Consider the following 288,358-nt stretch of genomic DNA (forward strand, 5'->3'; position numbering starts at 1 on the left):
CTGATGGTTAGCAATCGCCGCCGCTCATGGACACTTGAAACACCAGAGGCGTTACAAGTGCGTTGCCGGCTTTTTGGGGGTTAGGAATTTAAGGGTTGTTGTTCGGGAAGATTGGGAAGGGGGGAATTGGGCCTCCGGTAACCACACTTACACAACGCAAGCGTTGTTTCACGTCGGTTTTCTGTGAGGCCGTGGTATCACTCCGGTCGAGCCGGCCCAGCAGTGCCGAAGCATGGCTCTCTCACACTTATTCTTAGGTAGGTACAGACCAAAGTTGACCACCTCTGACTGCATCAATTATTCGTGAGACGCCGTCCACAATGAATCGATAGTGAAATGGGTCACTGTCATAAACACAGCCGATGCTCACGGACCATTACGCGCGGCCATCAAAGCCAAACGTTATAAATCACTTTATTTTCGAAACATACGTAAACAAGGATTTAGACCAAGAAGCTTAAAAATGAAGCACCAGCAAGTCAGTGTGGATTACTGGGCGATGCTAAAGTCTATGCTGATGTATGGAGTCCTGACTGCGCTGGGCTGGTTGATGCTGAGACTATTCAATGCTGTGTTCTCACTGCCACGGAGGTTGAGGACCCAGCAGGAGAATATACAGGCTACCTTGGAAGAGTTCCAGGTAGGTTACAAGTTACAAGTTTTTATGTAGATTTATTCAGTGTTAGAACTGAAATTGGTCCTTGATAACTTGAAGTCCATTGCGGAATAGAATGGGTATTAAGGCAGTACAAATCTGACCACTGCTTTCGTATTCTTATCAGGCGAAGAGGTTTTTTCACCCTTAAAAAAAAAAGCCGAAGAGGTTTCATATTATAAGTCTTAAGTTTTTAACTTAAAATCCTCAGACAGGCACTTTTAATACGTCAAAATAATTGAATATTGTCTATAAGTCGGTTTGTCAGTTAAGATGCGTACTTGTTCCTAAATGAAAATTAAAGTTTCAGGATTAATCTAAGGACAATTCTTATTAAATGTAGATAGGTGCTAAGTTCTGCAATCGTCTGATAATATGATGTCTACGTTATAGCTTTTCATTTGTTTCTATTATAAGTATTTGTACTATTCATTCGAAAGAGACGTGCTGAAAAAAATTAATAGGTAATCAAAATAAGGCTCGAAGCCCATCTGTAGGTACTTATAATTCTTAATGTCAATATTTTACAGCGACGATATCCAGACCTGAACGTGACGGAAGATGACATTAAAAACGCTGAGAAAGAACTGGAAGAGTGGAACAAAGAAATGGACGAAAAACTTAAAAATAAGGAACAGGCCGGCAAAACTAAATGTGAGATAGATGGCGTCTGTGAGAAATGTGACGAACCGGTCGGAAACCCCAAAGAAGGTTCAGAAGAGAAGAAAACTAAATAATGTCTAGCAAATAAAGTAATCAGATGTTTATTCTTCAAGTTAACTAGAGATAGATACCTAAAATGTATTCATAATATTATTATTATTTCTTGAATTAGTAAAATAATTTAACTAAAAAATCACGGTTTACTCATGAAAACCTCTACTAGTTTCGAGTCACAGGAGGCTGCGTTACGTCGCCACGTCTGCGCACGCTGCTCATGATAAAGAGTCCTTCTGAAACTCGAAACCAGTAGAACCTTTCCCGGTTAATGTACGTGAGAAAACAGTGTTTTTTTTTTTGTTAATTTAGTATGTCTCACGTTGTTATTATAAAAATATATCTAGTAAAATAATTGTTAAGGTAGATAGATGAAGCAAACATGCTTCATGCCTACAAATCCAGATGACATTGCATTGGAAATGTCGAAATTACCACCTTACATGTAAGTACTTGTTATAATAATTATATCGTTAGTATAAAACGCAGAATGTTTACTTAAAACGCAGTATTTTATCTTAAACCATAGTCATTATTTTAAATTCACTGTCTTTATTTTGAAGACGCGTTATTGCTTGTTGATATATAATATAGTTATTGTACTCGAGCGCCAGATGGCACCCTTGGCGTTTTAAGTCTACTCTGTTCAATAATTTACGTGAAATTATCATGGGTGTGAAAAACAATATATTCTTTATTGAAGGGTTCTCTTAATCTGTTAAACATTGCCAAACAAATTGTAGTATTACAAGAATGATTGCATCAGCCGTATCTATTAAACCATATTTTTTAATACATGGGTTAGTAATCTAAGCAATTTAAGTACATAAAACTCAAATACTCATCTTTATCTAATGCCCATAACATTGACTTATAGTGTGATACATTCATAGTACTTAATTTAATATTCTTTTAACTATTTTAAGCATCAACAACGAAGATTCACTTCTATATTTATCAATTATAATTATCCTTATTTACACAATGTTGTTTTCTTAAGATACTGCGCGAAGTTTATTTCTAGATTATTTCCTCTTACTTACAAAACATTTGTGATGCATTTGCGTTTGACTATATTAAAATAAAAAGCAGATAAACATGCTACGTGACATATGATAAGTAGCACGAAATGTTATGATAGGCCCGATGACAACTTAGTTTTACTTAAAATAAAATAGTTTCGTTAACGTTTTTAAACGACAAAATAATGTAAAATTGTGTTCTCAAATAACAATAAGAGGCAATGTAGGTATAAGAATTTAGAGTCAAAGTCGAATCTTGTGTCCTCAGCACATACACACACACACACACATACTTTACTTCGTAGATTTAAAAAGAGACGCGCGAATACGCACGTATGTGCGCGCCAATGCAATGAACGTTAGTAAAGTAAAGTATTGTGGTTCCGCGTTCGTGTATTAACCTACTATGTCTCAGCTGTACGTACACACAATAAAAGTGAAGTCATGCATCTTAAACATCATAAAATAAACCTGTCTGTACTGGCTTATCAATTATCATTTCCTGACTAATCTACGAACAAAAACGATTGTCTCGATTGCTAATGCGAATTAACTACTAAACATTATTTCAATAATGATGATCTTAAATGATGGTCTTTTATTCCAAAGTTTATGAGTCATTTAAGTGAGGGAGAGCCATGCTTCGGCACGAATGGGCCAATCGGAGTGATACCACGGCCTCACAGAAAACCGATGTGAAACCGTTTTGTTTCGTTGTGTGAACGAGGTTACTGGAGGCCCAATTACCCCCCTTCTTAATCTTCACAATTCCTGATTCCCCAAGAAACCTTAAATTCCTAACTAAAACAAACTCGTACTAAGCCCTCAGTAGTCTGTGATGTGATGTGACGTGCTCACTAGAGAATGTACATGAAGCTCACACTCCGATACATGGCAGCTTCAGGCGGTGTGCATGCTCGAATGTAATGCACTTCCTATGTGACGCGATATTTAATTAGTGAGTCAGTGAGAATTTTGACGTCCATGTGATTATTGCTACATGGCCTTCAATCACTTAAGGATTAGATGCCTATTGTTAGAACTAATGTTTTACGTATGTATTCTGAATTACACTCAACTATTGAAATCACCCGATGTTGTGTACCTACCTTAACAGACTTGCTGGGAGAAATGAAACTACTTATTATAAATCCTTAACACGTACGAGTACTAGGTATGAAGTAAGGACCTAGGTCAGATAAAGAAAAAAGACGAATAAGGGTGCATTTTTCCACCAGAAATGTGCATTACAAAGATACGCCGCCGCAAAGTAGCTGTGCTAGGAAGATGCGCAGCTCAAGTATGCGATGTATCGACAGTAGGGAAGCCATCCATAGCACGCATCTTTCCATATTAAAAACATAGTTTAGCTGAGTCCGTTTCCACCAGTGCTAAGTTATATGTACCAATAAAGATGATTGGTGGAAGCCAATCGCATCCACAGCAACGTAGCATAGCACATCTCTGGTAGAAAACACCCTAAGTCTTAAATTGTAATATGTAGTACATTTGGTGACAGTGAATACACATCATTGTATAACAAAATGTAACCACATGCATAGTACTAATGAGATCAAAACAAAACACAGCCGACACACCGGATTGTTTGTTTTTCAATGACAACTGCAGACTCCTTACAGATGTTCGACAATAAGTTGTGACTAGTAACTATTGAATCAGCGCCGTGTCGTGGTGACTAATGACTAACTAGCTTCTACGACAAACGTAGTTTATAAAAGGAATGATTGAATTTAAGTGTGTGAATCACTGATTCTGTGATTCTGTAGTGACGTTTTTATACTAATCGTGGTGTAACAAGTACTATTTTCCCTTTCACGTTTTTGTAATAATAAAACATTATTTATCATATTAAATATTATTATTAATAATAAGGATACTAAGTTGATGGCTACTCCAAAATAGACAAAAATAAATGCTAGGTTCTATTTTTGAAACACTGCTGCCCGCGCAATCAATACTTAGCTCGAGCACTTGTCTAAATTACACCCGATCAGACGTTCACCCCATGAAATGGAAGTTCCAGTGCCCATCGATAGATGGCAGTAAACCGAACAATACAAAAGCTCGCGAAACCGGCCCCCCGAGGCGTGGTTCGAAGAGCTTTCACCCCAGCTAAAATTTTATTGATCGGTGGCCAGAGTACCAATGCAACAGTAAATACACAGTCGTATTCGGCGTGTTTATTATTATCACTTGAGTTTTCGATAGGAGGAATACGTCCTCGATGTATAGATATGTTATCAAGTGCCGGTGCCGTAAACACTGGCAGTAATCAGTCTGTTGCATGGTGCTCTGTCCGTCAGCCGTGCCGATTACTCAATTAGCTGTGTCGTGATTGGTGATGTGTTGTGGACTGTAATGACGAGCTGCTCATCATGACGAGGTCCAGCTACCGTCCCCTGGTGCCCAGGTCTTCCAACAACTCCCTGGATAACAGAGATAATGGGTAAGTGGTTAATTGTTGTCATTCATTAAGTTGTTTATTATTTTTGCTTTTATTTATTACTTGCTTTTTACAATTACTTGATAAGGTCTGTTGGTAATTATTTAATTGTTTAAAAAAATTACGTTTAGCTTGGACTTGTGAGTGTATATTATAATTTTAATTTCTTAGTCTCCGAACTGTCAGATGATAATTTGGAGTAGAGTATCTGAGTACATTCCTTACTTCAATTACTGAGGTAGAAATATTTCAACGTGATTCAAAATCAGGTTTGGCAAAGGCTTGCTTTTAAGGAATGCTCTCATTAAATCCAGTTCGTTTGGAGATAAAATTTTGGAATGTTTAGTACAACTTATTTTTATCTCAGCACCCTGTGGCACCCACCTTCTGTTATGTGACAAAGGAATCTTACTTAGGTACATATTATTTAATGGTTTATTAAATCTAGAAAAGCAACTCCGTGTATAGGTAAATGTATGTACTATGATTCTTTTTTAAATCTTTGACATGTGGTCATTGATTTAACGTTATTTCTTTTTTAGTTATGTTTTTAACGTTTATTTAAACTAGACAAGTGGACAGTCTATTTTGTGATTGTGTCGTAATATTGATAGTAGTTATAGAGATGCTGTTAAGTTAGTTTGAGAACTTAGATAGAGATTAAGATTTATCGCTTAATTTATTTAGATTCGTTTGTTTCTCCACTTAGACTCAAAAAAATTAATATTTCTTCACATCAAGTAGCAATAAAATCTAAAGGAAAAATAGGCTCACCCCTATAACAAGAAACTTAGTACAACTGGTGAAAAGTGGGGAATACTACGAAGGCACGATCATCCAAAGATTCTCCCGCCTTGGGTGACTGGAGAGAGGGAGTATTAGACTCTTATTGACTAAAGCTACCCCTTTCCTACTCCTGCTCATCAAGCAGCCCCGGTAACCCGTTAGGTAGGCCGTACCATTATGTATACACCCTGCTTAGGTGTCTTTTCTTTGGATAAAAGGTGTAATTCAGATGATGAAAAATACAAACAATTTTTCGTCAGAATATAAAAATAAGCACCTAACAGGATTTTCACTAACAATGACGCAACTCGGTTCTTTCTTAGCAGAGGTAGGTACTAGGTATGATACACGTAGTAATTAACTACGTACGTACCTATATAATAACAATGACGCACTGATATAAGGAAAAGAATAGATCTAAGTATCTAACAATGACCTAAGAACTACATTAGGTATTTACTTAGCTACGTTTAGTCCGATTATATGTAGTTACTTAGTTTTTTTTAATGTGGAAAATGAAATGACACCTTTCGTTCTGAGTAAGGCGAGAGGGAGTGTCAGACTTACTGACAAAGAACCACTCCCTTCCAACTGCGATCAGCGTTATCCACGGAGTCCCAAAACACCAGAGAGATTACAATTGTCTTTTAGAGTTTAGGATTTAATGGAGTCCTTATGTCTGTTGACAAAAAATACCTCTCCACAAGTCTACCTTTTTTATGGGGAAATTCATCCAATGACTTCTCTCGCCTTAAGTGAGGCGAGAGGGAGTGTCAGACTCTTACAGTACTACTCTTACTGCCTGCTTTTCGAACCGGAGCTCCGGTAAACCCGCTAGGGAGTCCGCAACTCCCGATCAGGCATCACCCCTACAGCTGTGGGCTACCCAGCGGATTTACCGGGGCTCCAGTTTGAAAATCAGGAGTAGGAACGAGTGGTTTTTAGTCACTAAGAGTAAGTATGACCTTTTCGCCTCGCACAAGATGATACCCCCCCTTTAAAAAACCCTGTATAATTGTATATAGAAAACTATAAATACCACATATCGTTGTTTTGATTCAGTAATGAAACCTTCGCCACCTATCTTATCGTCCCTATCTGTTTACAAACGACACCTACCTTGTGTTACACACCATATTGTTAGCCGCTCTAATGCTTTGTTAGTCCAAACACTGCACTTCTTAGTACTAGAGCTCTTTGTAAATGAAATATTGTTTCAACACTTATGCGCTTCTGGTACCCTGGTACTCGATGAAACTCTGAGGTAATGGATGATTATATTTGTATTCTTTAATTTTAATACTTAATTCATAATTTATAACTTTTGGATTTCAATTTCATTACATACATAACCTCACACCTGTCTCCCATGGTTGTAGGCAGAGCCAAGTTTTTTTGAGGGGGAGCGGGTTATCGGGACTCCGGCTCGAAAAGCAGGAGTAGGAAAGGGGTGGTTTTAGGCAGTAAGAGCCTGACACTTCCTCTCGTCTCGACCAAGGTGGCAGAATTCATTGAATGATTTTCTTCCTTCAAGAAAAAAAAGCAGTGGGCTATTGGAGAAACCTATACCTATTCAGCAGAACATGGTGATGAATACTGGTATGAATTTGTTTCCAAATAAATTGAATCACTTAGCTGCGTGAATGTTCTTGATTAAGCTTGATATATGTACCTATTATATTTAGATTCTAAGAAAGTACTTACTTATACAATTGGTAAATCACCGCCAATACGATATCATAAGTAAACTAAGTACATATTCGAGTTCAGTACTGTCTGCTAAGCCCTTAATCTTTACGATAGCTTGTTCCGATTATCTGTCTAAGCCATACATGTTCGAAACGGAAACCGAACCCCCGACAGACAGTTTAATCACTCAGCCTAATCCGTAAAACGTGACGTAAGCATAGACAACAGCTGGTCAACTTACACACATCAGTAAAAAAAATGTCGTTAATAAACTTTCTGCTATAAAATTTCGCAATAAAGTCGAAAATTGAACAATTTGCATTTGATTTTAGGGAACAGAGAATAAAGTTCCCTAAGAAAAGGAGGATCCTCCGGGCGAAGTGATCAAGCCTAGCGGGCTTTCTTTCAACAAGATTATTATGTTTTTCAGCTTACTCACGTAACTATTTCGACGAGGAATTCGACGGCGAATTCATGAGCAGCATTCCGCGACACACGACGCGGTGACTATCGCGCTGCTACTCTACTATACTACAGCTAGAGTAGTAGATAGCACGGCAGTCGCGTTACGTGAATAAGAAGTAAAACATAACAATCAATTTATGTATGTCTCACGAAAGTAATACCTCGTATAAATAACTGCTGATGGCTTCTACTGATGTTGCCAAATAACATTAAATTGCCATCCATTACATCGCTGTCAGAACATCAGAAATTCTTACAAAACAAGAGCTACTTCGCATAATCCTCTTAAAAGTTGTTATTCGCTCGGTCGTTGACACTGAACAATATAAACTGATTGGCAGTTATCTTTAAGAACCCTACAAACATTTCTGAAGCTACTTCAATACCTAGCTAAAATGTGTTTCACAGAAGCTACTTCCAAACCTATTATTAGGTAGGTACGTCGCTAAAATTTGTTTCGGGGGACTTGATATTATCAAAAAGCTTTCAAGATTTCGTTGTGGCAAGACCTGCTTTTTAAGGGGGAAATAATCTAATGACTTCTACCACCTGAATTGATGTGGCGAGAAGGAATGTCAGACTCTTACTGACTAAAAACCACCCCATTCCTACTCATGTTTCGAGCCGGAGCCCCATACTGATGATAGTTTGTTTACCCATATGCCTGATTAAGACGAGACCTAATCTTCCAAATATGCAAAATTAAATGCGAAATACCACAAAGACTTTATTCAATAAAAATAAGTCATTACTACATTAAGGTTAAGGTACATTATGGAAAAGCCTTTTCCATTAATTTTGACAGACACAATCCCGTCCGTATTTAAATAGGGATGACTTGTTTGTCCGGTCGTTCCAAACAAATATTTGTGACCTTCAACAACTTTTAAGGTCACTTGGAATAGTAAGGATCTTATTACTATCAATAACAGAGGGCATGGCAACGGACTAGAATAGCTTGGAAATATTGGAATTGGATAAAGAAAGTTTTGGACGAAACGAGAGGGAAAACTTGGTATTGTTGAAGTGGGGTGACAAGTCAATAGCCCATCAAATTAGACTCTTTTTTAAAGGGGGGAAATCATCCAATGACTTCTCCCGTCTTTGGTGAGGCGACAGGAAGTGTCAGACTCCTACTGACTAAAATTAGAAACCACCCAGTATCCTTCTTTTCAAGGCAGAGCCCCTATTACCCACTAGATAGTCCGATATATTTATTTGTAAGTACATAGTAGAACTTACAATTATTTTTGATACTCGTATCACTGAATAAAGAGGCGACCAGGGTGACAGGAGGCAACTCAAATAACAAAGGAGAATTCAAAGAGGCCATAAAATAACTATAAAAAGCAGAACATAAACGAAATGTGTTTGTCAGTCCTAAGCAGGACAACAAGCTATTAACAATCTTACTTAAAAACTAGAAATATCCATCGAGCGTATATTCAAATATCATATTTTATTCCTAAAAGTAGCCTAACTGTTGAAAGATATCTGGAACTACAGGTCAGATTTGAATGTTTATTTTTGTGTTGGATAGAAGATAGAACATCTTTAAAATATAATAATTAGTAATTGCCGTCACACCCTTTTTTACAGTTAAGTACGTACATAGTTAATCGTTGATTAGATATCCAAATAATCTATTGACTGCTATCGATGACTATCGCGTGAAATCACAACTGCTGAAACAGACACGTAAATATCAGTAATATATCAAACCAATTATTAGTGTTATGTTATTGATCTACTCATAAATCAAAACTAAGTTATTAAAAACTCATTTTAATCTAATTTTATTAGTATCACAAAATAAACAGCACGTAGTAAAGTGCCATAAGGGCACACAGCGTTTATCAAAAATAATATCATGGTATCTTTAAGATACTCTGCAGAAATCTTAATACATAGTACTTAAACCTGATTTCTGTGGAATACTTCCACAGTTTTTCATAGGTAAATGTTTTCATAACTAAATTGAAAGAACCTAAGTATGTAAATCCATAGGGTAAATCTCGAAAACGCAATATTTTATTCAAAGAAAACCGAATTACGAAGGCACACAAATTTTCGTAAAGTAAAATATTGTGTGCGCATATTTTCTGATAATATTGCGCCCCTAGGACAGAGCGTAACTTGGAACCGTATTTACTTAAACTTTAAACGGGAGTTATGTCGACTTAGCCAAGTTTATGAAGGTTGCCGCTATGGGAAAACATGGAGCGTTTATAATAACTTTGTTAAATTGAAGCAGGTTAGCGTATTTGTTTATTTAATTGTAGTTTAAGACTTTTATTTATTTTTTTAATAGCTTAGTAGCCAAACGGAGCTAACGACAAAATAAAGAGCTAACTGCAGCAATAAAAGTGTGTGAAGATCATTTTCGCAACACTGTAAAGGAAAAGCATTTTAATATTGGAGAACTAGTGACAGTACCAAATTATCTACCAAACCTAGAAATAAAATAGAAAAAAAAACGCTCATCTGTTACACCGACAATGCATGGTCTTACTGTTACTAAATCTAAATCAAACAAAGTAGATTTTACATTAAACGCCACACAAGATGAACACATCACAAAATTTTGATTGAAGCGTTACACTCTGTTTAGTCTGATCCATTTCATGTCCATTCTCACGTTCAAATCTACCGTCAGACTGTTTGGTCTAACAAAAGGGTTTAAACACTTTTCGTTTGTTTAAGATCCAACAGGCAAACTATAAATATACATTATGTATAATTTTGTTGGACATTACCCTAGTTTATAGTCGAAGTCAAAGTCAAATCATTTATTCTTATTAAACCATATCGACGCTGGAAAGGCAAAATGTATTAAGCGCCACTTTGGTCGAAAATGAGTTATATATACCGTTGGAATCGCCTGATTTTTCTCTTTCGAATGGTCTATGTCACGCCTTAATTTGAGCACTTTGATGGCGGTTAATACACCGGTGATTTTAGACTTTTTCGTATATTTTTTTGTTTTAAATCCATTCATTTTTTTACTTTGGCTCATAAAGCGTACATGATAGTAACAAACTATTGATAAGTCATTTATACCTGCTTAAGTTTACAACTAGATTGGTTTTAAATCTCTTTACCTTTCCATTTTTCTAAAAAATAACGCAATAAAACATTTTACAGATTGGCAATTATTATAAAATCTAAACATAAGTCAATTTACTTGTAAATAAAATATATGTTTTTTGCGTTTAAAACATTTTACTTTTCTGCATGTTACAATTATTTGGACGTTAAAACAATTTTATCGAAAACATTTTATTACTAAAATGGTCGATAATACAATTTTACCTGAAGCTATTCTAATGTGTTTGTAGCACTTAAATTAATTTACCTAATGTAAAATTAATTGCATTTGTGAGTTAACCCTCCCAAAAAAGATTGATAAATACCAAACTATGGTGGTTAGACGGTAGTTCAAGACTGTCATTCACCGAGACCGCGGCTGTTAATCAGGGCCGAGAGCGTTGCGCGGGCGCTTCAGTCACCCATGCGCTGTCGACGAGGGAGTTCATGCTCGCTGTCACAATACACTGTTCGTAAATATGAGGAGTACCTTAGTTTGCAAACGTGTAATGCCAAAAAGAATTTACCAGATATTGATATAGAAAATGTTGAATATAGATATTTTTAATTTTCCAAAATGTGATTATTTTTTAATATTATATCGTCACGCTCTTTATCCCCGAAGGGATTGGCAGAGGTGCACATTATTGCACGTAACGCCACTGTATAATGTACATCCACTTTTCACAATTTATGTTGTAAGTCCCATGTAATAGGTGAGCCTATTGCCATACATCGGACACATTTCTAGATTCCATGCTATTACTGAGAAATTTTCGAAAAACCGAAAAAAGCCCAGCAATACTTCGCCCAACCCGGGAATTGCCCTTGCCCAGCAATCGCACTTGCAACCACTCGGCCAACGAGGCAGTCATTATTTTAATATAAGATTAAGTGAGATTATATTTTACACTTATAAGATGAATACTGATACAGAAGATGTTGATGAAGTTTTATGTTATCTATGTCTTGAATATGTTTCCAAAGTCTGATTATTTTTCATTTTGTATTTGATTAGTATAAGTCTAAGTACAAGTGTACCTATTAACTTGTGATATCTGATCTCTACTAGGTATACTTAAAAGTATTGCCTTTCCATGTTCCGTACCAAAATGGCAAAAAACGAAACCCTTATAGATTCTTCATGACTGTCTATCCAATAGTCCGTCCGTCCGTATGTCACAGCCATTTGTTTCCAAAACTGTTGGGCCTACATAGTTGAAACTTTGTAGGTTGATGTATTCTGGTAACCGCTATTTGGATTTCGAATAACAATTAATAAATTAAAAGGGGCACCCCATACATGGAACTGATTCAAAAAGTTTTAACCTATTCGTGATGGGTGTCTATCGATAGGACTTTAAAAAAGACATTAAGGTTCCTAAACAACTTTTCGTCAAAATCAATTGTTTGAAAGATAGACGTTTCCAAAGTGGAAAAATGAGTGTCCCCCCTCTAACATTTAAAATATGGGAGGGACAAAACTAAAAAAAAAAATATGCTGTAAATTTCATTTGAAACTTTCAAAGAAAATTGGTTTGAACGAGATATCATTATTACTTTTTCAGAAATAATACTAATAGAACTCGTCCGTGAACGGTGGCGGTGTGTCCTGCATGGGCTGAGCACCGCTAAGTCCTCAGGGTTGTGGTCGGCGACGGCGACCTCTCGCGCCCGGCACTGGTTCAGGCCATGGTGCGGAGCGAGAGGGACTGGGATGCCGTCTCCTCTTTCTGCGAAGCAGTCATGCTAGCTCAGGAGGAGGCGGGGCGCGTGAGAGAACAAACCTCCTCACGCCCCAGCCGTCGCAAGAGACACTCTGGGCGTCGGGGATCGCGGGACGATCTCCGGCCACCGTAAGTACGGGTCTGCGGACGGCGAGCAAGGGTAGCTCGCCGTCCGACCAGAACCAGACCCGTGCGTGCGAAATGTATCCGTTCCAATATCGGATCATCTTGAGCTTCTGGGCGTAACTTTATCGCTTACACTAAACTTCGGCTCTTGTATAGAGTCGAAGGCGCATCTGGCTGGTAGAAAGTTGGGTATCCTCTGGTGGGTGAGACGGCACTTCACACCGAAACAACTGCTGAGCCTGTACCAAGCGCAGGTTCGGTCATGTATGGAGTACTGTTCTCACCTTTGGGACGGCTCGGCTAAATGCCAGATCAATGCGCTAGAAAACATCGAAAAGCGTACCAAGAAGCTCATCAATGATGATGCGCTTGTAGAGGCTCGGCTTCAAAGCCTTGAACACAGGCGCAAGGTTGCAAGCCTTTCCGTTTTTTACCAGATACATTTCGGAGAGTGTGCGGGGAATTGCACAACTTGATTCCCCCGAGTCCTTTCCATTATCGAACCACAAGACAATCGGCGAGGCGTCACCGTTTCATGGTAGATATCCCACCCACTCGCACGAAGCGCTTCACTCCAAACTTCCATGTGCGAACTGTTAGGGAGTGGGACTCTTTGCCGGAGTCTGTGTTTCCTGATGGGTATAACCTGGGTGTTTTCAAGGCCCGAGTGAATAGGTTGGTTATGGGCAGACGTGCTCCATCGTAGGCCGCGTCATCACTTACCACCAGGCAAGATAGCGGCTAAACGTCGACCCATCAAACGTAATAAAAAAGTGCATTTTCAAAAAACGCAAATATAACTTTCTCGTTCATACAAACACTATGTATAACGAAGTTATTTTATAAGTTTTATATTATGCCATCTACTTGCTGCTACGGAACCCCTCATGGGCGAGTCTGACTCGTACTTGGCCGGTTTTTTTAAGACTGATTGATCTCAGAAGTATGTGGTTTATAATTTTTCTTTATTTTACGATGAAAAGTCCTTTTAAATAATATTTTTGCGTTATTTAGTTTTACCCGTAACTTCCATTATTCATTAATATTGTGAGATAATACTTAAAGCCCAGCGAAAACTTTAGCTTAATGCAAGATAAGACATTTTAGTTTTCATGGTCTGACTTGACCGGGTCTGATAAAACATTTTACTTAGACGTGTTAGTATGCTGTACAGAATATAACACATTTTTCTAGCTCAATTTTTGCAGCTTCTTGTTCGTTAAAACATGTTTTACCTGGACACGGTGAGTACGGTTAACTGACTTAAGTCAATTTTACCTAACCAAGATTATGGCCTGCATTGTATTAACTCCAAAATCTTGGACACCAAGATACCTAGATTATTTTCTATTATTACATTTCATAGTAAACGTTATTCGTAATAACTATTTTGAGTTTCAAAGAAAAAGCTCCAGTAATTAATTAGTTATGATTTTTTTTGCAAAATTTGAAACTTCAAATCGCTCTACTGAACAATTCACTTAATGGCGGTTAATACATTTTGCCTTTCCAGCGTCGATATATTTAGGTATTAACTTTTGAAACTAAGTATAATATGTAGTATAAACTATAAGTCATACCATGTACCATTTAATAAATATAAAAACCTGTTCCCGAAGAGATTTTAGGATTGGTTTTAATTATACTGCTCCCCTCCAAAAATGTAGGTATCTTACCTAGATATCTCTGCAATATTTATTGATTTTTGTTTAATATAAACTGGTGATATCATATTCATCGGAAAAGCCAATAAGTATACCTAGTTACATGATAAAAATTACATAGGTACATAAATAGGTACTGTTTAAATAGGTAAAAACAATGATTACAACCTCTTTTATCAAATTGTGTAACATTTTATTTTATGGCTTAATTCAGTAATGCACTACATTTACAATCGGGGCTACCTCCCTATCTGTCTGTTATCGATAATTACTCATGGCTTAAATTTTGAGTGTGGTCTGCGCAATCTTGTGCAAAATGTACTCACCTACCTAATTAAAAAGATAATGAAATAAATATTTAGGTATTATTAGGTCTATCAGTTTAAGTCTCTTGACCTAATGTATTTCCCTTCATTCATTTTTAGTCTAAAACTGTCCCAATTTAATATATCTCATGAAAGTTATAACTTAAAAACAATATTATAACGTAACCGATATACACCATCAAATTATATTATACGTACTTAAGCTGCAAATACACGCTGATACCATATTTTTGAGAGGGAAAAATGGAAAATCATCAAAGACTCCTCCCGTTCTAGGCGAGGCGAGAGGGAGTGATATACTCTTACTGAGTAAATACCACCCCAATCCTCCCCAATTACTACTGTAACCATATAGCTGTTCTCCAATCTCCATTCACGTGGCTATAGTTTATTGACTTTATTGTATAATGAGTCGTATCGTATGCTATGGTTCATTGTTAGTACGAGTAGCTCGCACTTTGACTCCGGCACATGTTTATGTATATGTATAAGTATAGTAGATATGTATATATGTTATCTAGGTATTACTTTGTGAGCCACGTGTGCGCAGGTACTTGTATAAACAAAGTAGGTATTAATGATGCATTATGTCGTGTCTTTAATATACAAGTCTTATATTACAATTTGTAATAGGGTAGATGACTATTTTTTTTTTTTAATGTCTCTCTGGAAGATTATTTTTAAATATAAGACATGTATTTTTTATTTTCTTACGAAAACAAATGATAAATGATATTTATTTCTGCAAGTTGGTTACAAGATAACACTTTCACAAGTCAATCTTTGAAATAAGTAGATTTCCTATCCGACTACTATAAGAAGAAATGCCGAAACAAACTCAAATACTTTCAGAGATCGATTAAATCGACATATTATTTAAAACTAGTGGTCGCCTAGTGATCGAAATTCGACCATATACGATTTAATTTACAATACCACTTTCCATACGTTCAAGGATAATTTTTATTTAACAAATTGCTATTAGTTTTGTGAAATTCAAATTAATGTATTCCGGCGGATCATGAATAACCAAACCTCCTTCAATGAGAAACCTCTTTTCATATGAGATGTGAGAATATCATCGCAATGTCTGTCAACTACGATGACGTTTTGTCAAATACGATGCTATGCATGGTAGTGTGTGTAATGTTTTATTTATTGATTAAATATACTTTATAAGCATTATTTTTGAAAAATATTAGCATTTTTCACTTCTCCTACACATAAACTATAAGTGTACCAAATTTTATGCTCCTACGTCCGCGCAATTTTCGTAAAAAGGTTCCGAAAGTTTTTGCATCACGTATTAATATATAGATATCGCGTAACGTCACTTCTAGTTATATTTTTTACGTAGAAATGACGTATTTACCCCACTTCCAAACTTTGATTCATTTTATCTAAGTATTGTAATCTTATATAGCAAAATAAAAAATACGCGTCTAATATTTTTCCATTACCTAACTGACGGACTAAATAGATTTTTAATTTTCATACCCCGTCATGATTAATAGGGATGCTATTAATCATCTTCTCAATGAAAGCTGCCTTTTTTGCTCACCAGACGGCGCTAATGTAGCGTGAGGTTTGTTCAACACCGTTCCATATGAACATAAGCTGACGACTAACTTTTTAGGTCATTGCCCTCAAAGCTTGCAACACTGCAAACAATTTTCACCCTTATCATCTTAATTAGTTAATAATATATTACTACTGCAGCGTTATTTTTAATAGAGTTCATTTACAAATGCGTCAGATCTTGCATCTATAGGTAGTACTTGCAGTTATCAGAAATTGCGTTTTATTTTTTATTTTATGTGTGTCTTATCTGTTCTATAAATATAAAAACGTTTGTTTAAAATAGTAAGTTTATTTACTAAATACAATATGTATATCAATATTTACCGTAATCAGAATTAAATATAGAAAGTTTACTTTCGTCTGATGAGGACTAATATCAATTCAAAATAATTATATGATCATTAAATAATTTACTAAGAGAGCTGCGTGATCCAGTTGAGGCAGTCAGTGAGTTGAGGGATGTTACCAGAGACCCAATCGCCCAACCCAACCCCAACCCTCGAAACTCAACTCAACCAACTCATTCAACCGTCAACACACTTGTAACTCCGCCTGGCGTTTCAGGTATCCAAGAGAGGCACATAGAATAGGTACTTACTTACCATTAAGTGATAGGTACAAAATAGAGACTACTCGATAATTTTTTTAACGCCTTTTTATGGAAACTTTTATCAAACAAAAAGATCTTTTCTTATTTATCAAGTCCAGTACTATTTCGGTCAGTAATTATACACACACATACACAAAGCGCTGTGCGTGTGATGACGTTCGTGCCCCCAGACCTCAGAGTTTATCATAGTTTCACTGTATTTAGTTCACAGACGCAGTATCTACGTAAATTGAATAAATAAATACCTACATATTTTACTGATACAATACAATACAATACAATACAATACATACGAATACGAATAACTTAAGACATTAGTTAATTAGACTTTTTTATTGTTATCTCAAACGCTAAGTTATTTACAAAGATAGATTTACTTTCTATATAACATCAAATTGTATTGAAAAAATTTACGTTGAACGAAAACATAACGAGAAAGCGTTCGGCGCTCTGATTGGCCGGCGCGAATTAACTAACCAATCATAGCGCGGAACGAGCTCTTGTTTCGTTTTCGTTCAACATAAAGCATACTCGTACTAAGGGTACAGGTACCGACTGGCTCCGTGCCTACCAGCTGTTTGCTAGCACTAATTTGTAACCTACTTTCTCGCAATCAACTTTCGTGTAGACTTTGCTAATTCTGGCTAATCTAGAAAGATATAAAAAGGAAAGTTTATGGCCTCTGAGCCCTTATTAGTCTTGTCGGGTCCTGTTATGAAAATTCGAGGCTTATTTTTATGTATGTTTGTAATACTTGTGTATTTACCGTAAGGAAATGGGATCTTTATTAAATTTTGTTTATACCGACGTGAAACAACGCTTGCGTTGTGTTTCGTTGTGTGAGTGAGGTTACCGGAGGCCCAATTCCCCCCTTCCCAATCCTCGATTCCCCAACAACCCTTAAATTCCTAACCCCAAAAGGCCGGCAGCGCATTTGTAACGCCTCTGGTGTTTCAAGTGTCCATGGGCGGCGGCGATTGCTTACCATCAGGTGATACGTCTGCTCGTTTATTCTCATGTATTCCATAAAATAAAATAAAAATTGGAATTAAAAACTGCCTTATTCTTAACTCAGCAGTAAGTTAGTATATTATACAGGGTGACTTTGAATTCGACGTATTCCTCTCGGGAGGTGATAATACAACTAATTTCCTACAAAATTAGCCCTGAGGTCCTTGGGCGGAAAGTGGCTAGTTTCTGAGATAATCAACATTTTTGGTTTTGGTAAAAAAATCCCAATTTGATTACAAAAACATCAATAAATAAAAAAATACTGGTTGGATTTTAGTAGTTTTAGTTTTAATCAGTTGCCAATACATCAGTTTTCATTTATAAATACTAATAACGGCAGAAATATCATTCGTTTTAAAACAGCAAGTAATTTCTTATCAAATTTTGTTTTGTGTCACTAATTTGGACAATAGAAAACTGGATTTATTTCAAAAAAAATATATGACACTAAGCGTACAAACTATTAGAAAAACTTCCTTGGTTTATTAGCTACCCAGAACCGTAAAATTATTTACAAAGTTCTCAAAAACAAATGAATTAATTAATGATAAGTAGAGTGTAAAGAGAAAAGGGCAATTTCAAAAACATCTTTATTTGCAAAATTTTGTTCAAAGTGACCTCCCCTATGACGTATACATGCCTGAATATGCTTCCTTATCTCTATGACGGTCACTCTTGGAATGAATATGCGTCTTATTTCGTCATAATCTTCAAATATGTTTTGGAGAAGAATTTCGATGCACGGCCAATTCCCTCAGCACAAAAAAGAGATTTCATGTAAAAATCAACCAGCGTTAGATTTTGGACCCCGCGCTTGCCATGTAGTTGGACCCCCGTGTCAATATAACGCCTGGGAACCAAGGTATCCAACCATAGTTCGATATAAAGCGCAGGATACACTAACACAATGTACATTATTAGCCCCAAAAAAGTCAACGAAATCCGAAACAAGCAAAACCATCGGGTTCACGCGTACGGTTTTAATTCAAATGTTTGCATGGGTATCATAAATAATTATTTGATTGGACCCTATTTTTCATCCAACAATTTAAATGGTGAGAATTATGAAGAATTTTTAAGGAATGAGCTATTTAAATTTGAATTTAGAAACAAGATGAATTAACTTATTCTACTTATTGAATTAATTTATTAATGTGATTGACGAATTTATTCCACACGACGATTGTCAAGTGCACAGAGTCAAGTGCATTACGAACTACTGTGCGGCAATGGTCGGATATATTGATTCTCAGGCATTGGATTAGTAGGGCGGTCCAACTACATGGCATGCACAATGACGAGAACCTAACGCCGGTTGATTTTTACATGAAGTCCCTTGTTTATACAGACGGAATTGGCCGTGTATCGAAATTCTTCTCCGAAACATATTTGAAGATTATGACGAAATAAGACGCATATTCAGTCCAAGAGTGACCGTCATAGAGATAAAGAAGCATATTCGGGCATGTATTCGTCATAGGGGAGGTCACTTTAAACTAAATTTTGCAAATAAAGATGTTTTTGAAATTGCCCTTTTCTCTTTACACTCTACTTATCATCAATTAATTCATTTGTTTTTGAGAATTTTGTAAATAACTTAACGATTTTGGGTAGCTAATAAACCTAGGAAGTTTTTGTAATAGTGTCATATATTGTTTTTGAAATAAATCCAGTTTTCTATTGACCAAATTAGTGACACAAAACAAAATTTGATAAGAATTTACTTGCTGTTTTAAAACGAATGATATTTCTGCCATTATTAGTATTTATAAATGATAACTGATGTATTGGCAACTGATTAAAACTAAAACTAATAAAATCCAACCAGTATTTTTTTATTTATTGATGTTTTTGTAATCAAATCGGATTTTTTTTACCAAAACCAAAAATGTTGATTATCTCAGAAACTAGCCACTTTCCGCCCAAGGACCTCAGGGCTAATTTTGTAGGAAATTAGTTGTATTATCACCTCCCGAGAGGAATACGTCGAATTCAAAGTCACCCTGTATAAGGTTTTGCTAGGTACCTACAAGGACTTTAATCCCTGTGGTTTTACAACTCAAGTTAATCTAGACTATTTTAGTGTAAAAAAGTCCTAGCACTAAAGTTTTATGTCCTAGCGATAGATGAAATATGGCCGCTTAGTTTTACGAGACATGCGAACGTTTGCCCAGCTGTACTTAAACGATTTTATTTTAGGAGATGAGAGAAAATACGACTTCTTTTAGGTTAGTTTTCCACCAAAGATGTGCTGTGTAGCTATGCTACGAAGATGTAATAGCTACGCTGTGAAACTATGTGACCGTTTCCACTGATAGTAAGCCATGTAGCTGTGAGGAAAATGCATGCGATGCGATACTCGAGTATGCGATGTATCGATAGTAAGGAAGCCATGCATAGCACACATCTAAAGTACATATTCCTATTACGCATATTTTCATATAAAAGATGTAGCTTGGCTGAATCCGTTTCCATCAGTGCTATGTGTACCAATGAATATGATTGGTGGAAGCCAAACGCATCCACAGCAACGTAGCATAGCACATCTCTGGTGGAAAAGAGTCCTTAGTCTGGTAAAATTCTATCTTCGATATCTGTTTTTTGTTAACCTAGGCAATCTTAGAAAAACACTATCGTTGGCGATCTAGCGTCAATGTTCAATGACAATTGTTTGGTCAGATTTCGGTATTTTATTGTAGCTCTTAATATAATCGTGGACCTCAACACTTTTTTTTTTTTTTTGAGGGGGATAATCTTCCAATGACTTCTCCCACCTTGGGTGAGGCGGTAGGGAGTGTCAGAATCATGTTGACTAAAAACCACCCCGTTTCTTCTCCTGCTTTGAGCCGGAGCTCCGGTAACCTTTTACGTTGTCCGCAGCTCCGGATCGGGGGACTTCAACACTTGGGTTGGGTAAGGGTATATGTTGGTATTTTGGTTGGTTATATATGTTCGTATGTAAAAGTTATTATTCCTCAAATTACAAAAGCGGGTAGTAATACTCGTAAAATGTCCCAAGGATAACAATTCCATGTAGACAAATATTTTTCATCAGTGCAGACCTCACTTTTAATTATAAGATATAATTACCAGAATGCCAGCGCTTAATTAAATGAAATGTTGATGTTGCATAAACCAGGAAATGTTACTATTATAACATTTGTTTACGTTCCTAAAGCTGCAACTGAGAAAAGAGGTTAATGATGTCTGTAAACTCTTTGTTTGTTACGTTTAAACTTTTCACACTCTCGCGGTTTACTACTAACATAATAAACTATTATGGTATTGCCATACCATGCTGAATATAGTTTTATGGGGTCGTAATATTATCTACGAAATGCATAAAGTATTTGGTTCGTTTTATTACGGTTTAACATTACGATATTTTACAGCTTAATGTTACGTATCACAAATTAAAATGAATACTGCGCTTTGGTGTTTATTATAAATTGAAATAACAATGATATATTTCTTGATTTATAGTATAAATATGTAAAGTTTGCAATAGTTAATGTGTTTACAACATCATATACTAGTTAATATTTTCGCAGACTTTCACCCTAAAGTTGATGAAAAGTAAAAAGAAGGTATGGCATTAAGTTCACCTTATGTACCACTATTTATTAGTTGTATTCTGTACATTAAAGATTGAATAAATAAGTAAATAAAAATGATTTCATATTTATGACACACGCTGTTTGCTTCGGGAGAAGATCAATAAGCAGAAAGATAATTAATAAAGGTACAAAAACATAACTAATAAATAACGATTTACTTACGTACATCAATGGAGAAAAGCTCTACTAGTTTCGAGTCACAAAGGGACTCTTCATCATGAGCAGTGTGACGCCGCGCAGCTTAATGATACCGTAATTTTTTAGTTAATTTAGTATGTCTGACGCTGACGATAGTTAGTTATTATAAAAGTACAAAAACGTTCTTAAAAACCGAATAGTACGTTAGTAGTTACGTTTATATATCGTATCGTCAGAGGTCATGTAAGCTTTGATGGAAAGCAGTTCACAGTCGCTGGCTCCCTAATCTGGGTCGCAGCGTAATCTTCGTGACAGCGGGAGATTAAACATGGCTGTGGATTCCACGACTGACGAGATTCCAGCCGTAAAACTCGGGGTTATGGCCGCCATGTTATGTGTTTGTTTACACTTATATATTATTGTATAATAGTTGTTTTTGTTTGTTTATTTATCTGTATGTAGATAAACAAACAAATTTTAATGTATTTCGTTTCCACAATAACCTCCTCCTTCCACATTAAGCAAAATATACAAATTTAACACTATTTTGTTAAGAATAAAATGCAAGTTTAATAATATTATCGACCAATATTTTTCATTGAATTTTCGACTCTACATTTAAACATTATAGTCAAAAATCCAATAAAGAAACTGAGTAGGTTGACCTGCTGGTGACTGTAGTTTTGAAATGAGGTAAGTACTTTTGAAAGTCATATTTTCCTAAGTACTACTGACCCACTGAAAACAAAAGTTTTGATGTCATTTAGGTCAAAATCTTTTGTTAAATCATTACGAAAGTTGTAGAGAGTTTGTTCCAGTTGTATACTCGGGGTTAGATCTTGTCTTAATAGCCGTAGTACCTAAGTTAGGGTAAACGAGTTACGTTTGAATAATACTGTGCTAGTATATTGTAGGTACCTTTATTACGCTTTAATTCATTTTTTTATGGTATAAGCCGGTAAACGAGCAGACGGATCGCTTGATGGTAAGCAATCGCCGCCGCCGCTAGACACTCGAAACACTAGAGGCGTTACAAATGCGTTGCCGGCCTTCTGGAGGTTAGGAATTTAAGGGTTGTTAGAGAATCGGGGATTGGGAAGATACACAATGATTTGTAGGTAGAAGTAGATTCTAGCTTACAGGAGTGGGAATAGTAGGCAATATATGGCCCATATTATTTTTTTGGGTGAAAATAAGGACATATACAAAAGTGATGCAATTATAGTCCTTATTAAGTCTAGTGTTGCGGGAACTACACGTGACTGAGAACTGGGTTCGATACCGAAACGTGACTATTATTATCTAAGTGATAAGGGTATCTATTGATTATTTTTGAGTAGGAACAGTACCATTATACGTACAATCTACCAATATGTAATAAGTAAATATCAATTGATGATTTTGTAAAGCCAGTCACTGTTCGTTTGCAAATATGTTTCTGTGATAGTTCGCTGAGAGTTACATCAGAGTATTATTTGTATGTAACGTGAAATAAAAGTTGGCATTTGAAATTTACTTATTGGCTCTATTTAGTACTGTTAAAATACGAATAGTAGGTGTACCTAACTACCTTTTTTGACAAGCTTACCAAATAGAGATGATGACAGGGTATGAAAATTAATAACAACAATGATTTTCTGTAGCATAACAGCTAAATCAGTTTTTACTTGTCTATTTTTTTTTTTTTAAACGTTGCCCCACACTAGGATTTTCTCCTGTGTCGTGGGTGCGTTTACAAACATACAAGTTCACATACACATCACACCCAGACCCGAAACAACAATTTGTGGATCACACAAAGAGTTGCTCCGTGCGGGAATCAAACCCGCTACCCGTTGCGCGGCAGCCAGTTGCCCAGCCACCGCACCAACCGTGCAGCCTATTTGTTTGACAAAAATATTTTTAAAACACTTCTGGTTTCACTACCCCATGACAGGTTGATTAACCGTTGTGTACGCTACGGGAACGAGACAATTCTCAACCTTCGGTACGTTTGTACCAGACAAACAAAAATAAATGTCTCGCCGATTTTACAATGATAACATTTTTGATAAATAAGATAACATTTACTGAGAAACTTCCGCCATCTCTGTATTATTCATTGATAACTTTTTGTAAATATTATTCTTGTAGTAATACTGCTTTTATTTGGAATACTGACTTCTGAGGGCTTTCTAGAAACAATATCTGGTAAGTCTACGACAAAGATAGTAGGTAGTTAAATCGATTGTCTTATGACGTTGGCGTTTCTATCCATGTTTATTGGCATGTAAACTTCATGTGCGATGCAGGATTTATGACGTCATCCGTTGATTTGATCGTCGATCGATATGTGCCATTTCTGTCATCTGTCACTTGTCATGTGTCGCCACATGCATGCATAGTATCAGGTAGACAAAGCGGTATTGGGCTTTTCGGTTCTTAGTAAATTGTAAATCTGGGATCGTGACTAGTTTATGGCAATAGCACAATATAAGGAACACTATAACGATTGAAAAATGGAGAATAAAAGGCTTTTACCTACATATAATGACAATTTCACTAACAAAGACTAGTAATATTATTTAATGTCATATTGCACAAACACAATGCAATTCGTTTCTCTATTTGTTTCTTATCACTTATTAACATTACATAATGTGATAAAAACAATACAGAATGTAGTTAAGCAAACATGTTATAAGTATTATTACTTTGTTTGTTTGAGAATATGCAATAATGGCTCCCGTACATTTCCATTCAGAAGTTAATTCATTCTGATAACATTTAGAACCTTGGGTAAATGGAACTTTATCATTTCATCGGATGCAATTACATTTCTTGTGCAAATATAATTGTGATAAGTCTAATATCTGCCAACCCGCATTGAACAAGCGTGGTGATTAAGGCTCAAACCTTCTCCGTGCGAGAAGAGGCTTTGGTCAGCAGTGGCCAACTTATAGACTGTTGTTTTGTGTTGTGAAGTCTAATATAAAGCGTGCAAAGTTGTTTTCTCATACTGTTACTTTTATGCTTATAAATAAGCCTAATGCCTTACATATAATTTTTATTTTCCGTTAGCTAAATCACACCGTGAACATCATCAGATTGGACCACTATAACATCTACTAAATCGGAAATTTCAGCACTCAGAAGGAGTATTCAAAATTCCAAAATAGAAAAAAAAGTCCGGCTATTTTTACGAACAGGACCTTTACCCTACTGGATAATAATAACGAAAAAAATCTATTTTTAAGTGATGTCGATGTCCAGTCTATTATGGTGTACACCGAGTAGGAGTAGGACCATGGAGGAGTAGGCGAGTCCCAGGGACATGAAAAACTGTCTTGGATTCCACAACGAAATTAATCAAAAGATATTGATCCCACAACAAAAAAAAAACAATCAGAAAACAATAGAGATTTATTTAAATTTAGTTTAGTTAGTTAAGCGAAGCAATTTACCAACTTAATAAACGACCAGTAACTATAGGTACACAACATCAAAATTCCCATTACGCTACACAAAACTCCCAGACGTTATTGATATAAAACATTCCTAAATTGACGGAGCGTCGACAGGCTTTTCCCTTTTAACAGAATTGGGTCGAACGTCGACAACGTGGCATCGCAGCGTCAGGATTACATTCAGTACTGGCACGTACTGGGCTTGTTCATAACCATTCACACGCTGAACTAAATGTGGCGGCTAATGGAAAACTCAGTGAACAAGGCAGGCTGATCGAAAACTCTGCTTTTAGAAATATAGGCTCGGAATTTCACATTACAACCAGCCAGCAAGTTAGATGAGAATTTACGAGTTGGCTTAGTCTATGCGTGGTATGGACATGAATGTGGCAAATAAGTGAATTGAAAAGTTGATGTGATCGTGGTCTTGTAGCTTGTAACACCTTTTATATAACTGTATTCATTAGCAAATAAATCCTTTGACTTTGTAAACTTTAGTACATGGTGGTTTATTATTATAGTAGGTAAAGTCGATATTAGGAAAACAAACTGAATAAATAATACAATGTGGGTTTATTACCCATGAACATTATTACTCTTTGAAACACGTTCACATCACTGACTGACTAAAAATATCGAAATATTTAAAGAAACATTTTCGATTTTTTTAAGGTTAAAGTCGAAAAAGTTATTTCATTTAGAACATGAAGGCACATTTGAACGTCAAATAAGAAATAAAGTATCAGTCTGTCGGTCTGTCCTCTAGTTAAGCTATTCCTCATTCCAATGTGATTCCTATGAAGAAGAGTGAGAAAGAAATTCCATAGCTTACTCCTTTTCAATTAGTTTCATACATACATAACCTCACGCCTGTCTCCCATGAGAGTAGGCAGAGACAATGGAACGCGAATTGCTACGAATCTTACATACCTCTTTCACTGCATCAAGAGTCATCAGTCTTTTCACAATTAGTTTCACAATAGGTTAAATCTCGAAACAAAATAAATGATAGAACAACATTAGAAATGTAAACTGTAAATAAATTATGACACGATTTTACATAACACAGATTTATTAATTTAGGTCTTTAGATGCCAGTACAAACTGTTCAACAATTTTGAACGCCGACGTAATTAACCAACGCCACCGAATACAAAGCTCCACAGGTTTCATTTAAATGAATGGTACATTAATACATTGTTATTAGTTAGCACGTAATGTACATTGAACTTACGTAAAGTCTCAGTTATGTAATGATTCCATTTCATTAAGTGGTAGAAGCCTGAAGTTTATTGTTATATAACTAATTGCTTGCGGTAAAGTTCATGAAGATTTGTTTAGTGTTGAATTGTTGATGTTTTATATCGAAGTAAATATCGCGGATTGTGTAATGTTTACCTACATAATAAGACTTATTAGTAGTTACTTACTGACTACTTAGTAGTCATAATAGGTATTCTGTATACATATGTATAGACATTTACAGGTTTACTGAAAGTTAATTAATTTATTAGGTTTCATATTTGAATCTATGTAGGTATGGCTTAAACTTCAAAATATTACGTAATAAAAAAAACTTTTTTTAAAGGGAATCTCCTTAAATTTTCTTTACCACCTCCATTTTTTAAGTCAGATAATATACGTAAAACTTTCTTCTAAGTTTAAAAAATACTATGCTGAAAACCGCATCAATCATCGGTTCAGCCAAATGTGAGATAATCGCGCATAAATACATACAGGTCAAACTGAGAACCTCTTTTTTAGAATGCGGTTAAAAACTGCATTATTCAAATTAAACTCTCTTTTATCTTGTCATAATATAAAAATCATACGTAAAGTTAGAATTTTTAAATTCAAACTTTTTATACGGAGTTCATTAAAAGAAGCTCTCATGCCAACAAACTGAAACGCAGCTTTCAAATGAAAAAATGTTTTGAAAACTTCGCTCAAAAACGTTCAGCGTTTGCGTTGATTACTTTGACTTGACTTTTTTTATACAGAGGTGTAGTTATAATTGAGCTTTCGTCTGCGTTTTATTAATATTTTATGGGACTTCTCAGTCAAGGAGTTTCTGGTGGTCTTTTTTATGGAATAGTTTGGCAAATAACCACACGAAAAAAATTACATCTATCTTGATCTCATGACATATGTTATTTTATAAATACCGTAAAACGGGATGAATAGAATTCAAATGGTGAATAGATACAGGAACGGGGTGAATAGATGTTAGAATATTTTAGATATTGTTAGAATATTCACCCCTCTTTTGTATCTATTTACCCCTCTAATTCTATTCACCCCGTTTTACCGTGACTTACATTTAATTCATCGTCTTCTATGTAAATAGACCTTGTGATTGAGTTCAACAATATTTTTCATTAAAAATAATAATAGAAAAAGAACGGGCGTTTGATTTTTTGAAATTAGAACACGTCAACTGCGGTCCGCCATGTTATTTCCCGCGCCCGTGTCCTTTTCAAACGTTTTTATCAAAGGCTCTTGTTCGGTCGAAAAGTTTCGTTTATCTGTGGGCAAAAATAGAGAGAATTTTTTTCTTGCAAAAGCAAAATATTGTTTTTTTTTCATTATCATTTTGTACTCTGCAAACTTCTTATTAAATAGGTTTTTTTTGAGGGGGAAAATCATCCAATGACTTCTCTCGCCTTGGGGGAGGCGAGAGGGAGTGTCAGACTCTTACTGACTAAAAACCACCCCGTTCCTACTCCTGCTTTTCGAACCAGAGCCCCGGTAAACCCGCTAGGTAGTCCGCAGCTCCGGATACTTATTAAATAGGTAACTGTACTATGTACGAATATGTAGAAAACTTTAATATGTTCCTACATACTATTGTTTAATGATTGCCTCAGTAGTTTCAAGGTAGCCAATTCCACTGGAAAGTAAATAATTATAAAACTCATTAAAACTGTGAAAGAAGTTTTAATGGAAACTTTTAGCACAGCAACTTACTTTTAATATTTTCCGTACGCAGTTATAACGTTAATTTTCCGTTATTTTATTCTGAGCCTTTGTTACTAGAGCAAAAAACATGGTGAGACTTAATTTTAATGATGGAAACTATTAATGAGAATGTTCCTCATTTACACGGAACTTACTAATAATCAATGGAAATGAGGCTTCGAAAGTACGAAACTTTCGAAGACCTAGTACTTAGTAGGTATATTTTATTAAGTAGTTTTTATATTTTTATATTCATATTTTCATCCATGAATGTTATAGTTACCTACCTGTAATTGTTTGTTACACTTGGGACTATTCTTCTTTTTGATTGTATATTTTATGTTCTGTTTATTGAGTAATGAAATGTTGGTAACTCTTTATAAATAACTAAATAAATTATGACTTATTTATACCAAGGGAGATAGTGGATGCTCCGAAACAGTCACAGTCTTGTTATATTTTATTATCTTCCTTTGCTAAATAAAGCTTAAAATAGAGTACAGTAGTGTATTTATTGTAAGTGTACGTAAGAGGACATCTAACTTGTTTACGACTGGTGCTTAGAGACCGCTGTCACACCGCTACGAGCAACGAGCGAGCAGCGTGCAGATAATTTCATTTGCGCTCAGTTTTACCAAAACAGTATCTGTATTTGAAATCTAACTGCGTATTTTAAAGATTTGTTCGTGTTTTTCTATGGTAAAGCCAATAAACGAGCAGACGGATCACCTGATGGTAAGCAATTCGCCCGCCCGAATCACCATAGTCGTTACAAGTCCTTTTTGCAAGTTAGGAATGCAAGGATTGTTAGGAAATCGGGGATTGGGAAGGGGGATTGGGTAAACATACTCTTAAAAAATGTTTTGTTTGTTCTGTTAGTTTTACAATTAACATTGTCCTTATGTTTTTTAAACTGACGACAACCCGCATATAACTAGAAACACGTGATAACTAGATGGTCGGAACTGCATAAATACTATTAAATACACATAACTAGTGTACTCGCACAATTATGGTCCATTATTTTAGCGTGGATGGAAGTAGTTAATTTAAATTCTTAGAGAAACTTCCGCTGAATGACGTAGGTAAACATAAACATAGCATATTCTTTTCAGATTTACTTTAAAATGTTTTCCTAACCTTTTATAATAACTATCGTGAGACATATTAAATTAACTAAAAATCACGATTTACTCACTTATTATTAACAGAGAAAAGCTCTACTAGTTTCGAGTTACAGAGGGACTCTTCATCATGAGCAGCATATTAACAATACGTAATTAAACCGTGATTTTTAGTTTATTTTACCAAACCTTTACAAATAACATAACAAAATAAAAAGGAAATCGATACTTATTTAAGTACCTTCCTACTTATACCACGTTAGCAAATATTGTTCTAATTACATTTACCGAAAACTAGGAAGTTGTTATTCAAGCTGTCATTAGAAACAATAATCTCGTCTATACTGTAAGGCTTCTGAAAACCTTTGCCAGTCCGTAATCCCGTCATAAAAACATTTCAATGTCACACAATAATAATACTTAATACTATTTGTATTAGGTTTAATTCGCCGTAGTGAGAAAATAAGGTCAAATAAATCGTTCCTAAAATATCTTGGTTCCAAGGACTGTCAGTAATTACGGCCAGAGGAACCCTTGGCGTTGTCATTACCATTTTAATGAAACGTCGTCGACGTACGTACGTTTCGGTGTAAATGCGGCCGGGCTGTTAATTCCAGGGACTGGCAAGCTGCCAATACGTCGTTATGGGTATTGTCAGTTTTGTTGTCAAAAAGTCGTGAAAATGGAGGGATGCTTTCGTTACCGTGCCGTACGATGTTTTGATGTCGTTTTAATTTTCAACTTTATTATTGAGGCGGAAAGTTTAATTGGAAATGTTTTGGAAAATATCAGTTTGGTAATATTTGCGAGACACGTGAGTGACAGCTAATTTGTTGTGTTTATTAACATTAAAGAACAAAATTTTGTGTTGATAGCGACATACATCATCTTGAGCTAATGATGTCATAACCATATACTCTTTATACCAAAAAATCTTTATTTATTTCGTGTGATGTTCTGAATATTTCTTTTTTACAACTTTCCACCACAAAAGTTACCATTTTCGGAACTTTTTTCAGCAAGATATAAGCCTATTTATTCGCGGATCGATACTTACTCATGAATGAATATGAATGAACATGAATATTATTAACTTTGTCCAAAAAGTTCACGAGCACAATTTTTATGTGAACACGAGCGTGGCGCCATTTTTCCTTTTTCTTTTATAAAAAAATATCTATTTATAAATAGAACTAGAAGATTACCAGTAGGTACTTGCCATGAAGCAAATACAAAGAGGAGATATCACGCTGGATCTCCTTTTAACATAATGCGTGACACTTTACGGTGAGTGATAGGCGTTACAAACCACGCCCCTCTCTATTTTCCATCTAGCAGTCTCATACTACAAAAACGTTGCCAATTGTCCATAGTAACCGGTTGGTGGCCAAACGCAGACTTATCAACGCTAAAAAAGAATGTCCATATTTTAATGTGCCACTTTCTGAGCGCTTTATAACCTATCTACACCTTTTTACTAAAATATCACTGAGCAGGGCCGTTATTTGTTAGTAGCACAGTGCACAATCACATCATGGCATCTCCTCTTTGTACTTGCTTCATGCTACTAGCACAAAGCCTAGAATTGTTACTACCTAGGTATGTGTAAAATGACGACACTAGAAATAATTTAATAAACACAGAACAATCTACAATTTCCTGCTAACCTTAGACGACAATTCTAACTACATTAGAATTCGAAACTTGATATAATAGCATTAAGAGCTATTTTAGTGCCGCAGTCTATCTTTGTAGGCATCTCTCTAGGTGTAAATAAGGAAGTAGTTTAGGTCTTGTTAGATTGTAAAATGTCCTAGTTGTAAATCTTCATAATACCTAACTGCTATCATTCTCTTCATGACAGAAATAGCTCGTCCGTAGAAGTTTATTTAAAAAAAATGACTTTGTCCCATCCAAGTTTATCTATAACTTTGGAAAGAACATGAACAATACAGATATATTTTTAACTAGCTATTCCCGCGTGGTTTAACCCGCTGCGCTGCTTAGCTCCTATTGATCTTAACGAAATGTTTTCAGTATAGATAAATATGGACTATAGATTAACCGCATAACCTTACGTCTGTCTCCAATGGGGGTAGGCAGAGACAATAGCCACGCCATTTCACACACCTCTTTCATCAACAGTCATTATAAGTCTTTTCATACATGCTCGTCTGTTAAGAGTACTTTTAATGTAAAGTGTAGATAAATATACCTAATTAGGATCAACACAAAAACTTTAAATAAATGTCATTAAACATCATAATATCACGGAAAGATCAACATTTTGCAGTAAATGCACAAAACATGGTCTTTACATACTTTACAAAAACACATGTTAACAATACAGTTCAAGGTTGCACTGACATTCAATGACATGACACTGACAGAAATAAGTGACAGGCCCGTACAGTTATTACTCGCATCCATCAGGCCAGTGGGGGCCACAGTCCTGACTGATTGGGTCCCACAAGGCCACATGTGACAGGAAACTGCAATCCTCACCTTGCTCACAATACGAGGGGGGCTCCAATTGGCACTAGCAAATTGTTGTCTGTAAAAAGGTCTCAATGATTTCAAATCAAACAAAGATGAAGAGTTTATTTGTTTAAAATTAACTTATTGGTCAGATTTGAAAAAAAAAATGTTAATCATCCAATGACTTCACCCGCCTTGTTCGACACAACAGGGAGTGTCAGACTCTTACTGACTGAAAAACAACCCGTTCCTACTCCTGCTTTTCGAGCCGGAACCCCGGTAAATCCGCTAGGTAGTCCGCAGCTCCGTATGATATTTAATATTCTTGATAGCCGCAATATCTAATCATGGATGAACCGCAAGTACCGACTCAACGCCTAATAGATATTTATGAAGTCAATGACATCATCCTTTTGTAAAAGTTCGTTCGTTATCCAGATGACCGCCAGGTTATCATCAGCAAATCTGCAACAGATTTAGCATCTTACACCAGGAAAAACAACAAACATACTCTCAAACAGCTTTTGAACTTGGAAATGGGACTTAGTGGAAGAAAGCAAGATCTAGGTTGTGTCAACAGCTCCATGAATGCCGGCTGCGAACTAGGTCGAGTTTAACCTGTTAATGAGTGGGCTTGCACCCGCCCAATACAAGCCCGCCTTTAAAATTATATGCAAAACTCTATTTTCAGCCATAATTAATTCAGCTCATGGAAAAGGTCAAAGGTGCAATGCATGCGGTATAAAATGTTCATTAGATTTTAAGTGAGGTTTTAAATAAAGCTCGTATGTGGTTAGCAGAGTTCTCGCTAAAACACGGCTCAAAAGCGAGTTATGGTTTTTAATTTCAGCTGTTTCGCTGTAAAGGTTTAATATTAGTTTTCGGGGTTGAAGCTTCCACGAATTAATATTAGACGACTTTCAAATTTTCCAATCTTGGAGCAAACAAGGGTTATACTTTTGAACTGGCGCGTCGGCCGCACGGCCATTTTGCTATTCGTCATATGGGCTTGAGCTTAAAAATCTATTCAAACTTCTAAACTCCTTCCCTGCGGCCAACTCGCCAGTTCAAAAGTATAGGGTTAGAAACTTGGCTCTACACGGGATCTGATTACTTTTTGACAGTGCGAGCTATATGGTCTCGTCTTGGCAACATTTAACATGAAATGTTTTTGTGGGATTTCATTTCTTTTTGTAGGTTGCTTATGATAGAAAGATAAAATGAGCGACAAATTCACCTACTAAACTACTAAATTTATAAGAAAATTGGAAACGTAATCCTAATACTTTTTATCAATGAAAATTAAAACACTAGTATCTAAACCTTTACCTACTAAACTACTAACAATTAAATATTAGGCAAATGGTTTTTTTCTCCGTGATAGCAAACTTTTAAATCACCGAAATATTCCGAAAACTTTTCATTCAACGAGACAACCGTCAACGACTTCTGCCCTCGCGCGTCTGCCCGCGTTCGGGTGCCGCGCTCGCTGACGGGCCGATTATTTTTAGCTACTGCGCGGGGACGAGGGGGCAGGCGGCGGGCGTTGGCGCATACTATACTTACGATGCTTATGTTCAAAAGTATAGGTTGATTAATAAACACTTACCGAAGTGAAGTGTAGTAATATTATTCATATCTAAGTACTTATGGGTAGGATAATGTTTTGATTTGATGAAAAGTTTGTGTTCTATGTACTTGTGTATAATTTTCAGATCTCAAGCAGGAAATAGGGAATTAAGTTTCCCTATTTCAGATTTTTACCCCTCCGCGGCCGCATTCAGACCTCTAGCGTCAAAAGTTGCGGAAGTCTCGAACAAACTTTCACCCCTAGTTTAAGGGGTTGGGGGGTAAAAGTTCCAAGTTTTAGGATTTTTTTGTTGTTTGGGTACTAATACTAGCTTACATACCAAATTTCAGTTTTCTAGGACTTCAGGAAGTACCTTAAGAATTTTGTTGATCATCAGTGAGTGAGTGAGTGAGTGAGTGAGTGAGTGAGTGAGTGAGTGACGAAATCGGGGTATTTTAGATATCAATAAAATCTAAAGTATAAGAGCTATGCAATTGAAACTTTAGAGGTTTATTAAGTCTACCACTGACATTATATCCTGAAAATTTTGTTTATCTGGTATAACCCAAACTCAAGTTATGAAGGTTCAAAAATACGACGAAGCGCTTCGAGAAAAGGTAGGTAGTGCCCTTGCGCTTCGCTTGGCTCGTCTTGGCGGGGCACTACCGTGCCCCCAGATTTAGGTCGGCACGTTGGCCACGGGAATGGCAGAAACGTGGCGAATGGTTAGCCATTAATTAATCTAGCTAGATGTTTGTTGGCAGCGCTGTGTGGATCAATTAATGGATTCACTTCTTTGCCTGATCTGTTGGAGATGTCTCTCTCTCGCCAGAGCGAGGCGAGAGGGAGTGTCAGACTCGTACTAACTAAAAACCAAACCGTTTCTACTTCTGCTTTTGGAAACGGGGCCCCAGTAAACCCGGTAGGTAGTCCCGGTAGGTTCGATTCCCGGGTCGGGCAAAGTATTACTGTGTTTATTTTGGTTTTTCGAAAATTTCTCAGTAGTGGCACGGAGTCTGGAATTGAGTCCAGTATATGGCAATAGGCTCATCCCCTATTACATGGAACTTACAACACAAATGGTGACCTCTGCCTACCCCTTTGGGGATAAAAGGCGTGACATTGCTTTATTACAAGTGACGTAGTCATTCGCATCCCAGTATCGTGTTGAAGTAACACTTTAGCAGGACACCTTCTATTACCAATTTTTGTAAAACCAACCATTAAATTCGATCCTTTATAAAAAATGTTGAAGTACCTTAGCAGGGAATATTCTATTACCATTTTTTGTAAACTAGCCATACAGTTTTGTCCTTTATAAAAAGTCCTGTCCATCATCTTTGAAAAGGCGTATCAACGCAAAATGTGTTTGACATTTTTTATAAGAAAATAAGTAAGGACAGGGCGACGACATCATTATGAATGGATATCATTTTCCTTGAGGTCAATGACCTGGGCATAATGAAGTGTTTTAATGTATAAATAATTATGTTCTTTAACGATCAATGGCGATCGTTAGTCGAGAGCGATATGATAACATAAGAAAAAAGTTCGTTAAGATAATTATGGAAGCAGATTATTGTGTGGAATTTTATCTCTTGAGGTCACAGTTTGTTTGAAAATGAGTCGTTATTTACTCATTATTGTTTGTAAATAATATAATACATAATATGTAGAACGTAAGTACAATTAGTACGTTAATTAAGAACACATAATATATGTAATGTGTTACTCAACAAAAGTATCTAATATCTTGCGCCTAACAAAAAACCTTCTTCTATATTTGGAACGAATAATTTGACCTACTTATGTATTTAGGCGAAATATGTTTTGTGGTTTGATAGCATTTATGTATAAACATCAATCTACTAGTCTTAAAAAAGAATTATTATCGTACCTATAACAAAGTTGCTATACCGTCCTAAAAGTACACTGTTAATATTGTAGCCAATTCACTAACCACCAATTCTAATAATATTTTACATGGTTATTTTCATAAAACAGTATATTATTTCATGTTTATTGGGTTATTTGTTTTAATTAAAGAATTTCCTACAAAAATATTCCATCTCGAATTCTAATATTTCAGTTAATCATGAAAGCAAACGGATGAGCTGATGTTTCCACGTCCGTATGCAAATCATATGAATAGTAATCAAACCACAAACGTGGTCCTATTCAACTCTCTGATGGGTTCAGTTCAATATCTGAACCATTGCTGATAAGCAATTTTAACCTCTATCTGGTTACCAATTAAGTCTAATTTGGTCCTTAATAATGTTGCACAAAGGCGCTTTTGAAATTGATTGATTGGTTAATGAACCAGACCAATGGGTCTGGTGCTTGGAAGAGCAAGCACTGAGCCTAACCTATGTATTATTCTAGCCTAGTATGATTCTACATTCAGCCAGTAAAGCTGATCGTTTGAATTTGGAAATTCTATCATGCTAAAATGCCGTTGAATGTTGTGCTGTGCTCCTCAAAAAAGGACTTTTATAAAAAATGTATTCAAACCTCTTTGCTGGTATACTCTGCACATTTTTTTTATGGAATAAGTCGGCAAACAAGCCTACGGATCACCTGATGGTAAGTAATCGCCGCCGCTCATGGACACCCGAAACACCAGAGACGTTAGAAATGCGTTGCCGGCCTTTTGGGGGTTAGAAATTAAAGAGTTGTTGGGGAATCAGGGATTGGGAAGGAGGGTAATCGGGCCTCCGACCATATTACGTTAATACGCTAAAAAACACATAATCTAGTACCTATGTCAGTGATTTTACTAAGCACAGTACACAATTAAGTCATTACCTTTAATAAATTACATTTCAGTGAGCACGTTACGACTGCACGTGGTTTGTAGTGCCCAACTTAACGTGATTACAGCAGGCACTCGAAAACGTGACTCTATCGAGTGATTAACACTTGTTTACTATCTGTAATTAACCTTTGGGCCTAAAGTCAAACATAATCTAACCTGTAATGCAGAAAAAAATACCATATAAACAAAACAGTTGAATTCCCGCAATTTTTTGTGTGATCCACAAATTCGAGTCTGGGTGTCATGTTTATATGATCTTGTATGTTTCTAAACGCACTTACGACACAGGATAAAATCCTATTGTAGGGCAAACATTGATCTAAAAATAAGTAAATCAAAGAGTGGAAAAGTTTTAAAAACCTACTGGCGATGCATGCAAAGATTATCCGCGCGCCTCTAGCGGCGAAATTTAGAACTTGTCTAAGAACGACAGTTTTAAAAGTTGACGTTTGAATTTCGAACGCACATTTTTACCGGCCAGCTTTGCTCTATATTCAATTTCAAGTTTAGAATAAATATAAACAAAGCGTCATAGATTATGTATAGGGCGAAGTGCAGACGTGCAACTCCTTACATAATGGTCGGTTGGCGGTATGGCCCACTCACGTGTACGCACGACTTACTAGCGTGACATTAGTATTTCCTAGGTTACAAACTAAGACTATGTTCGCACTGCAGTGTAACGATAAATAGGTTTATTAGCCGATGGGTGCAACAATTAGTGGCTAACTTAGACTGCGCTATGCTAGGCTCAAATACAGTTAATTACGAGCAGTTTGGTTTTCTTGTGACTTATTAGAATTTCTCTAAACTTTCATTACAGGTTCTTCATTATAAATTCTTCTTCTCTTAGTATTTAATTTCGAAAATGAAGACATATCTTAGATTAGGTAAGATTTATGTCACATCACTGCATTTTAAAAACAAAGGGGAAAGGCGAGACAACAATAAAGGTCTGATTTGTCCACAGACAAACATTTTTATAATGAATAAAAATATTACTGAGCTAAAAAAAACAACATTGGTAGGAAACTGCATTCTATTTTATATATCCACGCGTCACTTTAATTTTAGTTACACCGCAGTGTGTAGTGACCTTTCTGCAATGTGTATAGTATCTGGTGTTTTGCCAAATGGTAGGGAGGCAGTGACCACTGTTGTATGCAGCCAAACCACGAACCCGCTATGTTATTTAATAATGCAATACGGGTACTAGACAATATCACTAAGATATTGATTAGATTAAGTGTGGGAGAGCCATGTTTGGATGCAACCACGAATGGGCTGACTTGAAAGTAGTGATGCCACAGACTCACAGAAAAAACCGACGTGAAACAATGCATGCGCGAGGGAGGTTACCGGAGGCCCAATTACCGCCCTTTCCAATCTTCCCAATCCCCGATTCCCGATCAACCTGTAAATTCCTAATCCCCAAAAGGCAACGCAATAAGAAAGCCAAGATTAGAGACTATTCCTTACGTATAAAATTAATCATAACCTAATTATTCAGACAGACAGGTGTACTCAAACATTTTCAAAGAAATATGACTGTACACATATTATTATCTTTAACGGCGTAGTTTACTGATCTGAAAACGCGAATCAAAAGAAACATCTTTCTCACCGTTTTCCTGTAGCATTATTTACAAATGGCCCCATTTCTGGCTATTTAATGTAGTCCGTGAGTGTAATTACGTATTTTTATAGATGTACGTATGTATTTACACTGATATAACACCACAAATATTTATATCATAATAACGCGGTTTTCAGCATAGTATTTTTCAGATTTGTGTGAAGGTTTTAAGGCAAATTACTCTCATTTGCACTTAAAGTTTTAAAGGTCTCTTTTTATTTCTCTTTTTATTTTTTTTATTACGTGCTAGAGAACTATACATATACTTACTAGCTGACCCAGCAAACTTCGTACCGCTTCAAACATTTTTTTCTCACCTTTTAAACCTACTATATACTTCTACAAATAATTCAAAACAAAATGGGCCAAATCGGTCCAGCCTTTCTCGAGTTTTAGCGAAACTAACGAACAGCAATACATTTTTATATAGGTATATAAATAGCAAAAATATCATGTCATACCCGAAGAAATGACCATTATCTTAAACCTAATACATAAGCACTCTTAACCTTTCCTGTTTAATTTATTTATACAATAAGTGTTCAGTGGTTACTCACGACTGTATTTCGGACTAAATTCTCTTATTCATGAGCTCTTCAGTCCACGATCCACGAGGTCGCCAGTCGACCTCCATTCGAGAGAAGCCACACACATCGTAAACTTCCTGGTGAAAACATCAGGGAAATCTTCCTTAAGTATTCTACATAAGTAAACAAGTATATTATCAACAAATTCTCTGAAGATTATACAAGTAATTTACTTACAAACTTTACGTGCAGTACAGAACAGAAAGCTTACTTTAAAACTTTATATGTATAAGTACATGTGTTATTCTACTTTGTAGGTGTAGCCTATATATTTTTAAGGGAGAAAATCATTCAATGACTTTTCCCACCTTGGGCGAAGCGAGAAGGAGTGTCAGACTCTTACTGACTAAAAACCACCCTGTTCCTACTTCTGTTTTTCAAGCCGGAGCGGCGCTAAACCACGATAGGTAGTCCGCAGCTCCGGAGCCAATATGTATGTTAACATTACGTCTAGTACTAGGTCTAATAGTAAAAAGCTAGGCCACAGGGTTCCTTGACATTGACATCTAACCAAATCTAAAGAGCTACGTTAGTAGCTAAAAGAATCAAACGATAAACAAATTCTGAGTAAAACTACAAAAATTAACACGTCATCTATTCTATAGTACAGGAACAGGGAAAACACATTTATTTAGATCAAAATACTGAAATCAACGGAAAAGCATTTTCACAACAGTTTCCAAAATCTTGAATGACAAACTTTCTAAGAACGCTGACGATTTCTCATTATCATTGGCCGTTTGGCTCTTAACCAAAATACTTGTGTGGATCATTGTCGTAACCGCTCTGATTCATAACTGCGTGTGCGCCGATGACCGTTTTTTCCAAAGTAAATCATAGTTCTTTGTTTAAATAATGCAACGTTATGAAATTGCGAACTTGGGTAGTCTGTTCGTGTATTATTTGGTGCGTCCCACGTGTGTGAGTAATACTTATCAAGCTTGTTATGATAATCAGGCGTTGATGATTCATTATTAATTTAGTTGTAGACGAAATTCTGACACTTTACTATTTGATAACATAATATGTGGTTTTATGTTTTTATTTTTGTTTTTGTTTTGGTCGCGACTGGTTTCGCGGAATGATGTAGTAGTCATACGAAAAATGTTTTATTTTTCTATAGTATAGTATAAATTTTATCTACTCAATTTTAAGAAAAATACAAAATATTTTTGTGCTAACTATTCTAAGCAAAACTTAGGTTAAAAGAAAAAAATCAAATGTACAAAATAGAAATTATTCTCAAAAAAGTACTGGACAAAAAGGCCTTTTGAGAGGGGAAAATCATCTCCTAAAAATGACTTCTCCCGCCCTGGGCGACGCGAGATCGTATCCAACTCTTCTAAAAATCACCCCGTTCCTAAACCTGCTTTTCGAGCCGGAAACCCGATAACCCGCTAGCCAAACTGAATAAAGGCTATGTGTATGGATATATCTATGTAAGTAAACCTATACTATTGTCAATAATCATCATACCACGCATACCAGAACATGTTTGGTATGTCAATTACATACCAAACACAATTAATGCAAGATCCACATTAGTATTTACCTGGTTAAATACATATACACTACGAAAATAGTCCTTAATACCATGTACTAAAGACGCCTTTACCATCAGGGAAGCCTTGTACATGACAAATCTTTGAACGTAGTACATACTATTACTACATATACGTATGCAAATAAACGCACATTTATAAATGGCTGCCAAAACGTGCGTACAATATTTATAGATTTGATAGTACTTGTGTATTGAAATAGGTACTAGGTACTCATACATAACCACGTTTAGATGTATTAATGTAGAACATAAAGATAGTAGGCGCCCTGTAGTTTTTATGTAGCTTTTGGAAGTTCGCAGCAGTTCGTGAATTTATATTTATCAGAATAGAAGAAATATTAATTACCTATATTAGCCTTCCATGTTAGAGGACGAAATTAAATGGTATGGTACCTTTTTTTGAGGGTTGAAAATCATGGATGGTTAATCCGACCGTTACTGACTAAAAACCATCCCGTTCTAACTGCTGATTCGAAACGGAGAGCCCCGTTAGTCCGCAGCACCAATGTTTTAATTCTATGTTTATTTTTTTAATAAAACGTTGCCCCACACTAGGATATTCACCTGTGTCGTGGGTGCGTTTACAAACATACAAGTTCACATACACATGACACTCAAACCTGAAACAACAATTTGTAGACAAAGAGTTGCTCCGTGCTGGAATCGAACCCGCTACATTTTGATTCAATACAATAACAGAAAAGCTGCAACTCGTTCTACTTTCACATGAAATGTATTTAAGAATGTATATTTCAAAAACCTGTCCATACAAGTTGTTAATTTTCATAAAGAACAAGTCTGTGAAATTGTACATAATCTTGTAACAATAAATACATAAAGCACTGCCCACTACACAGAGCTATAGCTATGCAATAACACTGAATTTCAGTGTAAGTACCACTCCATTTGTTTAGATATCTAGTAAACTCGATTCGCTTTATCGATTACACACATTGCTCTTTCATAGAAACCCAATTAGATGAGAAACAGATAACATTTATACTTAACAACTAGAAATATTCAGAACGTAGTTTCATGCGTATTTTTTTCATAAACACGTTTTCAGTTTGCAGAAAATCTTTAATGGAAATGTTTGTTTTAAACTTCTCTCCTGTTTACGGAGAACTTAGCATAAGGTGGTTTCTTATTATATTGGTTTATCTTATATTTCCGTGGATTTATTTTCTTTAGGGCCTATTTCACGATGTCTGAATAACAACTACGTAGGTGCCAGAATATGAATATGAAATAATAAGTATGATATACATATTTTCACATATTAGTACAATTTAACCGAAACGAGACCGCGTTCAGTACTCTGATCGGGCGGTGTGAAAAAACAACCCATCAGTAGCCTTAGTACTAGTTTGCTTTACGTTTAAAGTAATGAAAACAAAAGCGCGTTCGGCACTCTAATTGGTCGGCGCAAATGAACCAACCAATCGGAGCGCCGAATGCTCTTTCGTTCAACGTAAAGCAAACTTGTACTAAGGGTACTGAGTAGGGTGAACGTTTCCCCAAAGCCTCTGAAATCCTTAAACGTCATCATGGCTTTAAAGTACAATGAACTCAGTATTACGTTCCTAAAGGTTGCTACTAATAGGTCTTAGCTTACTGCCGACCCGTCTGACCGCTAATGAACACGATGACGTAGGAATACCATTTAATGGAGGGAAGGAGAAAAAAATTAAGAGCATTTTTGTAGCCTGTAGCCGACATGACGTAGATGATACTAAACGTATTGTGTTATAATCTGCATTAATTTTAACTAAATATCAAACGGTTAACGAACTGCGGGGTGAAAAGTGGATACTGCGGGGTGAAAAGTGGGTATTGCGGGGTGAAAAGGGGATTATAAGATTAGTGAAGAAAGATATTTATAGACAACTATTTGGTTTGACGTCAAAGTTTTAAGTAACTTGTACCTACTGTGTACTTTGAACTCATAAACTATAAATCAATCGTAATTTATAGCTAAGTAAAAATGTGAATCTCTTTATGGAGTAACAATGGAGAATGATTTTTATTAATATCAAATATTAGTGACTTGTCTTGTTGGTCGAGTGGTTGCAAGTGTGACTGACGGGCAAGGAGTCTCGAGTAGCTGCGGACAACGTAAAAGGTTACCGGGGCTCCGGGTCAAAGCAGGAGAAGGAACGGGGTGGTATTTAGTCAGTAAGAGTCTGACACTTCCTCTCGCCTCACCCAAGGCGGGAGAAGTCATTGGATGATAAAGACAACAAAAAAAGGGTTCTTGAGTACGATTCCTGTGTCGGGAAAAGTGCCTATTACTGTAGCACGGAGTCTGGAAATACACAACAGATACTCGCATTTATACCTAATTTCTCACGATGTTTTCCTTGATTCATTTGAAATCATTTGACTTATATCACTTATACATATCAATTGGTTCACCTCTAACTACACTTTTACCCTCTTTTTATCGAGACCTAGTCTCTAAGTAACAATCTAATTTAGAATCTAAATTTCATTTAATACATTCTACGCTAGTACCACTATGTACGTGCAAGTTTCATCTGTGTATCGGGACGGGACGGGAGACGTGAAGACACTACTGTATTCGACGCACGTTCCTGAAATAGAATGTGAAGTGCTTTATTTACATAAGGGGAACCCATTTTATTAGTTTATGTAAACTTTTCAAACTAACGTAATGGGTACGACATGTTGCTAAGCGCTTTTTTAGCTTAATATAATATTTTATTTTAATTTTGTCTAGTGCCTATGTAACATGGAACTATATAAAACTTTTTTTCAATGGGAACCGCCTTCAATTGTTTTATGTCAGATAATTTGCCGTGTTACTCAACCACGACAAAACGGCTGAAAGGATCGGGATGAAATTGAAACAAGGGTATATTATGGTGTGAAATAACACATAAGCTACTTTTTATTCCACGGGAACGCGGGCGAAGCCGCTGGAAGAAGCTAATATTATTATAAATCTTGGCTCCGTGTTCAAAATACTAATGACCTGACAATTTTGCTTCTGTAATTAATTGAGAACAAATTCTTCAGAATAGCTTTCGAAATATTTTGTTTAGATCGGAATCTCAAGCAGAACCATTCCTTGTCACCGATTTATTTTAGTTTTACATCGTCAGAATTCCAGAAATCCTATCTGATGATGAATCTGATTCACCCATACGATTTGGAAATGAATATTACATATCCAACTATGGTACACCAGTATCAGAACCAGACCCGTGCGTGCAGCGCGTCGCGTTCCGCGTGCGCCTCAAAAAACTATCAGACCACCACAGATAGGGCTCAGTAGGGTTGATGCCTGATCCGGAGTTGCGGACTACCTAGCGGATTTACCGGAGCTCCGGTTCGAAAAGCAGGAGTAGGAACGGGGTGGTTTTTAGTCAGTAAGAGTCTGACACTCCCTCTCAAGTCACCTAAGGCAAGAGAAGTCACTGCATGATTTTTTTCCCCGTCAAAAAAAATGGTAGACCAGTATAAACTGACCGTCGAATGTGCGAAAAGGTCTTATAAAGTGAGACTATGATAAACTGGTTTGTATAGGTCGATGTGGAACCGTCTGTTCCTAATTCAAATTATTGTGGTAAATTCAAATGCTTTTAAAACACTTTTTTTCTGTGGCTATGGTTTATTTAATAATCGGTTTGCATAGGTCGATGTGAAGCTGTCTGTTCCTAATTTAAATTACTTATTTTTGTAAATTCAAATGGTTTTTAGAACACTTTTTTTCTGTAGCTATAGTTAAATTAATAGTCAGAAACAGCCAGCTTAATGTTACTTGGATACTATTTTACCCAATGATTACTTTGTGCCCTTCAAAATACTTATAACTTAATAAGGAAGACGGACGGATAACAGGAATTACTCGATTTCAGAGTTTCGAGTTTTCAAGTTCAGACGGTCTAGGTGAATGATAACTGGTTTTCCATGTTCTACAGTCTACAAGACATAAATACTTATCCACCATTCACAAGCTTAATTGAAGTTCAATGTCAACTTTAAGAACACTAATTCACAATAATAAAACAAACTAATGGTTATTCGAGGAATTTCATAATAATTTCTTCTGAACCATAGTCATGTGCTACCATTTTAAACCATCATCAAAACTATGTGTTACCACCGTTAACCTACTTTTCCCCCCTCAGTAGGAGATCCTCCATTAGTTACATTTTATTTTTAACACTTCATTGATACTTAACACCGACCACGCTGGTGTTACGAAACAGACGGTATAAAACTGTGGGTATCCTCACATTTAAAAATAGAACGTTCCTGCGACACGTCTCGAGGTCGTTCAACTTGTTAAAAAGTTGTAAGAATTCGATGCAGTCCGGCAGTCCGTTCGACTACCTACCTGTGCGTTTTTAAAGTTACTTTTTATATTTATACAGAGCAGTCACTATTCTGTAGTCTTATTAAAATTGTCCGAGTTGTTCGAAGTAAAAATGTATATATAATTATATACTGCCTAATATTAATATCGTTATCATACATAACATCTCACACTTTGAATCCCGAAAAGACGCTCTTATTAGTTTTTTAAACCAAATAGGCAGTCTATTTTTTTATACTTAATAGGATAGCGTTTGGCCACCATCTCGCCTGGTGGTAAGCCATGATTATACAATAATAATATATTTTCGGGCAACTTTAAAATCATTAAATCCAATATACTTTACCCCAAGTTATGAATCTAATGCTTGCTTAACAAGGAATTAATAAAGGCGACTCTAAAACCAATAAACCCGTTCATTCATTCCATTAAACCCACTACAAGAGCCCATTAACGGATCTAATGAACAAGGATCCAATCAATCAATTGTTAACCGCATCGACGTAACAATATCGAGTGTTACGAGAAGCTATTCAGACGGGAACATGAGATGACACGGTCACCCATCCAATTAGTGGGCTTACAATCGGTAACTGAACGCCAGCCGATGGATAACGAGTAACGAGCCACTTACATCCACGCTTATGTACGTGTATATACTGTTGCAAATTATGGAGCATTTCTCAAAGATTGATAGCTTTCATGAAGCGATAACACGTGGTCTGCTGCTGCCTTGTGTCGCCCGCATCCAATTTGTACCTTAATACTTCAAAAATCAATATTGAAATGTGTATATGTATAATCAGTCTAAAATATTTTTCACGGATAACTAAATATAGATAATAATAATACTTCATCATCAACACAGCCGCGGAAAGATGTTACATACTGTAATTTTTAATATAACCCATCTCTGGTCTGACCCTACTTAGATACCCTTTATGAGTATGAACATTAAAACCGCACCCACATTACGAGATACCGATATGTCGGATTCCTTTTAGGTTTGAAGGAAATTCTTAACAATACACTCGGAATCGGGGATTGTAGCCATCATGGTTGGAAGATATGGCTATAAGTATGCGAAATTCGGACAAACAACTTTAGACTTTAGAAATATATCGGTCTTTGTGTCAAAGTCAAAGTCAAAATTAATTTATTTCAAATTGACAGGAAAGGCACTTTTGAACGTCAAAGCAAATATTATTTATATTAACAATGTCTGTCTGTCGGTCAGTCCTCTAGTGAAGCTATTTGCTAGTTCCAAAGTGTAGATTCCTATGGAGAAGAACAAGCAAGAAACTCCATAGGTTACTCTTTTTCAATCAGGTTCACAATACAATTCTTGGTTACATTTTAATGTGACTTCGATCCTTTTTGATAGCAATCTCCAACCGACATAAAGACTTGATAATGATATAAAACCAAAATAATTTATTACTCACATAAATATCAAAATAATACTTAATAACTCTAAATCTATTTAGTATCGATAGTTTTACGAGAATATAACATAATCAACATCTTGACTCACAGCCATCCCACGCATTATATCGCATTAATAAACTGATTCACTCCAAATAATGTGTGCTAATATTTTTAACTGCGAATCGAAATTAGTTTTCTTAGTTAAATAAAATGATATGCTTTATGTGTGAAAGACAAGTTTAATATACTTACATATAAAAAGCACCTTGGTGTGTATTTTTTTATCTTTCTTACTCAATAACCTAATACAACAATAATGAATTCTAAAATCCGTAGATCGTTCTAGGTTTTTGAAAGCTATTCAAGTATCGTTTAAAATTGATTTCATTGGTCCTGAATTTTTCAACCTTCAAGTCCTGAGTATTGCTTATATGCAAGGCATGCTCTACCAGTCGAGTTTGTGATCAAACGACGACCTATAGGTACATACGTATCCTCAAGCCTGTCTCCCATAGGGGTAGGCAGAGACAATAGAACGCCAATTGATACGAATCTTACATACAGTTTTCGCTTCATCATCAGTCATCAGTCTTCTATGCATGTTCGTCAGTTAAGAGTACTTTTAATTTGGCCCTTCTTTAATATATCGCCAATCTAGTCGCTATATGTCCGTCTAGGGCGCCCTCTACCGACGACCCCATTCATATCCGCCTTGTAAATATTTCTTTCGTAAATCTGCTTTCATCCATCCTTTCTACATGTCCAAACCATCGTAACATTCCATTTTTAATCCTTGTCACTACGCTTTTACGGTACCATGTGCCGCCATTATGTTTTCTGATACTACCGTTTGCTTTGTGACCTAAATCCATAATTTATTCCTAATCTAGTGTTATGTAATGTTAGCTACGTCCTACGAGATACATATAATAATATATTATATAATAAGTAAAGCTTTTTATAAAATAAAAGATTACTTGGAGGATAGTCAGGCTTGGGAATGAACTGCTATAATGTCCACACAGGTGTTGCTGACATGTTTGTAACATATAGTTACATTTTTTATACAATTTGACATTAACATAATTTGACATTGTTTTATATATATTTTTTCCTTTTATATTTTTATATTTCCTTTTAAAATTGTTAGTTTGAGGACCGTGTGAGACTTTTGCTAGTCATTTTATTTTTAGTAAATTATATTCTGACAGTTTGAGCATTTGTGTGGCCTACCCAAATGTTCTTTTGGTTGGTGTTGTTCGTCGGATCATTCAGCAACAGCCGTCAGCTGAGCTGATTGTAAACTGACACATGCGTGCTGCCATCTGAACAGGTCCGCTCAAACTGCTGTGGTTCTTTCCTCAAAAGACCACTACAGAATCAACTTGCACGGTTCTCCGACATCTTTAATTGATTTGTCTGGACTTTAAAAGAGACTATGACCTCTGAGTTTGTTTCGGCATTTCTTCTCAGAGTAGTCGGATAGGAAATGCCGGCCTCATCTAGTTATTTAAGAGATTGACGTGTAAAAGTGTTATTTTATAACCTATTTGCAAAATAAATATCATTTATCATTTATCATTTACTAGTGGTTATATTAGACCTATTGATGTTATCTAGCTGCTTCCGAATGTAGTTATTTCTCAAAGGGTAGTCCTAAATACTTAACGTCCGTTTTACATAACATATCTATAAATTAATGTCCTTAATTATTGGGTAACTATCAACGGATACACAATGTGTTTTATCTTTTCGCCTACTACAAACTACATTATATTTTAGCGTGCTTTTCCACCAGATATGTGGTATGCTACGTTGCTGTGGATGCGTTTGGCTTCCACCAATCATATTCATTGGTACAGCTACTTACTTGCGGCGACTAAATAGCACATGTCTTATGGAAAAGCACCCTTAAAATCTAAAAATATTCTTTGTTTGAACATTTGATTTTGCAAAGTAACCAAATAAGGGAAAATAGTGTATCTCCAACCCCCTAAATATCTCTAGACAAAATTAATATCATACCATGAAAAACCTGAAATACTTCTTACGACTGAAAAGAAGATAAATGGTTCAGATTAATCTCACTACATATCCTGAACATAAACAAATTAGATAGTAAGTATATCTACTTAAACTATCACAATTCAACCCGTTTCAAAGCCAACCTCTTTGCATGCAAAATTATAAGCACATTGCCCTTAAAACCAAAACCAATTAATCATGGTCCCTCTTTCTAAGATTCTTCCCCACATTCGACGGTCAATTTATACTGGTTTTTATAACTTGATATGTAACTATGTGTACATACAGAATATAAAGAAAAACGTAGAGAGGAGAAAACGTGAGGTTTATTGAGGTCGGCCCTCCTGTAACATTTCCTTCTCAGTTTACGTGAGGCCGGAATAGGGCTTGTTGCTAAGCTTACGTAATATTATTAGGATGGTACCTACTGTAGCATATTGCGGAGATTTTGTTATTAAACCTGTATATGTACGAGTATTATGACAATTATTATTTTTCAATTTTTTTAATATTTCACGTATGTAGAGCGGAATTGTGTCAGGTGTATGGCAAAAGACTATCACTATGACTTGAGACTGATAGCATAACTCGTAAAAAACGTGTATTGCAATGTATAGATGTTCACTTCAAAAAACTAAAAAATAAACCAATTACACTTTTTTTAAACACAATAGCTAGTATTTTTGGAAAGTGTACTGACTTACATTTAAGGGTCTCTATGTAATCTTATACCAATCTGTCTATATCTTATGTAGATTACAAGTTCTTAGAATCACATAAAATATATTTGTAGGCAAATAAGAGGACTGATTGTTATATATTTACTATCTGGGATTAAAAAGAAATTTTTCACCAAAACGTTGTGAATAATGCCAAGAAATTAAAGGTATTCCTGAAATTTCCGCCAAGAAAAAATGGGTGTTGATGCGAAGCGCCGTGACTCACTGTACGATTCCTACTGTAAATGATAATAAATAAGATCCCAAGAAACACGGAACAAAATATATTTCCTCATCTTTATTTAGTTTTTTTAACTATTCTATTTCTATGTAAGTGTGGGAGAGCCGTGCTTCGGCACAAATGAGCCGGCTCGACAGGAGTGATACCACGGCCTCACAAAAAACCAACGTGAAACAACGCTTGCATTGCATTTCCTCGTGTGAATAAAAAGGCCTAATTGCCCAAACTCTCAATCTCCCATTGTATTTGTAATGGGGAGTACGTAATTGGGGATTGCCCCAACTCTCCAACAATCCTCAAATTCCTCACCCTCAGGTGAAGCCCCTGTTCGTTTACCAACTATTCGCATAACTGCAACCATTTTTCTTTAACTAAATAATTTAATTATTATTGCACTTTAAATCAGAACTTTTTTTATGATATAAGCACCGGCTTATGTCAGTACCATGTACCATGAAGTAATCCGTAAGCTTGTATCGGTATACAAGCTGACGGATTACTTCATGGTAAGCAATCGTCGCCGCACATGAACACCCCAAATACCAGACTTCGGTCAAGCCGGTCCTTTGGCTAGCACGGCAGGGCCCTCCCACACTTAAACTTATTCTGATTCTATCCAAAGCCTAGACTCCGACTGTGCATTTACAAAGCCTAATGTAAAATAACCGCTGCTGTCACTACCTGTCTGCTTTATTAATGGGCGATTAAATCAGTTTACATGGATATCTATTATATAACTTCCGTATTCGCAAGCCCAGCACATAGAAATATACATAACCAGTTTGATCTGATCTATCATAGTACTAAAAGTTACTCTAAAGCGGGGTTAAGTTGTAGTGGTGATCTTAGTCCTAGTTACTAATGTTATAAATGCGAAAGTTTGTTAGGATGTATAGATGTAATGTAGATTTGTTACTATTTCACTAAAAACTACTAAATGGATTTGGATGAAATTTGGTACCTACTAGATAGATTATGGTCTGAAGTAACACGCGGGATGATTTTTATCAAGGAAAGGCGGACGACGCCGCTATCAGAAGCTAGTGTGATCTAAATATAACACAGTTACATGTTGAGAGAAGCTGCATTGTGACTGAACAATGCTTAAGTCCTCGACTTCGGGAGTGCTCCTTGTGAGCGGTTGTCAAGCCGTACTTCAAGATAAACCCTGCTTCACCGTGTCTCTTCCAGGAGTTGCAGAAAGGATAATCTTCAATGTTTAACTTTCGTTATCTAGCAATAAAACTCACTATGTGGTGTGGCAGACTTCTATCATTTGTAAAGGTACAAAAGAAATGTTGTGTTCTAACTGTTAGTTCACTATTTAGGTTATACCAAGCTTACTTCAAACGATTTAATCATAGGCTCATTTCAAAACATCGAATTGTATTTTCTAGTAAAAAAATATACAAATAAATAGTTAAAAGAGAAAGTAACATTTATAAACAACATTAATTTACAGTATACTTACTTTTACATGCTTGATATCTAGGCTGTTTGGCCTCCCACGTATAGTCTGTGCAATACTACGCCCATGCAAAAAGCTCGGTTTCCAAATACGAGTGTAATTATTGAATCATTTTAAATCAACGGTTCGAATTCGGAACTCGGAACGCGATATTCTGATTTTAATTTATAATTAAGTTAACTATAATGTACCTCCTTACTTTTTTTATTCCCAATTCAATTTTTTGAGAGAAATGTCAACTTTATCAGGCCTATCTCATGTTAAATCCAGGAACACACTTAGGTCAATCCAAATGATTAGGTAAAACATTTTTTTAACGTTGATAAGTCTGCGTTTGCCCAACATCCCACTTACTACCAGGACGGCGAAGCGAAGATGTGGCCGAAGATGACCGACATAGAAGGTATTTCTCAGGAAAAATAGAAGCCGGCAGATTAATCCATTCCCTGACTGCACGGTTTAGGAACGTGGATTCGAACCATTAGACCATAACGACAATTTTCTCAACAAACTGATAGATGCATAAACTACAAAGTCCTCACTAATATTAGCCACTACGGAAATCAGTATAATGTTTTTTCTGGCGATTTTTTCTTGGCAAAAGATCGAGTCAATGACACCTTCAGTTAATTTACTGAGACCATCTCTGTAGACGACGATTCTAATAGCTCATTTATATCACCTCATTTGATTTATTTTACTTGGAACTTTTCTGTTCACAAAGGTCTTTGCCTCAATTCAATCTTGCCAAATTACCTGGTTACCTTATTTTAGGCACTTCTTACTTATTTGATTTTGATATAGATACTTAGAAATAAATAAATTTTCATATGTCTAGCTAAAATTATACGTAGGTTTTGTCTAGTAAAAACTAAACGTTAATTGTAACGAATATAGAATTAGTGGTTTTATAATTTGGAATGGAAAAGGGACATCAATAATAATGTTGAATACAGTTAATGATCTCGATACTTTTATTAAATTCAGTCCAAAAGTTCTTCACAGCTACGTATGTAAGTGATACTTATAGATACTTAAATGAGCAGCAATAAAACAATCATGAAAGGGAATTCCTTCCAGCTGAAAACATTTCGATCGGAATACTACGAACGTAGCACGTTTGATGTGAATGTGATCACATCAAAATCCACTTTCGTATATCGCGCATGGAATCGGAACTCAATATGTGTCCATTGCCGTCGGCGGCGCTCACCAAACATTCGTCGGATTCACAGATAGATAGAGTTATCCGTAGGTACGACGGTGTCGACCGCACCCCAGCCCGGCCGTCCGGAAAATTGCTTGACGCTCTAAAACATCCCCATATTTTTTATCCCATTCCGGGAAAGCGACAAATTCGTTAACTCCATCCCGTCATTTTCTGGAAACATCGCCATGTTGCTGACAGCCCTGTCTCCTGTAACGGCAACATGAAGCTTTTTATTATAAAAAATACTTTCCTCGACTTTTTGGGATATCTCTTTTGTTAAAACGTTTTTCTTTTTATCTTGACTTGACGGCCGACGCCAACGGCTGTTTGATATAAACAGATTAGAATTTATGGCGAAGATGGAGGTAAATAAAAATATTTTGTTTATTGCTAGATGCTTTCAGAATCCCCAGTTGGTATTTAGATCATCTTATTTTCTTTCTGGGTCAAAAGTTTAATTTAAACAGGTGTTAGGTAACCTACATATTCTCATTAATCGGTTAACAGTCAATAGACCTGATTTGTCGATTTAAATCGCATCTGTTTTACTATTGTAATAGCCATGTTTTGGCTATAATCGTCAATTACGAAGTAAACAGAATTCCGACACAAAAAATTCACATTGAAACCAGATTAACAATAAAATGTATGTGCATTACGCATTTCTTTTGTTTCTAACATAAATCTTAACGCCTACGTTAGAATTTATTGTTTTTCGGTAAACTAAATTTTATGTGTAACGTTAATCGTTTATCCCAGTGCTATGATCTCATGTAATTTGCAATGAAAACATCGATTTAAGAATCTCGATTAGTTCAGACCTCGTTTTGAAACAGTTATGTTTCGAATCGAGTTGGTATCGATTCGTTTGATTGAAATTCGCAAGTTATTGGATGATGTTGACTACGGGCACCAATAATTTGTAAACTGAATATCGAAATGGAACGTGTACGTACACAAGCACCGATCTATTGTTACGATACATTGTTTCACTAACTGAAAGCGATCCGCGTAAAAATTCATTTGATACCTTCATTCAATATGGCTGATTTTTTCTATTCAGTTTTCTGCCATCCGCCAATGTTCGTTTTTTTTAACGACACGGCAAATGAAAATTATATTTACACAACATTTTTTGTTATTAATTATGATTTTAATACGCACATATTATTATTAAACAAGACACGTATAGGTAAGTAGATTCACACACAAGAACACATTATCGTAACATATAACAAACATTCCTAATTAGATATGGATCGGGTTCGGGTATGTATGTACATATATTATTGTATAATGAGTACATAGTTTACATATACAGAGAATATCAACTGACTGATGGTATATTTTTACATACCTATTATAAAGTACTACAATCAAGAAAGCGATAAAAGATTCATAGATATTAATATGTACTTTACATAAGTCTGAGCCAATAACAATATCTGCTAAAATATAAAAGCAATGGAACATCATTCCTTATTTTCATTTACAAGGTTCTTTTCACGTCATCTGTAAACTGATATTCTTATATAATAATGATTTAGGAGTCCAAAATAAAATTAAAGATTTAATAAAATACAAACTGCTGGCGCTGCAGCGCTGTAGATCCGATAGCAATCAGCGCTTTAAGCACAATTTATCATTTTCTATCTCTGTTTAGAATCTCTCAAGTTAGCTCAAGGAAATGGCTTTCTCTGTTTTCATTAGGCTTGAGCTATTAAATATATCCTGTGGTTAATAGAAGCTATTGGCTGTTTCCTAATACAACTCTATTTTATTACTGATAAAGTCAAAGTCAAAGTCAAAGTCAAAGCATTTATTTCAATTAATCCTAAATTAGGCACTTTTGAAACGTCAAATTGAATTGTCCGTCAGTCTGTCTGTCAGTGAAGCTAGGCGCTCGTTCCAAAGTGTTGCTTCGAATGGAGAAGAACGAGCAAGAAACTCCATCGTTACTCTTTTCAAAAAATGTTTTTTACAATATCTCTGATACATTATTTGATCATTTACCTATTGTATATATATGTAGGAACAATGTAACGACAATACGACGTCAAAACTATGGGACAATAAAACCAATTTGTAAAGAATATAAATTAAAAAAGCGGGTTGTTTCAAACATAGTGCCCACATATGTACACTTACAATTTTGAAATAATGCTTCTATACAAATAAAAAATAATCTTTAATTTAATTTTTCAAATAAAAAATAAATAAATAACTGCTTGATGCCACAGGATCCCTAGACTACATTGGAATAAATTAGTACTTTAATTTAACGTGTAACTAGTGATCCTATTAGAGCATTGTCTAGTGTGAGTGAGTGTCCAGTGGAGCCGGACCAACATGCTGCCACACATTTTTATCTTCAATATAATCTGACAGTTTATAATATGCCTGTTTACACAGTTCACGCTTTATACAAGATTTAAATTTTTTCTCGTTCAGATTCAGTATGGTGGTTGGTAGTTTATTGTAACACTTAACACAAAATCCCATGAAGGATTTCTGCACTTTGGACAATCGGAATTGCGGTATAGCTAACTTATTTTTACCTCTCGTATTAAAATTGTGTCTGTCGCTTCTTTTTTCAAACAATTGTTGATTTTTTCTCACGTACATAATATTTTCGTAAATGAATTGAGAAGGCACTGTAAGAATGTTTATAGTTTTAAATAGTTCTCTCAAAGATTCGCGACGGGGCAAGTTATATATTGCTCGAATAGCTCGCTTTTGCAAAATAAAAATTGATTCTACATCCGCAGCTCGCCCCCACAGCAAAATGCCGTAAGACATTATGCTGTGAAAATAACTAAAATAAACAAGCCTTGCCGTACCTACGTCCGTTAGCTGCCTAATCTGTCTAACTGCATAAGCAGCTGAGCTTAGTCTCCCCGAAAGTGCTTTTATATGGGGCCCCCATTGTAATCTGTCATCTAATGTGATACCCAAAAATACCGTCTCCTTAACAAATTCTAACTTTTGTCCGTTCAAAGCAACATAACATTCGTTATTTTGTACGTTTGGCAAGCAAAATTTAATACATTTGGTTTTTTTCTCATTAAGCGCCAAGTTATTAATAGTAAACCACTCATAGACTCGAAGAATGGAGCTGTTCACGTCGTCAAAATTATTCGTACGTCGACCTATTTTAAAAATCAGTGATGTATCATCTGCAAACAGAACCATTTTTGGTTCATTTTCGAATATGAGTGGCAAATCGTTTATGTACACTAAAAAGAGGAAAGGACCCAATATTGAACCTTGAGGAACGCCCATTTTTATCTCAGACCCTTGTGAATTAACACCGTTAATATGAACTTTTAGCTGCCTATCTCCTAGATATGATTTCAATAGACGGAGCGCAGTGTTTCTAATCCCGTAATGATTTAATTTCAGCAAAAGTGTCTCGTGGTCAACGCAATCAAATGCTTTTGAGAGGTCACAAAAAACACCTATGGCATCCTGTGCTTCCTCCCAGGCACCAAATATTTCTTTCATTAAAGTAACACCGGCGTCAGTTGTACAACGACCTTTAGTGAAACCATACTGCTGATGGTGGAAGATGGAGTTTTTATTAAAATGATGAAGCATCTGAGACAGTATCAACTTTTCAAACACTTTGCTAAGGACCGGCAAAATAGATACAGGCCTATAATTATTAGGTTCTGTGGTTTCGCCGCTTTTAAATAGTGGGATAACCTTGCTATATTTCATAAGGTCAGGAAATACACCGTCATCTATACTTTTATTAAAAATCATAGCCAGACAGGGCGCTATAGTTTGAATAATTGTTTTGCAGACTTTCACTGATAGTCCCCAAAGATCTTCAGTTGATTTTATTTTAATTTCTTTAAAGACCTTTACGATCTCTAGAGGATTCGTATATTGAAAACTAAAGTCATGTTGACATGATTTTACATTTTTTTAAGCAAACTAGCTGAGAGTGTAGCTGAAGAATTTAAATCTCTAGTTATTTTAATAGGAATATTAGTAAAAAAATTTTCAAACTCCTGTGCTACATCACATTTTGAAGAAATTTGTCCAATTTCAGATCTTAATTTAATTTCTGAATTATGTTGTTTTTTCCTACCAGTCTCGTTTTGTATAATTTTCCAAGTTGTCTTTATTTTGTCATCAGCTGATTTTATTTTATTGCTGATATAAAGACGTTTTGCGGCTTTGCACACTAATCTAAAAGTCTTTGAGTACGATGTTACATATTGTTGAAAATGGGGGTCGTTATTATATGGTTTCATGCCATAAAGATCAAAAAGTTTATTTCTACTCTTTCGAATACCTACAGTAGCCCAATCGCTAAATACAAATTTGGTATGAATATCTTTATTTTTGAGTGGCAAAATATTGTTAAATTCCTTGTTTAATAATTCAAAGAAATCGTTGTACAACTTATTCACATTACTAATATCAAATGTTTTTATACTTAATTTACTAGCTAAAGAATTGTTTAATTTCTCCAAATTTCTAAGTGTAGTTTGTCTAAATCTTATTTGAGTTTTTAGCAAAGGTAAATAAGAGCTATACGCAACCATCAGTCCACAGTGGTCGGATGGCAAGCTATTTATAATATGTTTTTCTTTGTAATCACAATTACAAAAAACATTATCAATGCAGGTGGCAGTCGAGGATGTTATTCTAGTTGGTTCTAAAAAACATTTTTTAAATTAAATGATCCAAACAAATTTAACAATTCCATACTGCTTGTACTATTTTCTAATAAATTGATATTGAAATCGCCACAAACAATTATTGACTTGTGACTAGTAGAAACCTTTCTTAAAACATCCTCCATGACAGAATCAAATAAAGGAAGATTCTGATAATTAGGTGGTCTATAAACACAAACTACAACATGTCTATCCAGCTCAACACAGGACAACTCAATGGTGTGTTCAACTGACAGTGCTACAATGTCTTTCCTTTCTTTAGATTTAATACTATTTTTAACTAATATTAGGGACCCACCATGTAATATTTGTTTTCTACTGAAATTACTAATTACATTGTAGTTTTCTAGATTTAAAGATGTTAGTTGGTCCTCCTTTAACCAATGCTCTGATAGACAAATTAAATCAAACTTGGTTTTTCTAAAAACAGCAACTAATTCTAAGATTTTTGAGGAACAGCCTTGAATGTTAATATAAAATAATTTAAGGTTGTGCTGCTCCTGTGTATAATTATTTTGAAATAGTTTTATACTGCCAGAATTTACCTTATCATTCATATGATTTATAAAGGTACCTTCTGTTGTCTTATAATCTAGTTTAAACCTAGTGTCTCTGTGCTGTTAGACACTCTAGACAGCACAGATTTGTCACTACAACTACTATCTGTTATATTACTTATAACAGTGTTAATATTATTTGCTTATCTAATAAATAATATTAATTTATCTTTCCTTTATAGTTTTCTACCATTTAATTATTTTATTTCCTAGGTATATTTATTTTATCATATTTTCTGATTTACTATCTGATTTTCTGTTCTCTGTAATATATACAATGTGATAGGGGTGAGACTTCTAACCCGTTAAGGCTGAGTATACATTTATTTTTGTATACATTTATTTATTTCTTTTTTGTATTTCGATACTCAAACAAAACAAAAATGGATGACATCTTCGCCCTTTATCTCAATAAAAGAACGCAAATTCAATAAATCGCAATAAATCACTAATCGAGACTTTTAAACAATAATCATCAGCCATCATTTTTCGTCATATCAATTATACAATATAGCAATTGATATAGAACTCAATTCAAAATCTATTTATTGCATTAATTTCACATGAGACAATGTCACATACAACCCAATATATGCTTACAGCAGTTGAGACAAGTGCTACAATCACTTGTGTGGAACATGTGTTATGGATCTGTCAGAGTGCAATAGATATTTGTTATCACAAAGGAGCATATGGCATGCACTTGTCACCAAGCCACGTGGGTCTTAAGACCTTTCTTTAAACACAAACACACGATACTACTGCATGCCAAATGTCCTTGTTTGTGTATTTTTTTATGAAACACGCCTGTAAACGAGCAGACGTATCACCTGATGGTAAGCAATCGCCGCCGCCCATGGACACTTGAAACACCAGACGCGTTACCAGTGCGTTGCCGGCTTTTTGGGGATTGGGAATTTTAGGGTTGTTGTTCGGAAATCGGGGATTAGGAAAAATGGGAAGGGTGGAATTGGGCCTCCGGTCGGTTTTCTGTGAGGCCGTGGTACCTATCACTCCGGTCGAGCCGGCCCATTCGTGCCGAAGCATGGCTCTCCCACACTTAAATAATAGTAATATTTTGTACCTTTAATTTTATTTTATTACTTGGTTTCACTAATAAGATGAAACGCCCCAAATCCCATGTTAAATATTCGTAACTAAAGTGATATACGAGTGTGGGAATATTAAATTTTCGTAGAAGTAGGTTTACAGTCTCACGTCCAAACCAGAAATATTCAAATCAAAACTGAAAAAGTTATAGGACGTTTATTAGCATAAATTCTCGTTTCATTTCTAGGTTAGCATACTAGGAGTTCATGACCTCATAGGACTGTGTTAAACACTGAGTTAATTAACTGAAAGCACATCAAGCATACCAAATTGCAAACCTTGCTGATTGAATTATGAACTGTATTACAAAACGAGTGAGTTGCAAATCTATTGGATAAATAGGATAGCTATAAGTGCTGGCAGTTGTCAAGTAGAACATTATTGAGAGTTCATTGCATTGGATTCAAAGTAGACTACTAAATATGTCAGTGGTTTATGAAAGCATGTCAGATTCATTATTCTAATTGGTTCCTTAAATTAAAATCTAATTGTAATTACAGTGGGTACCTATCGATGATACATTCGGTCTGATTCAGTGTGTAATTAGTCGTTTTGTACTTTACTGCTTTTGAAGTTAGACTACTCTGTGTAGGTAGTCGTAGGACCCGGTGACTCTTATTGGTGCTAATGGTGATCATTGAGCTCTCTACCTAGTATTTTCTCCTATAGGCTAGGGGCTTTTAGAGGTGAATTGTTAAACCATTTTAACAAATAATCAGAAAAACCAGACACCTAATTAAAAAGTCGTTTCGTTTCATACATATACATACACACTTTCGCTGAAGGGATTATTTTGGGTAGAGGTCGCCCCAAAACACTGTTACACAAGTAAATCTAGTTAATAAAAGTCGCAATGCCGCAGATAAAGTAGTTTCGGAAAAGGCCACGAGACCTTTAGACATCCCTAATCCAATTGTAATACTGACTGACAGATGCTGGGTTTACAAAATAAAATACTTTTGTTCCTTCGAAGACTTACGCAAAGAAAATTTATTTAATGCAGTTTATACAGCATCCAATTTTCGATAATTATAACATGAGGAGCCTAGGCTCCTGCTTACAATTTGAGCATCAACCACGGTAATTCTAGACTTGTGCCATACTTGGAGCTGCAGACAACTCACCAGAATCACCGTAGGTCCAACTTGAACCAGGAGTTGGAATGGGATGATGGGAGGATTCTTAGACTCTCCTCTTCATTCTCATATCATCTCTCAAAACACGATTGGTGCCAATATTAAAATTTTTGGTGAATATTCGTAAATAAAAATAAAATTAAACTGAACCATGTTATCCTAATTCTACTCACAAGAATGTATACTTAGTATGTCCAAACATGATGATAACATAAATTTAAGAATAGCTGGAATATGGTAGTAATCAGAATGTTTAGAATGTCTTCAATCACTGTCCGTGATGTCACAACTGTCTTTCGGTACATGACCAAGGTTTGTAAACTGTCTCGCTCATGTTTTGAATTTCACCTCCATAATAACTCAGATTGAGACAAACGTAGGTACGTTATTACTTGGAAACAAGAACAATGAATAACGTCCAATATTCTGTTCAAATGCTATCCTGGATACTTTATCCATACTGCCTTAGGAAAAATTTAATAGTGAAAAGGAAAGCTTGACTATGTGTGTAAATTTAAACCATATAAATACAACCTGACCGTTTCGGATTGACACCTTAATAAATATAAAAACGTCTTAAAATTATATCTCGATAATTACTTTACTAAGTAGTAACAATCGATTGAAATACAAACTTGACGGACAAAACATTATGATTTATTGTTTTAGGTTTACATAACTACTATAGATGTTATATGTTAATGTTGTATCAGCTGAACAGCTGCATCGGTTCAACTGAGCAGTAAACAACGCGGCACTGGCAGACAAGCCGCTCGGAACCGGTCCACTGACTCCAAAATACCAATAGATCAACTTTCCTTTTTATTCAAGTCTACATCTACTACAAGAACCAACGTATACATTATAATAATTTTATTTTTATTTTGTTCACAGGTAAATATTCCATCTTTCCGCACCACCACGTCACGTTTGGTAACTAGAACATCAAACTTCAAAACAAATCGTAATTTATATAGAAATTGGTTTCTGGTTATGCGTTTTACCTCTAAAAATGTATCAGTTGCTGGAAATCAAGAGACGTAGCTTGTATGCTAGATCTGTATCCACCGCGTCAGCTTTCAGCCGCAGCAAAATCAATGAGGGCGGCGGCTGGCTCTGTCACATTATTAAATCATGAAACAACAGCGACACTGACCGCATTTCGGTTCGCAGCCTGCAGCATCCAACACGGGGAAATGCACCTACTTTCTTTCCACTGCAACTAGCGGGCTTTAGCTACAATCGCCAGTCCGGGCCCGGTCAAAAGAACACATGATTTTACTTAAATACTTTTCATCGTCTCTATCGTCATGGACTTAGAGCTCATATCGGCTCGGCCAGTTTCTATTTAAGTCCTATACACACTGCGCACAATCCCGTTTATTTTTCCGTAGCGAGATGGGTGTACTCGCGGAGCTCGATTAGTCGTCCGTAAGCCACGGCGCGGTCGGGCCGCGTCCGCGGGTGCTCCGTGTACTAAACTGTCGATATTAGTGTGAGATCTGTTTTTTGGAACATGTGCTGTGTTTGATAAAAGAAGATGACCGGTGAAATTTGCTGCAACCAAAAATGGTATGCGTTGATTTGTGCGCGTAGCTGAAAGGAGAGATGCACTTGCGTGCTCTACTCTCACTCGAACGGACAAGCACCGGCATGAAGGGCCAACCGGTTTGGTGAGATCTCCTCCCGATCCACACTCTTGTAGAATAGAAAGCCCTTAGCTTAGACCATTATGTACTTGTCCATCGTTCGCAGTTCGAGCCTTGCTTTACGTTTATTTTTGCTTATCTTTGGAATTTAAGTAAGAAGCATCATGTGTATGTGGATCACGTCGCTGTAGACATTGTTTATATATATGAGTTATTTCGCACTTTTCTAATGGAACGTCCGATATATTTATTCTAGTAGAGCATCATTGTTTGCAGCATTACATAATTGGAGAGACACGTTGATGTCAATTTTGAGAATAGTGGGTCCATACAATGTGCGCTTAGCACTAACAATTGATAAGATTATGCAATTACAAAGCTAGCCGCCACAATTATCAGAAGATGCTTTTATCAAATTAGTTTTACGAGTGTATCTATTAATATTCTTGTCATATTTTACCTTTATTTTGACACCATTAGTTTTTACGAGTGCGATCGACACTGTTGATAGAATATGTATAATCGAATTACACGGTCACTCTCTTTGATTAGTTTCAAATTATGCTTCGATGTGGCATTCTGTTATTTTGCAACGTCCATTAAGGATAATTAATGGTTAGGCTTCCACACCCCGGCTTGTTGCTTACAAATTACTGAAAGATGCGAAAGTAGGTGCAGCTTGTTATGAATAACTTTATAATTTGTAACACAAACATTGAAAGCGTCGTGTTTACAAATTATTCTAATGTTGCTTATTATGTTTGGTTACTCCATTATAAATAGTTTTAGTGTTTTTATCAAACAATGTTGCTTCGTAACAAGATAGTAACGTATTGTTTGTTGGACTTAGAAATGGACTGTGTAGATAACTTCTTTCACAAACATGTCTACCATATCGTAACGAAGCTATGTTTATGTTTAATTTACCGCACAATTTATCAAAGAAATTCTTTCTAAGACTTTGTCCATGAAAAGAAGATAAGAAAATGAATAAGAAATTAATTTAGAAACATCAAATAGAAGAAATACAATACAACTTTCTGTTTAAATTCCAATACAATATCGATGAATGGAACGAAAATCGACGATCGCGATTCAACATTCATAAAATGGATTCTCTCAAAGTAATTCAATTATTTGTGTTCAGAGATCACAATAATTTCTAACTTGATATAACAATTGATATTTCCTTCCTCGTCTTGTGAAAGTAGGTACTTGTTAGTTTTCAAGATTTTCCTGTTTGTTTATTATTAGAGATCTAATTAAATATAGTATTTAATTTGAATTATTATTCAAGTAGCCACAAAGTCAGGTTATTGTCCATCTTCGCGTGCAAGCACTCTTTCAAACAGTCCAACTTTCTCATTTGACATATTACCAAAACACGTGTTACGTACGCAGCCGGTAAAACCAAAATAATGTACTGTAATTATTTGCACGAGTTACTTTTCTCCAAAGGAAAATAGATACGTAATACAATTCTCGTCAATTTTATCCTACGGTTAACCCAAACCAAGAGAGAAAACACGTTGATTCAACTTAAACCTTTTATTACTTTCCACTACGCACTACCAACCAATATTGTCCTCTTAGTATTACGCTATCTTATTTATTAAAACCCAGTAGAGTGAGCTAATATCATAACGTTTGGGAATCCCTTTATTCGTTTCAAAGTCATACAGCTCACTTTTATTATGTTATAAAATTATTTCACTGTAAAACACAGGCTTTACTCTAAAACCGTTATCGCACATATAACGCTATAAAACAAAATAAATGTACGTTATAATAACTTTAAATAATGCCATAAAAAATCACCACAACATTGGTGAACAAGCGTTGGTCCCAATAAAAGTCCTTGAGAAACCCCAAACTGATAGCACAAATATGTGAATTGATGAATCAACACGTACTTTAGTGGTACCGTTATAATAAGCTTCTCAAACTAGACATGAAGATCAAACACAGCCTTATTAGCACGTGCCGTCTTCAGGTATCGTGGATGTTGTGGTCACGGCAAGGTGTACTGCACACAGCGTCACGTGACATTGACGGTTATCACGTTGCCTTTACAAGTCACAACGAATTGAAGTAATAACGCACAATATTCTGTTATTGCTCCGTTTCGATACGCCGACTGTTATGCAAATCCAAAGAAAGTAAAATGGCATCGGAATATATTCTGTTTATCTTCAGTGTCTTTCCTTAAAGGATGTTGGTTTTGTTTAATATTCACAACGTGCGCTTTTGGTGTTTTGTTGCTGTCGACGACGACAAAAGGCAGGAAAGTCCCCTCGACTTATTCATACATAAATAAATCAAATGGATTGATGTTCAAAGAACTAAATTCGCGAAATGTTTGCGCATAATATCAAAGTGTCTTATCGATTTTATGTTCCAGTAATAATATAATACTCTGATCTTTGCATATAATCATTTTATTCTGAGATATGGAAACTGCTAAATACTAATTTAAATCTGAATTTCTTTCTCAATAGAAAGCATAAAATTCCTGATAAAAATAGAAGTCAACTAAATGGCATATTGATATAAAGAATGAATGACGTCACTCTCTCTCGTAGCAGCGTTGCACACGACCAGAGTTACTCGTATCAAATATAAAGCAGTAACCATAGCATAGCTATCAACTTTTCACACAATAAATCCGTCGGACACTCCCAAGTCCGTTTGTACTAGACTTGTGTTGTTGCCAACTTCTCTTACTTTCGTTTACGTCGACAAAGTTGTACTAAAAATTTTTCAGCTACACCGCATACGATAGTAAAATTGTCTGGCATATATGATTTGGTTGTTCCTACAAATGCACTTTCTGTTCGGTGCTATGATTTATAGGCTGGTTAGACCAGCGTACTCAAACATCAGTATCGCACTTTCATATCTCACCTCAACGGGAGTTCCAAACTAGTTTTGTTATGAAACATAGCAATGTTCCAATCATAGGAAGTCAGTAAGTTTGTTGCTGTGCCGATTTCAATATTTCTTTCAACTTGTATCTTCCAAAGAGATAAAAACATTAATATTTCCTTCGATACCAATAATGCTAAAAGCATTTCGAGATTTTGTAATCCCAATATTGTAAAAATCCCTTTTTTCTTCTTTGTTCGACCAACATTCTGATCTACAGATACTTGGTAATATAAAAGTATAAGGGAAAGGTCTTTTAGATAGGAATGGAAGGGCTTCCGATTTAATTTTACCTTTTTTAATCCCTCCGTATTGTACTAGTAACAAAGTCCCATGTTATCCGATCCCTTATCGGCATTCCTTTACAATTTGAATAGCATCCACAAGATACATGACCATGAACCGTGTGTTAACCTATGCGTCATAAAGGACGCCATAAAACAAGAACAAAATAGAAATATGGAGGGATCCCAAATTGGATGGCCGCGGCCACAAACAAAAACATTTTTTGTTGACTGGATACGAATGTACCCTATTAATTTATGTAACGGTATACGGTCTGGCTGTAATAAAACCTTTTTAGACATAGACAAAACAGAAACCTTTTTAGTACATTTTTAGAAATAGAACTCCATTCGCACGAAATTTCTAAATTTGGAATTGAATTATCTATTGTTCTTTATTCAAACTTATTTCAAACATTCAGGACGAACGAAAAAGTTTTACGTAAAGTTTGTCAAACTAATTTCGAATTCCCTTGAAGATGAGGGGACGTAATTGCCATTTGTCATCATCAAAGTGATTACAGGAAGAGGGCATTGTAGTGAACCCTTTCTTGGCCGGGTCTCATTAAAATTGTCGACGACACTACCCATTGTTCACTGCATGCTTGTGACATTCTACTGTTACGCAATGTACAATTTAAAGTGTTGTAAAGCCAAGACACAGTAAATAAAAATGCTTCTACATATAAAACAAAGTTCGTATAAAAATAATGTCAAATAACCTTTTGCAGAGACGTTTAATTTATTATACCAAAAAAAGAATTTTTAAATGTGTTTCATTTTTGCATTTTAACATCAAAAGCGGTCCAACATCAATGAAATTTAATTTAAATAAAAGTTGTGGTTGCTCTTTTGGTATGAAATGAGTGTGTAACTCGTTATGAGAAAAGTTTTGAGTGTCATGGAGTTCACGGTACCAAACGGTCCTGGATGGATTCCCCATAATTTTATAAAAATACTTGCTTGCACATATAACGTGCCGTACTGCATCTCTGCCTACCCCTTTGGTGAATAAAAGGTAACATACATAATATCTATAACCTGCTTGCTTTCCTAGGGTAAAATAATCATCATTCTCTGTCTCTAGCAAATGATCTAAAAAGTTCGAATCAATCTTTCGAATACGGTACCAAAATAATTCAAAAGTTATCACAGAGACCAAAAACTGTATATCGCAGCAGACTATAAACAGCTTTATTATTGTAGACATAAAAGATAAATTCAAATAACTATGTTTATGAATATTAATGACCTTGGTAGAGTCGGCGGGGCTCACTTTGTAATTGAATAGATGGGATAGCTAGGTGCTAGGAGCGCTGAGACCCCTAATTGACTTAAACTTGTAGCCACGTTAACTGGTAGACTTCACAGTTAGGTATAAATACAAATGATAGGTTTTTGCGGCAACGCTACAGGTACAGAGGGCTTAGTACGAGTTTATTCTTAAACGTAACCGAAACGTTACAGCGCCCTGATTGGCTTACTCAAGTGAACCAACCAATCAGAGGGCTAAATACATACATATAACAAACTCGTACTACGCCCTCGAAGGTAACAAAAATATTTTTGTATCTTCATACGTTTTTGCGGTGGTTTAGTCAGTAGTTCATGTGGTACTCGTATATGTACACCATCTGTTATTTTGAGGTCAAACCATAGTATGGTAGGCACCTTAGAAGGTACGATATTATGAATTGTTTGCATAGATACTTTATGTTATCATAATCATTTTATGTTATCTAAATAACATATTTGTATGAGAACCGACAAGCAAGAAATAATATGCTTATAAACGGGAATAGAACGTAATAAGAAAAATAAAATAATACTGATTACGTCTAATAAGATTGATGATAAAAGCGTCGCGTCGCCATATCATCAAATCAAACTTTAGATGTTGTACCAAAATGTCAAACAAAAATAAATAAACAAGATGAAAGCGTGACCTTTGACAGACAGATTAAATATTTTGGATGCCTCTCACACCCCTTTTTAATACTTCAATGGTAACGCGATCTCGATTTGGTGGAAAACAGAATGAATATAGGACTAAAAGAGACATACCCACATGTCTTGCGAAGGCACGCAACAATAGCTTGTTTGTCCCAATATAAAACGTGATTCGTTGAAAGGAGAAAAATAATCTTCAAAGATAATCTGTATGTTTCCCTCTCCCTGACGACAAGCAAATAACCCCGAATATTACTCAAATAATATTTTCCCCCATAACGACCCTTTCTCCGACTAAACGTACTCTAATTCATTGAGGTCGTGACCTCTTTAAGGGACTTTGATGGCGGGTTTGGAATAAAAGAAAAAATATCCTGCAGGAGATTGCCTGGGATCCTGCCACATTGTTAAGCAATCTTTATCTTTTATCTTTGAAGCTGAGATGGTACTCTGATAACGACAAGCCTTTCCACTAAATGTCCGATAAAACCTTTTTAGTACAAACTTGTTTCGTTTTTTAGTTTTTTTTTTTTCGAAACTAAAGGCAATGACCGAGGCCCGAGGTGCGGTACTAAAACAAATTCAGATTTTTATAACGTTCATAAATCTACAGTAACTGGAGCCGGTAAGGATTATAAAGTACAATTTACTTACCTTTTTTGGGAAAGAAAAATGTTGTAACCGTAAGAGAACATTTAGAAGACATTCATTTTGACTTTTCATACAAATGTGTCTCAAAGTGTGCGTGCGTATCTGTGTTAAATTTACGGAAGTTTCACTAAAAAATTACTCATTTTGACAGCTTTTAAAATAATACTGTTTGATTTATCGTTGAAGTAAAAGTTGTTTTTATTCTTCATAACTAACTATTTAATACTGCGTAAGAAATGATCTCTGGCGTGAGTCGTGACTCTCGACCAAAGTATTAACGGGATAGTTAGGTTTTTAAATTATCAATGAAATTATACCTAATATTATTAGGTATGCAAAAAGGGTCACCTCATAATATATGATACGCATAACAGACTGGCAAATAGTAGTTGTTACATTTTTATCTTAGCTAGAAAACAAAATAGTTCTTAATGCTATGCTACATTAGCTATTTGGGTAGCGGAAAACACTAATTACATACCTATGTATGTTGCATGTGATCTACTCTAGAAATAATGATGCTACGTCCACCGCAGTCACTAATTTTTCAATTATCTTCATCAGAATTGATGACAGACGACGGTAATGTCATTACAGCTCTCTATCATTACACTGATTTCTCTCGTAACAACCTATTTTAGTAAAGTAGGTTCTGCATGACATCACTCGTATTTCCCGAAGGAGGGACGCCCACTTTTGGACATAAATAGAGTGGTAAAGTCCTTTATATATACATACATATATGTATAGGTATTGCTAGAATCAGATGTCTTTTCAATTCATCATTTCACAATGAGGAACGAGCAAATAGCATTTCTAGAGGCCTGAGGCATTTCATTTTCTATTTGACGTGAAAAAGTGCCCTATACAGTTATACTTATTGGTGTAATTGAAATAAATTATTTGACTTTGACTATTCTAAAGTCAAAGACAGCCATCATCATCAGCCGGAAAACGTCTACTGTTGAACAAAGGTCCTCCACGTATAACGACAAGCCTCCCCTGCATCCACTGCCTAAGCTAAAGACATTAAGTAAATTTTTGAATTTAATTGTGTTGTTAAGTCGAAATTCTAAGTCGATGACTGACTGGCACTATTGCCCGGTGCTAGTATCGCACTAATGATGAAATGACCTCGTAACTACTTGAACTCATAACTGACTTCACTAACGAGGTAATGCAAGAAGGTTTTATGTATTCTGAGCTCACACACTAACCCTGAACTATTTCCTTCGTCCCATATACCAAAGAACGTAAATAACAGAAATAAATTGCCCGTACTATTTCAAGTATCGATTTAACTTATAAATAGTTTTCAAGTATTTATCGAATATGGGGTCAACGGTACTGTAGTGGGTCAATTGAGGTGAGCGCCTTCCTTGACACATTTATAATGGACAAACACTCGAATATTCACACGTGTACAACGTTTTTCGGAGAAAATTACCTGCACTTTCCCACTAAAATTCCTACTATTTTAAATTCTTTTCTAAAGAATCTCAATTATTCAGTGGGCAGTCATAAAATGCAGCTTACATTTAGTAGCTTCTAAAACTAATGGGTTAAAAGTGGATAATGTACATGACAGCTACTATAAAACTAACAGTAAATCTACAAGCTACATAGTCTGTTAGAGGTGTTTAAATAAACCATTAAAATACCATAGATAATGGAGAAAGTAATGAACTTTTGATCATGGTAACTAATAAGAATAACGTTCTATGAAGCCTTTTCGAAAGATAAAAATACATTACTAATCATTACCTCGTATAGCCAAGCCCAATTCTTGATGACAGGGATAACAAAATTAACAGCTCTAAGATATCAAGAAGTATAAAAGAATATAAATAAACGATAAAGAAGATAAATGTGAGAACCTATTACAAGATGTTTTAAACAAAAACTAAAATAAATCTCTGGTATGTAGAGCACATTAAATGAACATTGTCTTAAAAAATACTCAGCATTTTTGAACTAAAAACCCGGTTTGATTGATGAATAAATATCCAATATTTCACTATAGTATGAGTAAGACATAAATCATTTATGAAAATCAAATCAATCTGCTCATTCAAGTATAAACAAAAATTCAAAACAATGATTAGAATAACTTTAAAATTTTCCTTATAAAATTAATAAACTAAAAAATAACATTTCAAGAGTCTATAGGTATTATGCCACTATACCTACAAAAAACGAATACATAATATTATTCCAAGAAGGTCTGAATTTGTTATTCAAAATGGAAGAAATCAATGCCTTCGTGCCAGCTTATCACTTTAAGGTTGCATTCCATATTCAAATAAAATTACATGCCAGCGAATTTCGGGCGGCGCTGCGGTGTCAAATTCCTTACTTTTAGATATTTTGAAATCTGATTTTGCATTTGGAACAGTTCTTTAAGAAATACAAATCTAATTGACACAAAAAATAAAAATAAGAAATAAATTATTTATAAATAATTCTACCTATATAGCGGTTAGAATTTTACATGTAGATAGGTAGATACCTAATACTTAAGTAGATAAACAATAAGTACCCATCATCAGACATCATCATATCAGCCATAAGACATCTATTGCTGAACGTAGGCCTCCCTAATTTTTTTTAATTAATGACTTCCAGGTTGTAATATAGGCCGGTTGGAATGCCCTAAGTGAGACTATTAAATTGCATCCAGCGGCTCCCTGCGAGATCGGGAACTATGTGGTTAAAACCAAAAATTTGCCGTCCTACGAACTGCGCAGCGAATTTCGGGCGGCGCCCGGTGTACTTTTAGATATTTTGCTGTCATTTGGAACCTTTAAGAAATACTCAAGTACATTGGAATTCTACATGTAGATAGGTCTATAAAGAATGGGCCTTCACTCCTTCTCTAAATATTACCTATCTATATGGCTTACCGTAGGCGGTCCCTTGCTTACTTTCATACAGAATGGGTCTTACTCTTTCTTACATATTACCTATCTATATGGTAAAGCTACCATTTGCAAAAGCATACAACATAGAAAATCTCTGGTAGATGGATCTTTCAGTCAGTGAATCATGATAGTTTTTGCCACACGAAATAAGTACCGCTGTTCCCCATCAGTTTACCGTTGGCAAGATACAAAGTAGGCTTGCCATGAATGACCCTAAGAATTATTAGTATAATTACCATCTATTGAACTAGGCTATCGTCCCTAACTGCTCTAACGGAATCTGGGCTTATTATTCGCGATATTTGGAGTAGGCCGGTCATGATGACAAGACCTTTGTAATAGACATAATTTTAGACCAATATCATCATCATACTATTCAATACTTCATAGATGAGTAATAAAATAAAATAAAGTTATTCATATTTAACATAACTACGGTGACAGATCAGTTTTCTAGTTTAGAATATTTCTCATAAAACTGTGGGAATGTAAAATGGACGAATGAAAATAAATACTATGACAGCGCGCTTCCCGCGCAAATCTTGAATTCGTAAATCGAAGTGAAAGTGTATCTATGGTCAGTGTGGGACGTTTAGTCATGGCCGCAAATACATACAATGTTTTAGAAAAACAAATGAATATTTCCTACATGTAAGTACATTGACACTAGCCAAACAAAATGTCTACCAGTCTATCGATACGTTTTATTTTGTCTGACCGAAATTTTAGGAAAAATATCTGCAACCACGTCACATAGAAAACAAAAGATAAGCAATAAAACGAAAGCATAAAGAGAGCTTCCCTTGTTTATTGTGCTAATAACTATTACAAGAAGAAAACCAAACAATGATTAACGAAGTAATTAGTACAGTACTGTAAAATAATTAGACAGATACGTGTCGAGACAACGGTGCGCATCACTATGAATCATCTGACGCTACTATTTACCTACATAGGAATGATAAATTCTTCCATTCAGTTCCAATTTGCTGTACATTGCTGTGTACAGATGAGTGTTTGACTTATCATATCGATGTGAAACCGCAATGGTTAATAAACCGTGGGTTTTGATCGTGTGTGGGAGACCTACTTTTCCAGTGTACCTAGTCAGCGTTTATCATCACTACCGCGGCCGGGTTACCGTTAGCACAGTACAAAAATCGTACTGAGCCGAAAACTGCGCCCATGATTGAGATTTCTAGGTCATTTTACTTCTTAGTTTGAAATATGAAGTATTCGAGCCAGGTCAATTAACTGGCGGCAGGAAACATGTTAATAAACGCGTATGAATTCATTTGTAGAAAACGCCTACGTTATTTGCGAAAATAAATCTTTTTTAAATGGCTTTACTTATTCTAATAACAGCCAGTACGATCTTAACATTATTACGAAAGATTTTAATATTTTGAAAAAAGAACTCAGTAGCACGCTGCCCGAACGAAACGTACCACACAAAGGCATACAAATTCCCTTCAATATGTAAAAATTCATCATGTCCCTACCAATTGGTATTCAAACACAGAGATCCCATAAATATTTCACGTAGGTATGTATGTATAAGTACAAAAATAATTGAATCGTGTTCCCAGATGTTCCTTGTTACATTTAAAGCATCCTCACGATTGTACTACGTGTTCCAATGAATACAAAACAATACGAATTGTGTTGCCAGGGTAAATAAATAATGTTTGTGGCAACACCTGCTGTCATCCAGAGGACTGAAGTAACAGGCCGAATGGAAATTCAATTTGTTTGGCCACCTGCCCCTATCTGTGGAGGTCACAGTTTCGTAACACTTTGACGGAATACCTACCTTTTATATATATATATACTTATGTATAAGTTAAACTTCGTAGTTACTTTCAATAACAACTTTTATTCAGTACTGTCTTTTCTATTTCTAACAAAATTTTTATTGTTTTATTTCATGTCATAAAATAAAAACTTACCTGCATCGTTTTTATGTCTAAGCGTGATTTAAGGTAAGTAGCTTGCTTTTACATAAAAAAAAAACAATACTTGGCATGCATTTTTATTATAAAACCTGACTGCTACTTCGTGAAACAAGTTCGTTCAAAACAAAAATATCTTTCTGCTACTATATTATTGCTATAGATTTGATATAAATAGGTATATAACATACATACATAAATATATAATTTACATATATAAATTAAACATTATCGAAAGTCATCACGACCTATTAAAATTACTTTTATTCTTTTTATATAAAGAATATACAAGTCGTTTTACGTATGTCGTCGTTACATAAATAACTTAAATTAATATATGGAAACAAATACGGTACGTAATCAAAACATTACATGTTTATCGGCATTGCCCTACAAATTGATTAATTAAAACGTAACTAAAGGACTTTGAACTCTACTAGCTAATAAATAAAGAATAATAATTATAAAACACTCGTCATTGTTATAAAAACTATCGGAGCGTTTTACCTATGATAAAAAGAACTACAAAAAAGGCTATAAACTATTCTTAATTTAATGCAAAAAGTGCTATTTATATTAAAAATAGGTATCGAAACTTGCATACTATCGGTCTATTAGAATGAGACAGAAAGGTCAACGAACTACTTACATATTTTTTGCGGCGGCAAATCACGTTTCGTATTTCTCTTAGCTGTTGGCAAAAACTTCAGAGCACGAACCGATATGTTGTAAGTACTCGTCCCGTCTTAAAAAACAGTTATAATAAATTACTTTTAAATCTTACATGATTTTATGATTTATTATTTCTATTCTGATGATTAATTAAATTTCTTTAAGTTGCTCATTGCTCTAAAATCAACGGAAGTCATTATCTGTTATATCATTTCTTTTTAAAATGTACTGTAGTATTTCAGCAAAAAAATACATTGTAAGAAGATGTCATCTTCAAGACATTTGACGTCCTATTGCAATCAAGAGAATATGAAATTATTAAGCCAGTCCTCTTTCTATTTTCTCACACTCACAGTGGAATAAAATTTAAGCTTAATAACCAAGATTTGTAAGATTAAATTACTATAAAACACAAGGCCATCTCCAATTCAAAATGTAAGCTATTTTATATGGACTTAGAATATAAATTAGAACACGCAGTTACTAAGAGTCGCAGTAAGTTTGATATACACAGAATCGAGAACTGCTATCAGTCACGCTATTCCCTCCATTATTCCTGACAAACAAGTTTCTTCAATCAAATTATCTTCACCATCTATATGCATTAATAAAACAGTCGATTTCTTGTTGGACTTTGTTTTTGACTTCTAAATCTTAACTGCAAAACTGTATGTAGAAAGAAGTTCAACAAGACTTTAGAAGAAGAATAGAAAGAGAAAGAAAGAGATATAGAATCCGTCACGCCCAACAAATACTTAGCGCCAGTTTCACCACCTTCATATAAGTACCCGATAAACTTATGTGACAGATAGTTCATACAAATTACATTCTTAATTCAAATTTATCTGGGACATAGCGGCTATCCAGACATTGTGAAACAGGCCCTTAGACTGTTACATAATTTGACGGACAAACTTTAGTAAGTTAGTAACTACACGCCTACTAGGTTCTGCAACTATTTTGTAGAACCTACGATTATACAGAGATAATTATAGCTAAGTAATAGATATTCTTTTAATTTCACTCACAATGCAACTTGGACAAAGAAGTATACGTAACCTAACCTACGTAACACCTAAGGAAGTCCATGGTATACCTAGCGCCAACAGACCTCGTTGACCATGAAACCCTAGCACCAGTTGAACGATAAGAAAGTGCGCGATTGCTTATCTAGTACTTGATTTATACTATCTGCTAGCAAAACAGAAACACGGCCACAACAAAACTAGCTTCGCCTACAGCAAGGGGAGAACAACCATGAATCAACATGGCAATATATTGCCGAGAATTGAGTATGTTTACAAATTAAATAAAATATCGGAAAACATAGGAATAAAAATCTCAGTGTTAACGTATTTTAGGCTACATTTGTAAACATACAATACGAAAACAATGCTATTTTCTCACTCCTATGTACATTCTAAATATCAAACTTGTTTATGTATCTTCAGGAACGTTTCACTTCCATTCCGACTTCCAGCGATCAATTTGAATCTGACGTGTTCACTATTATGTAATTTGGTGATTAAGATTAATAACACATGCGTGATGAAAATCGTAGGGAAAACATTTTAACTAGAATCGCGTGCCAATGATTTAACGGAACGCGGTGAAATCTACCCTTTGTAGTTAGTGTAGCGTCGTGGATCGCAATGCGGAGTGTTCACCGTTCACACTACGCCAGAACCAGAACTAATTTGTTTAAAACAAAAAATGTTAATTAAATGCAAATGATTATCTTCTTTTTGTCATTTTACATTTTCTTCCGAGATCGTTTTCTGGGATGGTAATTGCTTTCTCTTTTGTTTCGGTGTTTCGTTTTATAATTTTTTGGAAGGTTACAATCTTAAGCGTTGTTGGCATGATACTTAAATCTAAGTTATATCAATCTTAATTCTTAATGATAATGTAATATGTCTCTTATCTTCGGAAGATTAAAGTTCATTTCCATTATAAGCTGTGATCATCGATCAAAGATAATGATAAGGCTTTTTATAATCGTTATTGGCAACAGCATCACGTTTTCTGCCATAATTCCGTACGCGTGACGTTACTGAGTAAAATATCCATTCGGACTCAACTTACAAATATTTATGCTTCGATTCATTTCCTCCACAGATTGGAAATCAGCACTAATCAAATCATCAAAGCAATATAGGTTTATTTGCAGATAATAAACATCCGTTCGTGTCGTATTTAGGTTATAATATTTCTGTACCTACATAAAAGAGAAAATCCAGGTTACTAAGAGTGAGATTGTAAAAAATATGGCTACATATCAAGGTACGCAAATCCAATATAAACTGACCGAGGAATGAGCAGAAAATTCATACAAAACGAGACTAAGATAAACTGGATTTGTATAGCTCGAGCTAGACTACAAAGTTAGTGACGTCAGTAGAGTCATAAAACGGGGAAAACATTGAGGGTTGGTTATAGACGGTCCGACCTACTCTTTTTTTTTACTATACTTACACAAGTAACAGTAATAATATTTGGTCTAGATATGTTTTTATCACGTCTACAGCGCATATTATATGCACACGTATCTAATTAAAATTATATGCGTAATTCATAAATCTACATGACGGATAATGGATCTTGTTTCCACACAATAATATTGTTTTAGATAGGTACCGATATTTTCTAACTAATGAACTAATAATTATTATTAGTTCCCACATTAGAAAATATCGGTGTCTAAAACAATATTCTTATGTGGAAACAAGATCCATTATTCTCTTAACAATAAAGAAAAGGAACGTTTTAAAAGAAAATATGCCACAAAACTTCTGCTAAACGATCCAACTTTGTCCTGGAACTGAATCAAACTTTATACGGCATCCATTTACATTTACTTGGAGCAGCGGCCACGTGCAACCAAACAACAACCCTACGTACTTTATGTAGGTAAATATTAATATGGAACAAACATCCAAAGCGCATATAAAAGAGGTTGACATAAGTCTTCGTGTTGTATAACTCAGGCAATGGCAACATCGCCGACTGCCACGGCACCGACCTTCACAAGCCGAGGGTCACGGCTTTCACGCAAAACGGCTAATTTCAGAAGACCCACCGTTTAAAACTGTTCCTTTAACACGCTATGACTTCTCATTCTGACGCGTTATATCGCCTGAACACGTAAATAAAGCACAATTTGTACTACAAGAACTCGAATAATTTTTATCTTTGAAGATTTTAATAGGACGAGATGAACCAGAGATTGCCCTTTGAGCACCCGAATAAGATATACATCTGGGTACATCTACATAAGCATAGAAACCAGATTATGGCATAAACCTATTTTTACAACAGAGAATTATTGTTCTTTTATTAGTTTACGTTTTCGGGCAATGTGGAAATAAAAATGTGTATTCTACGCAAGTGTATTATATAAATCGGAGTCTGTTATAACTCCACACTCTATTTGATCTTTTTAAAGATTCTTACGCGAATTTTACTGGAAATAAACTTTCAGTATCCTGTACTTTCATAATTTTATTTATGATATTCATTCTGAAACAAACTCTAAAACTCGAGATACGTACTTGAATTAAAATATGTCATTAATAATATTCAAATAATATAAGTTACCTATTCCAAAACTGTTATATGTATAAGTTACCTAAAACATAAATTCAATTAAACCTTACTAACCTTAATCACGAGAAACACTTGAGTCAATATGAAATTCCTAACAATATACCTTTACACACGAAAAGTACTTACAATTTACAAAACAAATACCAAACTATGGAGCAAATAAAATACCATACGTTTTACGTATGTAGAAACTAGAATAGATATAATAAAATACATATGCCTTTAAGTAGATAGAGTACATGTTAACTCTTTATACATATAGGTAGGTACATACGGTAATATAACAGGCACAAAGATAAATATACATAATTCCCCAACAATCCTTAAATTCCTTACCCCAAAAGGCCGCCAACGCACTTGTAAAGCCTCTGTTTTATTTCGGTTGTTAATAGGCGGCGGCGATTGCTTATCATCTCGTGATCTGTCTGCTCGTTTACCGGCTTATACCATAAGTAAGCAAAAACAAAAACATTCACATGAAACTCGACGATCGAAAACTCATAGTAATCGTTTAGCTAAGTAATTCTTACGCCTGTAACAGGTCGTAATCACGAAAGCTTCGGCCCTGAATACTGCACGCGTAACCTGAAAGTTCTTAGTTTACATAAATCCATTAATCGAACCTCTATAAATCAGGTTTACTACGGAGATTAATGATGATCGTTAATCGGACTGTCTTATAGAAATCTTTAAAATAAATAAGGATTTTTGAAGCGATTATATTTACCATCCTAAATATAATCGCTTCAAAATCCTTATTAATACTTTACTAGCTAACGCGGCAAACATTGTACCGCTTCAAACATTTTTCTCGCCTTTTAGACCTTCTCTGGTCTTCCACAAATAATTCAAGACCATTTGCCAAATCGGTCCATCCATTCTCGAGTTTTAGCGAGACTAACAAACAGCAAATAATATAAATAAAAATAGATACTTTAACCTTATTTAAATAAATGCAAATAATATTATTTGCATAACGTTTTTAGGTTATCTTTTACCAATATGGCTAAAAATAACCTCATAACATAACTGGTTGAAAGTGTGTTTACATAAAAATGTGCACCTTTCTTACATTGAAAATGTGCACCACCGTATAAGCTTAAAAAAGTAATCAATTTTCATTCATACACACTCGAAGGGACACACATTTTTAAATTAATAAAAGTATGGAAATAATCTTCATTAAAAGATTTTATCTCAGCAGCTTTCCCTCCCGCAATTTTTTGGCATCTTTATTTTTAATGCGAAGATTCTTTGATCAGATATCTTATGAATTATGACCTGGAATATTTATTTGGACTATTAATAGTACTAACATTAATATTAGATGGTAGAATGATAAATATATTCTCTTGGACGGCCCACACTTATTATAATTTCTTGTCATTTCTATTCCTCCACTACTCGTGACGTCAAAGCAATAATAATAACAAGGAGTGTATTTGAACTAGTCGTATTTACTCTAAGATCAAGCATCTTACTACCTTTCTAGCGTTTTCAAGTGAAAAATTATCTCTAACCAATCAAATTATATGTCTCAGAGTCATTTAAATTAACCCAGTCCTTAGCAATTGTTTTCCATACAAAATCGTTACTAAGGAATAGTTTAAGTAATCGTTAAATCTCCGTCTAAAATAAGACCACGTCATCACCACTAAAAATCAATTGTACGACTTCCTGCCAGGAAATAAAGGTTAATTTAGGTTATCATGACAAGACACATCTGCCAAATCATTGCCTTCGCTTCAACTACTTTAAGTGAGAGTTGACTGAGTATTTTTTAAAGATGATTAATTGCTTAAAGTCTCTTCACCATTGGGATTAAGATACAAAGTCTTATTGGCACTAACTCTTTTATTTTGGTTATCAGAATACCCAAAATGCTTATTTGTTTCGGATGTCCTTGGGCGGCGCCGATTGTTTACCACCAGGTGATCCGTCGGTTAGTTTACCGGCCTATCTCATAAAGAAATATTAATGTCATATAACAGTACTAACCGAAAAAGTATTCAACCTAACCTATTGCTCTTTTAAACCGCTATCAAATAAATCATAAAGCTTGTTTCTCATTGTTAAATTCTTTTGAAATTCAAAGTTATCTCTATACAATCTCCGTTGTAGTGACCAACTTTAAGTGGACTTCATTAGGGACAGTTCTGCATTTACCGCCGCACTCACGAGTCATTTAATGGTTACTTAACCCAGTCCTTGACAATTGTTTTCGATACAAATCGTTACTAAGGAATAGTTTAAGTAATCATTAAAAGTCTCTAAGTTGGGCAGTTAGTCTGCTGGCTATACGAAGGTAGATATCAGAACAGCTGCATCCAAACTCTAACACGATCTATTTATACGATGACGTCAACTGCATCTAAATAAAGTGAACAGTTTTAAACTGACCACCGGCTGCACTTTCGTGGTTTGTCCCACATTTTAAATTTAAATAGACTCTGCCCTATATTCTGGCCCTGAGGCTGAGAGATGCCAGAATTATTTATAATTTTATTAGGACAGGTGGTTATTAATATTTACATCGTCTGACTGTCAGAGAAGATCATCAATTTATGCTCACAACACATAAAACTCACCATTTAAAAGTAAATCTCCCTTTCTGGAAAGTAAGCGCTGTTGTCGAGCTATATTGCATCGATTCCATGCGATATTTCCAATTTAAAATGTTCAGTCCAATAGTTGCCGATGCCAATTGCTCCATCGTTTATTATATGGCAATACTCGATAGCAAAATTGGCGTAAAACGAATGCTATTCCTCTATACCTATAGCTAACCCGTTTTATGAAAAAAGTAGTCACAAACGTTATTTTTAAGGAGCTAATTAACGCTATTTCGTCGTTATAAAAACCTATATACGTACGTAATTTTGTTTGGCAATAAAAAACGTGATTATAGTTGTTTATAAGCAGGTGTTAACAAAAAACTTTTAGTCAATGGTAGGTACACCATCAATCTTCTTGTGTGCGTTGTAATCATTAACCAAATATTATGATGCAGACTTCTGCTTACTGATCTGTCTCACCGATATAAAAGTATCACGTGCGAGTTTGAGGCCCGGATTCCTCCACCAGTTTTTCCTTATTCTCAACCAATCTAGACTTGTGATTTAGCAACTGCAAATCACAGACAGATTCGAACACATCAAGTCTTATATCTTTGCAATAGAGTCGAAAATCATCTAAAGTAATTTGACAAATTCATGCGTTCTAGCATCACCTTGTTAGAGAAACATAACCCTAATGAAACAGTGGCGTTATTTAATATTTTCATCATTAGCAACATTAATTATATGATCACGTGCGTCGGGCACACGCGACCTCGGCCGTAACCCTGTAGGGCTTCAGTAAGTCCCATAATGAACTGCCACAATACATGAACTGTATTTAACATGCTTAACGAGCTAAGAGGATTTACTATTGACGTATTTATGTCTCATTTGAATGCGGTGACATGTTCCTTACACACTGAACATGCATACTTAGACGCGTAAACATCTCTGAGTGATGTTCCGAATTGGAAATGCATTGTGAGAAATGTTTTTGTTGCTATTACGTAGGAACTACTGACGTGTTTGCTGTGGTAAGCAAATATCGTGAAAAGTTTGTTTTGAAACAATGTATGTAGGTATGCGGCGTTCCTGTGTTAGTGTGTGTTTACCTACTACTGAGTATTTTGTTACAGTCTATAACGACAAAAAGAAATCGAAGCAGCATTCCAATTTTCAAATTCAAATTCCATGTGAACATTTTTTTTTATTTCGCTGTGTCTATTGCGCAGTTTGTATGTAATAATGTTGCCATTACAAATAATTGACAATGGTCGTCAGCGCCAATCATCAGACTCGACCACCGTTTAATGAAACGGAAGAGGTTATTAGCGCGGGATGAGGACTTTACATTACTGGGTAAATGCTGTAGGTGGACTACTGGCTACTGTAAATACCTATATATGTAGGTGTGTATTATGTGTGGTTGGGTATTTTCCTTCAGCCTATTGAACGGAATTAGTATTAGGTTTCATGGAATTCGCTTATCACTCTTTGTTTGCTCGATATCTACTTACATGCCGCTTTAAATTTATCTTAGTCACCTTTTTAAAAACAAATTTTAAGTGACTTCTAACGAGTAATCTAATAGCTATAACCACACTAGATAGGTAGCAACATAGTGGTATATCTTTAGTATGTATAATAAAGTCTGAAAAAAAATCGGCAACCATTCAAAAAACGATCATTTTACAGCAATTTCCCAGACATAAATAAACAGAAGTTCAGAACACTTCCAGTTAGTGTTGCCAAGGTTTTCCTACGTAGTATTCTACATATGTAAATGTATATTTTTATTCTATGTCACCTACACAAAGGCGACATCTCGACAAAAGTTGTCGGAGTAACAATAGGCGCTATGTATAGTCGGGCGGAGAGCGCGAACACTGAACACAGACTATAAATAGAACACAGGTGATATTGTTCTACCCTCGTCATACACTTGTATCTTCATTAACGATAAACATTAATTGACAGTTTAAATGGTCATTGACGTAAATTGAGTACATTTATACATTACAGGTAACTGTTATGATATGAAAGTTAATTTAGGAACTAACCAAAAGCCTGTTTTTCGTGTGAATTGACAGGTGTAAGGTACGCTTACGTCATCAATGTCAAACGTCATTGGAATTGAGTGTTGCCATACAATATAGCGATTAAGGTACATACATAGGATATAAAACTTCATGATAACTACATTGTATAAAACATTCTTTCTCATGGCATTAAGCATCCTTTAAAAGGAAACATAATTATCTCCTTTACCAAACTAAGAAATCTCGTGTTCCACACGTTTCCGCTAGACTAGTAAAGGTGTATGATTTATATCAGCTTTAATTTTTTTTTTAATTATGTACATTTTTGGGCCCTAATCACATTTGGAAGTTACAATTCCCACTACATCAATGGATATGACTTTTTGCCATACTTCATACTTGTTTATTATAAAACCATTAAAATCTGCCATATCAAAGTCTACCCATACAATAACATCATGGCTTTTTTTTTATTTAAATCAGTAATTATTAGTGTAACCAAATCTGACGGAGATTGATTTTTTACTTACTTGAAAATTATCCACACTGTTGATCAGCTTGGAAGTCGTAAATAAGTATATGTATAGGTACAGTACATAGCACCATAGAATGGAAGATTTTGTGTTTATCATTCTACATGATTAACCACATAACCCTTTTAGTGCAGAATTTTATTTGTCGGCTAATTAAACCCCTACAATTTATCTTTATTTTTAATTTATAAAAGAGTAACATTACTGTACGATTCATCACCAACAACTTCTTAGAACAAATAATATTTGTTGCACACTGCGGTAGGGGTTACTTACTGTGTACGTATGTAGGTATACTTTTACCCACATTTCTGTCAATTCCTTCGGGGAATAAGGCGTGATATTGTGTGGAACAATAAAGGTCGGCGCCTCAGTACGTTAACTTGATATTCTATCCACAGTGCGCCTATAAAGCTTAGCAAATATTAGACCGAGATTGAATTACCATTTATTAGGTTAGATCCACAATATTGTGTTAATATTACAGTATGAAAACTTACTGCCTTACGACTGCCTCGTTGGTCGAGTGGTCGCAAGTTCGACTGCCGGACAAGGGGTCTTGGGTTTGATTCCCGGGTCGGGCAAAGAATTACTGGGCTTTTTTCGGGTTTTCGATTTTTTTTCAGTAGTAGCACGGAGTCTGGAATTGTGCCCGGTATATGGCAATAAGCTCTGTCCCTATTACATGTGACTTATAACACAAATGGTGAAAAGTTTGTGTACATTTTTCTTATTAACATTAACATGAAAAATAATAAAAACAGAAGCGTCAAACCGGCGAACTAATCACGTGTGACAGTCGCCCGATAATCAAATTCATCCATAAACATTTCCTTTTAGTGCGCAACCCTAAAAGCAAGAAAACAAACAAAGCCAATCATATCGAGTATACCTATAAAGATGGTTACGACCCACTCAACCATTCATATCAGATTTTTTCAATAAAACCTTTGGTAACTGAATATTATTTTATCCGATTCTCAGGTCTCGAGTGATTGAAATTAATCGAAATCGATAACGCTATCAAATTCGATTAATTCACTCGAGTTATATAATATAAAGAGTGTTAAGTCTCAGTAATTGTATCGTGTATAAACTAATTGATTGTGACTTACTAAGCCATGGGTGAAATATATGAAATCTTTCCGTAATATTTTTTATAAAACGCAAACGTTTTTCGAATTGATTCGGTTGATTGTACTTTAAACGACGTGAATAACTTATTCTGAAATTAATGTAAACATGACGTGAAACAACACTTACCATTTGACATCACGAAATGACGTACAAAATAGAATTTAAGACATTTATGTGTATTTAACCAATTCATGTACATAGATACATTTGTAAGCGCTAAATAATTCTAAACTAGACGTCACCCATTGTTCACGTATTTCCCACAGTAACCAAAATAAATATTATACAAACTATAGAGTAGCTGAATCACGTGGATCCTTTAATAAATTAACAACCATCGGCCGATGCGGCGATAACTGACAAAAGCCATAAAACGTGACAGAGACAAGTCTTAATGCCCCTTTACTGAAAAGCTGACCAAAGACGTCTTTTGGTAAATGCCAGTTTACCGAAAGGCTGACCAAGGACATCTTTTGCCTAAAGCAATTTAATTTACGAGCCACCGAGGCCCACCCTCAGCTCATCTATATACTCAACTAAACCCTTGTAACCAGACGCATGAAATTCGGGACTTGTAAGCTTTATTACCGAACGATGACGTAAGCATACACTAGACGATTTTACCCTAGCTTTACAACGCAGCCCAGATAAGATGTATTAACTTAACAACTAAATTCTGCGGTAGGTAACTGATTTTGTCTTTTTTGAGGGGGGCAAAATCATCCAATGACTTCTGCCGCCTTGGGTGAGGCGAGTAGGAGTGTCAGACTCTTACTGACTAAAAACCACCCCGCTTCTACTCCTGCTTTTCGAGCCGGAGCCCGGTAAACTCACTAGACGGCAGCTCCGGATATATTACTTACGTTTTCAATTCAAAGAACATCGGGCATTTTTGTATGGGACACTTACCTACGGCGAACAAAAATAAAATTAGGTACGGTGGATAGGCAATTAAATCTAGTTCACAATGGTATAGTTCCCATATCTGTGGGTCGTGGCAATAAGGAGAAATTGGACATTTAAAAAATATTTATAAATGTTTTTGGGCAATAATTGAAGAGGAAAAAGGGAATCAAAAATAATTAAAACAACATATTTTTCTCTTAACTTTTGGCGAAGGACTGCGATGATGATGACGAAGGACTGCGATGTAGTAAGATAAGCTAGCTACCTGCGCGAGCGCAACATATGTATACCAGTTTTAGGACTATGGGCGAGAGTGAGAACGAAACATGCACATCAACTTGACGGATTTAGTCTGATTGGGTTTACAAAAATACCACGGAGTGATATTTTAACTTACTGAGCGGTCGTTTAGTAATTAGGAAAAATAGTCAACTTAAAATATCATTTTCATTTTACTAATTATTTCCATTTTCCCATTATTGTGAATCAAAATAACTACACAATATTAAATATGATTACAAACACTTTCATTTAAAAATGTTTTGGTTTATGTTCGCGACTTTTAAAAAATCGGGTAAAAAACGCCCGATGTCCTTTATTTGGGACATAGCTGCTATCCAGACTTTGTGAAACAGGCCCTAAATGTTTTGAGGTCTCAACTTCTCTAGTAATGATTCAGTAAGGGCTAAAAAGCACTAGTCCTGGTACATTTCCTAAGATTTCTGTGCACGTTGAAGCTCGTAATCCAAACAGGTGTCGAAAGCCACAAGTTAAACAAAAGATTAATTGATTCAATATGAGTTAATTCCATATTAATTAGGTGCCATGTAACAATTTCCACGCGCTAAATTGATGAATGTTTGTATAATAATTGGAATTCGCGTTCCTCAATTACGAGAACACTCGGTCCTGGAATTGAGGCACTTACCAATTTAAGGGCTGCCTTAACATATCATAAGCATCTCACTTTCTCGTTAAAATTATAATTTCACCTCTTATAGGCACTTAGATACATTTCCTTTGCTCCAAATCTTTATAAAAATAAGCTTAAAGTATTTTATATGACAGATATCCTCGGGAGATCCGTCAACAACCTCTTTACGCTAATTTACTGAAGCGTGAATTTTGTAAAACTAACTAACTCAAAAGCGGCTGGAAATTGGGATACACTCCAATTAAAACCTTATTAATCGCATCGTTGCGCAAAGGTCCTAATTTCGGGGTTGACATCTAGCTTTAATCTATATTCCTGGTTCTTATTACCAAAACATTGAATAATTAGTATTTGGCTTATGGCCAATAAGTACGTCGGAAAAATCGGTTTAAGTTTTTTTTATCACGAAACATTAACGCGAATCAAGACAGTTACCGGTAAATAATGCGGCGAAGTCACAAGCTATTGTTTTTAATTTAACGCACATTCTAAAACAACACATTCTTACATATTATTTGAGTTGATTTTGCAGTACTGTAGCTGCGAGATGTAGAACCTCCTAGGTCGCGCTAGGTCCCATCTAGGAAACATATAAGACTTTAAGTCAGTTTAAATCCTAAAGTGATCAAATACTCCTCTCTTAATCCAATTAAGAAGCACCAGAACAGCGTTTAATTCCTCTTTATCCCTAATTTTTATGAAACATTTAATTATTTATTCCATTAGCTATAATTTGTCAGTTACTGTTGTCTAAGCTTAGTTTTATGTAAATTGTACTTCATTCCACTCATTATGGCTTGGAATTTTCATTTATTTATGAATAATACTTCTCACTTAGACTAAATACCCTTGACATTACTTAGCCCGTGAACTTACAAATTAACCCAGTTTTGCTATGAAAAGAATTTAACACTTTAATAATTACGCGGCGTTTTGATCGCTGTGCTGATAAATTAGGCCCTATAGCTATAATTTCTTAGGGTATGTTTTGCTATAAGCAAGTTTGTTTTGTGTCTTATTAATATAAAAAAATAATTAATATCTTTTTTTTCATTAATATATTTAATTAAACTTAGTATGCTGTTTACCGACGTGTGCAACGTGGGAGGTCGATGGATAAAAGAAATACTGCCAAAATTAGCAACAGTTCGCATGTAGTTATAATAGTAAACTTCATTAAAACATATTCAGCGACAAAATTGTGTTAGATACTCTTAAATGGCTGAACTAATTCAGATACAGTTTCAAACCCGAAGCAAGACTAATGAGGAAATTTAAGAGAGGTCAGCTGCAGGTTAGCAGTCTTAATAAAAAGCAGGGCAATAAAAAACAAATCATAGAAACACGAGACGACTTCCCAAAGCTCGCTACTGTAGAACAATTAATTAGATTCACATCAAATATCTTCCGCTTAGCTTATTTGTTAACCAAATAGACGCCTTGTCTTGGAACTTTACTCAACTAATTTATATTTACTTTGAATATTGAAAGCTTCCTTAGGAACCGTCTCGTTGGCTCCGTCTAGCCTTTGTTTACCACCCTGTATAACGTAGACTAAATTATTTATATAGTTGGTGTTGCAAGTGTGCACGCGCGTACGCCGCTGTGGGACCGACCGCCGGGCCCGGCCAGGGTCAATGAACCCTGTCTGGTTTCCACATCGTCGCTTCCGCACAGCGTCAGTGTTGCCACTATTTATTCACCTGTCGCATCCGATAATCATCTCGGTGTTACCTGTTCCACTGCGCAATTCTCACCTGATCGAACTTTAATGAGATGAGATGAAAAAAATATCATCATTGAGCTGAGATGAAGTTGGAAAAAGTTGAATAGGGTATTACGTGACGTCTATGTATACGTGTATTTGTATGTACACAGCTACAGACACGTTCGCCACGCCCTTTTTACACACATAATTATGAAACAGTGTGACTTTTTAATGCAAATAAGACTAAAGACTTCCACTTTTCATATGTTAATCAAGAAATGTGTAAAGAACAATTTTGTTTTATACAAGCGTAACCTTGCCTTTAATAGCTTGTCGGTAACTTTAACATTGCTCGTGGCATTGCTCGAGCAGGTACCAAAACCGTCTGGCTCCTAGCTGCCATAAATAAACCAAAATGGCTACCCTCAAATTGAAATAACAAACGATTCGGTGGCGGTAAAAGATAAGATAGTTAAGTTTAAACAAGTTTAAAGCTGACTAATCTACCAAATGATTGCGTGTATTGTTATAAGGTAATCTTTAGATAACATTAATTCTCGGTTAGATCATGAGAGCACGAATTCACGTAACTCATTGTTTAATATGTTTCCAACGAAAATTGTGTAGCACGGCAACTAATTCTCATGAATATTTTAATATTACTGATGAATAATTTAGACAAGACTGAACAGGCATCTAATAAGATCAATATACTTACTTACATACTGTCCATAAAGTCCAATTTACAATAGAACCCCTTAATATTCTTTCAGAACGTAGTGCTTAACCACAACGAATAAGTATCAAATTCCTATAGAACTCACGTGCCTACATTAACCTAACAACTACATTCATGATGGGTGTCCCAAGTCTCATCCTGCTCAATTCATGCCATTGAACATTTACTGCATTTAAATCAAAATGAAACCTTTGAAGAAACCAAACGGCGACCGCATCCGGGAAATAGACACTAGTTATATTCTAAAGCTGAATTAATAAGAAGTAATTGGCATAAAGATGATTTTGACTGTTAATAAGAAAGCTCAATACGTTTAATGCCTTGATAAGAGTATTTGGGAGAAAATCTGTATACTTAGATAAAAAAAGAAGTGTCAAAAAATAAAGGTACTCCTGTAGACTGTCCTAAACTTGCAGGAATACAAATTGTTTATTTTGATGTGTATGAATAACATTATAAAACCTCCCCCTTTTTGAAGTCGGTTAATAAAATCAATCGTAATCCTGCTCACTAGTTCTCGTCTGGCCATCTTTACATCCATCGATCGGTGGGCGGAGCCACTACTCATTACGATTCAGATAACGCAGAAAGTTCCGCTCGGAAAGGAAATCTGTAGTACAATTCATTGTGTGTTCCGTTTCACGTGAATTGTGTTTAATTGCCGCTCCGTTTCCTCATACTTTGGCTGGCTGGATGGATTCCGTTAGTTAGACTTTGTTGAAACATGGTTTCTTTTTTTCTGAGGAAGGTATTAGTACTCTCATTTGTATTTGTCAAATAACCAGGCTTTGTTATGTAAGTCTTAGATAATTAATTACCTACACAAAGAAATATAAAGTGTATTTATGTCTACATTTTTGTTGGGGTTTTATATATAAAATTAGAGTTATGTTTATGACAATTTAAACCTTCAATGATAAAAACGTGTTCTAGGTTTATTAGGGAGAAGAAAATGTAGGTAATCGGTTAAACTAAGAAACCTAAGACAAGTGGTCATTTACGCAATTAAACTCTCTCCGTGAAAACTACATAAAATACATTAGTCGCCTTTTCTCTTGATTTCCTCCATTTGCTTCGGTTTTATTCTTAGGAACGGCACTACGGCAGTTAATTTTTATTGCCTTCTTTTACGATTCCCAATAACATCTTGGAAAACTTTAATTCAAGATGTAACCTTCACAAAGAGTTTTCACTGCATCACTTAAAGGTTGCCTAGTAGTGGCATTAAACCTGTTTATATTAATTTTTGACGTTGTACAAAGTTCACACGTTGAACGCCGTGGGGGACATTTTGGCCACGATAACGGAGGATTTGCCCTCAACAATATTCCTTCAGCATTCAAAGGCTTAAACATCATCATCATCAGCTGGAAGACGTCCATTGTTAAACAAAGGCCTCCCCCTTAAATAAAGGCCTCCCCGTTAGGCTTAAACAAATAAAGGATTTTTTTTTTTCCTAAAACCATCCACAACTTCTATCTGGTTCGCAAGGGGGCAGATCCTGATTAATTCATCTTCAAACAGAAACATTATAACATACGTTTTTACTTACTAGTACATAATACGTAATAACAAACAGAGATTATAAGACTGTGCTATCATTCGTTGATAACAACTCCTGTGTATAAAATAGCGTGCAAAATGTACCAAAATAATGTCTGCACGCCCACTTGAAAATGTTCAGAACTGCTCAAGTGCATGAGCACTCTGGAAAACGTGACGAAACTATTTGAATCAAACATGACCTGACCGTATACCAGACCAGCATTATTACCGAGAATACACTTAACCGCCGTACTCAGAGTCATTTAATGATTACTTAACCCAGTCCTCAGCAATTGTTTTCGATACAAAATCGTTACTAAGGAATAGTTTAAGTAACCATTAAATATCTCTGAGTGCGGCAGTAAGATAATAACTCAAAAATGGTTTTAAAGTTGCTATTTTATACTAAGGGATTGAAGGGTTGTCTTCTAATGTAACCGCAAAATGGTTCACAAAACAAAATTGTCTCCGTAATCAGTCTGTCTTTTCTCATAATTTAAAAGGAATTCCGCCATTGTGCCTATTGTTATTCTACTGTGGTATGCCCGCGGCTCTTGTAATGCCTTTTCTAATCTAATTTTAGCTTCCGGCAGACTCACGTGCGGCGTGTTTTGTGATGAGAATTCTTTCCTGACCTAATCTTCAGGATGGAAAATAAGGCCATCTTAATCTTAAAATGTAGTCCTTTAGACCCAACATTTTTTTGTTACTTATGTAATGTTGGAAATATTTTGTTACATTTTTTTATCCTTAGTAACAATCTTGTGGTGGGTCCTTAATATAAAATATGGTAGCTCTTATTACGAGGGTTTTAAGACATCATTTAGCAGGAATGCTTGTTTCGAAGAATTCATTTTGGGAGTTTGCTTAATGCTGGTTTTATCGTTGAGATAATATGACAGGAGTTTGTCAATCAATGTGGCTTGCTGTGGAATTGCGTCTGTGATGTATGGTAGATCGGATGTGTCAATAAACGGTACATCCAATCGTGTTGACAGTTCTGTGCGATTGGTTAGACATAATGAATTGTATGCAGCTGACGTCTTGCTGCGATGATTAAACATCAACTTAACATCAACATCAATTTAAACATGATGGATGATAATCAGCTAAAACTAAGTAATATAACAGTATTTATTCACCAATATATACTCAAAATTGTCTTCAGATTTACAAAAAAGAAACAGCAGAAATATACAATACCTGTTTTTTTTTCATATCCGTACAAAGTCTACCGCGTCAGCTGGTTGTGCTAAAAACTCCTAACACTGAAGTCACATTTAAAATTAAAAATAAACTAACTACGTGGTCAAATACTCCTTTGAAGTTTTTTTGGCTCCAACGAAAGAAGTGCGTCATGATGAGATTTTTTAATAGAGAATATAAAAAGCTATCATAACGAAGACGCATCTCGTCAAAAAGGAATGAACTTAGTCTTTAGTTCATGATCATTAAAAAAGTATATAATACTAGCTTCCGCCCACGACTTCGTCCGCAAAAAATAAAAAAAAAATGGGTTGTACTACCCCTAACATTTAGGGGGATGAAAAATTTATGTTGGCCGATTCTCATAGAAACCGGATAAGCACAAAAAAATTCATCAACATCGGTTAAGCCGTTTCGAAGGAGTATGGCAACGAAACACGTAATAAGGAGTGGTAGCAACTAGGTAAACAATCTCTACGAAGGTCGAGGGGGGCAATCAGACGTGAGCAGCCGGAAATGTCAATAAGTTTTTTACGAAGCATTACTTCTTTGCTGGTGTTCATTGGTCGCATACCTACAGGATACGCTCGTTCGTCACGTCCTCCATTCCTTGATTGTGTGGGGGACGGCGACTATTTTTGAACATACCGCTCTACCTAATGACGGCAAATTGCCCCCTGCGTCTACCAGAATAAACTCACAGAAATAAAACGTCGCGTGTAACCACACGAGCCAGTAGATAGTTGTTACAATTATAATTATCAGTATTTAATCTAAATCGAAGTAATCAAGGATGTATTCAAACTATCGATTGATATGTTATTTTTTGTCCAAACTTGACATTTGCGCCGTTGAGTGTAGATTTTAAACACCTTTTTCCGTATACTTATTTCGGTAACTGCGTTTCAATTTTTAAATAGGTACATGAGCTGCTGTTACATGCATCGAATTGCTTCATGTAACATGTACAAAATCCGCCATAATAGAAAACAATAACTTTGTCCACGGCCAGTGGATCGGAAACCACGGTTAATTGACGCAGCCGAACCGGAACCACCGTTAAGTTCCCGCCATTATTCTGTTGTCGTGTTACCAACATGGCCGCCAATTGATTTGTTATAAAAGGATTGGAGAATTCTGGAATCACGGTTTTAAATCGTAAATTTATACTTTCCTATTGAAAACTGAAATATTTCGGTTTTACCAAGTAAATAAGTAGCTATTCGAAGTCTTAAAACAAATATTAGTACTCTGAATAAAACCAATTTTAGTATCCGAGTCAACATAATAACACGGTGTTCAAATGTACCTACCTACACGTTAAATAGCAGCTATTACTTTGACCAAATAAGTAACCACCTACGTTTGTGATACTTAAACCTACGTAAGTACTTAATTATTTAGACCAAATCATTATTTCTTTGTACCTTAGTCGAAACTATAAAACTACAACTACAAATCTACCTAGAATTAAACTGAGGACGAAAGTTAAGTAAAGTTACAACACAAAAAATCAGGTCTAAGTTCATGTCAGAGGGCAGGAGTTCAGAAAGGATACAAATAACAAAACCAAAGTGCGCTTAATTCCAACAGAAAAGGAAAATAACATCCCCATTTGTTCCCCAAATCCCTTGGTCGAGCAACAGTAAATCACAATTTATTACGTGTATATATTTAGGTTGGGGACGTGCTACGATATTAGGACAACGTCACATCTTAGGGAGGAAAGTCAAAAGGTCGCGTCGCATAAACTGTGAACGTATTTCCAAAGAAAACTGCGTCAAACATATTCACAAAAATAACTAGTTAAAGAAAACACGACCACAGAAGACCAGACTCATAATTCACAACGTATTATTTTAGAATACGTTTTGAATTTTAAACTGTTCGAAAGGATATGACGTAGGTACACCACCGGGTACGGGCGTAACATTATTTAATATCCCTACGTCCTAAACGAGTATTGTTCTCCAAATTAATAGGGACCGACGGCTTATTTGTACCGAGGACGGACCAAATATTGCGACAGACGACAAAGAATGTGACTCCAAAGAGAACAATTAATTAGATACATGAATACATCTGTGCGTCCTGTCAACGTACCCTGACGTACGTACACTTTTTTGTATTCTGGCAACTCTTGCACTGTCGTAAATACTGGATTTATGATCGTTCTCCGATTGGTTAATTTAGTTGTAGATCTGTTTATTGATAAGTATTGCTGTTTGATTTACATCGACCGTCATTAATGATATTCACGTTTCAATCGTGTATTGTAGGTGCTTAGCAACCAAATTTGTTTATAGTGTAACCCGATTGTTGTATAAAATCCTAAAGAATCTAGGCATAGAAACTATGCAAATATATAACGTCAATGCTACCAATAATAAATCCGTCCATTGTATGCAAAACAGTTAAGGCATCCGATTGTTTATTAGCTTTACCATTTAGAAAGTGTGAATTAATAATAAGCAAATAGCTTAGGCCTTAAACTTATACAATAAATATAACTAAAATTAAAACATTATAAACAATTTTCTCGACTTTATGAAATGGATACATGTTGGTACAATCAGAAAGTTCAATCCATGACCACTTGTTCCTTAAAATTTAAGGACAATTTACGAAGTACTTTATTTATTAAACCCCACCCCTTAAAGACAACGCAGAAATTAAAGAATAGCTGTTAAAGGTGATCTTTTTTACTTACTTTATTAACTCTAAAGAAAGAATGCCTTATATGCTTTGGCCATATAAATCTGAGTTCATCTTGTCTGTCAGTCATTCAGACTGTCCTTTCCACCTTGTATGAAGTTTCAATGCACTGACACCGTGAAACGACCGCACATGAGCGTCTGATGACAGTGCTAATTCCCCCCTAAATAACCAACTAACGCATTCACGTGCCATATCAATAAACCACGCTTTATGACGATCACAAATACACATAAACGTGCTTGAACTAAATTATATTATCGAGTAGACAAGACGTCATAAAATAACTCTAGTAAATAACAGTTAAGAGTTCAAAATAAATTGCCTAGAAAGGTTATGTGATTGTTACTAACGCAAAAACTGCTGAACTGATTTGGATGTAACTTTTCACAGATATAGTTGATTTTGTATGTTTATTCGGAGGGCTAATGAAATGTTATTAAACTTTAAACAGTGACACACCGTTATAATGGCCATTGGCTGTATACTGCGACACGGGTTTAGTGCCAAATCGCTTCGTTAATAGCACACGACCACGTTTTGTGACACGTGTGTTCAGAATTAATAGAACATTTTTATTCTGAAACTGAATTACAACCTGCAGACATTGTTGCGTCTGAATCAGCTGAGTCCTAGATAATAGACATTGAATGATCACCTGTTTAGAAATCTTCAAATGTTTCCGAAAGATTGTGCCTATTAATCAAATGGAGATAGACAGGAAAAATATATTTGAATGTATTTTTAAAAGAGCTAAAAAAGTTCAATGAAATTTTAAAATTAAAAATCAAGTATTCCATTCTGCGTCATTTAGTTAGTGTTGATAAACAGCAGTAAGTAAGTAGTTACAATATTTTAACATCAAAAGTGAAAGTAAAATATTGTACCTATTTTCATAAAGGGGGAAGTTGATAGATAGTTAAAAGACGTATTTACTGAAAGTTTCACTATATATACATATATTTATCAATGAACATACGTGTTTGTGACGCCAATTGTCTCTCTCGGTTGAAGTATATTGGTAACACTACTAATTTTAGACCCCGTTAGTGGGCGGGTTGTTTGGTATTGGTACCGATGGAAATGGATCCAAGGAAAATTTTGTAAATATTTAAATACAGATTTCAAACTAAAGTTATTTTGATTTCCCGGTTCAAATTTAACTTGGTAATCATTCATTTGAAATATAAACACTTCTCATATAGGTGATTTCAATTGAATTTACAACGTCATAAATCCTATGACGGTCCAAATAGAGTTTAATGCCGGCAGATATATTTTATTTTAGAAAAATATAATGATTTAATGTTTGCTTGTTTATAACCTTAAAACCGAACATTTCTCAACATTAATTCTAAGACCAACATCCTTTTTTTTGAGGGAGAAAATTCATCCAATGACTTCTTCCGCCTTGGGGAGGCAAGAGGGAGTGTCAGACTCTTACTGACTAAATACCACTCCGTTCCTACTCCTGCTTTTCGATCCGGAGCCCCGGTAAACCCGCTAGGTAGTCCGCAGCTCCGGAATGACCACCATCCTTGGATTATGGACGTGTTTTTGCAAGGAGAAACAAACTTTTATAGCGTAGAAGTCATTAGTACTTTCAATTTACGATATATTCGTATATAATAGAAGAGAATCTTCTTAATAATACTGTACAAATATATATTTGAGTACTTACCTACATAATGGACGAAAATTACGTTTTCACGCATTATTACATTACATCTACGTTAACGAGCGTCTGAAATTAGGCATACAATTAGACCATGACCTAGATTAACTTGAAGGATACCTATTTTCCCGGGATTTTTCCCCAGGCAGTCTACAAGTAAGTTCTTAGGGAAAAGGTAAATTGGTATATTATGTTAGACTTAGGTATATAGGTTATACATAGCCTTAAGGGGGTACTCGTAAAATATATTTCGATAAAGGTGGCTTCCCATCATTAAAAAAATGATTTCGAGAGGGAGTGTCACACTCTTAATACAGTCTAAAAACCACCCAGTTCGTACTCTTGCTTTTCGAGCCGGAGCCCCGGTAACCCGCTAGGCAATCCGCAGCTCCGGGAGAGCTCTTTGTGTAGATAACACACGCCATATTTATTACTCATTAGAACTCTCTCCGCGTTCCTCTCAGCTGTTTCAAATTTATAAAATTCAAATGTTCCAATTGTTCCAAGTTTTTTTTTTATTTACGTCATTGCATCTGGCCATGGTTTTACGATTGCCAGCCTCATAAAAAGCAAACGTTGATAGATTGGCGGTTTACTGTTTTCTATCGTTTTTTTTTAAATACTCCGTTAGTTTGCAATCGTTCTTTTTGTTTTAAACGTTTGTTTGACGTAATTAAAATAACATTGAACTGTGTAATCGTAGGGAAAACGTTTTCATTGAGTAAGCAACGAATTTAAGATTAATTTTTCTTTGTTCGCTAACCGCTATCTGTTCATAGTGCTTTATGTACATGAGCAGTTATTAACATAAACTTATAAGGAATTAAAGATAGTCCTTTAACGTAAAAGAAATACCTCGTAAAATAATTGAGAGAGAGAGAGGGAGATTCAAAATTCAAACATGTTTGTGTTTACAAGAATTTCAAGATTATGCTCAGACATTAGCACTGTTTAACCTTTTGAACGCCAATGGCATGAATAGATGTCATGCGCAAGCGTGCCCTGTGCGCCACCGACATCTATAGATGCCAAGAAACAGATCACAGAGAAAAACAAAATAAACACATTCGATAACATTTTGGAATCCCTAATATTTTCAGGGTTATTTCGTTGAATTTTTATTTTTATTTTTATTTTTATTTTCGTTGCTTGGCGTGGAGGGCACAGCGAAGCGTTTATGCTCTGGCGGTCAAAAGGTTAAAATACCTGAGTGTAATGAAAGTGGTAATTATCACGAGACGGTAACAGAAATAGCACGGACCCTGCTCTACGCTGAACCTTCAAGGTTGAGCCAAGATTATATTAGATACTCTCAACGCGCCAACTAAATATTTGCTTTTGTTAAATAATAATTAATTCTAGCGGCGGAATATTATACTGTCGCCCCAACTGTTTGAATAGACCCGTGGAACGATAAATAGGAACTGGGATAAAATAATTATATTTACAATTAATTATGCTTGTTTGAATTCCGAATTATGTTGTGGAAACAGAACAATAATTTGATTTATTTCGTTATTTGCATTTCGAATGAGTTGCGTATTTCATAGACTACATCGTACCTAGATATCATTATTTGGCTACACTGGCATTTATTCGTTTTAAACATAGAATCATAAATCATGAGCATCAATAGACGGGCACAGATAAAAAAGCACTCTTTTTGAAATTAGAACGTAAATTAATTTTTTTTTTCTTTGTTAACAGGACGACGTCACCTCCCGGCGAGCCCTTGGTGCGGGCCCCAGTAGGCAAGCCAAGATGTCCGCCCGCCATATCTCGTCTCCGTGTGGAGAAGGTGGAAGGCGGGCTAGCGGTTGCAGGCGTCGTGGTCGCAGCCAACTGTCAAATAGTACTGCCTATATTCGGATTTCTGTTCATGCTCGTCGGATGTGTGCTAACAGGTAAGATCCTTATTTACGTAGTTACCTAAATAACAAAAACCATTATTAATCAATTAGTTAGTAAGTTTTAGGAGGCTCTTGATTTTGTGCAATATTATTTCATAGAGTAGATATTATACTTACTGTTTAATATACTTCAATGTATATTAGTTAATACCTCATATAATAGAATACAGCGGCTCGTTACCAATAAATTACTGTACATTATGTAGATAATACGAGGAAAATGTTCCGTATTCCAGACGAAAAACAGACGAAAACAAAAAGCTTCATGATATAAATTTTCCTATTTCCGTTTCTTCGGAGCCGCGGTCGATCCAAATCAAAATAGAATAGTTTTTATTTGATTTTATAGCGAAATTGGGAACTACTGAGCATCGCCCACGCTCACTTGATTCTATGAAACTGTATCTAACGAACTAGAAAATGTATTTAAACTGAAAATTGTAGTCCATTGTGCGACCTGGGTCCCACGCCCCTGTTCGCTCTCATACAAAAGTATCTCCACAATAATTGAATCAATAAAGATGGCCACGGTTTAGTAGGTACTGCGCCAACTATCAAATTCTCCCTATTTCCGATTCACAACATTAGTCAAAATTATTTATTAATAGACCAGGAAGGGACTTTTGAACGTCAAAGCAAATATAATAATATTAACAATATCTGTCTGTCGATCAGTCCTCTAGTAAAGCTATTTGCTTGTTCCAAAATGTAGATTCCAATGAAGAAGAACGAGCAAGAAATTCCATAGGTTACTCTTATTCAATCAGATTCACAATACAATTCTTGGTTACATTGCATTGTTTCGATTGCTTCAACTATGTGAGGACAATATTAGTAGAAGAGAACTATTTCCCTACTATATATGTAATACCTATACCTATATACAACTTGTTGGTGTTATATTACAGCGGCTTCGTATCGAGGTTGCGGTGAGAATGAGGAGCCGGACCACTACGCAGCCCGCATCGCATTCACCGGCAACTCGCGGGTGCTGGGCCCTGTCTGCATAGTCGCTGGAGCTCTTATGACCATTGCTGGTACGTACTATTTCTTTTTTAACACTACTTACGATAGCAACAATGTTTATGGGCCGTCTGATGGTGAATATAAACATCATCAACACCAAAGGCATCAGAAATCTTTGCTATAAGCTCATGGGGAGAAAGGAAGAAAATGCGAAATGAATTTATTAATTTAATTTAATTGGAAAGCTGTGTAGGTAGCTAATCTGAGGCTCATATCACGCATCTTCTACATCCAAAGCTCGTAATAAGAAATCGATCGATCGAAATCGTAACATTTATGTCCTCACATAAAACGAATAATTTATGAGCAGACGACCACACTCCCTTTTAATGTTCTAAGGTCTTAATCTATGTGTAATATATCACCAATCTACCTATTTCACCTTCTAGACAGGATTTACTTTAATTCTAACAGTGACAGTTATTATTTTTATGTGCGAATCGCCTCGCCTTACTAACATTAAATCAAGTTAGGTAAGGTTACTTTGATTAGCCCGACTCAGTGACTCGCGTGAGAGTTAGACATCGTTAAAAGACCATCAATCGCGGTGCCTTGTTAATTAGCAACTTCTTAGAACTTAGGTCTTAGTTCATTTCGTTTCATGTGCAGATATTAAAGTAAAAGCTGTTTATAGCTGCTAGGGATAACTTGGGAAAGTGTGTACCTAACATAAAATGTATCGGCCAAATCGGTAACCACTGGCCTGGGTATTTCATAAACCGTCAAACTTATTCTTATAGAACTTTGAAGAAAATATCCGCGAATAATCCAGCATAATTAGGTATTTAATAGGTCGGAGACGGTACGGTCTAATTAGCAACCTCCTCCATTTTACTTAATTGTTTAAAAAACAAGAGTAAGCTGTACTTTTGCAACATGGGCTCCCGTGTCAAGTACAAGGTAATTGCCTGATGTACGGAAACCAGTGATTATACCTAGTACTTATGACCAATAGACGTGATGTCTTCGTCTTGATTACACGTCGGCGTCGCTGACGTCATCAATGCACGTCATACGTTAGAAGACGGGCAGACTGAATAATCACTGCAAATGTTCCTGTTGACATCGAGACATTTCGTGAGGTTATTGGAGGCTAAAAATATGTTTTGCGAAGCTAATGAGTTGTTTGGTTTCACAGATATTAAATAAAACTTATAAAGTTCTGTAATCTCTCAATTTTATCCGCTCAGATTCAAATTAATGTAATAAAGAGGAATTCGATTATAGGATACTTTTATTACATTCAACATCATTGTCTACAGCTTTGATAAGTGAGTTTATTGTTCCATAAAACGGAACCCTTAATGTTAGTAGCTGTACAGTTTTATCACAGATTCGCTTTATCTTGTCAAGGGTCATTCTCATTGAGGCTCTCAAAGACGAGGTCGCGACGAACCTAAAGGGTCACATGTCAGTTATCGATCGCCTTTAAGCCTCGTTTGGAAACAAGACGTTTAGATGACGATTAACTTTTTATTATTAAACTGACATGGTCACTAACACTAGTATTAGAACTCGAAACGGAATATTTACCATGAACAGTTCATCTGTGATCATGGCGCTTGCAACAGTGCCGAAATATCGGAAACTCATAAAAATAGAAAAACATGGTAAATATCCCGTTTCGAGTTCTAATACAAGTTAATACTTGTTTCTGGTTTGGTTTCTAATTTATCTATCTAGATCTCGTTTTGAAACACGTGCACTAAAAGTTGACATCACTTAGTTCAATTTGCAACTAAGTGTAAAATACGATCGACACCTATTCCTTATTTTAGTATTTTAAAATTTGATGTTCATTTTTATTATACAACATGCAGTTTATTCATTCATTTGCCAATCTACCATAACATGACACGTGCCGATCTTTTCATACCCAGAAAAAAACGTGATACAAAGACATTTGAATCCATGTCGGCCATATATGAGGACCTATGAACATTGAATACCACATTTGAACTTCGTACGTGTCGGTTATTCATTATACAATAGCTAAATAAATGATCGTATTGTCTGTTCCAGGTATCGTGCTGTGCATGCTAATGCGGGCTGCCCAGCGCCGGCAGCGTAGGCTGGCGTTCCACTGTCCCATTCATGGCGACTTCTACCCACTCAGCCCGCAGAACAGCAGAAAATATTCTCGTAAGTATAAGCAACTAGCTACTTCCGTGCGGTTTCACCCGCTCTTCTTGGCACCTATTGGTCATAGCTTGATGTTTTATAGCCTTCCTCGATAAATGAACTATTCAACACAAAAAGAATTATTCAAATCGGACCAGTAGTTCTGGAGATTAGCGCGTTCAAACAATCAAACAAACAAACTCTTCAGCTTTATAATATTAGTATAGATGTGCTGAATGTACGATAACGTATTGAACTGTTTATTTATGTCTTCAATAAAGTAGGTATTAGCAGACAGCATTATAGAGTTAGTAGCTACTCCCGAAATATTTATCGATTTGTGCTCGAAAATAGATAGCTTAGTATAATAAAGTCTAGAATGTTTTCAGTGAGTAGACTCAAAGGTATTTAGATAACTAAGTACTTTTTTTTAAAATTATTATGGAAATAAAGTTATTTTTACGTAAAAATATTGAGAAAACTAATTTGGTATTGAGATTAAAGTTTGACCTAGTTTCTGTTGGAGCTGAGAAATTACGAATAACTGTTGCTTTTCGGGAAAATGGTAGACTTCTACATAATACTTTTATTCCCGATACGGTAGGCAGAGATGCAAAACTACGTACACCAAATAACTTCATTGTAAACTCTTACAAAACAAAACATTATTATCTAAGTAGCTTTTCTAACCCAGAAATTTCTTAATGATCATCGTCACGCCTTTAATCCTCGTAGGGGTAGGCAGAGGTGCACATTATAGGCAATCTTAATGATGCAGTTAACTGGATAATGTTCCTTTACAATGTTGTAAGAGTTAGTGGTGGATGTTGCAGGCAGTCCGGCGGGCATGTGGCGCTGGATGCGCAGCTGGCTGGGGCTGGTGGAGGAGGGCGAGGCGGCGCGCTGCCCGCGCTCCGCGGAGCCCGCCTCGCCCGCACGCGCTGACGCCCCGTGCCCTCCTCCGTTACCTTTCTTGGTACCCTCGGACTCTGTTGTGTAAGTAGGATATTTTTATTTTGTTATTTGTTCAAGAACCGAACCTCAAGAGTTTACATTATACTTATAAATGATAAATGATATTTATTTCTGTAAATAGGTCATAAAATAACACTTTTACACGTCAATATTTCAAATAGCTAGATGAGGCCGGCATTTCCTATCCGACTACTCTGAGAAGAAATGCCGAAACAAACTCAGAGAAGTTGAATCTTATCAACATCTCATATGTTGAAGATGAACTTTTTAATTTTGTCATCTCTTTTCTCAACATTTTATCATCTCGTTTCTCAACATTTTATCATCATCGTCGTGTGGGTATACCTATGGCTTTTTCTAACAATTTATTTCTCCTTACAGAGGTATGGCTTCAGTACTGGGAGCTCCTCTCAGTCCGGAACAAACCTTCGGCTCCATCAAATCCCTCGCGATATCGAGGGAGGTCGCTAGTTTTCCGCTATCGCGCTCGCCGACACCGCCACCATTGAGGTAAAGAAATACGTAACTTTTAAGTAAAAGACCAAACTGAACTTAAATTGTATGCTGTGGTTAAATGACCATGGGACAGTGAAGATCAAAAGTGAATAAGTAGCTTAACTAATACCAAGAAAAAGGAATTTGAACATTAACTTTGTTTCCGCAGTTGTCCACCATTCAAAGAGGAGCCCAAGGGTCTGGAGGACATACCGAACGCAGTGATAATCCGGCCGGACTTCGACTGCGGCTCGCCGACGTGCAATTATCGTATTGTTGAGTGCAAATTGACTACCACTGAGGAAATACACCGCAGTGCCCCACACAATACCAGTGTACATAGCGCGGACAGTAAACAAATGAGACCCAACACAGTTTCCATAACGATACCCGACGAGGGGAAAGGTTAACGACACGTGTTACATTAGACAATTTTTTAATTAATATTGTTCAGTGAGTTGGAACGCTACCCGAAATGTATGGTGTGAGGTCGAAGACGACCAAATTGGGCGTATATGTGTAATGCTAGTTTTATCGCTCACAGTTGTTTTGTAGTGAGCCACGGACAGCCACGATACGCCTAGTGTGGCCGCCCCCTGATAAAATCGATGTACATAATTTGTTTTATTTTAAGGATCACAATATTATTGTTTCTTAACTTTCGTCTGCTCAAACGATCACGATTTGTCTTCCGCTACTGCTCATTTGATTGGACATTTCGAAAACTGATCACTGAAGTACACAACACATACCGATCCTCGCTGCATTTACGTTTGCAGGTTTTTAATAGAATACAATTTATTTGAAATCTGTTTATAAGCACATTTAAGGCGTGGTGACCATTTCTGGGCGATCGTGCGCCGTTGAAAAGGACCATGTAATCAAAAAAATCAGTCGAAATATAAGACTACAAAATGAACGTTCTACCCTAGTTAGTTTTACTATTAGTTATTATAAATAAACCACTCTTTGTCAGCAATATATTGCGCCAAATATATTTGTAATGAGAGATTGGATTGAGAATGTCTATGTCAAATGTTATAAATGGTGAAATGTTAAATAGAAATGTTGATTTTTATTATTTTTGCTTCCATTTATTTCGAACTGAACCGAGCAGAGCATTTCGTTCGTTTTACATTTTTACATTAGTTATGCATGTTAGGTTAAAATAGCCTTATTTATGTGATACTAAAAGCCTTGTGTAACACCGTACCAAGCTGAAGTAACAACAATGAATTGTCTGGTACGTTACAGCATTGTATCATTCATCGTCAGATTCAATTGGTCCAACAAGTATTGTTGAATACGTGCTTTATCAACTGCACGAGAAAATATTATAATTTATACCTAAGTTGGTTGTAATTTTTACTAAGACGTGGAAAAATGTTAAAGATAATGGAGGCAAGTGAACAAGGCGAGTATCACGTATGTAAGGCGATCTAATGGTTATCCTAATGCTCATATGTCGGCATTCTAGTCGTATCGTTCTATCTTATATTTTGTTGGTGTAATTAATATACCTTATATAAATGTACGCGGTAGAGGAAATGTATTGGCTCAGTAGGATTACCGTTCCTTATATATTAATATAATATTTGTAGGAAATTGTCCATTACATTCGTTTACACGTAATACTAGTGTAAGTAAGTATATATTATATAAGAGTACATACAAAACACGTGCCCTAGATTATAGTTCCGATTGTGATATATTGTTTTTTTTTAATATAATTTGTATCATTCTTTTGACATTTATAAAAACAAAAGTAACCGCACCGCGCTGCGGCCGTAGAAAATGGAAGTATAATTTACATTAAAAAGATATTTCTACGGTCATCGTGATAATTAGAGATCATTTTGTATATACCTAACACTTTTTATTGAATCATAAATCATTATTTTGGTGTATGAGCCAAAAGAAAGATGCCAAAATGAAGTTCGTCGCGTCCATGTGTCTCGTATGGTCATTTGTTTTCACAGTAAATTAATTAATTATGCTCAGAAAAGACAATTGTATAGTAAACAAGGATGTTAGTAGGTAAACGTAGTCCACGTTATAATTTAGACAGTACTAGTACATAGGTACTGTATCAAGATATACCTAAGTTATGTGATGGAGGCATTTATTGGCCAAGTTATTCGAAATTTTATGGAGTGTAATTTTTTTATAATCTGTAGGTAAGTGCCACGCCTAAATAATCTATTATAATATTGTATTGTATACTTAAAATAAGCTTATTTAATATTGTTATAAATGTAAGGATGAAATGAAAATACAAATTTGAGTTAAAAATGAGAAAGTGTTGTATTATTTTTTTATTTTAGATGCTACTTTCCAAACGCCCTGCTCCCTACAAACTAAACTCAACAATAAAAGTTCAACGCACCTAGTCATTCATTATTTTTAATTATTACATTCCCAGGAGTGTATATTACCATTCCCTAAAGAACTGAATACACAAACTAATAGACGGATCCCCTGATAGTAAGCAATTAGCGTCACTCATGGGCACCCGCAACATCAGAGAAGTTACAAGTGCGTTGCCAACTGTATGGTTCAGAGGTAGCCTGTTACTTGTTGGATGTGAGTTCACTCACGGAAACCACTAATTCACAACAAGTTGAGTTTACTGGTAAAAGTTTCAATAATAATGTTGGACGCATAGTAGTGCTAGATATAACATTAACACTTCGGTAGCTGTCGGTGAACTGAATATTGTAATTATTTAATAAATAAAGCAAGTTTAGGATAGTAGGTTGCTGCGAACTGCCATTTGCCTGTACATGAAACGCAGGTAGATACCTAGGTACATCAGCCTTTTGGAAAGTCACAGATTTGAGAATTGAGCCTCCTGCTCCTCACTCATACGGCAAAACACGACAAAAGTATTGAGTGATAGGTACTGTTTTCTGTGATGAAGCCGTGGAAATAATTAAGAAATATCGAAGAATTAATTTTACTTAGTCTACCTAGGGCCACTGTTCTACGAGAAGTCATGGGTTGAGGTTAGCTAGGTATTTTTAGTTTACCTAATTTGTCAAGCAGGTATTGTATTTGACAGGTAGGTACTTAAGTATAATTATAGAGTACGTACCTACCTACTGTCTATAACAAGGAGAGCGGCCAGGACCACGAAAGACACAGTAGCAATATAATTTAAATATTTGGATTCGTAAAGACTCGCCCTTTTATTTCGGATCGCATGGATTTTTATTTTTACTAAATATTGTGTTCTCCAAATAGATTGAAAGAGCATGAAATTATTTAATTATAAATGATCTTACAAATAAATCTAGTTATTTTTTAATGCTGGCCCCTACATTATGATTTTGTCCTATGTTGTAGATGCATTAACAATTTTGTAAACTATATTCTACAACAATTCATATACCCATCACACCTAGACCCGGAATAATAATTTGTGGATTACACAAAGTTCAGTGCGGGAATCGAACCCACGACATTACACAGCAACTAGCGTCCCTTCCGAGCCAGCGCCAACCGTGCAGTCAAAAATATTAACTATTGTAAGCCTATGATAAATCTGCTTATAACAAAAGCTGGTTTGGTGCGTAATAGTATGACCTAAATATCTGGACCGAACGGAAACACCCAGCTTTCCTGTATTGCCATAAAGATAATTTTCAGAATTTACCTGAATGACCAAAGCCTTATTTCTCTCACTTTAGTGATATTTTTTTTTAAATCGGCAATCAGAAAACTGCATACTGTTTAATAATAGGTAGGCAGTTAAGAAGTTAGTATCTAGTTGGTATCTAGTTAGATTCACTTCACTGATTTAGAACTGGAACATGATAAGATAATGATAAGCTTCATGTATAAAAAACTAAAAAAAAAAGAAATCTATTCATATATCTTACCCATAGCTTGAATGAATGTGACTTAAAAATATTTTTTGAAAATATTTTCTAATAAGAATCTTTTTTTACCCTGGCATTTTACAATGTCCTTGTACGCAAGTCGAACAGCGCCAGCGAGTTATATGTCGGCCATCTTGAATCAAATCTCATAGTGGCATGTGTCTTTCCAAATATCAAGTGATAGCAATTTTAGCAATCGAGAAAATAATTAAAACCTGCCATAAAAAAATCCGTATTTATTAACTAAAAATTGAATATTCCAACTGGTTTTAAACACTTTAAAAATTTAAAAAGATCTCTAATAAAACAAATCAGCTGTTATCCGTCAATCGATGTCAACAAAATTACATAATTTTGTTTAGAAAAACAGTGCAGCCTCCGTTTTTTAGTGTCATTTTGAAATTATCAAAAACATGAATATTCGATCTTTGTTTCAATGGACAAATTGTTAAAGTAAATGTGTACCCAGCGGCTTACAACATTGGCGACTGTGATTTTTGTATAATGTAGTCCGCTGCAATATTTTAGTTATGGATCAAAACAATATTATAGAGTGCGGTGGATTTTATTTTATTCATAATTTTGACTCTGGAAATCTCGGTCATGTAGAAAGGGTGCCTACGGAGCTAATAGGTAAGTGGATATTTAGTAAATTGACGTAAAATCGCAGAGTCGCGAAGGCATGCAATAATTTTGGTAGTTGTTGCCAATATAATGCCCTTTTCATTGACTTTTTGTTATTGTCGAGTGCTCGAAATAGATTTGAGGACATTTGAAACATTTATGCGTGCCGAGATGCACCAAGTTATTCAATATTTACTTGACACAGATAAGGTGCTGTGGTGACAGCACAGCAATGAAAGTTAATTTAATCAACTGGAATATTCTAGTAAACATGCTTCTCATAGCCCCATAACAAACCAGTTATAATATATTGAAATATTATTACAAGTTCATTATGAACAGAAAATCTGTAGAAACAAAAACTAATCCACACCTTTTTCTTATATTTTTTTTCCAAGATTTATTATACTTACCTAACTAATTATATACTGATGCCAAATATTGAATATTTTCTGTATAAAATGAAATATTATTTCTTCCATGCAGTTTTAGATAAATATAAACACCTACCTAAATATCAAAACCTTTGTTTGAAGATTAATCTGGAGTATTTATTTCGCAGCTTCGTCTGTGAACCCAAAAACAAATTTAACTGAAACACCTGACTATGAATTCAACTTGTGGACTCGGCCCGACTGTGCGGGCACTGAGTTTGAGAATGGGAATCGCACCTGGTTCTACTTCGGTGTGCAGGCCAGTGAAGCGGGAGTACTGGTAATCCATATTTCAAATTAATCTTTATAGTACTAAATATACCTTTGTATAATAAGTTGGATGTTATAATTCTTGTTAGTTTCGTCACTGATCAATTTTGATTCTAATAAGAATTTAATAAATAATTTAAGACAAAATATTGTTTAATCTTGTCCTTTGTAGCAAATGTTAGTTATAGTAATAGCATTTATAAAACAACATTATTGAATAATACTTCCATGTTTGTAGTACCTATTAAGTTTGAAATTGTGTGAACAGGTGCGGTTAAATCTTATAAACCTGAACAAGCAAGGCAAGATGTACAACCAGGGTATGGCGCCGGTGACACGCACACTGCCAGGCAAGCCTCAGTGGGAGAGGATCAGGGATCGTCCTGTACACTCGGTGAGTAGTTTTGTACTCTCTTTTGTAATGTCAAATTGTGAATTAGGTAGAATAAATATATTTTAGAGAAAAGGTTACATAGTAACTTAGTTTCAAATATTAATTAAAATAGAAGAGCAGTTGGATAAAACTCATTGGATTGGATTTTCAGTCCAGTGCATGCATATTTTCCAAATAAAACCTTTTTTATTGAGAACCTAAAAAGTTCGTCTAAAATATTAAGCTACATCAAAACAATTTATGAGTAAATAGAGTTTCTAAGTACGAAAGAATTAAAGAAAATGGCATTAACATCTTGTCTACCATAATGGACATAATAAAAATACATTGTGTCTTAGATCTGGGCTGCAGTTCCTATGTCTTTGGTTCTTTAATTGATTTTCAATCTTATGCTTTTGTAATAAAGCTCAAAATTCTTAATAATACATCTGCTTCAATGTATTTTTTTATTCCTCCGTGGAGACTGCCTGTTTCATAATGTGTGGCCACGAATAGCCACTATGTATGTGTACCAAGGAAATTTTAATTATGTAGAATGTATTTTGTATAACCTATCTGCCATAGAAGTTACTCATTCAAGCCCTTTATTCCAGACGGACGACAATACATTCACGCTGAGCTTCAAGTACAGAACATCAGAGAACCTGAAGGCGACCACATTCTTCGCGTTCACGTACCCGTTCTCGTTCGCTGAGCTGCAGATAGCTCTCAACTCCATTGACTTGAAGATGCTGCCTCTGCCGCCGCCGCAGTCACCAGACGACATCTACTACGTTAGAGAATGTCTGATTTATTCTTTAGAAGGTAAGGTCGTTTATTCACTAAACCTTCTTTGTTATGGGATAGGGTGCCCAACGAGCTAACCTGTAAGTCAAGAGGAGTTAAAAATACGTTCGGGGTCAGAGATTTGAGGAACGGGGATGGAGGGAAGGATTGAGCCACCAATAACTTCAAAAGGCGAAACTCAACGTAAGCGTTGTTTCACGCTTATTTTCTGTGAGCATAATATCACTTCGATCAAGCCGAAGCATCAAATACCAAAGATCTATTCTTATATTCCTACTAATAATTTCAAACCAGTAAAGTCAATTATATTTATCACATAATCTCAAACCCTAATTACGTCTTACTTAAAGTGCATTTTTCATTGTTACAGGGCGGCGTGTAGATCTTTTAACGATCACGTCGCACCACGGGATAACATCAGAGAGAGAGGAGCGGCTAAAGAACCTGTTTCCAGACAACCAGGAGAGACCACACAAGTTCCTCAATAAAAAGGTATGTGCATCCCATTTACAACCTTATTGTAATAATGTTAGCTGTAGTAGGCTAGTATATTGTAGGCTGGTTTTTAAGGAACATAATAATATGCACATACAAGCAGGAGATTGGAAAAAGGTGAAAGAGAAATATAAATAGATATAAGAAATATATATTTGTAATATTGAAATACGATACATACACCAAAGCATGTTTAACAATTTTTGTCTGTCTATCTGTCAGTTTGTCTAGACTAATAATCTGTAGAATGGCTAGACCGATTTTGTCGGGATGTACTAAGGAATAAGTTGCTATTTTTATTAGTCACAAAGTTCGTTATAATACATAAATAACACGATCGAATAAACAGTCTCCTGTCAAAATCTCAAAAATATGATTATTATGGAATAAAAATACGACGTTGACAGACTATAATGACGAGAAATAACAATAAATTGAAGCGGTTTCGTCGCACGCCATCTAGATAGAGGATCATAAATTGTCTGGTTCAAATAAATGAGTCTAAAATACCGATAAATAGCTTCACTGACGGACAAATTGACAGACTATTGTTTATTTCTTTCTTTCTTTGTTGACATTTCAAAAGTACCAATATTTATGGTTTATAGGGAATAAATTATTTGCCTTAACGCGAGAATCGATGCAATCCCCTCTCACCATCGCTGACTTACTACCTACCTTTTTTTTGAGGGGGAAAATCATCCAATAACTTCTCCCGCCTTGGGCGAGGTGAGAGGGAGTGTCAGACTCTTACTGACTAAAAACCACCTCGTTCCTTCTCCTGCTTTTCGAGCCGGAGCCCCGGTAAAGCCGCTAGGTAGTCCGCAGCTCCGGACTTACTACCTACCTACTACGGCCAGAGGTAGGCAGTGTGAATGATGGTGATTGATTGTTGACTTTGACTTCTCTCTCTTCTCACAGGTGATCTTCATATCAGCTCGGGTACATCCAGGAGAAACTCCTTCGAGCTTCGTGTTCAATGGATTCCTCAACCTTCTACTCACAAGAAATGACCCCATAGCGATCCAGTTGCGAAAAATCTACGTTTTCAAAATGATCCCCTTCCTCAACCCTGATGGGGTCGCTCGGGGTCACTACCGGACTGACACCAGGGGCGTCAACCTGAACAGGGTGTATTTGAACCCCTCATTAGCCCTGCATCCTACTGTGTATGCTTCCCGAGCTTTGATAAGGTAAGTTGAACTTGAATTTTAACTAACTTGGAATAAAAAGAAGGATCTCATTGTTACATCTTTTGTCATAATATTCCATACATTTGTTAAGTATCGAAACAAAAAGTTTGCACCTTTATCTGGTGCGAGTGCATGATAGAATTCTCAACATACATAAGCTTCAAAATCTTCATTAAGTAATCATTGATAAATAATAAAATAATCTTTATAATATTGTTGTTTACAAGAAATATTTATTTACCATTCGCAAAAACTCAGAAACTTCTGAAGGTAATTTCATTTCACCATGCGATTTGATTCTTAAAGATATAATTCGTTATGATTGAGTTTCGGAAAGCTAGTAAATAATAAATGTATTGCATTTACAAAGGTACTACCACTACGGCACTGAAAAGGAAGACTTAATGGACGAAAGCAAGAGTTACACCTCGCGGAGTATACAGAACATCAGCGAGAGTTCCGAGGTACCCACACACAGTCAAATAATTACCTAATTAGGTACTCTCATTATTTATACCAAAGAAGTATTCGAAACATATTTTTATTAGACGGTCGTGTTTCGGTAAGTCAAACTTGTAATAATTGGGTTCTTGAGTAACTGATGTCTTTGTAGTTATATAGTAATAGTTTGTAATTTTATAACAAAGGTTTTCATAATACTTTAATTTTAGTTGGGCTATTAAAAACATGCGAACTGTCACCTCAAAGGAAATGTGACAATGCCGTACAAATAGCATATGTGACTGAGAGATGTGATAAAAACAACTTATGACAATAAGCACGTTTGTATTCTCTTTATATGCTCTTTCAGCACATTGAACAGTCAGTTAACACTGGTTATACATAACTCCATGTGTAACCTAATTTGATGTGTATACCACTGTATACACATCAAATTAAATAACTTTACATGATAGTACACTTACTATCATGTAAAGTTAGCCTTTTTTTACTAAGATCACAAGTCACAGTACATAAAGTACATAGCTTCTATACATTTATCTATCTCTTTCTAACCAGGTGATAGACACAAAGAAGAAGAAAGGCAGCAATAACCCACAGCCTTACAAAGGCGGTGATTACTACAAGAGGGAGAAACCGTCGAAGCCGATGCCTAATCAGAGGTCTTCCACCACCATCAAGGCTCCTTCCACCTCCTCCGACAACTCCAAGAAGGAGTTCAAGTCGCTCAGTGGAGAGGCAGCTCATTTGGCTGAACAGGTTAGTACTAACATATGCATAATATAAGGTAACGCAACGTCACGCCTTTGATCCCCGAAAGGATAGGCAAAGATGCACACTTAATGCCGCTATACAATGTACACCCACTCTTCACCATTTGTGTTATATAGCCCATGTAATAGGGGGTGAGCCTATAGCCCTATACTGGACACATTTCCAGATTCCGTGCTAGTATTAAGAAATGTTACGAAAAAATCCCAGTAATACTTTGCCCGACCCGGGAATCGAACCCAAGGCAGTCATATATAAGGTGTTCTAAAATGATCTGCCTCAGCTTTAATGGAAGGTTGTGTTTGAAGATTACAATAGTGAAAAAAATTCGTACCTCGGTACAGGTAATTGAATTTGAGAACATAAAGAAGTTAAATAAACATTGACTCTACTCTGCATAACGTACCTAGTTCACAATTACGCAGGAAGCGTCGCTTCGTTAATGAAAACAATTGCTTATGTCTTTCTATCTGTACTCTGTACATTCACAGTTCTGAGTCAATCTTTATTTTTGTACCTGCATACCAAATAACTATGTAGACTGTACACCAATATCATAAAAAGTACAAAATACTGTTAAAATTAAAGGTACGCCTATCTAGTATTAGCGATCTTTTACAAACAATGTCGGAATGGTAAAAAAACAGGATGCAACCATGTTCATACGGCAGTCTAGTATAGCTTTATACTGAATCCTGCAAAACTGGACTGCTGTGTGAAAAGGGTGTAAACAAAGCACGAAAACCTGCTTCAGACAAAACAAAAGTTTTATATCTTTAAAAACATAAAAGAAAAATACCCGAAGTTCTAAAGTTTACGTTAATAGACATTGACCTCATTTGACAAAACTAAGAAATATTACCTTCTTGCAGAGTCGCCTGTAAAAATCCAATTACTGTTTAGTTCGCGTGCGCCGCGCTCACTAATCCTAACTATGGTGACATTAATATTACTTCCAGTATACTCTGTTGTTTTCAGTTACAAATCTTGTACTTACTTAATGTGCTTAGTAGCTACTTAAATAAACCAAAAATATAGTTGTCTATCACATTAAGACAAACATTTTAATATCTATTACACTAATATATTTTATTTTTTATCCGTGACCATTTTCACGTTGTAAAACAGTTTACCATAAACATGGTCATGACATTATTTATGCTTGTTTGCGAAACTGGAGACGTCACTGGATGATTTTCCCTCCTTAAAAAAAAGCCCTCGAGCTGAGAACAAAATCTGAGATTCTATTACCTAAGTCTTTTATACTAGACCTCTAAAACAAAAACATTAAAACAATATCAATCTTGGATTCAACAACACATATTATAAAGAGATTGCAGCATTTACTCTTGGATTAATTTATGCAGTGATCCGTAAAAAGTTTATAAATTAATCCGTCGTGTGGCTTATCGAATTAATTTCGAAAACAAGCACCGAACCGTCGCTAAAGCGGATTATATCGAAAGCTTTCATATCCCCGTTATTTATGAATTAATTAAAAACCAATCGCGTCACATTTTGTCTTTCATTTTCATATTAACTTTGTGGTGAAAATAAATTATTTGCACTCGGTATGATGATTATGAAAATTGGTCCCTACTTTATAACATAACTTTTATCCTTTATTACGCAGTCTTGTTATTTTGGACAGAAGAAAGGAATTGACGTCGTTAAAAGGCTCAAAGATAAAAGTTCGGAGCTCACTCATAGATTAGCTTTGTCATCATGATCATCCATAGTAACAGCCCACATGTGTCCACTGCTGGACTATTTATAGGCCGTCTCTACAGCAAGTTGGAGATCGCAGTCTAAATTCTATAGATCAACTGACAATTTCAATAACTTAATCTTTGGATCGATCTTTATTTTTGAGATTCTATAGAACTAATGTAAAAAATCTACATACCTTAATCTAAAGATTTTGGATTGATATCGGTTATTGAAATTCCCAGTAAGCATGAACTAAATAACTCGTTTATCCTACAACAGGTATACGACATGAAACTCCAAGAGCAGCCTTCACAGACGAGCGACACGTCCTCAAAACCATCAAATTCCAACTTGGAAGACACGCCCTCACTGCTGAACGACAACATGCTACGAACATGTTTGGGATCCACGGTCCACTTGAGCACCAGTGAGGAACTCAACTTCCATGGCTCCAACCCACTGCGGCCTCTCCGTGATACCCTCAAGAATAGCATCAGTTTACTCATGGAGTCCAATACTTCTGTCACTGGGTATGTTATATTTTAATCCTTAATAAATGTTAAGTGTAAATAAAGTGTACTTCTTTTAAGTTTTTTTAGTTGGGTAGTTAATTCATATGTATGAATTAGTGTGAAAGTTTTTTGTTGGGATGTTTAGATGTTTGTCTGTCAATCACGCCTAAATTACTGAACAGATTTTGATGAATTTTGGTATATAGACAAGGTTAGATTGAGTTCGGTTATTGATTTTAGCCATTAATAGATTATTAACATGATTCTTTATTAACAATACACAACGTAAATACCATTAACATGTTGAGAAGTAAAAATGTTTTTTAAAAGTGTTTTTTGTAGTCAGCTTACAGAAATAAATAACTATTTCATTATTATTTCAGGGACAGTGCAATAGGCAGCAAAGACTCTCGGCAGTCGAGCGTGAAGATGGGCTGGTGCCAGGACTGTCGCCTGGCGGTGTCCAAGCTCGAGGACACGATGCCTGGCATCACTGGCATGGTACCTGGGTATAACGTCACGCTGGTGAGTGCCATGTTAAGGAAATTTGTACTTTATTACTTTAAAATAAGGTTTAAATTTGTTGTTTATCTGGTTTTGTTTTAAGGTTAAGGAATACGCTATACTTTACGTGTTCAAAAATAAGGTTATAATTTTGTGCTGTCTGGTTTTTAAGTGATGTGGTATTCAACAGTTAGGAATAAAACTTTCTGCCAGGGCAAAAATAGTCTTGTTTTATAGTTTATGGTACTATTTAAGATAAGGTTTAGTTTAGGTTACTCATTGACGAAAATACAATTTTTCCTATGCTATTACTTTTATCTCCATTTCCTGCATCTTAAAAATTCCCTTATCTTATAATCTTCATCCTTATTCCTTTCCCGATCCAGAATCGACAAGACCACCTTACCTATCATACTATAGACGAATACAGAGAACATCAGAGACAACAAGTTGACGAGCAATCGAAGAAGGTATTATTTGTATTGATTTTTAATGAAAATAATTTCGTTGAGAATGTAGTACTTACTTATTAGTATTTCGTTTAGGCCATTTACCGCCGAACTTAAACTCATTTAGGTAATGGTGACTTTACCTAGTCCTTAGCAATTGTTTTCGATACAAAATCGTTACTAAAGAATAGTTTAAGTAATAAATAAATGTCTCTGTGCTTTTGACTGCCACAGTTAGAAGCAAAAATGTCAAAAAAGGACTAATATTTTTTTAAAGATGTTTTCGTTTATTTTTTATTTAAAGATCTCTTTAACTTCCCAGGACTCGGACGCGTCCTCCTCGCCTGTACTCAAGGAAGAGAACATACACTTCTGCACCAACTGCTTCAAACGATACGTGATTACGGACTCCAATGAGGAAATTGTGAGTACTATTCTTGTTACGTGAACTTTACCAAAGTCTCTCTTGAGTCTTGAAGTAATATGGTGACGAGTTTGTAGATACGCAACATGATCGATGTATTAACTTCAGATACAACATCGTCAACATATCAGCCAATAACTTCCAGATTACTCAATTAGAGGCCTGAATCCATACCTAAAACCTCTTTTTCTCATATTTATTTTTTATGGGATAGGGATGCAAACTTCTGACGGTCACCTGATTCTGTTCGTAAGCAATCGGCGCCGCGCCACCGCTGGACAACCGCAACACTAAATGAGTTAAACGTCACTTGGCGGTCTTTTAGTAACTGGCAATTTGGGAATAATGGATGCAGGAGGATTAAACCTGCTAACTCACACGGCGAAACACAACGCAAGCGTTGTCTCACGCCAATTTCTGTGAGCCCGTGGTATCACTTCGGTCGCAGCTCATTCATGCCAAACCGTCCACGCAGATGTAATTAGTGTATTAGATGTGTTGTGTATTGTTGCAGAAGGTCTGCAGCGTGGTGTCCACGACCAGCGTGGCGGTGTCGGCCGCGGACAGCGCCGACCCGCGCACTGAATCACAATCCAGCGAGAAACTCACCGGCACCGGGGACGTACTGCTCGTGCCTGTTAATGTAAGTTGGAAACTAAGAAAATACAATTTATTCGATACCAGGCATTATGTAGAAACAATAAAAACAAATCATCGTCATCAACAGCCTATAAGCGCCCACTGCTCGGCAAAAGCCTCTTCTCACATTGATAAGCCTTTAACTGCAATCAGAAAACTGTTGAAGGCAAATTCTCCACTAACGTAGGTCACCGGTGACCTTACGTGGCTGTTAACGTATTAAGGAAATACAATTTATTGAGTACCAGACATGATGCAGAAACAATAAAAACAAATCATTGTCATCATCAACAGTCTATAAGTACCTACTGCTGAGCAACAGCCTCTTCTCACACGGAAAAGGTTTTAAGCATTAATCACCACGGTTACACGATGCGGGTTGGAGATTTCAAACTTATAATTACAAATTATACGTCCAGGTTTCCTCACGAAGTTTACCTTCACCTGTCAGTGGTGTCTAAATAATCTTAGAAAGTACATAGTATAACTCGGAAAACGTCACATTCGTACTTGTCAGGTTTCACCTTCATAAGCGCACGCTTCTCGTGTCATGTCTTAAACCTCTAGGCCACTAGGACAGAACATTTTTTTCAAGTATTTATTGCATCCGTAATGGACACAGGTGTTGGAAAATACAGTAATTAGTCACAATTATGGACCCTGTCGGGAACATAAACATAAGATAATGTTATTGCAGCCTTCGCCAAAAGAAGAGAAGGCGAAGTCCCCAGCAACGAAAGCTGGCAAGAAGAAAGGTGCGCCGATACCTAGCAATACCACGGCGAGTAGCAATAGCAATGCTGTGGCCAAGCCCAAGGAGGTCGAGTCCGGCCTCTACTTGTACATAGACTTACATGGACATGCTTCTAAAAAAGGTTGGTTCTATACATTTTGGTTACTTTCACCTAATGCCTCTTGATGTCGACCAACAAAAGCGTAAAATGGAATGTTGAAGTTAATAATTACTTTTTTTTGTTTACTTTCACTTAAGTCTCATTTATTCATTCATTCAATTATTCATTGACACACTCTCTAAATAAAATAGTATAAGTTAAGATTTAAATTATCATAAATAGCAGTCTGAATGCTTACGAATACTTATTGAAAACGTCATTATAATCATTTTTATTAATTTCGAAATGTTGTCTCCAGGCATATTCATGTACGGCAACCACTTCGACGACCTGGAGAGCTGCGTGGAGTGCATGCTACTGCCGCGCATCATGTCCATGAACAACCTGCACTTCCATTTCTCTTCCTGCAACTTTACTGAGCGGAATATGTACCTCAAGTGAGTACTTTATTTATTCTTTTAAGTGGTTTGATCATCAGCCTCTTCACGTCCACTGCTGTACATAGGCCTCTCCAATCGCCAATCCAAATACACATAGGCTGATGATGATGTTGAAATAGTGGTTTAATTACATGAAATAAATGCTTTGAGTTAGATAGTTTTATTAATCGAATTCTAAAAAGAAGAAGAAGGTTTTCAGTTTGACCTCTATTATCTCGCGAATGGTTGAACCAATTTTGATATGGTTTTCAGAAGAGTAATTGTTGTAATGTACAGAAAAAATCTATTTTATGCACGCTACACACCTTGCCATAAAACTGCAGTGTATTCTGTATAAAAGTGCAGTATTATCCGTAGCGTGTCCTTGATAAATGTTTGGGAAATGATAAATATTGATGCACCCACTCCAGGGACCGTCGCGACGGCATGTCCCGCGAGGGCTCGGGCCGCGTGGCGGTGTTCAAGGCGACGGGGCTGGTCCGGTCGTACACGCTGGAGTGCAACTACAACACGGGCCGCCTCGTCAACGTGCTGCCGCCGCCCGTGCGCGAGGCGGGGGCCGGGCCCGCGCCCTCCGCCGCCCCCCTCCCCCCCAAGTACACGCCGCACATCTTCGAAGAGGTAAACCCCTTCCAGGTTTGTGCGCCACCAGCACTGCACCCCTACATCGTCCACGTCATCCCATCGGCACTGCGGATGATTTCAGTAACCGGCCATATTCTAGAACAAATACTATTTTTGAAACTATTACTTTCATGTGTTCTAACATGTAAGGCAATGTATAATTTCAAAAAAGGGTTGTTCCTAGAATATGGTTGTTAAGGTAAACAAATTAAACATTATAAATAATGTGTGTTCTGACTTATTTGTAAGTTCGTGACTAACAATGTTCAGTTCCAGCCGATCGCTCACAGTGTCGATTTATTGCATTTCTTAGTGTCATCGTAATATTGAAGTTTAGATTAGATTTTGCAGGAAACTTTAATCCGTGCGATAGACCTATTTTAGAGCATTTTAAATATACATTTTTATTATCTTCTGAAACTAACTTTATAATCTCAATGTATGGTTTTTTCCTTTCCCCTTTTCGTATTATTCTCCGTTACCCATTAACGAAGGCGAAACAGTATATTAATACGGTCCTCAGAAAATGAACACGTTTCAGGTAAAACACTATCGCCAAAAGAATCTGGAGGTTTTCGAAGAGATAGCTCCCGGCGAGGTTTGTTTGGAACCTTGTATAATGCTAGTACACATTGTATACGTAAACTATTATATCAACATAGTAGGTAATCATTCATTAGACAGGTACTGCTTGATGTAGCTTAGTCCCGCTTCCTAGAACATGATGCTTTGTAAGATACCTCTTCAAAAATCTCCAGATATTTTACACTTGCTGTGGCTTATAAAGCACTTATTTTTGTATTTGATGAAACGAATTCAAAGGTTTAAATTAATACAACGAGTACGTAATGTAAGTAAATTATGTCGTGAATTCTTGAAGTTACAATTCCCATACTAAAGTAACTTATAAATGTTGAATAGTTACGAGGCGTGCACACCTCACTACTGGAGTTCATTGCACTTGGCACCGACTGCCATCACTAAATATGATGGTTGCTATGGCATCCCATGCACTCATTCAAAACTTTCTCGTCGTTCAGATCCCAATATGTTCCCACAAATAATCTCAACTTGTCGAGAAGGATTGAACTATTATAGTTACATAGATTACCTACAATCAAGTAGAGAGGTCTCGGTCCTGCAGTGGGACGAATACGGCTGGCAACGGCAATATAATTTAGCACAAATTGAACATTTCTAAGTAAATAAATAAACAATTACTCACAAACCATTGTGCAGTGTCTCATATACAATGAATGTGTGTAGGTGGGACGGTCCCTGGGCGCGTCGATCCTGGACCTGACGGGGCAGCATCCCAACTCCCGCATCCCATGCTCCGAGCACCGGAACCTCTCCGCCGTCAGGGAGTGGCTGCGGGCTCACACCAGGACCATGCGGCCACAGGTTTGTTACTATGTCGGCTTGTCAACAACCAGACTAACATCATCGTTTCATCATTTTCTTTACATTGTTTCCTGAACAAGTTAAACACGCTTCGATACTTTTCTCTGTTGGTAACACGACGTCTTTAATTTTCAGTGTTAACTACTAAACACGACAAGCGTTATATAGTCGCGGTAAGAACATTAATTGTGGGAGTGGAAGTGTGCTGTCAATACGATCATTTAACATAACACTAGATTGTACATAATCAGGTCACGGAGTGGGGTTTACATAGAATTAATGTTATCATTTAGTGTTGTAAGGGGTCAACTAGCACCTCATGTGTAACACTGGGTGTCTGTTCTAGCTCACGATGTCACGGCTCCGGCCTAAGACCACGTCCCCGCCGCGCGTGCCGCTGTACGCGCGCTCCAAGGGCAAGGTCACCGAGGAGCGCAAGGAGAACACGTACGTCGGGGCCAAGACTGACTCCGAGCGCAAGCGGAGCCCGCCGGTACTGGCGCCGCGGTCCGGGCACGACATCATGAACCTCGGCATGAAGTTCAGCAAGAAGAACGAGCCCGTCAAGACCACCTCCCGGACCAGATACTTGAGCGAAAATGAACCCAAACCCAAAACATTGTCCACCAAACGAAGGAATATTCTAGCCATCCGGAAACCGAACTCGAGCAAGACCGCGGTGGGTGGCGTCGTGAAGGCGAAGGCGAGCCGTCGCTCGGCGGACGACACGGAGAGCCCGCGCGCCTCCATCGTGTCGGGCAAGCTCAGCAAGCGCAGCTACTCGCGCTCCGTGCGCGGCTCGTCCACGCGCAGCCGCGCGCTGGCGTCGTCCTCGTCGGACGAGCTGCTGGCCGGCACGTGGGAGGACGTGGCGGGCGGCACGGCGCTGGGCGCGGCCGACGGCCTGGCGCTGCCCGCCAAGCGCCGCCCCTTCCCCGCGCCCGCGCCGCCGCCGCACCTCAAGAAGATCCGCCTCAAGCAGGCCATGTAGCGCCCGCCCCGCCGCCACTGCCGACGCCTACACAACTGACCGTTCCTCGCGTCGGCGGTAACTTTGTGTGGGGCGCCATCGCGGTAACTTATGCCATTAAAAATCTTGTGTGATCTTATCTCTTACTCTGGGTCTAGTTAAGGTATCGTCGCTAATATTGTTTAGGATTAATATCGTTTCCCATCACGACTTACCGCTCGTGCTTCGTGCGAGTTTCGACAATTATTGTTATACTACTTATAACTCCTCTATATTTTATTTTACTGTTATTATTTGTAGGAATATTTTTAATGGCATGAGAGAACTAACTGGGCTAGTGTTGTCTTGTAACTTAAATTTTCGTTGCTATAATAACTTTCCGTATCTCGTGATTATGTTGACTGAAAGAACTAAATTTTTGTGTTCTCTAGCATAATGTTTTATGTCAATTTTCTTGTTTAAAATTCAAAGTCTGTATAATGTTTTACAGTCCTTATTGAGATAGATTGAAATATTTATTTATCGGAAATGTAGATTTACTATAAGGTTATATGAAGACAAATTATTTTATTGTTTGCGGCGAATTGTAAAGATTATACCAACCGTAGTGAGTTAGATGCTCATGGAGCAATGTTTTCAAGATGTGCTAATATTGTATAATGTACTATTGATCTCATTTATGAATTTTAGCAAGAAGCTGGTTTCGAACAGTGCTCATATCTATTCGATCAGAAATATTTCTGTACCCGTGGCTTGTAAAATGATTGTGTTAAGCTTTAAAAAAATTGGAAATTGGAATTAGGAACAGAAACAAAGTGTTTGTGTGATATAATACAGCTACTTGGTTTATATAAAGGGTTTTTTTAGAAAATAATGTATGTATTACTAACATAACTTGTGTACACACATGGTGTAAGGTGGCGGCCGCCTCCATGGGGCGGTCGTTGCGTCTACTAGTGCAATAATTTTATATAAAATATAATGTACCACGAGTTTTATATAAATACGTGACCTACATGAAATTCTAAGTTCTTATTAAAATAAAGTGTTTACGGTAGAAATGCGTAGTGTGTATATTTTAAAACAGTAACTATTTATTTATCTGAAATATTAATATATGGTTAAATAACATACAATGTTCTCACAAGCTAGTGTTTTCGTTTTATACACCCAATCCTGACACCCTGTGGATGAGTATCCACTATTTATAATAAACCCTGGCTAGTATCATTATATTTTAATATAGCCAACAAAGTTATAATAGCATTCAGGTCCAAGGGACTTGCACTTGCCTGCTTACATCCTATAAATTTTGTAGTTTGTGCACTCAATATAAAAATCAATGATATCCAAAAATTTTAACATAAAAAGTAGCTTATTTTTCGCACCATCATCTAAAATCTCTAGCACCCATAAATATAATAATGATGGACAAGGTAGAGTTGACCTTGACTAAAGTGGACCCACTTATAAATCTCCAAACCTTGAAGCTGCTAGAGTATGGTATTTAGCTTAGAATTATAAAAATATAATCTTGAAAAGATGCTTTCTAGACTTGTTATAAATTTCCATAATGGTACATACAGAAGACATTAGCAGAGTCCTATGTGCAGCCAGTGGTCATCTTGTGGTTGACAGATATAATGATAAGATGTAGATGTACCTCCTAGAAGTGATCCTGGCAGTACCCATAAATATCCACTTAACACTTAATCTTTTCCCATATACTATTTAAAAGAGGGTTGATTACATGCTAAAGGTAGACTACAACTAACTACAAGTTAATAATTCTCTTGTCAACTTTTTCTTATGACCACAGCCACAACCAATCCACCCCAAGTGTGGTGATTGAAACTAAATCCTTCTCCAAGTGAGAAGAGACAATTGCTCAGCAGTATGTACTTGTTAGCTAGTGATGATGACCCAAATGGTGTTTGAGTAAATCCCAAATAACTATAATAACTACTTACTCATTAGTTTAAGAAAACAAAAACTAGTATTCCAAAATTAGTATAATTTAACTATTTGGCTGTTTGAAGGCACTATTAACTATGTGTGAATTGATCTTAATAGAGTAATAATTATTATTGTCTTAAGTAATCTTTGCTACTCATGTTAGGAGAATGTAAACAAAGAATTTAAGAAAAGATTACATTGTGCACACATTACTTAGAAATAGTGCAGAAATTGTAAATGAAAACACAGAAATACCGTAAACTCCTTTATTCAAAGCCCACAGTATGCTTAAACTAACAGATTACAGCCTGCGTCCTCGTCGTCCACCCTTCCTGCGGGTAGAGTCTGAAGGCACGGGGGTCACATCCTCAATGCGGCCAATCTTCATGCTGGAACGAGCCAGGGCACGGAGAGCAGACTGAGCACCAGGTCCGGGTGTCTTGGTCTTGTTGCCTCCTGTGGCACGCAGTTTGATGTGTAGGGCAGTGATGCCAAGAGTCTTGCACTTCTCAGCAACATCCTGGAAATGCACATAAAATAAGTTAGTGGACATCTTACATACATTTATTATTTATTATTAAATCATTTAGTTATTTTGTATTTCTATGGCCTTCTCAACTTCATTGAGCAGTTGTTTTATGTGCATCATTAGAAAATTGGCAGCAAAGTGGTATTAAAACAGTGAACTTTCTTGAATTGTCTACACATTTATAATTATGTATGTATGCACAAACTAAACATAGGAGCGTAAACACTGGAATTTTAAGTTAAGCATGGTGTTTTCTTACATAGATAACCTATGCTTTGGTCTTATCATTTACAACTGTTCAAAATACCACTCTAACCTCAAAATGTTAAGATATCTTTACAAAGCGTAATCAAAGTATTGTAAACAAACCTGAGCGGCCAACATAGCGGCGTAGGGTGAGGCCTCGTCACGGTCAGCCTTCACCTTCATGCCACCGGTGACACGGGCAATGGTTTCCCGGCCAGACAGGTCGGTAACGTGCACGAATGTGTCATTGAAGGAGGCGAAAATGTGAGCTACACCGAACACTGTCTCACCCACCAAGTGCTGAGGGCCCAGAGTAACCTGGACCTCCTCTTTCTGAACTTTGTTTTTCCTTGGTGCCATGGCTCAGCCTGAAAATAACAACACTTCAGTTCAGCACCACTTTTGTAACCTTAAATATCTGAGTAATCCACACACTGATTCACGCGTATAGAGAACTAGATAACAAATTAGGGTATTAACTAGCAATATAAGAGCTTATTTCACGTTTAACCATTAATTTTAAAACATTTTTACATAAAACTTGAAAATACCTTTAGCTTTGAAAGCTGTCAAAAACTAGAAAGAAATTGTGAGTGAATGTTGCCAGGGTTTTGGTGTAAATACGATACAAAAATAAAAGTCCTATTCCTACTAAGACAAAAAATAAATTAAAAATTCAATTTGCATGCATCTTTATAGCCGTATGAATGTTCCTAAAATACGTTTTGAGTACCTAAAATATCAATAAAAATATTTTTATAAGCAAAATATCAAAGAAATACAATATTATACAACAGATTATCATTTAATTTTTTTAGAGACTAGGCAACATTCTGTCCATAATACAGAAAACTACCAAATAAATTAAGTACAGAAATAAAAATATTTAATTGTATAAATATTAAAAAATTCCTTCTTTTTATTATAGATTAATTTACACAATTATCCCACGCTTTTTTCATTCATTAAATAACAAATATAATTAGTAAGGTATAAATATATTACAACTTAATGCGTAATGTAATAATATTTTTCTTAATTGTAATTTATAATAACTGGAATAAAAATTTAAAACGAATTTAGCTTAAAACTCCAAGTAATTATTTATGAATTTTATGAGCTATCCCCATCCCTAAAGCAATGTGACAACATCCGGAAATAGCGTACGTCATTGCCAACAGATTCATATTTCCATCGCTTATTCGTTGCTGAGAAAAATCGTCGGTTTTAGCGACGTAACATATTGCTAATAAGTGTGAAATATTGTGATAAACTTCCTTTTAGCATTAGTTAATCTAGTTCAATTTTAAATAGTGAGTATTTCATTTTCGTTTTGGTGTAATTAAAGTTCGAAGTTTCAAGTACGTAAGTGACGTTCTGTCATTCATGTTACTCAATTCAATATTGTATTCCTATTACGTTTTCGATGTCTCGACGAGTTTGACGGCATGTGTGATGTGTGGTGGCGTCGCTCAGTGAAATTCCACTGGTAGCTACTACGACGTAATTGATAACAAAAAGATTTGCAAGTCATTACTCATCCCATACGTTCTTTGTGATGAAGGTGGAGATGTTCTGAATTAATATTGTTTCCTACGTTCCAGATTCAAAATGTTTATCTTGGATTGGTTCACTGGTGTTCTCGGATTCCTTGGTAAGTGAAGTTCTTATTGGAATCTTGCATGATCTTCTTTGTACCTGTGACTGGAATCTAGCCATAATTCCAGCCAAAGTTCAACTTTCTGAAGTGGTTAGTTCCTAGCTGATGTATCATGAGTTGATGGTCATGAGTACAACTTAAAACCATGTAAAAACTTACTACATCCATTAATGTTTTTGGGGAATGTTTGATGCAATCACAAGTACTATGATTATTGCAAAACATCACCTACCCAACTCCACTGGCACAAACATTTGATTACTGACTTAAAAGGTACAAATTATGTATAATTGTTTCTGGCTAAACCATAAGCAGACACTGGTAGAAAGTTGAACTTACAAAATAGGAAGGTTTGCATGTTCAAATTAGTTTTTTAAAGAAGTGAAACCAAATGCTTCCTTATTGTTTTTGTATTATAATACTATTATATTAAATCACACATTGAAGACACTAATGTGGTGGCATTTGGCTATTAATGTGATATATTTATTGAATTATCTGTGGATTAAGTCAAATCAATCAATAGAAGTATCTACTTTTTGGGTATAAATCATGGTCATTTATGATAAATATTTAGTCAAATTACTTGTAACTACAATTTCACCAAAGAGTTACAAAAGCCCGTCCAAACTCAATAGTAAATAGTATTTCATAGTTTGTGTGTAACTGTTTCAACTGAAGGTCAACATTGGTTACTCAGTGAAGTGACACAGTGACCTACTAACCATCCTTAGCATTTGAAACTACTCACCATTTCCTTACACCTTATATTAAGGCATCTTTTATTCATGATTATAACAATTCAAATTAGTAGTTTTAAAAAGTTAAATTATAAATTGACTTTCATTTACCACATCACTAGTAACTTTTTTAAAGATATTCTAAATTCAAACTTAATTGTATACCTAGTTTATAAAAAATAACAGCATTCTATTTTTGTAAAGTTAAAAAAATAGGTAATGTCTATGAAGTTATTGTATTTAATGAGGTTGATTGTTTATCAGGTCTGTGGAAGAAGTCAGGCAAGCTACTGTTCCTGGGGCTGGACAATGCTGGCAAGACCACACTCCTGCACATGCTGAAGGATGACAGATTGGCGCAGCATGTACCCACATTGCATCCCAGTAAGTAACTATTTATTATAATTTGTTTATCATGTAAATTCTTAGTACTTACCAAACAAAATATCATTTGGGTTTTTCTCATTACAAATTTCTTAGTAAATACATGAGTCTTATTTAGTGTTAATTTCATACAATTAACATAAAATACCTAGTATTTTTCTGAAGGGAATGATGAAATTCCATACCTTTGTTACTAATTCAATATTACATTCTAAATAATATTTGGTTTTAAGTCATGTAAATTAGATTAGGATAAAACAACTGATGAAATGAAAAATAACTATTGAGAATGTTTAAATAAACATAGTAACTTCTATAAAATAATTATTATATAACTATGAAAGTCATGCTTATGTTGTTGATAAATAGATAAGGGTCAAATTACTACTTCAACAAGATATGCATCTAGTGCCACTCATGAGAATTAAATAAACAAATGTCTAATATAAAATTTATTAACATTTGGTGCACAAGGCTGTTGTAAATTACTGATCAATACTCATTATATCTTCATTCAAGTTTTCTGTGCACTGTGTTTATTTGGTCAAATTTATTGAAATATAATAAATGTGTGGCGACACTGACAAGTGACAGATGACAGATGACAGAAGTCGCACATAGACTATCGACGAGCAAATCAACGGATGACGTCATAACTATCCTGCATCGCACATATGAAGTTTGCATGCGAATTAACACGGATAGAAAATCCCAACGTACAACAGTTGGGCAGAAAGCCCGCCAGGCATGATCACCTCGCCTGGTCGGAGGATCCTCCTTTTCTTAGGGAACTTTACTCTCTGTTCCCTAAAGTGGTGACCCCGACGTGATTGAAACCAACCTTCACGGAGCAGATCAGCACCGTCATCCTCATTGCCATCTCCCTCACCCATCACTTCTCCGCTGAGCGGTAATCAAGTCGCAGCCAACCAGCATCCTCGGCCTCATCAGGGACCACCACACGCTACATCGAAGATATGCAGCCTGGTTCTTCCCTACGGCCTCATCAGCGTCTAGGCACAGCACTCTGCACACGGTCTGAGGACGTCTTCCTCCCGTCAACGCAGACGCCAGCCACTACGCACCTACCCTCGCAGCATCAATTCCCCGACTCACCGTGGGACACTGCGAGCTTCACTACTCCGACTCACTGGAGTATCGCCCTGCACCGCTCACCCGACTCACTGGGCATTCAGCGGCACAGTTCCGACTCACTGGAACTAGGGACTTTCTACACTGGCTCTGGCACCGCTCATCTCAAGCATCGACAGCCGTCTCAACAGGATCGACCTCCGGTCTTGGGGGGGAGTGATGTGGCGACACTGACATTTGGAGTAACAGATGACAGATGACAGAAGTCGCACATAGACTATCGACGAGCAAATCAACGGATGACGTCATAACTATCCTGCATCGCACATATGAAGTTTGCATGCGAATTAACACGGATAGAAAATCCCAACGTACAACAGTTGGGCAGAAAGCCCGCCAGGCATGATCACCTCGCCTGGTCGGAGGATCCTCCTTTTCTTAGGGAACTTTACTCTCTGTTCCCTAAAAATGTAACTCTGTTTACATTATCAAAATGAATGCAAAGGTATTGCCAGAATTTCGTAAATGCGTGGCTGGGTATGGGCGCGGTGGCTAGGCAACTGGCTGCCGTGTAACTTGTAGCGGGCTCGATTCACGCATGGAGCAACTATTTGTGTGATCAACAAATTTTTTCGGGTCAGGGTGTCATGTGTATGTGAACTTGTATGTTTGTAAACGCACCCATAATACAGGAGAAAACACTAGCGTGAGGCAATGTCTTAAAAAAATTGTATAGTATGTTACATTTGGAAGACTATAGACGAAAATAGGTGTTTATTATCTATCTGCTTACCTTCTTTCGGCATATAAGCCTTAATAATATGTTAAGAATTGTCCAAACTGGTTTTATATTCTGCCAGAAAATGAACATCAATTATAATGAGCCACTCAAGGTTGTATACAAGTCTTATTTCCTGCTCAGAATTAATTATCTTATTATATGTTTTAAGTAAAATCATGGTGACTTGTCATGTTATGATTTTTTTATATAATGTGTGATATAATAATGCTGTACTTATTGAATGTTTTGATAATCATTAGCATTTAGGTACTTATGTTTTTTCAATCCCATGCTCTATTGGTTTAGTGTACAACTTTATTCTTTTCTTATATGAATGTACAAACTTTAAGTATAACAAGCTATACTCTTGCGGTTTCACATGCTACTCAGCTCATATTGATTGCAGTGTGATGTTTGATAGCCTTTTTTTGAGGGGGAAATCATATTATAGTGACTTCTACCGCCTTAGGTGAGGCGAGAGGAAGTGTCAGACTCTTACTGGCTAAAACCACCCCGTTCCGTCTCCTGCTATGAGCCAGAGCCCCGATGACCTGTTACATTGTCCTCAGCTCCGGATGTTTGATAGCCTTGCTCAATACCTGTACTATCCAACACACACACAAAAACAAAATTAGTTTGATAAAACAAACAAACTCATCAGTTTTATAAACTTAGTATAGATTTAAATCATTGTGACTTTCGCAAGTCCAATGACCTTATTAACAAATAGTCTATTGGTCAAGATAGCATGATGCCAACCAATCAAACGCCAGTTTTTACACAGAGATTGCAGTGACAGTATCTTCCTACTTTAGTTTCATGTATATATTTCAATCAACCTTTTTATCTCACTTCCCTGCTGATAAATAAATGTCTCATTTATTACTGAGTGGCCGATATCATGGAATATTCTTAGTACATTATATATTTGCAAATAATTTTATATATGACTACAGTTTCACCCGCTGCCCAGCTCTTATTGAGCGTAGCGTGATATTTTATACCCTAAAGCCATCCTCAATAAATTAACTATCTAAAACAAAAATAATTATTCAACTCGAACCAGCAGTTCCGGAGATTAGTGCGTAAACAAACAAACAAACAAACTCTGCAGCATTGTAACATTAGTATAGATTAAGTAGTATGCGTAGCTGATTGCTGTCACAAATAAATTATTGCCATTGTGGCATGCCAAAAATTACATAAATATAACTTGTACTATTGTTGTTCTGACATTGTGTGTGACAGATTATTTATTAAAATCAACAGTAAACTATGTAGCTACCTGTGTGTAGCTAATCGTTTTGTTTATTTATTTGTTACTCTTTACGTAAATACAATGCAATGTTTAAGGAAAAGGTGTAAGGCGTATTAGTAATGTTAAAAATCTCTTTAGAAAAGTGTAATTTGGTATGAAGTGAGATTTTAACTTAACTTGTGTAAACTTTTCTAACACAACATAATATCCACAGCGTCGGAGGAGCTGTCAATAGGCAGTATGCGTTTCACGACGTTCGACTTGGGCGGGCATCAGCAGGCGCGGCGCGTGTGGCGCGACTACTTCCCGGCGGTGGACGCCATCGTGTTCCTGGTGGACGCCTGCGACCGCCCGCGCCTGCCCGAGTCCAAGGCCGAGCTGGACTCGCTGCTCACTGACGAGACGCTCAGCAACTGCCCCGTGCTCATCCTCGGCAACAAGATCGACAAGCCCGGCGCAGCTAGTGAGGACGAGCTCCGTCAGTTCTTCAACCTGTACCAACAGACCACTGGAAAGGTAAGCCCCTATCATCACTTCATTCTTGTTTATAGTCTGTCATTTATATTACTATTTAACTTCAAAACGTTCAACACAATCGTCATATTGGATATTTGGGTTGAATGAATCTTATTTGCATGTTGAAAATTCTTTACAATACTAGTAATTGCGTTTCTATTTTCTCTAAAATAGCTTCAGCTATAAATTCTAGTACCCGACCACTATCTACAATATATTTATTACTTACTTTATCTCACTCCAGTAAATGACATTTCTATTTAATTGAATTCTTTCAATTACACACTATCATCCCGGTACCAATATGAACGTCACGACCGACTGACCCAATTTACAAATATTCTTATCTTAACGTTTTTATGCAATGCGCGCCAAATTTTACGATTGTTTTATGGACAGTAAAACTTTAGTCGATTCCACTTTAAAGCCTTAGATTTCATTAGACGAACAGAGAATAATAATAATGCTCGATTTATAAAGTTTATAAAGTCAAGTTGTACGGAAATGGATTTTGTACCGTTAGTATGAGTAGGTGCTAATTTTAGCATTACTTACGTATACAGATAACTAGGTCCGTATAATCGTCGCCTTGTACCCGACCACTATCTACAATATATTTATTACTTACTTTATCTCACCTCCAGTAAATGACAAAGTGCACAATCGTATTCGTAATTTATTTATTTATCAGAAAATATATGCACATATTCCTTTCCTATTACGAACAAAGTACTTAAAAAATAATGGAGAATCGCTTGAATAAATTAATTAACATAGGCGTAACGAATAGGAATAATAATAATGCTATTTTCCAACATTACGTACAAAATAAAACGTAGATTGAATTGTATTGTCTTATTTCTTGCTGATGTGACTCGAGTAATCTAAAATTGTAATTTAACGAACTAGTTTACTTAGAATGTACCACATTCACTGAATAATATTAATTGCTTAGGTAGGCCACTTAACCATTCATATTATTTCCTAGATACAGTCTGCTTGTGTGCAGACTCCCAAGGTTTATTTATTTATGCTAATCTACTCGACGCTACTTATTGACGGACATGTACTCGGCGATACCGAGTGCGACATAATCAATCTTATCTTATATATGTAGTTATAAAAATACAATATTACAATATATGTAGGAAGTGTATTAAACGTTTGTGTTATTTTTCTAGTCTTATAGGTATTTGATTTTATGTTATTTCACCAGTAATAACGTCATGAACATCTGTTCCAGGGCAAAGTATCCAGATCAGAGTTGCCCGGCCGGCCCCTGGAGCTGTTCATGTGCTCGGTGCTGAAGCGCCAGGGCTACGGCGAGGGCTTCCGCTGGCTCGCCCAGTACATCGACTGAGCTGCGCGGGCGCACGCACGCCGCCGCCACTCGGCTCGCTTATACTCGCGTATGCTTCTCATATAAATGTCAAACAAAACGTAGCCGCCCAAATGCAATAATCTACTTTGTGCCTGTGTATCATTTATTTACTTTATATTAATTATCAAGTACTTCAAACTTGCTTCGAAGATGACTGGGACTTACACTTCGTGACTGATGCTTCTCTTAACTATTAGTGTGGACCGGACTCGGTCTCTGAACCGCCACAGCTACGTGCAGTAAGCGGCTACGTTCTCACGATGTATATATGCTCGAAACGCCCGTTTGTAAGCAGCCAACAATCGCTCACTAGTAATGCTTCATTGTAATGGTTGGAACATCTCAACATCGAGACTAGACTATTATTCTAAACGAATCCTTTTATTATTGTAAGGATCAACTTATCAATAAAATAATAAATAATTTATTATACTGCCTCTTTTTCCTAGGTTAAGTAAGTAACTAATTCGGCATTGCCCTGAATGTAGCTGCGCTCCCTGTACGACATACGTCCGTCGTACACGCGTCAGTCGCAGCTGCATTCAGGATGCAAATATTGAAGTACTTAGTTGCTAGCAATACTAGTGTTAAAGTACAAAGTGTGTGCGAGCCGAGCATTACTAGTTAGCGATGTCATGTACCGCGGTTCTACAATATCTCAGCTACGAATAGCGACTAGCTGTATCGTTCAGTGATTTTTGTTTTTGGCTGTAAACTACTGAAACAACATTATTATTATTATTTTACGTAAGTCAAATGATTGCGTCAGGGGTTTCAACATTTTTAGGTTTGTGAAACCATATAAATTTGTGTCTATATAAATAAGGTAATGGTGCAAAGCATGGTAATTTTGGTATTATGTATCATTTCATCGCCAAATATCTTCAACTCTTGAGACAAAGTCGCACTAACTAGTACAAGCAGCTTTGTCGTCTCTGTCTCTTCTATTCTATTCTATTACAGTAAACATAGCGCCGCAGACATTCTGTCTGCTGCTCTATACAATTTTAATTGAAATTATAATATTTATTTTCTTATTCTCATTCCAACTTGAGTGATAATATTGACTCGATTATGTATTTATCAAGTAAAGCTCATTGTGTTGTATGTGTTAAAGTGACGAATGTTATATTTTTGTAAATTATTTCAATCATTTGAATTTTTCGGAATGTTTAAATAGACATTGTAAGAAACGGCTAGTCTACGTTAGTGCTAGCTGAGACAAAATGAATTTTAATACTTACTCAGTTAAGGTTTATAGTATACAAGTATCTTCCATTAATACTTACTGACGTTGCAGTCAAGTGGAACACAACAGTATTTCATGATTTCGGTTTGTTTTCAAGCACAATCAATTCGATTTATTTATCAAACACGTATTTTTGTTCAGATCAGGTTTGTAAGCATCACATCAGTAAATGAATATTGTTTTGATGTTTTCTAATATGTTTTATAACTTAGTGAATTGATGTGAAGCCCGAGACTAGCTTGGCAGTGCGCCGGTGGTCGCCTCGCTAGACAAGCCGTTTCCAATCATAACTTAGTTGCGATCAACGTGTGCTGGATCTCCAGCTTTACTTAGACAATGTTCTTTGGTATATTATTTGCAGTTTAAGTAAAAAAAACGTTTGTAATAAAATTTATATGAAATAATTATATGTTTTATTTATAACATTTACACAACAATCCATTCCAACAAAAATGTACCCAACACTTTCAACTAGAAGACAACAAAACTTTTAGCGCAGTGAGTGTGCACTTCTGCAGAGGTAAATTATAAAATCTCCTTAAATAAATCCATCGAAATATATGTAGCTTGAAGGCTTGAATCCATCTAAATTTCACAAGACACGTACAATAGAAACTTATTAGTTTACTGATAACGGCAATTTTATAAGACTTTTTTTTTGTAATACTAAAATGATTATTTGTAAAAATACATAAAACCTGCCAATCGCGCGAGATCTTGAAATCGGCGGTCGCTTGTGAGCCCCATTCTCGCGTGGCGTGATTTGCATTCCCTAATTTGAATCTCTTCACATAAATTATCTTTTGTGGTTATAAATACCACATTTCAGTGTGTCTGTTTCCTAAGTTTGAGCTGCAAATACATAATATTAGATTATTTTTTGTAAGTATTATAATAAACGCACAGACGCGTCAGGGACACCCGCCGAAATTCAACGAACGAGGGCAGAGGTAGCATATTATAATCGATGTCGACTGGCGGATTGGACGGTTTTACTTAAAATCTTATCAAATGAAATCGATTATTCTGATCTACATAAGATTTGTTTTAAATCAGTCATATTTAACCCGGTCTAACTACAGGTACAACTCATGCTTAGTGCGATCGAGTAGGGATTACAAAATAATTTGTAGGAATTCACACTGGACTCATTTCTATTCAGTTGCCGTTCGGTGCGCTATCGTTTATATGCAATCCTCTTTCAAGGGACCGTGCAATGAGTTGCTATTGCAACCTGTTATAGTTATTTTAATGTAAGTGCTTGCTAATATTTAAGTCTATCTAAGTTTTCTGTTTCTATCAATGGGAACCTATAATGGGCTTCATGTATCTATTGTTATGTAATTTTTGTATTACCATTTTGTATTGTTGGTTGCCCTAAAATAAAATAAATAAATAAAACGGGTTTTAGAACTGTTTTTTATTCCCGATCGCCTGATCTGGGATAAATATTTCAAAATTTAGAGTCTTAGCCAAAAAATAACGAGACTTGCAACGTCAAGAGGTGACGTACGCCCCCATAATGACAGATTTTGATAATTTGTTGGATGGGGTGGCATCGTGGCAGTAAACTTGGACCAGAATGGACCCATTTATAGAATTACAAACACATTTCAAGGGTAGTTCAGTTATGTTTATGAAATAAAACAAAATGTATTATACTAATTAAAATTTTAATTATAGGAAAATAATGCAATAAAAATACTTATGTATAGAATATTCAAGTACATACATAATTTTACAACTTTCAAAATGTTTTATCATGAAAATAAGAATAATTTGAGTCAAACTATAGTGAAAATTTTATGGGAATGCTTTAAATAAAATCGATGGTAATATTTAATGAAAGGTGTACAACTGATTGATTACAAAAACAATACATAACACAAATCTATTCCATGATTACAATATAATAACTTGTCCACCGCTGCGCTACTTCCGTATTTACAATCTGTACTCAAGATATGATATTGCACATTTAACACTTAAAATTACATTGCATGAATTCATAACATTGGTAGACGGCAACCTGCGTTACAATAATTCCTTGTGCTACATACATACATAAATATTTCTCTTTTACCAGATCTTACAAGCGTCTTGCAACTTACAACGCATCCGTCGATGCTACAGCGCGTCGCGGCGCGCGCCCCTAACGCAACAAGCTAACCTAGTAGGTCACAATGGCCACTACATAGTGAAGTTCACGCGAATTATGTGAGGTAATATCACATTTGGGACTATTCATTAAATTTATTATATAAATAATTACACTAGCTACTATGTGCACGGTGTTTTATTCACATAATTTATTTGAGACGGTCGCGGTGGCTATATGTATAAAACTATTATTTCGGGTAAAGTATTCGCAAAATAATTTCATCACGAAATGTCATGTCTTCTCTCTAAAAAATATATTAACAGTTTCTTCAGTAACATTTGTGTTCAGTAGAACGTGTAATAAATCATGTGAATAAAAGTAGGCACGTAACATTCATACTTACACACGTATAGGTATAGTATCAAGTTCGTCCACCGTGAGAAGGCGCGGCGTGGTATGTATCTATCCTACGAGTCGTACGACGTAAACAACAACGGGTCAGGCACATCGTGGCGTCTCGTGCCGCTCCATTAGAAATTATATTACTACCCTGTTACAAGGTCCGCCTAGCCCGGCCCGGCCGACACGGGGCCCTACATAATTTCTAATAAAGAGGTTATTTACATCGCTAAATATATTGTGCTCTATGCATACTAAATGTAGACTCGTCTATTTGGTAACTTAACCTAACTATAGTCACTGCTGAGATTTACAAGTACACTTTAGAGGTATACGCGAACATTGACTGTGACGACTTAGGTGCGATAATTTTCAAATAAATGTTCATTAATAAAGTCATTTAAAACAGCGACACAAAACATTCATAAAATACATTGAACATAATAAAATTAAAATCTTAGCCTACAGTCTACTCTCGTAAAACGTTCACATCTAAAACATTTAAATTCAATAACAACTTCTATATCGATTTAATATTATTTACAAAAATGTTCCGATTGATCACCGCGACGGTTTAATATAGTTATAAAATTGAAGATACCAGTAAAACTCTTTTGATATTGTCTTATTCGTAGATCATCACACGTCAGCTTAATAAGAGTGAAATTTTAAACAAGTCTAATATGATTCATTTACTTACATGTATTATGATCACTTTGGTACATAAAACTAGTTATCATAGCCTTTCCTAAGCTAAAACATAGTCTGTAGTCCGACTTTTAATTTGATTCAGTAAATAGACATTAGTTACTAACTTATACTTTGTAAAATATTGATGGATTTAATTAGATAGAAATGAAAGAAAATATATTGTTACATCATTGATATTAGATTCATTTTATCACTTAGTGTATTGGACTATATTATAAACAAATAAAGAAAAATGTGAAGACAGATAGTAACGGTAACAGTGAGAGTGATTACTATGATTAAATAAATTATTTGATTACTAATTTTATTTTGAAATTACGATTCGAGTCGATTTGATTTTATTAAATTAGTTCCATCATAATTTCATAGTCGTCATAACGTAACATCGAGATCTGAGACTTGTTTAACTGAATCAAATTAAAAGTGGGACTAAAGAGGTAAACATGGGATAATGTTTACACATATACACAGTAGCCGGGGCGTGGGTCGGCCCCGCACTCGTTCAGTCTCCGGGGTGCATGCTCTAGAGGGCGTGGTGTTCAGTTCATCCACTTGCGGCAATTAGGAGCTCCACACATACACATGATCTTGTGAGCATCATCTTCAATGTCGAATTTATAATCGTATGCCAACTGTAAAATAAAAAAGTTTGGTTATACAACGTATAACAAAAAGGGGGTATACATATCAAGTGTATTGTTTCTAGATAACAAAACAAACGATACGGGAAGGGTTTTTAAACTCATGTTTTCATGATACCAAGTTATGAATTTTTCAATCACGCCGCCGCGCGAATCAAAATTAGATAGAAAGGTAGATTAACAGAAGAAATGTTTCGTAATACTAGCGAGTGACCCCTGTTTTTTTTTTTTTTTTTTTTGATGGGGGAAAATCATCCTATGACTTCTCCCGCCTTGGGCAAGGCGAAAGGGAGTGTCAGACTCTTACTGACTAAAAACCACCCCGTTCCTTCTCCTGCTTTTCGACCCGAAGCCCCGGTAAACCCGCTAGGTAGTCCGCAGCTCCGGATCAGGAGTGACCCCTGTAGTGTTGTGACACGTTTGTATGATTTGAAATCAAGAACCATGCGATATTTGGTATTAATTTTTTTTAAACGTATTTTAAGCTGAAACTTTGTGTAGAGATTCTATTGAACCTGTATACATCAGGGCTTCTTGATGTATATGTTTATTTTGTTACACGTTGTATAGTAATGACAAAAAGAGGTAGTTTTTGAAATGTTTGTATATAATGTGTAAAGTTACCTCCTCTCCGCGCGCGATGCGTCGTTTGGCGAAGATGATGATGCGCAGATGTCGGTCGACCTCGACGGTCTCGGCGACACAGTTGGGTTGGCACGAGTGGTTGATGTACCGCGCCAGGCCGCCCGACAGCGTCGCGTCCACCACGCGGCGCTCGTCCAGCCGGAACATGTAGATACCGCGGTTCTACATACACAAACATTGTTTTATGTTAAAAATAGTGTTATTAGAAACCAATCAATATAATCTATACTAATCTATACTAATATTATAAAGCTGAAGAGTTTTTTTGTTTGAACGCGCTAATCTCCGGAACTACTGGTCCGATTTGAATAATTTCTTTTTGTGTTGGATAGTGCATTTATCGAGGAAGGCTATAGGCTATTAAACATCACGCTATGACCAATAGGAGCCGAGCAGAGCGGGTGAAACCGCGCGGAAGTAGCTAGTCACTTATAAATGTGACAGTTTTCTTACCTTAGCCTCGTACTGCTTCTCTCGTATCTCCGACAACTCGGAGCGTATTATTTCTCCAATGTACTCTATGACCATGGTATGCTTCTCCAAGTCTCGAGCAGCGTACAGACCTAATCCTTGGATTTTGGACCTGAAAATACAACATCACATTATGTAACATATAAAACATGTTGGTAATGTTCTTGGTGTATGTGTGTGCTATCCCGGAGTATGTGTACCTGGCGAGGTAGACGTTGTTCCTCCACTCGCTCTTCATCTTCTTGTACTGCGAGCTCTTGGTGTGCACGAACTGCTTGGAGTAGGGGCAGGCGGGGTGGTCGGCGGCGGGCGGCGGCGCGGGCGCGGCCGGCAGCAGCGAGCGCGCGCCGCCGCGCCGCCACGCGCGCGCCCGCGCCTCGCTGCGCGCGCAGCCCGACGGGTTCACGGCCAGCCCGCCCTCCAGCAGCGCCGACCGACCGAACTTGAACCGGTAGTCCGTCAGGGTCTCGATACCTGGAACCACAACATTACGCTCACCACTACTGCTATACTCCTCGTAATTACTACAACGCAACATATGATTAATATCCCATTTGAAGTCCTGATAAAATCACATGGTAAATTCGTAACATCAATGAAACGCCCGTATATTAATTTACCATTCTTCACTTACCCGGCAAACTTTCCAGTACTCGAACTACGGCAGGTTCAGTCAGACCGAACAAATCTTCTCCCGTCACATAATTTGGCCACAATTTAAGCACTCCGTCTTCACTGCGACCTTCTCGTAGAGCCGCAACAGCATCTAACACCTACAAAGTATATTCAACTTAATTACTTATTCGTAAAAGAAACAAATAAATGGCACTAACGACTGAAATTCACAACCATTCTAAATTCAACATTCTGAGTTCAGAGTAATGACAAAAATCGATCTTAATCCTTCTAATTTTTGGATTGACATTAGTCATAATGGTTACTATAATTTTGGCCGTTAGAAGTGACAAAAAACGGTAGTGCAGCCACTGAACTACAGTATCCAATTTATCTATGCGCTCAGGCAATATAGGGTATAGCAATGTAGTACGTACGTTGGCCCAAGCGGCGCGCGGCGTGGGCGCGGCGGTCTCCCCGCGCGGCTCGTCCTGCGCGCGCACGTGGAAGCGCGGGCGGCCCGCCTCCTCGCTGATCCAGCACAGGTAGCGGCAGCGGCTGTTGGCGCGGGACATCGACCAGTAGAACCGGACCTGGACACACCACACGAGTTAATGCTTGCCATAATGCTAATACGTATGGTGACGAGGTAAGGAAAAGTGTAGTCAATCTGTCAGAAAGGCACGAACGGCAATCTTTTGAACCGCAAAGCAGTAAATAAACCGTCATGTGCTTTGGGCTTTAAGGTGAATGTTCCGATCGCCTTTTCATACATTTTTCGTTCACGGTATACTCTCCGTACATAGACACTTTTTGCACAAAACTAATCACTTTATCACTTTTGTACGGTCAAGAATCTGCATATAACTTTTTGGTAAATAATTCGCATTATATATGGAGAAAAACAGTTTTGAAAACCGTGAAAAATTTGGCATTTCTTTTACTAGTGTTAGTGCAATTTGACAATCAAACATATCGGAATGTCTGGATAGGTTATAATATTAAACGCTAGATGGCGTGCACCCGATAATGTAAATTTGAAGAATCATTACTAATTTTATAACAATGGTTTTCATTAAAAAACATTACAATAATTTAAAACTAACTATCGTAAACGAAAATATAAAACATTGTGGTCGTGTGTGAAAAAAATGTTAGCGTTAGTTATTATTATTGTCACTGGCAACAATAAAAAATTTTAAATTCGTTCGTAGACAAAATACGATGTTGCCGTTCCGTCGAACATGACCTTTGACACGTTGCCAAACTTATTTAGTACCATCAGATGGTTGACTTGAAATAAAATACATTTCGAAGAGTTTGCGTAGCATTACGCTAGGCTTTACGCGCGGAATTTCTTGTATGTTTTTGATCAATGAAAATTCATTGATACAAAGTAATATTTCTTGTATGTATTTCTTTCCAATTTAATATGATTATTGCAAAGTATTGTAGTATATGTTGTTTATAAGTAAGTAATTTTATTTCAAAATAAAAATACCTACCAACTAATAAATATTAGCAAGTCAGCCCGTGAGTTTAGCTGGCTATTACAAACTAAAATCCTCATATTAGAAATCACCGATCGATATTATATTGTTTTCTCAGATTAGTAATACAAATAACTTTGGACGGACAAACATTAGTATTATTTGTCACATTATATTGCGTCTGGTACATGAATCCCGCGCGTTCCGATACACTCAAAATCAGTTCAACGGACGGTAAAACAAGTATCTTTAAATTTCTAATGTTATAGTAAATAGAGTATAATTATGTAATATGATTTTATGATTTTATTATGGTTGTTCTGCAGCGATTTTTCAATTGATGTTATATCATAATTTGGGTAAGTAAAATTTTATTGCTATAATTTTTCTGAATTTCGGAACGTATTTAATAAATTCTGTTTTATCTATGGTATGGATATTTACTTTGCAATAATTTTCATGACATGAGACTACATTTTGCTGCAATTATAAGCGATTTGATCTGGTTTTGTTATAATTTCGTTTCAATTTTATGCGAATAGGTACTGAGTTTATAAAAGTAACATAATATTGTCTTGTATATAATTAGTTTTTGTGTATTTCGGATTCCGTTTACATCTAGGTACCTACTATGTCGGGGTCCTACGAGAAAGCTGGCGTATCAACGCCACGAATATTCAGGCGCCCGTAAATCGTCAAAACGAGTGAAAAGCGCATTCAGTTGGATACATGTGGACGACAAGATAGTAAACCTGTAAATTATAACTCAAGTTGTGGCCAGCTTCATTGTAAACAAACTTTAGTTTTCAAGTACGTATAGAGTCATCAGTTGTTGAGCCATCTACATGTAAACTTAGAACTCTTTTAGTAATAAGCGTTTCATCCCTCTTCTTCACATGACCATACCAAGAAAAACGATTTCCTTTCAATTTTGCTCTATCATTGGATAATAATGTTCTAGTTATGAATAAAAAGCATGAATATTACTATCAAGTAAATTCTATTGCATGTCCACTTTATAATTTATTTTAGCATCTTCTTACTATAATATTAAATCTATTTCAGGTTCAAGGACAAATGCGTGTCAGTAACATGGATAAATGCTACTTCATATGTTTTATTTCAGTCAATGAACCTTTGACTGTTATAGAAGTTTGTTGAGATAATATAATGACTTTATCAGCAATATGATGCCAAAGTTAATACACTTTTTTAAAGAATGTATTCTGCCAGAATTAGTTTTGAGACATGTTCAAAAAAATGCGAAATGTATACCTAGGTATGAAAGGTACACAATTTTTTTTATTTTATTTTATAATTTCCATTGATTTCAATCTATATTATATTTTTTTCTTGTGGGATATTGTTTTCATCCACATCAAAAGTTAAACACAAAATATACTAATTATAGTAATTTTCTTTCGCAGCAGCTGTGTAGCGGTAGTTTCCAGGCAATAATGAAGAAGGATGAGTGAAAACAACACGACAAATGTTTTTTTATTGTACTATTATAGTAGTGTGTTTAGAATCTACATTATCAATGTTTACAGTCATGTTTTTTTTGATGTCAGAAAACTGAAATGGTGTACTCGTCGTAATGAACATAATGTTCATAATGTGATATGAATACATTGACCTATTTTAAGGTTTCTGAAAAACAAAAAGGAAAGTTGTTGCTTTTTTATTTCCTTATGTAGTATAGTGATTATGGATGCTTAGATATTCTCAATCATTTTTCCGCTTTGATTGCAATCTATTATTCTGGTTGCCTTGTTTATGAATTATAGTTTTGAATTATTATTTTGAATGAGATTATTTTTTAATAATCAGTCACGTATCAAGCATTCATGTCACATAAATACTTGTAATACTTGCAGGTTAGTATATACATTCTATTAAATAATGTATAAGATAATAAAATAAAACTGTCTTACATTGCATTCTTGACATTCATTTTATTCCCAAACTAGTGACCCGCCCCGCTTTCGCACGGGTGCAAAATTATCAGTTTCCCTACTATAATATACATGTATTATACATATAAACCTTCCTCTTGAATCACTCTATCGATTAAAAGAAACAGCATCAAAATCCTTAGTGTAGAAAGCATACATATGGATAAAGGGACAGAGAAAACGACTTTGTTTTATGCTATTTAGTACCTAAATATAACACTACTTATACCTTTTATTTTTAGAACATAATAGCATCAGATGGTGTTCTTTAGTTCCTAATCCCCAAGACATAATTTCTACAGGTAACTTTTAAATGCACGCCATCTAGTGGATAATTTTGAAGCAAGGTTGATTTTAAAGTAGGCGCTATGTCTATGTGTGTATAAACGACTGTAAACAGAGTTGGATTTTAATATTTCGCTTGTATGGCAAATCGGATGGGTTTTGAGGCGATAATTTGACTTATTCCGATAAAGTGGGATGCCTGATTTTCGCATTTCTATTTCTGTTACTTAATGTTGTTCCAATGACACTCAAAACAACATAAAACTGAAAATGTTCAATTCAGCGCCATCTATCGGGAAACGAGCCATGAAGAGCTCGGAACATTCACCTTAAGTTATTACTATTAAACTTACTCAAATTCCGTGCAAAATAATATAAGCAGCAGTAATAACATAAAACTTATCCATCTGGTATAGTGAAGGAAACTTACGATTTTGTATCCAATAGGGTAGATGTAGTTTGGCGTGTGGAAGGCAGCGAGTTGATGCGGCAGCAGGTGCCCGGGGCTGAGGAAGATCAGGCCGCCCACTCGGATCAGGTGGTTCGTGTCCGAGTGGAGCATCACTGACGCCACCTGGCGCTGCTCGTCCCGCGCTATGTATACGCGCCGTTGCACGCTCAGGGTCGTCAATTCGTTGTCTTTTTCATTCTGTTATTTATAATTATTTTGTATGTAATTATGGTGTTTTATTAAAATTCAATACATGCGACGTGAAATTAAATGTATGCCATGTTAGTTACCTTGGGAGCGTGCGAGTTGCAGAATGCCGTCTTGTTCTTGTAGAAGACGCAGTTGTCCTTGACGGCGCAGCCGAGATGGTAGACGCTGCCGCAGCGCACCTTGAAGCAGCGCACGGTGGCGCCCAGGCGGCGGCAGACGGCGCAGGTGGCGCTGGAGCCGGCCGCCAGCGCCGTCTCCACGTTCATGAGCGCGCCGCTGACGGTCTCGTACACGCCCTCGGACCACAGCGCGCAGTTGAGGTGCACCCAGCGGTCCACGTCGCAGTTGAGCAGGCGCGACACGCCGTCGGCCACGCCGTCGCCCTGGATGCCGCACAGCTCGCAGCGCCGCACGTCCTCGTTGGTCACGGGCATGATGGCCACGCCGGTGCGGAACACGAGCTCGGTGAGCTCCCGGTCGGTGGGCCGCTTGTACTTCACGGGCGGCCCGATGCAGCCCGGCGACCACGCCTTGTAGCGCACCCCTCTGTACTTCTCCTTCTCGCTGCTCTGGTTACTCTTCTCGTCTTGTTCACTCTTCAAGTCTTCGTCGAGCGCGCTGACGTCGTCGCCCACTTCTTTCATTAATTCGTCGTTGTCGAGGGAATCCATGAACGACAAGTCCATTTTTTCATCCTTGATGTCTGGTTTTATATCCAAGTCGTCGGTTTCCATGCTCTCTGTGGATGCAGTGTCGAAGTCGTCCCTGTCTTTCGACAAGTTGGTGTCAGCATCTGATTTGTTATCATCTTTTACGGTGGTCTTTGTCTTTCCGTCGAGGATAATATTGGTAGGGCGCCAGGCGAAGCTCTCGTAACACTGTGTACTACAGAAGTAAAGCTCTGAATCGCTGTCGCACAGAATTTCCTCAGCATTGCCTTTGTTAGCCGATAGTAGTGGAAACTCTGAAGCTTTAGCTCTAACGACCGAATCTAAAATAACAACGTCGCAATGGCGACAGAATTTAGCTGCTCCGTTTAATATACTCTGAATATCAATAGGTGTCCCTTCTTTTCCGTCCTTGCCCTTAGATCTGTAGAGGCCAAGTTTGTGAGATGGTGGAGTAGCAGTTCTTTCTATAATTTGATATGATGTGGGTGGAGGTATGTGCAGGATACCGGCGAGCTCTTTCAATACGCCCAGAATATCTTCAGCCGCACCCGACGTGAGTGTGAGCGTGACGGTGACATTCTCATTGGTTTCCGTGCTGCCGGGCGAGTCTCCACCCTTGACCTTCGCGGCATCGGTGTCTAGTGTCTTCAACGCCTTCATGTTGTCTTCATCATCCTTCGATTGGTACAACGAGACTGGCTTCACTCTGATGGGCACAGGTGCAATGATGGGAATTATAGGCGATATCCGGCCGGATGCTGAGTCACTATCTTCATCCTCTTCTTCATCGTCAATCAATTTAAGGCCTGGGAACCTGTTCGGTGGCTCAGTTTCAAGGCATTCAGGACTGGAACAGCTGACGATGCTATCAGGCGTGTCTGTGTCGCGTTCTTTACAAATAAAGTCCAGTTTCTTGTCTTCTGGGTCATCGTCAAACAAGATAGGTTGGAATTCTTGGTCATAGAATCCTCTTTGCGTAGATGCTGGTGGTTTCTCAGGCAGGGGTTCTTCTTCCCCAAATGGTTTTGTATTATAATAATCTCCAACATTTGGTATTTTGGCATTACCAAATTCGCCAACTAAATCGCCTTTTAATACATCATAGTCTTTATTTTTTAATTTCGTCAAATCCCCGGATCCAAATAGTGGGCAAACAGCAAAGTTGGTAGTGAGAGCTGGTTCTTGAATTTGCATTGCAGGCAGCAATCGTAACTGAGCCATCAGGTTGTCAATAAATGTGTCATAGTCCTCCTCGTAGCGAGAGCCCTTGCGCGGCCTCTTCTTAGCGTTCGCTGCAGTCAAGTTATTTTCAGCAGCGGCCTTCATGTTCATTTGTAATTGCTTCCGTTTCTTCTGCTGATATTCTCGGCGCTTTCGCTTCTTAGCTTCCGACGGAGTTTCTGGAGCATTGACCTCGGATGACGCGTCCATGTTGACGCTCTCCGGAAACTCCTCCTTCATGGGTTGGTCAAGTTTACCCTGATCGGATGCTGTCGAGACGCCAGAAGTTGCCGACTGCTGCGAGCTCTCGTCTAGCAGCTCTTTCTTCACATCCATAGGTGTAAACGGTCTGTGAACTGGACTTTGTTGAGGCGGAGCGATTTCTTTCTTAATCGCTTGCTGAAGCTGCTGGTTTTCAATACTCATTGGATACATTTGCATCGACTTCATCGTGGGAGAACTTTCAGGGACAGGCGTAGTTTCTTCCTTGGTCATCATCTTCATAGGTGGCTTGCGAACATCCATCAAAGATTGCGTCGAGGTTTGTGTCAAAGGCGATATAGTGGAAGTCGGAATGGACTGTATAGGACGAGAAGTGAACGGTGAGTTCACTACGCTACTGGTTATAATATTATGCCGCGGCGAGTTCTTTGCTATTTCTACTTCTTGCGTTAACGACAGGGTGGGTGGTGGTATCGAGGGTCTCGCCAGTTGAGCTTCGAGCGAAGGTATGCTGCCGAGCGCAGGCGCAGTCCGCTGTATGGTCATGGTGCGCGCGGGGACCACGGTGGCGGCGGTGGTAGTAGTCTGCAACAGTTGCTTCAGCAACACATTCTGGGATTCGTCATTCTTCTGGTTGGCAGTACATTGTTGCACATTGGTGTGCTTGCTGCCCGCGTCCGTGGTGGTAGTTGTCGATGTATTCGGCTCGTCTGTCTCCATGGGTTCAGATTTTACAACGACGGCCTCCACGCTGTGTCTTTTCGTTGGTTGTATGTGGCCCACAATAATTTCACTTTTCGGCTCATCGGTCGACTTAGAGCGTTTTAAAGGTGAAGTCAGTTGCGTGTGGAGAAGTTTGGAAGACGTGATAAAGTTAATGGAGCCCGGTGGAGCTGGTTTAGCTTGTATTTGGTTTATTCCCGAGCTCACAATGCTATGAGTGCGCACTGTCACATTCGGCGCGGGTTCTTTGTTACCTATCATCGGTCTAGAAGTCATGACTAGGGCCGGCGGCTGACTAGTACTAATACTCTGTTGGTTGAACGGTAAGTTACTCGTATTTATTTGTCTAGTTGGTTGTAGCAACGTATGACCGAGTATGCTAGTCGGTAGTGACTGATTCTTCTGGTAGTTGCTCATGCTAGTAGTGATAGTGTTATTCGAGTGCATTATAGTAGGTGGTGCGGTAGAACTATGTATCTTCGAGAGAGCTGGCATTTGGATGATTTGAGAGGCGACCGACGTCGGGCCAGATTCATCCATAGGAGAAAACGATGGATTCGTGTTCATAGGAGCGGGTGACTTCATTAAAGAGTTCTGTAGACTTACTGGAGAATTGATTGGTGAAACGGTTGGAGACTTTCTCATTTGACCCATCGATGAGAGCGTGTTGACCCTGGAGCCAATAGCCTGAGCAGCACTCATGGGCAAACTATCAGACGTGGAGATGGTCGCAGGGGGCTTGTCAATCCTCTGTATAGGTGAGGGTCGCGATACAGCCACTTCCACTTTGGAAGACGGCAACAAATTTTCAAAGTTGACTTGTGTGGGTGTGGTGGCGTCACTGTTCTTCCGCAGGCCAGGCTGCGTGTCCACCTTGGTGGTGCTGGTGCTGAGCGAGGACATGATGGTCCGCAGCTGCTGCGACACGTTGGCCATGGTGGACGTCAGCTCGGCGGGCTGCGACAGCGGGGACAGCTGCGGCACGCTCGCCGACTGCAGCGCTAGTCTCTCTGGCTCGCGCTTTGCGAAAGCGGTCTGCTCTTGACTCTCTTTCTGATCTTGTTTAGGAGTAGTTACACTTGGATTTTGAATGTTAGGGTTAGTAGGTTTCGGGTTTGGCTGCTTCATGCCGTACGTCTTGGCGTCGTCGCCGATGTTCTCCAGTATGCAGAGCATGTCCTCGAAGGACTCGACGTGCTTGTTACTCTCCGCAGTCTCGTGGTGGTCCTGCATCGTGATGTCGTTCAGGTACCTCTCTTGGGAGGGAGTGGGCGACGGGATTGATATTTGCACAGAATCCTGTGCCATGTCCGAAGTAATCTGCATATTTGAATCTATTACCATTTCTTTAGTTTGATTAGCGATCGCCTTTATTGTTTTCACAACATTTTCTTCTATTTTAGTTTCCGGCATGGTCGGCTGTGGCGGCGGCTCTGAGATACTCTTACTATACGATAGAAGTAAATTGCTCTGCAGGTCGTCTTCTGGTTTGTCCTCGTCGTCTCCCTCCATGATATTGTCAGGTATCTTCTCAGGTATAGGATCTGGACTCTTTATATCTGCTTTACCCAAAAGTAAAGGCGTGCGGTCGCTGAGGCATAACGTGTGCGGGAGTTCAGTTTGCTGACTGATCTCGCTTTCAATGTCGATGTCTTTTGTAGGTTCCTTAAATATCCCAGGTCGCTGGTCCATTTGTGATGTGCCCTGAGAACTCATTGTTGGCAGCTGTTGAGATGTCGATGACATGGGGTTTAAGTTCAGATCCTTGTCCGGATTATTCTCAGACGACACAGTGCTGTCAGGCGAGGCGGCATCGTCTTGGAATATTTTAGCTGGTAGTGTTGCGTCGTGTGTCACTGACAAACTGGATAGTTTAGAATTAGAAAGCGCGAGCATCATCGGCTTTTCTATAGTTTTTACAATTTTTTGTTTAACTTGATGTTGAGTCAATATAGAGACAGGCACTCGCGGTGGATTGGTAGTCTTTGGCATGTTCGATGATATCACGCTTATAACAGAACTAATAGGTTTCGAGAGCGGCGGCGTCGACATGTTGATAGTGAGAGGTGGCGTGGCCAAATTCAGTGGCACCTTCTTGATCTGTGACTTGGCGACTCCAGCCACGTGGCTAGCCACACTAGCGATCGGTACCGACAGGTTCTTCAGTACCGGTACTGAGATAGTTTGGTTAGCTATCGAGACGGAGGCCACCGTGGCCTGCGACACCTCGTCCAGGATCTTGGTATTGGAGTGCGGCGACAGCATGCTGGCGCTGAGCAGAGGCAGGCGGGCGCGCGGGCCCCCGCTGGGGCTGAGGATCTTGTACTGCTGCACGCTGGCCGGCTGCTTGCCCGTGGACAGGCTGATGACGGCCACGGTCTTGGTGGTGGTCTCGGTGCGGGTGGGGGCGCGCTCGGCCTCCTCCTCGGCCTCGTCGTCCGGCTTGCCACTATCGATGAGCTCCTCGAAGTCCTCCTCGGTGGCGATGCGCTCCTCGGGCGAGACGGCGTCGGGCTCCACCAGCACGATGTCGTCGTCGTCCAGGTGCTCCACTAGGTCCTCGACGTCGTCGGCGTCGCGCGCGTCGGGCGCGTACACGACGTAGCCGCGCGCGTCGGAGGGCGCGGGCTCGGCGTCGTGCTGCGGCGCGGCGCGCGGGCGCGGCGGCGTGCGGCGCTTGAGGATGGACACCTTGGTGACGTGCGCCGGGCGCGGCGGCCAGCCGGGGCCGGGCGCGCCGCCCCGCAGCCGGCGCGGCAGTACCGGTAGCCGGGCGGCAGCGGCGCCGCGCCGTGTCCGCCGTGCATGCCGCCGCCGTGCTCCATGAGCGAGTGCGGCGCGGGGGACGCGGCGGGGGAGGGAGTGGGCGTGCGCGCCACGTGGGGGGAGCGCGCCACGGAGGGGGAGGCGGGGGCGCCCCCCATGGGACTGTACTGCTGCCGCTGCAGCATCTGTTGCCGCTGTAGCCATAAACGAATCCATTATTTCAATATTCAGTGAGCTTTCTTTCTGATTAATTTCATATCTGCAAACTGTCTAATTAACGTTTATACTATTTGTTTGTTTGTCAAATTATTTATGTTTACTTACCGCCATCTCATTGGCAGGATTTCCTGGAGATGGAAGCGGCTGCGGGCTGCCGAGCGGTGACGTTTGTTGGCGGCCTCCATACGGTCCGCCCACTCTAATACCTATTCAATAAAACAAGGATTAGTAACTATGTAAGTTTTTACTGAGCTTGCATACATTTTAGTGCTATTAATTACAAGTACCTTGCTGATGATGTGGTGGTCTAGCGAATCTCGTCGGCAAAGGCGAGCATCCAGGCGCTGGCCGTGAGAAACGACCAGTTCCATAATCAACCTGGAAATATAATTTTAAAATTAATATTACTAGTAAATATTATAAACGTCTGTCTGTTAAAAACGTTGGAGCCATCCTTACATTTTGCATTTGTGGTGAATGGGACGCTACTGGACTCTGAATTTGTGATTGCTGATATATCTGAAAGGAAATAAAGGAATTAATTTGTATTTGCTATCGAAAATACTATTACACACATAGAATACATTTTGCAAATGAAGTAAACTTACTTGAGGGCTCCGACTAGGCGTCGGTAGTTGTGGGCTGGTCCTTTGTGCTTGCAACTGTTGCAAGAAGTGTTGCGGCGACATCGACGTGTGCATGGGGGACTGTTGCGTGTGCATCGGCGACTGCTGCATATGCATCGGAGATTGTTGCGAGTGCATCGGCGACTGCTGGGGCATCGGGGAGTGTTGCGGCATCTGAGTCTGCTGCGCGTGCATCGGCGACTGTTGGTGCATCGGCGACTGCTGCGGGTGCATCGGAGACTGCTGGTGCATGGGAGACTGCTGCGGGTGCATGGGGGACTGGTGCATCGGCGACTGCTGCACGGACTGCTGCGTCATGCCCTGCTGCTGCACGTGCATGGGAGACTGCTGGGAATGCAGCGGAGATTGCTGCGTATGTAGCGGGGACTGCGTGGACGGGTGCAGCGGGGACTGCGACGTGTGATGCAACGGCGACTGCTGCGAGTGCAGCGGCGACTGCATGGGCGACGTCAGCTGGTGCAGCGGTGACTGCGGCGCCAGCGGCGACTGCACGTGTAGCGGCGACATGGCGGGCCGCGCCCCGGGCTGGCGCGCGCCCCCGGCGGCCCGGCCCGCGAACTGCCCCATGGGCCCGGGCTGCGCGCGCTCCTGGCCGGCGGCCAGCTGGCGCACGAGCTGCGGCTGGGGCCCGCCGGACTGCTCGATGACTAGCGTGCGCCCGCCCTGCGTGACCAGCCTTCCTTGTGTGTTCAGCGGTGACGTCACCAGACCTATCCTCTGCTGGGATATCGGCTGCCCGTCCGCCCCGATGACAGTTTGTTGAGTGCGAATGAGTGTCTGTTGTTGCTGTATGGCAGCGCCCTGCAGCCCCAGCTGCATCGGTCGGTTGATGGTGTTCTGCTGCTGCACCTGCTGGCCCTGCTGGTTCATGTTCTGATTCTGAGCGAATACCGTTTGACTCGATGTGATCTGCTGCTGGTTTATCACAGATTGCTGAGCGAGCTGGGGATTTTGCTGTCGCTGTTTCGTCTCATATTCCTAAAAAAATTAAAATAGTCAGTAATTGCAAACCAAACAATAAATTGAACAGTATCGAAGAAACAATTCGTTACCTGTATAAGCATGCTATGTTGACGAGCTTGTTTGCGCGCCGCTTCGAGATGCTTCTGTAGCGCCTGTTGTTCAGTGGACACGCGCTGCAGCTCGGCTGCGTCGTTAGGCAGTAGTTCATTGCCCGACTTACGCAACTGCCTCTGCTTACTATTCAGCGACTGCAAATCGAAAAGCCTCAAGTGTAAAATCGGAGCTGGAGGTGTCGAGCCGCGACAAGCCCCCGAGTTAGTCACAGGTCCGCTGTGTTACCGCGCGCCCGGAGACGGCACCTGAAACGATCTACTCGGCGGCCGGGAGGACGGCGCTGCCACTACTAAGCTCACGAACACGAAAGCGCACTACTGCGGCTCACCTTGCGGATCTTGCGAAGCTTCTGAACCTCGACCTCGTAGTAGCGCTGCTGGTCGGCGGCGAAGGCGTTGTACTGCTTGAGCCACTGCTCGTACAGCAGGCGCGCGTGGTGGTCCGCGTCGCTGGCCGGGCGCTCGGGCGGCGCGGGCGGCGCGGCCGGCGCCACGCCCGCGTACAGCGGGATGGCGGGCGGCGCCGCGGCCGGCGGGGGCGCGGGCGGCGGCGCGGCGCCCGGCCCCGCCCACTCGCCGCCCTCGCGCTCCTGCTCGCGCTTCTCCTGCTCCAGGAGCTCCTCGAGAAGCAACGGTTGCTCCTGGTTTACGTTCTGACGGTTAAAGTAAGCCTGTTGACGACGCTGTCGCCCGCCACCGTTAGCTCCGTCACCGCTCGCGATGCTAGTTGCCTACGCTGCCTAGTACTATCACTTAGCGTCACGTTTCGTGAATCGAGCTCGGTGCGTACGATGCGGTACTCAGTATTTATTTGAAAATTACTGGTATGTTTAACGGTCCGTACAAAAATTATAATGTTACCCGTCTCATCTTGATTTTTGAGCCGAATGAAACTCGTTTTATAAACACGATAAATTACAGATTAAAAATTCTTGGAGATTTTTCGACTACAAGTTACAATACATATCTACATAATTTTCAGTCGGCTCGACGATATTACTAGAGGAATGAAAATAAATGGACTACGATTTTACTTGTGAAAAGAAAAAAAATATATATCATGACAATTGAACTATTGACGTGACTTATAAATAAGTAACAACTAATAGTTGGGTGCGGCAACTATTGGAAACTGATCATAAAGTAACATGTGTGAGATATAACGCAGTGCTATAGTCTAAGTACATTTATACATTGTACTTTTATATCAGCAACAATCAACTAACAGAAGTTCACTAGAAAACAAAAAGTCATCAAAGATATTATGATTGTGTTTGTGTCCAACTTTAATGTATCGTGTGTAATACTTCTAATGTTTTGTTCATTACCATATGTTTCACTAAATAATTACTACGGAGTATGCAATCACCATCACCATCTTTAATTGTAGATCGATATGTTTTTACGAATTTACTAATGCTCATAGTTTTGCCATATTATTTGTATCGGCCAATGACAAGGTAACAAGCTGAATGTCCCACAGCCAGGTCGACATTCGTACATTTCCACCACCATACAAGATGAGACAGGTAATAAGGCCCTAAGCTCTCTGTACTGTATACTCTGTGCTAAACTGTTTAGATCGTTAGTGTTATGTGTTAGGAAGGATGCTGAAAAGGTACAAAGGTTAGTAGTCAGTACGCATGCGTGCAGCGAGCAAGCCAAGTAAAAGCATTAAAACAGACACGAACAAGGTGGTTAGCGGTGACCAGGCCCTTCTACTCCGACTCGTGGACCCTATATCTAAGGAGAAGGAAGACTAAAGAGGGACAGGACAGAGGAAACATCATACAACTGTATGGAGACTGTAGACATCTTGTTTTAACAGGTGAGAACGACTTTTCCACGATAAAATCGTCTTCGAAAGGGAAACAATCAAGTGTGTTAGAAAACAAAGTAATAGATCTTGGGAAACCGAGAATACAGAGTTCTGTGTTCTGTGTAAATATTGTTTCTGTGGTAAAGGTGCTCACGAGAACCGATAGATAGAACTATGTCCATAGACACAATTTACGGGCGTTGCAATTACATTTGAGGATATTATCATTGTGTAAATTGCGTCATTGGACTTCGTTTCCATCGGTTCTAAGAAGTTACGCTAAGGCATGCGTTCATAATAAACTTGTGTGCCTCGGTAAATTCAAGTCGTATTTAAGTTGGGGGAGGTTTGTAGGAAGATTATGACGTGAGTTAGCGTGGTAGTGGTGGAGTGAAGTCAAGGCTCTGACCTGCAGCAGTAGCGGGCGGCGGTGCAGCCAGTCGCCCCAGTCCGCGGCCTCATAGGGCGCCGGCCCGCGCCAACAACCATCAACCACCCACATGCAAACAACACGCTGTACTCCGCCGGCCGCGACACTTCGCGCAACTCATACGACGCATACACGCTTACTTTCATATACCCCACTATTTGTGCCAATTACTACTTGTGGTACCGTGGGGTACGTTTTAAATGAAGATATTAAAAGGTATTTTTTTTTAAATATGTTTTTTTTTGTATGCTACAATTTTCTCGATGGTCGTATGAATTGTTAGCGATAGTATACCCATGCAATATTAGTCTTCTAAGCTTGTAACGAATGAAACAAGCGACGTCGTTCAATGTCAGCGTATATTTACAGTCGATAAGATCCGCCACCAACGCATAGACAAATTAATATTGCTTTGGATATGATTGCGTTCATACAACTTCACATTGTCTGCGATGCGATCAAATATCGAAGCGTCTGATGAACATAGTTACTAGTTCACATTTATTGCAACTCGGTGAGACAAACTGACAGTGACTTGTAAATGTGAACCCAAGCTTACTGCATACATTTAAAGCGAATGAGTTTACTTCGACACGTCGCGTCGCCGTGCCGAAACAAACTCATACAAAAATAAAAACACGTAGATAAAAAATATTACTGCATGCACGACAATGTATCCAAAAATCCTCCAAGACTATCAAAATACTCATTATTATTATTAGTAAGATTACATGGTTGTAAGTGGTCATTACATTGTAAGTTCTCGTTCACTGTATTATAATTATATTTTGTAAAAATTGTGTGAGAATTTTGACGTGACACGTAAATCATAATCTATGCTACTGCTTTTTTATGTAATTTATGGTAGCAGTGTTTTCATGATTGAAGACAAGAATTACAATTTGCGATTAATCTGAGTCACTGTGTATCTCAAACTTAATAAATTGCTTGTATAATAAATATGTATTTGATGTGTAGGTCATAAAGTAAATCTAATGATGAATTAACTGGATGTCTTATGATGTATTTGTAATGTAATAAGGATTTATTATTGAGTGTGGTATGTGTCACGTCAAGAAGTAGTGTGCAGGTGTAGCGTGGTGTGTAGCGACCTACCTGTGGGTAGGGCGGCGGCGGCGGCTGCGGCTGGCGCAGCGTGCCCGGGTACGGGGGCGGCGGCGGGGGGCGCGACCCGGCCGGGGCCGGCTGGCCCACCGACCCCACCTGACCCGGTTGACCCACCTGCCCCACTTGGCCCACTTGTCCCACTTGCCCGCCTGATACTGTAGCTGTAGGAATGAACACCGTAATCAATAACATCACGTTAATGACATTATTATTTCTTACTTTTCTCAAGTGAAGGAGAGCTATTCTATGGCATGAATGGTTCGGCTCGACCGGATTGTTACCAGGACCTGGACCTGGAGTGTTACCAGGTTTTAGAAAACTATGTTTGCGTTGTTTCACTGTGAGGTTACTAGAAGATATCCAATTATCTCCAATAAAGGCTGGCAAGATACTTGTAACTTTTCTGGTTTTGCTGATGCGGACACCCTAGTGATACTGATCGCTTACCATCAAGCGTTACATTAATAGAAACCACATTATGATCGTTTTTAGTAGCGACTCCAGTAAGTAGAGGTATAGCAGTAGTACCGGCGTATGGTAGATGTGCGAGTGCGACGGTCCGGTCGGGGCGGACGACGCCAACAGATCCGTCGGCGGCGACGAGCCGAGTCCCGGCGGCGATGCTGCGGCCGGCGGCCAGCGCGGCGTTGACCTGCGCCGTCATGGCGCTCACTATGCTGGCCGCGCTCGCTGGGATACCCGCCGCACTGCCGCCCTGCAAGACAATACCATATTATTATACCGCCTTCAGAACTCCAGGGTGTAGTGTTAGCTTTGACTAAGATTTGTATGGTGTGGCAACAAGATAAATTACATACAAATCGTTGTTAACTCTACACGATCGCATTGATGAAAATACTCTCACTAAGCACTTGTAATAAACTATATTTACGTAGTACTAGGGTGGTAAATTACTTCAATGGTAACTGTATTAAAAAACTGTACATATTAAAAAACTGTTCGACCACATTCGATAATACTGTAATGTCGGTTGCAGACTTATCATGTTTTACATATATATAAAAAAAATGATTTTATGCATCAACTGTATTACATTCCAAGATACAACCATACTATAGTTTTGGAGCCATACAAGAGTGTGTAATGTCGTACCTGTGCGTAGTGCATGTGTTGCGAGGGAGTGAACTGCACCTGTGGCCGCTGCACCACTTGTTGGCCCATCACCTGCCCGGGACCGAACTGTGGACCCCGCGCACCCTGCTGCAAATATACATTTCTTTTACACCACCAATAAACACAACGCAAGAAGAACATTATTCGATTTTACCTTGTGTTTATAGCAACAAAAGTTTATTTAAAAAAAAAACATGCACTGACAAAATTACTGTACTATAGTAAAATCTTATCTTATAGTAAAATGTTTAATTCAAGAAGAAAGTTAATAACAGACTTACAACGACATAGCACATCAAGCATGGAGAAATTAATGAATGTAGATGAAACAAAGGTGATAGGACAAAATCGAGTGTTAGTCCCATGAAAGACAGGCATGACAACATGTATGCAAGTTACCTGATGTTGTTGCAACTGCAACCGTTGCGGTGCGTTAGTGAACATTTGCGTGAACACGGGCCGCTGCGGCTTGTCGTCACTTTCTAGTTTCACTTCAGATTTGATGGCCTGCATAGCGTTCTGTATGGAGGACGAAACACACAATGAACACATATACAAGCATGAAGGTTTATTCACTGATTAGCTAATGAGGATGGTAATGTACTTAGTAAATTAATAATATAAACAACATTTAATGAGTGAATTTAATAATTGTTTGTCAAATGGACGGCAGACACCACCAGATGAATATCCTTGATTGATGGCAACCTTTCCCATTTATATGGAGTATGTTTCTTACTTTAACTGCCCAATAGGCTGCAAGCATTTGGCGACACAGGCGACGCAGATTGACATACAAATGTGTTTATAACCATAGAAAATGTACGAAACCAATATGTTTCTAGGGCGCCACGACAAGTTGGCGATGAAATAAAGTGACAACCAACCAAGAAAAAGTATTGCTACATCTGTTTAAACCCCAACTACCAACACCAGCTACATAGTACTACAAACCTGCAATGCAATCTGTTGGTTCTGTATGACTCTGTGTACGGGGTCGCTGTACATCTGTTGCGGCGCGGGAGTGGCCGGGGCTTCCAACTTGACGTCGGGCTTCACATCCTCCATCTCCGCCTTCACTTCAGGTTTACACTCTATGTTCTTCACGGCCTTTTGTAAGTCATTGTACATGTTCTTGTTCTCTTGAGCTTGCTCCTGTTCATCTCTGAAAGTGTATTGATATGTGAAAGTAATGTAAGTGTATTGAATAAAATTTTTATGTTGTTTTACTATAAGTAACGCAAGTGTATTGAATTAAATATTTATGTTGTTTTACTATAATTGGGATGGTGGTGATAGTGCTTCTAGGTAGGCTCATAATGACATATTCGCAAAATGCCAAACAATAACAAAATGACCCCTTCTCAAAATATCCACCTTTTAAAATGATACATTCGCTAAATTTAATTCTTCCTTAAAATACTTTTACAGTGAAACCATATTGTTTATAGCTCAACGAATACCGGCGTGAAAAAACGCCTTCCGTTTTGTTTCGCCGTGTAAGCGTGGTTAGATACCAGAGGCCAAATCCCCTCTCCTACCAAAGTCGACAACGTGCTTGTAACTGCCCTGAAGTTGTACGAGTTCACAAGTGGAACAAACTGCGTCACATCACGTCCCATCAGGTCATCCTCTCCTACCACAAGAGTGAAGTATATACTAACTCTGGCTCCCTCTTGGCGTGTCTCTCAGGCATGCCGTCGTCAGCGAGCTCGAGTCCGTCCAGTATGTGCTCCGCGTCGTTGAGCGCTGCTAGCTCAGGGTCGGCATACTCCAGGATGTTGAACTGCTCTCCTATCTCCGCTGTGAGCGTCTCGAATAATTCCTCGTCATCCTCACCGCCTAGTCCAGTTAAGATGTCACCCACCTAATAGAAAAGTTCTATTTAGTTTTGTTCAGATGCCAAAAGCCTTTCAATAACAATTTGATGTGTAGTTCGGAAGTTATGCGTTTACATACATTTCAGAATATAATTTTTCTTTATATTCATGACGACTGTCTATGTAAGAATTTACTAATTCCATTAATTAATACCAAATAACTTTACCTCTCCAATATTAGCACCATCTTGTTCAAGTTTGTCCATGTCTCCCATGTCCATCTCATCGGTACCTTGCTCCTGATTGGACTCCTGCTTATTCTCATTGCTGGGAGCTAAAAAATACATTCACATAAAGGACTCATCTATAATATCATACACAACTATCAATGTATTCATCATTTAAAATGTAACTGTAGGTAGTTCGGTAAATAAAACCAAGCCAACAAAGGTACGGGCGCAGTTTTAGAGAATACCAAACTACCATATAATATACTCCATGATAAAAACAAGTTTGATTATGTCTTGAGTCAACTTGTAGAACGAAATGGAGATACGCTCGAAACTGGTTTATATTTTGTTGTGGGTAAATTTATAAACACATATTTCACAAACAAATCACATTCACACCTAGAAAAACTGTGCTCACAAACATAATTATTTTAACACATTGAGCTACACAAAACCAGTTTATAATAGTCTCGCTTTGTATGATCTTTCCCAATATTCGACAGATTATACTGGTTGTGCATAGCTTGATAATTATGTAGCCACGTATACATAAAAAATACCAATCCAATGCATAGGTTACCATTATTTTGCACGACATTTTGTTTTTGCTCCACCATCTGTTGCGGCGCGGGACTCTGCACAGCTTGTTGCAGCTGGCTGTTGTCTGCCGATATCAAGCGTTGCTGCATTATCACTACGAAAAAAGAAACACATTATGTCAATATTACCAGAGCAAGTATATTCAAGAGGAAATTATATTCCTTTTTATTGTCACCACCCACAATCTTAACCAGGATATGCATAGCCTCAAAGAGCACTGAAACTAACTTCTTAAGTATACCCTTAGTATGAATTTGCTTTACGACTCAAATAAACTAGTCAATTCGACCTCTCTCGCGTTATAAATGTTGTAAATAATTTTCTTTATTTATGATTTCTATAGAAGGATAGATAGGCTACTTACAGTGATGGTCAGGCCGCGCTGGGTGCATGAGCGGCGCCCTAGCGCGCAGTGTGACGGGGAGAGGCTGGCGGAAGGGCTGGCCCTCGCCCACTGTCGGCGCCGGGGACGCACTCTCGTGTTCTGTACACGCAATACATACTCTTTATTTTTACACCAATAATTTGCTTACATGCAATACATACTCTTTATTTTTACACCAATAATTTGCTTACATGCAATACATACTCTTTATTTTTACACCAATAATTTGCTTACTAAGAGTAAGCAAAGAAGTCCAAATTGACTGTCTTTTACATATTGAACACAACGCGTCAACAAATTGCATAAAATCGCTCTTGTATATGTATAGGTGACAAACAACGTTCTGTGAGTATATACAACTCATTTATTGATTTCTTATCTGATGTTTATTTGTCTCGTATTGGTACTATTTTAGCGCTTTTTGTATTACTAGCAATGTACTATTTTCTTAATATGCATTTATTTCTCGACAAGTACTCACGTCCAGGCCACATTTTCTCGGGATGTCTCTGCAGTAAGTCCCTGAGCTGACGGTTGATGTCGTCATTGTTCCCGTAGTGTTGGAAGCGCTGTGCAGGGAAGACACTGCGCGGCGCCTCCGCCGGCGGCGCGGGGGGCGCAGGCGCCGGGGCTCCCGCGCCCGGCGGGGAGCTGCCGTCCGGCGCACGTAACCGCTGCATGGCTGCTTGAGGGTCGGAAGGAAGGCAAATTAATCGTATGAAATAAATCTGCTAAAACTAAAAGACTTTTACAGCGTGGTAAATCTGATACGATATTCTCAGTTTAAGCCATATTGTCAGATTTTGAAGCTGATTAGCGATAACCTTACAGTGATTGTGAATGTACGCAGCAGGTGTATGGGCGCTACCTTGCATCCGCTGGTCGTGTATGATCTGTTGCTGCTGCTGCGTCTGTTGCTGGCGTTGCTGCTGCAGATGCTTCCACTGTCGCTCCTGCTCGGCCTCGCGCGCGCTGCGCTGCTGGCTGCAGGCCCGCTCCTGCTCCTGCAGGGACCACGGGTCAGTACGGGGCCGCCACGCGTACACGGCACTACATTGTCATTGTCCTCGCAATATTACATACTACATCAGACATGTCGCTACTGGAAATGTCGGACAGACACATGTCTTTCAAGTTTCATTAATAAAAATGCCTTCAGCTGCATTATATGTATTTAGCTGAATAGGCCACGCAACGCTTTGTTCATGACGTGCGTATTGTATCAGTGAAATTATTGAAAGATAGAAGTAAGCTAGAGATCTCATACTCAGCACAAAAACATATTTAAGTGCGGTAAGTTTATTATATATTTGAATCAACGCACGCAGTCCAAATCCGCATGAAATGCATCATCCATTTCCTTCCGCATGGCACCCTCGCGCCAGACTGCGCTCGGTGCGTGAAGCTCCTAAGAGAATACTGAATGTTATTATAAATATTAATTTAATATAATAGCCGCACCACTAAATATATTAATAACTACCTATGATACAATGACAATCAGTTCCGTGTACTTTTTGTCGAATACTGTAACATGCTGTATCTACGCAGGCAATTTATTTTATTAATAATACTACCTACCTACTAGTCCTAACCTACATCAATTTACAAAGTTTATGAGATCAAGTTAATTATTTATTATGCTATTTACATGATTAGATACTTTGTCAAACATTTGGTCTCAAGGGATCATGTTGAAATATAACAAAATGGCAGGGCCATAAAAGAGATTAGGCGAAATCCATCAGGTATTTTAGTCTTATAGACTCTCTCTCTATTTCATCAATTCCTAATATGCTTTTCAATAATATTAGGTATGATCTTATAGTAACAAATCTTACGATAAAATTCTAATAGTCTTTTGTTACCTGTACAATACGTTTAAATGTATTACTTATGTAAACTCCACAATTCGAATGGTAATATAAATCAATGTGGGTCTCATAAACGGAGTCAGAGTCAGCATATTTTTTATATGCAAATCTTTCAAGATCCCTACATTTTTTATGATAATTAGTGTTATAATGCTCAAATCAAGAATTATCCATGCTTATTTGTTAATCATATACTTTTTTATACATTATGAGATGCACAGTTAGTATACATTAAGTTTAACAATAGAAGACACGTCAATAAGGAGGCAGTCCTGATGCAATAAACTTAATGGATATTAATGTATGATCTCATGTTATGTCGTGTTAATATTTTTACTATACACAATACCAAAATATTGCTACCTAATAATTACTATGCTTTGTACAGCTTGATCTGTAAATAAAACCTGATCCTAATAAATAATATTTACAGGTCGACATACAACACAACAACTTAACATCTATACCTGTGAACTTACAAACTACATCACAAAGCTTTATACAACAGCTTAAAACGCAAATAAACTGTGAACTACACCGAACTGTGTTAGAATTGTTAGCACACCACAACCAGCCACCAACAGCGTCCAATGTTAAAGCCAACACTACCAAGGCAAAGCGAAAATAATAAAATCAACATTACGGAAACAGGGGACACGAGTCCGGGAGGCTTTCGGGAATCGATAGGAGGGTAATGGTCATTTATAAAAAAAAAGCTAAAAGAAAATTAAAAAAATAATCACACAGCTTTCAACGCCATTAAACAGCCAAAATTATTGTTGGGTGATGACAAGAGTTTAATAAAACAAGAGGAAGTGCTCAGGATCGCGTGGTGCGACGTCGCGCGATCACCCAACAAGTCGAAACGGATCTCGCATACACACGGGCGGCACTAGTAGTGTGGAGTGTCGAGTGGTGTGTGTACAGTGTGAGTACGTGTGTAGTGTGTGCGTGTCGCGGTGAGTATGCGAGCGTCGCGGGCGCGGTACCGTGGGGCGCGGGTGCGCGAGGCGCGGCAGCGTGCGCATGATCTCGGAGGGGGTGAGCACGCGGATGTGCGCGTCGGCCTCCAGGAGCCCGCCCGCCGTCACCGTGACGTTGGGCGCGCGCACCCCGCTGGCGGCCGGGGCCGGGGCCGGGCTGGCGGCCGCCGCGCTGCCCGCCGCGCCGCTGCTGTCCGCCTCGCCCGCGCCGCTGCCGGAGCTCTGTCGCGCCGCAACCACTTCTTTATTAGCAAATCCACGTCGGGGCCTCACCGCCTCGCCGCGCGACACTCGGCGACGAGCACGATACATCGACAATACTACACTGGCCGAATTCTCGGAAGGTAGTGACACTGAGAGACTACGCGGTCGAATTGATAGGAATATTTATGTGAAATGGTAATGATTTTGAGGTGTACCAGAAACAGTAACCAGTGATCATCGTGATAAATGATGCAGGCCCTGAACCGACGAGGCAGGTATTGTGTTTAATATAATGCGTGCACGATACCTTGATCGTACGACAACATGTGCTAATCGAACCATACGCATGTCCCAAGAAGTATAGAATCAAAGTAACAATATACCCGTACTAAAAGTATGAAGTACTCAGAAAGTTAACATCACAGAGCAGAGAAAAACAATACAGTTTTTTAAAAAATCTTTAAAGGCTTGGTCTTGAGTTTATTGGCAATCATTTGACATAGGCCCTATCAGCTGCCACACGTATGCCGTTTATATAGGACTTCTACTGTATTTCTTTATTCTGTGATTAACACCAAAAAATAACTACCCCAAATTCGTTATCACAATGAGGCCACTCAAAAGGTTCAAACTAAAATACAAGTAGGAAATACTGTAGATCCTCTCACTTCTTTCTTCAACTGCTGCCATGGTAGACCATTCATATAATTTTGTACAGAACAACAACTAGTAGGCTGAGTGCTAGGTGTATCCTACAGCCGGGTTATATACAGTCGTGCTAGCATTGAGACAGGCGACAGAATCTACAGCAACCGTGGTATTAACAACAGATAGCCTCGTAACGCGACCGCGAGCGAGACAAACCTAGACAGTTCTAGACTAAAGATACGCGTTCTAGCGTATACAGAGGGTCTACTACGAGTTTGTTTTATGTTTAACGTGATGGAAACATTACCGCGTTTAGCCCTCTGATTGGTCGGTTCATTGGAGCAGGCCAATCAGAGCGCCGAACGCGGTAACGTTTCGACCTCGTTAAACGTAAAACAAGCTCGTACTAAGCCGCCAGAAGTACACAAGGCCCTAGTGTACACACAGTAGGAACACGGTGTGAGTGAGTGGGTTAGCACACAGCCCATAGTAGGCACGAGCACACATACCTGCTGAGCCTTCTTCATACGGATAGCGCTGCGGTTGTCCCGGGCGCGCTGCAAGTACGGCGCCTTCTGGTCCGACGGCAGGGCGCGCCACTTCTTCAGTATCTGTTTGCAGCGGTCCACCCAGTTGGGGAACTCTGTCTTCCACTCCGGATGGTTCGTGTTGGCGTATAGTACGGCCGATATCGTTGCTGCGGACCCTAGACCTATGTTAAGCGGTCGATCAGTATTGTAAAGTTACTCCTTCTCCTTAATTCACGTATACAGACAGACAAATATTATAATAATGAAACATCTTATAACAAAGTACGTACTCTCGTCAGCCCGCATCTTGTCAGCACTGCGTTGGTTGTACGAAGGCGGCGGCGCCTGCGCAGGGTCGGGCCAGGTCGCACCGCCACTACCGCTCTCAGAGAACAGCGGGCTCATCGCACTGTTACTGCTATAAAACCAAAAGCATATATTATGTACTTGTTTATCTTTATATATATAATTCTTCTGTAAGTGTGTATGTCACTGAACTTCTCTTAAACGACTGGACCGATTTTGATGATTTTTTTGTGTGTGTTCAAGGGGATCTGAGAATGGTTTAGATTCACAATTTTGTCCGCTGGACAATGTTTTTTATTTAATTTTTAATTTATTAGTAGTTGTTGATTTTGGAATGTTTTACATTGGATCCGACAGACGGCGCTACCATCGCAGTGTCAAATATGAATGACGTTAGATATTGTCATAACATTTTAATAATAATTTTCATCAAAAAGGTCCAGAATGTTTTAGCTTATTAAAAAAAAATCTAATTAAAGACGTGTAGACAGGACAATCTGAAGGCCCTAGTATTTATCTAAAAATCTGACAAGTCACATACACACGGGTACACATAATGCTATACAAACCAATTTATCATAGTATCGATTTGTATGATATATTTGAACAAGCGAAGGCAAGTTTATATTGGTTTTATATAACTTGATGTGTACACACAGAGTGTATAACATTATAAGCAAATGGTATATGTGCAATAGAAAATTGGGAAAATTAGGAATGTTGTGAACTAACCTGCTGCCTCCAAACTCAGGATAAGGCGAGGTGTACTCCATGGGGCTCTGAAGCTGTTGACGTTGTTGTGAGTATGGCGTACCTGCCATAGAATTCACGTACGAAACGGACGACTCTTGCGATTCCTACGAGTAATCAATAATATTTTTAGGACACAGGTTTCATTTCCAAAAGTTACTCAATAACTATGTCATTTGAAAACATACCATAAAGCTACAAAACAAAGTTGAAAATAAATTGTACCTGAGAGTCATCAGTGAGCACTCCCTTGAATATTTCGTCCACATCGTTGCTGTCCATGTCAGGCAGACCGTCCCTCACCATGGCGTCCAGACTCACTCCGAGGAGAGACAGGTCGTCCTTAGGAGATATCGTTGATGCTTGAGATGATCCACCAGTTTCTAGGAAACAAGCATAGTTACATATTAGAAGAACATTTATTTAAGGTCCTGCTCCGTCTATAATATAAAAATTAATCACTAAATGTGTTGCTAAGCTCAAATCTCGAAAACAACTGAACCGATTTCGCCAATTGTTTTCTTGTGCGGTCAATTAGTTAGAAGTTTGTTATGTTATGTTTAAAATCATTGAAAGACAGTGAAACTTTGTTAATCTGGACATTACAAAGTTCAAATACTAGTTTATCTTTACTACAAAATACAAGTACTCACCGCTGATAGCCTCAGTTTTGGTACTGTGTACAGTAGGAATGCTCTCAGTGGCGACTGTGGGGGGTTGCTCAGCCTCAGCCGGCTGCGGCCCCAGTATCGCGTTCTTCAACGCAGTGGAGTCCTCAGTATGTTTCAACTGACCGTCATCTAACTCAGTCTTGATCTTTAACGTGCCATCAGAATTCGTCGTGTTTGATGCGTCATCCTTTTCATCTTTTGGCTTTAAAGAGTTCAGTATTTCTACTTCGTCCTGTCAAAATAATAAAATTAGTTTACCGACTTGTTATTGTTGCTTCTCCAACCTCTCGTAAATAAGGAATCTCTATGCTAAGATAGATGACACAACGATATTTTCGATTACACCAATCTATAAGTGACACCTAACATCACACAAGCATGGGATTAGCTTAGGCGTCCATCACGCTAAGTAACAACTCTTAATTAAGATAATATAGTTGATAAAAACGGCCATCACACTATTGGCTTTTATTAATTAATACTCACATCCAATGACTTCTCCCGCCTTGAGCGAGACGATAGGGAGTGTAAGACTCTTACTGACTAAAAACCACCCTGTTCTTTCGAGCCTGAGCCCCGGTAAACCCGCTAGGTAGTCCGCAGCTCCGGATACTTAAATGACTTTGACATTAAATGGCAGGCATATGTTACCGTGTTGAGCGAGATGAGCACGGAGCAGTCGTGGTCGGAGTATGCGTGCAGCGCGTGCAGCACGTCCTCGCCGTCGCTGTCCGAGTTGTCGCCGTCCCAGCGCGCCCAGCTCGGCTCCGGGGACCGCGCCGCCGGGCTCGACGCCGGGTTCCCTGCTGGAACACATTATTTTTAGAATGTACTCCTCCTCCTCCTCCTCCTTGCGTCGTTTATCCTCAATGCTGAGGGTCGTGACCCCGACGAATAACTCTCTGGTTAACTATATTTCGCCATGCTGTTCTATCTTCGGCGATGTGGATGGCGTCGCAGACTGTGGTCTCCAGTGTGGCACGGATTTGGTCCGATCAACGTATCGGACTCCTCCCTTGGTCTAGTAGAATATACCACTCCATTCTAAATATTGTAACTCCAATAGATGAATCATTATCAATAAAAAAATAGAAATCGCTCAAAGAAACAATAGAAAATACATTGTCTTTCTTAGATTTGCACTCTACTCACTCTCACATGATTCACACTGCACACTACGAGTTTACACTTAACAAAGTCGAATATACTACTTTATTCTAAATACTGGGTAACTCCACGTAATGAATCATAACAATATTAGTTGCATAAATAAAAAGGCAATGAAGGGATTATAGACATTAAACTTTTCACTTCTAAAAAAAAAATAATAATATAAAATACATTGTCTCGCGTAGGTATGTACTCTATCACGCGATTCACGCTGTATACTACAAGTTTATTTATACTCAACAATAGCGATAACCTATGTCAACTCTATATATCGACTTATTGGTTGTAAACTTTCTTCTCAACTTTCGGATTTTCCAATTAATAATGTACTGTTTTCTTACCAGTAGATGAAACTGCTGCTTTGGTTGGCTCCAGTAAATCTTTGCCGAAGAAAGCTTCCTGCATGTAAGATGGGAACTGCTCCATGAGCTTAGAGCGCGGCTTCCGACGAGGTTTGCGCTTGTTGCTGGGAGATTCTGAACAAATAAATAAGCATAAATATCTAACATCTTACTAATCTATACTAATATTATAAAGCTGAAGAGTTTGTTTGTTTGTTTGAACGCGCTAATCTCCAGAACTACCGGTCCGATTTGAATAATTCTTTATGTGTTGAATAGTGCATTTATCGAGGAAGGCTATAGGCTATAAAACATCACGCTATGACCAATAGGAGCCAAGCAGCGCGCGGAAGTAGCTAGTAATAGATATGGTTCATATACAAAAGATTATATGTATCTTACCTCCAGATGCTTGTGTTCCATCTCCTTCCTTCTCCTCATCAGCCTGCGCCTTGGCAGTAGTTTGTCTCTGTCTAACAACAAACCCACCAATCCCGAGCTTGTTCAGGTTCCTCTGTCTCTTCCTCCGCAGTACTGTGAGACCAGAGTCCGTGGTGTAGATGGTGAAGCCCTCGGGAGGCGGGCCGTCGTTCGCAACGTTCCATAATATGCCTTCTTTGAAATTCGTGTTGGGTACACCTGTAGTAAATGTAAAACAGTGAAACTACGCGTTCACCAGTTCTGTTACTAAAGTCTGTATAAGCTATAGAATGTGTTGACTCACCAGGTTCGTCCTTGACTTCAGCCGTGCTGTCAGGCTTGGAGTCGTCGCCCATCTCGACGTCTGCGTTCTGAACCACTGTTTCAATAGATGCCATTATTTCTAATCCACAATGCCAGCGTCGAACATACAAAAACTCATGTTAGATACACATCCCACATGTACTAAATATTACATATACATACGACTACATACAGCAATCATAATATAGGCATAGATGTGATATACAAACAATACGTTTTATCGATACCATCCCAAATATAAAGCGGAAATTTTGAATCCATATAGTACAAAACATACCAAATAAGCACTACATATAAGTACAATATACTACAAGCGAATAGTAAAAGAGACACACACACACACAGAGCATGCTGGGCAGGAACATTCCGAGTATTTACCTGCGTCTTTCTCGGTGTTGTCGTTCTTGAAGCGTCGCTTGCGTCGTGTGTGCGTGATGCCCATGTCGGCCTCGAGCTGCTTCATGTGGTGCGCGCCGCGCTGCGACAGACACACGTCGTCCACGTAGTACTCGCCCGCCAGCCCCAGCGACTGCGGCGTGGGCCGCTGGGCCGGCCGCGCCGCCGCCGCGCCCGCGCTCGCACTGGCCGCCGCCACCGCGCGCGACACGTGCGCCGGCGGCACCTCGCGCCCGCGGCATCCCACGCACTTGTAGCTGCGGAAACGAGTCACCACGTTAGCATACACCATGTACGGTCAAACGGTGTACATACAAACACAACAAGCGTGAATAGATACTAAAGTATACTTGAGTATCTAGAGTGCGAGAGTCATAACTAAAGTATATACTAGAGTATCCTATTCCTCTCGAATCTATACACTCTGTTGGATGGTAATCTGAAAATATCCTACCAATATCGTAGACAATGACAGTAAGTTTATTACTAGAAAGAAGACTAATGGCTCATTCCATTTTCTCATTTTGAAAACATCATCATGAACAACCAATGTCAGTGATGTCTAAATGGTCTCATAAAGTAAAATATAACTCGAAAAAATCACATTACGCATGAGAAACGTCCTCGACGCTCCTACTATTTATATGGCTATTACTATTTTTATTAAGCCTCGACTCACCCGGCTCGACAGCAGACTTCAGCGTCATTCTCATTCCGTATGGAGTCGCAGGAAGCATGCAGCCAGCGCCGACACCCCTCGCACTGTATGATGAGCTCGCCGTCGGAATACGGCTCCGAGCACACGCTACACATCACCAGGGACGCGCATGGAGCACATTCTATAAGCACAAACATTTAGGTATAATATATAACTCATCAATTAACAACATTTCAAAAAACTGACTTTGACTGACCAAGTAACAATAATGTTATTTCGCTGTGTGAAGTTAGGACCTCTTCTATCATCGAACCCCAAAACCCCAAAACGCTGGCAACGCATTTGTAACTTCGATGTTGCAGACTCCTATGGGCGAAGCCGAAACGATTATTAACGATTAAATTAAATTTTTAATCGTTAATAATCGTTTCACATAAAAAAGTAATTTCCAAAATTTTAGTCTTCGGTTCATACTTGACCAATCTATTGATTTCAAAAATATTTATAAATTCTTGTCCAGTCGTCAGTTTAATGTGAAAGTGAAGCGGTAGGTACCTGTGTAGTTGTCGCACCAGGCGGTGGTGGAGCGGGTGCCGCAGACCCGGCAGCGGCGGCAGCGCTCGCAGCGCCACGGGCCGCGCGGGACCTCGGCCAGCGGCGGGCGCGCGCAGTACGTGTGCCACGTCGTGTCGCAGTCGTCGCACAGCAGCAGCAGCGGGTCGTCGCCGCGCGCGCCGCAGCCCTCGCACACCGTGCAGTCCAGGCAGCGCCAGCCCTGCGTCACTATCACCGCCGACACCTGCACGACACGCGCTATACTAACTCCGTGCAGTCCAGGCAGCGCCAGCCCTGCGTCACTATCACCGCCGACACCTGCACGACACGCGCTATACTAACTCCGTGCAGTCCAGGCAGCGCCAGCCCTGCGTCACTATCACCGCCGACACCTGCACGACACGCGCTATACTAACTCCGTGCAGTCCAGGCAGCGCCAGCCCTGCGTCACTATCACCGCCGACACCTGCACGACACGCGCTATACTAACTCCGTGCAGTCCAGGCAGCGCCAGCCCTGCGTCACTATCACCGCCGACACCTGCACGACACGCGCTATACTAACTCCGTGCAGTCCAGGCAGCGCCAGCCCTGCGTCACTATCACCGCCGACACCTGCACGACACGCGCTATACTAACTCCGTGCAGTCCAGGCAGCGCCAGCCCTGCGTCACTATCACCGCCGACACCTGCACGACACGCGCTATACTAACTCCGTGCAGTCCAGGCAGCGCCAGCCCTGCGTCACTATCACCGCCGACACCTGCACGACACGCGCTATACTAACTCCGTGCAGTCCAGGCAGCGCCAGCCCTGCGTCACTATCACCGCCGACACCTGCACGACACGCGCTATACTAACTCCGTGCAGTCCAGGCAGCGCCAGCCCTGCGTCACTATCACCGCCGACACCTGCACGACACGCGCTATACTAACTCCGTGCAGTCCAGGCAGCGCCAGCCCTGCGTCACTATCACCGCCGACACCTGCACGACACGCGCTATACTAACTCCGTGCAGTCCAGGCAGCGCCAGCCCTGCGTCACTATCACCGCCGACACCTGCACGACACGCGCTATACTAACTCCGTGCAGTCCAGGCAGCGCCAGCCCTGCGTCACTATCACCGCCGACACCTGCACGACACGCGCTATACTAACTCCGTGCAGTCCAGGCAGCGCCAGCCCTGCGTCACTATCACCGCCGACACCTGCAGTAGACACGCGCTATACTAACTCCGTGCAGTCCAGGCAGCGCCAGCCCTGCGTCACTATCACCGCCGACACCTGCACGACACGCGCTATACTAACTCCGTGCAGTCCAGGCAGCGCCAGCCCTGCGTCACTATCACCGCCGACACCTGCACGACACGCGCTATACTAACTCCGTGCAGTCCAGGCAGCGCCAGCCCTGCGTCACTATCACCGCCGACACCTGCACGACACGCGCTATACTAACTCCGTGCAGTCCAGGCAGCGCCAGCCCTGCGTCACTATCACCGCCGACACCTGCACGACACGCGCTATACTAACTCCGTGCAGTCCAGGCAGCGCCAGCCCTGCGTCACTATCACCGCCGACACCTGCACGACACGCGCTATACTAACTCCGTGCAGTCCAGGCAGCGCCAGCCCTGCGTCACTATCACCGCCGACACCTGCACGACACGCGCTATACTAACTCCGTGCAGTCCAGGCAGCGCCAGCCCTGCGTCACTATCACCGCCGACACCTGCACGACACGCGCTATACTAACTCCGTGCAGTCCAGGCAGCGCCAGCCCTGCGTCACTATCACCGCCGACACCTGCACGACACGCGCTATACTAACTCCGTGCAGTCCAGGCAGCGCCAGCCCTGCGTCACTATCACCGCCGACAGCACGACACGCGCTATAGTCGGTAGCCCCGATTGCACCTGCACGACACCGCACATTACGCACAAATCTTGAGTTAGGACGAACTTGTCTTTGTTTAACATCAGCTATACCATAAAATCTTTAGAAAAATATAACACAACACAATTCAAAACAATTTGTACGAAATTATATTATATAAAGATAATTATTTCTTCAATGACTAAAAATCTTACCTTAATATTGACGCAATACGGATGGTATGTTTGTCCGCACTGTGCGCATGCAATAAGGCACCCCTCGGAGTCGGTACCGATGGCACCGCACATTACGCACAAATCTTGAGTTAGGACGAACTTGTCTTTGCTTGAACACAGCACTAATTTATTTTCCACACCTAAAATACAAAAAAGGAACATGATTTTACATGAAATAATGGTGAAAAGGACTACAATCAGAATTATTTTTTTACTTTCATTAGAATTTATCTAAGTAATGAGATATTTAAAGATTAAAATCAAATTGTTTACCAGGATCATCTTCAGGCGCCTTGTTATCAGGGGCTTGAGGTCTCTGCAGCCCCAGTCCTGGCACTCCGAACACTCCTCTCATCTTTGGTTTAGATCCTCTCTTCCTTCCAAAGTCCAGGACAGATCTTTGACGCTTCTGGAAGCCTAGTTTGCCCGCAGGAGGAAAGCCACCCTTCAGTTTGTAACCACCAATCTTCTTCTTTGCCACTTTTGCCGAGACCGTGAATGGTTTACCCTTACCAAGACCAACGTCAGGCTAGAAGAAACAAAAATTATGAAATGGTTTTTGTTACATTCATAAAAAAATATGCAAATTCATCTGGTGATTTAGTGACGTTATTAGTAGGTTTTTTTGGTATGATTAATGTGTTAATTAATCCTTATAATCATTAATAAATAGTAAGAAATTTACCTTAGCTTCTATAGCAAGAGGATCTTGCTCAGTCTGTGAGTTCTCATCGCCGAACGACGAGTCTTGGGACGTTGACGCAACAGTATCTTCGTCGAAAGCTGACAACAAAACATAGTATAAATATCCATACTTTATCTATGTTTTAAAGTAACATTTTGTATTTGATACTTACTTGTAGCCTTGGAGCCCGTCAATTGCATCTGAGCTTTGCAAATAGGACAGCTGTACTCGTAAGATGGATTTTGTTCTTTCTTTTGTCGATATTGTTGCGGTTCCGCGTCGGGATCACACATTCCGTGTACGTATCTAGACGAAAATAGTTCCATTACAAATATCATCCATTTATAAAGAAAATAGGATCAGTCTAGGAGCAATGTTGTTATTGTCATTCCATCTGTGATTATTTATTAACCCATTTGTGGGTCAAACTTTAGAAATAGTGTAATAGTGTTCTACTTGAAATGTAGTATTTGCGTACCTCTTGCAGAGTATGCAGCGTATCATGTCCCGGTATGCGGCGGCGCGGTATGCGCGGCGACAGAGCGGGCAGCACGAGCCCTTGTTGCGCTGCTGGTAGCACGAGTCGCACACCGTGTAGTGCGCGTGCCAGCGGGACGACGGGCCCGCGCCCGGCGACCGGGACCCGCAGTCCGAGCATACGCGGCAGCACTGCGGACGTACCAAGGTGGGGTTAAAGGCAGATCAAAACAATACATGAAGAAACAGAACTATGGAAAATGCTCTTCGAAATGATAGGCGATTTAGTTACTTCCTATAATTTTGTTCTTTTTAAAAAAAATTAATGAGGATACTGACCTTACATTTCCATCCGTACTTAGGCACGGTAGCCATGACAGGCCTGAGACAGGTGGCGTGGTAGAGCTTGTCGCAGTGCTCGCAGGTGACGGCGCGCGCCTCGTGGCCCGGGGGCTGCAGCCCGGCCCCCGCCTCGCCGCGACACACCTGGCACACGCGACACGACCGACACGACCAACCAGACCGCACTCCTGCACACGTACCACCATGTTGTACACATACAAAGGCTCGAGGTACTCTCGTTTACAAAAATATATTCGTTACTAATTTGTAACATCGGCATATAACTTGGAACAAGGGTATGAAGAACGAAAAGTCGATATACGTCCTTTAAATATATTAAATACTCTACACGGGTACATACCTGGCAACTGCGCGAGGCCGACGCATGTGCCGTGGTAGTGGGCGCCGCAAGTGACGCACGTCATCAAGTTAGCGATATCGCCGATAGTTCTACACGTCCTACAGTCTATATCTGCTGTACCTGCAAATAAACTCTTTGCTATAAAAAAAACCTATCTAAAATCTCCACAATAATCTTACTTTTAAAATTTTCCCAGAATCAATAGATATCTAAAAGAATGAACTTACAAATAAGAGGCACTTGATAAAGATGGTCCTTGCAAAAGGAGGATTTGGTCTGGAAATCCATGAATCCCCCAGAAGCAAGCACACATGGTAGATGAAAATATTTGCTGCAACTCATCTGTAACAACAATAATAAAACAACATTATGTCTGCAATAATTTCACAGTAACATCATATTAATGAATGTTAATAACTCACTTTACAAGGTATGCTTGCTCCATGTCTGCTGCAAAAGGCACATTTCCTCGACAGGGCAGCGGTCACAATCCCTTTGACCCTGGCTTCCTCTAACTGATCTTTGTCCTCTTCAGAATTCGAGGCTGCAAACACATGATCCTGGAATGGTGGGCTAAACTCAAGGCAACACCGGTGTACATACAGTGCTCCGGATGAAACAACCCCTGCTAATTCCAAGACCTCTGTGTAACCAATAATGGATAACTCATCGGTATGCTCCATGTTGTACAAAGGAGTCCTGTGGAAATAAAAACGAAATTACAACATTATCAAAGTAAGTACACATTCAAAATGTTTTTTCGCACATAAGTCAATACAATGAGTTGGGGGCTTGTTTCATAGAATGAGTCAGTATTTTATCACAACTTCCTAGTTCTACACTTAGTCATACTTGAAAGATATCTTACTGATAAAGCAATTAGAAAGTTCAGGAAATAAAAAACTTACTTGCACTTGTTAAATGCTTTTTGGCGTCTACTCAAAGGCATCGCAAGTGGGTGTTGATTGGGGTCCACAAGTTCTGGCGGTGGTGAGACCAGGCCGGGCGTCACGGGGGTGCTGGGGGTACTGGATGGTGTGGGTGGGTTGGTTGGAGTGGCCCCACCAGAGTTGCATATTGCCGGGGTGGTACTGCCATCACCCTCTCCAAGCTTACACATTATCTGCCGCATCTCACCCTGCCCCAGCTGACTACGCTCACTCAGGTTGCAAAGTGCACATACTTTTCCTGGCCTGTGAAGTTAGTAATATTTATTTTATTTTTCTGAATTGAATTTTATTTGAATGAAATATGAAAAATAATATTTTAAAAGATGTAAGTAAAATGTAAAGATAATAAACGTGTGCCATACCATTTCTCTGGCATGTAAGGTGGTTCTTCGGGTATAGGTGGAATGGAGAAGTCATCATCGTCCATCATATCTTCAAGAGAATCATCTCGGCTCCCTCTGTGTCTCTTGGCTCCTCTGACAGAACCAGCATTGCCTCCTCTATACCTGGTTTTTAAATTTTGAATGTCTATTATTTATTTATTTTTCTACTATTATTTCAATATTAAGTATTATAGCAGTAGCAGTTTACAACATTCAATCATAAAACTATAAATAACAATAGTTAACATTTGAAGAAAGTAATTGTATATTTAAATATGATACACCACTTTGTGGAATTGATTTAATATGAATATAGACAAATTGATTTAATTTTAAAATGAATATGTGTTACCATACCATCTATAAACTATGTATGTAGATTCAATTGACAAAAATATATTATTTCCAATTGCTGCAATGCAGAATATAAAATTTTGTCACTGTACAAATATGACCTACAGTCAGATACATGACCATGTTAGTTTCCGTTACCGTGGATAGAGTTTACCATATTTACCTTCTGACTATCTTTCCTTCTCGTACCAGTTTTGGTCCCTCCTTCCGTGGCCGCCCTGGTCCCCTACGGCCAGATGTGAAGAATGGCCGGGTATAGGTTTGATGGTGGAAAAACGCCGGCTGTGACACACCACCATGGGGAGAAGCAGGTTCCTCACCCCGCGGCGATGACGCACATGATGTTGGAGTGGACCCTGGCCCTGTATAGAATTCTAACCATTTCTTTACATTTTTTCCAATTGCATATTTTAGTAATGCTACAATTATGTTCCTAACATACAGATTAATGAATTCTGTAGGGTTCTTTAATACAGTTTTTCACTGACAGTGTCATGAAAATGGGCTATCAGCTAACACAGCACAGTACTAAACAAACAAATCAAATGTTTATTATGGACATGTGACACGCATTATACAGACTTTAAGGTGTTATTCAATAAATAATTGTTCAAATAAATGTAAATTAGATAAACTTTATACCTGACGACGGCGGGGCTTCGCCTTCTTCTTCAGATCCATCATCAGCTAGCAAATCGACGTCTAAAACATTATCGTCCTGCACGTCCATCTAAAAAATTGTATACGTCGATTTAACAAACCAATACACTTCAATACACTAATGTTTTGTGGTTATGACGAAATTATTTACAACTAGCATCGAAACGAAATAATGAGACCGCCATAATGAACGAGAACGACAAGTGTATTATAAACTAAACTTCTAAACTTACCGCAACACACTGCGATGGACTCAAAACTTGTCAAATTTAGTAAAGAAAACTTAAAGATGGTAATAAAATCATTTTTCTATTTAAAATTACATTGAAAACACAAAAACAGAAAAATTATACGACTCGCTGAAACGCGAACGAAACGAAGCGCATAATAGTGATGTCACCCAAATAAACTAACTTTAAAAATGGTTGAATCGATTTGATTAAATCGATTTCAAAATTTTCAAAAAATACTTATTAATATTTTTTGTATAATTTGTAGAAAATGCTTGCTCTTTTCTATTATCTATTTTATTTTAATGGTACTTTATAATGTACAAGTTCATATAAGTTAAAAAAAAAACTCCGTTAGTATGCTGAAAACGGAACGCACACAGCGTAAACTTGCATACGTGTTTTCTTTGTATGATATTATTATTATTTATCTATGAATGTGTGTATATGCTATACATACAACACACCATGTAAAGTTGCTTGACTTGTGTGAACTTCACTCACTGACTTGTTTGAAGTTATTTGCTTTGCTGGTGGGTGTCTACGATACGTGTCAAAGTATACAGTAAATCGCATTTGATACGGCAATTATAAATCAAAAACAATGAAATACATATTAGTATCAATTATATTAGTGTTAACATTTAGTAATTCATGTAAATCTTCATTATTCGAAAGTGACTCTTGTTATTCTTTCGGAAGCGGCAATGTTTTCCCTGGTGGTGCAAGAAAAATTGATCATAAATTACAGTTTACTAAGGCTATGAGTAAGTACAAGTATGAAAACTCTAAATCAATGTGTAATTAAAAGATGAGAGCATAATTTTTTACTATAACATTTATTTTTCATCAATTTTAGTTTCCAAGCCGGCACCGGAATGGGAAGCTACTGCAGTTGTCAATGGAGAAATTACACAGCTTTCATTATCAAGCTTCAAAGGGAAATACTTAGTATTTTTCTTCTATCCTCTAGATTTGTAAGTAATTCTCAATTAAACATAACTTATACAATTTCGCTAAATAAATAAGTTTTTTTTTATTATAAAATTCTTAGTAAGTATCAAAAATTCTATAAAAATAATATTCGTTTTATTTTCAGCACTTTTGTTTGCCCTACAGAAATATTGGCATTTTCTGAGAGAGTGGAAGAGTTTAGAAAAATAAACACGGAAGTTGTTGCATGTTCGGTTGATTCTCATTTTACTCATCTTGCCTGGATAAACACCCCACGCAGAGAAGGGGGTCTAGGAAAAATTAATATTCCACTAGTGAGTGATTTAACTCACTCGATTGCCAAGGACTATGGTGTATACCTAGAAGATGTTGGTCACACTTTGAGAGGCCTGTTCATTATTGATGACAAGGGTGTCTTGAGGCAGATCACAATGAACGATTTACCTGTTGGAAGATCAGTTGATGAAACTTTAAGACTTGTACAAGCATTCCAGTATACAGATAAGCATGGTGAGGTGTGTCCTGCAGGGTGGAAACCAGGCCAAGATACGGTTCGTACCTATCAGAAAATTAATTGATAAGTTAACTGCAGATAACATATTTATCTGCAGTTATTAATCTATACTTTAAGTGCTACATGATAACCCATTAAATGTTTATAATATTTTTAATTATTTACAGATAATACCCAACCCAGACGAAAAGAAGAAGTACTTTGAAAAAGTGGCAAAAAATTAATTTTCACAGTTACTGCCAGCACAGGAGAACCCATAAATCAATAAATCACACAAATTTTATATAGCAGTAAAAAAAAATCACCATCTGTACTAATACATTGGAAATTCGCAAATGACAATAATTATTTCAGTTAGAACTTTTAATACTTTTAATTTTACATAAATAGAAGCTTATCTAGACTAGGCGAATTAACTTAATAGAAAGGAAGTGAACTAAGTCATTTGGATTTATATTTCTTTAAAATATCGTTCTAAAATACTCTTAAAATTATTATTTAACACCTGCGTAAATAAAACTCACAGGTATTTTGCATTACGAACTAAATCATTATAACGTAAGTTGTAAGCAACAATAAAATTGTTAAATTTTATCTAATTAATAATTTTATGATCTTTCTTACCTACCTAAAAAATTACTCTACATCACTTAGAGAAGACTGATAATGAGAGATCGTTAATGAACTTTTTTCACTATTTTAAAAGGCGTGCCAAGTACATTATCGAATTGGTAAAAGGGATTATTTTTGTAAAACTTATACATTAATTTTAAATAAAAATATGTCAACATTAATAGTTTTTTTTTTGTATAACAAACTGGTCATCAAGCCACTGGCCAGCCCATTGGTTCCAAAGAAACTCAAATTATTTATTGAATTCATTTGTAAGTACATAGATGTTACATTAACAGATTAGTTTCAACATGAAACCCGGTAAGGTCAGGGCAACATACATAATGACACAATAAGCATCAAGTCAGTTGGTGTCACAAGCTTAGCGCGAATGAAAAAACTTATTATAACAAAACAAACATAACATTATTTTAATTAATATCAATATTTTAATAATTATAATATGAGCAGGTCAAATATAGTAATATATATTGTATATATATAATATATAGTATTAATAATGTCATTAATAATTAAATGTCGTGCATGTCTAAAACATAAGCACAATTGTTCGAGCCATGTTGGTGTTTATTCTGTTGGCCTTATGATAATAAATAAATAAATAAATATAGTACATAGTGTCATTTATTAACAAACAAAATTTTCGAGCTTTTCTGGCTAAAGGGGTTTATGGCAAAATATAATAATGTATACAGAGCTCGTAATACAACAGATTTTAACTGTGTGCTACCAAATTGATTTAAATCACCTCTAATGAGTCATTCAAATAAAAAATGGTAATAGTATTTAGTTTAAAGTTAAAACATATGATAGTTTGTTTTGTCAAAATAATATATTTTTCAATAAAATAGGAAAATTCGATAAAAGATCTATTCAATTTTAATCGATTTAATTGAGTGCACATTATTACATTATTAGAAATCTGAGTGAAACAGATAGCAGCTCTAGTATTGTCAACATGGGTTGTCAAAGTCAGTGGTTAATTCCACAGACTATAAATATATGACGTAAAAATCAAAGAATTCACGTGGCAGAGGTTTTCATGCAAACTTTCAACTACTTTCAAGTTCAAATTCATGGAAACTACTAAACCGATTTTCAACCCAATTTAAATGAAACATGGGTACTTGTATACAATAATATTATATCAAGGCGTATAAAGTAAGTGAACTTATTCGAAAATGGGCTTAGAGAAAGTGAGAAGCTGATTAAACTTTAAATTTTCATACAAAATTAAAATCCATTTTTTAACATTGCCTCACACACTAGGATTTTTCTGGGTGTATTTATAAACATACAAAATCACATAAGTACGCGATCACAGATAGTTAATCTATACGCGATGCATCACACCAGGCGGACGCAGAACAACAATTTGTGGAACACACGGAAAGTTGGTCTGAGCGGGAAACTACGATATAGGTAATATAGATGAATACAAGAAGCGAACTCGCAACCGTGCAGATTGATAATTCTCTCTGTCTACGGTATAGTCCTATACTTATGCAAAATATTTCAATATCGTTCATTATAGGTACTACTACTTATCAACATATGAGCAAATAATTAACACGAATTTGCACTTGAAAGTGGGTACCTACTTTTAAGTCATCGCAACTAGGTAGTTGAAAGTTCATATATAACTCACGGCGCGTAAACTCTCACTCAAGAGATTTCTAAGAAGGTAGATACGCTAAGAAAGGATAAGAGTTACCTACCCTCCTTTTTTAGCGTGACTGCACGGTTGGTGAATGAACGGGATGGGTGATTAGCTGCTGTACAACGTCCCTATCTCAGGTTTGATTCCGTGTGTTTTCGCTAATAAATCTATGGTAGCATTTAGTCTGAGGTAAATAGATTTTCCTCAAGTTTTACGTCCCGCGTCCCCTGCCCCTGTCATACTGACAGCTATTAAAAACTTATTTACCTATTAGCGTCGTAAGGTCTTGTAAATAACATTTAATCATTTTACAGTGGAATCTTTGTCAAGGCACAAGGTAAATGTAGTAAATAATTTAATTCCTGATCAAGTTGACTCACAAAGTGATTTTCTAATTTGCATATTTACATTTTTTTAGGCGGTGGATGAAGATTGTTTTGTTGATGTCCTAAGTGGTTGTACACAATTCATTATGTTGTCATTTCATAATTCATTACGTCCCCTAATAACAATCACGTCCCAGTTGAATACATGTCTTCTGTCCGATCGAAAGTGTACGTTATTTGAAAATATGATATCATCATAACATAACATCACTTCAATAAAATATATGAATTCAATATCCATTTTGTTTACTATTATTTTAACAATGCTTCATTCATCACGTGGCCTTCGCACGCTGCACTAGTACTATAGCCATTTAGATTTACGATAATACATCAGTCTGGTAATTTTATTAGGTAATAAACATATTTTAGCGCTATTTTTATTTGCTTACTGTAACCATACATTTGTATAAATTGTCCTCACAAGCTGTGTATAACCATTTCTATAGAGAATATTCATTCATTGTCTTTATGTTGTAGCTAATATATCTTTGTAATAATTTTTAACATTGATTCAACTCATATTTAGACGTGATTATTGTGCCATTCCTACATAGCTGAGGTTTGTTAACTTACATGAAAATGGTCATTAATAGTGAACAATGTTACCAATCATCGTAGCTAAATCACCTACATTAAAAAAATAATTGAAATGAAGTAGTATTTAATGGAGAACTACGGCACTTGTATTGGCAGTTGAGTTACGAGTTGGATCATGTTATAAATCAGTGTTAATGTGTAATATTTAAAAAGTTTTTATTTTTACAGACATATTATATACTAATAGAACATACACGGAAAAGGAAACTATGGTGGACCCAAAAAGAGTTGTGAGTTACGATGACATGGTGAAAATGCTTTATCAACCACAGAAAGTGATCATTGATGTCAGGGAACCTGAAGAAATACAAAGCACTGGCCAGATACCATCCAGCATCAATATACCATGTAATATTTAATACCATTATGATACTTATTTCTTTACTATTTTGACATTAATTAACGCATGTATGTAACACATATTTCTGTGTCCCCACCACTCATGTTGTGTTGCTGCGACAGAGAACATGCATAACTCTTTTGTTCTATTCACACGATTACTCCTCCTTATTTAGTGTAGATATAATTATTTCATGGTACAGTAATAATATTTAATTGAATAGTTAAAAAGAAATTCTTAATTTTTTATGTACAATAGAAAATTCATATTTACAGAATAGAATCACTGATATCTGTCGACCTGATATGAGCTTGCAACTGATATTTTTATTTTTTTATCAAATTATGTGAATATGATCAAACAAATTCCATGTTGAGTAATTGTAAGGGAAGGAAAAACTGACAATGTTTTCCTAGTATGAAACAGACAGTACACTACATTCTTATAGGTACTAAAGGTAATGCAATATGATGACTATTATTGTATTATATTATGTATACTATGTGCACTATTATATAAATCTGAAGAGTTTGAATGTGCTAATCTCCAGAACTACTGGTCCAAATTGAATAATTATTTTTGCATCGGATAGTAGTAGTTGAAGGCTATAAGTTATAAAACATCATGTTACGATCAATACGAACCACACGGGAATAGGTAATTTAGCTGAAATGGGATTTCCAAAGCATATAAATTTGATTTTTTATGAGATATATATTAACTTTGAGAGATAGAGTACTTTATAGTAGCAACTAGCAACCTGTGAACACCCAATTAGTTCATGGTATTGACATTAATCATTTTACATATTATTGTTACAGTGAAATCAGTGCCTCAAGCCTTAGATGGTATGTCAGAAGAAGAGTTCAGATGCCAGTATCGTCGTGAAAAGCCAGAAACCTCTGACGAGCTGGTCTTCTATTGTCGGTCTGGAAGACGCTCTACTGAGGCTCTTAACCAAGCTCTAAAACTTGGTTATGTTAAGTATGTTTTTATTAACCACTGACTAATCTTGGGTTTGTCTTGGTAGATTGTTTGCATTCAAATCTCGATCTTATTTAGTTTTAAATAAAAATCTATAAATAACAAAATTTTCGATAATTTAGCTAGGTAGATAATTTGAGGGAATTGTCAAGAATTTACATTTTAAACTTTGCTGTAAAATAGTTATAAATTATTTATCCCACTTTCACCTCTCAAAATAATGTACTATGCAAGATTACATAAAGTAATCACTTTTATAAGGTGTAGAAAAAATTGTAAGTTTATAATCTTTATTATGGCCTTATAAAAATAAACAGTAAGCTTGATTGGAGGATGATGTAATGAAGTGTTTTGATAAGAGATTATTGACTTCTTGGACAATGAACTGCAAACATACAACAAAAGGATAGCCCATATTATAAGTTTAAATGAAATAAATGTGTAAACAGTTTTCCTATATGTATTATGAAGAACAATTTGGTATAAAGAAAAATTATATGATCCATACTGGCCATATTTTAAAATCTTTGACTGATTCATATCATGTAAGTTAAATTTTTTTTTTTATTCACAGCTCCAAAACTTATTTGGGAAGCTGGACAGAGTGGTCAGAGAAAAGGAAGTCCGAATGCAAGTAGTATAAAAAAATATGATTTGTCATAATTGTACAATAAAATGGTGCTCTGGTTTTTAAGTTTGGTTTCATTTACTGACACTAAAACCATTTCAAATTCAAATTCTATTAGTTTACCTATTGTTTCATTACATACTTTATTATTGGTAAGTTAATTAAAAATGCTGTAAAAAATGTAAACCACAGGAGGCACAGTATCTTATCTTACCAAACCACTATTGCGGTCCTGGTAACAGATAAGAAAACATACAAACAAATAACAGATAACAAACTCAATGAAATAAATGAAAAGTATTTATTTGACAAGACAACTACAAAACATGATATATTTCACTAAGACAATAGTTTGTGCAGACAGATGCAAGGACATTCTATTCATTGTTGTAAAATTACAAAGTTATTGCATTTTGCTTGCCCAGTCATTCCAACTACCGAGATAATTCTTTGTGCTGAAACATAAAAAAAAATATAATTAGAAGTGTGTCACATAAACTATTCTATATATTAATAGGGTTTACAAAGTGGTATTAAAAATATTTAATGGAAAAATCATAATGAATCAATGTAACCACAAATTGTATTGTAAACCTGATTGAAAAAGAGTAACCTTTGGTTTTTGCTCTTTCTTTCTCCATAGGAATCTACAATTTGAATGAAAACAGCTTTAATAGAGAACAGACTGACATTTGCTTTAACATTCAAAAGTGCCTTCCTAGTCTAATTGACATACTTAAATTATTTTGACTTTGATTACTTTAGTTATATTAACTCACTTTTTATATCCTAAATTGATAGCATTCTGTTGTGCCTTGGCAGACCTCTTGCCAATCATGCAATAGAATATGATCTCTGTATTCTCAGCAGGCTTTGCCCTTTGGTATGTGTCCTGGAAATCTTTCTCAGGCATTGTTCCTAGTACAGTTGATACATTGCCCACTGAAATTGTAGAAGCAACAAATTATAATTAGGTAATTTAAACATCCTGTAATTGATAAATCAACTGGGTTTAATTTCCTTGTATCTAGTAGTGACTGGTAGGTATGAGTATGATGATATTTTGAACCAAAGGAGATTGTCCAAAACTGGCTATTTTTGAACAGGCTGCTCAACAAAAATGTAATTTACCAATAATTTTATTTATATTTTAGTAAATGTCTGATCCTAATAACCTTGTATCAATTAGCAGTATAAAAAATCACATTTATTTTAGTATTTGTTATGATAACCAAGTCAGTTGACTTTGAATTTGACTTCAGTGCTGTCAATCTGTTGTGTTTTTCGTCAAAATGACAGATATTATTCGCTTTGTTCTTTTGCATTGTGAGTGTTGTTTTTCTAAGTCTTCAATGGATTCTGATTCTTCACTACTACTACCTACTATGGCGAACACATAAGAGGCGACGGTTCCTATACGATTGAATTATGCAGAAATACTGCCATCAGTGACCCGCTCCCTTCAGTCGACTGCAGTTTATTGCGTGGGAAAATACATAGTAGACACATTAGTAGAAAAACATATTTTGTATATATATTATATGAGAATAACACTGAAGGGAGGGCAGCTATAAAACAATATTGCTGCAACTGCATGGTGGGCCGTAGAACACTAGATTGCTGTGCACATATAATGACTATTATTTGGTTTTTGAGCTGGGCAAGGTACCAGGAAAATATTAATCCACCTGCCCAGTTGCTAGACCATATTTTAATTACATTTGAATCAGATTAATAAATAATTTTAATAAAAAAATGTTTTATTTCATGCATAAACAGCTTCAATAAAATGTAAAAAAAAAAACTAAATATAAATCTGGATACAAAACTAAGTTTGTATCTTCATTCTTACTGATATGAACTATTAAATCAAACATATATTATTAGCTGAACTGCTTGTTCAAAAATAGCCAAAGTCCCATACAAATTGGTCAATCTCCTTTATTTACTTTAGTTGAGTGTACAGTATTTAGTATAGTTTCTATAAGTTACAACACTGATATTAGGTTCAGAAAGTTTAGAATTAATGTATAGAGTGAAAATTTAATTTCATAACAAAAAACATGGGAATAGCAACAGGTACTTACATGGGATGTTGACACTATTGGGTATCTTGCCATGTTCCTTAACTTCATCAGGTTCTCGCACATCAACTATTAAGATACCAGTATTTTTGGTGGCTTTCTTTACATAGTCATAATCAGCTGTTAATTCGTCAAGATTTACTTGCACTGAGTATGATCGAACCGAGTTATCGATAATAGGAATATGAGTTACTGGAGGAGCATCTAAAATTATAAAATAAACATATACTATACTTACAAAGAAGCAATTCACTTTCCTTAGAATCTAGTACTTGTAAGACTAGATTTGTTGTGAATTAATGTAAAGTTTTGTAAGTACTCACGACGAACATGTAAGGTTATATATTTTCTTAGATTTGTAGTTCCCGCCGTCCTCCGTATTTGAATAGATGACGGAAGCGATCGACGAATTGCTCGTGAGAACATTTTTTATAATAATAATTTACTCAATTGATTAAATAACTAACTGAAATATTCAGATAAATATTTATTTTACGTATTCTCTTCAAGTTATTTTCGCAACTAATTGAACTTTTCTATTTTTTTCAATTTTATACTTTTTTGACTGACAATTTGTAATTGAATTGACATTGACATTTAGTTTTATTGTTTTGCAAGTCAGAGATGTGCACGATCTTACTAAATACTATTCAAGGGCGTGATTGTATTGGTTTTAAATAATAATGAATAGAAATAACAAGTATTAATACATAAAGAAGTAAAGAAATATTTACTTCATTGTGTTATCATTTCAATCTTCAAAAAAGTAACTAAGTTAAAATGAGAAATAAGTCAATTTTTAAGTGGCAATTATACGTATATTTGATTTTGTTTTTGACATGGTATTCTCAATTTTGACAGCTGACCCCATCCATCAAAAGCTTTCAAGCTTGTGCAAAAATATTTTTAATTTTTTCGTAATCTATAGTATCTCCTATTAAGTTGTAAGTGTCTGTGTGATAGTATTTTATACAATTCAAGCCATAGTCGTCGTTATTTCGTACTGAAAGCGAGTGTAAATGTTGAAACTCGATGAATCCTCAATACCTTGTGATTTTTATTGTGTTCTATTTCTATAAGATTCTGCAGTATCAATAAACATGAGTAACTTATCTTACTTCCAGATGCTATACGCGTAACATAACGGAGTGAGCGAGTGTTGTTGGTGTGTGGTGTGAGATGGTTTCGTGTTGAAATTAGTCGGGTCATTACGATAGCAATATGGGGTCCATGCGACCGACAGGAAGGTTCCTATCGTTCGCGAACAACATCCAACGAACACAGAAACAAGCTGGTAAGTGAACAACAGAAACTTGTCAATAAACTTGAACACATACCTATGTTATGAATCATAGTTGTACATGTCCTTGTTTGTTTTCGCACATGCTAATACATATTAACTGTGTCAAATTGTGACATTAATTTTCGTAATTAAGATTAATAATATTTCTGTTGTGAAAATATGTTCTTATTACACTTTGTGGTTTATTATATTAACCATTTACATTGTTATGAAAGACAAAAGTAAAATAATTAAATTACATAATATAAATCATTCTAAAAATATCAAATCATACTTAAATAAAGACTTTCTTAAAAATGTTTATTTATTTCTAGTGCCAAGTGGATTTCCACAAAGTCTGTCAGGCAGTGAGACGGATGTGTCAACGTCAAATGAGAATTTATCTCGAGAGGAGCGCTATGTTGTGCGACATACAGCCAGGGTAGAGCCTCAGGGACAGGAGAACCAGACTCAACCAAATAACAATAACAGGAATTCTCTCAAGGTGATATGCTTAAATTATTAATTAGAATTAAATAATTTATTAATGATTCTCATTATTATGTCATTTCAATGTATCCTAGAGCTTAGGTCTCCCCCAACTACGTATCTTGTTTTATTTTGTGTGATTTTTGAATTTATTAACAAATTCAACATCATTTATGATTTACCTATTAATATTTTATCTCTATTTCAGGACAATGTGCCAGGTAGTAACCGTAACTCCCTAAAGGATTCAGTGGGTGGTGGCAACAGCAATAGAAGTTCACTTGATGTGTCCTCCTCTTCATACAATACTCTCATCATACACAATCAGGATGACTCTTGGCCACCTAGACCCACTCCTATCAGGTGAGAATGTTCATTCTGCTTAAGATCACCTCTTGCTAGGTGTTACACCTTCAAATTATCATATAAAAATCAATATATGAAATTGACACCACATACTTTATTGGAATTTTGGTTTTTGTTCTAATATTTGTTAATGTTTTCTTATGTATTTAGAACCTTCTCCTAACAATAAAGTCGTATTTTATTTGTAAAAGGAATTCTATATGTTCTAAAAATACAATTTCTTGAACAGGGAACATGAGAGGACAAGTAGTGAAGTGAAACACCCCACCACCCAGTCTTCACCATACCACACACTGAAGAAGAATGAAGGTGTGAAGAAACCTAGTGGGATACCTGTACCCAAGCTGCATAAAGAACAGAATGTCACCACCACAGCTAACTACATTGATATTGGAGGCCAGAGGATTTATACTAGCCCACCTGACCATGGTGTTCAGGTACAAAAATTTTCTTCTTTCCTTGACCACAGTTATGTGGTAAGGTAACTTTAAAATGATGATTTTGACTATGATGCTTTTGACATATAAAAGTGCTCTCTCGTGTTCATTGTTTCATTGATGAAGAGATTAGGTTTGACCAGCCCAACTTACACATAACATTTCTATTTGCACAGGAGATAACAGAGATACCGGATGATTTCCTCAATCAGTCTTCAGTACTGAAGCACTTGGCGAAGGAAGTGGCCCAGTCTCCAACCCCGCGCGGCCCCACTCCCCCCGCCTCGCCCCGCGCCCCCGCGCCCCCTCGAGACGACTCAAGGAAAGCTAAAGGGAAATGCTCAAAGGCTAAGCTTAGTAAAGAGAAATTGAATCTATCGAGGTCACAGCCTGATCTTACAAGGTAAGATTTAAGCTTCGAGCTAAAAATATAACATAGTCATTGTTCGGAGTAGTAACGGAATCATAGCGCGATAAAAAAAGTATTAAAAATATTATTAATTATTCGAGTTGTCATGGCGCTCGATAGATGGGGCTAAAATCGAAAGAGATCGCGCTATGGTTTCGTTACCTCAATTTAGTTAGGTCCGGCGTCAATCTGACGTCCGGTGAGTACAAGTAACGCCCCTAGCGGGAAAAAGTGTAATAATAAAAGTGAGTGCAATAACAGTTGGTGTTTGTGTTTGTGAAGTATATACAGCAGGACCTCTTTAATCCGAACTCTGAAAATTTAGCCCCCGTTCGGATTGGTGGAGCGTTCGGATTATAGGGATATAGATGATAAGGGTATTTTTTGCGAATAAAACTACATAATAGGTACATACATAATACAATATTTGTATTAATCTATAAACGTTACATATTTTATTCAACATTTTTGAAGAAATCCAGTATTTTGACGTTCGGAAAGTAACTGGCGGGCGAGAGCGAGACAGCGCGGACTCGGGTCGGGGGTTCGGATTACAGAGGTGTTCGGACTAGAGGGGGTTCGGATTAAAGAGGTCCTGCTGTATATCCCTCTGAAGCCGACCGTCTGAGTTCTGTTCAGTCATAAATCAACGATGAGGATTTAAGTTCAAGTAAATTGCTTGCAGAAATAAATATTCGATAGCGTCTAAAAATAACGGCACTCACTTTTTTAATTTTAAGCTTAGTTATAGTGTATTTTTAGTTTGTTTTGAGAGAAATAATGAGTATGATATTTGACGCCAAGAAATTATGACATCACATTAATCACTGACTGGTTGTCATCATCCCTATTTAATGTTTCTGTTTGTGTGTAGTGTGGGCGTCCGTGCAGTGCCGGGGGGGTCGGAGTCGAGTGGCTGGTGCAGCGGCGGGGAGGGGGAGCTGGAGGAGCCGGACGACGCATTCACCGCGGTACTCGACGCCCTGGCCGCTGAGAACCATCAGCTCAAGAGACAACTCGCTGATGCCTGCGAGAGGGTCGCCAAAACTAATAAGGTGAGTTTCTAATAACTCTTATACCGTAAAATGGGGTGAATAGGGATCGAGAGGTGAATAGGGACAGAAGAGGGGTGAAGACTATGAAAAATTTCCCTATACCTATTCACCCCTCTTCTGTCTCTATTCACCTCTCGATCCCTATTCACCCCATTTTACTGTACTGTAGCTTCTGACTTGTATTAATTTATATTAGTATGTATTATCCATAGTTTTGAGTGTGTTGCTCAACAACCACGGATCCCTGTATCATTCAGACAAACAGATGATAAATTCAAATGTATGATTTTGTGTAATAGCCATGTTTCCTACTAGTCAAATTCAATACTTTTTTCGAAACGTCAAAAACGATATTTTCTATGAACATTGTATGAAATACTCTATTATGACGTCATAAGTTTTTGACGTCAAATAGCAGACTTATTTCTTGAAATTTAGCTTGAAAATATCGAAAATTAAGTAGTTCATCAAATGTATGAATGAGAGTGTGATTATTTTTGATTATTTTATTGTATTGAAAAGTTGTAATCATTTATTTTTGATCCAGTCATCATCCCTATTCATTGCTTTGTAGCTGGAAGAAGAAGTAGAAAAAGTCCGCACAGCACACGAAGAGCTGGTGGGTTCGTGCGAGCGTCGCGAGCGGTTGGAGAGGGCGGCCAGGGTCCGGCTGCAGGCAGACTGTCGCCGCCTGCACGACCTCAACCGTGCGCTCAAACAACAGGTAAACTTTTAAACCAGGTACTAACTTTTCAACAGACATTCTGTATTTAAAACTTAGGTAATTTTGTTAAAAGATGTTGCCTCTCTTGTGTTTTCTATTGCGCCCTAGGTGTGTTTACAATACAAAGTTCATTTACACGTCACACCTAGAACAACAATTTATAAATCACAAAAAGAGTTGTTCCGTGTGAGAATTGAAGCCACGACACGATGCATAGAGGATGGTTGCCCAGTTTCTATGACAAGTGCTTACGCACACGACAACGTAAGCTAGAAATAGCGCAAAGGTTGCGCATTATAAACCAAAGCTTGTCCAAAATTATTTCGTTTATGTAATTGAAAGGTTTAACATTTTTTTTATTTATTGATGATATATTGTATTTCAGGTGGAGCTATTATCACAAGGGGTTCGAAATGAAAACGACAGCAATGCTGAGGCGCTGCGCAAGGAGTTGCAGAACAGAGAGATGCTTATCGCGCAACTCATTACACAGAGTAAGAACATACACCAATCATTACAAAATTATTTGACAAAAGTTTTCTAAAGACACTCTATTTTTAACCGACTTCAAAAAAAGGAGGAGGTTCTCAATTCGACCGTATTTTTTTTTTTTTTTTTTATGTATGTTAATCGATATCTCCGGCAGTTATAGTCCGATTTGAGAAATTCTTTTTGTGTTTGAAAGAGTACGATGGCAGTGTGGTTCCATATAATTGTTTTTAAAGTCTGACCATAAATGTGGAAGATAATCCAGGGAACTCCTTAAAAATGAGCAGAATGAGCTCTGCGTTTACGTTGAAGTGATGCATACTAGCTTATCTTTCTCAGTAGCCATAAAATTCAGGACAGATAGTAGCATATTTGGTATAGAATGATGGGTAGCTTGATGTGCTGTCTGAGTTACATGACTGTATACCTATGTGGGTATCTAATCTGTTTGTGTCTTTGACAACTGACTATGTATGTAGCTTATGAACAGGTTACTGTTAGCTGTCGGTTCAGCAGATCATAAGTAAGGGTATCAGGTTAATATACATTTGAAAATAATGTAATTATGCGTCAATATGGATAGACATACATACATACATACATACATAACCTCACGCCTGTCTCCCATGGGGGTAGGCAGAGACAATGGAACGCCAATTGCCACGGTTCTTACACACTTCTTTCGCTTCATTAACAGTCATCAGTCTTTTCATGCATGCTCGTCGGTTAAAGATAGATAGATATAATATGGATAGATATAAATATTATTCATTTAAACGGCGCTGTCTCATATGAGCAGCGCGTTTAATAGGTCGACCCATACTCAAATAAGTTATTCACTAAAAATCAAGAAATAAAAAACAATTTTAACAAAAAAAAAACCGACTTCAAAAAATAAATATTCCAAAACAAATTAATATGCACTAAAAAGTAAAAGAAATAATTGCGTATTTTTCAACAACTTAATAGATCAACTAACTTTACTAAATCATCATACACATTATAATGTAAGTAGGTACAATTATTGTTATTTTTGGAGTCGGTGTCAGCCTGGGAAACGCCAACACCGAGCACGGCACGGGCGGAGTGGTGGTTAAGTACCTACTTACAACTGGTGTAAAACTGTAATGATTTGTTGTGATAATAGGTAAATAACAAACCTATCTTAGTTGGCTGACACCGACTCCAGAAGTAACAATAATTGTACCTACTTACATTATAATGTGTGTGATGAGTTAGTAAAGTTAGTTGATCTATTAAGTTATTGAAAAATACGCAATTATTTCTTTTACTTTTTAGTGCATATTAATTTGTTTTGGAATATTTATTTTTTGAAGTCGGTTTTTTTGTTAAAATTGTTTTTTATTAATGAAACCTGTTCCTTCCTTAGTCAAAAATGATTTTGACGCATTTACAATTTATAGTTTTTCTCCATTAAATCATTTTATTGTCTTAAAATGCATACCAATCCATTTCTTGAACTCAGGTCTGCCTTAATTTATCCATAGTTAGGCACTTTTGAAACGTCGAAATAGAATTGGTAGCCTATCAGTAAAGCTAAATACTTGCTCCAAAACCTATGTTCTTAATTCTTATGTTATATTCTAATAAGTAGTTTTACGTCGTCACAGACAAGGAGCTGGCGTGTGCCAAAGAGAGACAGGAGATAGAGATGGCGGCGCAGCGCGCCACGCTGCAGGAGCAACGCACGCACATCGACATACTCGACACCGCGCTCACTAACGCACAGGCCAACGTCGTCCGCCTCGAGGAAGAGGTAACAACATAATAATTATATCAATAGCCAGAAGTTAATTCAGTTTAACGGCTTACTCACTGTTTCGAGATAACTCGACTAGTTTCCAACAACACTCAGGGCTCATATTCAAGAGCAGAGAGAGACATGACGTGGCGAACGTTGCGCATCTCTCACGGCGATAAACATCCGCTATTGAATAAAGACCTCGCCCTTCGCATATTGTAAACTAACTCTTATTGACTTTTTAAAACATTGAATTCAATACTCTTGGTCAATGTCATTCGTCACCTCTCTCGTTGGCAGTGTCGACACGCGAGTGGTTACGTGGAGCGAGTGATGGGATTACAACGCGCCCTGGCCTCGCTGCAGCAGGCGTCCGACCGCCGCGAGCATACCGAGAGGAAGCTACGCGCACAGCTAGAGAAGGAGCTACAGACTCTCAGGTACACTGCAGGGCCTTAAATAGCTTATACCGAAAATGAATGCCGGAATCGTGTCATTTGACGTTCTATTCTCTCTGCCTACTCCCGTGGTACACAACTGTGACCTTACGTTGTGTATCTTAATATGATGGTATGTGAATGTTTCCAGGAAGCGCGAGTGCAACTGCGGCGGTAGCGGCGGCGGCGCGGGCGGCGGCGAGGCGGAGCTGCGGCGGCAGCTGCGGGAGCGGGACGAGCGGCTGCTGGCGCTGGAGGGGGAGTGCGCCAAGTGGGAGCAGCGCTACCTGGAGGAGGCCGCGCTGCGGCAGGCCGCCGTCTCCGCCGCGTCCATACCCAAGTGCGTACATACACTACACTACACTACACATACACTACATACAGCGCTACCTGGAGGAGGCCGCGCTGCGACAGGCCGCCGTCTCCGCCGCGTCCATACCCAAGTGCGTACATACACTACACTACACTACACATACACTACATACAGCGCTACCTGGAGGAGGCCGCGCTGCGACAGGCCGCCGTCTCCGCCGCGTCCATACCCAAGTGCGTACATACACTACACTACACTACACATACACTACATACAGCGCTACCTGGAGGAGGCCGCGCTGCGACAGGCCGCCGTCTCCGCCGCGTCCATACCCAAGTGCGTACATACACTACACTACACTACACATACACTACATACAGCGCTACCTGGAGGAGGCCGCGCTGCGACAGGCCGCCGTCTCCGCCGCGTCCATACCCAAGTGCGTACATACACTACACTACACTACACATACACTACATACAGCGCTACCTGGAGGAGGCCGCGCTGCGACAGGCCGCCGTCTCCGCCGCGTCCATACCCAAGTGCGTACATACACTACACTACACTACACATACACTACATACAGCGCTACCTGGAGGAGGCCGCGCTGCGACAGGCCGCCGTCTCCGCCGCGTCCATACCCAAGTGCGTACATACACTACACTACACTACACATACACTACATACAGCGCTACCTGGAGGAGGCCGCGCTGCGGCAGGCCGCCGTCTCCGCCGCATCCATACCCAAGTGCGTACATACACTACACTACACTACACATACACTACATACAGCGCTACCTGGAGGAGGCCGCGCTGCGACAGGCCGCCGTCTCCGCCGCGTCCATACCCAAGTGCGTACATACACTACACTACACTACACATACACTACATACAGCGCTACCTGGAGGAGGCCGCGCTGCGACAGGCCGCCGTCTCCGCCGCGTCCATACCCAAGTGCGTACATACACTACACTACACTACACATACACTACATACAGCGCTACCTGGAGGAGGCCGCGCTGCGGCAGGCCGCCGTCTCCGCCGCGTCCATACCCAAGTGCGTACATACACTACACTACACTACACATACACTACATACAGCGCTACCTGGAGGAGGCCGCGCTGCGGCAGGCCGCCGTCTCCGCCGCGTCCATACCCAAGTGCGTACATACACTACACTACACTACACATACACTACATACAGCGCTACCTGGAGGAGGCCGCGCTGCGGCAGGCCGCCGTCTCCGCCGCGTCCATACCCAAGTGCGTACATACACTACACTACACTACACATACACTACATACAGCGCTACCTGGAGGAGGCCGCGCTGCGGCAGGCCGCCGTCTCCGCCGCGTCCATACCCAAGTGCGTACATACACTACACTACACTACACATACACTACATACAGCGCTACCTGGAGGAGGCCGCGCTGCGGCAGGCCGCCGTCTCCGCCGCGTCCATACCCAAGTGCGTACATACACTACACTACACTACACATACACTACATACAGCGCTACCTGGAGGAGGCCGCGCTGCGGCAGGCCGCCGTCTCCGCCGCGTCCATACCCAAGTGCGTACATACACTACACTACACTACACATACACTACATACAGCGCTACCTGGAGGAGGCCGCGCTGCGGCAGGCCGCCGTCTCCGCCGCGTCCATACCCAAGTGCGTACATACACTACACTACACTACACATACACTACATACAGCGCTACCTGGAGGAGGCCGCGCTGCGGCAGGCCGCCGTCTCCGCCGCGTCCATACCCAAGTGCGTACATACACTACACTACACTACACATACACTACATACAGCGCTACCTGGAGGAGGCCGCGCTGCGGCAGGCCGCCGTCTCCGCCGCGTCCATACCCAAGTGCGTACATACACTACACTACACTACACTACACATACACTACATACAGCGCTACCTGGAGGAGGCCGCGCTGCGGCAGGCCGCCGTCTCCGCCGCGTCCATACCCAAGTGCGTACATACACTACACTACACTACACTACACTACACTACACATACACTACATACAAGTTTAGACAACGATAAATCAACTTTTAACTTTACCGACCTACTTCTCTTTTAATTGGCTTTGCTTCGGTATACACTGAACTGAACCCCATTATGAACGATACGAATATTTTGACGGTGGCTCCACAAGTGAGAGAATCGCGAAGAATCGCTTTTTAATGTTACTCGTCGCATCGCCGTGGATCAATCACTTGTAGAGATGACTTTGTAGTTCTTCGATCTTCTAGATTCAGAACCCGTTATACCTTCTTTGGAACTTTCCCCTGAAATAAGATTATTTATTACCGTAATATTTTGTTTCCTACCATACTGATATTTAAATATCATACTAAACACTACCAGAAGTTCCATTGTAACTCAAAGCAGTTCCGTTTTCAGGGATGCCAAGATCGCGGCGTTGGAGAAGACGTCGGCGGAGTCCGAGCGGCTGATGGCGGAGGCTCGCAACGAGAAGATACGACACATGGACGAACTACACTCCGCACAGAAGAAACTTGCCGATCTAGAGGGCAGGTGAGAATACACTCTTTGTTTAGTTACCTTTTTTGAGGAGCTAATTTGATAATAATCAAATTAGCATCCCGCCTTGGGTGGGGCGGGAGGGAGTGTAAGTCAGTAAGAAGCGTTCCTACTCCTACTTCGAGCCGGAGCCCCGGTATCCCGCAAAATTGCCTGCAGCCTGCAGTTGTTTATTGACCTTCACACTAGACTGTCATATTAAACAAAAGCTACATACCTCATATAAGAGAAATAAAAAAATCATTGGTTGGCTATTACTATACCCGTATCAATTTAGTTTTTTTGTTTTTCAGGGTGAAGGAGCTCGAATCTAAAGTGGCGGAACGTGACGCGATGATCAAAGTCCTGCAGAAGCACACTAGCGCCGCTTACGACAGTGGCGCCTCGCTGCGGAATAACTCTAGTCGCGAGGAACTCGGTAAGGATAGGAAGTTACACGTATGAGGCCCGTTGTTAACTTGAAACTTGTAGAGCTTTCCTCTATTTTACGTAAGTAAATCGTTATTTTCAATTAAGACCAAAAATTATTTAATAATTTTAATCCAATATCTCTGGATCTATGTAACTTTGTGACAGAAATTCAACAAATCTTATATCGTTAATCGATATCAATCTAAAGATTTTCGAGAGGTTATGTGATTTTAAAGAATATGTCTTGTGTTATTAGTGGGCCTGTCGTCGGGCGCGTCGTTCTCCAGCGCGGAGGGAGTGGGCGGCGGCAGCGTATCGGGCCGGTACCGACATCTAGCGCGCAGGAACTACTCGCCGCACAACGACAACTCTAGCGGTAATTATTGCTTTTATTAAGTTATTGAAGTGATAAACGATAAAGAATTCATGTTTCAACTTTCTTACCGTCTTAATCTATCTCATAACTTAAAGTAGCGTATAAAGGAAGCATCTTAACTAACCCTCTTTTACTTACTTGTCACTTACAGGTTGATGATGTTCAAAATGTTGTTATATATCTTCTATCTTAGTTTAGGGGTTCTTTCGCAGTAGAAAAAAATCTAAGAAAGGTTGGTGAAGACGTGTATTAGATTTTTAAGATTCAGTGAAAAGTTTGTGTTGCAAGCTGTATAATAATTAATATTTATTCGGTGTGTCAGGTTGCGGGTTCGACAGTACGTCCCTGCGGCTGGACGAGCAGCTGGCGGCGCTGGAGTCCCGGCTGGAGCGGCCGCCCGTGCCCGCCGTGAGTTACCTGCCCGACCGACCCGACCGACCCGACAGACCCGACCGACCCGACCCCCGCGCGCATGCCTGTCGCGACTACTACTGATACACCACTATCCGACCATCTGATACGCCACAATACGACCATTAACCTTTCAAACTTTGACGAAAAGAAAACATAAAATCACGGTCAAGCGTTTACTCTGTCTTTTTCACGGTTAAAATGAGTAAGAACTTGTTTATAAATACGACCAATGGGAGTTGCACACGCGGTTCCGATGATATTTCAATGACTTTCTATTATAAAAGTGAGTACCGTGGATGTTTGAAAGGTTAACAAAACACACTCATTCCTCTTCAGTCTTCTGTATTGTTACCACAAAATAAGCAAAAATTACAATTAATTATGCTAGTGGTACGAAAAGTTTTATGATTTATATATAAAAAAAAACAGCTGTCAAAATTCTTTATTTGAAATTATTTTCAAGTTAAAAGTAAACATAAAAAAGGATTCTGAAACGACATTGATCGAAAATAATATCGAAATAAAACTCGATCGACACCGTTCTCTCGAACTCAGCTTTTTAGCTATAAAAGCATTATCTATTCCGACTAATACATATGTACATTCCTGAACTGGAAACGATTCCGCTTACTCACACAAACATTCCGGCTATGTACAAATATACGAACAACGCTTCGTTTGTGTGTTCTGTGTGATTTCAAGTGTTTCTATCTAACCCTAACATTATCAAAGACTGTAGAATTGAACTTAAACGTGCCTTTAACTGTGTCTCGATAACCGTGTGTTAGTGTCCGAATACTCAAACGCTAGTCAATTTTTAGACGCTCTCAACACTAGTTCTGTCCCTATCGATTCCTTATAAAATGATAGAGATAGCACGATATTTAAGTACCACTTAAAATTGAGTAGCTTTTCAGTATTCGGGCGTTAGTGTCACATATGGTCAGTCTCAATAACCTGTATAAAACTAATGTCTACATATGTGAGTTCGTTTTACGTTAACGTAATCGACCCGTATGTGACGTTCGGCGTTCTGATTGGCCAGCTTCAAGTTAACCAGCCAATCAGAGAGCTAAACGCGATAACGTTTCGATGGCGTTAACGTAAAAATTACTCGCACTCAGCACTTTGTAGCAAAAAGTATGGACAGGTTACAATGATAGGTTATTGAGGCTCGCCGATAGTTGATAAGAATCTCTCCTATTTACAACTGTTACTTACACTCCACTAGTTTCATTCGAAGTAGATTATAAGGATATTTGTATAAAAAAATGTGAAATTATATCATTGTTGTAAGATTATTGCCACATACAAGAAGTATTGATAAAATAAAAAAAATATACTATATTCAAAAATAAGTAATTTTGTGTACTGAAGAATTAGTACTTTCCTTAGTCAAAAATGTTTTATTATTTCTTATATTAAATTTGACTAGTTACAAAGTACACATCTAAAAAGTATCAGTTCCTGGGGGGTTATTTATGAATAAATTCTTTAGGCTAGTATTTATAAAAGAAAACTGAACATTACTGTTTTTATAACCTCTCAGTTTTCGATTCAAAAGTATTTCTTTAAATAACATTCATTGCTATATATTTCTGAATTATTTATTAATTGCACTATGCAATATAAAAACAATCAACTGCCTCTGATGAGTGCAGAATATAAAAAAGTAAATTAAAAGTTTTTAGCATCTGTTACAAAATTAAATGTGACATTAATGCTTATTACTTCTTTTATATTATACCTAGAAATAAAGCAGAGGCATCGGTCACAAAAATATGCCAAAGTTAGTACCTACGTCAAAATTTTTCGGCCCATTTATAAAATGTACTCCTTAAAATGGTTATAGATGTAAGAATTTATTATTATTTTGTATTTATTTTTGATTAAATCGTAGTATGAGTTAGGTAGATATTTGATATTATGTCTTACTTTATTAAATTATAGGTTATCGGCTTTTATTTTGTTCCTGTAATTAAACAAAAGAAGCTTTTTGTATCTTTATTTATAAGTTATAGTCTCATTAGGTTTTAAGTTAGTTTTCGAATGTGCGTGGTTGCTGAAAGATAAGACCTAACATCATTTTACTTATGTAAAGCCTTGTTTAGGTAAATCTGAAGTTCTGAAGGCGTTTATTATATAGTATGAGTTTATTTTAAGTTTAACGAGATCAGACGTGGTTACGTCTTCGCCTTCTACCCTGAAAGAACGTCTACAGAGCGTAGTAGTTTGCTTTATGTTTAAAGTAATTGAAACAAGAGCGTGCGTGGCGCTCTTCATTGGTTGGTTTATTCGAGCCGGCCAATTAGGGCGCCGAACGTGTTCTCGTTTCGATTCGTTCATTGGATCATTGCAATCAGTATTCTTACGTACTATCGGTGCTGATTGGACTGCTCCAATGAACTAACCAATCAGAGGGCTAAACACGGTAACGTCACGACCTTGTTAAACGTAAAACCAACTCGTACTAGACTTCAAGTGAACCAGCGCAGATCTAGATATTATAATTATGTCTTAATTGTAAATCTCATTTGTTTAGTTATTGAATACATAATTTAAACGAAAGGTGCTTGTATATGAACGTAGAATATAAGGATCGAGCCATTTGATAGTGAAGTTGTATGTTAAAAGCCAAACTACTCGATTACAATAAATCATTTTGTATGAACTGATTTGACTGTTATTATTAAAAATAATATTGACAAAATTATACCACTAATGTTTAATAAGTAAATTAAGCTCTAACCGCCGTACTCAGAGTCATTTAATGGTTACTTAACCCAGTCCTTAGCAATTGTTTTCGATACAAAATTGTTACTAAGGAATAGATTAAATAATCATTCTATGTCTCTGCGTGCGGCAGTAAATATATGTTTTTCAGAGATTATATAAAAGTATTGTACTATTATAGTTTATTCCCGTAAAACAGTGGCCTTATGACGATGATAAAATGTCTGGCTTTAGATTATAAGCACTAAGGAATTGTATACAGATATATTTTTGTAAGATGTATTCAATGTAACATTAATCATATTTTTAGAAGCATGTTTTAGAATAAACATCATGTTTTGTTTGTTGTGGTTTTACTGGGTGTTCCTAACATAGCGGCTTGGCTGTTTTACATTGAGATAAGTAAACATTATTTAGCATATTTCTCACTTGTATGAAGAATGGAGTGAAAGTGACTGAGGGTCTAGTGCGAGCTTGTTTTACGATAACGCGATCGATACGTTTATGACGTTCGGCGCTGTGATTGGCCAGCTCTAATTAATCAACCAATCACAGGCCTAAATGCGTTACCTTTAAAAAACTCGCTCTAGGCCCTCTGATAAGTTGCTAAACAATGTCTATTTGTCTCGACCCGTTTGCCTCAAAAGGCGATGAACAAATAAACAATTTGCCTCCTCGTATTAACATTAATGTATTCGCTTTTGTTTTGGGAGTGTTGCAGTGATAGCCTACTGACACTGTTGTTATAACAAGACTACTCTAAATAGGCCACTTTCAGTATCACGCAATATCTTGTTGTACCTACTTTCACTCATTTTTATCAAGCGTTGTTTGACCGATAACTTTGGGTCACATCCCTAGTTCTTTACATTGTCGCAGATCTGAAGACGAAGCTTCAATTATTACATTTCTCTATAAAAATATCTTTTGACTTTATATGAAGTCGGATCAATTCATTTTCCCATTTGTATTTATCTTATTATTCATAAGAAATTAATGAATTAAAGTGGTCCTACTAGAGTGGTCGCGTTATAACTTTCTTCGGGCAGCGCCGCTTCCGTAATGAGGTAAGAATCACTAATTTATTGCTGTATGTATTGTTCTCTTACAAAATACATTAACTATGTATTATCAGTGTTGCTACACCTGAACTCATTTAATTTTAGAACATAAAAAACGTACAAGCTTACCTATTCTAAGATAGGTAAAAAGTTTTAATAAGCGTCTTATAACTGCCCAAAAGGGTGCTTTTCCACCAGAGATGTACTATGCTACGTTGCTATGGATGCGGTTGGCTTCCACCAATCATATTCATTGGTACTCAGCACTGGTAGAAACAGATTTAGCTATGTTTTTATATGGAAAGATGCGTGCTATGGACGGCTTCCCTACTATCGATACATCGTATACTCGAGCTGCGCATCTTCCTCGCACAGCTACATAGCTTAGTATCGGTGGAAACGGTCACATAGTATCACAGCTTCCACATCTCTGGTGGAAAAGCACCGTAATACTCATTATTATAGTGTAGCGTAGTGAGATTTTTGATAGCAAGATAATATTTAGATACGCCCAGATTAGAAATTAGGTCACACATGTGATCGTATCATACGTTGAATGAAGAAGTAGCTCATAGAAATGGAACATCAGGACAAATGGCTTTTTTCTATGCCTCACTTAATTTAAATAGATTTGATTACCAAGACAATTAAGTATATCATTAATTTACACCAAGTCTCAGTAATAGGTGTCAAACTTTGTATACATAAGCGATGAACGGATAGTCTTCATACATCACTTTCATACAAGCGAGATCGAGGTCAAGTACGATCCCATTCTCATTTAATTGATAAAACAAGGGGGCGAGAGTCCGTACCTATCTACTGCGCAGCGAGTAGGTGTATGATGTATCATCATTCATGTTATTCTATATTTCAACAATGGCTTTAAAACTATTAGTGAATTTCTTTAAACTAGGCATTTAACTTTCTAAAGAGTCTTTACTCTTTAATTCTTCGATTATGTAGAGTAATAGTCTTCAATGTCTGCTCTTAGTATTTATTAACTTTATGGGTTTATGTCCTAAATCTTCCTTTATACCTAATTTCTTTTTTGCCTCAACACATTGATACATGTTGGCCTTTATTACAGAGTTATCACATAAATTACATAACCATTCTGTACCTAAAGTAAGATATTTTGAGTCATACTATTTTAATACCATTGAAACATATGTGTTTATTTATTTATTATTAAGAATAATGTAAACATAAACACTAATAATGTAAACATGTACAGCGTGGGTTGTGCTGCTTCCCCGGCCTGGGCACGGTGGGTGCTCGAGGCGGCGGCGGGCGCGGTGAGGAAGCCCTGTTGCTGGAGCGGCAGGGTCGGGCCTCGCAGCAGACGCGCTCGTCCAGTCTGCCACCACCACCGTCCGCACTGCCTCGCCCACCCAGGAAACCGTCCGCAAGGAACACCAGATACGACCGCTTGGAACACAGAGATGCTCGTAAGGTGAGGTCTTCCACATACTATTTTTTTATTCCGTTGAGGTGGATTAATTTACCTGATAGAAAGCAGTTACCGTGTCCATAGTCAATGGATGTAATTTGGTTTCAAGTTTCCATCGACATTGTTATTCGACTTACATTAAAAGGTGATTAGATTACCTTAAAAAAATCACATCTGCTTACCTCCGGGCTCTATACCTTTTAAAATTTGATCTGTGTTATTACCACATATAATTTTCAATATAAAATGAAGGTCAGTTGCAGAAGTCAAGTCATTGATTAATACCGGAATTAATGCAACTGAATATTAGATACAAATATTAAATAGTGGTGCTATAAATGATTATAGTTATTAATAAGAGTACCAAATCAAATAGGAATATTCGTACCATGAACCATTTCGAAATAAAATCTTGACCGTTAACCAAATCGGACACGAGACCTGATTTCCATGAAACCAAATATGTGTCATCGAAAATTCTGAGCAAAGGTATATCGCAGTTTGTAGGTAAGGAAATGTGATTATCCTTATTGTTTTAGGTATGTCCAATAATAAACTTAATTAGAATTTAGTTTTCCCTAAACCTAACATCGTTAATCAGTTTATTTTTGCCTTGTTTAACACATAATTAGAGAGTATTTTGATCCTATTTTCCGTGCAAGCGTATTGTTTAATATTAAATGTTAAAAATAACTTGACCAAACGAGACTCATAATAATTGGACCTTGTTAAGCAGAAAATATCCAGCCAACATTTTATTACTTTTGAGTAAATTAAGTTTAAAGTTAGGCAGATAATAAAACAATGGTAAACTAACTGTTAGGTAACTTTCTGTTTAACAGGGTCCAATTTCAGTGAAGGGTCCACTTAAAGAAAAAATTATCTACCTTCTTCGGAGAGCGGACTTCTTCTAGATATACAAGTTACAAGTGCTTATGTAATTTAGAAGTTTAGTAAAGCAGTTGAGCGCTACGGAAGCTTGTATTTGATGTGTGTTTGTGCGTCTTGGCGTCACCGTTTCGCATGGTCTGTGTACGTTTCGTATGTCTACGCAGATACTGACATTTAAGATTTATAATTATTGTTTAACGGTGTGACGGCTCGTGTCGTTTCGCCAGTTGGCGTCGCGTCCTATTCAGTACGTAGTAGGTAGTCATTAAAGTAGAAACGATGTTTATAGTTTCTAGCCGGGTGATTAGAGAGTGTCTACTGTACATAGTACATAGATACTCTACATACAAACGACAGGTGAACGATAGGTCAATTTCTTCACTCAATTACCTAATGATGATGAATGTCTTCAAATGAACTGCAATTTTAATCCATTAACTACTAATTTGTTGTCGTTCTTCTTTCAATACATTTTAATTTGTCGTCTTGACGTCATCCCGTCTTGTGTGCTCTATTTTTAGTTCAAAATATATACGATTAAGTGCAGGAGCGTAAGCAAACATTATCAGCAATGTTTTTGTAAACAGATCGTTACTTTACAAACTAATTTGTTGCATTTTTTTTTGTAAATATACCTTTTAAAGTTCCAATGTCCCGTTCAAAGCCAAGGCCTTGCTAACTGCTAATATAATAGGGTAGATACATTTTTTGATTCGTTTTATCTAAGTATTGTTAGGTTATACGAGAAAATAAAAAAATACATGTCTAATATTTTTTCGTTACCTGAGGGACTAAACAGATTTTGTAATTTTCATATCCCGTCATCATCCCTATTCTGCCCAATATTACCCTACATCTATATCTATTTATCCTAACCAATTGTACAGTTCTGTCTATCCCTTCGGGGAAAAACATGATTATTTATTGGACGGTGCCTAATAAGTACTTCTATCTAATAATAATTCGCTAAGCCGACTACGTAGATAAATGTCAATGGCCTGTCGGTACGTACGCCAAGGTCGTATTATGGTAACAACATGATTATTTTATTTATACGTTATTTAGCATTTAGCAGTGACTATTGTTTTTATACAGAGATAAAAATATTTGTGTAGTACCTTGTCTACCTACTGAATGTAGAAAATGTTAATAATATAAACATTGGTGTCTATCTATGTAGCTACCTACGTGTTGGTACTTTATGTCGATGCATTTTTTGCGGCCATTATTATGTGTTTGATAAGCTTTATATTGCGAGGATTTGTCAGAAAGGAAACTTAAAAGAAGAACATACGGTCTGGGCCTCAGCTTAGAGCTTAGAGGGCTTACGGACCTTCCATCCAACTAGTAGACTACAACCTGCAGTTTGTTCTCAGTAGACAGTTTGTTCCAGGACTCTGACGGCTCCGGATCTATCGCGTCCAGTGCGTCCCGCAGCTCGCCACTGCCCTACGACACAGTCCGCAAGCTGCCCTCAGTGCCCACATCAGCGTCACTCCCTGCAGCGGAGTCCAGGGAGTCTTTAGTGCGACCTCGCGACTCCAGCCTCCCCTCGCCGTCCAAGTTAGCCGTCTACGCAGCCGCCAGAAGACGATCAGCCGAGTCAGCTAAGGACAACAAACGCACACACCATTACAGAATCCAGTTTTAACGATACTCGGAAATGAAGACTTGGAGACCCATCATTTTCTAATTTAAAAGTGTTCATATTTTAACCGCTGTTACCAGCGGATTGTCATGACAAATCACTGCCAATTATATGGCCATGGTCAAATGAATGTTCTAGACATACGAAGGCATTTTATAAATAAGTACCTGCGCACAATTTTACATGTCCTAAACACACGCTCGCTCATCCGCGAGTCCTGAACTAATACCCTTCTTGGAACCTGATATTGACGTGTTTATTTTCAGTATGAACATTGAAAATAGAAATACCATGTGCTAAACTCATGTTTATGAATTTTACTATAGATATGTACGCGACATACTGAAAAATTAAACGATTATTTTACCTTAAAAAGAAACGTCGAAATCTAAAGAAAATAGATTTTTCATCGTACATTTATAAGGCGTACTATTGTTTTGTATAGTCATGGAATTCTAAATAATTCGACACAGAGTAGAGTAGGCATACCATTGACCTACTGATTTATTTTTACATATTTTAACGGTGAAAATACAATAGTTTTGTTTGACATATGAATTCCATTTTGCCAGCAGGTAGGTACTACAGTAATTTGAATAGTGAGTCATGTATCTATTTTGTTGGTTCTCGGTGTTTGTAGAACTAGAAAGTGTAAAAATTCGTGGCTATTTTTCTTATAAATTGCTTTAAGATAATGTCAAATATCTATTTGAAGATGTCTAAATAAATAATTAATTATTTTACTAAGTGTGGGTTGGTGTTTGGTGTCGTTAGCCCACGCTACGCCCAACTTTTTTAACTAGCCCACGGGCACCGAGAGCCTGGGCTTATAAGTAGGTAATGAACTCAACTACATGTCATTGATGGATTCAACCAGTGTTTCCCAACATTTATTATGCCAGAATATTTATAAGATGCGAAAGAAAAATAAAAATACGATTGCACTATTTAAAAAAGGGGTTATATTCCAACGGTCATAGGTTCTAGAAAAACTTTCAGAATCTAAAGAATATTAGACGAAAAAGTATAAAAATTCGAAAATATATACGCACGAATTATTTTTTATTTATGTATTAAATAATATACGACACAGAGAGATATTACGAAGATTTATGTATGAGTGAATGTAGGGTTTGTTAGTGTTTTTGTTAGTGTAACGATAAAAGGATTTACTAAAATTATTATTAATGGCCACTGTTGACATTATTACGTGGTTGTTTCTGTTTATGTAGGTCTACTTACGTCGTGTTTGCGTGTGTAATTAGGTACTGTTGGATGGTAAAGTGGTAGCTAGTCGCGTTAGAAATTACTCACGTTTTGTATAATAATATGAATCTTGTTTTTATCTGGTCAAAATTATAGCCAGACAGATTCGAGCACAATCAAAGTACAAATAAAAATTTACCTTAATTGTTATGTTATCGGCTTACTCAACAATCGCGCGTGTGCAACATGAATAAGCCTCGCGGCTTGAAACTAGTCGAGTTCCTCCACGGTTACGTGAGTAAGCCAATAACATAATAATTATAATGTCCAAGAAAGTTATAATAAAAAATTACCTGGTATATTTGAAACTTTTGAACTTTGATGATGATTTTACCGTTATGTATTTAATTTACCTAAGTACGAACTCGAACGATAAACACTGTAAATCAAATTAAACTTGGAAGTTTCATGGAACTAAATTCTCGTATTGTTTACTGAAACAACTTTGCGATGTGTAAATAAACTAGGAGGTGAAGCCAATTAATTTATTCTGACTTGCCACTCGAAGTTGGCAACAAAAAAGCCGATAACATAATAATTAATTTAGTATGTCTCACGAAAGTTATAATAAAAAATTATCTGGTATATTTGAAACTTTTGAACTTTGATGATGATTTTACCGTTATGTATTTAATTTACCTAAGTACGAACTCGAACGATAACTGCTAGCATCCTCGTATTCATCGATCTAACAAGCCTGACGATGAAATCTTGTGGAATCGCATCCCACTCCTCTTCAGTCGCGATTTTCAGCTCTTGAAGCCTTGTCGGAGCAAGTACCCGGGCTCGAACCCAACGTTTCAGCTCGTGCTCTATCGGATTCAAGTCCGGGCTACGAGCTGGCCACACCATTGTACGAATGCCGACGTCGTGTAGATATTGGGTTACCACATGAGCAACATGAGGCCGTGCATTATCATGCATCAATTGCATATCTGGACCGATATAACCTGAGTAAGGTACCACATGGTCTGCGAGGATTTCAGTGATGTAGCGATGAGAAGTCAATCCACGGGTACGGCCCGTCGGTTCGATGAAAACTAACGCTGTATGTGCGGTTAACGAAATGCCGCCCCAGACCATTACAGATCCTCCTCCGTAAGCAACAGTTTCCTCGATACAACACTGAGAGTAACGTTCTCCAGGGCGACGATATACTCTCTGACGTCGATCACTGCCATGTAGACTCACCCTGGTCTCATCAGTGAAGAGTACATTACCCCACTGCTCTAATGTCCAATCCCTATGTTCTCGAGCATATTCAAGTCGTGCTCTACGGTGAGCTACTGTTAATGCGGGGCCTGTTGCAGCTCTTTTTGGCATCAGGTTCTGTTCAGCAAGTCTCCTTCTGACGGTATCTGAACTTATGACGACTTGGCGTTCATCACGCAGACTTCGTTGGACTTGAACTGCGTTGAGGCGACGATTTCGCAGAACAGAAAGTTGGATATAACGATCATCTGCCGCTGATGTAGCCCTAGGTCTGCCTGTTCCTGGACGGCGATCGAATGCTCCAGTCTCCAAGTATCGTCTGTAATCTCGTTGCACCGAAGATCTGCTGATTCGAAGTCTTCGAGCGATTTCACGTTGTCCAAGGCCTGCTTGAAGTAGTGCTACAGCTTGCGCTGCTTCCTGAGGTGTCGTATCCATTATTTACCAATCAACGTAGCAAAAATACACGCGTCTAAGCAAACGATGGATAAAAACTAAAGAAATGTGAAGAAATATCCGACTACTCTCTGTATAGAAGAAAATAAAGCTAAGCGCAAACTCTAATCAAAACAGAAAAAAATGTTAGTATTGTGTTTGTTGCTTGATAACAGTGTGAATTGATGGTCCTTTAAATGAAATTTGTAGTCATTTTAATCCTTAAGAAATGCTCTTTCTATAGGTATAACTTAGATATTTGTAAGTTTTATAGTTTTTGAGAAAATCGGATTAGAGTTCCAAGTCAGCGGGTGGCTCGGTTTATTTGCTGTCCAGTGTATTTCATGTTTCATAATTATTGCATTTAAAGTCTGAATATTAAATACTCTACGTATTATTAGCTCAAATAGATATATAATTAAAATGCTTTTTTTTATTAAAGCTCGATGATCGTTGCAGCTATTTCGGTAAGAAATTGTTTGTATTACGGCAGAGTCGGGTCAGTTGACAGTTTGGTTGTAAAGCCTGTTTCACACGCTACTTTTGATCACGGGAAAATTAAAAAAGAAACAAACGTCACTTCGTAAAATGGCGGGAAATATCTTCGTATTTTTGTAAACGTAAAGGGAAAATTGGTTAAGTTTATTGCGACTTTCTTTAAATAAAGTAATGATATAGTTATCGCATTAAGTCCTACAGTTTCGTAAGTTGTTACGAAATGTCGAGGTGGCGTACGTGTGAAGTAGGTTATTACGATTTTGTGAACGATAGATACTACGCACCGGTAGTTCTGACTGGAATACAATATTATGTCCAACTGTTGTAACTGTTACATTGTACCGAATTAACTTACAGATTGCTATTGATTGAATAAATGAGAGCGTTGCTATATATTTGTTTGTTTTTTTATTTTTACCAAATTACACAGATTTTCCTTACTTTTAAATGATTTGCCAAATTCATTTTACCCCAAAACCTCGCAGTAACGAACTTGTAAAAGAAATAACAATTAATTTTATATATTTTTGTATAGATTACCTATCTATCACCCATATCGACTCGATATCACACATAACGAATCACTCCACGACGGTATTTCTAAAATCGTGGCCAAGGTCCAAGACCTTACAGACATGGAAATGGTCGCTCCGTACTCCGTACGCTATTTTTATTCATAATGATGGTTAAAGGATGTAGCTACACAATAATGCAATATTGATTGTTCAACAAAGGACATTATTGGGTGCCTCGATCCGAGTGCCGCCTTAGTATCTATCTATTAAAATATACATAGATATATGTATAAGTGTAAGATAAAGATGTCTGAGAGAAAAACGTTACCTATGGATGAGTAATCTAATTATTATTGTTATGGGTGCGATGACTCCTATGGTGGTAGGAAATAAACTATTAACATATAACGTGTAGTATACAAAATAAAATATTGCTTTAATATGTAAGTATGTATAATAATGCATAAATTCTTGAATGTTCTTACATCGGCCTTGATCCTGACATTTGTGTACCTAGCGAGAATGAGGCCGAGTGGTGGCCTCGCGCGCCTGACCGCTTGCTCTTGCGCAACCCACCACCGAGCGCAGCCGAGCGGCGACCGATAGCCGCGACCCGCAACCACGACAATGTGACAGAGATGAATGTACCACCCTCCATATCGATATCTCGTTCCAACGTTCGTTCCAATCAGCCCAACCTTCAAACTAGTGACGTGCTGCGCTATCGATACATAATGAGACAATCGAACTATTTACTGCTTATTTAACGAATCGATTTGATTAAGAACGATTTATATCAATCAACTGCCATTCAATTCGGAGTTTGTGAGAAATAGGTGTGAGAATAACGATAAAGTATGTCCAGATATACTTTACTTATTCAATACCTCACGCAGATAAATAAAGCTGATGAACGGCGTCCGAGTCTCCAGGAGCTGTATTTACTGAAAAATTATAAAATCATGATCATCGATATCTTTGCCTCGTTCACATATGAAGTCACAACTTGTAACTAACTCTAGATGGGATAAGATAAATGTCAATATTATACGTATGTTTACTTTATTTTGTCAGATTGTGGGGACTGGGGATCGTGTGTTTGTGTTACAATCAGATAAACCAGTGAAATTCGCCGGCATGTCAACAAAACGCGGTGGTCTCAGGGTCTCACAAATACTAACGCCGCCGCTGTGTTATCTCTTTGACAACAGTTTCTGGACAAACTTCCAATGATATAAACATATGTTTGATAAAATCTATTTCCACGCTCAGAATCATACTTTTCACCAATTATTTATTTTACAATTTATAACTATTGATTGAAAATAGGTAATCATATTTAATTAAACACGTATCTTAATATCCGGGCGACATAAAGTGATGTTCAGTGAAATTACAGTGTTTGTTAATCGATATAATGAGCAGAGTTCAGCTGTGGGCGGGCCGTAGCCTCTGTAAATCATTCTTACTGCGGCAAATCGACATTGGTACGGCTTGCGAAGAGTATCTTCGTGGAGCCATGGGATCACTGGGCCTTGAAGTTCCGTACCCAGCGGGGAACAACGGGACTCCATTGTTAAAGCCCCGGTGTCTTTGCGTAATAGCATGAAAGTTTTCACAGTGTATTTAGAGTAAAACTAATAACAACTATTATGCAATAAACATGAAATATAGTTCCTGTTTTTGTACCCTTTACGTAAAACAGATTGTACAATACCGCTAAAGAGACAAAGAGTTTGTGAGATGCCAGTGCCAAAAAAAACCTATTATTCTGTGCTATAAAAAAGGTTTTTTTTATACAATTTCTGTACCTTTCGGAGAGACGGAAGCATCAGATCATAGCTGGTTATTTTTACAAAACTAACGCGTTTTTCAATCACAATTATTTAACACGTTAAATGCCATGGGACGCAAAAGTGACCGGCGCTAGCGGAGGATTTGCTTACAACAGATTTTTGTTGGCAGTCAAAGTCTTAACTTAAGTAATTTAACTTAGATTAAGGAGGTCAGGGGATCTAATCGATGTCAGCTGGCTAGTCGGAAATGTGGGTTACGGTTACGGGGTAAACCTATATTAAACTTTATGAATGAAAGATAGACAAAGAGACCGGTAACAACGATGTAATAATAAAGGTATCTTGCTACTCGTATTGAAGATTAATTTTACAAATTCTCAATAGTACTATCAGAAGTTTTTACGGATTCCCAGTTTCAAAACCATTTCGCTTGCACACAGTAATCGTAGCTTAACATGTATTCATGAAATACTAATATGAAAACGACAAAGCTTTTTACAGTGACCTCGTCAAGTTCTAGTTTGGAGATCTTAACATTGGATAGAACTTTACAAAGTTTTTTCGTCAAAAGACAGACAACTGACTGTCGACAGTTAACCTTCATTCCTGAGTACCCAGTAATGTAGGGGTCGCCCTTATTTCCATATACCGAACATAGTCCACGAATCAATTATCCGTGTATTAAGACCTCTTCACAATGGGGATTCCAGATCCCCGTACAACAATGACGTTAGCCATCATTAAGACGAGCAGACAGTCTAATATATAAAATGCGAAAGCTTGTGAGGATGTATAGTGTATGTAACGTATTTATTTTTTATGACGCGGGAATAACATCCTATTATTAGCGAGAGTGTCAGACTCTCACTGATTCGAAACCACCCCGTTCCTACTCCTGCTTTTCGAGCCAGAGTCCCGGTAACCCGCTAGCCAGTCCGTAGCTCCGGGTATGTAATGTATAAATGTACAATTATGGATGGATGTAAGATTTATTTCATGAAAATACTATTGGACGGATTTGGATGGTACATAGATAGATTATAATCTGAAATAACACATAGGTTATTTTACCCCGGAAACGCGTGTGAAGCCGCTGGCAGACCCTAGGATAAAATTAAATATAAAATTGTTGGGTAAAGCTGGCAGAAGCTAGGATAAATATAAAACTGATATTTTATAAAACTAATGATGGAAATGGAGAGTGATGGTCATACAGTACGGTGTTCCTGACAGTCGCGTGTTCAATGGCGGTACGTGATTGCCGGGGCTTGTATCGAAACCGGTTGCAGGCACTTTTTGCGATATCCACTCGCGTACACGTCAGCTTGCAACGGTACGAACACGCACTCTCTAATGTTACCAGTCGACACTACATTGAAACTTTAATCACTTTGAGAGTTGCCATCATATGAAGGACTGGATGTAAGCAGAGCATTCAGGTTCCAAAATTTGACTTCCTGATCTGAACGGTTGTGCAAACTTCTGTACTTAGTATGTATTCTATACTTACTTTAGTATCGTAATTTGGAAGTCGATCTTTAAAACGTAAAGCAAAGTTATACTAAGGGTACTGACCTTTAATTTTTAAATTTCATCTTTCAGCACATTATAGCACGCATTTTAGAAAGCTTCGACCTTCTAATCAAAGGCATAAACAAATATTTTTATGGATTAAGATTGGTATTGTAATATAAATAGAGTTCTTTATCGCGTACCCTATTTCCGTGGACAATAGGTATCATTAGGTAATTAACAGGATAATAGTAAAGTATAAAAAATATACACCATGACCACACATATTTTATCAGTAAAGGAAAATTTGTGAATAAATAATATATATACGGTAATATTTGTTTACTAGTTATTGGTGGCGTTAAAAGTTTATGTGACCTATACTTTTTCAGAAACCAAACATTTTCGACTGCACGTTTGACACGGTGGCTGGACAACCGGCTGCCGTGCAACGGGCATCGGGTTCGTTGGAGCAACTCTTTGTGTGATCCACAAATGTTCGGGTCTGAGTGTCACGTGTATGTGAACTTGTATGTTTGTAAACGCACTCACGACACAGGATAAAATCCTAGTGTGTTAAAAAAAATAGATGTTTGTCCAGCCATTTCGAAGAGTATGACTCACAAATATACCAAGTATCGGTACGTAATTTCCCGCAAGTAGGTTCGTAATTAATTGGAAAATCTCCTTTATCGTCCCTACATAACATAACACAACATAACAGTACCTACAATTACAAAGCAAACAGATAAAACGTAATGGTCGCATGTCATACTATTACTCAACCGATACGGATGACCCGGAGTGGGCATGTGAACACAGACTACAGACTTCTTGTCACATTGTCCGCCGAACAATCAATAAATCTTAACAGGTTTTTATCATGTCCGTTTATTGTATAGAAGCCTGGCTTGGGTTTTTTATTGAGTGATGTGCATTTGTTTTATGCATCACTTTTGTCTTGTGTACCTAACTTTTCTAAATGTGTTCCGGGAATTTTAAGTCTAAAGATTAATTATTGTATTTATTTTTGGAGAGGGGGAAATGATCTGATGACTTCTCTCGCCTTGGGCGAGGCGAGAGGGAGTGTCAGACTCTTACTGACTAAAAACCACCCTATTCCTACTCTTGCTTTTGGAGCAGATCAAGCATTAGTCCTACTAGGCCCCATCTGTGGTGGTCTGATAGCTCTTTGAGACGCGCGGATATTGGAATATTCATTATTTTTTCAGAAATCTAATTTAAAGTTAAAGCTAACGTACGAGTACGGCGTTGCGATTGCGGAACCCTTCATTACTCAAAGGATCATTCACATCACAATAGTAGTATTTGGGGCATCCTTTTTAGTCGTTAAACAGATACTATCTAGCCAGACACGTGTTCTCTAGTAGGGCATGTAAGATGTCAAGGCCAAAGACATATAGGTACTGAACAAACCGTAACAGAGATGTTATACAAGATGAAACTGCTAATGTAACTGATATTTTCCTTAGTTATTATGTTATCGGCTTACTCGCGTTCCCGCGCGTCGTATGTCGTCGAATGCTGCTCATGAATATGAGCTTCTAGCATGGCTTGAAACTAGTCGAGTTCCTCGTCAAACAGTTACGTGAGTAAGCCGATATAATAATAATTAATTTAGTATGTCTCATGAAAATCATATATGTTTTCCTTTTCTTAATAAAATAATTGTTTCCCCGAACGTACTCTGATAACCTAAGTGACTCATTAGTGTTAAACTTAGAATGAACTTAATGACGCATGCGAATTCCCATAGTCATACTCAGAGGTTAAAATATAAGTTCGTATCATTTGATTTTCATATAAAATGGGGCTTTACCTTGTGCAAATGTGTAAGAAAAGTTGTTGATATTGCGATGTTTAAACATAAAGTGGGGAGGATAAGAGAGCTCTTAACTTACACGCAAACGAATCAAGTGCTTACAACAAATATTATAAGAGAGGTTTATAACAAAAAAGAGGTTTTAACAGTAGTGTTTGTGCAGTACTTATTATCATTATAAAGGTACGCGTACACAGGCCCGCATCGTACGCATCGCACGTACCGCACGCAACGGATTTTAGTTTGAAAGAAAGAACTCATACAACTGCGTCTACTGTACGCATCGTACGCACCATGTAGGCATCATCAGCAATGCCTACATGCGATGCGTACTGATGACGTCATACCGAATGCGTACTTTTAGCAGTAAAGTTTAAGTTGTAAGTAAGGTAAGCATCAGTCCTCCATCGACCCATTTGGTAAAGTTTTTAAATTATAAATAAGGAAAAATTCTGTTGCTGATGTTCTGATAGTGCAAACAAAATCATCATCATTCAAAAGACGTGAACGGCCTTGGCCTTAGTTCGCTACATGCATCAACGACTACTACACTTAACTTATGTATTGTGTACATTGTGTTAACTCTACGACACATCTACAAATTCGATATATTAATAGCCATTCTTTATTATGGTATAAGCCAGTAAACGAGCAGACGGATCACCTGATGGTAAGCAATCGCCGCCGCCAATGGACACCCGAAACAACAGAGGCGTTACAAGTGTGTTGCCTGCCTTTTAGGGGTTAGGAATTTAAAGGTTATTGGGAAATCGGGGATTGGGAAGATTGGGGTAATTGGGGCTCCGGTAACCCTACTCACACAACGAAACACAACGCAAGCGTTTTCACGTCGGTTTTCTGTGAGGCCCTTCGTACAGAAGGACATTAGAATATGAATAATTCCTTACTATTTAAATGACAACCTCTTAATAGCAAAATTCCACGAATATTATATTATACTAGTACAATCAGAGTTCCTAATAATAACATAGTATAAATAACCTAAACTAGAATTAAGGAAGGAAAAATGCACTCGTATACGAAGCACGATAACCTTTAGGTTAGAGTATTTAAGCAAATTATTTCCTTTTAGTAGTATCAAGGACTGTACAGGTTTTTAATGGCCCTGTCTAGTTATTTAGGTTCATTGTGTTTGTCTACTGAATATTAAGCTCGAATCACCTTGACCGGTCTAAAACTGTGTTTACGTTTCTGTGGTTTGTGATGTATGTAAACAGAGATATATTTAGACAGGAAGAATAACTGGGTATATTAGGTAAATACAGGTTGATTTTATGACATTTTGTTAGAGGATAAAAATACTAGTTAAATAAGGAAGGCTATGGCCTTGACCTATGGGTCTGTGGTCTATCATAACATACTTAAGGAATTAAAACATCCTATATTTTTTCCTAAAGTAGTACCTACCTAGGTAGAGGAGTAACGTAGTCACAAAGGTCACAAGTTAAAGGTAAATCTACTCAAATCGAAACAAAATCAACAAACTCAATCGAATACTTTAAGAATATTACGCATTCCAGGATTTCAACCCTCTATAAACGAGGTTACTCAAACTAATAAACTAGACTAGGCATTAAACGTGGAAAATTATTTGAACCAACACGAAACTGTGCTGGAACACTTCAACACAAATATTTAATCAAAACAAGGCTCTCGACTACCCTCCATGTTTCAAGCAAGGTAGAATTATTGATCGTGGTAACGAGAGGATTCCCATTTTCATTTAAACATACAGTGTTAATAGTTACCTCTGCTCTACCCCTTTCATTCTATTCACTCTTTGTTTAATGTCGAAGTGTGATGTTAGGCACATAACTGCCGTAGAATACTTAATTAGGCATAATAATTATATTGTTAAAAAGATATCTACCTAGTACAACCACTGAATTCACAGAAACACGTTCTCAAAAAACAACAAAACTTGTATCGTATCACTTTTCACTCCCCAAAGTTCAGCACTAAATACACAGAAGACGAAAGTCTAGACAATTCAATAACTTGAAGAACTCCCAACTGTTTAAAGGTTACGTCAATCCCTTTCTGAAGTTAGGAATAATTGAAAGTTTCGTCTAAATCCAGCCGCTACCTCCCCGCTAGCAAATTTATAATTCATCGTCATTGGATAGACGACTGGATGCAAACTTGTTGTAGATCGATTCCTCTTGACCTAAATCTGTGCAGGTCAAAGCCATGTCACAGCCTAGCTGGCCGGAATATTAATGTACTAGACTTCGAGTTTTTAATAAGCTTTAAGTGCTATAGGTGAGTGTGTTTAATTACACGTGTGTCGTGTTTATAAGTTTTACAATTCATTAGCATAATGAAAATACATTTCCTTAATTTTTTACATTATTTTTTTAAAATCCATTCTATGGTTTTCTCTTGTGTTGTAGGTGTGTTTACAAACATACATTTTCACATACACATGACACCCAGACCCGGAACAACAATCTGTGGATCACACAAAGAGTTGTCCCGTGCGGCAATCGAGCCCGCGACACGTTACGCGGCAGCCAGTTGCCTAGCCACCGCGTGAACTGTGCCTATTAAGCTTTTGCATTTTGTCGCAACGACACGCCTTTTACCCCCAAAGGGTAGACAGAGATGCACATTACGGCACGTAATGCCGTTTCATTTTGTTAATAGCTAACTTATCCTCTAGTTAGGACTAGAGCAGGGGTGGCCTACTTTTTTGTTCTGGAGATCGACTTTTTGGGTAAAAGCTCGTCGCGATCGACTTTTTTTCTAAAAATCCGTGGGGTTCGGCTTTTTTGGTATAAAATATTATTGTGTGCACATACTTTAGCTATAAAAAGTTTAAATTTTTATTTCAATTTTCCACCGCGATCGACAAAAATTGCTCTCGAGATCGACCGGTCGATCGCGATCGACTTGTTGGCCACCCCTGGACTAGAGGATAAGTTAAAAAGTCTACTGTCTAGTATGCAAAAAGAGTTTTTTCATCAGAATCGACAATCGACAACAGGTTCTAAAAATAAAGTAACCTAACTGAGAAAATGTAAATTACTGTAACCTACACCACGGGAAACCCAGGCGTGTCGGTTAATGTTTACAGGAGTGTGTATCTCAAGCTCATTATTTATGCACTTGTCTCAATTTGCATACATTAATTTTTGGCAGCCATTGCATCCACGTGGCGGCCCTTGTTTCCCGTCCAAGAAACTAACGCCCGATGCATAATTAATAGTTCACTGCACTTTACTTCGCTTTGCTAGAATTATGATATTATTCGAATATTAATTACGTATTATATATTTATATCACTTTAACTGTAAAATTATGCATGTTTTTTGTGCTGAATAAATAAACTAAATAAATTATTATTAGAAAATTAAGATGTAAGTGGTTATGTATTATGTAAGATAATTTGTTGAACAAAATCCGTAAGATAACTGGCTAGAGGTAGCAAAAAATATCGAAGTTTTATTTTTAATTTTCTATAAACTAGAAAACTGAAAATCATCCCTCCATTTTCTATTGTTGCAAATAAATGCAAAGGGATTATAATAATTATTTGAATAATATTTTTTTTCAGTTTAGGGAACAGCGAGTAAAGTTCCCTAAGAAAAGGAGGATCCTCCGACCAGGCGAGGTGATCAGCCTGGCGGGCTTTCTGCCCAACTGTTGTTCGTTGGGATTTTCTATCCATGTTAATTCGCATGTAAACTTCATATGTGCGATGCAGGATATTTGTGACGTCATCCATTGATTTGCTTGTCGATAGTCTATGTGTGACTTCTGTCATCTGTCAATTGTCACTTGTCAGAGTGTCGCCACATCACAATCACTTAAAAGAGGTTTGTTTTATTTTAAACTTCATAGCTACGCCGACATAATTTTACTTCAACATCGGTACCTGTAAACCTGTTACAACATCAGTTATGTATCTGAAGTTCTGTTTACATAAGCTATTACATAACAAGGACAAAGGACAAGGACACTAAAACACACAAGGTCATATCCCGGTAAGTACTTACGCCACAGAATCAGCTGGTAGATGGATGCGCACGATTCGATTGTCGTGATGCGCCGCTGCACCGGTAGTGAGCATGCGCCACTCAGCTCGAATGCACTTTACGTAAGTACTAAGTACATGTAAACAAGGATTATACTACTATTCTGTTGTATTTAATAGATATCTATCAATTGCTGAGTATGATTGATAACCTACCTAGAGTGTCTACATTTATTTTTAATTAATAGGTAAGTAGCACATAGTATCTAAGGGTTTGGCAATAATAATTATTAGTCCCAATCCGTTCACGGGTTATCGTACCGTATCGGGTTCGATTCTCAGGTCGGGCAAAGAATTACTGGGCATTTTTCGGCTTTTCGAAAATTTCTCAGTTGTAGCACGGAGCCTGGAATTGTGCTCAGTATAGGGTCATAGGCTATAACCACGTATTATACATGAGACATGTGCACCTCTGCCTACCTCTTCGGGTATAAAAGGCGTGAAGATAGTCCCAACCCCAAGTTTACAAAGCTGGGGTGCAGTGCCAGAAGACCTCCCCGTGGTGCACCCTGGGTACAGGTAATAGTCCCCCTAACGGGGGTGATAGGGTTGGAGAGGCTATTGCCTGTAGCGAACTTCTGGACGAAGCGGAAGGACCCGAGATGGGTTCCAAAGGCGGCAGGCTCTGTGCTGACACATGGCCTGCGCCTCCGAGGGAGCGTCTTTCCATCCGTCTCTCTGACTTAGCAGAGAGCGTGGCGGAGAGGCAAGGACGGTGCTCGTTGTGCACTCACCCTGCCAACGAGCAGCATCGGGGCACAAGTTGTTCCCGACTGCAACCGTTGATATCGTAATCCGGGAAGAGGTCATGGTCATGTTTTATGACTCTGAACGGGACGAGGGTCTTGGCTTGATCGCCCGGACCGCGAGGAAGTTAACCTCTATAAAAAATTTCTCCAATATCAAGTTCTGGTGCGCGGCGAGGGTATGCGTGGCTGAGGAGTAGTGTCAGTCTCGAGCGCACCCCCAGCTAGAGGACCGGTGGACCCTCTAGTTGGGATACAAATATACACTTACCCAGGTACTGCCTGGGTGGACTGAATATTTCCCCCACACTCGTGGGAACTGTATGGGAAAGAAAACAAAATCAATAAAACCACCAGAGGAGGAGAGGGCAGGTGAGCTAAGCTCGCCTGCAGTTGTTGTGATAGAGAGCCTTAATGGCTCTGATACCCGTGGGGAGGCGCTGGACTCGTCCAGCAAGTCCCACACACGGGTCCCAAGCTGGAAGGCGTCGGACTCGGAGTCCGACTCCTCATCAGTGTTTGCCGCGAGCGTGAGCTCTCAGCGGCAGACAAGGGCGGCTTTCAAGCGCCCCAGGACGGAGGAGGGTCGGGGATTGTCCTCGTCCTCCAACGCGCAGGAGGCCCCGGCCCCCCCTAAAATCCCCACGGCCGCGCGGGGTGGAGGCAGGGGAAGGGCAAGAGGTTGGCAGGTACTGTCCGACCCAAGCCGGCTGAGCGTCCTGCCGCAGAGGGTAGCGCTCTAATCAGTGCCGTCCACTCGGACTCCTCCGTGATGGAGGTTGTGGATGCCGAGAGCTTGAATGGTGAGCGTGGCTCTGAGACCCTTCGTCAAGCTGTCAGGGAGGGACTTCGCCAGATAGCAGGAAAGAAATCCCAGCCTGCCGGAGCCGCTCAGCTGAAGTCGGTGGAGGCCGAAATTATGGCGGCGGCCTTCGATATATGTAGGGTTCCCTCGGCGGGAAAAGTACATCGGGAGCTGGCCGACATGCGGCGGGAGCTGTCGCGCTTGTCGGCCTCCAATGCGGCGCTGGAGGCCGAGCTCCGGGCCACTAAGGCTGAGCTTGCCGTTTGCCGAGGACGTCAACCTCAGCCTCCGGCGGAACCTGATTTGGTGGAGCTACTTCGCAGGGAGATGGCTGCTTTCCAGCAACGTTTTAATGTCATCATCATCATCATCATCAGCCGAGAGACGTCCACTGCTGAACAAAGGCCTCCCCCTTGGTCCTCCACGTAGAACGACAAGCCGCCACCTGCATCCACTGGCTCCCCGCCACTCTGACGATGTCGTCGGTCCACCTAGTGGGAGGTCTGCCCACGCTGCGTCTTCCGGTCCGCGGTCGCCACTCAGTCACTTTCCTGGCCCAGCGGCCATCAGTCCTCCGAGCGACGTGGCCTGCCCATTGCCACTTCAGCCTGCATATTTTGAGAGCTATGTCTGTAACTCTTGTTCTTTGGCGAATTTCCATATTTCGGATTTTGTCGCGCAAAGATACTCCGAGCATAGCTCTCTCCATCGCGCGCTGGGCGACTCTGAGCCTTTCTAAAAGGCCAGCAGTTAGGGACCATGTCTCGGTACCGTACGTCATCACTGGCAACACACACTGGTTGTACATCCTGGTCTTCAGACACTGCGGGATTTTTGACGAGAAGACTTCATGCAACTTCCCAAATGCTGCCCATCCGAGTTGGATTCTTCGAGCGACCTCTTTCTCGAAGTTGGACCTACCTAGCTGGATGATCTGACCCAGGTATGTGTAGTGGTCTACAACTTCGAGTATATCGCTCCCAACGACAACCGGTATAGGTGCAACATGGACATTTGACATGATTTTCGTCTTGTCCATGTTCATTTTAAGGCCCACCTGTTGGGAAACGGTATTGAGGTCGCTGAGCATGGTGTTTAGCTCTTCCAGCGACTCTGCCATTACGACTATGTCATCGGCGAAACGGAGATGAGTGATGTATTCGCCATTAATGTTGATGCCGCGTCCGCTCCAGTCCAAGAGCTTAAAAACGTCCTCCAGTGCGTTCGTGAACAGTTTCGGAGATATAACGTCTCCCTGTCTCACGCCCTTCCGCAGCTGGATTGGCCTCGTAGTCTCTTCCTGGAGTCGGATGCGCATGGTGGCGTTGTTATACAAACACTTCAAAACCTCGATGTATCTATAGTCGATGTGGCACCGCTGGAGAGACTGCAGCACCGCCCAGGTTTCGATTGAATCGAAGGCTTTCTCATAGTCCACAAACGCCAAGCATAGTGGCAAGTTATACTCCTCGGTCTTCTGTATAACCTGCCGCAGCGTATGAATGTGGTCTATGGTACTGAAACCTTTTCGGAATCCGGCTTGTTCGGGAGGCTGGAAGTCATCAAGCCTGCGTTCGAGACGGTTCGTGATGACCCTCGAAAACAGCTTATACACATGGCTCAGAAGTGAGATAGGTCTGTAGTTCTTTAGCAGACAGTTGTCGCCTTTTTTAAAGAACAGAACCACCACACTTCGTTGCCATGCTGCCGGCGTGGTTCCCTCGAGTATGACGGAATTGAATAGCTTCTGGAGGACTAAAAGTATCGGTTTTCCACCCGCTCGCAGAAGTTCCGACGTGATTCCGTCATCGCCCGGCGCCTTGTTGTTTTTAAGCTGTTTGAGAGCCATCCTAATCTCGTACAGGCTGATTTCTGGGATATCCTCAGTGTAGTGCCGCGTCAGTTTAGCTCTTGGGTCCCGAGCTGTACCGACGATGGGTTGCCGTGTTGAGGTGTATAACTGTCCGTAAAACCTCTCGAGCTCTCCGAGGATCTCGGACTTCGACGAGATGACGCTGCCATCCTCGGTCTTCAGCCTCGTCATTTGGCTTTGCCCAACAGACGAATTCTTTGCGAAGACTTTTGAGCCCTTGTTTCGCTCAATTAAGTCTCTGACTCTTGCGGCGTTATAGGCCCGCAGGTCACGTCGCATGTATTTCGAGATTCGTCTATTGAGCTTGCCGTATTCAGACATATCGTCTGAAGACTGCAGCCTCATCTCGCTACGATCCTTAAGAAGTTTTAAGGTTCCGTCGGAGAGCTTTTGGGGCCTGTTTCGGCGGGGTGTCTTGAAGAAGTCTGACCCCACTGCTCGGACAGTTTCCACCAACCCATTATTTATCTCGTCCACGTTTCCACAATCAGCTAGACACTGGAAGCGATTTTGCAGTTGGAGTTGGAACTGCTCGGGGTTTTGGATCTGGGCACGTCCAGGGCGGAGCGTGGACTTCACCAGGCGTGACCGCTCTAGTTTTACATTGATGTTCAGTGTGCCCCTGACAATACGGTGATCGCTACCGGTTTTCACCTTCGCTATCACAGAGACATCACTGAATATACGTCTTTCGGTCGCCATGATGAAGTCGATCTCATTTTTGGTAGAACCATCAGGGCTTATCCATGTCCACTTCTTGGCCGGTCGCTTCTGGAAGAAGGAGTTCATCAAATAGAGTCTCTCCCTCTCCATAAAGTCGACCAGCCGCTGACCCCGATGGTTTCGCTGCCCATATCCAAATGGCCCTATTCTCAACTCATCGCTATTCCGTGTGCCCACCTTTGCATTGAAATCCCCCATCACAACGGTGAAGTGTGTTTCGGAGGAGTGTATGGCTTTTGAAATTTCCTCATACAGAGCCTCTACTTCGTCGTCACAATGTGTCGAGGTCGGCGCATATACCTGTATGACCTTCAGCGAATACCGGTTAGATATTCTGAGTATAAGGTACGCTACCCTGTTCGACACACTGTCGACCTCCCACACGTTGTTGACGAGAGACTTGCGGACGAGAAATCCGACACCACCCTGGGATTTACGGTCTCCTTCCCGGAAGAAGAGCAAGTTGCCGGAATCTAGGATTATCGTATCCTGACCCTCTCTTCGGATTTCAGATAGTCCCAAGATGTCCCACCGCATTTTGCTCAATTCTTCCTCCAGCTCGACAATCTTCTCATCAGTCCGCAGTGTGCGGATGTTGTGCGTTGCCAGGGCCAAAGTTCGTCGGGGATGGTAGCGCTTTCTCTGCCGGGGATTCTTAGCACCCCCTGCTCCGCCGTTACCTGATCCGCTACCTAGATCAGGAATAGCGGAGCTGCCGGGGACTGGGGGCCGTGTAATTTTGTTGTCGCTCATAGTGAAAGGGGGGGGGTTGCCATAATCCCCACGCTTGGCAGGCGGCTTGGGGATCGCAGTTAGGTCACCGATAAATTTTGAGAATGCTGCTGCCCATTCCTCGGTGGCTGGTCGCAGTTTTAGGACGTACCCGGGTCCGGGCCACGTTTTAATGTGCTGGAGAGCAAACTCCTCCGTCCCCGCTAGCGGCCTCGAGTTCAGCGACCTCGAGGTCATACGCGGCCGTTGCGGCCAGGCCCTCGACCTCCTCTGGTCGGACTAGCCGCGATACTCAACCGGTGGCAAGGCCACGAGCGGCTCCCCCAACAAGGGCCCCAGCTCCTCCAGTGGTACAGGCTCCGGCTGGCGGGCAGGCGGTAAATGCGTCTACCGGACGCAAAAGAGGAGGGGTGCAGCGGCTCAACAAGCTGCCCCAGTCACAAGCGAGCCCACCCTGCCGGCAAGTGGTGACTGGCAAGTAGTTGGCGAGGCGAGGAGAGTCGCCAAAGAGGCGAGGAAGCGCCGCAAAAAAGCGCAGCGGCAGCGGCGCCAGCAGCAGCGCAAGGAGAAGCGCGCTGCGGCCTTGCTTCTCGCCCCTAAGACCGCGGCTGTAGTTATTACGCTACAGCCCGATGCAGTCCAGAGGGGTGTAACGTATGGCGACGTCCTCGCCAAATTGAAGGGGCGGTGACTCCCGCGGAGTTCGGGGCCCCTGACGGGTTCTCCATGAAGGTGACGGCAACTGGAGCCCGTCTACTTGAGGTCCCCGGCGCGGCCAGTGGTTCATCCGCCGACGCCCTAGCCGAAAGGATTAGGGCGTGTCTCGGTGCGGAAGAGGTTCGCGTGTCCAGGCCCACCAAGTGCCTTGACTTGCGTATATTGGGTCTGGACGACTCCGTGACGGAGCACGAAGTGGTGGCCGCTGTCGCCAGGACGGGAGGGTGCCCTGTTGACCAGGTCAAGGCAGGCACCATCCGTCCGGACAACTCGGGGCTGCGCACGGTGGTGGTAAGCTGCCCCGTGACAGCGGCCAAAAAGATTAAGGAGGGCAGAAGGCTCCTGGTGGGGTGGGTCTCGGCGCAGGTCAAGCTGCTCGAGGTCCGGCCTCTGAGGTGCTACCGCTGCCACGTGGGCCACCACGTGAGCGTTAAATGCACCTCGGAGGTTGACCGCAGCGACCGCTGCTTCCGCTGCGGTCAGCCCGGTCACAAGGCCGGTACGTGCACCGCCCCGCTGCACTGCGACGCATGTGCAGCGGCCGGCAAGCCGGCCAATCACCGGGTCGGGAGTAAGGCCTGCTCCCCCTACCAAACCCAGGGATAAGGGTAGGCCCTCCGCCGCCCCCGTCGTTTCCGCCACCGCCGCCGCAGTCGCCACTGCTACCGCCGCCGCGGTCTCCGCCGGCCGTAATGCCGCCAGGGAGGAGGTTGTGATGGATTGTCAGTAATGACTCCATTCCGCCTCCTCCAGGCGAATATCAACCACTGCGCCGCCGCTCAGGACCTTCTACTCCAGAGCATGGCGCAGTGGTCAATAAATGTCGCTGTGGTCTCCGAGCCGTATTTCGTCCCGCCCAGGGATCACTGGGTTGCGGACTTGGACGGTTCGGTGACCATCATCTCGTCGGCCGCCGCCGGTACCCCGACTCTCGAGAATGCTCGGAGAGGCCGGGGTTGTGTCGCAGCACGGTTCGGAGAGATCGCTGTGGTGGGCGTGTATTTCTCTCCGAACCGAACTCTCGCCGAGTTCCACAACTCCCTGAGGGAGTTGGTCGCCGTCGTCGTCGGGTTCCGTTCCCTCCCCGTGCTTGTCCTCGGGGACTTCAATGCCAAAAATTTGGCTTGGGGTTCCCGGATCACAGACACGCGGGGTAGGATGGTGGAAGACTGGGCTCTGGAGACAGGCCTAGTCGTCCTGAACCGGGGTTCTGTCCCCACGTGCGTGCGGATGCAGGGCGAATCGGTGGTGGACATATCGTTCGCCAGCCCTGCTCTGTCACCTCGTGTCGTTGACTGGCGCGTTATGGAGGAGGTGGAGACGTTCTCGGACCACCGGTACATCCGGTTTGACGTCTCCACCGAGGCCGCGAACCCGCCAGCCAGACAGGCCCCATATGGCCCGCGTTGGGCGCTGAGACAGCTGGACCGGGAGCTTTTCCTGGAAGCCGCAATCGTGCAGGCCTGGGTGATACCACCGGACAGGCCTGCCGACATCGACGAGGAAGCAAGATGGCTCCAGGACGCCATGTCCAAAATATGTGACGTGGCGATGCCCCGGGTCCGGCCAGGTCAGCGCAAGCGCCAGGTGTACTGGTGGTCGCAGGAGTTAGCTGCTATGCGCAGTGCTTGCGTTGCTGCGCGACGCCGGTACACCAGGCACCGCAGGCTCCGTATCCGTCCTTCAGATGCGGAGGTCAGAGAGGCGGAGTTGTACGAGGGGTACAAGGCGGCAAAGGCCGCCCTCAAAGCGGAAATTTGGCGGGCTAAGGAGGAAGCCCGCCGAGAGATGCTGGAGACTCTGAACAGAGATCCATGGGGGCGCCCCTACCGGATGGTGCGTGATAAGCTCCGCACCTGGGCTCCCCGCTCACTCAGAGTCTCCGGCCAGAAGTTGTGGAGGAGGTAATTGGCGCCTTGTTCCCCCAACTTCGGAGGGGTTTCACCCCTCCATCCATGACTCCGCCCCCTGCGGTGCCCAATGCGGGCCACAGCGACGACGACGACGACATCGTTCCGGAGGTGACCGAGGCAGAACTGAGAGCGGCGGTGCGCCGGATGGGCGCCAAGAACACCGCCCCAGGACCCGATGGCCTGCATGGCAAGGCGTGGGTCCTGGCCTCGGAGGCTCTCGGGCCTCGATTAATAGGTCTCTACAGCGCATGCTTGGAGAGGGGCCAGTTCCCGCTTCAGTGGAAGACGGGAAAACTGGTCCTCGTGAAGAAGCCGGGGCGCCCTGCGGACTCTCCGTCCGCGTACCGGCCCATTGTGCTGCTCGACGAGGTGGGAAAAGTCTTTGAAAGGATAATTTCGAACCGCCTCGTCGCGCACCTGTCTGGACTTGGGCCGGACCTCGCGTATGGCCAGTTCGGCTTCCGTAGAGGGCGCTCCACGGTGGACGCCATCATGCGCGTAAGAGACCTCACGACGGGGAATGCAGTGTCCAGGGGTAAGGTCGTCGTGGCGGTGTCTCTGGACATCGCCAACGCTTTCAACTCACTACCCTGGAGCTGCATACTGGAGGCACTCCGGTACCACCGGGTGCCTACCTATCTCCGTCGTGTTATCGAGGCCTACCTGATGGATAGGTTTGTCACCTACCCCGGTCACCAAGGTGAGTGGAACCGGCGAGAGATGTCGCGCGGTGTTCCACAGGGTTCGGTTTTGGGGCCGCTCCTGTGGAACATTGGTTACGACTGGGTGCTGCGCACCGACCTCCCGAACGGCGTCAGCGTAGTCTGTTACGCCGACGACACGCTGGTGCTAGCGCACGGGAGGTCGCACCAGGCGGCGGCCAACTTAATGGCGAGAGCGGTTGCGACAGTTGTTGATAGGATCCGGCAATTGGGACTCGAGGTGGCGCTCCACAAGTCCGAGGCCATGTGTTTTCATGGCCGCGGGAACGCGCCACCTCCGGATGGGTCCCAAATAACGGCAGGAGGGGTTACCATCGGCGTCGAGACGACGATGAAGTACCTAGGACTCGTCCTCGACAGTCGATGGAACTTCGTGGAGCATTTCCGACGTTTGGCTCCTAAGTTGGAACGGACGGGGGCTGCACTTAAGCGGCTCCTGCCCAACCTCGGGGGGCCAAATGCCTCCTGCCGGAGGTTGTACGCGGGGATCGTGCGGTCCATGGCCCTCTACGGAGCCCCTGTGTGGGCGCCGACCCTGATGCGGCGACCAGCTCGGGCGCTGCTCACGTCTCAGAGGGTCATGGCCATCCGGGTGATCCGCGGATATCGCACGATCTCCGGAGAGGCGGCTAACCTCCTTGCCGGACTCCCGCCGTGGGATTTGGAGGCGAAGGTGCTCGCGCGCGTCTTTAGTTTGCGCGCCGACGCGCGTCGCCGGGGCGAAACTCCACTGCCGCGCCAGATTAGTGCGTGGCGGGATGAGCTCCGGCGCGATCTCATGGCGGAATGGCAACAGCGACTGTCGCAACCGAGGGCTGGGCTCGCTGTCATTGCAGCGGTAAGTCCCCTCTTTGAGGAGTGGCTAGAGAGGCGCCACGGCGTCCTCACCTACCGCCTGACGCAGGTGCTTACCGGACATGGAAGCTTCGGTAGGTTCCTGTTTCTGATTGGGCGGGAGGAAACGCCCGGGTGTCATCACTGCGAAGACCGCCCGGAGGACACGGTGGAACATACGCTTGCGGTCTGCCCTGCGTGGGCTGAGCACCGCCGTGTCCTCAGGGATGTGGTCGGCGACGGCGCCCTCTCGCGTCCGGCACTGATACAAGCCATGGTGCGGAGCGAGGGGGACTGGGATGCCGTCTCCTCCTTCTGCGAAGCAGTCATGCTAGCTAAGGAGGAGGCGGGGCGCGTGAGAGAACGAACCTCTTCACGCCCCAGCCGTCGCGAGAGACACTCCGGGCGTCGGGGATCGCGCGACGATCTCCGGCCACCGTAAGTGCGGGTCTGCGGACGGCGAGCAAGGGTAGCTCGCCGCCCGACCAGAACCAGACCCGTGCGTGCGGCGCGTCGCGTTCTGCGCGCGCCTCAAAGAGCCATCAGACCACCACAGATGGGGCCCAGTAGGGCTGATGCCTAATCCGGAGCTGCGGACTACCTAGCGGGTTTACCGGGGCTCTGGCTCGACGGGCAGGAGTAGGAACGAGGTGGTTTTTAGTCAGTAAGAGTCTGACACTCCCTCTCGCCTCGCCCAAGGCGGGAGAAGTCATTGGATGATTTTCCACCCTGAAAAAAAAAAAAAAGTTTACAAAGCTGATATAAACTATGCCATATTTTTATACTGTGGTTAGGAAGGTATACGGCACTATTTTTTTAAACTAGGTAAATGTAGAGCAGCCGTATCTTCATTGCTGAGTTAGCATTTAACAAATTCATAACGTTCACTAATACGTATTCAATATTTATGGAACACGTTGTGGAAGGTAATCGACGATTTTGAAGGCCCAGCGGTTTATGTAATAGCCCAATAGAATACGGCAATGAAATTATTATCGAGAAATATTAACACTTTGCAATGAACCTATAATAGTATAATACCTCGTTGTTTTGCTGCTATGTTCCATGAAAAAATACTCATAATTATCATTTATCATTTATTTATCGGTTTACTCACGTAAATTAACGGAGAAAAGCTCTCACACAGTAGGCGGCGCGACGTCGCCGAGTCTGCGCACGCTGCTCATGATGAAGAGTCCCTCTGTGACTCGAAACTAGTAGAGCTTTGATTTTTAGTTAATATTTGTAGGTATTATATAGGGGCGCGGGTGTCCAACAATCAAACGTCTACACTGATAAGTGTAATCTGTCTTATCTATGGGGTTTTTGATCAATTATCTCGCAGTTATCTTGTCTCTGAAAATCTGGTTATTAAAAAAAACAAATAATTATTACGGTACGCTACGAGGTATATAAAATACCTAGCCTGGAAATAAGAAAAAAACAATAGTAGGTAGTAAACTCTCTAGGTACCTATTTAGTTGATATACATATTTATCGATTTAGTCAATACCTAAAACTTTAAATCTAAATACCTGTCTAGTTGGTAAATTCATAACAGGTTAGATTATATTTGCAAAATTGCATAATATTACGAAATATAATATACATACATATGAATATACGATAACAAGTAAATTAAACAATGTCACCGTATATAAATATCTTAGAAATAATCAAGTCATTGTCCTGAATGACTCTTAGAAGGTATCCGAGTAACCTACTCGTATACATATCGTTTATACATAGTACTTATCACAATACTTTAGTACTGAAGGAAGGTTATTCCGTGAAGTAAAAAGATTGTACCGACATTGGCTTTCGAAAATTCCATTGAATTTGTTTCTGTTGGTCTTTTGATGTCATCTTTTGTTTTTTATTTTCTAATTTCCACTCAATCTATTTACCTATTGCACTTGTACTGTTGATGGAGGAAGGGAAGACGGAAATAGGGTTTGCGACCATGCATCCAAATGCACTAACGTCTACGCTGCTACACTGTGTCATCTACTGCCAATAAAAATTCCGCGTCGCGTATCGAGCCCGAGGATGATATGAACCCCTAGCGTGGCTTGAAACTAGGCGAATTCCTCGTCAAACAGTTACTTAAGTAAGCCTTGTAAATATTATGCCGAAATATCGGAAACTCAAAGAAATGAATAAACATTTAAAAGTTCTAATATAGTTCTAAAGTAGTGACCTGTCAGTTAAAAATTTTATGTTATTGTATGTCTCACGAAAGTTTAAAAAATCAAATTCCCATCAAAGAAAGCAGTTTAGCATCCACATTTGCAGTGTCCATTCGCAACGTAGTGCAGTCGCCGACTCGACCTTGTGCCAACGACTTTCGTACCAACCGGAACATCAGGCTGTTGTATAACCCAAGGAATTATGCAACACCGAATCACTTTACTCAATTATACGCCGATTCCAACTTGATAGCGATTACTTAACATTAGTAACATTTCTCTTTTTTATGTTATTTTAAACTATTAAAATCAAAAACATTACGTATCTTTGTCGAAGATGCAAAAACTGGTTTTACGTTTTCCTTATTTTTCTAATCGATTGTTTGAACGATGTCTTTATCAGCACAGTTTTATCCGTTATTTAGTAAATTACCATATTATTCTACATTATAAGTTAATTAAAGCAATTTATTAACAAAAATAAAAGCGTATAGCGACGCATGCGCGCGCAGTGCGAGCGACTCGCGCGCAATGCTAACCCAATTCCAGCGGTATCGGCTTTCACAACTTGTTGCATCACAGCCACAACACAGAGATGTGCGAACTTGTCTACGTGTACGTGTTACGGCGAATAATTACTCTATTCTATTCATTATATAGCTATTAAATTATAAATACCTAGCTTTGCTGGTTATAAAACTACAAGTTTATCTAACGCATACCTTCAAGACAAAAAACCGGTTAGACCGATTTCTCTTTTTGTAAAATATTTGCTTGCTGATATTTTGGACGTGACCGCAACTAATCAAAATATAATAGCTGATCATTTGTTTTTGCATGGACGCAGACAGGTAGATGGGGAGGAAAAGATTTCGTTTCACGAGTTTTTCATACACGACCCTTATTTATTTTATTGGCACTATTTAGTAACATCTCCCATGTTAGACTAACAGAAGTTATCTAAACGTTACATTTTTTATGGAATAAGGCAAACGAGGAGACGGGTCACCGGATGGTAAGCGCCACTCATGGAAACCTGCAACACTAGACGAGTCACAGGTGCGTTGCCGGCTTTTAAAAAAGCGTACGCTCTTTTCTTGAAGGTTGGAAGGTAGGTTTCCTTAGAAAAAGCATCACTGACCTCAATAGTAAATACCAATAATTGTTCCGACCGATATACAAAGATCACGAACCATTTCCAAAAAATAGGTGTTGCTACCATAAAAGTATTTCAACTTCGGAACACGTAACGTTATGTTTATGTAAATAAATAAACAGTTAGCCTAACAACTAGCTAACTAAAGTTATTTAAATGTTAGTGGAAAACTAAGACGACCTACTGACCGAAAAACTTAAATGGTATCGTTAACCATGAGTTATTTATTTATTGTGTATTATTTCCTACAATACCTACATACGTACATATTAATTATTTAATAATACATACTAATCATATTCGTAATTGAATTTATGAACGCAATCTGTTTGTTTGGTTCGTACCAGGCTCTATAACTCTGTTTCAGGAGGTATTTTTTTTATATTCATAAAATCGCTTCTTCCATCAAAACCATCACGTTCTAACTTCTGCTTTTTGAACTGGAGCCTGGTAAGCCCGCCAGGTAGTTGGCAGCTCCGGATCAGGCATCAGCTCTATCGGGCCTCATCTGTGCTGGTCTGATGACGTTAGACACACGGGTTTGGCTCTGGTCGGGCGGCGAGCTACCCTTGCTCGCCGCCCGCAGATCCGCACTTACGGTGGCATGTTTTAGGAGGTCTAGTGGTATGCGTCAGGAACCTGAACCTGTAGTGGCTGTAGTGGGTTATTAGATAGAGATAGATCATTTTATAACGGTTCCACGGTCCTTGACGTTGCGTCCGTAGTATAGCGAGGAGACAAAAAAGAAAAAACCAGTAGTAATTCTTTACTCAGGCACTGAACCTTACCTTCAACCGTGTGTCTAACAACACAGCCTAAATAGTAACTAACATAAATTACACGATTATATCTCAAGATATGCGAGTCTTTGCTTTTTATGGAGCAGTTTAACACAACACACAACCTGTTTTGTAGGTCGAGTGAGCCACGAAAACGTTATGGCGACGTAACAATCGTATTCACGTACAATTTGTATTGTTTACACACAACACGATAACCTAAATATCCTTAACTACACTAGGTTACGAACGATTACGCTGAACTGTAATATGTTGAGGTTATTTATTGCTTAAAGTACTCACGAAACAAGGATAACATCGTTTATACTGTTAATTCGTATTTAATAAGTGGCTTCATGTAATTATTTGATTATATATTTCCAATTGAAATTGATTTGACCCGTTTGATGACAAATCTTATTGCTTCACGTCTAAAAATTAATGTAGGGGGTCCTTGTTATAAATATATAAGATACATATTTCAAGATCATGTATTTCGCTACAACTACTATAAACTACGAACTACGCGCTACGAACTACGCGCTACGCACTACGTCTACACGCGCCCCGATTCAAACTAAGCGCTACGAGCTACGCGTTACGAGCTAATATTTTGAAAATCATATAATAAAATATATAACACACTCACTTTTTCAAGATACCCACCTATAAAAACCTTAGGTATTTAATTTATAAATAAATGTTATGTATGTCTAGTAGGTATTGAATAATAAACCGCTTTATTTCGCAGGAAGTTTAAAAAAACCTTGCGCGATGAATTATTTGATACAACCACATCCTTATAAGCTAACGAGTTATTAATTTATTAAATTAAAATATGCGTTAGGTTAGTGGAATAAAATTAAAAATGAAATGTCCGCCATTTTGCTTCCCACGTTCGAATATTGTAAATGACTTTGAGAAATGGGCGACGCTACGATCGCCGTGGGCGAATACATTTTAGTAGGTAAAGTTTACATTCTCTCTTTTTAATTTAGCGACATAGTTTATTTTAACTGAGTCGAAGTTACAGACTGGTTATTTTTGGAGACACAGACAGAGAGAAAGATAGCACATCTTTGTTTATGAAACAAAACAAAACGAATATTCCAGAATAGAGGTCAACAGATTACATTATTTAATTCTCTATGGGCTATGGCAACAAGTGTTAGTTCACGTTACAGATATTTTCTTGTCTTTTAAAATAAATATTTATAAAGTTCAACAACTGTTTATTTTTCTACGGCCGTTACATAATTTGTGTGGCAGATCCTTAAACAGGAAATAGGATAATAAAGGCAATCTCGTTGTATCTCAATTGTCGGGTCGGCCTTGCAGCTTCACTTCGTTCTTGACGAGATACAGATTACCAAATACATTGGTTATATGACCTTTCATCATACACGGTAAAAAATACCTACAGAATAAAATAGATAATTATTCTGTGACTCATGTCTGAAATCATAGGTGGTTGTGTAGGCATAGGCAATGCAGACATTTTGTATCGATGTTTCTTTCGATTTGTTTACACATTACACACACATCGTGACCAAATTATTTAGATAGATAGATAGAGAGATAGATAGATTAACCTTTTTATATAACCGATGTACATACATGGAAAAAAAACATACCGACCGAATTGAAAACCTTCTACTTTTTGGGAAGGCGGTCTTATCACTGATAGCAATTTCTTCTAGACATATACCCATTTATTTCTGTTTGATAATTTTGAAACTTTGAATAATTAAAAACTTAGCTTTCAATTTGAATTAACCGCGACACCGCGAATATAATATATGTAAGTTCCGAGATCGGTTGATTAATAATACAGAAATTACTAATAAGAAAGAGTATTGACGTACTAACTAATTTGCCGTTGACAATAAATTCCTATTTCAAACGAGACAATCGAAAATCGATGTCGAACAGCGCCACCTGACACGCATTATGTGAACTAGACATGTTACGTCGATCGTCAGTAGTCAACACGACGCACACGACAATTTAATTAGTGCTAAATAAATTATAGTAATTGTCAGTCAACTGAGGAGTTACGTTTAATACCTTCGTAGTACGCAAGCTTATGTTAACAGAGATAATAAAGAAATAGTAAACAGCTGTTTTAGGAAACTGACGTAGTTGTAGACTTGTAGGTATGAGAGGCATCTCGACTGTATCACGTGTAAAGAATTTAGGTAAACATAATGACGACAAAGATTTACTAATCTCACGCGAGATATGGGTAACTTAAAGAATTGTGCTCTTGTAAATATTATCTTCAATTAGCTTTTACCCAGGTTTATGCCCAGTATTTCTCGATTGCACGGTTGGTGCGGTGGCTGGGCAACCGGCTGCGATTTCCGCACGCAGCAACTCTTTATTTAGGTGATCCACAATTTGTTGTTTCGGGTTTGGGTGTCAAGTGTATGAGAACTTGTTTGTTTGTAAACGCATCCACGACACGGGAGAAAATCCAAGTGTGGGCCAGTGTTTTATTTAAAGAACAAAAAAAAGTATTTGGCATAACTACTTATTATCTTGCTCAAAAAATACACCAACTCCAAGATTATGGTCTGATCCATGATCCTCTACACGATTAGATCAATCTATCTATCTATCTATATTATGGTACGAATAGTTATCGATATCTATCATGTTAGATATAATTCCTTGCGAAACGTATTTCGAATAAAATAAACAGTGAGCTCTGTCGACTCGTCTCTAATTAAACAGGCCAGTCCCGCTCACAAGGTCGTGTTCCATATTTCCCAACAACAATATTCTTGGAAAATATCTTCATAAACTGTTATAATATTATGTTGAGTTACGTTAACATTAAACTATTTATCTTTTACTCTTTAACTCTATTCGTTAAGGAGGCAGCGAGCTCTTATCAGTCAGTCGTTTCACTAACCTGTCAACCGTTATGACGTATAGTAATGCGTCTTTTAACTCCAACACTTGTTTGTTTGTTTATTTACTTATCTATTTACTTGTAGCGGCTACACACTTTACAATTTTACTTTACCGTTTGAACTGAATATTTTTTTTAAATAACTTAGGATTTTCACCTGCGTTGTGGGTTCATTTACAAACATAAAATTTCACATGCACATGACATCCAGACCCGAAACAACATTATAATTTGTGGATCACACAATAGAGTTGCTTCGTGCGGAAATCGAACCCGCTACACGTTGTACGGCAGCCAGCTGCACAGCCACTGCGCCAACCGTGCAGGCAATCGAATCGAATCAAGAATAGATAAAACAGCACAGTTAAATCATAATGTGGGTAGGCTCTATGGACCTACGATTTAACTGTACAGTTCGACTGTACAGATAAACCTGCCCAGTTAAATTGTTTGGTGTGTAGCGTGCGTAAAAAACAAAAAATTGGAAAGCACTTAACTTATTTTTTGCTACATTACATCACTTTTTAATTTTCCCTCTCATAAGTTTTTCATGTCAGTATCGTTAAGCGTCGCGTAGTTTATTATACGTGTGTAAAGTTTTATTTTGTACACAAACGTGTCACGTGGTTCCACACGTTGATATTCCATTGTTCTATACTCGTGATTTGCGAATGCAAACCTTAACGCAGATAGTGATAGCATTATTTGCAATCTGAACATTTATCTACAGATTTTTTATGGATTAGGAGGTAAGCGCTCAACACCGCCCATGGACACCCGCAACACCAGAGGAACCACAGGTGCGTTGTCGGTTTTTGTAAAAAGGAGTATGCTCTTTTCTTGAAGGTTTGAAGGTCGTATCGGTTCGGAAATACCGCCGACGACAACTCATTCCACAGTTTTGCTGTGCGAGGCAAAAAGTTGCGCGAGAAGCGCACAGTTGTGGCCTGCCAACCATCTATATGATGGGGATGTTACAGATTACGAGGGATCAAACGAACCTTTCTTTTAAAATTCACCTCACATCTAAATTAAATGGGAACGAAATTCAACTCTACTTAATTATTCTAAAAAGTTACTTTCCTTTGAGGCATTCAAAATTTTCTCTCACTTTATGAGTGTCTACTTATAACTGTTACATTTAAAGTACAGTCATTGTACTCATAATTATCGTGCCACCTGTCCAGTCAGTTTAATATTTACTTTAATCACGTGAATTATCTTTTAAAATGGAAGCTAAATAGAGTAGGAAGGTGTAATGTATTTAGCTGTTTACTTTATAAAACGACTGGCTAACTGTTTTTTTTTTGTTTTGCTTACTCGGAAAACTGACAGTATTTTCTTTAGGGTTGGCCAGATTAAACCAAAAATCAATTTATGTAAAGCAACTGCCACTTGGTCTGCAACATTTATACAGTCAACAGTTTTATTTAAAAAAATGCAGCGAACGCTTCAAATAATCACTCAAAGCTCAATAAAGTTAACAAGACAAAAGCCAACTGTTTTGACATAATATTTAAAAGTAACGCCAGTTAGTCATACTCGTAAAGACCAGAAAATCAAATGGAAGTGGAACAAAAACAAAACCTTCCCACGTGTTCGGAGAACAATGACATCGGAAAGTTGTGAGAACGCGGTGCGATAGCGAAGAAAGTCGACAGAATACATGAAGCATCACCAACATTTTATTAGTAGTGCTAAAAAGAGTTAACACGATACAGCAGCGCTAGTCCGTCACCCTCGCTCGGGGATAAGTAACGAGTTTCCTGGCAATACCGCGGAACGCGATTCAACCGTGAACTGTGCAAAAACGCAGCGCGCAGAGAAATTTGCTTCATGTTCAAGTTTTTGTTGCGTGTTGATTGCTACATAACGGATTTGTTTTTATACTGTTCGCTATGTTGCTGTAGATATTTTTCTTCGCTACCAAAAACTATGTAAAAGTAAAACTACTAAATACACTCACACATTATTTATCTGAATCGGAAAAACCATCTTTAAAAGACAATTTCGCGTGTCAAAAATCCCGAACTAATTTACATTTTTAGCATTGTTAAAGGAATAATTAAGTATTAAACAATATTAAAGAAAGACAATACAAATAGTAAATATCTGCTCTGTAAATTCTTCATCATTTGACTTGTTGTCTCTCCACAAGTATTCTGCGCTCACTGTGTCAGTTTTATCTGTCGGCCGATGGATACTTTTCGCCGTAGTCATGTGAAATATGTGTCATTGTCCTTTTACGCTACAGGTCCTGGTGCACTGGTGGTCGGAGGCCGTCTCTGTCCGCTGCACGCACGTGCACGCCCCTGCGATCTCCGTCATACCATAGCGGTGATAGCGGGATTAGCGGGTGCTCTTCGGCTCGTTTCGTTACCTTTCGGTCCGCCTCGCGACTCGCTCGCGTCCCCAGCTTGGACGTGATTGCGAGAGCGAATGAGACCTCGTCCCCCTCCACCCGCCCGGGGACAGTACCTACTTGACTCAGTCTACCTCGAGCCTCGCCCGTGTGTGGACGTCTTGTCGCTCGCAAGAGCGATTTTGGCCGTCTCTTAATTCGTGTGTTCTCTTTGATTAACCTTAAATACTCTTGGAAGTTCCTAAAAAAACTGGATTGTACGCTTCGTCGGAACCTTATAAAAGTGACTAAAGTTGGTTTTGTGGTGAATCGGTGACAGTGTATTGGAGCTGCTCGCGCTACGTCCGTCGTCGTGCCTGAGTTGGCGTCGTCCCTCCGATTCTCGCGAGGTAAATGCCGAGACTCTTCTGAGGAGAGCGATCGCATACGTGGACAGAAACCGGATTGCGGTGTCGTGCTTTTAAATAAAATCTAATTCTTAAAAAGTTTGTGCAAAGTAATTGGATTTGCTTCTCGCCACGATTGGCACGGAGCTGAACGAAGTTCAAAAGACGTGTACCGTTAGCCGACGTCGCGGTCGATGCCTGCCCGCGGAGGCTTTCTTTACTACAATATCTTCTGGTTGGTTTACACTACTTAAACTAACTTCAAAAGTCAAATGAGACAGACTTGCAGTCCAATAAGCTACGAGCATCGATCTTAAATAGCGATCGTTGCCATTGCCTGAGTTTAAAATAAGGAAATGTTTACCGTGTTAGCATGTTTCAATGCCATTATCTTGATAAAGACGGTTACGTATGCGGAAACAACGATGAGCAACTTTATTGTTCCTTAATCAGCTAAGAGTTGAACATCTGGCCTTTGTTAAGTAGAAAATTATGAAATGTGGAATGTGTTGGTATAGAGTAGGAAACAAGTAGGAAGTGAATAAGAATTTATAGATAGTTTATTTTCTTATTAGGAAGTTAATTTATCAGAACTGGTCTGGCTAAAAAGGTATCCAGCTCCACAAATGGGCGTGGCAAGTGGCCAAGTGCTTCAAGGCTCTCGGGGACGGGTTTTTAAATCGTGCTCTACGAGTGTGCCCACTTGAGAAGTTTCGACATCGCAGACGAGCGTTGGGTCACCAGACACTCGAGCTCTCACGATTCTGTTCAATCTGTTAACCATTTGCCTGAAGATAAATTGGTTAATAAAAAGAAAACGTCGTCACAAATGTGTTACAGACATAAATAAATATACCTAGTTTATATATTTTTTGCTGGCTGCTCGAACACCTCGACGATACGTTGGAAGTGGGACCGACGAGCGACACGATGGAACAATTGGTCCAAGAACGTCTGTAGACACATTTAAAATAAAAAAATGCTTGTTCTACCCATTTTGTAAAGCGTGAAACACTTTTTGCGTTACCTAATAAAATGGTGTGTTTAATATTTTTGATTTGGTCTACCGTAAAAACAGTGCGATTTCAATGATGCTGGACAGGACATTTTTAAAATCTGGTATTCCCCAATGAGATAAGTTGTGAGTCTGACAAATAATATTTTAAATAACAGGAAAAACATAGCTTATGTTAAACAATAGCGGCAATAGTTTACTAGAAGGATTTAATAACGTGTACAAATGTGTAATATTGGCGGAGGTAATCCCGAGGAATGCAAACATGGCGGTATCGATACGGAGTAGGAACTTAGTATCAGTGGTCAATACTTATATACTAACTATGTGATTGCGAATGCATTAGACAGAGAGGCGAAGAAAGAACGATATATTATGATGTTGGTCGTGCTTTCTCAACATTACATCTATTTATAGAAGGATGCCATGCGCGATGAGCTGGGGCGGTCGGTCTGAGCCAACTAACTAGGTCGCGATATTTGCGCGCGTACCTGGACATGCGCAAGCGACGCGTAGTCAATGACACTGTGCGAAGGACGGGAAAAATATACGAGTAACTAGGCCACCTCAATTTCAAAGTAATCAAAATATTCCCCACTATCGGACATGATGAATTAGGTATTGGGTTTATAGTGACAAGATTTATTAGAAGAAAAACGAAAAATATTGGAACATTTCAAATGTGATATTAATCTTGGGCATGGGAGATGAGAAATTTCAAAGAATGCCCCGAATAAACAGGTCAAACTCCCAAAATAACGTGAGCAACCGGAAGTTTTGTGAATCATACTTGCATCTCGATGTTGAATTTTAATTATTGTTCGTAATATTTTGAAAGGCAAAACACTAAGACAATGTTTATGTTCGAATAAGTAGAGTCTAAAGACCTGGATGAAATGGATCCAAAGTACTAATTCAAGAGAATCTTTGACTAACAATAAAGTAACGCGGCCCTTTGTCGTAGTTGGCAGAATGTCAGTTGTTTCTGTGACGAAGGGCGGAGGCAGTGAACGACCGAAATATGGCATGGAAGATAATTTCTCGCGGTTGGACCGATGTCGTCAGCTGATAGCCAGAGGTTAATGGCCTCGACTTTGTCTCGGTGCCCACACTCGTATCGTCCTGTCCGACACAAGATAGGTCGATGGGTTATCGGATTATTTCTGTTGATACAGTAGATTCAAATCGATTCAATGATTCCGTTCAAGAATTTGTTTACCAACTCCGCGAGATGTATGCGAATGAAATTGTATGTTGCTGTTAGTGGATGTCTAACAATGATACATTTACGATGATTCGATTATATTTATTGACAAGAATTACGTGCTTATATGGTTATGATATTATTTTTTTAGTATCTATATACTCAGACTTAGACAGTCTTAACCTTGTTGCAAATAGTTAGCTGAAATGTCCAAATATAAAAAAAATGGCGCTTGCACGGTAATCAATAGTCGCAGTATAAAAGGAAACAGACATTGTGATATCGGGGCCCATGACGTCACATCCTCACGAACAAGCAAGGTTAGGCGTTCGGCAGTAATTGAGCAAGATTGCCTTACACGCGTACATGATTCATAATAATTCATCGCAAGAGCTGACGGTGTGTCTGATTTATGTCCATTAATTCGCGGGACTTAAAACTCTAGCTCTTTTCTCGAAAAATGTTTCAAAAATACCATTTACTAACACATGAAACAAATCAACGTTTTCATTGTAAACCTCATAATATATTTTGAATATTTATGATACAAGTTACACATTCATATGGTAATTGGTTTTATTGTCAAGATGATTCTTGCATGGTAAACAGTCGATCGAATTGAATCGACTCTCTATTGTGTTAGCTATTTCCTCTGGGTGTCTGTATCGGTATGTATCTCTAATTTGATCATAAGATATGTATATTGCTGATTGTCAATCATTAAAAATATCGAACCTTATCAATAATTTCACATCATTTTATTAAACTTATAAATAACTACGTACATGAAAACTGCTAAGTGATCCCCTTTTATTACACTATATTTTGTAAATTACATTAGGGGTCCCATAAAAATCCTAACACATTAAAATATTCCATTTACAAATAATGTAGGATCCAAAATCGTGCCTTGCGAATACCCTATTTCCTAACACTATCAGCATCTTCTATCTTTGAATAAATAAATAAAGTATTCCTTTGACAATTTGACATAAAAGCAAAAAAGTATCCTTAGGAAACTGCTCTTAAATACTTATTTTCTAGAAAATATTATACGCTACACTTATAATATTAACGAAGTTATTTCATAACGGCAAAAGCAATTTTAACGTCCCGGACACGGAGAAAATTAACAAAAAGCAATAAAGAGCAGGTATCTCTGGAAAATATAAATAAATAACTAAGCATCATTTACAAAGTATCTTCAGCGCCGCCATTGCCGAGAGCAACTAAGTTATCGATGTTTGAGAGCAGACTTAACTCAATAATGTTTTATAAACAGCTTTGTTCCCAGTCCGCTGACCGTGGCTGGTGCAGCGCTCTTCTACTTTGTCGAAGTAAATTGATTGGCCATCAATACAAAGTCCAGGGCATAATGCAATCATAACGAGCCTGCAGTATCATCAAGAGAAAGACAAATGCTTTATGTCTTCCACAACGCTTGTTTTTTTTCACACAATTATCCTCGTCACACTGTCTGCATTTGTCACTCACAATAAACGAAAATAAATACTGGCAGCTTCTCTACATTTAGTTTCCAGTTATATCCGTAACCACTAACCAATGAAAGTGTTGGCAATGGACGTTTCATCGCATTTTATCAGCTAAATACTTGTTGCATATTTATTAAATCACTTCATATGCATAGGTTACAACTACGTAGCTTCGTTACGGCCTTCCTTAAAGTGACCAGACCTACAACTTCATTACTGAGTCGTGCTTACAATATTACAACCATTTCTACTAGGTAAACAGAAACAGCTTGTAACGTAGTTTACGTAACAGCATTATTATAATGAATAATATTGTTAAACAGGAAATGAATTCTGTAATAATAGTTCGCGTGATGATCATGTATGTATGTAGGTGATACAGTTCGGAGCGATGCAAGTTCCGGATGCGGAGCGCAGGCGCACGTTGCGAAACCGTCAGTGGCCTCAATCTACGATCAGGGTCAGCGTTATGATTGCTTTTTCAAACAATATTCGTTGACATTGGCTTTAATTTTAATGCAATCCTTGATTTATCCTTCCTTGCTACAACCGGTGTCATTTATGATAACACCATAGATGAGGGTACTTGACTACACAATGTTGTGACGTTGTCACATGGTAATTTCGATAAAGTATCGCTTTATAGTACTTAAAATAGTAAATGAGTTTGAATAAGGACATAAGTGAGGAAGGACTATTTAAAATACTTTAGGTACTACACAAAGATTGTTTCAAAAAGCGAAGTAATTATACTTAAAACTAAATCTGGTGTTAAATAGTCGTATTTTGCAAACTGGCAGCTCCGCAAACATACTGACTGGAGCTTCAAAAACGAGCAATTAGCCTAGTATTAGTTATAACAGTTAGAACAGGTTGTGCAAAGATTTAACGAGGCGACGCCGACAGCAGCGACCATCGGCCACCGCGGCCACTTTCACCGCCGCCATCTTGCGTCGGCCATGTCGTGCGTTTGCGCCGTTCATTGACGAATTGGCACGCCTATTGTTGTTCGTGACGTCACGCACGTCACTAATGTTTCAGTAATATCATAAAAGACTATCTATGTCTTGGCACCGTTTTAGATTTTATTATGAAATACTGAAATACCGTATTTGCGGAATGTACGCTATGCGCTGCCCCGCGATCGTATAAGAATCAAGAAACATATAAAATATATGCCTGACTAAGAACTCAGAGGCGTGTCTATTTTTTTGATAAAATGGCAAATGGATTACTTATTAGAAAATGGCTTAGATCTTTGACTCATAATATCGTGCCTGTGTAATATCAATGAGGATTTCTTAATGATCCTCTTGAGTTTTGCTAGCTACTTACTCATAAGTTTCTACGTAAAGACTATCATTATTCTAATAAGCTGGCTTCAGAAGTGGAATTATATTAAATATTGTTATTCGATATTAAACACACAAATCTCCAGAATCACCTATATCAAAGACTACACTAATTGTGTTAGTGGTGCGCTCTCCTAACCTAAGAACTTGGTGTAGAGACGACGGTGGAGATGTCCCGTAATGGGCCTGCCAGCTAATATGGCGCGAGTTAAAGAAAACACTGGCGCATCGGTTATGGAGCCGGGCTGCATTCCACATAATCCTCAGTGCCAGTAGGTTACCATGTGGTTGCGTTTTGTTCGCACACTGCTCCATACATATTTACTCTGCGGTTAACTCGCTATTTATAACACAATTTTGATCAACGAAAGCTGTTTCGTTTCATATTGACAGTTGGTTGCGAAAGTTGATACCGTTTAATTTACCGAGCGCTCCCCTGACCCGCTGAATATCGGGATTTAATACTCTTGATTTATCATGACTCAGTGATACCATATGACGTAAGGAGTTCTGTTGTGAATCAACATTTTCGTTGTGTTTTCTTATTGATAATATCTATAGCTAACTAAGTACTTATTTTTGATATAGTTCCTTGATTTGGTAATATTTGAAAAAATTGTCATTAGAAAATGATTATTATTAGAAGATTTCTTGCATTTCACCGTCATGATGATGAAGCCACAAGAAGTCTGCTACTGAAAATATTTCCCCAAAGACTACCAAATAGGCCGGTTAGAATGACATTGCATAATTTCATTACCTATTAATTATGTGTTTCCTAATATATAAATATATTTACTAAGAAGGGCATTACAGAGGCCCTTATAAGTGGAAAGAGGACTTATTATTAGTGGAAAATTAGTATGTTAGTTATACCAAAACAGAATAATAGTGTTCCAAAATAGAACAACAGAATGTAGGGTAACTACACAGGTATTTTATCAATTTTGTGAATTATCCTTGAATTTATTGGGTTATTTTCTGAACTGTTATCAATTAACTAATTATATTTCCTTATCCCCATTAAATTAAACTGTATATGGAGTAAATATAGCATGGAACTGTCCTCTAACATGAGAAAAAAATAATGATTAATTTTGATTCGACAGTTATACATTTTGGTAATGTATTTTTCTTTATGCATAGTTAATAACAAGCTCGGATTGGTCACCCTGACTTCGGCCAACATCGGCCCCACTCGGGACCTTGAATAAGCACTTTGTTGCAAAATGTTCTCTAGCACCGTTCCACGTGTAGGTACAGGTGTTCTCCGGGGAACCTTTGAGGTCATCTATTTTCTCATTGAACGAGTATAAAATATGAACTATGTATACGACTATTTTAACGGCACGTGTAGGTTTATAAAACTACGTAAGTACATATAAGTATTAGGTTTTTTTACTGCGCCAGAAAGGGTTATGTTTTTCAGAGTGAAACACGTAAACGACCAAACGTATCACCTGATGGTAAGCAATCGCCGACGCCCATGGACACTTGAAACACCAGAGGCGTAACAAGTGCGTTGCCGGGTTTTTGGGGCTAGGAATTTAAGGGTTGTTGTTCGGGGATCGGAGATTGGGAAGGGGGAATTAGGCCTCCGGTAACTTCACTCACACAACGAAACACAACGCAAGCGTTGTTTCACGTCGGTTTCCAGTGAGGCCGTGGTATCACTCCGGTCGAGCCGGCCCATTCGTGCCGAAGCATGGCTATCCTACACTTAGCTATGTGTATATAGTATAGTATGTTTATATAGTCGTTCTCTCGTAAGTACTAACGGTCCCCTAGCGTGGCAGGAATGCAATTTAATTGTATAATTATGTTTAATCTAATCTGGCCTACTATACTACAACTATAGTAGATAGGACTGATAAACAGGCTCTTTTATATAGTTTATGTATTATTATTGTATTGTTTTAGTGTTTGTTTCGTAATTGCCTTTGGCGCAATATTATTATTCGTGTGGATTGGCCTTCGATCAACTGTTCTTATAAGACTTAAACTAAGTCTTATAGTTGATCGAAGATAATTTTAAAATCTTTTGTTGGATGATATGTTTTAACCTTTAAATGTGGCCTCACAGAAAACCAAAAACGCTTGCGTTGTGTTTCGTTGTGTCAGTGAGGTTACCGGAGACCCAATTCCTTCCCAATCTACCCAATCCCCGGTTCCCCAACAACAACCCTTAAATTCATAACCCAATAAAAGTGGCAACGCACTTGTAACGCCTCTGGTATCTCAAGTGTCCTTGAGCGGCAGTGATTGCTTACCATAAGGTTATAGGTCGGCTAGAATACCGCCGTGATTCATAAAAAATAATGTAGTGGCGGTTAAATAGGGATAGGTAAAAAGAAAGATGATTGACTTTTAGCAATAAATATGTGGACTTTTTTATCTCATTGGCATTTTTATATATTTTATATCATTTGGCATCGTAAGAGTTATTTTTAAATAAGTTAACGCGTGTGAGAAATAATTATGATAATTTCAACTAAACTCTTCATACATCATCGATAATAATTATCAAGACATAAATAATGATTACGAAGCAAAATAATGTATTATCAATTTTGTTATCTCAATGATAGGTGAATAAATAATAATATGTAACATCGATTTAGGACGCCCTATTTACGCTACGAAAGAAATCCCTGATCTCCAAAAGGCTGGCAACGCATTTTTAGCTCCTCTGGTGTTGCGGGTGTCGATGGGCGGCGTCAACTCATACCTGTCTGTATACCAAATTTAATCAAAACCCGTTCACGTAGTTTCAGCGTAATTGACGGACAGATACAAACATTCAAACAAACATTCACATTTATTCATAATCTATTAGTGTGATTAAATTCCAATTTATTAAAAATAACTGCTACCAACAAAAGCTAGAATACCTACGTACGTCATAAAATATTTCCAAGTGAATGTCCCTCCACAAAGCCTCCTAAATTCTGGATACAATAAGGAGGGGGCGAGAGGACGGTCACTGACGCCTGTGGCCCGTCGCGTCGCGGCGCTAATAGAAAACTAATCTTCTTTATTATATACCATAATTTAACCTTATATAGTCTTTAGTCTACAAGATATAAGCGAGAAAATTACTGAATAATTACGTGTGTTTTGGTAAATAAACATCTTATGTACTTTATCACTTATTTATTAAGATATTCTTTAATACATTAATACATACATCTTTGAACCTTCTAGAAAAGAGCGTATTCCTTTTTAAAAAGCCGGCAACGCACCTGTGACTCCTCTGGTGTTTCGGGTGTCCATGGGCGGCACCGGTCGCTTACCATCAGGTGACTTGTATGGTCGTTTGCCGTTGCCTCTCTATTCCTTAAAAAAAAACACTGAAGTTCGTTTCTCATTTGGTATAACTATTTTCTTTATTTTGTTACAGATATTCAACTGTTTACCGAAATCTTCAACAACATTGAGGTTGCCCCGATAAGGTGAGTTAAACATTGAATCTCATTAGCAGTTACAAAATATATTACAAACAACACGTTAACACACTTCAAATTGACTATGACGGATATGAATAGCCCGCTCGGACCTTCAAGGGACTGAATATTCATTATCTTGAATACATAATTATCGTGTACCTCATTATGTAGATATTTTATTCAATTGATAGTAAACAGAGTAACCTTCGAGGGGTTTAAAGTCGGTTTATCTTTATCGTAACTTGGTTTAAAAGATTATTAAAATTTTTATAATAACTATCATGAGAATTATAATTATAATAACTAAATTAACTAAAACATCACAGTTTACTCACGTACATTATTAGAGAATAGCTCTACTAGTTTCGAGTCACTGAGGGACTCTTCATCATGAGCAGCGTACGCAGACGCGGCGACGTCACGCATCTTAGCTAGCTCGGTAGAGTAGTAGAGCTTGTCTCCGTTAATGTACGGGAGAAAACCGTGATTTTCAGTTATTAAGTCTTTGACTGCCAATAGAAAACTGTTGAAGGCAAATCCTCCGCTAACGTCGGTCACCGGTGACCACCACGGCGTTCAATGTGTTAATTTTTTTTTTCTGAAACTGCTGAGACCAGCGACTATTCTACATCAACATTCTCCATCCTTCTACATAACTTTTCCAAGTTTTGTTTGGAATAGCAATTCGTGGCAATTGCTCAAATTCGTTTCGTAAAAAAGAATGTTTTGACCTCGAATGCCAGATGCTCAGTCGTTTTGCCGTGAATGCCGCTATACATGTTAAACATTCGTATCGTAGATATATTAGAAATTCATCTGCCTAAACACTCCTTAAAGAATCTCGATTCCGATAATAAATTGTAGTACAACATTAATTTTGTCTTACTGCCGTACTCAGTCATTTAATTGTTACTTAACCCAGTCCTTAGCAATTGTTTTCGATACAAAATCGTTACTAAGGAATAGTTTAAGTAATCATTAAATGTCTCTGCCTATATGTCACAAAATGAACGAATTTAACTAGTTATTTAATTATTTAATAAACTTTTCTTTTCATATGTTGTCGGTAATCTCATAAGATTCTGTTTCACATCAATCAGCTGTTTGCAATCGTCTATTCTTCATGTCTGCAGCGTTTCGATAAGCAAGCTCTAACAATGGCTTTACACAACAAGTGCTCGCGTAGTCCGCACTCCGTGTGTATTCATGGGATGCAAACTGTCCGTCCGTAGAAAGCTTTTACTACGTGCAAACAATGGTTTTACGTCCTTTACGATTATGGCGGTCGGTTGGTCCGTGCCCGTGCCTCCGATATGCGGAAACGAAAAATACAAAAGTTTTTTTCTTCTCCTTTTTACGTCTTTGTCCGTTTTAAAATACACCAAAGGATGCTTTCGAACTGGTACCTTTAGCTTTAATGTTTGATTTTTTATTTGTATTCGAATTCTACGATAGCTACTACATGTTCCTTTGTCTTACAAATAGCTATTTTGATTATTGATTAGCTATTAACGATTACCTACTTTTTGTTTATCATCATCTACCATTTGGGTCGAATTTGAACCAATATGGTCATCAGGAATTAAGAGTTTTATTAAGACCTCTATAATAATAAAATAGGAGACAAATTCTATAATAATAAAATAGGTATTAGGTATCTACGTGCATCGTATTAAACAGTTTAGTACTGAGTCGTAAAACGATCGTGGCCTGTCTAGAAAAGTTAGCAGCATTAAAATTCATGGCCATTTGGGACGAGAAAAACTCTGTAGTTAGAGTTAACTGGCTTTATTTTCGTACATGACGTTGATATCAGTTTGTTTCTGACAATTTTTAGTAAGTAAACGCCTACAGATAAAGAGCCAGTGACATCTGGCGTCACCTTGGTGTATTTATATTTTGTAAACATCATTGTTGTAGCACGGCTCCACTCGTGAGCTTTATGATGAAATTGAATTCGGTAGAAAGTGAATCACAGTTAATTGGTTTGTTTTTACTACCGTCATCAATTATGTATTGGGAAGTGAAGTCTTTGGAATGTTATCCAGCGATCTATACGTACACAAACATCATCGAAACTCCAATTAGCAAACATTTATTTTTTATGGGTCTCATAATAATCTATTTAGGCTGACTTAAATAACATATTATAGGCAAAATAATATTGAAAACTAAGACTAAGAACATAAATAGCAATCAAATAGACATATAAATTAAATAGGAAAATAAATTAAAACTAACTTACAGCATCAAAGAAAATGTCCTCATCGGAGTCGTGAGGTAATTTTAGCAAAGATAAATAAACGTAATGCACCTAATACTATCTATCTACTACAATGTTGTATTCAAACATGACTAGTAAATACGACTATGTATTTAGGTAAACGTGCCGAGTTGCCGACACGCGACCTAATTTTTAACCAACTCCACAAAATAAAAGGTTATCTCTTCGACCCGAATCATATTACATTCATATTCAAAGTTTACTTTTAAATCTCGTTAAAATAAACGTAACGTATTACGTTTAGTTATTTAATTCGGCTAACTATGTATGTTTTAAAGTCCAGAAATATACTTATATTTTTCTTTACTATGTCAGAAATCGAATTATGTATTTTATATATTCACATTTTCGTATTTTTATTTGTAAATATTGGTACAAAAATAACCTGTGATCAGGAAAAAGGAATGCGTTGCAATTATTTCTCGCGAGTCTGTGATTCGCAGCACAATAAATGTTTGTTATCTGTGCCCCACCTGCCATTTCTTCAATTAGTGCATCCGGTCAAATGTAGTTCTATTGTTTTATTTCTAAATAACCTTCTATTGTTCTTATGTTAGTTCATTCTTCCTAATAATGTAATGTTATTTGCGAATGGAATGTTTCTTTCTAGCTAGGATGTAGCTTCAAAATCTGAGTGTATTTTGCTTTGACAGTTATCGGATAAAAAACTAAAGTGACCATCAACTACAATTTATCTTAAAGATACATAATACATATCTCTATCATGAGTATTCGTGAGATAATCTCCGTCGCTTTAAGATAGAAACTATGACGAATTTCAACGTTATAATGTAGGTACAAAATCGGTGTTTCTGAGAATCTGTTGTATAAACTCATGACTGACTTGTTGTCATGAGTTCGTACGTAACATCAACACGCTCGTTTTGTTTTGTTTGTTTTTAGGGTCATACACGCGTATAGGACATTCACTCCTCCATTCATTGCTATAAAAACTAAAGATAAGCTTGTAAAATATCGGGTCATCCAGACTCCATCAATTCTTACCAAGGTCACCACTTATCAACCTACCTTAGGTACCTAGTATCTACAAGTTTACCCGAAGCTGCGGACTGCCTACGAGGTTACCGGGACCGGTTCGAAAAGCATGGGTAGGAACAGGTGGTTTTTAGTCAGTAAGATTCTGACTCTCGCCTTACCCAATGCGTGAAAGACATTGGATGATTTTCCTCCTCGAAAAATCCTCATGGAAAAATAAAAATAATTGTTTTTATACATTTAAACACGTTAAAAAAAGAATCGAACGTATTTTGATAAAGTTAAAGTTTAAAAATGTTGAGTTATTTATTATGCATACAATAATAATAAAGTGTATAATGAATCACCTTGACATTTATCTAAAGGCGTAGCTGTGAAGGGTATTTAGCAGTAGAAGTTCTCCCTCTGTCTCTATGTAGGTACCTATTCATCCTCAAATAATGAACTTGACCCAGTAGGTCGCTGGCTCAATGCTCACTTGTACCACCCGGGCGACCTTCGCCAAACTTTTTGTTACATTTGTACGATTTGTTCCCAAACTGTTCAATTGTCGTTCAAGTTTTGTTCAGCCTTTCTCTACAAACGGGTTTATTATTTAGTACTTACTGAACTTGTCAGTTGTCCCTGCCACAAGCCACTATTGGTACGGCCGTAGCTGAAGGTTATTTTAACAAATAATACCTCTTTAGACAAAACGGTTTTTGTAAAGATAATCTTAATGATTATCATGATAATCATTTGTGCTTTAGATACTCTTCGAACCAGTCTGAACGTATAAAAAGGGCTCAACTGTCAGGGTCATTGTATTGTCTAGTTTGAGCCTAAAATACGTTGAACCTAGTCTCCTTACAACCGAATACTCAAGAGCAGATGTACTTAGCGCAGGGGTCGATCACGACCCTTCATATGGCTATGTGCTGTGAATATTTAATAAGTACCCAGGCTATTTACCTGCCTCAGCAGTCATGTGAAAGATTACTGGCTGCCTACGTCATTTACCTACAGTTTTTAAAGCTATAAAGCGTGTGAGGTGACTGAACTGAACTTATTATTTATTCGGAGAATAATAATAAAGAAAAAAGTAATAATATCCATTAATTAACAATGAACAGTTTCCGCGAAGTTCGGCGACAAGTTTATGGAGGGAGGCGCGTTTAAAATATTTCGCGGAACGTTTATTTATAGGATGACTGCTTGCGGTTGATTTTTCATCGTGGTATGGGACACGGAGTGCATGGGTGCAGTCGCGGGTGCAATAGTCCGAACTGTAGTAAAAAAGTGTCCGCTACATCGAATTTGATTCGCAGTGCAGCGACACAATGAAGTTACGGTGTTGTGGTGTCGCGGGCCGCGGCCGGGGCTCGGGGGCCGGGGGCCGCAGGTCAATGACGCCCCGCGTCTGGGGCCCGCAGCACCCGCCGCCCGCCACACCCCCGCCCCCAGCCCGCCTGAACCAGTTCTACATGTAGCTTACCGTCATCTCTATCTAGTTTACACCGAGCACCTACTTGCTTACCTGCTGAACATTCTCCTTGCCTTGCATTCTGCAATTATAAAAAAAAACATTAACTATTGGTGACGGTGGGTTCAGGTTAAACGGGTCACCTCACAACAAACAACGCTTTCCAACATACTTTTAAAAGTGAAACCGGATAAAGTGTGTTCGCTTCACTTTTGTACGGAATGGAATGACTGGCTTCACTAGTTAAACAAAAATAAACTTTCGTCGTCTAGATTTTTTTAGTTGAAGTATTTCTATTCTATACCCTTCTTATAAAAAGTAGTATTTATTGCAGCAAGCACATGTACTACCTTCTTGACTTTACCTTCTGAGTACACATCGTGGCCACATGTCCCCCATCCAGCCATATCCAGATCATGGCGCTTGCGCATGCACGCACACACGTGATGCAAATAGTCATCTTGACAATGACAATGACATTTACGAAACAAGTGACTCAAATTGGACAGTGACATCGATTTTGCAAGTCAACAAAAAGTAAGATTAATTATAGTCAATTCAAAATTCGTATTGCGAGTTCGTGTGCGGCCGCTGGGTGCACAAAAACCGCAAATGATCAACAGATTAAAGCGGAGAATACAATCGGTGAACTAGTCAAAGTCGAAACTTGAAAAGTTAGCGCGGAGCTGACCGGCGATATCGCTACGAACGCTTTCGCAAATGGTTTCGTAACACTGAATGCCGAAAATAGTCGAAAGTTACTTCATATTTTTTTTGTCCTCACGCACGTCTCGCTTTCCGGTCGTTATGTGAAATTATTATCACGGGATTCTCATTCTTTTTCAGTCAAAACGACTGGTTTTCATTTGCTAGATATGCTAAGTAAGCGATTAGTTTATCTGTTTGATTAATTTACTATAAATAGATACAGTATAATATCTTGATATTTTAAAATTGCAAAAGGTTAAATGTAAAATGTGTTAAACCTGAAATGTATTGTATATATTTTTACTACTGTGAAACATAAAACGGATCATCAATCACCCGCGCTACTCCGCCGATTGGCGTTATACAACCAACTAGTAATGGACGTCAAGTTAGCGACGGCATCAAAGAAAATACACCCAGAACGTGCCTCATAGTCCGACGAACTGTTCAACACCTTAGTTTTGTTGTAAAACGAACTGCCAATATTCTTAAAACTAAATATCTAGACAACCTTGAACATGCAAAACAAAAATATGAGAGATACCATTGTAAGTACCTGATGAATTATTGAACTTGTCAGTTAATTAATACGTTTGCGAAGATATTACCGGCAGAGTTCAAGGTCTGTCGCGGGCTGCTATTTGTGTTTCTGATCATTAAACAACAACACTCGCCGCGCGGTGAGTAAAGTGCTCGTTTCGTTCTACCAGGAAGGGACAAGTGATACGTATGCGTCAATTTTCTATAGCGGGAGTTAACAACGGTATCCTGCTTTTCCAATCACTGCCACTGCTAATGATGTGCACTCAGTGTTTTAACTACCTCTACTATCCTCATACTATATTGAAGATATGAAGCTATTTTATCAAACAATGAACTTTTAAATTCTAATTAAGAAGTTAATAATGCAACAAATTACATGTACATCATAAACTAATTACCTATAATTACATCCAATGAACTCACGTCGGTTAATTGCTCGGCAAGACAATAATTTTGTAAGATATACCCTTTGTATAATTTTAACATTATTCACGGACTTTTGAAACTACTTATGTTACCTAATAAATAATGTTTCTTTACGTGGCTATTATTACAAACTACATATTTGTTTACTTTTGCTTACAATGATATCCCAATTCGTCTCCGTTACAAAAATCCAACAGGTAATCGTCAGATGTCCAAACCTGATCCAATATTTGACGACAGGAACCCGAAACATGACTCACATTTCTGGTATTGTAACAATTTATCTTCTAGTCATTATGATGAATTCCGATATCGAATGTTTGCTCTAGCACAGATTTGCGAAACGGAAAAAAGTAAATCTTTACCTGAGTCGCTAGTTGCTACGAAGGTCGACGTACTTACTCGGCCAATGTGTTTCAAAGGAAAAAAGTGGCTGAACACGTGATTTTACTAGTAGCCATGTAGTCGGACTATTGATTGAATTGATTACTACCAATGAACCATGTTAGTAAACAGGCATTCATTGTATGTGTTTAAGAGAAACAAATTACGCAACGAACTATTTGATCACCATCAATCTCGTTTCACGCGATTCATTGCGTACGTAAACTTCAATACATACATGTGTTGCCAAAGAATTTAGTTCAAATATTTATTGAAGAGTAATTTGACTGCAGTTGTGACCTCAAGCCGACAATAGTATACAACCTGTCACGCTACACCTGTGAACAGGAAGACCAGTCGACCAAAAGGGGGAAGATAACAAAGTGACAATCAAAGAGGATATACAAATGGATATGTCACCTTCCAATTTACTATTCAAAATATCTTTAGTATCTACCAAATGACCAGAAAATGACCAGTTTGAAAATTATTTCCAAGTACGTCATCACGATATGGCAAGGAAATGCAGTTAGCGTTGTTAGCGATGCTGGCTGGCATGATGCCAAGGTCAACAATTTTTAAATGCTACTAAGACATGTGTCGGATATTGATTTGATATTCCTAGCACGTTGTTTACCCCTAAGGTGCATGAAAGTTTACCAACACCAATGAACACAGAACGTAACCAATGTCACAGCCAATACTGTTGTTTTAATAAACACTAAATCAATGTTTTTAAATGCGATATTTAAGAAGTTGACGGACGAACACAACTCGGCTATGTACACACGGATGTGGCCGAGGGGGTCAACGGTTTTCCTTGGTGGGGTGTTCACCTTCCACGACCTCATTCGCTACGTATCGCACCACTCGATTAGGTAAATTGATGTATTTTACTTTACGCGGTAATCACAACTTTATTACTTTATTTAATTATGGTCGCTTCGCACCAGATGTTTTACTTTTGCAGCACATTGTCCATTGCTGTTTACTAACGATTCAAAGCTACACAATGACTATTGTTTCGTAGTTGTTACATAGATCAATGCGTACCTAATTAACTATCAAGATTTACTTTGCAGTTCTCGAAAAATCGGGTAGGTGGTTACTTTGGGGATCGTTTTTCAGCTATGTAGATATGGGGTCGCCAAAGGTGTGTGACCCTTAAACTGGTAGTTGTAATACTACGTATTATTTTACAAATCGCGTCGTAGATCGTCGTCTCTAGTGGTAACATCTAGTGATTACCATGTTGTCGCGGACCAAGAACTCCCGTTCAAGTATTTACACGAGAAAATTGGCTTTTTCGTCACGGTGACCTGCGCTCACGACTCGGGCTAAACAAACTTGCCACCACGTGCGCCCGCGCTGCCCCGGCCGCTGGTACCTACACCTGTTTTGTAAATACCGTATTGTCATTGTTTACTCCCATGACTTCTTTCCTCGCAAAAAACACTATCGTACCATGAACTCTATACACATAGATCGCCAACCTATTTGTAGATAATGTAGTTGCGTAGTTTTCCTTCCTTACAATTCGGTGATGGATGATAAACAAACCAATTCGTACCTAGGCACCGTGTGTTTGCGTTGCCACGCGGCATTTTGCAAGTATCGATAACTTAACAGATATTTTTATAAATAAATAGTAGTTGTCATTTAATTTAAATAACAATGCCACACAGAATATTATAATCGATGTTTAATTATACTGTTTACACAATCGTTCACATAAACCCGACTCCATCACCTTCAGTTTGTTGACATTTTATGACCCCGACATCGACAAATTAATTTATTTCAAGAAAGACGAGTTTCTGCACTTTTTGCAAATCGAATCGAGCACCTTGGATTTGCCAATTCCGCCAGTAAAGGTCACTGAATGACAACGAAATACAACTTGTATTACTTTCCTGTCTAGTGCTGTGTCGGTTTGTATTCGTAGCTAATCAAAAACAGGCGTGTAGGTATGTAATTGGCAAGTGAATGTACGATAAGAGTACGATCAGTGCACTAATTGTGAAGATATTCAATGTAATAGCTAATGAAACATGATAAGTGGTTTACTTGCAGACATCAAGGAAGCATGTTTAATTTAAAATATTCAAGTGAATCGAGTAGTGGCGCGAGCGAGTGGCGCGCAGCGCGGCGTGCTCGCACTCGCAACCTTGCGGCGCGCGGCGCAGGTCAGATTTTTCGAAGGTCGATGACTCGCCGCCTGTAATCGCTGCGAGTTATTATTATTTGTTAACCCGGGACTACGAATAGTGTTTCGTATCGAAGCACATGTCGATGTGTGCAATACGACAGTCCCCTTTATAAAATGTTTATGGATCCATTTGTCATCCCTCCCTAAGACCCCAACCTGTTCGATTCGTTCAAATAATAGGATTCGTGATTGGTAATAATCATGACGAGCATTTTGGCAAAGCTGATAAAATTTATTATTAAGAATAAGTATTAAGCTGATTTAAGCCAACATAACAGTTATCTATTATATAAAAATAAGTCGGGTTTTCCTTCCTGACGCTATAACTCCAGAACGCACGAACCGATTTCCACGGTTTTGCATTCGTTAGAAAGGTCTCGGGCTCCATGAGGTTTATAGCAAAGAAAATTCTGGAAAACTTCAAGAGATAAGCAGGATAATCATTGGTGGCGAAACGGAGTTCGCCGGGATTGCTAGTTATTACTATACTTTATATTATAGTTAGTTGCCAATCGAATCGACTTTATGTACAAAAGTATTTTATTTTTCTATCTACTGTGTGCATTCAAAATATATATCTATGGTTAGTGGCCTTGTCGGGGCGCATCGCGCAACATCTGTGTCCATGCGTTAGACACAACAAAAAATGAAATTTATAGCTTTGAGAACGATTTCAGAATGGGGATGGTTATGTGTGATGTGATGTCCACAGATAGTGAGTGCGAGCAGTGTTAGGAGGTGGATTGTATTTTTAATAGGTTTGCAGTTATAAAATGCATGTGTTATGTTCGTGCAACGCGGCACAAACTTGCGTGACAGCAGCTCGGTGTGGGCCGCGAGCCGCAGTGAATGCGTGACGCATTAACGATTTATTATTCGTGTGGCGGGAAAGCCACAATTTTCTTTCGTTTTTCTAACGCTTTATATTTAGAACGATAGCTCACAGGGATCACTAAACTAACTGCAAGCAATGACGCCTAGAGTGCTACGCGATTTATTATCGCGCTGCCGTGCTGTTAAAAATCGCACAATAATACCTAGCTCTATTAATTTTATGTCGCGTATGCTGTTCTTATAAACCCGTATGTTGCAATTTGGCGATTACTTAATTTAACTTTATCACGCGATAAAAAGTCCTAGTGCGCGCTTAGTAAGAAACTTGCCATAGCCTACGCTCGCGCCCTCGCGCTCGCTACATACTGTTGAACTTGATGTGTAGGCGTGCTATTGTTAACGTTAGGCTATCGATTGCTTTTCAGTTTATAAATACGAAATTACACTTTGCAGTAATAAATTAAGTTTAAATTTAATGTCACATTTTAATAAAATGGTGAGACAAAATTAGCTGTTTGACCTCCACAAATATTTTTTTGAAACATAATCCCCACAGATAATAAATACAAAAGGGGCATCGGATTCAATTTTTTTTTTGTTGTGAATTGATAAAAAAATGTTGACATCCCTTCCTTAGAATAGACCTGAGTTATTATGAGGAGTCAAACTACCTGCTATAGCTCCAATCGTGAGTTGTAAAAGGGGGACCTTTCCAATGTGTGTTGTAGACGCAATATAAAAAAATATATAAAAAAAAGTTGTGTCATGTCGTTGGCATTCTATTATTAAACGTAGTCTGGACTACAGGTTTCTTTCGATTGAAGGTCGCGTAGGTTTAAATTCCCCGAAAGGTTTTACTTAAAATATTTCATTTATTGAGTAGGCATGTACTTAGACTTAGCTAGCTACCAAGAAAATTCGTAGTTCTATTTTAAGAAATGTTATTTAAATAATATTACCAATTCAAATTTTATTTTGACAAAATAGTCTTTAAATAACAGTAGATGCAATATTATACTTATTTCGAAGAATGGTTTTTTTTTTCGTATTTGAATAGTTAAATTAAGAACGTAAAATCATCGGTGCTTATCGAAACGTTAGGAATTGTAGTCAAGAGCGCAATTTATACGAATTCGCAATGAAAACGATTATCGAGTGGAAGTCTGGCTGAAGGTTGGTTCTGAAGGTCAGTCAATTGAATGGCGCGGAAGTGAGATCCGAGCTAAATGTTCGTCTACATCTGTTTACTATTTGAATTTCACTATTTTAAGTACATAGTCGTATAATTTGTAGAGGGCGCCACTTTACCGATAGTAAATTAAAAGTATCGCCTGTGTAGACCGGCTATGCTATTCTATGAATTCGCGCCTTTCAAAGTGAGCTCGATCGCATACTCGCCCATTATTGGTCGAGAACTCAAGATTATTCTCAAAACCAAAGACATTTATCGATCGAGTTCACTTCTATCTTTCGAATTGAAAGTTACAGAATAGCCGTGCTGTAGTTAGGTGCTTTATTTCATTTTACATAATGGTGCGTTTGTTTACAGTTGTTCTAACAAAACTCAAAATGCCGGTTTAAACAAATGAGATACCTACGATACATTTAATTAGGTATCAAATTAATTTGAAATTATTTATGAGATGCATTGGAACATATTTTCCTAAAGGCAAACAGTACGAGTAAATAGTATTTACTTAAATAAAATATCTACATATTGAATTACTTTATACTCGTATATTTACCTCCGTTACTAATTTAATATTTCGTTCCGTCATTGACAATGTCAATTTGTCATCGTTCGCATTCATTGTTTTATTTAATTTTGTGGTCGGTCATTGACTCGGAATAAAATTACTTATGTATTATGACAAGCGTAATATTAAACCTCAAATGTCAGTATTATATACCTAAATACAATTATGTAATGACTATGAGACACTAACAATTAATTTATTATGTAATTTAATTTTAAAAAATAGTGTCGCGCTCATATTTCGTTATACTTAGTCATCGTTTACAGAGGCAGGTATCGAGTATCGATTCTTACATTCGCAAAAAAATTATAAGTCATTGCACTCGAGTGACTTCATTCATATTTATAGGTGCACTCATCATTTTATGTTTAACATACGTATCTAGAGTTTTATTTGACTTTTTTTGAATCAATAATAAGTCAAATGAGTAATGTAATTTGACAGTAAAGTTAGGATTGCCAATTGGCCGGGATTTCCGTGATTGTCAAAAATACTAGGTTTTTTGAGCTTTGAGTTGATGTCCGAAGTTTAAAACAATCAGTTTTTTTCATCTATAGGTACAGTACTCTCAACGGATCTTGGCAGGTCTGAACTACGTGCAGAAGGCTGCGCAATAAGTATTTTTTAGAACCAAATGGTGGCATGAGGCGAGGTGCGGGGGTCGGCGATCTAGGCTAGAGATTGACCATTTCTAAATACAATTGACCCTTTACACTTATTGCGCAGCCTTCTGCACGTAGTTCAGACCTGCCAAGATCCGTTGAGAGTACTGTAGTTCAGATAGGACACCAAAACTTAGATTCCGTTTGTGGCCCTAGCAATGTCCAGGAAATGATTAGTCTAGATCTGGCAAGTATAGTCGACAACATTGGAAACTCAGTTGCCAATTTCCCATAAGAAGAATAAAAATAAGTAATGTAATTCGTGTTTATTTAGCTGGTTATTCTGGTATTACACGTGGGAGCACCACGTACCTACCGTAGACGCACAACCTTTGCGGAGCACACTCAATTTTCCATTTCCACAGAGAAACGAATATATTATCTCTGCCTGTTCCGCGAAGTATTTATATCTAAACATAAGTACGACAAGCTTCAATACGAATTTCTAAGAAACGCTCATTTTCTTGAAAGTAACCTTTTCATTCCAGAAATTCCTTTTAGCTTGAATTCGACAATAAGGAGTTTTCTTCAATAAATATCACCCAGTAATTGACATAATTTTTATAACAATATTTTTATTAGAACATAATGGTAAACAGGCTCACAACTCAAACTCAGGACCATAAACATCGTGCGTGTCTCTGTCCTATCAAGATATTAACTGACAATAAAGTAAAATATGGTAAAATCTAACTATCTTTATATTCTAGACTTGAACACATAGGTACCACAAATTACCCGGAGCTGCGGACTGCCTAGCGGGTTACCGGGGCTCGAAAAGCAGGAGTAGGAACGGGGTAGTTTTTACTCAATATGAGTCTGTTAACCCCTCTCGCTTCGCCCAAGGCGAAAGATGTTTCATAAGGTTATTTTCCCCCATCAAAAAAGTGCCACAAATTAAAACTTTCTAAATAAATTCGAAGGACGCAACATGTGGCTTCTAAAGAGTTGAATAGATAATATGAAATAGGTTGTAGTAACGGAAACGGAACAAGGTACCTTCATTACTAAACTGTTCACCTACTAACATTTACATATCTCAATGTAGGATGTAGGTAATAAATGGTGCTATAAAGCTGGTATCGACATGCTGATGCGGTGTCACATTCTTACGATTATTCAATTTATATTTCCTATTTTCTCTTCTACTCTCTAGAATTAAGAAAAATCCGCATTTTTACAAAATGGTTAAGTTGCAATAACGACTACATCGTCCTATTTTATTTCAGGTAACTTCATGAGACATTTCAAAATTAAACAAAATTGCGATTCCAAATTCAATTGATTGCAATAACTATGTCAAACTGATAAAAAAAAATGGCGAGTTGCTTCGTTTTCGTTGCAACGTTATTAAACAAAAAACGTGTCTGTGACAGTGTCACTTGGCGTAGGGGAATGTAGCCGGTGAAAAAGCGCAAAATTGCTGACCCACTGACCCAATTGTGGTGTCCATGAGCGAAGCAAGGTCAGTCCGCGCTCGTGGTCGTTGTAATCACTTTTATACCGATCGCTAAACTCGATCGCATACTTACCTACATATTCAAAGAGAGCTCCGATCAATAGATTCAGATTTTTAGGACACCCAATTATTTGATAGCACTGTTATTATTATTTGAGATATTAAAAAGCAGTTGTTTTATTAAATCAAGTTATTAAAGCGTTATATTATAACTACCTAATACATCATTATACAAAGTCAGGGGCAACTCGAATTCATTACGAGTATTATCAAGGTAATCAGTGACATTTGGGCCGTCATTCCAACCATTTATATTTGTCACCATTTAGATAAAGTAAATAGCAAATGAATACAGTAATTTGATATGGAAGTGTCATTGAACGTTATTTACTTAGAGATAATGCTCGTTTATTATCTGTATATTAGCGTTGATTAGGTGTAGTCGGGTAGGCAGGTCCCAATGGTTTGTTTGTGTTGTGTTGTGTCACACTTACGAACGTTTTATATTGGGGCCTACTGATCGAGAATGTTGTAATCTGATGCAATTGTAAGCTTTTATCAGTTTCTTATTCTAATAAGTTACTATATAAAAAATAATAAACTATGTATATGTAGCTTATTTTCTTGACAAATAATGAGAGAGATGCAATATTTCTATTTCATGCAAAAAGGTTAGGCTTTTCATGAGCAGTTGACAGTACTCTGCTGGACTATGAGCCACCACAAAGAGGGGTTAGCAATATTATAAGTTCAACTGGTACTGGTTTCAGTCTGGTAAGCAGTACTCATTGTAAGTTATCCCACCAAAAACATTTCGTAAAAAAGTGACAAATCTGAGAGCTTATCTTTAAAAACGTACGCATTTTAGGAATTATAGGCCCTCGCTATCTTCTCAGCTCTAAAAATAATTAATTGTATTGTATAATATTTTGTTATGCCTATGAATTTATGTTTGTCTACCATACTACGTTACTAACCAGCCAGTGAGCAGTAACTATTACACTGCACGTCTATGGTTTCGCAAGTTTGTAGAATATCCATAGGTAGGGTATCCGCACTGGGTGTAAGGAGGTTCTATATTACATAAACAGAACGACTTACGTGACAACCCTTACAGGATACTAGACCGACATATTTTGCATTAATTAATTCCTAATTCTTATCTAAAGAGGTTCGATACAAAGTATTAGTATTAATTTGTTTTAAAAGTACCTAAATATATGGTTTAATTGGAATAAATGATTTGACTTTGACTATTTCAATTACTTATGTACGTTTGCAAAATGTGGAATAACCTTTAAACCCAAACATTAGTCTCGCGCATGTCTCCGTATCAGTACGATTAAGTAACTAATTACTTAACCCACATCAGCATCACTTGCAGCATTCGTCGGGAAAACGAACATTCCTAATGACACAGCATACAGCATGATGATGACGTCATCAAAGTTTGTACACACGTGTAAACTATGTTGTGACACCTTATCTGAGTGTATTTTTAAGTTTGTAGCCTGATCCGTGTTACGTCGCGTATCGTAGCGGCTCCGAGAGTGGACCGTTTCGAATAACGGAAAACGAATACCACCGCACACCACTTTGAATCACTTTTATTTTACACTTTACATTCATTGCTGGTTTCTTCAAAATTTAGATTCTCAGTAACCCGTGAACGTTACTGGCTGTTTTATACATTGTTTTTACCGTTGTAAGTATGTATGTACTACTTATCTATTATTCTATCATTTAACATAAAATATTGAACAGGGAAAAGCAATGAAATTAACCAGTATTTTAACTGGATGTGTGAGCAACATAAACAACTTAGATAAAGAAGCAATATTAATTTCACAGTTAATTTACACCCAACTACAACGGTTATGTAACATAACATAATATTTTATTTAATAGTACAAGTATAGTTATGTTCGAAGTGTGTACAAAACTTCGCATGTTTTCTACATTACAAATAATACAATTCAGAAGAAGCGTTTGTCATCAAAATGTTCATTTGCGGTCATACGTGCCATAAGTTGTGACAACATAATTTACTATCTATATATTCTACTTGTATTATGTTAGTTGATTATTAACCGTACGTGTCAATACATCAGTTGCGCAATCTAGTGAAATAAGTGAAATTTAGTTGCCGCCCGTAACAGAGATCATTATGACGAACTTTAAAGGCGACCTCGTTACGCAAAATGGGGGTAACGATACTCCGCTAGAGCCTGTGTAACTCAGCGTGTACGACTCGCCGAAACACGACGATCACTTGGAAAGTATTCGCTTGGAAACGGTCACTTTCTCTAGAACTGGTCCCAGTCTTTATCCAACCGCGGCGGTACGTGCTACGTGCCCACATTGCTGACACTGCTCACTGCTCACACGCATCGCAACAACTGCCGGCGACGACGACGACGAAACGTCGCCGCAAATAAACTTATAGTTGTGAAATACGTGATATGCGACTGACCGGTTGTCCACAACCAATGTGCTGAGCCTGAGGTAAACTGCGCGTGTGGCTTAACCATTTATGTATTATTGACCTTGTCAGTTTTGCAACAAGACGAAGACTTTGCAATACTACTGAATATATCTTCGAGCGAATCGAATTGATTAAAAATTTTATATGTTTCCAAACTGTAGAATATAGTAACAGTAAGGAATTACAATTCTTATTTCCAATGTCGAAGTGGTTTTGCGAAGTAGGTTTGTCGGTGAGGAACCGTTGTGTCCACCCCATTACTTTTGGTTTTAACTGTACATAATTTAAATCCAGTGCAAATAGGTACCTAATGTTTAAAATAATATCCAGCAGATTTCTGAGTGCATTATAATTTTTTTTCTTATGTCGGCAAGTAATTTTTGTTCATATTGGCAAAAAACTGAAGAATTGATGATAAAAACTAGTGTGACTCACTTTGTACGAGAGAGGGCGTTTTAAAGTTTAGTTGTACCAGATTGGCAAACCGCAAAAAATGCAATCACGTTAACAATAAGACCAGACCAAGAGCAGAACCAGAACCTACTAGTGAAAGGTTCGTAAATTTTGCCACAAGTTAAATGGCGACCATTAAAAATAAATAAACTGGTAAGCCAATGACTTGGCATAGGATTGAAAAATAAAACGATCGAAGTGCAAGACAGAGAGAGGTATAGACCCAAACAAGTGCGTTACCCCCACGAAGATTATCCGCGTATTTATTTTTATTTATCTGTGGTTCGTAGTGGGTAGCGGTAGCGTTCCAATCGAGAACTATACGATGAGGATATTACACACATTTATTTATTATTATTTATGTATAAATTCAATTTAAATGTTTGACATTATTACAATTTCAAATGAATCCATGCGGTGTACCGGTTTTGTTTCCTCGAGCAAGCCTAGGTAATACAAGTTAAATGAGTTAGTCACCAATTTATACACGATTAAAATTATAAGATTAGATACTAGCTACTATTTATAATATTTTCTACCTCCAAGATAAAAGTAGTTAGGTAAGTACTTAAAAATAGTATTGAGAAGTGTAACATACATAAATATACATATGTATGTAATACACAGTACATACTTATTAAGGAAACATTTTTCTGTCTGATAGTTAACTTGTTATTAATGAAACGAGTTATTAGTATCCCGACAGACCTTCGGCTTATCATAGTTGAAATAGTTTTGTAATTAGTTTGCCTGTAAAATTAAATGGATCGTTTAGTGTTTACTGAATGATAGGTAGTCAAAATTCTATATCGTTCTCCTTGCTTTCCTTAACAGGAGGTATAAAGATAGGAGGTATCTAGATTTTTGTGCAGTTTGTCCTCCATATATGCAGCTAAACCTCTGCAGGTCCGTAATTCTTCGTTAAAAATAAACAAGGTTGAAAAACTATTCACAGCCTAGAATTGAGTTACAATTGCGAAGGTTTTTAATGACATAATTTTGATGAATTTACCTACCCTAAATACGTCCAAGTACGCACCAGATTTAAATGATTATTATTATTAATCAAATTGATCAAATGAAACGCTATCAATTTTCGGCTGGCCCTTACAACCTCAACTTCATTTTATATCAGTTCTTATCAGCGAAGTTATCTAGTCGAAGTCAGTTTTCATTTGTCGCAGATAACGACGGATGGATCTATTCACATCTCTACTGTCCTGTTTTCCATTTTAAGAAGGAAAAAAGCAAGTACGATTCTTGTCAGTAAACATTTCGGCATTGTTACTTACCTATTTGCTGTGGCAGCTACACGATGACCTTTACGCTCGGGCGCCTGACCATGAGAGATTCTGAAGGTTGCGTATACTTCTCGGATGGTCGCCCAGTAAAACTTAAGATCTATAAATGCACTTATTTATTAAAAATATCGATGTAAAGAGAATCGGGTGGCTCGTGCAGCTGCATAAGAAACTCCTGTCAGTTAAAAACCATATAAGTTTAATGTAATGTCGCACTGCACAAAACAGCCAGCCTACAATCTTCTGTCTGACATTGCTGCTGTGTGTGTGTCAAGCCAATAGGTCGACCAACCAGTCGACCAGACGCTCTCCCTCCCTCGCTTTGTCCTCCGTCTGCCTGCCTGTTCTCCCCTCCCCCGGCGCCCCTCCATTGCGCCAGCCAGTCAGCGTTTGGTCGGTGAACAGACCGCACGTCTCGCGCCTCGACTACTGCCGACTTCTTTACGTCATAGTTAATTTTGTGCTCATTTTAAAAGTCACACAAATCTAGTAAGTGACACGTGTCTATCTCAGTGTTTTGTATTTAGAAATGTAGTTCCTTGTTCGTTGATAATCAAATAGAATCGTAAAACTTACTACCGCTTTGTCTTGTTACAGGTACCTACTTGGAACTGGGTGTGAACCCAGATACGGTGTGTGTGGTTTTATGTAATCTTATTTATACTGTTATTGAAGAAACTCACAGTGGAGTTCGTGAATTATCCGCTCAGTGTGTGTGCAACGATTGAATTGTATCGGAGATAATTGATTTATTTAAAAGTGCAGTGTACACTTCAACAACAGTTCTCTGATTGTTATGCTCTGTAAACAAGTGATTTGTGTTTTTATTGGATTGTTATCTATTTGGATTACCAGCAGCTAAATGGCCATTGTAAGTATTTAATTTTTCTTTATCTAATAGTGCCGGTAAATTGAGAACGTTTCTACTGTCGCTACGCAATTCAAGTTTTTTCCCTATTTCTTTGTTTTTGGCTAGAAGAGGTTTGAACTATAAACCTAATTCAGTATTTATATTACCTATCGACGATTACTACCAAGCAAGAATTAGTTAGTTGTGCCTTTTTATTAGATTTTCTAACAAAACACAAGGAAGCGAAAAATACTTAAAATACTACTTGATACGTAGAAGAAAAAAATAATTAGAAATAAAATAAAAAACCAGACATCTTAACTTTCGAGCGGGCCAAGCGATGTTTTGTTCTCGATGCCGTAAATTCTGATTCGGAGAGTTCAGGCAGGTGCAGTGAACATTCTACGAATTCTCACGCTCGCTCGCTATGCTGGCCTTCTGAATCTATTTGCTACATGTATAAATTACTCATTGTGAATTGTTGAGCAAGGCTGCAAAGCTAATGAGACATCGAGATTGCGAATATACGGGCGCCATCTTTGCGATTTGACTGACGCGCATCGCGACCTCGTGAGCAAGTTCACTAAATTTAGAACACGGTTGACATTCTGTGCTCTCGATATTTGTTTTTTTAAATTACTATTTGTTATCTTTGTAAACTGTTAAAAAATTCAAAAGGAACCTCCCTATTTACCTGTTAATTTTACGTCTGTACACAGTCATAAAAATCTGCCCAATATTGTTTGTTTTGTATTAATTTTCGGAAATGGGAGCGTTAAAATTGAATAAACCAAACATGTGATAGCTAGCGAGAGCTAGGTTCGCGCTCATGAAGAGGTAGGTCTAAAGTGGGTCAAGGCACATTCGCGGGCGGCTGGCGTTTCCTACTCGCCGCAGACAGACACTGACGACATTACAAGGAAGGCACTCGTTATTAGCACTTTAAAACAACCTCCGCTGATAATAACTGCTCACTACTTGGTCACTGACAATAATTGCCGATCGACAGATAGGGAAACCGCTTTCGGAACAGTTAGGGACTTGTGAGATCTAAAATCCCTAAGAATCTCAGTAATGTCTCATGTTCTACACAAAATTTTGGTGAAGCCGCGATCGATCAAAACCCACTAATTGGTTGAATTATAATTTAGTAGCCTACATTCCATGATTAAGAGCCACTTGATCAGAATTGGGTCAAGAATTTATCGATAAAATAATTGCCGCCCAAATTGATTGGATACAAGTAATAAGATTTGATGCTTTTCTTTAGGAATATATTGATGCTTGGCTTCTAGCTTAATCCAGGACGAAGTTATAGGGCATTGGAAATGGCCTGAATTGCTTCGAGAGAAGTATAGCCGTGCTGTTTTCTGCCGGACTTGGCGAGGGCACGGTCGTGCCCCCAGATATTTAGTTACTGGTAAATGTATTAGTAAATAAACGTTTTGACTGTTTGTGTGTACGAATAGAGTTAAATACGGTTCGTATTTAGCAGATAACAGCAGTTTGCACTAGTTAGCGTTTGCGCCGAGCTCCGACCCACTTAGATACGGACTATCACTTACCGTTACGATAACGACCGACCACTTTCTCTACACGCTCCATTTCGTGAAATACCTCGTCCTCGCATTTGTTTACTTAGTAATGAGAGTGTTAATTCTCTAGCTAAATAAAGTGACTTTGAACATAGGTAATGTCAATATTTATTGCACGTCTCACAATCGCTACTTCTGCAAAATCTTGTCTAAGTTATCCTTTTACCTAGTTAATTTTGTAGCTATCTATTTAACTGCGTATAATTTATTACTAATTTGAAGTCTATTTTATTAATCACTCTACTAATGATCGTTAGTGTTATCACGAGACACACATTCCACATTTTTTAACTTCCACGTCACGAAGGTAAACTAAACTACCTATGGCGTTGCCGTGTTGGAACAAGCAAAAGTATTGATTAGTTAACTGCAAGTTTAAACATATTTAACGGTACAAATTAACGGTAACCCTGGCGAATTCCGTCTGGCAATCATCATGTGTGTCCCGAGCAGCACGATTATCGAATGTAACATTGACTTTCACATTTGTGTCGTGTGGCGCTGATGTAACGCGGCCCGCCGCTGCGCCCGCGCCGCACCAATGCGATTAGGTAAACGTTGCGCGCAGCTTTCACCCCACTTTCACCTCCATTTCCGCGTTGCTCGAAGCAGCCAGAGCTGCTCATTGGCGTATTTATACAGATTGCTTATTGCAAAATTTTTATGGAAGTTTTATGTTAAACTCAGTGACGCTTGTAGCAGCAGGTTTTGATATGATGTGAAGTGACTGTCAGTGTACGTACTCGTATTATAATTATGAAACCAGTTAACTTGTGCTAGTGGATACCAGTAGTAGAATTATATATTTAGGTATTTAATGGTAGATTTTTGGACTTTTAAACATGTAAAATTATGGGTCGTTTAAGGCATAACTGTCCCCTATCAATTTAAAATAATTTAGATAAATGTCTAATTATGGTTGATCTACCTGTTATCGAATACTACACAATGATAAAATTGCCACAGTCATGTAACTTTGTGATTCACTTTTGTTTTTGTTTTGCATCTTCGACATTGTCATTGAAAATTGAAGGAGATAAAGGAAACTAAAAAAATAAATAAGACATACCTACTTAGGTATAGGTTCCGCCTTACTATTAGAATCTCATGACCGGCTTGTATCATTTCTGGTCATGCAAAACTAAAGGATATACCTAGCACATATTTTTCAGTTCAGACGTTTTATTATTTATCTTGTGCCCGGGACTATGTGAGCTGAACATAATTATCCAGTTAGAAACATTTTTTTTGCAAGCTTGACTTTTGTTTACTTTACAATTGTTTAAAACTTAACTTCTTTATTACTATAACAAAACACTAAACTTACTACATACAAGAATATTTAACTGTTTATCTATAAACGCGTAACCAGGCACTGATATATTATTTACATTAATATAACTCCAGAGCAATATGCTACAAAGGTTATCAATTTAGATAACGTTGTAGCGCTTCCTATATACCTACTAACCGCTAAAGTGGTACACATACACACACGCACACAAATATTACGTACGTAGATACGTAGAATACTTCAATACGTATCATTACATTTCTGGAATTTAAAACTGAGTGGTGGCACGTTTATGTTATGACATTTAGCGCTCTGATTGGCCAGCTCCAATTAACCAACCAATCACAGGACACGCAGCAACGTTTCGATGGCGTCAACGTAAAAAAAACTCGCACCAAGCCCTCTGATTCATTTTCACGCGAATTTTATCGTCACCTGCCTTACCTCCTCGACTCCTCGTGAATCACAATCTATTTTACTTTTTCTTTATAATGCACGGAATTTGAAGCGGTAATCTCTGATTAGATAACACTGGATTGGAAGAGGTTATGCGACCGATGTTTTCACGATGAAGAATCGTGGGAAACTTTGCTTAACTGAACCGATTAGTCGATTAACGTGCATACCATACTCGGTATTTCTATTATTGATAAAGGTTACTAAATAAACCAGTTTAATATCTATACGAGAGCGTATTATCATCATAAATAATATTTATTAAATTATTATTTATTATTTCTACGGTAAAAACTAAATATGTACAAGTGAGTAGAGTAGTGCAGGAGCCGTGACATTAGCACAGTGACCGATAGTGTGTTCCTTCGTCCGCCATTCGTTTCATCGTTTGCACAAGCTGCCAGTGCACAACTGGGTAACACTGTAACACACATCACTACGCTATCTGCCATCGAATGCAGCGCTATTAGGAGTCGTGCGAAAGATTATCACTAGCGCGAGTTATGTAATAGCAACAATATGTAGTGAATTAGGTATTAACAATTCTATTGCATGCAGGAAACGTACATTGTTAGGTAATCGCTGCCGTTATGGTCATAGACATAGTTGGCATATTTATTTTATATTTCATTCACATGTATTTTTTTATACATATGGCTCGAAAACGGTCAGTTTACTTTTTTTTTTTGAGGAGGGAAATTATCCGCTGTCTTCTCTCGTTTTGGGCGAGGCGAGGGAGAGTGTCAGACTCTTACTGACTAAAAACCACCCCGTTCCTACTCCTGGTTTTCGAACCGGAGCCCCGGTAAACCCGCTAGGTAGTCCGCAGCTCCGGATCAGACGGTCAGTTTACTTGGCTTCTATAAATGTGTCAGTAAGTTTATGAATCTACGCTTCAGCTTTAATAATAGTGAGCAGGTTCGTGAGTTGTTTGCGAATTGTACGGTTGCAGACAACTATTGACCTACTGACACACTAACTGTTGAAGGAAAACAACTCGGTTGAGTGTCACAATCAACGAGCGCCGATGTAACTATCGAGATTACTTTCGTTTACGATAAAGTACACTTATTTAGCGAAAATAATTACTTTTTTTTATTAACCGGGTTAATTTCTTATTTACTTAAATGCAGATGGTAAGCGGTGATTAATAAAGAAAAGTTAGGTTAACTAGTTCCGCTAGTGTGCAGAAAATTTCGTTTGCGTCACGCTTTCTCGAGGTAGACAGTTTGGCTATCCGATTCGTAGTTTATTTTGGTATTTTGCTAGTAAGAACAACGTTGCGGTGATATCGAACGTTATGTAGGAAAGTAGTACATTAAAACGTTTTCTAATTGCAAAAACTAACATTAAAGGAACTCGACTAGTTTTAAGGCATGCTAGAGGCTTATATTCATGAGCAGCATTCCGCGACACGTCGTGTGTTCCTCGTCAAATATTTACGTGAGTAAAAGACAATAATTAATTTAGTATGTCTCACGAAAGTTATAATATTTATAAACAAAAATAAAATAAGACAGTGTAACAATTTCCACGTGTTGTGTGAGGGTAAATACGTATTTTACGTACGATAATATGATTGTCCAATAATTGAATGTCAAACACCTACACTTGGGAACTGACACTCACATGTTTTTCTTGGAAGTCATAAGGTAAATTCGCCGAAACTGGAAAGATAGTACAAATAAACCTTATATTTGTACGCCAACGAGATAACACAATCGTTATACCAATCTTTCATTCAAGTTTTTGTAAAAAGAAAAGCAAATACGAAAAAAAAAATGTCTATAAAGACCTACGATATCTATTTAAACATTATACTTTTAATCAAATCCTAATCTACAGCTTTACATCGAAATTTTTTCAGCATTACTTTTTCCTTATTAGCATTCTCATTCATTAAAGTCTTTTCAAACAACAATAACGCGTTATTCAAATCTTTGTTCGAAACAACTTTTTTAAGTCGAAAGAAAACAAAACAATGTGAGAAACTTGGTGTAAAGTTTGTGGATCTCGTCTCATTTCCTATTAGTACATCAACACGGGCAGTTAACAAAAGGACGACCGCGGTCTTTATAGTTAGGTGAATGTTGGAGTCACTCCAAATTGTCGAGCTCTACTTGTTACAACTCTTAAAATAGCCTCAGTAGGTATTTTATCTCAACCTATTTGTGAGAACACACAGCTGTTCGCTGCTGTACATCGAGTTTTGTTGAGAAATTGCAATGCAACTGTTGTATTGTCGGTCAAGTTGTGGATAAAGAGGTTGGATAGTTTCTATCACCATGTCCCTTCGCTTCTCTCTGTAGTAACCCTATTTTTACCTTACATTACCACATTAGTTAATAAGGTTTCGTATTTGCTTTATTTAATTTAGTAGTAGCATGAAAGTAATCACTCATTCTGATGATGTGGTGACGTGTTTAAGTATTATGTCTGATTCATTACTACGTCGCGATGTAGACGGTCGGACAGTGTTCGAATCTTTCACATTTACTAAAACCTAACTTTGAAACGTCAATAGAAATGAATAATACTACCAATTACGTATTCGCTGTAGTAGGCTATAAAGTTTTCCGTATTTACAAGTTCACAACATAAACAAAATGGTTGGATTACCCTTGTGACGAAATGTGTTGTTTATTTCGTACAGCTTTAGTTTCAATAAACCTATTTGTTTATCATTGTGCTTATTCTAAATACGCAAGTTTAAATACCAGCTTAGTTATACATTGCGTAAGCTTTACTTCGCTAATGTGTTTTAATCATAATTTGTTAAGGTTTGATGCATAAAAACATGAAATTAACGATCTATTGAATAACTTTTCAAGCAATCATCGTAAGGTAAAACGACTCTCGTTTAATTCGTGCTTGTAAACTGTGTAGGCGTGTAAATAAACAGAATAATATGAAATTCCACAATTTCATAACATAAATAGAAACAAATACAGGAAGTAAAGGCAATCGAAACTGGTTGATGTTAGTCGGTCGACGGCCATAAACAATGCGGATCTAATTATAGAGGGCGCTAGCTACACTAATGAAAAATAGAACGCGCAATGTGGGCCAGAGCCGCTCCCGCGCAGCAACGAGTCTTTTCACTGCGCCGAGATCCTGTGTGATCTATTCTAATCTTTTTATTGTTGTTGATAAGATACCTACTTATCGTTATCTATTTTTTTTTATTTTGTAACACTTTTTGCTCAGCTTTAATTGCTTTGTTTTCTTAGTGAATGTTGCCAGATTTTTTTACATTATGATACAGAATATATCCCATTTCTTTTTACAAAATTCCTTACTGTTTACGTTTAATGCATTAACCCTCACTAACTTAATGAAGTAACAATAAAAAGCTTACACACAATTTAATTAATCGCATTAAACCTATCAGCAAAACTGCAATAGCATTGTTTAGCTAAAAGCAAAAAAATAAAACAAGGTGTTTGTTCACGGAATCAATTAAACATGACCCTATAGTGTAAAACGGCCGGAGGTGGAGGGACGCCGATATAATTCCCATTCCCCTACGCATCCCCTTTGGCTATTATTTGTCCGTGCTCCGTGGGGAGTGCACATCGGAGCAGTGTGTATGATTTCTGCACGAACGTGACGCTCCAGGGTGGGGAAGCTTAATTGACTTCGAAATTAGTTTGGTGCCTCTATTTGACGACCATTTTATTGCTGATGGAATTTAAGAATGCAACACGTGCACGTGCACACATGTGTACTTCGCGCCATCATTATTACTCATGCAATTTGCCCTGCTATAAAAATAATAATATATAAAATTCTTCCGTTCTCACAAACACTTCAAGTTAAATTGATTTCTTTGCGGGTTCAAAAACCGAAAAAAAGCTCTTAGCTACCACAAATCGGTCGGACAGTAATTCCATTAAACACTATGAGTCATCAAGACTATTATTTGGAACACCGCCATGGATAAATAAATCAAAGAAGGAAATTCTTAGAATCAAACAGAAACCATTAGTTAAATAGCCGTCTAATTACAATCAGCTTAGTTTCCAGACGTGTATGCGATACCTGCGTCGTAACGTGACACCCACATTGTAGCACTCGGCTAGTGATCTCATAAGTGCTGCATTATTATTATTAGAATTTGCGAAACACTAGGTATAAAAACATTTTGCAGTCATATTTAAATAATGAAGGAGACAAAAAGTACAGACACTACGATTCACCTTGTTTCGCGCGACTCGCGGGGGCAACGACCCGACACAGCTGTATCGCGTCTGTGTACGTACGTAAATAGTGTTAAACACACGCGCGCCTTCTCGAAGAAAATTTTGTTTTTTGACGTCTTACACTTTGATACTTCTTTCTTACTTGTAAATTGATAGCTATAGCTAATTTTACGTTTAATTTTATCTTTCTTACTATGACAATGTTTAACGTATCTCACTCAATACTTGGGTAGGCTACCGTACCGTTTATTACGGTTAACGCTCGTTCGGATTCTATTTAAATTAATATTTTAACTCACGCAAATCGAAGTAGATTCTAATTCGAAATATCAAGCAACATGGGACCGGTGTAGAATGTTGATAAACTTACAAGTACACAATCCTTATTTAAATGTAATACATATTTAATCGTGTTTCATGAAATCTGATTGATTTCAATTTTTACGGGGGTAAATAAGGTAAATAACAGCATTATGAATTATGAATAAGTAGAATTACATAATGTGTAATTTTATTAGGAATTTATCGATGTACATTATAAGTACGCAATCATTTTTAAAACAATGTATGTATATTTATTGAACAAGTTTACTAATCTCCGTACATAATTATTATACATAGGTATTTCTACGTGCAATTTTCCTTGCCTTACGCTTATTTAAACATTTCGCATTTAAAACAATTTCAGTGAAAGATCGCTTTAGTATCGTAGGGTCCTTGAAAAAAGGGCGTTCGTTGTTTTAAGCCAAACTTCCGCGCTTTAAACCTTTTAATACCATCCCTTTTTATCCTCGTTTAATGAAAGCAAGATTGTTTGATGTTTTAATATTAATTTTCTACCTTTTAAGGAAAGTTGACGGGGAACATCGAGTAAACGATCAATTACAAAGGATTAAATATTGAATAACTACGTATTATTTTCCGTGTTTTCTCATACTAAGTAGTTTTGTAATAAAACGGTTAATTTATACCTATTACCTATAAATACACGTTGTTTATATAATCGTACACACGGTGCACAAAACAAAACACGTCATTCGGAATCAGTGAACATGCCTATTGTATATTATTTTTATTCAACAAAATCGATTTAAAAGTCAATTCGCATGATGTGCTGAATCGTTTGTCAACGGATGTTGGATGTGGGTCAATGTCCATTGGGTGCAACTCTACCTACCTATCAACGTGTGACGTATGTTGTAAACTATTGATAATGTTACTAAATATGTGTTTATGGAACACTTTATCTATTGCTCACAATGATAATTTACTAGATTTTACGTACTACAAGTTATTGAGTGCCACCGCTCGTGTATTTTGAAGAACATCACCTACTTATCGCACCTACTTTTCGTGTTATAAATGCGACATAGTACCTAAATACCTACCTATATTATTTTAATATTATGTTAACAGTAACACAAATATCACAATTTGTTATACCATAACCCATAATTAGTAGGTACGTGATACAATTTATCTCAGTATAATATTAACCTGTCTCCGCAACACCTAAAGGTTGACAAGAAAAAATGCCACAGGCATTATGTCCGCCTTTGTACTTGAATTGTGCAAAAAGTTTAAATAAATAAATGTGTTTATGTGTATGTTTATTACTCAATCACGTCAAAATGGCTGAAGGGATCGGGATGATAGATCAATATATAATACAAAGTTAGGTAAACAGACACAGTATTATGTAATTTAGTTGTATTTTATTGAATGTGATGTTAAAGCAATAGTTTTTAGTTTTATTTATTTGTAGTGAAGCCCAAAAGAAGGGTTATGTTTCTAATTCAACTAACTGTTCATATTTTTATAACTAGGAATTTTATTCGTGTGAATGAGAACGTGTGAAAATGAAAACGCTACAACTATAAATATAGAAAACTACTTTCTTTACGAAGATTTTGTGCGTGTGCGCACTTATACGTAGTTCTTGCGCCAGAGTAGGAATTATTCTGCGTTTGAAATATGATAAATATAACTACTTGCTTAATTACAATAAATAATGAAATATGCAGAAATAACTTAGCTTATTATCTATTACCCCATTTCCTCTGTGCCTATGGCGACAGTGTAGAGATATCTGCAAGCAATACTCGTGTCACCTATTCATTATAAAATAACACGATTGTTGTAAAAAGTGACGTAATCGCTCAACGACCAGTTATGTAATGTTTGCTCTTAAGCTGACCTTGAAATTGTCGATGAATAGCTGAACAAGATAATGGGAATCGAGTGTATACCTACTACCTACGTAGGTACTTCATTATGACGACATTGATCAATTATTGTACCAATATTCAGGTAATTAAAGGTCTGTTTCCTTGTATTGCAGGTCTCACTGGAAGCTAAACCGAAGTCATGAGCGCGCCTAGGAGTTACCACTCTCATCAAGCAGGGTAGCTGTTTTACCACGTAAGTATAACCTATCATAAACACATATTATTATAATACTAGCTACTTCATTTCACCCGCTCTGCTCGGCTCCTATTGCCCGTAGCGTTTATAGCCCATAACCTTCCTCGTTATATGGACTATCCATCAAGAGAATTATTCAATTTAGATCAGCAGTTCCGGAGATTACCGCGTTCGAACAAACAAACTCTTTTTATTTGTATAGTATAGATAGGTACACTAATTTACCGCTAACAATATTTTATACAAAATGAAATAATATTATTTAATATTTTATTCTACCTAGTATATCTGTGTTTTCCGAGTTCAATGTCTTGTACACGTTTTTTCCGGCTGATATAAATAGAATACAATCATCGCAATAAACTCGATTTGCGAGTCGTTTTGTACAATTATTTAGTATGCATTATACTTTACTTAAGGCTTAAAGTTAAAGCTAACTAAATAATAAATAAAGGAATGTTTTTGGGTCTTATTACAACTGCTACGAATCCTGCTAAGGATCGGTTGGTATAATAATAAATTATTAGAGAATATTATGTCCGGAGCTGCGGACTACCTAGCGGGTTTACCGGGGCTCCGGCTCGAAAAGCAGGACTAGGAACGGGGTGGTTTTTAGTCAGTAAGAGTCTGATACTTCCTCTCACCTCGCCCAAGGCAGGAGAAGTCATTGGATGATTTTCCTCCCTAAAAAACAAAACAAGGAAGGAAAATCATTTATTATGTCTACAATTTTTCTAATCACACCACCGACTTACAATCTAAAATCCAAAATAATATCTAAATAACTAATCTTCAACAAAATGTCGCTGTACGATAAGCGAAAGTAACTATCGTGTACCATTTACCAATAGATAATACGAGTATATTTTTAATAATACGAGGGCTAGACAGAAATTGCTGTGGGTATCTTTCTATTACATAGGTAAGTAGATTTTACTGTGCAGCATTCTCATAACGGAATCCGCATAAGTGCACCACGCGTAATTGCATCTTGCAATGCTCCGATGCACACATGCAATTATTTCACTTAAAACAACGTGGTTTTAACTTACGTTATGACTTTAAGTTTAATGTTAGGTACTGAATCAAAGTTAGACGTAAAATTAAAAGCAGTTTATATTGCAAAGAAATGAAATATTTGTGAACTGCTTAGGCATTTACGGCATTTAAATTAATCAGAACATTCGATGTTGAAGTTGATCTATTTTTAACTTCAAATGAATATTGATTAAGTATTAGTACGGTATTGCCTTTAGGCCATCGAGCTCTAAATTTATTTACCCTACCTACAACAAAGTAGGCGGATGATGCCGCAATGTAGAAGACACAACTTTCACACAGCAGAATTTTCTTATAAGATACAGTCGACTCTCATTAATTCAAAATTCAAGGGACTTTTAAATATTTCGAATTACCGCATGTTTGAAATATCAAATGGTTCGAAATTTGAACTTGCCTCAGAATTTAGGTGCAAATTCTGAAATCTTTCTGTCCATTTCTTCTGCAACTTTAAGTTATCGAAAGATTGACGCCGATTAGTTCGAATTAACGAGTAATTTCGTTACGTAGCAATGTCACATAGTTTTTTTTTCGTTCGAATTATCAAGTACATAAAAATGCATTGATTTAATACGAAATATTAAGAGGTTTGTTAGGGACCTCGTGATAACCTCGAATTACCGAGAGGTTCGAATAATCGAAGGTTTGAAATATCGAGAGTCGACTGTACCACGTATTTCTCACAAAACGATACTGAGATCCGAATTGTCAATAATTCACCAGTGTGGTATTAGCAATTAACATCGTAAACAATATTTTTCCAACTATCTCTATTATTTTCTCTCCCTTATCTTTGTCATATTATTTATTATGAACTTTATCAGTTAAAAACAGAGATAACAAAGAAAGTATAGCGTTACAGACAAACTTATCTATAGATAGCGGGTTTCAAAAGGGGTAATTGGAATTGACACATGTTTATAACGAAACTGAAATATTTTCTTGTGTGTCTCAAGAATTATGTTATCTGTGGTTATTATTTCCAACGACAACACTGACGTCTGTAGCACATAGATAGTATCTACGTGTGATAGGTAAATAGCGTGAGTCGCGGGGTCGTTAACCCCGTATCTTACAGACGGTCGGGTAGGTGACATTGACCTTTCACGAAATCGTAAATGGAGTAGGGATTGATTGGTCTTTCGGTAAATATATACTTGGAATTTTTAACATAGACAGACCGAGTCTGGATATAGAAGTCTGGTGTAATAATAACCAGCTCATTCATCTCATTTTTTTCAACGACGTTTTTATTATTGACGGTTTTCCTCTTACGTCTTAGTGGTTTTTAATCAGCTTTACCGGGACAATAAGTTATTATAGTTTATTGTAAGAGTTGTTCAATAAACTCGTCATGACAATTTCCATCTAAATTAATTTACTCGTAGTCCACTCAAACTTGGCAAGAGATTCTAATCTTCTAACGTTTCGGTAACTATATACAATTTTATCCACAAATACAAAAAAGAAACAAATAAATAAAACACGTTTAAAACTACCTAATTTAAATTTTAATGTCATTCACTTCATTGAAGTCCGTTGAAATTTAAATCGAAAATAGAACAGCGCCATTGTCAAGTAGACGCAACACAATTCAATTTTATTAGGTACGAGTATTTGCAAAATACAAATAATTCAATTTTATCTATCAATAGCTTATAACACAAATGGTGAAAAGTGGGTGTATAGCGGCATTACGTGTCGTAATGAGCACCTCTGCTTACCCCTTCGGGGATAAAAGGCGTGACGTTGCTTTAATCTATCAATTTATTTGTCATGCAGATGCACTATTATCGGTTCGGTTAGATACCCAGTCACGAGCATACCCTGCCGTGTTGCCAGGGTCCGAATGCAATCGATCGAGCTACGTCGCTTGGAGACCAGCTTCCGTCCGGGAAGCTTTACAAATATTTGTTCGGATACGCCTAGATATAATAACAACGATATACAACGCCATTGAACCCGGGGGTTAAAGAGTTTAATCGTTTATGATAGGTAGTCATTTATGACACGAATATATCAAAATTTTTAGTTAAGATTCAATATTTAATACGTACAAAATATGCCTAAATAAATTAAATAGATTATATTTTGAGCTCAACCTTTCCCTGTTATCTGAAAGTGGATTAAAAAAATCAATATCCGATCCGATCCGATCCGATCCGTAGCTTACTTTCAGGATGTTTACTAACAATGTTTATTATCTTTGTTTGTTTATTTTTCTCAGATTATAGACAAGATTAATGCTTTCTTTGTAAAATAATCTTCTATTGGCGTTGTTATGATTTGTTATATTCTATTTGTCTTTACTTTGAACGTCACCCTAATGTTTCACTAATAAGTTAAAGGTAATTATGTGTTAGTGGTTATCGCAAGGTACATTAATGAGGATTCTACCAGCCAGCTCATAAACATTCCTTATTTCATAAAAGGCAACAATAAATTAATTACAATTACCTACATATGGATAATTAACAACTTTTTATCAAGGAAACTTTAAAACGAAAAATATTTTCAACATTATTATCGGCCGGCCCTGGACACCTTGTGGTCATAATTAGGCTCTAGGGTCACAGGAACGCCAAGGCGCATCTCACGTTTCTTCATTTAAGTACACAATAACCCGATAAAAATAATAGTATTATCTTAAAACTTATTTTAACCGTGTGATAAACACAATTTGTTTCTGGTTAGTCAAGAAATGTGGCCTCAAAAGAGAATCGCTAATTAATTACGCGAGGTTTTTGACATTCAATCGAATGAAGGTCAGTTAACTTTAGGCGAAATACTCATGCGGAAGTTGCCAGTGTGTGTATTATACTGAATCTATATAAACATAGTACGTGGTGTGTGTGTGTGCGGGGGCGAAGTACGCTCAAGGGCAGCCGCCGGGTAACGACCCAACCACGCACCTTCGACAAGTCGTGCGTTCAATACCGATAGCAGCATTATTTTATTCTCTCACAGCAATGATGGATGAAATATAGCTTTTATTAACGTTTCATGATTCTATCAACAAATAGGTACCTACTTATTTAAATCTCATATTTTGTGAATATTTTGCGTAGGTGCCGTGATCACTCTTTATAAGTAATGACAATTTGACTAATAAACATATTTTTTTTTCAGGTACTATCAAGAGGAGACGGAGTATGGACGTGTCTTTTAATAATGTACTGGAAGGGACGCGCCAGTACTTTATGGGGGTCCCGAAGCAAGCACCAGCTGACGGGTCCAACCAATCTCTATGGCCACAGAGTGCTCCAGCGCCAGAAGAAGGAGCTCCTGCACAATCCGGGGCTCCGGCGCCCTCGTCACGTCCACCCTCAGCTGCAGCAGCCCCACCATCCGTCCCGAGCTCGACGCCCATCGCAGCTCCCCCGAGGCCACCCTCGGAACCTATTGAGCCCGAACCGCACATTATCCATAAGGCTACTGTAATGCGCGAGGCGGCAGAGAAGCGACGTGAGCAACCCGAGATAGAAGATGACGAAGAAGCTGTGGGCACCCTTTCACCTCCGTCGCACATAATCCGCAAGCCACCGCGGGCCCTCCCCTCTCCTGCACCAGCTCCAGCAGCGCCCTGTCCGTCCCCTGCGAGACCACCCTCTGCTGCGCCTCTGCAGCCTCCTCCTACAGCTCCAGAATCACAGCTGGACCCTCCTACACAATATCGTCCTCCTGTGCATCGAGTCCAAACACCAACGACAAGACAACCCGACCACTATGCACCGGGTCGACCACCAGACCCGTATCCGACGTCTAGGCCACCAGAGCAGTATGGGCGGTACCATTATGATCCAAATATGTCAGAAACAAACAGAGCTTCTCATGGGCAAGTTGCTTCGCCTCAGCCTTCATCACATTCTCGCCAAAGCCCACAAACTTATGCGAGGTTATCGGTGTCGATGCCGCAACACCCGACGTCAAGATTACGCGATGTTGCCGCGCAAAGTCCACCCACACAGCGATATCAAATGCCACCTGCGCAGCCGCCGCCTCCACCTAATGATCGCGTACCACCTATACATCATCCGCAACCAGTGCCACCGGCACAGAGGCATTCCGCGGATAGCAGATCAGCACAAATGCAATATGCATCTCTTCAACAACGTCGCGAGCCTTCACCTTATAGCCGGACTGCATCACATTACGAGAGGCATCCCGTGCTTCCGCAGCGAAAGTATGATCATCAACAAGCATATCCGAGCTACCGGCCTGCACCAGTCGCGCAACCTGTTCAAAGTCATCGCGTAGACACACACCATCAAATTCAATATAAACCGCATGCCTCGATGGAAGTTCTGAGCGCACATTACACACCTAGGCCGGAACGGTCGCCAGTGCCAATCCCACCGCACCCACATGATGCTGCTCGCTTGCCACCGCGCGCCGACTACCCGGCTATGAATAGATCTGTAGACACTCGGGGTGGATACCCCTATCCAACACCGTCAACATCAACATCTCGGTACCCATCTAGTGCTGTTCCAATCGTTCAAAACTCTACTCCACCAAGATCTGTTTATCGTCAAGCAGCGGCACCTAAGACTAGTTACGAGTATGCTCCTACTAATCCGGTGCAAACTTCCCCTGCGCGATCAGCAGTAAAACCTGGTTATCCTAATCAGGCACGAATGACAGTATCGGTCACGTCTCTTGTGAATCAAATGAATCAAACCAAACAAAAACAAGAGCCACCCGCTGCGATCGCTCAGGTCACACAAAGTAAGCAAAAGCGGGAGTCACCGTTAGATTTATCGGTAAAAACTGTCAAAAATTCAGCAGACTCCTCAACGACTCAAGACGATGTTGTTGATTCTGCTGCAGACAACAAAATGATTGCTCTACCTCATCGGCCCTCGTCGTCCAGTAGAAGCCATGCTCATTTACCTACCACGAGCTATAATGTAGCATCTCATAAAGTTGATTTTGCTCCAAATTTTACTCAATATGGGGATAGAAGCACTGCCCATGCGTATGCGGCTCCGTCACAACCTGCACCTCCGTCTTTACGTTATAATGGCTCTTATGAACCACGTCGACCAGTTGCGGAAGCCTATCCTGTCGAATCTCCCCACACCTACCCAGAGCGAGTCGTTCCAGTGAGGCCAGATTACGTTCCTAAAATAGATCTTACACGATCTATCAGTAACCAACGTCCCTCTGAAAGTAGAGTGCGTGATGACCGACACTTTATTATAGAAGAGAGGAAACGTCCTGCAGATGCAATTGTTAGCAACATTCCGGAAAAAATTGTCCGCTATGAAACTTGGACAGCAGACAGCCGGATAGACCATCTCAACCCGACTCGAGAACAACGAGAACTCATGAAACAGCCAGTATACAGCTATAGCAGATATAAGCAGCAGATAGAAACTTATCAAAATGAACAAAAACGACCAGCCATTACTGGTGTGTATAGAGATCATCATTTACACGCAAACCGCAGATACTCAAATAACCCTTATCATCCCGAACTAGCTCGTGAGACAAGCGAGTACCATGCTCACTACCACGATAGAAATCCGTCTGTTAATAGCCGTCATCAAGTTATACAAAAGATTCCGAGCCATAGAGATATTCATACGCATCATTTTGATCACTCCAGTGGTATACCTGCCGACAAAAGGGTGCTAAGTATTTTGAGAAACAGTTTAGAAACAAAACATACAGGCTTTGTAGAGCCACCTAGACAAGCCAAGCAAGTTCCCGACCTCATAGTAATAGACGATGCAGAAGATTCTGTTATTGAAATTACAGACCTTACTAAAGATAGTGAGACAGACATGACTTCTAAAAATTTGACAAAAGTCCGTTCTAATCACATAACACCGAACTTGCATCATCATATACAGATGCCTAAAGCCGTGGATTCTCTTCCGCGAGACTCAGATTACAATAATAGCCCAGATCCAAAGCCAATATCGCCTGAAAATGATGTAGCCTCCAGAATAAGAACAAAAGCAGAATTAAAAGTAATGCCACCATCAGAAGAGGCAATCACCAAAGTCGAAACCAAGGTTACACCACCAGAAAATGAAAAATTGAAATTGCTGCCTAGAAAGACTCATCTGTTTAATCAGATAAGGGAAGACAATTTAAGATTAGAATCTGTAATTAAAAATGAAGAGCCACCGGCAACAATAATTACAGAAGTTAAATCAGAGCCAATGAACATTGAAGAAATTGAAAAAGATGCTGTAATATCTATTAAAACTGAGAATATTTTGGAGAGCTTAGAACCAGTTGGCATAAATGAAGCCACTGAAACTTCTGTTGAAGACTTAGATTGGGCGAGTGCTTGTGATAGCTTTATGGAGCAGTTAAAAACTGGATGCCATAAAAAGAAAACACACAGGAAACGTATTGATACTTATGATAACGATAATGAAAGTAAAATTGAAAAATCTCTAAGTATCGATTCTGTTGAATCTGGTTTACATAAACCTTCTCCTGCAATAGAAGCCATGACGTCAACAATTAACAGTACATTAGAAGCACAAGCATTAAATCCTGTAGAAAAGACTACTCTACCTGCAAGTGATATCACACACGCGATAGTTGAACCTACACCATCAACAGAAGAGTTAATACCACCTGCAGTTATAAAACAAGAGCCCATTGATGAAGATGACATCAACAGTGAAATGGAAATGCCTGTGGTAGAACCTGTTGTAATAGATAAGCAATCCAACAAAGAAAAGGGCAAAAATGATAAAAAGAATGAAAAATCGAAAGATGACAAATCTACCAAGAGTAAAACAAAAGCGAAGGTTAAAATTGAAAAATCAGACAATGCTCCTTCTAAAAAGGAACTCAAAGAAAAGATACCTATCAAAACTGTGATAAAAGAAGAATGTGAATCTACTGATGATGACGAACCACTTATTAAGAGTAAAATTCTGAAAGAAAAGGAACAGAATGACCGGCTCAAATATCAGCTATTAAAAGACTTGTCAGAGAAATCAGCGTATGTTAAGCTCGAGTGTTGTGATGTAGACGTAAATAAAAATACTAGAAAATCGCTTGACTCTACAACAGCAAAAGAAAAGGAAGAAAAACAAGGCAAAGGTAAACTAGCTAGACAAATGTCAAGAACGAAATCAAAGTTATCGACTGACAAAAATGAGAAGCAAGAGATTAATTCAAGTTCGGATAGTGACGACGATGATCTCAGTGTGGCAAGAAGACTTCGTATGCGTAAAAATACAAAGACTGAAGAAAGTAAAACTACATCTAATTCAAAGACTCCTGTGAAATCCTCGCCGGTAAAGAAACAAGACAGTAGTAGTGCAAGTAATAGTTCAACACCCGTTCGGAAACCGACATTCGGTGATGGATCATATTTCCACCCGGGCTGGGAAGAGGAATTATATAAATATAAACGTTCTCTACGTATGCCCACTAGACTTATTGCGATACCACGAGGCCGGTCCGGTGGGCCGTTTGTTAGAGGATCAGGTGCAATCTTTACTAGAGGTTCCACCTCTCTACCTGATTTGGACCCCGCACCTCTTTCGCCAGCTCCATCTTCAGCGCCTTCGGCTGCTACTGACGATTTGTATGCAAGGCGTCCTGATAAGCTCACCCTCGATAGTGATCTAGATTCTAATTCTAGTTATTCTACACCAAATAAATTACATTATGATTCTGAAGCATCTACTTCGACGGTTTTGTCTTCTAAAATTAATAAAAAGAAAAGCAACTCGATTGTTGATGTGCTGATACAAAAATGCGGGAAAAAAGAGGACAGCAAAAAGGAGAGAAAAGGTAAAGACAAAGATGACAAAACACCTAAAATCATTCCTAAGAAATCATCGAGTGAATTGCTACCAACACCTAGCTTAGGCCTCATAAAAAACGGAAATAAAGGCAGTTACAATGTTAAGAAAGAAAAACTGATGGAGGATATTTTTTATTTAGGAGCATTCCGTAAAGAAACTGTAACTGCTTTCAGAAATTCCTTTATTAAAGACACGGATGGTCTGATAGGAGCGACCGAAGAGTTTGCCCCAGTAGTTCTCAAATCAAGGACAAGAACTGAAAGTCGTGTGCTTAAACAAAGAGCCACGATTAAAGAAGTATTTGGTGACGAACGACCTGCTTCAGCGCCTCCAACATCTTGCCGAGAAGAAGAAGTTCCTGAAGAAAAGGAGATAAAAGTTACTGAGATTAAAAAGGAACCAGAATCCAAACCCAAGTTTAAACCTAGGAAGATAATCAAAGACAAACTGAAACGAAGATCTAGTTCAATCAGGGATGGGCTTAGGAGTACAAAATCATTGAAAAGAAACGACGCTAAGGGTCGACTTATGCGTTTAAAGAAAAGGAATAGCATAATGAAATCATTGAATCACAAGAGAACTAAAGAAATGTCAGCAAATAAACATAAAAACGAAAATGCTACTTCAGAAGAAAAAGACAAAACAAAAGTAGAAGGTAGTTCTCTGGTTCCAACTGAAGGTGTGAATACCAAAAGACGACTGAAGCGCCTTTTTGGTAGAAGAAAATTTAGTTCTGGGTTTGATTATATCAGGAAAAAGAAGAAGATAATACGCCGAGAAGAAGCGGCCACAAAAATACGGAGGCCTGCTGCTAAGCCCAGTCCAGAATCAGTTCATGACATTCAAAAAGAAATCAAAGGCTGGTTCATTAACAAGAGCATCGGAGAAACGCATCTCCATAGAGCTGCTAGACTTGGATACACGGTAAGTATCTTGTACAAATGTACTACATACATAATATACCAATCAGAAAACTAGCGGTAACTAACGGCTTTATTCTGTTAACAGGATTGTGTCGCGTATTGTTTGGAGAAGTTGGAATCGGATCCTTCAGCCAAAGATAACGCAGGCTTCACACCTTTACATGTGGCGGCTGCGAAGGGTCATGTCAGAATAGCTCGACTTCTCCTGCAGTACGGTGCAAACGTGTCGGCGGCTGCTCAGGGAGGAATCAGGTCAGTTTCAAGTCTAATAAAATACAAAATATCAATAATTTGTCACGTTATAAGAATCATATCTAATGTCTAATATAATTTGGTTCACAGACCTTTACATGAAGCTTGCGAGAATAGTCACGTGGAAGTCATACGTTTACTTCTCTCATACGGCGCGGATCCACTTCTCGGAACATACTCTGGACAGACCCCTGAGGAACTGACAGAGGGTCCCGCCGCAACTTTACTGAGATTACACATCGCCGATGTACAGGGCAATGCAATTGAACCTTGGCGGTTTCCACCACCAACCGAACTGATAGGTATGGCTATTTTTTGACACACTTATTTTGCTTAAAAAGTTCTTTGCCAGTCTGCAATAGTTAAACAATGTGATTTGAATAAGAAAATAAGAAGTATGAATTAATTTTCAGATCGTGAGGAAATGGGCTGCGATCCTCTGTCGTCGCCTCCTCCTGCATCACCGCCGCCGCCTCCGGACTCTATGATCGAGATCCAGTGCACTGAGGCTCCACTGCCGCCCTTCTACAGCCTGAGAACTCCCGCCGGCCAACCAGCTGACGGCTTGTGGTGTTTGTTGCAGGACATCACTAATTTATTACAGGTACAAATAAAAAAGACTCCTCTTTCAATAAACTGCATTTGACATACATATTGTGCAGGTATTTATGCTTACTGTTTTTTGTTTTCAGATCAAATCAAAGGATAGTCTTCTGAAACAGATCCATTGTGGGTCTGGATCACCTAAAGAGTTGTTGCGCGAGATTCGTACACAGGAGTTTTTGGAACGAGCGCAGTGCCACCAGCTGCTCGGCGCCGGAGAGAAAGTCAACGTGCGCGCTTCTAAAGTAGCCCTCGTCAGGGTGACCGACAAGTTGAGGCAACTGCTCAAGATTGAAACTGTACTGGTTAGCTGACATTAGGATAAATTCTAAGGCCGCTCATTGATCAAATAAAACTTAATTCTCTTTTACGGCCTAAGTTAACCAAGTTAAGTTTACGTTCAGCTTTTGAAAGTATGAAATTGTTGTAAAATGATGAAATGTTAATGACGTCTTTTATTTAATTGTGACTATAGCGATTGTCGATGAGACGCAGTCGCTATAATCCTGTAGACAAGTTTATTATTTTTGCTACGAGTAGCAAACAAAGTAATTGTCATGTTATTATGTCATGGCATAGGTTCATACATATAAAATTGTTTTTAAATAAACACATAACACACGCGTTTGATTGGAGACGGCTCAATAACGAGATCTTAATACCAAGCTTGACTGATTATTGTTATGTAACATGTATCTCATTTAAGAACAATATTATAAACATATTCGTTTTATGAGACTGTGTATTTTAAGGCAGCCATTTCATAATCAATTAATTTTTGTCTCACTATAAAGTCTGGCTTGTGAGATGTTGTGTATGCTAACGAACAAGTTGTGTGTAAATATTGTAAATAGTTGTAGTTATAATGCGTATAGATGTTGCTTTAAATGTTCGATATTCTCATGGGTGCTATTTAACGATGGTGTACGGTGTATGGGGTAGATAGGCGAGAAGATTAGTGTAATTATATTAATATTAGGAAATTAACGACATGTAGTTACCACACTGTTAATTTTAAGGCATTAGCATAATCTTATACTGTGTGTGCAATAGTATACGTGGTTATTCTTGAACATTGTAGATGATTTATATTATTACCTATTTGGAGTGAAGGTATCAAGTCACAGGGTTGGATGGCCTTATGCACGCGACTGTTGTACTTAAGTCATCGCGCATGAACAAGTGCAGTATCGTATGCAAGTAGTTTCTATGAACATTATCGTGCGCTCCTCTCGTGTTCTCTATCACTGTTATTTCTCTGTTATCGATACATCACCTATGAACTATTCTGTTATCAAATAATGTTTTGAGATTATGCTAGTAACTTCTTTATCAATTTTTATTTATAATATGGCTGTTCTTTGTTATGTTTGCTAATATTGTCTCCCCAAAATATTAATATTGTACAATATTTTACTTTAATTATAAAATGAGTTATGTTTTTATATTTATACAACCCTGTAAAAAGTAGGAAAATTTATTAAATCATAATACGCATATCGCAAAAAAAATATTAATACCTAATGTAAATAAGATAAAACTGCAATCAAATTATTTTTTAACTTATTTGGAGCGGCGCAAATATCTGATAAATAATGCCGGTGAAGTCTGATATTACATTCATGTGACATTATTCAAGTCAGCACACAAACTTCTGTATAATATTTTGGGACTCTGTACGAAGTAGGTAAGCAATAGTCAAGGCCATGTTCCGCCCTATCTATTTATTTCTTTGTGAAATCAAGAAACGAAGAAGTACATTATTAATCTGTGATGAAATATTATTAGGAGAATTGCGCGCGTAAAAATGTATGAAAAATAATTATAATTTTTGGAGTAAATGTAACTAACGATTTATACAGAATTGTATACTTTTCTGAATGGTATCGAGATCGTGTAATGTTTTATCTGTTTTAGCTATACCTACAATATAAGTATTACTATAATTATTGACTCTTATTTCTTGTTGATAACATGGAAAATAAAACCGTGAACAATGAAACTTTTTTAATTCCCCATCCCTCGGTAATTATTATTCATACAATGTTAATGTACCCGGACATTGTGGCGTTAAAATTCAATATGCATGAATTGAACGCTCTACTGCACTCGCAACGGAGCTGCGGTCTGCTATATTAACATTAATATAGCCCTACTACCAATTCACCTACTAAATACCGTATAAAGATTAAGCAATAAATAGTTTTTTTAATGCCACCCTTTTGTCTCTGAAGCGGTGGGCGTACACATAATAACACTAAACCTATAATGCATACCCACTTTTATTAGTAATATTATTGCACTGATAACATGACTAGACTCATCACTATTACTGACAGGAAGATCTGAAAAATCCTAATGAGAATTTACTACCCTAAGGGCGCATTCACATATAACGTCCGTTTTACAGGTCCGTTTAAACGTGTGTGTTATTAGCGTATGTAGTTGTATGAGCCAGTACACACATAATACAGTATTCCGTATCCAGTAAAAAATACCGATTCGACAAAATAACAGCAATCCGTTTTACGGGTCCGTTAAAACGTATGTGTTATTAGCGTATGTAGTTGTATGAGCCAGTACACATATAATACAGTATTCCGTATCCAATAAAAATACCGATTCGACAAAATAACAGCAATCCGTTTTACGGGTCCGTTAAAACGTATGTGTTATTAGCGTATGTAGTTGTATGAGCCAGTACACACATAATACAGTATAGCGGATCCAGTATACTGATCGGTTTATCGGATCGAACTGCGTCAGGCTTGGCACGGGGTGTAATGGATCCTGTAAAAATAGACGTTCTATGTGAACTCGCCCTGAATCACCTCCAGTAGCAACGGATCCGTTAAAAAGGATCCTATAAATGCTGTGTGAATACTATCTCCAGTAGCGACGGATTCGTTAAAACGGATCCTGTTAAAACGGACGTTATATGTGAACGCGCCCTAACTCAAGATACTCGGTAGTGGCACATTTCACCACTCAACCAGCAAATGTTATTATATTATCGTCTAATGTTGACATAGGTCTATGCTTTTCCTCTTTTTATTAAGTTAAGCAAGATTTGAAGTATTGCTTCACATCTTGCTTTAAACATATAAATAAATGAACATAATTATTCTAAAAGCGTTATAAATATCTTGAACTTACGACAAGCAAATCGATACTGTAAATGTACCCAAAGACAATAGTATGTTTCAAGTGTATTCTAAGCTTTATTTTCAGTGTTGCAAGACCATAAATGTTAAAAACGTCACTTTTGACAGTGGCACATCACTAAACTTGAATGAATGCTTTCCGTTGAATGAAAATCCGAGTCTGACTTGGGCGAGGCTTCGTTTTGAGTGTTTGTCATCATCAAGCTATTTTCAAATAAGAAACGAATTTTAAAATGAAACTGTGATAAATAAAGTCTGCAAAACACGTGTCCAATAAGACAATACTAATTTCGGTTGGTGACATGAAAATAATGATATTAAATTTTTCATTGTTTCATAGAAAATGAAGTGTGTTTTGTTAATACTCGCTCTGACGAGTACGGCGAGGAGTCAGGGTCCCGATTCTATTGGTACGTTTAATCCAAACTATCCTCAACAACCTTACCAGGATAACAACCAAAATGGAAGTCTATATCGTCCAAACTCTCAGGTACCCTATGGCAGCTTTCCTGTGAACGGTAACGATTACAATTCGGGCCAGAGTTCGTTTTATCAAGACAATTTTAACTCTGATAATTACGGTAACAATGATAACGAGGTTGACCCTCAAAACACGGCGACGTATTACGCCGGTTTGGACTACGAGGAGAGATATAGGTGTCCGCCTAATTGGATCAGGTTCCGGGAGTCATGTTACCGTTTCACTAAATCACCGGACCGCCCACGAAATGAGGCCCGTAAAATTTGTTTAGCATATGAAGCCGACCTGGCGTCGGTCAATAGCCCTGAAGAGCATGGTTTTATTATCACAAATCTAATGAGATTAGACCCACAGAAGGGTTCATGGTACATTGGTGCTCATCAACAGTCCCCAGGGTATTGGTCTAATGATGCTGATGGTTCACAATTGACTGGATTAGAGAATGCATTTTTCAATGATCATTCACAAATATACACAAGTTATAACATACTGCCTCGTGACTACTTAGTGTACAAATTCTCACACCAGGATGGTCGCTGGGGACTGTCCCCTGTTGAGGGCACACAGTACTATCATTTCATTTGTGAAGGACAGACACAGAGACTGCATTACCTTATTGAAGAAGAAAGATCTTTCACTTATGGACTAGAAACTTATGATCCCGAGAGGATTCCTAGAGGGCCTTACTTTATAAAGGAGCCAGTTGATACCATATATGATCCTATGAGGAACTACCATGTTCAGTTGACCTGTATTGCTGGTGGGTACCCCGCACCTGTCTACAAATGGTACAGGGAAGAATATCAAGTAGACAACCCTGTCTATACTGAGATTGATCCATTAGTTGATACCAGATTTGTGCTCAGTGGTGGAACACTCATGATTTACACTCCTGACACTGATAAAGACAATGCGAGATATCACTGCACAGCTTCCAATAAATTTGGTACTATCCGGTCAGAGTCAGTGCGCTTATCTTTTGGTTTTATTAGAGAGTTTAATCAAAAGAGATCTGTTGAAAGTGGTAATCAATACTGGGGTAAAGTGATGTACTGTGATCCACCATCCTATTATCCTGCAGTGAACTTCTTATGGGCCCGTAACTATTTCCCTAATCTTGTGGAAGAAGACAAGCGAGTCTTTGTGTCTTATGATGGTGGACTCTACTTCTCTGCCTTAGAGACCATTGACAGGGGTAACTACAGTTGTAATGTCATGAGTAAGGTGTCTGATGCAGGCCGCAATGGACCTTTCTTCCCATTGTATGTTTATCCCCATTCTGATTATCAGCATCTTAAATTCCCCAATAATTTCCCGAAAGTGTTCCCTGAAGCACCAGTAGTGGGACAGGAAGTCCGCTTAGAATGTGTCTCTTTTGGTTATCCAGTTCCTTCTTACAACTGGACCAGGAGGAATGGCAATATGCCAAAGAGGGCACGTCTGAGTAATTATGACCGTGTCCTGACAATACCCAATGTTGGAGTAGAAGATGAAGGAGAATACATTTGTGATGTTAAGAATGACCGGGCACATATATCTAACAGTGTCTTCCTGAAGGTCCAAGCTAAACCTAACTTTACTATTCCCCTAGCAGATAAGCATATGGACAATAAAGGTGAATTACATTGGAATTGTGAGGCATTCGGTATTCCAGATGTGAACTATACTTGGTGGAAAAATGGGCAGAAATTGACAATGGATACTCTCGAGCCTGATGATAGAGATCGATACGTAATTCAAGATAATGTATTAATTATTAAATATTTAGACCCAACTAGAGATCCAGGAATGTATCAATGTGAAGCCAAAAACCAGCTGAAAGCCAGTTATTCCACAGGACAGTTACGCGTATTGTCATTAAAACCGTCGTTTAAGAAGCGCCCACTTGAGTCTGAAACCTACGGTTCTGAGGGCGGTAATGTTACGTTAAAATGTAACCCTGAGGCTGCTCCTAAACCCACATTTACTTGGAAAAAAGATAATATCGTAATCGGTGCTGGAGGCAAGAGATTTATTGCTGAATCTGGAAACCTTATAATTCGACAGCTATCTAGAGATGACGAAGGCGTTTATACTTGCGTGGCTAAAAACCAATATGGAACTGATGAAAGTAGAGGACGGCTAATAGTACTGCGCGCTCCACGCTTCCTTGAAAGACTTCCTCCTAGAATCACAACACAAGTTAATCAAGTGGTCTTCTTACATTGTAGCGCTGAAATAGATCCGATGTTAGATACAGCGTATCTCTGGAATCACAACGGCATTCGTATGAAGGAAGCCGCAGATCTGTATGCTGATAAAAGGATAAAAATCGATGGAGGAGAACTGACTATCCTAAACGTCAGTTTATCTGATGTCGGAGACTACGAGTGTGTGGTAAAGTCAGCTATTGGACGGATATCTTCCCACACCCAGCTGCGTATAGAAGGACCACCGGGACCTCCCGGTGGTTTGCAGACCCTCAATATCCAACGATCTTCTGTTACACTGGAATGGACGGACAGCAATTCTAATGGTCGTCCAATCCTTAGTTACATGGTCACTGGTCGCACACACTGGAATGCGACATGGTATGTGATCAGTGAAAACGTCGCCAACGTTATAGAAATTGACCGATACAATGGACGTAAACGTGCGACGATAGTGACGACACTAATGCCGTGGGCAATTTATGAGTTTAGAGTACAAGCCGTAAACCAATTGGGTCCTGGAAAGCCTTCAGCGCCTAGCCCACAATTCTCTACTCCTGCCGATAAGCCGTACGAAGCGCCCGCTAACGTGGGAGGCGGCGGTGGCAAAACCGGTGACCTCACTATTACATGGAATCCGTTACCATCGTCTCTACAGAATGGACCTGGAATTTATTACAAGATATTCTGGCGCCGCAATGGTACGGAGGTGGAATTCCAGTCGTTGTCTCTTAAGAAGTATGGCAATATCGGGACTTACGTGGTTCACATATCGACAACTTATTTCTACACTCCGTATGATGTCAAAGTGCAAGCTTTTAACGACATCGGCGCAGGTCCAGAGAGCCAAGTGGTGACAATATACTCCGCAGAAGACATGCCACAGGTCGCTCCACAGATGGTGTACGCGAGGTCATTCAACTCTACGTCTTTGAATGTGACATGGAACCCCATCGACCAGTCTCGAGAGAGACTGCGCGGCAAGCTGATCGGTCATCGTCTCAAGTACTGGAAGCAGGCGAACAAGGAAGAAGAATGTATTTACTACTTGTCCAGAACGACGCGCAACTGGGCTCTTATCGTGGGACTGCAACCCGATACTTATTACTTTGTAAAGGTAACTAAATGTTTATTAGTTAAAACTAAAAACCACTACCACAATTATAATAAGATGAAATACTAGAAAAATTGTATGTTCTGTTTATAGGTAATGGCGTTCAACTCTGCGGGCGAGGGACCGGAGAGCGAGAGGTACTTGGAGCGAACGTTCCGTAAGGCGCCACAGAAGCCGCCAGCGTCCGTCAATGTATGGGCGTACAATCCGACGACCGTCCGCGTCGTGTGGCGATACGTGCAGCCTACTGATGAGGAAGAACCTCTGCTCGGATATAAGGTACTCACACTAATTACATACAACATATATTATGTATTATTAGGCACGTGTACTTTTTGTTTCACACACGCCGTAAATCAAATCTTTATTGCTTCTAATATATTGATTTCACAAAAATTTTAAAATTGAATTTTTGTTTATACGATAAATAATCTTTATTTAATAATGACATAAAAGAGCCAAATACCAAATATATCTTAATAAGCGATGTAGACCTTATAAAGTTAGATGCCTGTACTAGGAAAACCCTGTATCACAGGTAAAAGTAGTTTAAACATTATAATATACTAAATTGTCTTGAGATCCCTTAAAGTCAGATATTATAATGTGATTTATTATTTCACAGGTGAGAGTGTGGGAGATAGATCAAGATATGAGCACAGCCAATGACACAATAGTCCTCGTGGAGCATAAGCTGGAGGCCTACGTTACGAATCTCACGCCAGGCAAGTCCTACAACTTGCGTGTCCTCGCGTACTCGAATGGTGGTGACGGCAGAATGTCTTCGCCAGCTATCACCTTCCAAATGGGAGACTACCACACCGACGCCTACAGTTACTCGGCACGAAGCTCCGCCCAAAATCTACATGTACAAACTGTAGTGTTACTCACTTCTATTCTTTTATTTCTCTCTCTTAAATGGGTAATTTCGTGATGGCAGCTTTACAGTTATGTTGGCAGCTAAGGCAGTACTATAAAATAATTATGTATTTCTTTTTATCAATGCTGAAGCATTCCTTTTTTTTTTGTTATCTGATATTCGGTTGTGATATGTATCCGGCCATTACTTTCGTTCAAAATCGGAACTCTAATGATATTACATTTATAATTTTATTTGGTTTAAAAACTATACTTAGTAACTATGTATGTATTTAGGACTTCTAAGTTAGATTTATTTGTGTCTTGTGCGTACATAAATTTATGTGTTTGTTTCAATTCCAACCGCAATCTCAATATTTATCTCGAATAGCACAAAACGACAGCGACTTTTCTGGCGGCTTTTCTGTTAAAAACAGGCAAATGTGTTGATAATAGGTGATAAGTCATAACAGTAACTAAACTGTTAAAGTAGTTTTACATTTGTCTCTTAATATGTATATTCTGCTATTTTTATATTACATGATTACCTGTCAATTGTTTTATTGACAATAAGTAATTTATGACATTTTAATATAAGATTTTAATTAAGCAGAATTTTTATATAAAGTTCTTTAATGTTAGGTCCATATCAGATAGGATAGATTAAGGATAATATTTTGTAATTTGTATCAGCTATCTACAACGTAGCTACCACCAATCCGAGCCATTATATCATTGATCTGATTTATTTTTTTATATAAACTTTATTTTTATATTTATACAAGTGTTCAAATATGTTTTAAACATTTATTTTAATTTTTTAGTGAACTAAAAGGTATTATTTTTATATGGCTATTAATTACAATTGACAGTGACTGATTCACGATAATTTCAATGCATTATGGAACTGTAATAATTTGGTTCATATTTTGTGTTTAATATTAAAAAGTAAGATATTATGACGTCATAAAGACTACTTATTACGATTGACATAAGTAGTACACTACCGTACCCGCCTAACGTTTGCCTGCTGAGTGAATCAATATTTCCGATTCTTGTTGTAGTGTACTAGATGTAAAGATATGAAATGCCTTATAAATGTTAAAAATATCATTGTAATATGTATCTGTTTCCAGTAAAAATTTTATGAAATTTTTGTGTTTTTCTTATACGAATTTTCTCCTGTATAAGATCCACACTAGGATTTTCTCCTGTATCGTGGATGCAATTACTGACAATCTATACTAATATTATATCTATACTAATATTATAAAGCTGAAGAGTTTGTTTGTTTGTTTGAACGCGCTAATCTCCGGAACTACTGGTCCGTTTTGGATAATAATTTTTGTGTTAGATAGTGCATTTATCGAAGAAGGCTATAGGCTATAAAACATCACGCTATGACCAATAGGAGCCGAGCAGAGCGGGTGAAACCGCGCGGAAGTAGCTTGTATTATATACACACCACAACCAGACCCGAAACAACAATTTGTGGTTCATACATAGAGTTGCTCTGTTCAATTGTTCTGCTCGAACCTGCTACACGTTGCGCGGCAGCCGGTTACCCAGCTACCGCAGACTGGTACATTATCATAAACTCGAATGTCTACAATATTTCCTACCCACACTTAAACATACCATCATACTTCTTGCTAGTCCTAGTAATTCTGAACAATATATTTTTGAGTTGCATTGCAAATAATTTAGAGGTTCCGGCCTCAGAGGTCCCTGGGCTCCCCTTTGTGTGGAGTTCCCCGATTATTTCGCGGAATGGGCCCATTAACCTAAAAAATATTTTGATGACTTACTAGCTAGTAGCTACTCGGGAGCGGGGTTTTAGGGGCGAGTT

At 38.4% G+C, this 288,358-nt stretch overlaps 12 protein-coding genes and 2 long non-coding RNA genes across 56 annotated transcripts; 10 read left to right on the forward strand and 4 right to left on the reverse strand.

The window, feature by feature from the left end:
• Positions 1 to 329: 329 nt before the first annotated feature.
• Positions 330 to 2,357, forward strand: LOC118268404 (uncharacterized). Its single transcript, XM_035582873.2, has 2 exons — positions 330 to 640; positions 1,186 to 2,357. The coding sequence occupies exons 1-2, from the start codon at positions 464 to 466 to the stop codon at positions 1,390 to 1,392; spliced, it is 384 nt and encodes a 127-aa protein (XP_035438766.1). The 5' UTR covers positions 330 to 463; the 3' UTR covers positions 1,393 to 2,357.
• Positions 2,358 to 4,525: 2,168 nt separating this feature from the next.
• Positions 4,526 to 100,577, forward strand: LOC118268147 (uncharacterized). 6 transcript variants are annotated; one of them, XM_035582460.2, is made up of 7 exons: positions 4,526 to 4,861; positions 94,806 to 95,002; positions 95,917 to 96,045; positions 98,057 to 98,176; positions 98,989 to 99,151; positions 99,512 to 99,640; positions 99,795 to 100,577. In XM_035582460.2, exons 1-7 carry the CDS (start codon positions 4,791 to 4,793, stop codon positions 100,033 to 100,035), a joined length of 1,050 nt encoding a protein of 349 aa, XP_035438353.1. In that variant the 5' UTR covers positions 4,526 to 4,790; the 3' UTR covers positions 100,036 to 100,577. The 6 variants fall into 6 exon arrangements, with proteins under 6 accessions (XP_035438353.1, XP_035438351.1, XP_050562385.1 ...); XM_035582458.2 differs by having other exon boundaries at positions 4,544 to 4,861; positions 98,974 to 99,151; XM_050706428.1 differs by lacking the exon at positions 4,526 to 4,861 and adding an exon at positions 60,194 to 60,365.
• Positions 100,578 to 103,620: 3,043 nt separating this feature from the next.
• On the forward strand, positions 103,621 to 118,612 carry LOC118268203 (cytosolic carboxypeptidase-like protein 5). Of its 11 annotated transcripts, XM_050706196.1 has the most exons (20): positions 103,622 to 104,139; positions 104,693 to 104,844; positions 105,103 to 105,228; positions 105,822 to 106,032; positions 106,385 to 106,506; positions 107,431 to 107,702; positions 108,073 to 108,166; positions 108,723 to 108,923; positions 110,925 to 111,175; positions 111,541 to 111,682; positions 112,048 to 112,131; positions 112,433 to 112,534; positions 113,028 to 113,177; positions 113,871 to 114,048; positions 114,326 to 114,464; positions 114,878 to 115,103; positions 115,633 to 115,689; positions 116,358 to 116,495; positions 116,631 to 116,668; positions 116,842 to 116,953. In XM_050706196.1, exons 1-19 carry the CDS (start codon positions 104,037 to 104,039, stop codon positions 116,634 to 116,636), a joined length of 2,754 nt encoding a protein of 917 aa, XP_050562153.1. In that variant the 5' UTR covers positions 103,622 to 104,036; the 3' UTR covers positions 116,637 to 116,668; positions 116,842 to 116,953. The 11 variants fall into 11 exon arrangements, with proteins under 11 accessions (XP_050562148.1, XP_050562149.1, XP_035438464.2 ...); XM_050706191.1 differs by lacking the exon at positions 116,631 to 116,668 and having other exon boundaries at positions 103,621 to 104,139; positions 116,842 to 118,612; XM_050706192.1 differs by lacking the exon at positions 116,631 to 116,668 and having other exon boundaries at positions 103,621 to 104,139; positions 114,878 to 115,088; positions 116,842 to 118,612.
• Positions 118,613 to 119,673: 1,061 nt separating this feature from the next.
• LOC118268445 (40S ribosomal protein S14) lies at positions 119,674 to 120,909 on the reverse strand. The gene is made up of 3 exons (XM_035582946.2): positions 120,748 to 120,909; positions 120,320 to 120,564; positions 119,674 to 119,941 (listed from the first exon to the last, which is right to left on the reverse strand). Exons 2-3 carry the CDS (start codon positions 120,554 to 120,556, stop codon positions 119,723 to 119,725), a joined length of 456 nt encoding a protein of 151 aa, XP_035438839.1. The 5' UTR covers positions 120,557 to 120,564; positions 120,748 to 120,909; the 3' UTR covers positions 119,674 to 119,722.
• Positions 120,910 to 121,341: 432 nt separating this feature from the next.
• LOC118268202 (GTP-binding protein SAR1b) lies at positions 121,342 to 129,661 on the forward strand. 6 transcript variants are annotated; one of them, XM_035582565.2, is made up of 5 exons: positions 121,342 to 121,509; positions 121,801 to 121,850; positions 122,861 to 122,980; positions 126,326 to 126,627; positions 127,871 to 129,661. In XM_035582565.2, the coding sequence occupies exons 2-5, from the start codon at positions 121,808 to 121,810 to the stop codon at positions 127,985 to 127,987; spliced, it is 582 nt and encodes a 193-aa protein (XP_035438458.1). In that variant the 5' UTR covers positions 121,342 to 121,509; positions 121,801 to 121,807; the 3' UTR covers positions 127,988 to 129,661. The 6 variants fall into 6 exon arrangements, with proteins under 6 accessions (XP_035438458.1, XP_035438462.1, XP_035438461.1 ...); XM_035582569.2 differs by having other exon boundaries at positions 121,355 to 121,561; XM_035582568.2 differs by having other exon boundaries at positions 121,355 to 121,557.
• A 1,250-nt stretch (positions 129,662 to 130,911) lies between these two features.
• Positions 130,912 to 170,870, reverse strand: LOC118268575 (histone-lysine N-methyltransferase 2C). Its single transcript, XM_050706495.1, is given in 55 exon segments — positions 130,912 to 133,100; positions 133,734 to 133,916; positions 134,208 to 134,337; positions 134,426 to 134,699; positions 134,860 to 134,998; positions 135,278 to 135,433; positions 139,001 to 139,219; positions 139,312 to 144,815; positions 144,818 to 145,028; positions 145,159 to 145,259; positions 145,341 to 145,431; positions 145,513 to 145,572; positions 145,662 to 146,678; positions 146,753 to 146,911; positions 147,106 to 147,417; positions 149,005 to 149,062; positions 150,140 to 150,314; positions 150,682 to 150,868; positions 151,267 to 151,374; positions 151,687 to 151,806; positions 152,242 to 152,452; positions 152,952 to 153,154; positions 153,335 to 153,441; positions 153,918 to 154,031; positions 154,302 to 154,421; positions 154,804 to 155,004; positions 155,152 to 155,326; positions 155,647 to 155,730; positions 157,309 to 157,401; positions 158,541 to 158,743; positions 158,852 to 158,979; positions 159,600 to 159,724; positions 159,843 to 160,000; positions 160,271 to 160,520; positions 160,940 to 161,091; positions 161,800 to 161,934; positions 162,202 to 162,438; positions 162,524 to 162,622; positions 162,922 to 163,196; positions 163,619 to 163,778; positions 164,153 to 164,396; positions 166,237 to 166,397; positions 166,531 to 166,786; positions 166,943 to 167,040; positions 167,115 to 167,248; positions 167,421 to 167,611; positions 167,759 to 167,949; positions 168,123 to 168,242; positions 168,350 to 168,464; positions 168,545 to 168,821; positions 169,031 to 169,315; positions 169,435 to 169,578; positions 169,973 to 170,183; positions 170,452 to 170,539; positions 170,703 to 170,870. Coding segments are annotated over 54 exon segments (15,042 nt in total). The 5' UTR covers positions 170,703 to 170,870; the 3' UTR covers positions 130,912 to 133,007.
• LOC126912750 (uncharacterized) lies at positions 136,707 to 138,270 on the forward strand. 4 transcript variants are annotated; one of them, XR_007707416.1, is made up of 3 exons: positions 136,707 to 137,140; positions 137,396 to 137,618; positions 137,761 to 138,270. It is a non-coding gene; the product is annotated as an uncharacterized LOC126912750 (long non-coding RNA). The 4 variants fall into 4 exon arrangements; XR_007707417.1 differs by having other exon boundaries at positions 137,396 to 137,609; XR_007707414.1 differs by having other exon boundaries at positions 136,708 to 137,140; positions 137,758 to 138,270.
• Positions 170,871 to 171,143: 273 nt separating the features above from the next.
• On the forward strand, positions 171,144 to 172,961 carry LOC118268238 (peroxiredoxin). The gene is made up of 4 exons (XM_035582635.2): positions 171,144 to 171,466; positions 171,559 to 171,676; positions 171,799 to 172,204; positions 172,335 to 172,961. The coding sequence occupies exons 1-4, from the start codon at positions 171,304 to 171,306 to the stop codon at positions 172,389 to 172,391; spliced, it is 744 nt and encodes a 247-aa protein (XP_035438528.1). The 5' UTR covers positions 171,144 to 171,303; the 3' UTR covers positions 172,392 to 172,961.
• Positions 172,962 to 173,831: 870 nt separating this feature from the next.
• LOC118268240 (rhodanese domain-containing protein CG4456) lies at positions 173,832 to 177,464 on the forward strand. 6 transcript variants are annotated; one of them, XM_050706353.1, is made up of 5 exons: positions 174,628 to 174,797; positions 174,879 to 175,014; positions 175,615 to 175,794; positions 176,608 to 176,770; positions 177,345 to 177,464. In XM_050706353.1, the coding sequence occupies exons 2-5, from the start codon at positions 174,933 to 174,935 to the stop codon at positions 177,406 to 177,408; spliced, it is 489 nt and encodes a 162-aa protein (XP_050562310.1). In that variant the 5' UTR covers positions 174,628 to 174,797; positions 174,879 to 174,932; the 3' UTR covers positions 177,409 to 177,464. The 6 variants fall into 6 exon arrangements, with proteins under 6 accessions (XP_050562312.1, XP_035438535.1, XP_050562310.1 ...); XM_050706355.1 differs by lacking the exons at positions 174,628 to 174,797; positions 174,879 to 175,014 and adding an exon at positions 173,832 to 173,961; XM_035582642.2 differs by lacking the exons at positions 174,628 to 174,797; positions 174,879 to 175,014 and adding an exon at positions 174,447 to 174,597.
• Positions 177,465 to 177,685: 221 nt separating this feature from the next.
• LOC118268239 (rhodanese domain-containing protein CG4456) lies at positions 177,686 to 180,074 on the reverse strand. The gene is made up of 4 exons (XM_035582636.2): positions 179,806 to 180,074; positions 179,486 to 179,686; positions 178,178 to 178,340; positions 177,686 to 177,853 (listed from the first exon to the last, which is right to left on the reverse strand). The coding sequence occupies exons 1-4, from the start codon at positions 179,906 to 179,908 to the stop codon at positions 177,802 to 177,804; spliced, it is 519 nt and encodes a 172-aa protein (XP_035438529.1). The 5' UTR covers positions 179,909 to 180,074; the 3' UTR covers positions 177,686 to 177,801.
• A 234-nt stretch (positions 180,075 to 180,308) lies between these two features.
• On the forward strand, positions 180,309 to 199,819 carry LOC118268122 (angiomotin-like protein 2). 4 transcript variants are annotated; one of them, XM_035582408.2, is made up of 19 exons: positions 180,309 to 180,426; positions 180,607 to 180,776; positions 181,100 to 181,269; positions 181,462 to 181,616; positions 181,849 to 182,056; positions 182,233 to 182,459; positions 183,340 to 183,520; positions 184,095 to 184,244; positions 184,630 to 184,738; positions 186,365 to 186,510; positions 186,796 to 186,935; positions 187,084 to 187,272; positions 189,658 to 189,804; positions 190,104 to 190,228; positions 190,478 to 190,597; positions 190,920 to 191,005; positions 194,764 to 194,811; positions 196,043 to 196,261; positions 198,543 to 199,819. In XM_035582408.2, the coding sequence occupies exons 2-19, from the start codon at positions 180,704 to 180,706 to the stop codon at positions 198,798 to 198,800; spliced, it is 2,751 nt and encodes a 916-aa protein (XP_035438301.2). In that variant the 5' UTR covers positions 180,309 to 180,426; positions 180,607 to 180,703; the 3' UTR covers positions 198,801 to 199,819. The 4 variants fall into 4 exon arrangements, with proteins under 4 accessions (XP_035438301.2, XP_035438302.2, XP_050562155.1 ...); XM_035582409.2 differs by having other exon boundaries at positions 189,670 to 189,804; XM_050706198.1 differs by lacking the exon at positions 194,764 to 194,811.
• LOC126912711 (uncharacterized) lies at positions 187,081 to 189,268 on the reverse strand. 10 transcript variants are annotated; one of them, XR_007707375.1, is made up of 4 exons: positions 189,182 to 189,266; positions 188,044 to 188,146; positions 187,838 to 187,940; positions 187,081 to 187,219 (listed from the first exon to the last, which is right to left on the reverse strand). It is a non-coding gene; the product is annotated as an uncharacterized LOC126912711 (long non-coding RNA). The 10 variants fall into 10 exon arrangements; XR_007707376.1 differs by lacking the exons at positions 187,838 to 187,940; positions 188,044 to 188,146 and adding exons at positions 188,250 to 188,423; positions 188,517 to 188,624 and having other exon boundaries at positions 187,195 to 187,322; positions 189,135 to 189,268; XR_007707369.1 differs by lacking the exons at positions 187,838 to 187,940; positions 188,044 to 188,146 and adding exons at positions 188,250 to 188,423; positions 188,517 to 188,629 and having other exon boundaries at positions 187,195 to 187,322; positions 189,032 to 189,234.
• A 30,693-nt stretch (positions 199,820 to 230,512) lies between the features above and the next one.
• LOC118268680 (titin) lies at positions 230,513 to 280,705 on the forward strand. 3 transcript variants are annotated; one of them, XM_035583259.2, is made up of 9 exons: positions 230,513 to 230,788; positions 239,250 to 239,301; positions 257,856 to 258,129; positions 267,997 to 268,076; positions 272,268 to 277,849; positions 277,934 to 278,100; positions 278,191 to 278,402; positions 278,514 to 278,704; positions 278,793 to 280,705. In XM_035583259.2, the coding sequence occupies exons 5-9, from the start codon at positions 272,291 to 272,293 to the stop codon at positions 279,015 to 279,017; spliced, it is 6,354 nt and encodes a 2,117-aa protein (XP_035439152.2). In that variant the 5' UTR covers positions 230,513 to 230,788; positions 239,250 to 239,301; positions 257,856 to 258,129; positions 267,997 to 268,076; positions 272,268 to 272,290; the 3' UTR covers positions 279,018 to 280,705. The 3 variants fall into 3 exon arrangements, with proteins under 3 accessions (XP_035439152.2, XP_050562644.1, XP_035439153.2); XM_050706687.1 differs by lacking the exon at positions 257,856 to 258,129; XM_035583260.2 differs by lacking the exons at positions 230,513 to 230,788; positions 239,250 to 239,301 and adding an exon at positions 257,615 to 257,747.
• Positions 280,706 to 282,011: 1,306 nt separating this feature from the next.
• LOC118268156 (contactin) lies at positions 282,012 to 287,661 on the forward strand. Its single transcript, XM_035582480.2, has 3 exons — positions 282,012 to 285,654; positions 285,745 to 285,930; positions 286,277 to 287,661. Exons 1-3 carry the CDS (start codon positions 282,211 to 282,213, stop codon positions 286,583 to 286,585), a joined length of 3,939 nt encoding a protein of 1,312 aa, XP_035438373.2. The 5' UTR covers positions 282,012 to 282,210; the 3' UTR covers positions 286,586 to 287,661.
• Positions 287,662 to 288,358: the final 697 nt, after the last annotated feature.

The sequence above is a fragment of the Spodoptera frugiperda genome, chromosome 29 (genome assembly GCF_023101765.2).
Source record: "Spodoptera frugiperda isolate SF20-4 chromosome 29, AGI-APGP_CSIRO_Sfru_2.0, whole genome shotgun sequence".
Classification (NCBI taxonomy): domain Eukaryota; kingdom Metazoa; phylum Arthropoda; class Insecta; order Lepidoptera; family Noctuidae; genus Spodoptera; species Spodoptera frugiperda.

Excerpts from the sequence above, each read along its gene's own strand:
- LOC118268404 (XM_035582873.2), top strand. The coding sequence starts at position 464 with ATGAAGCACCAGCAAGTCAGTGTGGATTACTGGGCGATGCTAAAGTCT. Across the intron at positions 641-1,185 it reads CTACCTTGGAAGAGTTCCAG|CGACGATATCCAGACCTGAA; the intron begins GTAGGTTACAAG and ends AATATTTTACAG.
- LOC118268147 (XM_035582458.2), top strand. The coding sequence starts at position 4,791 with ATGACGAGGTCCAGCTACCGTCCCCTGGTGCCCAGGTCTTCCAACAAC. Across the intron at positions 99,152-99,511 it reads GTACCCTCGGACTCTGTTGT|AGGTATGGCTTCAGTACTGG; the intron begins GTAAGTAGGATA and ends TTCTCCTTACAG. Across the intron at positions 99,641-99,794 it reads CCGACACCGCCACCATTGAG|TTGTCCACCATTCAAAGAGG; the intron begins GTAAAGAAATAC and ends TTGTTTCCGCAG.
- LOC118268203 (XM_050706191.1), top strand. The coding sequence starts at position 104,037 with ATGGATCAAAACAATATTATAGAGTGCGGTGGATTTTATTTTATTCAT. Across the intron at positions 114,465-114,877 it reads GAGCGGAATATGTACCTCAA|GGACCGTCGCGACGGCATGT; the intron begins GTGAGTACTTTA and ends CACCCACTCCAG. Across the intron at positions 115,690-116,357 it reads AAGAGATAGCTCCCGGCGAG|GTGGGACGGTCCCTGGGCGC; the intron begins GTTTGTTTGGAA and ends GAATGTGTGTAG.
- LOC118268445 (XM_035582946.2), bottom strand. The coding sequence starts at position 120,556 with ATGGCACCAAGGAAAAACAAAGTTCAGAAAGAGGAGGTCCAGGTTACT. Across the intron at positions 119,942-120,319 it reads CCGCTATGTTGGCCGCTCAG|GATGTTGCTGAGAAGTGCAA; the intron begins GTTTGTTTACAA and ends GTGCATTTCCAG.
- LOC118268202 (XM_035582565.2), top strand. The coding sequence starts at position 121,808 with ATGTTTATCTTGGATTGGTTCACTGGTGTTCTCGGATTCCTTG. Across the intron at positions 121,851-122,860 it reads TGGTGTTCTCGGATTCCTTG|GTCTGTGGAAGAAGTCAGGC; the intron begins GTAAGTGAAGTT and ends ATTGTTTATCAG. Across the intron at positions 126,628-127,870 it reads ACCAACAGACCACTGGAAAG|GGCAAAGTATCCAGATCAGA; the intron begins GTAAGCCCCTAT and ends CATCTGTTCCAG.
- LOC118268238 (XM_035582635.2), top strand. The coding sequence starts at position 171,304 with ATGAAATACATATTAGTATCAATTATATTAGTGTTAACATTTAGTAAT. Across the intron at positions 171,467-171,558 it reads ACAGTTTACTAAGGCTATGA|TTTCCAAGCCGGCACCGGAA; the intron begins GTAAGTACAAGT and ends CATCAATTTTAG. Across the intron at positions 171,677-171,798 it reads TTCTTCTATCCTCTAGATTT|CACTTTTGTTTGCCCTACAG; the intron begins GTAAGTAATTCT and ends TTTTATTTTCAG.
- LOC118268240 (XM_050706353.1), top strand. The coding sequence starts at position 174,933 with ATGTTGTCATTTCATAATTCATTACGTCCCCTAATAACAATCACGTCC. Across the intron at positions 175,015-175,614 it reads TCTTCTGTCCGATCGAAAGT|ACATATTATATACTAATAGA; the intron begins GTACGTTATTTG and ends TTATTTTTACAG. Across the intron at positions 176,771-177,344 it reads CTAAAACTTGGTTATGTTAA|CTCCAAAACTTATTTGGGAA; the intron begins GTATGTTTTTAT and ends TTTTATTCACAG.
- LOC118268239 (XM_035582636.2), bottom strand. The coding sequence starts at position 179,908 with ATGTTCTCACGAGCAATTCGTCGATCGCTTCCGTCATCTATTCAAATA. Across the intron at positions 179,687-179,805 it reads TATAACCTTACATGTTCGTC|ATGCTCCTCCAGTAACTCAT; the intron begins GTGAGTACTTAC and ends TTATAATTTTAG. Across the intron at positions 178,341-179,485 it reads CAATAGTGTCAACATCCCAT|TGGGCAATGTATCAACTGTA; the intron begins GTAAGTACCTGT and ends CTACAATTTCAG.
- LOC118268122 (XM_035582408.2), top strand. The coding sequence starts at position 180,704 with ATGGGGTCCATGCGACCGACAGGAAGGTTCCTATCGTTCGCGAACAAC. Across the intron at positions 181,270-181,461 it reads ATAACAGGAATTCTCTCAAG|GACAATGTGCCAGGTAGTAA; the intron begins GTGATATGCTTA and ends TCTCTATTTCAG. Across the intron at positions 186,511-186,795 it reads TCGTCCGCCTCGAGGAAGAG|TGTCGACACGCGAGTGGTTA; the intron begins GTAACAACATAA and ends TCTCGTTGGCAG.
- LOC118268680 (XM_035583259.2), top strand. The coding sequence starts at position 272,291 with ATGGACGTGTCTTTTAATAATGTACTGGAAGGGACGCGCCAGTACTTT. Across the intron at positions 278,403-278,513 it reads ACCACCAACCGAACTGATAG|ATCGTGAGGAAATGGGCTGC; the intron begins GTATGGCTATTT and ends ATTAATTTTCAG. Across the intron at positions 278,705-278,792 it reads ACATCACTAATTTATTACAG|ATCAAATCAAAGGATAGTCT; the intron begins GTACAAATAAAA and ends TTTTGTTTTCAG.
- LOC118268156 (XM_035582480.2), top strand. The coding sequence starts at position 282,211 with ATGAAGTGTGTTTTGTTAATACTCGCTCTGACGAGTACGGCGAGGAGT. Across the intron at positions 285,655-285,744 it reads ATACTTATTACTTTGTAAAG|GTAATGGCGTTCAACTCTGC; the intron begins GTAACTAAATGT and ends TTCTGTTTATAG. Across the intron at positions 285,931-286,276 it reads AACCTCTGCTCGGATATAAG|GTGAGAGTGTGGGAGATAGA; the intron begins GTACTCACACTA and ends ATTATTTCACAG.